At 38.5% G+C, this 220,440-nt stretch overlaps 1 protein-coding gene across 15 annotated transcripts; it reads right to left on the minus strand.

Annotated features, from left to right (window-relative positions):
* Positions 1–32,084: 32,084 nt before the first annotated feature.
* Positions 32,085–219,884, minus strand: UBE3D (ubiquitin protein ligase E3D). Of its 15 annotated transcripts, none has more exons than XR_010158087.1 (11): positions 219,639–219,838; positions 211,823–212,019; positions 208,147–208,237; positions 198,406–198,637; positions 192,404–192,473; positions 177,901–177,970; positions 176,385–176,493; positions 172,883–173,046; positions 111,541–111,679; positions 33,750–34,223; positions 32,085–33,652 (listed from the first exon to the last, which is right to left on the minus strand). XR_010158087.1 is itself a non-coding variant. In XM_063813229.1 (11 exons), the coding sequence occupies exons 1-10, from the start codon at positions 219,713–219,715 to the stop codon at positions 34,206–34,208; spliced, it is 1,167 nt and encodes a 388-aa protein (XP_063669299.1). In that variant the 5' UTR covers positions 219,716–219,838; the 3' UTR covers positions 32,085–33,652; positions 34,178–34,205. The 15 variants fall into 15 exon arrangements, 11 of the variants coding, with proteins under 11 accessions (XP_063669299.1, XP_009449872.1, XP_009449873.1 ...); XM_063813229.1 differs by having other exon boundaries at positions 34,178–34,223; XR_010158086.1 differs by having other exon boundaries at positions 33,528–33,652; positions 33,746–34,223.
* Between the last annotated feature and the right edge of the window lie 556 nt (positions 219,885–220,440).

Below are 220,440 nucleotides of genomic sequence, written 5' to 3' on the forward strand. Positions count from 1 at the left end.
ATTTTTAAAGTGCTGAAGAAAAACAATTTTTATCTTAGAATAGTACATCCAGCAAAAATATCCTTCAAACATAAAGCAGAAGCAAAGACTTTCCCAGACAAATAAAAGCTAAGGGATTTCATCAGCATCAGACCTGTCTGTCCTACAAGAAATGCTAAAGGGCATTTTTCAGTCTGAAAGAAAAGGCTGTTGGTGAGCAAAAAGAAATCATCTGAAGGTCTAATACTCACTGGTAATAGTAACTACACAGAAAACCACAGAATATTATAATGCCATAATTGTGGTGTGTAAACCACTCATATTTTTACTAGAAACACTAACAGATAAATGGTCAAAAATAACTACAACAAATTTTAAGATATATAAGTACAAATGAAATATAAATAGAAACAACAGAAAGTTAAAAACAGGATGATGAATTAAAATGTAGAATTTTTATTACTTTCCTATTTGCTTGTTTGTATATGCAATCAATGTTAAGTTGTCATCAGTTTATAATAATGGGTTATAAGATATTACTTGTAAGCCTCATGGTAACTTCAAATAAAAAAATACAAAAGATACACACACAAAAATAAAAAGCAAGAAACTAAATCATATCACCAGAGAATATCACATTCACTAAAAAGAAGATGGGAAGGAAGAAAAGAAGGAAGAGAAGACCACAAAACAACCAAAAAACAAATTTTAAAATGGCAGGAGTAAGTCTTTATTTATCAATAATAACCTTGAATGTAAATGAACTAAACTCTGAAATCAGAAGACACAGAGTGGCTGAATGGATTAAAAAAGAAAAGCAAGACCCAGTGATCTACTGCCTACAAGAAACACACTTGACCTCTTAAGACACAAATAGACTGAAAATAAAGAGATGGAAAAAGATAATCAATGCAAATGGAAACCAAAACAAGAGCAGGAGTAGCTATACTTATATATGACAAAATAGATTTCAAGACAAAAACTATAGAAAGAGACATAAAAGGTTATTATAATATACAATGATGAAGAGGTCAATTCAGAAAGGGGTTATAACAATTATAAATATAAACATACCCACAGTGGATTACCCAGATACATAAAACAAATATTGTCAGAGTTAAAGAGAGAGATACACATCAATAAAATAATGGCTGGAGACTTCAACACCCCACTTTTAGCATTGGACAGATCATCCATACAGCAAATCAACTAAGAAACATCAGACTTAATCCACACTATAAACCAAATAGTTCTAATAGATATTTACAGAAAACTTTCTCCAACATCTGAAGAATACATTCTCCTCCTCAGCACATGGATCATTACTAAGGATAGATCATATGCTAGGTCACAGGAAAAAGTTTTTAAAAATTCAAAAAAATTGAAATGATATTAAGTATATTCTCTGACCACAATGGAATAAAACTAGCAATCAATAACACAAGGAACTTTGAAAACATGTGGAAATTAAATGGTATGCTCCTGATTGTGGGTCAATGAAGACCTTAAGAAGGAAATTGAAAATTTTCTTGAAACAAATGATAATGAAAACACAACATACCAAAACCTATGGGGTATAGCAAAAGCAGTACTAAGATAAAAGTTTATAGCTATAAGCACCCACATCCAAAAAGTAAAAAAACTTCAAATAAACAACCTAACAATGCATCTTAAAGAACCACAAAAGCAAGAGCAAACCAAACCCAAAGTTTGTAGAGGAAAAGACATAATAAAGATCAAAGCAGAAATAAATGAATTTGAAATAAAGAAAACAACACAAGGATCAAAAACTTAAAAGTTATCCTTTATTTTAAAGATAAATAAAATCAGTCCTGGCATGGTGGCTCATGCATGTAATCACAGCACTTTGGGAGGCCAAGGTGGGAGGATCATTTGAGCCCAGGAGTTTGAGACACAGTGAGACCTCATCTCTACAAAAAGGCAAAGAATTAGCTGGGTGTGATCTCATGCACTTGTGGTTTTAGCTACTCAGCAGGTTGAGGTGGGAGGATCACTTGAGCCCAGGAGGTGGAGGCTGTAAGTGAGCCATGATCATGCCACTGCACTACAGCCTGGGCAACAGAGGGAGACCCTATCTCAAAAAAAAAAAAAAAAAAAAAAAGAAGAAGAAGAAGAAGAAAAATGAAATAAATGTGGAAAAAACTTTAGCCAGACCAACTAAAAAAAGAGAAACCCAAATAAATAAAATCAGAGATAAAAAGAAGACATTACAACCAATACCACAGAAATTCAAAGCATAATTAGAGACTATTACAAGCAATTATATGCCAGTAAATTGGAAAACCTAGAAGAAATGGATAAATTCCTAGATATATACAACCTACCAAGATTGAACCATAAAGAAATTCAAAACTTAAGCAAACCAATAACAAGTAATAAGATCAAAGCTGCAATAAAAAAGACTCCCAGCAAAGGAAAGTCTGAGACCCAATGGCTTCACTGCTTAACTTTACCATGCATTTAAGGAGAACTACTACAAATCATACTCAAACTCCTCTGAAAGCTAGAGGGAGAGAGAATACTTTCAAATGCATTACTCAAGGCCAGTATGACCCTCATACCAAAACCAGACAAGGATACATTCAAAAAACAACAAACCATAGGCCAATATCACTGATGAACATTGATGCAAAAATCGTCAATGAAATACTACCAAACTGAATTCAACAACACATCAAAAAGATCATTCACCATAACCAAGCAGGACTTAATGCAGGGATGCAAGGATGGTTCCACACATGCAGATCAATCAATGTGATACATCATATCAACAGAATAAAGGGAAAAAACATACTCCTTTCAACTGATACTGAAATGCATTTGATAAAATTCAACATTCCTTCATGATAAGAACTATCAAATGCCTGGGTGTAGAAGGAACATACCTCAGCACAATAAAAACCATATATGAGAGATCCACAGCTAGTATCACACTGAATGGGGAAAAACTGAGAGCCTTCCCTCTAGGATCTGAACCATGACAACAATGCCCACTTTCACCACTGTTATTGAATGTGGCAATGGACGTCCTACCTAGAGTACTCAGATAAGGGTAAGAGATAAAGGGCATCCAAATTAGAAAAGAGAAAGCCAAATTATCCTTCTTTGCAGATTACGTAATCTTATATTTGGAAAAACCTAAAGAATGCACCAAAAACTATTAGAACTGACAAACAAATTCAGTAAAGTTGCAGGATACAAAATTAACATACAAAAATCAGTGGTATTTCTATATGCCAACAACAAACAATCTGAAAAGGACATCAAGAGAGCAATCCTATATACAGTAGCTGCAGATAAAATAAAATACTTAGGAATTAAAAATGTGAAAGATCTCTATAATGAAAACTATAAAACATTGATGAAAGAAATTGAAGAGGACATCAAAAATGAAAAGATATTCCATGTTCATGGATTGGAAGAATCAATATTGTTAAAATGTCCCTACTACCCAAAGCAATCTACAGATTCAATGCAATCCCTATCAAAATAACAATGACATTCTTCACAGAAATAGAAAAACAATCCTAAAATTTATATGGAACCAAAAAAAACTCACAATAGCCAAAGCCATCCTGAGCAAAAAGAACATAACTGGAGGAAACACTAATGTGTTTCCTGACTTCAAATTATACTACAAAGCTATAGTAACCAAAACAGCATGGTACTGGCATAAAAACAGACACATAGATCAGTGGAAAAAATAGAGAACCCAGAAACAAATTCATACATCTACAGTAACTCATTTTTTACAAAGGTGCCAAGAACATACACTGGGGAAAAGACAGTCTCTTCAATAAATGGTTCTGAGAAAACTGGATATCCATATGCAGAAGAATGAAACTAAACCCCTATCTCTTGTCATATAAAAAAATGAAAATTAAAGCCTTAAATCTAAGACCTCCAACTATGAAACTACTGTAAGACAACATAGGGGAAACACTGCAGGATATGGACTGAGCATAGATTTCATGAGTAATACACACAATCATAGGCCACCAAAGCAAAAACGGACAAATGAAATCACATCAAGTGAAAAAGCTTCTGCATAGCAAAGGAAACAATCAACAAAGTGAAGAGAAAACCCACAGAATGGAATAAAATATTTGCAAAATAGCCATCTGACAAGGGATTAATAACTGGAATACATAAGGAGCTCCAAAAACTCATTAGGAAAAAACTAATAATCTGATTTTAAAATGTGCAAAAACTCTGAATAGAAATTTCTCAAAAGAAGACATACAAATGGCAAAAGGTATATGAAAAGGTGCTCAACATTACTGATCATCAGAGAAATGCAAATCAAAACAATGAGATATCATCTCAACTGAGTTAAAATGGCTTTTATGCAAAAGACAGGCAACAATGAATACTGGCAAAGATGTGGAGAAAAGGGAAGCATTGTACGCTGTTGCTGGGAATGTAAATTAGCACAACCACTATACAGAACAGTTTGGAGGTTCCTCAAAAAACTAAAAATAGAACTACCACATGATCCAGTGATCTCACTTCTAGCTATCTACCCAAAAGAAAGGATATCAGCATATAGAAGAGATATCTGCACTCCCATGTTTATTACATCACTATTCATAATAGCCAAGATTTGAAAGAAACCTGTTTCTATTAACAGATAAAGAATAAAGAAAATGTGGTGCTGGGGTGGAGCCAAGATGGCCGAATAGGAACAGCTCCAGTCTACAGCTCCTAGCGTGAGCGACGCAGAAGACGGGTGATTTCCGCATTTCCAACTGAGGAACGCATCTCCTCACCAGCAATGGAACAAAGCTGGATGGAGAATGACTTTGACGAATTGAGAGAAGAAGGCTTCAGAAGATCAAACTACTTTGAGCTAAAGGAGGAAGTTCGAACCAATGGCAAAGAAGTTAAAAACTTTGAAAAAATATTAGATGAATGGATAACTAGAATAACCGATGCAGAGAAGTCCTTAAAGGACCTGATAGAGCTGAAAACCATGGCACGAGAACTACGTGATGAATGCACAAGCCTCAGTAACTGATGCAATCAATTGGAAGAGAGGGTATCAGTGATGGAAGATGAAATGAATGAAATGAAGCGTGAAGAGAAGTTTAGAGAAAAAAGAATAAAAAGAAATGAACAAAGCCTCCAAGAAATATGGGACTATGTGAAAAGACCAAATCTACGTCTAATTGGTGTACCTGAAAGTGACGGGGAGAATGGAACCAAGTTGGAAAACACTCTGCAGGATATTATCCAGGAGAAATTCCCCAATCTAGCAACGCAGGCCAGCATTCAAATTCAGGAAATACAGAGAATGCCACAAAGATACTCCTCAAGAAGAGCAACTCTAAGACACATAATTATCAGATTCACCAAAGTTGAAATGAAGGAAAAAATGTTAAAGGCAGCCAGAGAGAAAGGTCGGGTTACCCCCAAAGGGAAGCCCATCAGACTAACAGCTGATCTCTTGGCAGAAAGTCTACAAGCCAGAAGAGAGTGGGGGCCAATATTCAACATTCTTCAAGAAAAGAATTTTCAACCCAGAATTTCATATACAGCCAAACAAAGCTTCATAAGTGAAGGAGAAATAACATACTTTACAGACAAACAAATGCTGAGAAATTTTGTCACCACCATGCCTGCCCTAAAAGAGCTCCTGAAGGAAACACTAAACATGGAAAGGAATAACCGGTACCAGCCACTGCAAAAACATGACAAATTGTAAAGATCATCGAGGCTAGGAAGAAACTGCATCAACTAACAGCAAAATAACTACCAAACATCATAATGACACGATCAAATTCACACATAACAATACTAACCATAAATGTAAATGGGCTAAATGCTCCAATTAAAAGGCACAGACTGGTAAATTGGATAAAGAGTCAAGATCCATCAGTGTGCTGTATTCAGGAGACATATCTCCAGTGCAGGGACACAGATAGGCTCAAAATAAAGGGATGGAGGAAGATCTACCAAGCAAATGGAAAACAAAAAAAGGCAGGAGTTGCAATCCTACTCTCAGAGAAAACAGATTTTAAACCAACAAAAATCAAAAGAGACAAAAAAGGCCATTACATAATGGTAAAGGGATCAATTCAACAAGAGGAACTAACTATCCTAAATATATATGCACCCAATACAGGAGCACCCAGATTCATAAAGCAAGTCCTTAGTGACCTACAAAGAGACATAGACTCCCACACATTAATAATGGGAGACTAACACCCCACTATCAACACTAGACAGATCAATGAGACAGAAAGTTAACAAGGATATCCAGGAATTGAACTCAGCTCTGCACCAAGCAGACCTAATAGACATCTACAGAACTCTCCACCCCAAATCAACAGAATATACATTCTTCTCAGCACCACACCACACCTATTCCAAAATTGACCACATAGTTGGAAGTAAAGCTCTCCTCAGCAAATGTAAAAGAACAGAAATTATAACAAACTGTCTGTCAGACCACAGTGCAATCAAACTAGAACTTAGGATTAAGAAACTCACTCAAAACTGCTCAACTACATGGAAACTGAACAACCTGCTCCTGAATGACTACTGGGTAAAGAACGAAATGAAGGCAGAAATAAAGATATTTTTTGAAACCAACGAGAACAAAGACAAAACATATCAGAATCTCTGGGACACATTCAAAGCAGTGTGTAGATGGAAATTTATAGCACTAAATGCCCACAAGAGAAAGCAGGAAAAATCTAAAATGGACACCCTAACATCACAATTAAAAGAACTAGAGAAGCAAGAGCAAACACATTCCAAATCTAGCAGAAGGCAAGAAATAACTAAGATCAGAGCAGAACTGAAGGAAATAGAGACATGAAAAACCCTTCAAAAAATCAATGAATCCAGGAGCTGGTTTTTTGAAAAGATCTACAAAATTGAAAGACTGCTAGCAAGACTAATAAAGAAGAAAAGAGAGAAGAATCAAATAGACACAATAAAAAATGACAAAGGGGATATCACCACCAATCCCACAGAAAAACAAACTACCATCAGAGAATACTATAAACACCTCTATGCAAATAAACTAGAAAATCTAGAAGAAATGGATAAATTCCTCGACACATACACCCTTCCAAGACTTAAACAAGTAAGAAGTTGAACCTCTGAATAGACCAATAACAGGCTCTGAAATTGAGGCAATAATTAATAGCTTACCAACCAAAAAACATCCAGGACCAGATGGATTCACAGCTGAATTCTACCAGAGGTACAAGGAGGAGCTGGTTCAATTCCTTCTGAAACTATTCCAATCAATAGAAAAAGAGAGAATCCTCCCTAACTCATTTTATGAGGTCAGCATCATCCTGATACCAAAGCCTGGCAGAGACACAACAAAAAAAGAAAATTTTAGACCAATATCCTTGATGAACATTGATGCAAAAATCCTCAATAAAATACTGGGCAAACCGAATCCAGCAGCATATCAAAAAGCTTATCCACCATGATCAAGTGGGCTTCATCCCTGGGATGCAAGGCTGGTTCAACATACGAAAATCAAGAAACGTAATCCAGCATGTAAACAGAACCAAAGACAAAAACCACATGATTATCTCAATAGATGCAGAAAAGGCCTTTGACAAAATTCAACAACGCTTCATGCTAAAAACTCTCAATAAATTAGGTATTGATGGGATGTATCTCAAAATAATAAGAGCTATCTATGACAAACCCACAGCCAATATCATACTGAATGAACAAAAACTGGAAGCATTCCCTTTGAAAACTGGCACAAGACAGGGATGCCCTCTCTCACCACTCCTATTCAACATAGTGTTGGAAGTTCTGGCCAGGGCAATCAGGCAGAAGAAGGAAATAAAGGGCATTCAATTAGGAAAAGAGGAAGTCAAATTGTCCCTGTTTGCAGATGACATGATTGTATATCTAGAAAACCCCATTCTCTCAGCCCAAAATCTCCTTAAGCTGATAAGCAACTTCTGCAGTCTCAGCATACAAAATCAATGTGCAAAAATCACAAGCATTCTTATATACCAATAACAGACAAACAGAGAGCCAAATCATGAGTGAACTCCCATTCACAATTGCTTCAAAGAGAATAAAATACCTAGGAATCCAACTTACAAGGGATGTGAAGCACCTCTTCAATGAGAACTACAAACCACTGCTCAAGGAAATAAAAGAGGATACAAACAAATGGAACAACATTCCATGCTCATGGGTAGGAAAAATCAATATCGTGAAAATGGCCATACTGCCCAAGGTAATTTATAGATTGAATGCCATCCCCATCAAGCTACCAATGCCTTTCTTCACAGAATTGGAAAAAACTACTTTAAAGTTCATATGGAACCAAAAAAGAGCCCACATTGTCAAGTCAATTCTAAGCCAAATGAACAAAGCTGGAGGCATCATGCTACCTGACTTCAAACTATACTACAAGGCTGCAGTAAACAAAACAGGATGGTACTGGTACCAAAACAGAAATATAGACCAATGGAACAGAACAGAGCCCTCAGAAATAATGCCGCATATCCACAACTATCTGATCTTTGACAAACCTGACAAAAACAAGCAATGGGGAAAAGATTCCCTATTTAATAAATGGTGCTGGGAAAACTGGCTAGCCATATGTAGAAAGCTGAAACTGGATCCCTCCTTACACCTTATACAAAAATTAATTCAAGATGGATTAAAGACTTACATGTTAGACCTAAAACCATAAAAACCCTAGAAGAAAACCTAGGCAATACCATTCAGGACATAAGCATGGGCAAGGACTTCATGTCTAAAACACCAAAAGCAATGGCAACAAAAGCCAAAATTGACAAATGGGATCTAATTAAACTAAAGAGCTTCTGCACAGCAAAAGAAACTACCACCAGAGTGAACAGGCAACCTACAAAATGGGAGAAAATTTTCGCAACCTACTCGTCTGACAAAGGGCTAATATCCAGAATCTACAATGAACTCCAACAAATTTACAAGAAAAAAACAAACAACCCTATCAAAAAGTGGGCAAAGGACATGAACAGACAATTCTCAAAAGAAGACATTTATGCAGCCAACAGACACATGAAAAAATGCCCATCATCACTGGCCATCGGAGAAATGCAAATCAAAACCACAATGAGATACCATCTGACACCAGTTAGAATGGCAATCATTAAAAAGTCAGGCAACAACAGGTGCTGGAGAGGATGTGGAGAAATAGGAACACTTTTACACTGTTGGTGGGACTGTAAACCAGTTCAACCATTGTGGAAGTCAGTGCAGTGATTCCTCAGGGATCTAGAAACAGAAATACCATTTGACCCAGCCATCCCATTACTGGGCATATACCCAAAGGATTATAAATCATGCTGCTATAAAGACACATGCACACGTATGTTTATTGCGGCACTGTTCACAATAGCAAAGACTTGGAACCAACCCAAATGTCCAACAATGATAGACTGGATTAAGAAAATGTGGCACATATACACCATGGAATACTATGGAGCCATACAAAATGATGAGTTCATGTCCTTTGTAGGGACATGGATGAAGCTGGAAACCATCATTCTCAGCAAACTATTGCAAGGACAAAAAACCAAACACTGCATGTCCTCACTCACAGGTGGGAATTGAGCAATGAGAACACATGGACACAGGAAGGGGAACATCACACACCAGGGACTGTTGTGGGGTGAGGGGAGGGGGGAGGGATAGCATTAGGAGATATACCTAATGCTAAATGCCGAGTTGATGGGTGCAGCACACCAACATGGCACATGTATACATGTGTAACCAAACTGCACATTGTGCACATGTACCCTAAAACTTAAAGTATAATAATATTAAAAAGAAGAAAATGTGGTGCCTATACACAATGAAGTACTATTCAGCCACAAAAAAAACAAGATCCTGTTGTTTGCAACAACATGGATGGAAGTGGAGAACATTAAGTGAAATAAGTCAGGCACAGAAAGACAAACTTAGCATGTTCTCACTTATTTATGGGAAAATTAAAATAATTGAACTAGTGGAGACAGAAAGTAGATTGATGGTTACCAGAGGCTGGGAAGGTAGTTGGGCAGGTTGGGGAAGGGAGCATGGTTAATGGGTACAAAAATATATTTACAGAAAATGATTAAGATCTAGTATTTGATAGCACAACTGGATGACTACAGTCAACAATAATTTATTGTACATTTTAAATAACTAAAAGAATATAATTGGATAGTTTGCAACACAAAGAAAACATAAATGCTTGAGGTGATAGATGTCCTATTTACTTTGATGTGATTATTATGCATTGTATGCCTGTATAAAAAATCTCATGTATCCTATAAATATGTACAGAAATGTATATTTTTTACATACAAAATTAAAAATAAGAAATTAAAATTTAAGAAAAAAATGTTAATTCTAACCACCCCTCCCAACTTACATATTAGTTGTCAAGTACTTTAATTCTTCCCTTTGTTTTAAGCCCTCACAAATTATATATCACTCTATAAAAATGATGTTTGTTTTGACTTGTTTTATGACTTTATTGATTTCTTTGTTCACCATACTTTCTTGCATTTCAGCTCTTTCTTCTAGAATAATCTTTCTTCTTTCTTAAATATATGCTTTAGACATTCCTAAGTATGACACGTGGACAGTTCTCTCAGTTTTTGATTCTCTGAAAATGACTTTATTTTGTTTCACGTTATTCTTAAAAGATAGTTTTGGTTGGTACAGAAGAGTTGTTTTTCAGATATTATTCCACTCTTTTCTGCTTCTGTTGTTGCTGTTGAAGTTACAGTTGTAGTGTTAATTGTCAGCAGTCCAAGTGTCTTTTCTCTCTAGGTCATTTTTGTGATTTCCTTTTGAATTTTGGTGTTCTACAGTTTCATTACAATCTAGATATAGATAGATATAGATAGATAGATAGATAGATAGATAGATAGATAGATAGATAGATAGATAGATATCCTGCTTGGTATAAATAGATTGATGTCTTCCGTCAATTCTGGAAAATGTGTAATTGTTATCTCTTGAAATACTGCTTCTTCTTCATTCTCTTTATTTTCAGTCTGGGATTCTAACTATACATTTATTCACCTACTTCTTCTCAAACCTTGGGTGTATATGGTCACCTGAGGGGTTTCCTAGTCAATAAAGATTCTGATTCAAGAGGTCAGCAGTAAGGCTGAATCTGAATTTCTAACAATCTCCCAGGTGGATCTCTTGCTATTGTTTCTTGTACATGCACAAGGGACATAGTACTAGACCTTCTCTTTTTATCCTCCACATCTCTTAATGTTTCTTTCATTTTACACCTCCCATTTCTCTGTGTTGCATTCTAGTTAATTTCTTCAAGCCTGTCTCCCAATTAACTTATTTCTCTTCTTTCATATCTATAATGTTCTTTAACCTCTGTTTTTCAACAACTACATTTTTTATTTCTAAAATTTACATTTGATATTCTTGGAAAATTTTAAGTGCTTTATTGCATGTACATTTTTTGTTGTTCCATCTTCCATTCCTTTAAATAGTTCATAAAATGTTGTTTTATATCCTACATCTTATGCAACTATATATTATGATTATCATGTCTCAACTCTTTGAGGGTTCATATGTATTTTAGGTTACCTATGCTAACTATCATTGATATGGTTTAGTTTCTTTGCATGTTTGGTAATCTTTCTTTCTGGGTTCATATTTGGCTGATCTTGATCAATGGAAAACATGAGAGCATAAAATAAAGATATTTTCACCAAAGTGGATTTGGTTTCCATCAAACACAAGCCAGGATAGGCTACCAACTTCTATCATGACTTAAATCACCTTCAAGTTTCTTACACTTAACCTGGGACATTCAAGTTTAACAACTTCCCACATACGTCTTTTCACCAGACCAAAGTACAGTTTGTTAGTAGCAGTGACAATTTGGCTCCTACCTTTGTTGGAATCCCTCATTACTTCTGCTTTAATTGCTTTTTAAGTCCTCGCAGCTTTTCCTTTTTTTCCGGTCCTTTGGAAATTTCTCTTACTTTCTTCAAACCCCAAAACATAAGAACTATGTCTTATGAAGTATCTAACTTTTGTCCCCAATAAGAAGACCTGTGTGCACATGCACGCACACACACACACACACACAATCCATTATATTCCCAGAGCCACGTGTCATGAAAATAATTTTCACCTGAGTCTCCCTCACAATTGGCTGTGTGTGACCCTCATCCCATTACATGGTTATTTCCCCAGGTCCTGACCATAATGTTTGAATACATTTCAGCAGCTAGAAAAATACTCACATTAGATTCCCAACTCATAGAGTAAGAGCTATAGAAAAATATGGACATGCAGAGGCTATCTCTCTTTCATACAGAATAGTAAGTCAAGAACAATACTACACCCCTAGGAGAAGTGCAGAGATTATTGCTACCATGGAAGGCTGGAAAATGCAGAGTGGTAATTATAAAATGCTCAGTATAATTCTCTAGTTTAGTTAATCCAAAACGTGATTGATTTTGAGAGAGCAATAGTGAATTTTCATAACCTGAGTTAGTTGATGACTCCAATAAAAGCTACTGTTCCAGATGTAATATTTTTAATGGACTAAATTAATACAACCATGGATACCTAATAACCAGTTATTGATCCGGTGACTAGTTTTCAATCCCAACAAGCAAAAAATACCAGAAACCAATAGCTTCCCTGGAAAAAGAGATTAGTACAGTAAGTCATCCTTTAATGTTGTCAATAAGTCATTGGAAACTGTGGCTTTATGCAAGACGACATGCTCTGAAACCAATTTTATCATAGGCTAATTGATATAAACAAGAGCTAAGTTCCTACAGCATATTTTTGGTCACAAAACCATCACTAAACTTCTAAAGGCTCAAAACACTTATAGTATTAACATTTGAAATAAATGTGAGCTAAACATACATTTAAGAAAGATTAATAGAAGCAAGTAAGGTAATTATTTACCCAGATAATTATTTACTGGTTTTGATGAACTGGTGAGTAACAGCAGTCCTAGTGATGGGTTAAATCAAGGAATAAGTGTTTGCAAGTCAAAAATTGAAAAGAGCACCTCCTACCACCACACAGTTCAAAATCACACAATAACAACTATGACAGGCTCACTGAGCTCTTTCATCTGGCATCATTTATTGTCATGCATTTGGATGATTATTGTACACTTTATGAATTTTTATTGGACAATAACAAAATTCATTATTCATTCATTTCCCAACCCACTTACTCCAGTTCAGGGTTGCCAGTGGATGGAACCTGTCAGGGCACGAGATTGGCACCAACACTATTCCACTGCAGAGTGCACTCACACACCCCCCCACACACTTACTCAGACTGAGACCATTTAGAAGATATACCAATTAACATAATGTACACATCTTTGGGATGTGGGAGGAAATTAGAGTACCTGGAGAAACTCCACACAGAATGGGGAGAACATGGAGACTTCACACAGACAGAGGCCCCAGCGAAGAATCAATTCTTCTTTTTCTCATCAGGTTTATTTATAATGAAACAACATTGAATAAAGAGATGTTATTCAAGGACCTGCTGTACATCTTTGTTATTCTGTGTTAGGACACGGCAACTCCTCAGTGCTATGCCACAATTTACTTCTCAGGGATCTGACTATTTCCCATTCCACAAGATATCTCCCTGGTCCATCACATTGTTGGTAATAATACAACCTGAAGAGCAAAAAGAAGCTGGTTGCCTAGAAGTCAGGCTCATCAGAAGATGGAAGGTGTCCTCCACAAAATTATAAAAATCTGAAAGCTCAGTAAAGTTTTTGGCAGACCAGTAGACCGGCTCAGCATATTCCTTCCAGAATAAAAAATAAGTTGCAATATTTTGTAATACAATTCTTGGTGGGATCTTTGCATTTTTGAAGTAACACAAGCTATATTTACAAGGTAACTTGTTTATTTGGTGACCTGAAACTTTGCCTAATTTGAGTAAGGCCCAGAGCAAGAGAAGAGTCTTCATCTTGTTCTAGCTACACTGCAAACAGCTCTCTGCACCTTGATCCCCATGACTCAGCCAATGCTATGGCAAATTAAATGCCTTGGGCAGATTAAGATAATATATGAAGGCTGGAGAAATTCCCATTAGAAGAATCACAATGAAGTCTCCTAAGAATCTGACAGAAAACCGCATCCTCTTTGGTATGTAGCTGTCATTCTTTTGGAAAACAGTAGTTTGATTGCCACTGGGCCCTGCTAACCATGGTATACCTGATGATAAGGGACTCAGTTGACCATTATAAACTTGGTGTTACCAGATCTACCTAGCCCTAAACTGACTGCAAACAATACATTCCATAGTCAAGGAGAAGTTAGTGTATTAGAGACCAGCCTTAGACAGATCCTAAAAAAAAAATGTTGAATAAGAATGTTGCCTACTCTTCTAGCAGACCTGAATCTCCCATGCTGCCATCTTCCCCTCAGCTTACTTCATGGGCCCACATTGCTGTGTGGAAAGTTCCCTATGACGCAGTGATATAAAAGAGGAACCTGTGGCTGACAATAGGCAGAGACAGACCTCCATGATATTAGAGCGCACTCAGGAAGAGAAGTGGAAGAGAGAATTTTTTCCAGTAGGCAGAACTTCAAGTACATTTCTTTGTCCACACTGGCTAGGAGAAGGGCAGATTGATTAGATTTAAGAGATCATCAAGCTCTTAAAAGAAACAGGATCAGAGGATTGAGGACAAGAAAAATATCTGTGCCTCATAGAGATGCTCATTATAATGCCTCCACTGCAGAGAAGGTTCTTAGTTGTCAGGTGAAGCTCAGCTAACCTGTGGTATTAGTTAGCCTCTTTCTCCAGCCAACCCATTTTTGTTCAGTGGGTTCTAAAATCATCCATATTGACAAGGACAGAGGTTATACACAAGGTCATCAACAAAGACCTACTCTTACTATGGTTGACTAAGTTTCTGTCAGAGTCAGGTGCCAAGTCTGCCAACAAGTTACTGACCCTGACTCCTCCAGTAAGGAAGAATATTCTAATTGAACCAGGAATTCACTTGTGGCAGATTCATTACACTGAATCCTGCTACATCCTTGGAACAGACATTTATTCTGGATTTGGGTATGTCTTCCATGTCTCATAATCTCTTCAAGTAGCACCTACCATAGACTTACTAGATGGCTTTTTCATCCTCATGGAGTATCACACAACATTACTTCTGGCCAAGAAAGTCCTTTTAACTATAAAAAGAAATAAAGAAATGTTATAAAAATTCATTGGTCACGTCTGCTTGCTCATTACCCATATGTAGCTGGAATTGCCTATTAAAGACTCAGTTACTATATCAGCCAGTATCTAACACTTTGCAAGCTCGAAATTCTCTCCTGTGGAATTTGGTAAATGCTCTGAAGAGCAATCAATTACTGGCTAGAAAACAAGAGTTCCAACACTGAAGGGGAGAGTAGGGTTGGCCTTTTTTCTAGCTACAACTCATGACTCATTTATAAAATATTTACTCCCAATCTCCATTACTTTTTACTCTACTGACTTGAGTTTTTCATATCCAAGGGAGAAATGCTGCCATCAAAGGGCTTAACAATAATACCACTAAACTGAAAGTGGCAACTGCCATCTGCTCAGTTAGTCTCTTGAGGACACCAGATAAAACAAAAAAGTGGTGTTTGATCCTGGTTGTCTAGGAGAAACAGAATAACTGCTGCACATTTGGGGCAGGAAGACTTTGGCTAAAATCCAGCTGATCTGGGGTGCCTCTATTAAGTCAAGAGGCAAAGATTAATGCAAGGGTCTTGCAATCCAAAACAAACTGGACATCAAGAGTTCAAATTCCTCAGAAATGAAGGCTTCATTGAGAAAGTCAACAGTCTGAGGTGCTAACTGAAGGAAATGTCAACCATGGCTCATGCCATTGCAGAAGTAAGAATTATGGCATCTACCCATCATTTCTTCCTTGCTGTGTTATGTATATAGTCATATACCTAGATACAATGCCCATCTTTTCTCTTTCCTTTTTCTCAGGATTGTTAACTTCACTGTTTGGTACTTATATTGCAGAACTTGGAGTGAGAACTTGATTGATACACTAAATACATTTTAGTTGCCTCTCTTCAGGAGCTTCTGATCATTGAGAAGGTGGTTACACAACATTAGGCAATTTTTGGAAGTGTAAGTTTGGGACTAGATTTTAATCTCTGTATATGGCACATAACACAATGCAAAAGATAGAGTATGTCATTCGTAATGTTTATGTCATTCGTAATGTTATCTGCATCCCATTACAAACAGTTTTCTTCAGATCTATCTTCCAGTTTATCAATTTACTCTTCAGGTGTGTCCAATATCCTGTTTAAAATGCTCACTCAGTTCTTACTTTAGTGTTTACATTTTCAATTTCTGGAAGTCATATTTGGCCTCTTTGATAGTATATTTCTTTTCACCATTTTAATATACCTTTTTAAAGTCTAACGGATAAATGTAACATCTGAGTTCTTAGGCTTATGAGCTTGATATTTATTATTGTCTTTACTGATTCTGGTTCAGAGTAAATTATTTCCTTGACTATTTTGTAATTTTAGATTGTGAACTCATCTTTAGAGGATCTATTTCTGTGGGAAACCACTTTGGCCTAGGCTGTGTGTTTGCTTTTCCCAGGTATCCATGGGTTTCACTGACCTGTGACAACTTCTCATCTTGTCTCTCAGCTTGTGGGTTCATGAAACATAAAGAATAGTATATATTTGAATCACAAACCATGAGATGACAAGCCTGTGATTATAAAGTTCTCCAGGGGAGACTTTGTCCCCAAGCAACCAGTCTTAGCTAGAAAAGCTGCCACATGGCTTCCTTGCATGGGTGAACATATTTATTTTCTAGTCACTCTTTTACGAAGTGTTGCCCTTCAAGAGTCCCAGGTTTATGCATATATCTCAGTTCCAATTCCTATCTCTTGCAGTCCCCACATCTCATCATCTGTTGCTCCATGGTGTTACAGTCCTATCTTCTCATGACTACTGGCACCCACCCCCACCTAACACACATATACACACACACACACACACACACACATAGCAGTAACTGCTACGGTGTCAGATATGACTTTCTATTCACTTTCTCCATGGAGATTATGTTTTATCAACTCATCTATGCATTTAAAGGAAAGGTTTAAAAATTTGTTCATATAGAATTTCTAGGCACTTTGTCATGAGAGGATTTGCAGTTTATTTCATATAAAATGATGTCTGGAAAGAAAGTCTCAGGTAGTAATAAATTAGAAATGGCTGTGAGATAATGAATCTTAAAGAAGGGGTTTAATTTGCTGAGAAAGAAAAAAGGAAATGGTAGCGGGAAAGAGGAAAAGGGCACCCCTGCAAGAGAGTGGTGGTTGTAAAGAAACACAACAGAAAAGGGTGAAGCAATTGGCTTTCATGACTGAAGACAAAAATCTTTGACCCTACCAGGGAGTACTATTAGATGAAGGGGCACAGAAGTTGGGGAAAGAGTGTGCTGGGTCATGTGTATTCTGGGAGGTGATGGGAATTTTCTATTAAAGATCTGTATCAGGTCATTGCTAAAAGAAAGAAACAGTATATATGGCTTTAAGATCCAGCCCATATTCCCAGTTCTATGGGGAAAGAGACGGATGAAAAAAGCCTGACAGTGTTAAAATGAAAGTTCATTTAACCAAAGGAGATGTAATAGAACTGAGAGATGACTACTGAAGTCCAAAAGGAGACTGAACTCTCTGATACAATTTGACATTGAACAAGTGTTGACAGATTAGCATCCACGAGCACTTCTGACAAGATATTGTGACCTCAGGCTGTGGACAAACCTGGAAGTGGGCAACTGACAGCCTGCAATACACACACCACTTTATTCTTCCTTGTCTGCATTTTGTGATTACGAATCAGTTTTCTTTGACGTGCCCCATTTTTCATTGCAGCATCTTCGTCTCAGTGCCTTTATCAGTTATAACTTCATCAGAGCATTTGAGTGCACCATTTACGAAATTGCTTTTTGCTGAAAGTTAGAGAGTACAAACCAGTGCAATTCTATAGAACAAAAGAGAAGAAAGAAGCACTACCTGGAGACTCCAGCACTGATGGCCTTCATTTTTCTAACAGAACATCCTTGTGAGGTGTTTCGCCAATAAATTTCTTTATGTGTTACAGTAAGATGAAATAACCATTGAGTTGATAATGCATGTATGTTTTCTCTATAGGTGGATAAGATAAGAAAGTAAAGGCCTTTGATGTAATGTAAAGGATTCAATGTAATACTTAAATGCACGGTGAAGCATTTGAATATGGAGAATATCCACATGCAAGCTTCTCTTGCAAATCCTCTAGCTCATAATACAGTCAGTTATTCCTGTTCCAAATGAGAACTCAGTTCTCTCTGCAGGCAGCTCTATTTTATGCCCCTCCCTGTCTGTGTTCTCAGGCTTCCCTAATATATTCGAAGGCCTATAGTAGAGGACTGGCAAATCCTCTAATTTTTAGAAGCTATCCGTACGATCAGTTCAGCTTTGGCATCCTCTTCTGTTGATAAAATTGCTTGCTTTTATTCCATCATCCCACATGTTAATGTAATCCTAATCACCATGGCATGATCAGCTCCAATGGCTGTATTCACAATTATGGTCTGTAAATAATCTATAACTCATGAATAAATAATCTGGTAAATATTATTCATGAAAGCAACATCATGTCCTTAAAGTCACAGATTTCTCCAGGAATCAATTACAGCAAACAGGAGTTGGAAATTGCAACATAGCTTCTGCTGTGCCGCAAATGTCAGATCCCTGCGATCAGATCAGTGTCTCTGTGTTCCTATCCTAATCGTGCCACTAAGCCACTAGTCCAGAGGAGGTAATTTACCCTCTTTCTGCCTCCCTTTTTCAATTAGCAAGGTGAGAGAAGGCTACTATTTGTAACTGGGCTAACAAAGTTCATTAAATGTCAATGAATAAATTGACATTAATATAAGTTTAGATTCATAGAATATAAATTTTCTTGAAACATGCCTGCAAAAGTACCAGGTGTCATTCTCCTAACTACTAGTTACTTCAAATTGCAAATGTTTGGCTTAAAAGTTAAATCAAGGCCATTTTTATTATAGTTTAATACCTCTTTGTATAACACATTATTCTAGTTTAACACAAAATAAATATATGTTGTGTTTGGGTATCCACCAAATCCCATCCCTCCTAGAAATATGGCCCACAAAATATATTTGGTGAAAAAGCAAATAAAACCAAATAAACTCCAGCTGCCCTCATGGAAAGTTACTGCCCAGATGAGCTGAGTGTTCGCCTCCAAGAGTCTTAGATTGGGTGGGCAGCTAACCCTTTCCTGAATTTGTCTTGTATCCAGTCCAGTGAACAGGAAACAGCTGATGACTGTTGAATTCCAACAGCCCTGCAGTGACCAGAAGCAGCAAGGTGCCCATCTCTGCCCAGGGCATCAAGTAATTCATAGACTCAGCGGTTCCTGTTGTGTTTTTTCTTGTTTTCAGTTCTTTCCATTTTTTTGTTTTTTTAGGCAGTTCTAGCAGACGGATCAATCAAAGCCCCAGAGCTCTTGTGCCCCTCAAAGAAGAACCCAGAGAGATCCCATGTGTGAATAAATTTCCTCTCCTTCACTGATGCTCATTTTTCTTCTCATTAGCAGATAAAACTGAACTGGGCAGGATGGTTGTTAAGCCAACCCTTCTCTTGCTTTCACCACGAACATGTCTACATACGCTCTGGCTTATTCCATCTTCACGGTGCTCTCCCCTTTTCTTGTTCCTCTCTCTTCACCTTCAGATTTGATGTAAACATGTTTTTCAGAAGAATCCCCAGTAAATGTTCCATGAGTGGCCTTGCTTAATGGATTTCCCCCATCACTTACATTTTCCCCCAGCAATGTTCTCATCATGGCAATGCTGCTCTAGCGTGCAGGTGGAATGAGGTGGGATGGGGTTTGGATTCATGGTTTTCAAATACCCGTATGCTTAAGTGATGCCATGCCACATCTTTGCCTGGTTATAAAGAGACAAATACATTAATATGTCTTGCTTTAAATAGTCAATGCTTTTTCTTGATCTGCATGTTACAGATAAGCTGTATAACTCCCTCTTATCATGTACTCTGAAATTAACTCTTTTTTTTTTTTGGTGCTACACTGGCTGGATCTGACCTATCATGCACTCTGTATTTTCACATATTTATCACTGAAGCACAATTCCTGTATAATATGGTTTGGCTCAGTGTCCCCACCCAAATTTCATGTTCAATTGTGATCCCAGGTATTGGAGGTGGGGCCTGGTGGAAGGTGATTGGATCATTGGGGTGATTTCTAATGGTTTAGTGCCATCCCCCTAGTGCTGTCTTATGATAGAGTTCTCATAAGATCTGGTTGTTTGAAAGTGTGTAACACTTCCCCCTTTGCTCACTCTCGCTCTCTCTCTCTTTCTCTCTTTCTCTCTCTCTCTCCTGTCACCGTATGAAGACGTGCTTGCTTCCCCTTCACCCTTCTTTCCATGATTGTAAGTTTCCTGAGGCCTCCCCAGCCATGTCTCCTGTAGAGTTTGTGGAACCGTGAGTCAATGAAACCTGTTTTCTTTATAAACTACCCAGTCTCAGGTAGTTCTTTATAGCAATGTGATAACGGACCAATACACCGTAAAAATCTGGAAAACTGATTTTGGTAAAACCAGTACCTACCAGTTAATTTCACCTCTGGTCTTTACGAAACATATTATTACAAAGAATTTTGCTCTACTGCCTTGGCCATTCTTCTCAGCCACCATTCTTTTTCTCGTCACTCAGAAAGCAGCCTAAGGTTTGGGCAACCATCCTGACTTGTTTCGTGGCTGTGAAGGGGTCTGGTACACTTGCCAGCTGTTGCCTCTCATCTTATCAGGCTAGGGCCCAGCTGCTGAGACAGGTCTGCCCTGGCTCCTGTCAATCCGCAGAACCTCAGAGGTCTGTTAATATTGGCCATTCAATTCCTGGTCCAGATTGTTCCCCTCTGCCTTTGGCCACAGGGTCAGTTCTGCCCACACCAGTGATACAACCTGACCATGCCCCTTGTATCCCTCCTTAGGAGCAGGTAGAAATTTCTCTACCCCTTTTGGTCGCACACGACCCAGGATTTCTTATAGGAGCTCAACTCAAACCCTTCTTCCATTCTGGGACTTCAGTCAAATGTATCTTGATGGTCAAGGTCCATTAGGCCTTAACACATGAGTGATAAATATAAGAATCAGAGAATTTCTTTGCCTTAAAAAAAAGTCTGGTTTTTAAGAGCTGTGTCTTCTTGCAAAATCTTATTTTGGATTTCAGGAGCTAATTTTAAATCTCTTGCTTTTCTTTTTATCTTGTTCTCCCCCACCCTTGCCTCAACACACACCCCCTCCCACTTTGTATTTCTGCTATAACAATCTTCAGCATCCCCAAGGCAAAGAATGTTCTCCAGAACAGTGGGAGGAACTGCAAAAGAGAAAGTATATATGTAGTTTTTTAAAACTGTCTCCTCATAAGGACAAGGAGCCACATCCTGTCTGTACCTCAGTCAAAGGGCCTGACATCTACAGCTCATTCCTTTGTCTCCTTCAGACCCCCAAATCCTCTGTATTTCTTTCTTTTGAAACCATTCCTGACACCATCTTCATTTTTCCTTTTTCTCTCTTTAAATCACTGCCCACTTTTCTCTGTCCCTTGTGCACTCTGGGGATAAGGCCTTTATTGTTGCTTTAACTTCTTTGTCTTCTCTTCTTCTTGACATTATCTAAACTTTTCTTTTCCATTTTAATTTTTGTTGCTTTGACTTAAATTTCTTTGCCTCCATCCACCCCAAGCCTCATCTCCATTAAATACTTCTGCAACTAGGAATATATATTTTAGTTTTTAAAGCCTTTGGATCCATTTCTTCCCCCTAGTGCTTCTGGAATACAGAGAGGATATTTAATGTGGTTATTCAGGAAGTGTTAGAACCTATGTTCTGCGATGGGCATCTATTTTTTTATTTTTTTATTTTTTATTTGTTGTTGAGGAGAGGTCTTGCTATAGCCCAGGCTGGTCTCAAACTCCTGGGCTCAAGCAATCCTCCCTCCTCAGCCTCCCAAAGTCCTAGGATTACAGGCATGAGCCACCATGCCCGGAGGACGTCCATTATTATGTAAGGCCCAAAGGAAGAGAAATTTCTTAGCAAGAAAAAACTCCTACCATCTAAATGGAGAATCCAGGACAGGCCATAGTACCCAGCCAGAGAATACTCAGATTAGACAGAAAGCTACAAAATAGAGTTTAACAACAGCAAGAGACAAATTTTCAAGTTATAGTTTTCTAGTAAGGCAGGCAGCCAGCATTTTGCAAAGCATAGTGAAGGAAGAACCTCTATAAACACTATGCTTACAATGAACAGTTTTCATTTGCATATTCATTGACTGAAAACAAGTTGTAACTAGTAGTAGTAAGAACCCTGAAAGGAAAGAGAAAACAAAACCCACCACTATTTAATGAGTGTTTACCATGTGTTGGGCAGAATGCAAAGTATTTTACATGTGTTGTCTTAATTTCCACAACCAACCCTATAAAATTGAACTATTATTTTAGCCATTACACAGAAGATGAAATTGAGGTTCAAACAAGTTGCCCAAAATCACATAACATATATGTGACAAAATCTAGGTGGTTTTAACACAAGCCTACCCTCTTCTGCCAGAATCAAGTGAGACAAGAAGTGATCACAGGATGTAAATGGGAAAGAAAACAAGCTGAATTTGGACAACACGGGGAGAGAAGGAATCCAAAACAGAGACCCTTCCCTTGGATATCTGCATAAGAATGATTGTCCAATGTTTAATGAAAAAGAACATGATATTGACATCAGAACTCCATTCAATAGCATATGTAGGTATCATATATATTTACATTTTTAAAAAGGTATAGCAATATATATTACTCTCTATACAGAGAGTAAATTGATTCTGAATGAATTATTTTTATATCTTTATAAAAGTATAAGTTAAAAATCCTCCATTGTCTACTCTAGATACATAAAAATTTCAGTAAATGTTTTGGTAGGAATCATGAAAAATCAAATGAATAGTCCCCTTGTTATAGAATTATATTTCAAATAGTGTTTTAATTGTGTAAGCCAATTAATATTCTTCATTTCATATTGTATGTCACACTATTCTATATTATCCTGAAAAGAGACAAAACGTTCTTGCTTTTAATCATTTTAAATCATATGTTAACATTTTCTCTTGTTCAAATGAGATTTTTTAATCCTCTATGTATTCTTTGCAAAGTATCCTAGTGCCTGAGAAATTTTTTTTCAGTTATTGCCAAAGCATGATCAGAAAGAGCAATCTTTTCACATTATATTTCATAGCCTCTGTTCCTTTTAGTTTATAATCCTATTAATTCTTTTGGGTCTATTTCCTTTTCTGTTAATATTTATACTTCAAAGTTAGCATACACACCTAAACAAATACATTTCAGTTCTCTTTTATTGCAGGCTGATAGAAAATGTGATGGCATCATTACATTGTAAACTCCTGGACTGTAGTAACCACAACTTAGTAATGGTGTCTACAGAGTATTGGGTGCATAAAAGGTGCTGAGTAAATATTTGTTGACAGAATGTTGGCAACCTCTACACTTAATTTTAAAAAATAGTAATAATAATTAACATTGCCTGAATTAAGGTAACAAGTATGTTCGGCATCATGCCAGATTTAAAAATACTTCTCTTATGTAAGCCTCATAACAACACATTATTTCTATTTTACAAATGAGGAAATTAAAATCAGGAGAGGTCAGGCGCCCTACTCAAGATCACATACAATAAGTGACAATAAGCGATGGAGTCAGACTCCATCCCAGGTGTATCTAACTCCAAAGCCCATCACTTAAAAAGCACACTTTTCTGGCCTCTCAACTTACCCTAAGCAATTGCTAAATACCTATTTGACCTCATCATTCCTTTTCACATTTTTTTGGAAGACATATACATTTACAAATTTCATTTCCCAACCCTTGTCTAATTCACATCTATACTACTGCAAGGAAATTTCAGATCTTACCCTGTATGCTCATTATTTATGGTTCTTCCCAGTAGTGTGCTGGTAAATGTTAAACAATCAGTTTGGGAGAGTGGGAGAGAAACCCTGATCTATAATGCTTGCCTGATTTCCATGATATAGATACTGCTGCCATGGATGATTTCAAGCTACAAACATGATGTCGCTGAACAGAATTGGAAAGAGATACCCAATCTCTCAGATACAGCTTTCTGTACCTGGGGCCTATGAACTGTAGCATACCATCAGCTCCTTACCATATTGGCTAATATGAAGTTGAAAAAAAAAGCATTAAAAAATTAAAATCCTCCCGGTTAGGATATGCTTTGGACAAGTACCTAGAGATATGATCTGGCTGTGTCCCCACCCAAATCTCATTTTGAACTATAGTTCTCATAATCCCTGTGTCATGGGAGGGACCCAGTGGGAGGTAATTGAATCATGGGGACAGTTACCACCATGTTGTTCTCATGATCCTGAGTGTGTTCCTATGAGATCTGACAGTTTTATAAGGGGCTTTCCCCACTCTTCGCTCAGCACTTCTCCTTGCTGTCACCATATGAAGAAGGACAGAAGGACATGTTTGCTTCCCCTTCTGCCATGATTGTAGTTTCCCAAGGCCTCCCCAGCCATGTGGAACTGTGAGTCAATTAAACCTCTTTACTTTATAAATTACCCAGTCTTCGGTATCGCCTTATTAGCAGCATGAGAACGGACTAATATACCTAGTAAACACACATTTGTTTTAAAAACTTTGAGTACTGTTTGGTGAATTAAATTAATTTTCACTCTTCCAGAACAGTAGTTCTCAAACTGTGGTCCCCAGACCAGCAACATCAGCATCACCTGGGAATTTATGCAAATACAGATCCTTGAACCCACTCCAGACCTACTGAATCAAAAAACTTGGTGGTGATCAAGGGAGGTCAGCAATTGTTTTAACAGGCATCCAGTGATTCTGCATGCTAAAGTTTATGAATGACTACTCAGATGTAAAAATCTCTTTTCCATTTCACCCCGCAAGGTAGAGCAAGTCTAACAAGGGAGAGTCCAAGGTCAATTTTAATGAAAAAAAAAAGTGGGGAAAGTCAAAGTTCTGGCAAGTAAGTGTGTAATGTAGACTGCAGAGAAGAAAGGTCCTGGCCCAATTATTACTCACATCTGAGTCAGGAGAAGTGTGTGTAAAACCTACCTGAAGAAAAGCCCTCTAGACCAGAGAAGAAATTTGCTGGCTTTTGGAGACTCATCCCAGAAACAATGCCTTAGTAGGTATCAGAAGAGAATGGACCCAGTTGGAAAGCTTCACTCCTTAGCATACGTAGCTAGGGGACCTCTGTGTTTTACATAAGTGAGTTAAAACACAGATTTTCTACCTAAACACCACCTGGGATAAATTTTTTCTGCCTACTTCAGTAGTTCACCTGTATCAGATTCTTCTGGTGGGCTTGTTACAACACAGATCGCTGACTTCCTTTCTCCTTGCCTCTCCAGCACCTGACAAAGATTCTCTGTTTCACCAAATTCCAGTCAGCCTCCTCTGAATTCTCTTCTCAATGAGACCCTGGCTTTTAAGCTTCTGTGTTTGTTTCTGCATTGTCCATGTTAGCAAGGATCCTACTAAATCAGTTTAACTAGAATTCTCCACCCTCCAGATACGATTACCCTGAATATCTGATCATCCACCATCCCCTAGGTGATGTCTGATCACCCTGGCCTGCCTTCTGCAAGAATCCTCTTAGGTCCCTTTAGCCAGAATTTCCCCTATTCGTGATGTTTCCTCAAGTAAGTTTCCATCCTCTGATCCCTTCCTGCTCCTTAGCTACTGTGATGGTTAATATTGAATGTCAACTTGATTGGATTGAAGGATACCAAGTATTGTTCCTGAGTGTATCTGTGAGGGTATTGCCAAAGGAGATAAACATTTGAGTCAACGAACTGAGAGACGCAGACCCACCCTTTATCTGGGTGGGCACCATCTAATCAGCTGCCAGCACGGCTAGAAGAAAAGCAGGCAGAGGAACGTGGAAGGACTAGACTGGCTGAGTCTTCTGGCCTCCATCTTTCTCCCATGCTAGATGCTTCCTGCCCTTGAACATTGGACTCCAAGTTCTTCAGCTTTTGGACTCTTGGACCTACATCAGTGGTTTTCCAGGGGCTCTCAGGCCTTCAGCCACAGACTGAAGGCTGCAGTGTCAGCTTCCCTACTTTTGAGGTTTTGGGACTTCCTTGCTCCTTAGCTTGCAGACGTCCCATTGTGGGACTTCACCTTGTGATCGTGTGAGTCAATACTCCTTAATAAACTCCTTTTCATATATACATCTATGCTATTAGTCCTGTCTCTCTAGAGAACCCTGACTAATACAGCTATAAATTCCCACTCATCCTTATTGTATTCGGAGTTGAGCCCAATCTCTCTCCTATTACAAAACCCTGTTGTAGTACCTTCCTTTGAATAATGTCTGTCTTACCATCTTTAACAAGGGTCATGGTACAGCTTTTCTCTAACACAGCCCACCAAGTTCCTAATTCAGTAGGGTCGGGTGGGGCCCAGGAATTAGCATTTGTATCAAGTTCCCAGTGATGCTGCTACTGGTCTGGGAACCACACTCTGAGAATTACTGGCCCTACCTACATTTTCTAAGTTCTGTATAGTGTTCTTGAGTTGTTAAGGAGCTGTTGGATTTTGCCTCGGGGGCTGTTCTGATGGGTGTTAGGTGAGGAGATGTGTACAGTGGAGCCAGCAATAGAAAAACTTTCATTTTGGCCGGACCATCACTGCAAAGCAGAGACGGAGTTTAATCAGAGCCATAATTGTTACACTGCTTAAGAATTCCAATTTTCTCTAGTGTATCTCATTTTACTGTGAAGAGATATTTACTGCAGAAAATTTTTGTAATTAAAGCATGTAAGTATAATCAATTTTGGCTTATGGGAATGCTTTTCTAGAAATCAAAATGTATACTGGCATCAATGTACAAATATTCCAGAAACCAACATTAAACAATTTATGAGGTATTCATTAATATTCTAATACATTATTTTCAGCATCTCATTCAGGAATGAGCTGAGGCTTTCTCTGTGAAGATTCAGTGTTCCTATTACTGAAATGACCCAAATGTAACAGAGCAGTCAGTACAACCTGTCTTCCTCATTCTGCTCCTAACCACATAAATAACCAAATAGTATTCATTAAGTTTGCAAATGGCATCACACTGGGAGAGAAATTACCACGAAGGAGAGAAAAAAAAACCCTTAAATACCACATGACCTTGATAATTTGGAGCAAAGGAGAGAAAATATAACAAACATTATCAAAGTGGAGTACTTACATTTAAAGAGAAAATCCAAATTACAAAATAAAAGGAAGGTCATTATACGTGCAAATTTGCCTCTTATTTGTTCATCTATTCAGCAATTTATTATTGAGCACATATTATGTGCCCGGCTCTGGGGATAGAGTGGTGAACAAAACAGACATTGTTTCTCACTCAGGGAACTCACAGAACAAGGGGGGACAGGGGCCTTAAACAAGGAAATAAATAAAAAACTTCCAGTTGTGATAAGTGTTTTGAAGGGAAAAAGCAGACAAATGTGAAAAAGAACAATTGATATGTGAGAGAAAGAACTATTTAGAGTAGAGTGGTTAGGGAAACCTCTCTGAGATATGAGCTGGAAAGCAATGAGAAGCAATCCACTTTTGAAAGAAGACTGTTCCAGACAGAGAGGGCTGTCCAGACAGAGTGAATAGCCTGTGCTGAGTCCCTAGGCAAGAAAGGTCTTGGTGTTTTCCTGGAACTGAAAGGAGGCAGGTGTGGCTTCAGCATAGTGGACAAGAGGGGTTGAAGAAAGATATGAGGTGGTAGAGAGATGAGAGCAAGGAGAGAGATAGATGAGGCTGGAGAGAAGGCATTCAGGGTAAATATGGCTCACGAGCAGAGTAACATTTTCAAGCAGGAGCTGGCAAACATTTTCTGCAAAGGTCCTGTATTAGTCAGGGTTCTCTAGAGGGACAGAACCTAATAGTATATATGTAATATATAAAGGGAAGTTTATTAAGTATTAATGTACGCAGTCACAAGGTCCCACAATAGGTTGTCTGCAAGCTTGAGGAGCAAGGAGAGCCAGTCCAAGTCTCAAAACTGAAGAACTTGGAGTCCGATGTTCGAGGACAGGAAGCATCCAGCATGTGAGAAAGATGTAGGCTGGGAGGCTAGGCCAGTCTCCCTCTTCATGTTTTTCTGCCTGCTTTATATTCGCTGGCAGCTGATTAGAGGGTGCCCACCAGACTAAGGGTGGGTCTGCCTTCCCCAGCCCACTGATTCAATTGTTAATCTCCTTTGGCAACACCCTCACAGACGCACACAGGATCAATACTTTGTATCCTTCAGTCTCATCAAGTTGACACTCAGTGATCACAGGGCCAGAGTTTAGGCTTTGCTGAGTCATAAGGTCTCTGTCACAACTATTCAGTTCTGCAGTTGCAGCACAAAAGTAGATACAGACAATACTTAAATGAATACAGGTAGCTGTGTTCTAATAACACTCAAATATTTACCAAAACAGGCAGTGGGTGGACTTGGCCTACAGGCCAAATTCTTTCAGTTGCCAACCCCTGAAAGAATAACATCGGGCACAATACTATCCTAGGAAACATAAGTAGGAGCAGGACACTCACCTTCCAGATGAGTCAGCATTAGTCAGACCATCACTGAATGAATGTCTTCCTTGGGCTCCACACTTAAATGGCATATGATAAAACTCACGTAGGTTCTAAAATAGTGATGATTAAAGGTTTGGAAAACTGGCCAAGCAAAAAGTTTAAAGGAGCTGATGTATTCAACTTGATCAACAAAGAAGAGGTAATAAAATAGTTTTCACATGTTTTAAGTGTTATTTTGCTAAAGATTGTCCAACTGTTTATATGTTCACTGAGTGGAAAGACATGAGAATTGAAGGGAAATGAAAAGCGAGACATGAGAAGGAAATGGAACTGGAAGAATATAATGACCTGACAAGGTAAACACCTGTAAACAATGGGCCCCACTGGCTCTCCTCTCTGCCTCCATGGCAGACTTTTCTGTCCAGGAGTAAAAGATTGTTTTAATCAATGTGGGTTAATATACCTCATTTTAAAGGAACACCATAGTGTATAATTTTATCAAGCAAATAGTTGCCCATAATTAGTCACCTTTAAAACATCACATTTTCCTTTTTTTTTTCCAAAAAAAAAAAAGCCATATTATATTGATCAATTACTATAAGCCAAGGGTGCTGGGCATTTGACATGCATCATCTTGTTTACTCTTCACAATACTCCTAGGAAGTCAATACTATCCCCATCCTCATTTTACTAAAAATGAAGTCAATGCTATCCTTATCTTCATTTCACAGAAAACTTAGACTAATGTTACTAAGTAATTTGTCCAATGGCAACTAGCTAATAAATGGTAGACCCAATTAATTTTATTTTTTAAGTGAGGCATAGTAAATGAGGAACAGCTGTATTTACACTTCTTTTTTAAATAGCACTGAGTAATATTTATCATAAGATCTCTACTTTTTAAATCAAGGACAAAAATTAGAATGCACTTTTGACTAAAGCCAACCTAGCTTATCCACAGCCCTATAAACAATAATTTCTACTTATTGTCTACCTGTGTTTTGTGAAGAGGCTCAAATCTTTGAAAACTCTATAGATTCATTTTTCTAAGCTCTCTTAGTGTCTTTTGTAGTATTTAGGGTTTTACATGTCTTTGAAAAGAGGAAGCATGGTTATTTTATCATTTCTTTGATAGTTCTGATATCTAAAGTATTTGCAGGTCTGTTTTTGCTGTCTTTTATTCTGTTGGTTCCTACTCTTGGGTTGTTATAAGCTGCTCATTTTTTTCCAGAAAATTTACTGTGAGACTTCTTCGAGGCCTAGGATAAAGGCATATTCCTCCAGAGAGGACTGGAATTTACTTCTGCCAAGTGCTAGAAGGCACTACCACTTCAAGGCCAATTTAAACAACATTTACAACCTGTGGTTTTATTGGACTGCAAATCTGGGAGGCTGGGTTGCAAATCTGTGTCAAGATTAGCTTGTGGTAATATCTCAGGGATAGCTTTCCCTCTTTCTGTCACTGCTTGGTGCCAAGGTAAATATCCTTGCACTCTCTTGGAGGAGAGTACGAGGTGAATTTTTTTCTGACTTACCCTTATAGTTTGAGGTCCTAGTATTATGAGCAGATGGGTCTTCTATTAACCAAGAGCCATCTGCCCTTTGCTCTTGGCTCCTGGGAGAGGATCTCTAAGCCCTTGGAATATACTGCCCAGTATGAATGCCATTGTGTACCTGAGAGCCTGGTCCACACCAATAGCCTAATGATGTGATTTTGAGTTGGGGCTGTGAGTCACATGGTATCAGCTCGAGCTCTAGAGGGGCTGGAAACTAAAGGTCAGTTTTAAGGTGGGCAGCCAGGTCTAAGCAACTGAGCCCCAGTAAAAACTGGAAGCCATGGCTCAGTTGAGCATCCCTGGTTGACAATACTCTGTGCACATTGTCTCACATCCTTGCTGGGAGAAGTTGGCACTGTCCATGACTTGGCTGGGAGGGGCCAATGGAAGCTCCATATGTGGATTCTGCCCCGTGTGTCTCTGGCCTTGGCAGATTTTAATCTGTATCCTTCTGCTATAATAAATCACAGCTGTGAGTATAAAAGCTTTCAGTGAGTTATGTGAATCCTTCTAGCAAGGTTTCAAGTTTGTGGCTATCTTGGGGACCCCAAACTTGTAATTGGTGTCAGAAGTGAGGGTGGTCTTGGGGACTCCCCTACCTCTGCAGTTGTTTTCAGTAGAAAGTGGTTGCTTCAGTGGAAAGGTGGTCTGATTACCCAGCCAGCCACATAGAAATGGAAGAGTCTGTAGTAATTAGGAGATGCAACATTTTCCTGCCTGTAGCCTGTGTTGCATATCTGTTTCACCTAAGTTGAGCAGTATGACTGAACTAATTTTAACTGAAATGTCAGAACAGGCTTTTATGAAATTCAGATGTAGTCAAATATTGACTAGATAGTTTCTCAATAAAACAAATTTTATCATACATGTATGCATCTATATATAAATATAACATACACATTTATGGCTACATGTGTGTGAATATACCTAACAAAATAGCACTGGATTGAGAGTCAACAGATGTGAATTACACATATAGTTCTGATCCTGCCACTTCCTAGCAATGTCAACTTTGGTGATTCACTTAAATTTTTTGAGTCTACCTCCTCATAAATCCAGTCACCTAGGTCAGGGGTTCTCAGTGGGGATGATTTTGCCTACTAGGGGCCATGTTGGAAATTGATGGGACTACTTTTGGTTGTCGTAATATTTGAGAGTGCCATTGGCATTTGGGAGAAGCCAGGGATTCTAAATTTTCCACAATGCACAGCACAGCACTGCCCATCAAAGAATTGTTCCACATCCCTCACAAATATTGGATGTTTTGTCAGACATTCCTATAGGTGAGACAGCTTTTTATAATTATCTGAGCCCAGAATCTAACTTCGTTTTATGCAGAAAAACAAAGTATGTTTTTGCATGATTTTAATACACATGGAATTTTCCAGATTTACAACTACCATGTATTGAGGGGAGATTTCACTTTGTTTGGATTGGCACTTTCCCTGGGATGCCACCAGAGTGAGTCACTGAGATCACCCACTTGTGTGAGTCTGCACGTGCAGCTGCACATGTGTGGTGTAGGCATAGACTGCTCCCCAGGTCTTCCAGTGTGGTCCTAAACTGAGCATTCCCATATTAAAGTGGAGAGTATTTATTATAAATTACTTTCATTTCTCCTCTGTGTTGTAGCTAGTGCATTATGTGTGCCTGTAGGTTATTATATCTGTGGAATTAATTTCAAAAGAAATTAAACTTATTCCTCCCATCTAACTGAGGCTTTGTCCCCTTTGACTATCATCAGTTTGATTTTTTTTAGATCAATACTACAATATGGTGAATATGGCTAATAATTGAGTACTGTATAGTTCTTTTTTCTTTTTTTTGAGATGGAGTTGCACTCTGATGCCTAGGCTAGAGTGCAGTGGTGTGATCTCGGCTCACTGCAACCTCTGCCTCCTAGGTTCAAGTGATTTTCCTGCCTCAGCCTCCCAAGTAGCTGGGATTACATGCATGTGCCACCATGCCTGGCTAATAAATTTTGTACTTTTAGTAGAGACAGGGTTTCATCATGTTGGCCAGCTGGCCTCAAATTCCTGAGCTCAATTGATCTGTCCATCTCGGCCTCCCAAAGTGCAGGGATTGCAAGCGTGAGCCACCATGCCTGGCTAATTTTTGTATTTTTAGTAGAGAGGAGGGTTCGCCATGTTGACCAGGCTGGTCTTGAACTCCTGACCTCATGTGATCTGCCCACCTCGGCCTCCCAAAGTCCTAGGATTACAGGCATGAGCCACCACACATGGCCCAGTACTGTATATTTCAATATCACTAAAACAATAAATTTCAAATGTTCTTATCACAAAAAAAGTGAGCTGTTTGAGATGATGGATATATTATTTCACTTGATTTAATTATGGCACATTATGTTTAAAAATGACATCACTTTGTACCCTGTAAATATATACAATTTGTCAATATATAATTTAAAAAATAATATCTACGGATTTTATTCTGTGTGGCATCCTAGTATCCTGTCAGATTTGCCCCATGCCGATTGCACACACACAAAGAAAAGTAGAAAATGATTTAGGATCCCCTTTTTATGAAAAAATATCCACATTGTTAAGAATATGCCAAGGTACATAACTCTGTAAACTTTCTTCCTGCCTTCACTTCAGTTAATTAGCCTAGTTTGGGCTTTGTGCAGTAAAAAGCTCTGGATATGTTTCTAAGCCACCCTGTTCCATGTGGCTTCATAACTACCTACTCCTTCAAGATATGGTCTCTTATCAAGGATGATCTTCTGGTTCAGAGAAGAAAGAGGCCATTAAGGTCATTTTCAAAGGTAGCCTCTACTCAGGACCAAGTGATTGTGTCTTCATTTCAGCAAAATGCATTTCAGTAGACTTACTACTAAGTAGTGACATCACACTAATGAATAAGACCGGGTCATTCATCATAAAAGTCTTATAGTGTAACTGGGGAGAAAGTCTTCAACCCAAAAGGCTGTGACATAATGCAGGGAATGTGAGGTATAAGCAAATGCTATGGGGGACCTGGGGGAGTAACTCATTCGGCCTGAAAAAATGAGGAAAGGTTTTAAGAAGTGGGATGGGTTTGGGCAGAGGTGTTTCAGGCAGGGGCACTTCATTAACAAGGTGTGAAGAGGAGAATAGAAAGCATGAGGGAGGCCTCAGGGGAGTCTGGCTAGCATACTCCGAAAGTTAACATCAGTGAGGAATTGTGGGCAAAAAGGCCAGAAAGATAGGTTAGGACCTGTCTTAGTCAGCTCAGGCTGCTATAATAAAGCACCATGGACTCCGTGGCTTACAAACAATAGAAATTTATTTCTCACAGTTCTGGAGCCTGGAAGTCCAAGAGCAGGGTGCCATCGTTGTTGGGCTCTGGTGCAGGCTCTTTCCTGGTTTGCAGATTGCTGACTTCTTGTTATGTCCTTATGTGAGGGAAAGAAGACAAGAGGGCTCACTGGAGTTTCTTTTATAAAGTCTCTTATCTCATTCATAAGGGCTCTTCTGTCATGACTTACTTGCCTTCCAAAAGGTCCCACCTCCTAATACCATCTCATTGAGGGTTCAGATTTCAATACACGAATTTTAAGGAGACAGAAACATTCAGTCAATTGCAGGATTCAGTTGTGGAGGACCTTGAAAGCCGGGCTGAGAGGTCTGGAGAGAATTCTGCATGTATGAGGGAGCTATGAAGTTTGGAGGAGAGTGACATGATCAGAGTCCTGGTTTTGGAAAATTTTCTAGCCAGCAACTGCAGGATGCATTGGGGCTAGGAGGACGTAGGGAGAAAGGGACTTTGGTAAGTTGGTAGTTGTGACAATGTTGCCAGGTAGGAATATGAGGGTGGGAAGCAGAGCAGAAGCAGTCAAACTAGAATAAGAGGACAGAGGAGACTCACAGAGGAGGAGGATTATGAGGAGGGGCTGTACCTTGATTCCAAGGGTTCTGACCTGGGTGCCTGAGCATCTGGTGATGATGTCATAACCTGGATACCACCTTCAAGGGGAGGAAGAGATAATGAGCTTGGTTTTTAGATCAGTTGGATTTGAACAGCAGATACTATGTTCATATGGAGATGTCCAGCACACTATTAGAAAAAGAGGCTGAGTGCTCTACAGTTTCCAGAGTATCTATCACTTCTCTACTGCTTTTTCCTCCTCTGAAAAAAGGCCCTCTTCTCTTTCTCTGTCCCAGCTGAAGGCTATAGATAGCACTGTGATTAACAGTTCATGCGGAACTCAGCCATTCTAGAATCACATAATATTTCTGCCTCTCTCTAGCTGTATGACCTTAGGTAAGTTATTGGATTTCTCTAAGCCTCGTCAGTTTCCTCACATATAAACTGGTGATAACTAAAGTATCTTCTGTATAATGTTCCCACAAATAAATTAATTAATGCCAGCTAATACCTGGCATATTGGAAATGCCTAAAAATATCAGCTGTTAGTAAGCCAAATTATTTACCATTCCACGAACACACCCAGAACTTTCCTTCCTCCTGTCATTTGTCCCTGCTGCTGCTCTCCACTTACAATGCTTTCCAAAGGAACCGATTCCCTACTGTTCATCTTACTCTGTACACAAGATCCTGAAATCCTACTTACTCTTGACTCTAGGAGCCAGGGTTTGAATTTGGAATTATCCATGAGATTGGAAAATCTTGCACCCTCACTGTGATGATTAAAAAAGGCTTGACTGGCTTAGAAGGGGAAATCCAGAGTTTATCCTATTACAGCAAATACTCTCATGCTGTAGGGCTTTCCTAAAACCTTTTAACAGAAGGATCATATAGCAAAGCACCTCACCAAAATAAAGGCTTTATCGGAATATAAAAAAGAAGAAAAGAAAAGTTTGGGAAACCCCAAACAAATGTGATAATGTCTGATGTTTGCTACTGTTTTTTTGTGGACAATTGAACACTTGGCACCTCTATTTTGGATTCCTCTTTGGCAGCACTTTCCCAAGCTAAAAAAGCTACCAGCCAGTTCTTCCCGGCTACCTTCCACCTATGCTTTGTTTTGGCAAGTGTAACTTGCCTGAGAGCTGCAGAAATGCTACTCTGCACAGAGCTGATGCCAGACTGGAAAAGACATTGTTCTCTGTAAAATTAAGATAAGAGATTTTGAAGCAGAAGGGCCCATCTGCTTCAAACTATAACTTTAACAATGTTTTTAAGTTATCTGAAACAGTAGCTCAATGTCATTCTTTGGGTTTCTACTTATTACAGTATCTTTCTTCTGTTTTAGAACAGTTCCTATAGCAATATAATGAAAATAACCTTTTTTTTACAGCCACAAAGACAGAACTATAAATTATTCCTCACCCTAGTTTCCTTTCAGCACATACAAAAGCCAGTGCTTGCTCTGCCCCAATAAATCAAAGCTTCAAAAAGGGCAAGGCAGCTAATCAGAGAACGCAGCTTCTACTAACTAGACAATAAATTTCTGTGTCTGTCATCTTTGGAATTAATAAGAGATAAATGGCCACTTTACACAAAGTTTCCAAACCAGGTCAAGAAACAGTCAGGACATAGAGTGGACTTGTAAACCTGGTCATTATATTCATCTAAGACCATATAATCTAACAAGAAGTGAAGGTTCATCTGCATTTTACACATGAGCAAATATCTTCAATACATTTCCTACAGGACAAAAGACTTCATCGTTTTATTTTTGAAAAGTATATTTTCGAAAAAGAAATAAATGTTTTTAGTCTGGGAGGAATAAGGAAAATGTCTCTTAGAGGAAGTGATATTGGAAATAAATCTTAAAGGATATAGAACCTTTTAACAGCCAGAGAGATCCACAAACATTTTGTAAGAATGGATTAACTCAAATCGATCATACCCTATTGACCCAACTTTTCCAGTTTTCCAATATGAATGTCCCCAGTAGAGTAATTAATGAAGCCAACATTTACTGAATTCCTTCTCTGCATTAGGCATCGTCCTAAGCACAGGATTAAGAAGATGAATAAAATACTGGACCTGACCTCAAAGAGCGCCCACCCTTCAAAAAGTTCAACTGTTCCTTAATTTTATTACATAAAATAAAACACAAGAATCATTATAAATTGATTCCCAAGTTTAGTTGGAAGCCCCACCTGAAAGTTTTGTTCCACAACAATTTTCTCAGTAAAATAAAATTGAATGACCTAAGATAAAGAGAAGACAGCTTTCCCAGGATAGAAAGGAGTTGCAAAAATCAACTCAATCTAATATACTTTCACCAAAGCCATAGTCACAAACTTAAAGTTGGTAATGCTACATAACTGCTTTAAAACTAAAAGAGAACAAGAATGGTCAAAGCTTGTGTTATAGCACTTCTATAAAGGTAGAATAGGCAAAAAAAATGTAATTAAATTTTAGTCCCAGGTTGAACCCAAACAGTGCTAACACCTGAGATTTCTGCCCTGAATCTATTTATGTGCAGGACCAAGAGAACTTCTGGGAGAACCTCATTTTGGAAGAAGAGATAATTCTGCACTTGGGTTTGGTTCAGAAATGGTGTTTTAGCGTTTGAGTATATGGTACTCAAAATTTGTTTTCAAGTCTAGCCCCTGGGCTGGGATGATAATTTCAAATTTTAAAACATTAAAAAGAGCAGCTTTCAATAAGAAACTATAATTATAGACACTGGGGTGCAGGGAAACACCCATTTTGGGATCTGTGTCACAAAGTGCAACACATGGTGGAGAGGATCAACCTTCTCCTTCCATCTATACCCTAGACAGTGAAACTTTGGCTTATTGAAGTTTCCAAGACTGTTTCACTCTTTTGCTCCACTGGAGGCTTCTAGGTAGTAGAGGCACCTACACCTCATATGGGGCAGCAGTGAAGATCATCAGCACCAAATGATGCTGGAGAAAAAAAGGAATAAAGTGACAGATGCCATGAGGTAAATGATGCATACGGGCACTCCAGGAGGCACCCTAGACATAATTAGAGAGTATTTTGCAGGGAGCGGCAGGACTTTCAATAGTAAGTGAGGATAAGAATCAGATAAATAGGGTTTATTCCTGCTCATTTCACCTCATTGTCTACTCCCCTATGTTTGGCTCCATACACACAGGTTACTCAAATATTAGATCCTAATTCATTTCAACAATGTGTTGAATTATTCTTTAAATAGAAATAAAAGTGCTCACTTATCTGAAATTTAGTAACATAGTCAACAACTTCTTTCCCATCATGGTATTTCAGGTGGAACACTGAGATTTTACACTGGGGTGATCCTACAGCATAATTCTGAGAAGGAAAATGCATGGGGAAATACGAATAGAAGGGAGGAGGACTGGTTCACCAGGGAAGATGCTTTGCCTTGTTCTCCTGAGAACCAGTGACACTGAACAAAAAGATTCCCAGTACTTTTGGAAATTACATAAAAAGTAAATTGAACTTTAGTCCAGAGGGCATCCCTGTCGGATGCGTGGTCAGAAACTTCTGTGCTGGATTCCTTTCCTCACTTAAAGATTTTTGCAAAAGCTTTTCTGCTTGCAAGAGAAGATTCTGAAAAAGATCTCATTTAAAAATATCTGTATGAAAATGCTTAGAATGGGTTGTCACGTCTCTTGTTAGAGCAAAGCTGACTGGAGATGGAAAACTATGTATTCCATTGTATCTTTAATGGCCTTCACAAATAATTAAAAGTAGAATAGAAAAAAAAAAAACACTGACAAAGCTATTTGGTCAAGACATTTTTTGACAGTTTTTTGGAATTGGGAAACCTCTCTTTGTTTTGCAACAAAAGGTCTTTTCCTCTTCTCCTCAACCTACCTTGTGCTCTGCAACCAGATTGGTTTTTCTAGTGCATCACTTTTATGTTATTCTCCTGCTTAAAACTTCAGAAAATCAATTCCATAGGGGATGACAAGGAGAGGTGGCAGACCAGCAAATTCATAGAATAATCACTGTATCTAAAATGTATTGCACACTGTGTGCCAGGTGCTGTTCTAGACATTATGCATGCATTAACCCATTTAATGCTCAAATAATCCCTATGAGACAAATGCTATTTTTTTACCCCATTTTAAAGATGAGCTTAAATAACTTGCTCAAGATTGCACAGGTGGCATTTCAACCCAGGCAGGCAGATTCTAGAACCCTCTCACTCTTTACTACCGCATCTACATTTTAGAGCTCAAAAAGCCCTCAAGGGTACAAAAAATATATATTTTCTGTTCTTGTTGTGCTTGAGCACTGAGAAGTCAGGAGGAAGGGGAATGTTCTGCAGGTTCATGATGGCATGCAAAGCTTTCCACAATCTAACAAGAACTCTTTCCTATCTTATTCACAGTCCAATCTCAATTCCTCCAATCCAGCCAAATGTTCTCACTATTTCAAAGTTTCATTCTTCCAGAGTGTCTCATTCTTCCCATCTTTCCAAATCTTAATAATCACTTAAGGCCCACATAAAATCTTGCCTCATCCAGACAAGGATGCCTTCTCTGTCCATTGGGAGGGCCCTCTTTGTACTCCACAACTGCTGGGGTCCACACCAGCAATTTGATATCATCACTCACTGCTTTGCCAGTTTCTCTTGTGTGTTTTTTCTCACCTCCATTCTTAATTTTACTTTCATACAAAGCAATCTCTAATGACAGTACTCATTTCTGGAACACTTTATGTCTATGTAAGGAATACAACCACTGTGGCAAAACCACAGGTGGTAGCCTGTGCTTACGTAAGGCAGCGGTCCTCAACCTTTTTGGCACCAGGGACTGGTTTTGTGGAAGACAATTTTTCCATGGACCTGTGGTGGAAGGGGGATGAAACTGTTCCACCTCAGATCACCAGCCATTGGTTAGGTTCTTATAAGGAGCACGCAACCTAGATCCCTCTCATATGCAGTTCAGAACAAGGTTCACCTCCTATGGGAATCTAATGCCACCTGATCTGACAGGAGGCAAAGCTCAGGCAGTAATGCTTCCTCACCCTCCACTCACCTCCTGCTGTGTAGCCCAGTTCCTAATAGGACACAGGCTGGTACCGGTCCGTAGCCCGGGTTTGGAGACCCCTGATGTAGAGGGGTCTTTGGCTTGATGGAATAAAGGGAAAAAAGTAAACACAAGCATTGAAACTTGCTCTTCTAAAATTGCCAGGAGCAATTGTCACGGGATTGGAAAGATACATAGGAAATGTGTTTTCTTTATCAAGTTCTCTTTGTTTCCTCTAGTGATTTTTAACACACACATTTCTAACTTACTGGTGATTTCATTAGAAATTAAAAAAAATTTCAACTTAATTTTCTCATGATATCAACAATAAATATCTCTTGCCTGTGCTAGACAAAGTGTCTATGCTTGGCCACTATTTCATTTCTTCTTGACATCATCACTTTTCAGATGGTATTGAATTGAAATGTGGAATTTTATTTCAATTCTTTTGTTACATTATGCACCTTATTTCAAGAATTTTTTTAACATTGGCACTAAACAGAGTATGTATAATCAAATGAACAATTCAGAGAATTTATAGTGCCCTATATTGAGTTTATTATTCAAAATACTGGTATTTGGGCCTAGTGCGGTGGCTCATGCCTGTATCTCAGCACTTTGGGAGGCTAAGGCAGGTGGACCACTTGAGGCCAGAAGTTCAAGACCAGCCTGGCCAACATGGTGAAACCCTGTCTCTACTAAAAATACCAAAAAAAAAAAAAAAAAAAAAAAATGCTGGGTGTGGTGGCAGGTGCCTGTAGTCTACTTGCGAGGCTGAGGCAGGAGAATCACTTAAACCCAGGAGGCAGAGGCTACAGTGAGCTGAGATTGTGCTACTGCTACTGCACTCCAGACGGCCACAGAGCAAGACTCTGTCTCAAAAAAAAAAAAAAAAAAAGGGAGAGAGAGAAAAAACAAACAAACCCTGTATTTGGAGGAGACAGCAACAGTAATTTTTTTTTTTTTTTTTTTCAGAAAGGATAGTGGGCTGGGAGCAGTGGCTCACACCTATAAAATCCCAGCACTTTGGGAGGCCGAGGCAGGCAGATCACTTGAGGTCAGGCGCTCGAGACCAGTCTGGCCAACATGGTGAAATCCCATTGCTACTAAAAATACAAAAATTAGCCGGGCGTGGTGGTGCACGCCTACAATCCCAGCTACTCAGGAGGCTGAGGCAAGAGAATCACTTGAACCCAGGAGATGGAGGTTGCGGTGAGCGAAGATGGCGCCACTGCACTCCATCCTGGGCAACAGAGAGATACTCCATCCCCCCCCCAAAAAAAGAAAGAAAAGAAAAGAAAAGAATATTGGATGGTATACTTTCTGAGTCCAATATGTACTACTATGGAACTTAAAACTAATGATGACTAATTTTGTTACTTATATCACCATCCTATGAAGAGAAAGTTTCAAGTGAAGGGGTCACACAGTGATCAACCCCAGAGTGTGGGTTCAGGAAAGGGAGCACAGGAGTGATCAAAGCTGGCATTTCTGGCTCTTCTTCCTAGAAATGCTATTACCTAGGAAGAGGGGAAGAGGGTGTGGGAAATGTAAGGGGAGGTACAGGTCTGAGAGATCCTTTTCACCAAAGACTGGTTCCTTTCACTGATTTCCAGTGAAAAAAGAGAGAAGATTCCATTTTTTTTTGTGGGCACTTATAAGGCGCTTTCTATTTACAATTTCTTTCCCAGTTTCAATCTGCAGAAAGCCTGCCATGTCCTTTTTAGGCTGGGAAGGGTACTGGGCAGAGGGTGACAAGCCCTGTTTTCCTTGAGTTTAGGAAGAGTTCAGCCAGAACCTCCATATAGGCAATCTACTGCTGCTACTGCTTGAAATTAAGTTAACCACTTGTGGTGTTCATGATTTACGTTTTTTTTTTTTTTAAGCAGATTTATTGAAATTTGCAACCAAAACACAAATAGAGTGCATACAAATTATGACAATAAAAATCATTTTCACCTTTTTTCTAAAATAAGTAATAAAATAGAAAATAGTTTTAATCTATGAAATGTTAAAAAGGGATCAAATAAAAATATTGAAATATTTATAGAAAGAAACTAATCAGGCTGTGTATAATAGGGGAGAAAGGTGAATAAAGAAAATGCAGTCATCTGGCCAGCAGTTGTCATTCTGACCAGAAAGGCTGCCAAAGGTCCCAGGAAGGCTACTAAAAGACACGACTAGGACACAAATCCTGCCCTCTGCTTATTGTACCTTGTAACCAAAGGATCCTAGAATAAGGGTGGCCTTGAAAATGGGTTTCATAATTTATATGTAATGGGATTGAGAACAAATTGATTTAGTTTATTCCAGAATGGAAATAGGGACATATTTTTAAAAGAATGGTAGTACAGTTTAGATGTTTTTAAAAATGTTGTTTTGAACAATTACGTGTTTGTCATTCTTCTTAAAACTGGAGGATTTACCTCTTATGACTGATTTCCATTAACTCCCTCTTACTTTTTCTCCCAGATTAAGTTTTGATGATGAGCTCTGATTCAGTAGATGAAATCTCAAATATATCTTACAATGTAAAATGTATCATAAAAGGTAAAACCTATCTTAAAATGTAAAAGCATCTTAAAATGTAAACCAAGAGAAATGGTTACATTAAATCATATTGAGTGATCTTGTGTATTTAAGATTTAAGAATGTGTAGAACTCTTAAATAAGCATCTAGTGGGACACACTCCTCTGATGGGTAACATTAATGGTGATTCTTCTCTAACTATAGACTAAGACGTACCAATCATTCCTACATTCCTGAATAACAACGAAATGTGGATCTCAATTAATATTTGTTATACATTAGGCGCAAAAACAAATGTACAGGAACAGCAACTAGGCTGGCTTTATCATGCAAAAGGAAAACTATTTAACACCATCAGCACTTTTTACAATAGTGGCTACTGAGCAGACTTAATTACCAAAAGGCCTGCACAAGGCCAGTTACATCAGCATGTCTGGGTCTAATCGGATTCTTTTTTCTGGTATCTATGGAATCAAACACGCTTTGCTAATATCAGTGGATCCTTGTTTAGTCAAGCTACTTTTGGCAAAATGATGCAAGGCTGCAGTTTGTATGTGATCTGTTGGCCTTTAACAATGCAGCTCTTGATGGAGCTGAATTATTTTAATCATATATGGTACCATACAGTATACATACACTTTAAGCTCAATTGAGCCATCCGTGTCTGAAATAGCACCTAATCTTTCTTAACCCATCTTTGTCTTATTGTGCTTTGCAGAAATTATATATAATAATTTTATGATAAAACATAATACTTCTATTTTTGTCTGCTTCCTCCATGAGAATGTAAGCTCGATGCAGGCAAGGACTTTGTCTTATTATCTCTATCTGCAGTACCTGTAACTATGCTTGAAATGTAGTAGATGTTCTAAAAGTCCTCACTGGATGAACAAACCTATATAGGTTTGCCAAAATGAGTGGCTGACAGAAGTTTTCAACAGGTAATTTTACTGTAACTTTATACTAGATAAAAACAAGTTCACAGAACCACTTGTTGACAGCAGATTTTAGAGACATAAAAAAGGGACTAGAAATTTGGTGCTTTACTAAGAGGTCCTTGGTAACCAATGCATGTCTGCATTCTGTGGTATCCTTATCTAAGAATACTACTGAATACATTGTGGAATTATATTCACCAGACAGAGGAGGCTAATGTGGAACAACTTCCAAGGGTCAACATTAATATTGTACAGCCTGCTTCAATTCTGTGTAGCCCTCCCAGCATGGTTTAAAATGAAATTTAAATGTCTTTAATGCTATCCCTGTGTCTCTTTGTTTCTGTGCATGTGTCTCATACACGCCAATTCACTCACCCACAGCAACAAAAAGATAGAAAGAGCCATTTCCCTTTTCCCTTCATGCCCTATAGCCCCAAAGTAGACTCTCACAGGTACAGACATGTTACCCCTCAGACCTACCCAGTGACTAGATGTAAATAACTCACTTTGAGCACGGGCGTAGCTGTGCTGGCCCTCCCTTCCCAATTGTGGAAGATCCAATGGAGACCTGTTGAGCTTGGGAACTTCACCATGACAAGATTTATGTGATTCATGACAGATGCAATTTAAAGCAAAGTAACTATAGTGTCGCCAGAAACCTGCCCTTTGTGTGCATGTGTGTGTTGCATGACCTCCTCTTACATCTGTCCCTCAGAGCTTCTCATGGTCATGGTCATTCCACCTAGACTCCCCACACTATGCCATCAGAAAGAAGGCTGGCTTGGTTCCTCCTAAGGCCCAAGGAAGAGGTGAGATGAGGGTGTCTCACTACATTTGACTCAACTTGATTTTATTAGGGAGGCAAGGTTAGAAAATTAGAATATTCTTCTAGTTGGGTTTTTTTGAGCAGTACAGAGTTATCTGTGCAATCACAAGCACCTTTAGGATCTAAATCATAAACATACATTAGTATGGTAGTATGGCCATTGCTTTTTTCCAGAGGGAGAAAAACTATCTCAGAAGAAAATTCTTTTTTATGCACAGGCTGAACTCTGCTTCATCTAATTTATTCCAATTTCCAACATTAGACCAATACAAACTGAACTCTAAGAAACAGTCACACATAAAGGCATTCACCACTAATGTATTCATTTGTGAAAAAAAAAAATAGCATACTAAGCTTAGGCTACATGCCAGAAAAAGATTCAGATTTTGTAATAATCTGTCATGGGCAATACACAACTCTATAGACAGTCACCAAATCTTCTTTCTCAGGCCATATCTTCTATAGCAGTGGTTCTCAGCTGGAATTAATTTTGTCAATCAGAACAATATCTACAGATATTTTTGGTCAACACAACTGGAGTGGAGGAGGGGGCTGTGCTAATGGAATCTAGTGGGTAGAGGTCAGGGATGTTGCTAAACATCCTTCAATGCGGAGAGCAGTCTCCCACAAAAAGAATTATCCAGACCAAGATATAAACAGTATTGAAGCTGAGGAACCCTGCTGTATACTGACAGATAGGAATCTAAAGCATGGAAAGTCAGCATGATGTTTGGGAGTCTAGTAGCTTAAGTGAAGCCAAACTAATTCTCTTCTGTGGCTGTGAGTCTTGGATGTATCACTAAGAACTTCAACGTTTCAAACTGTGCTTAATAAAATGACTCTGCAGGATCAACAGTTGGGTATTATTCCTATGTCAGTCTACAAGTTACAGAATTAGGAGTGCCATACCACTGCTCTGCTAGTAAGACAAATGTTTTGGTTGCACTACCAGGAAGAAGAAATCATGAAAAGTACACCCAATCATAAAATGCCAAGTGACACCTGTGTTAAGAATGTTAGCGGCCAGGTGTGGTGGCTCACGCCTGTAATCCCAGCACTTTAGAAGGCTGAGGTGGGTGGATCACCTGAGATCAGGAGTTCGAGACCAGCCTGGCCAATATGGCAAAACCCTGTCTCTACTAAAAATACAAAAAATTAGCCAGGTGTGATGGCGGGTGCCTGTAATCCCAACTACTTGGGAGCCTGCGGCAGGCAAATCGCTTGAACCCCAGAGGCGGAGCCTGCAGTGAGCCGAGATCTCCAGCTGGGCAACGAGAGCTAAATTCCATCTCAAAAAAAAAAATGTGTTAGAAAATTTGCGGATAGAAAACTCAGGGTTTTTGAGGCAAGATATATCAGGTGGTCTGTGGAGATTAATGCCAATTGAGCACCAAGGATATTTACAAATCCACAGACTGTCCTCCTGATCCTGGGGCAGGAAAGGAGGATGTCAGAGAGAGATGGATCAGATCTTGGGCAGAGGAGATGGACATGCCTGGCTCCAGTCCCAGCTTTGATCCTAGCTGTGTGATTCTAGGCAAGTCTCAAACGTTACCTGTGAAATTAGGAGCTAGCGTGTACTCTGTGGGATTCCCTGTAGCTCTATCCTTCTCACTGAAAGGTTTCCTCACCGCTTGTGCTGGTACACAAAGAATAGAACAACTCTGTAACAGGATGCTAGTGAGGTATATTTATTAATTTGCAATAATGTATGGTAAAGGAAATAACAAAAGAAACATGCAGATTTGCATAAATAGGAAATCCTTTAATTTGATAATCATTCATTCAACAAACATCTATTGAGCATCTCCTCTGAATAAAGTATAAAATGTTTTCTACTTTTCTTTTTTAAAATTTGTTTTAAATCATCCTGAGAAACTCTTTAAAAGTTTATTTCCTAGGATTTATAGCAGTTAACATTCAGTTCCACCAATAAAATTCCTCACTGGATTCCACACAGGACAGATGGATCTCCATTAGGTAATAACCTTCCAGGTGGTGCTGACACTGCACATATGTGAATATTCCTCTCTGTGGGAAATAGAGATGTAACTTCTACACTTGCCTCAACCTGCTACTATGACTTTCTTCACAGTCCTGGGTTTTCAAAGATCTAAAGTTAACTCTTCTCTTAGAGAATATATGCAAACAAGTAAACTTAAAACTTCAATGCAATGCTCTTATCCCATAGCTCTGGTTCTTGTCTTTGTAACTGATGCCTCCTGAGCTGACTGCTGGCCTCGGTGTGCTCCTGCTTGAGAGCTGTCTGCCGGGGGAGGAGAATGCCCAGCTCTAATAGTTACATCTTCAAAAAGGCCACCTGGAGAAGGAAGAAAAACCCACAATGCTTTACTTCTATAATATGACAAAATGGCTGCATGTACATCAAATCAGAATCAGGTTAAGTCTGGTCAATAAGATCATATGCTTGTTTAAACAGAAAAATGACTCTTAGTGGATCTAGACATTTTATTTTACAGCAGGATCCAATTAGTCTTTTTTTAATGAACCATATAGTAATTAAGATGATGCACATGCATTTTAAAGGAGAAAAATAGAGTTTTAATTGAAACTAAAGTTATATTGCTACGAAGTAATCCAGTCCTCGTTCCCATCGATTCACAACTATTGTTTTGGACCTTCCATATTTAGAATTCTGAGTCTCATTCCTAGGCGATTCTGGGTCCTCATCCCTATAGGTAATTATACCAGTCTCTCCTAGGTCATTGTGATACTTTCACTTATATTGGTTGGTCAGCAGCAATTCATCTTAAAACCTAGAGTTAAAAAAAATTAATTCACACAGTCTTACGTACAAAATATTTTCAGACTATGTAATGAGGCCTAGATCAAATGCATCTAATTTCCCAATAGTTTTGAAAACAGAAACAAACTTAACAAAGTCAATCATAAATGTTTAGAAAGGTTTAGTTCAGGGGTGACAATAAATTGGGAACTGTGCCAATATGAGGAAGAGAGTCAAGTATAGAGCAGAGATAGATCGTGAAGTATGGGAGGCTTGGGAAGCTCGTATTAGGCGTGAGCAACAGAAGTAAAAACATTCTACTCTTGGGGAAGTATGGGACATCTGTCAATAGCATCAGGAAATTTTGTCCTTAAGTCCCCGAATGCAGTAAAAAGAGGTGTGTATTTAACTATTCTGTTAAAAGAAAAGGTAAAGGGAGGGTCACACAGGGCAGAAAGCATCTGCTTTATGCTGAGTAATTCAGAAGGATGTTACCCTTCATACGGTGCTGGTGAGAAAGGCACCTGCTGAGTTTCCATATCAACTTCCTGCTGAGTTTCTCTATCAAGAGAACACCAAATTGGAAGGAGCAGCAAAGAGGAAAGGTTGATTCCTAAACAAAATGTAAACATGGACAATTGATGCAAACCTCAAGAGCTTACTGTGAAGCTCAAATGAGATCATTGTTAGTTCAAGCTGCACCATTTTGTAAGCCTCGCCCCCACCCCCCCCAACCATTTCATAGTCCCAGGTCAAAGTGAAACGTTCCATGGGGGTTCGGACCATGAGAAACATCCTGCCCAACCACCTGACTTTCTTATCATACCCTGCCAGGCAAAGGCCCAACTGAAGGAACATTGCTATCATATCTTGCTGGACAAAGGCCCAAGGAACATCCTATGACATCCCACTGGAAAAAGGGCCAAACCGCCTGATCATAGGAACATCTTATCAATATCCTGCCGGGCAGTAAGCCATACTGCCCAGACCCCTCCCACCCACACCTATAAGTACCCCAGCCTGTAAGCAGCGGTGGGCTCTGGCTGGCATTAACTGGTCCCCCACCTCTGCAGGTCTTGTGCTGCACATAAAACCTGCATTTCTGTAGAGCCGCCAACTCTCTCTGTCTTTAACCCTCACCTTCCCTTCAAAACTTAATAATAATGATTAGGAAAATCCATGTGTTTCCCCTGTCTCTCAGCTGACAAGAGATATTAGAAGCCTGTGAATATACCAGATGAGAAGAGAGGCCAGTAGAGCCTGTTATAATAGACAGAGGAAGGAAGACCAGAAGTCATTGAGTCTGACTTAGGGCTCACTGTGGGCAGCATCCCTGGCAGGCGACATTCTGCTTCTACATAGACAGTTTACAGGGACAGGAAGCTCACAACTGTACAAAGAAGACAATGACGCTGCTTATATTCAAACATGAAGACAATGGAAGAAAACCATTTATCTCTTTTGTAATTCTGAAAATTGCTATGTCATGGCATATTCCAACCAGGAAATACTTAGCATAAGGATAACACTGATAAATGACATTACGAAAATGGTTAAGAGGCCGGCACAGTGGCTCACAGTGGCCTGTAATCCCAGCACTTTGCGAGGCCAAGGCAGGCAGATGGCTTGAGGTTAGGAGTTTGAGAACAGCCTGCCAATATGGTAAAACCCTGTCTCTACTAAGAATACAAAAATTAGCCAGGCATGGTGGCAGGTACCTGTAATCCCTGCTACTTGGGAGGCTGAGGCATGAGAATCACTTGAACCCATATGGTAGAGGTTGCAGTGAGCCGAGATCACGCTACTGCACTCCAGTCTGGCTGACAGACAGAGAGTCTGTCTCAAAAAGAAGAAAAAAAGAAAATGGTTAAGAATTTTAGCTATACAGAATAGTGATTTTCAACTTGAGGTGATTTTGTGTACTGACGGGCGTTTGGCAGTATCTGGAGACATTTTCGGTTGTCAACGTAACTGGGAGGGGGTGCTACTGGCATCCAGTGGACAGAGGCCAGGGACGTTCTCCTACAATGTAGAGAGCCCCTAAAACAAAGAATTATCGGCTAGCCCCATTCAGCCTTTCCTCACCCACAAAATGGGAATTCTAACAGGATGTACATGAAATTTATAAAACACTTTATTAAGCCTACTTTGATTTTTTTCATCCACAGCACAGTCCTATGGTTTAGTAAAGCAGGCATTTGAATCTTTGTTTTACATATGAAGAAACAGAAGCTCAGAAAACTTATGAAACTTCCTCAGATAGCAAAGCTCTTAGGTGACAATGGTGGGCTTAGAAAGAAATTGATTTCTAATCCATGCTTTTCCCACTATAACTTTACAGATGAATGACAGAAAACTACAGAGGCTTAGAGACTTCCAATCTTTGGTATTGCCTCAACTATCAAAAGATTTCTTTTGCATGCCTGCGAATATGAACTCAAGATGAGGAACAAATACAAAAGAGGCTAAGCTGATTAAATTAAATAATGCAAAATGGACCCTCCCAGTGAAAAAGAAAAAGTTTAAAATTTGGCTTAATGTCTTCTTTTCATCTGGTTTTTATAGTTTCATTTGCCGAGCACATTATGTATTTTTAAAGACAACATGAAACTGCAATCATCCTTGGGAACAGGTACTGTACAATGCATTTTATTCCTTATATTTAAAACACTGTGAGTTAACATATTTCAAACGCTGATTTTGTGTTCCCTACCATTTATCCATGACAAGAAAAATTACTTCCCCTAACTGCCATTTATTTTAAGAGAGGATAATTTTATTTTGTTCCACTACACTGAGAAAGATCTCTGTATTTCATGTTTTTCATTTTATTCCCCAAAGTAAAAGTTTTAAAGCTTCTCAGAGCATATGACTATAGCTGCAGCTTAAAGTTTTGCTGGTTGTTATATTTCTGGAATATAGTTACAAAGTATAAATAATTATTTTAAAAAACAAAAGACAACCCTTTCCTGTCAGTTATAAGATCTGACTTAGTTCTGTACACCTGAATAGTGACACTTGGAAATGGAGAGAGGGAGAGGATGTTAAGATGTCTAAAAATGATGTCTCTGCTTTGAGTAATCTCTAAAAACAATCTTCTTAAACCACAATAAACATGGCCAGGTTGATGTATCATTGACCAAATGTAAGTTTGGGATGCATTAATACATTTGTGTGACACGTTAAACATTTTTTAATGTTATTTTACCCTAGATAACAAATTTATAATAACTGATTTCTCAACATTGATTTAGAACTTTTTATCCTCTGTTTTGTCTTTTCTTTTTTTTTGAGAGAGAGAGTCTTGCTCTGTTGCCCAGGCTGGAGTGCAGTGGCCTGATCTTGGCTCACGGCAACCTCTGCCTCCCGGGTTCAAGCAATTCTCTTGCCTCAGCCTACTGAGTAGCTGGGATTACAGGAGCGTGCCACCACGCCGGCTAATTTTTGTATTTTTAGTAGAGATGGGGTTTCACCATGTTTGTCAGGCTGGTCTCGAACTCCTGACCTCGTGATCCACCCGCCCCGGCCTCCCAAAGTGCTGGGATTACAGGCATCAGCCACTGTGCCTGGCCTTAGAATTTCAATCACTAAAAAGACATATCATCATCACTGGCTACATAGAAAGGCTTTAGAAAGGACTCTTTACACTAAGTAGACAGACACAAACGTTCCTTTTAAAAAGGACATTGTTGACTTAAAAAAGAAAAAACACAAAACTTTCCTTTAGATATGTATTTTTGTCCAGTGCATGTTCAAAGTTATGATCTGAAACAGGCTGTTTTTATGGTGGAAAAGGAAAAGAACAAGGAAAGTTTATGCCCTTTTATTATAAAATCCAGTTTCTTGGCCAGGCGCGGTGGCTCACACCTGTAATCCCAGCACTTTGGGAGGCTGAGGCGGATGGATCACCTGAGGTCAGGAGTTCGAGACCAGCCTGGCCAACATGGTAAAACCCCCTCTCTACTAAAAACACAAAAATTAGCTGGGTATGGTGGTGGGTGCCTGTAATCCCAGCTACTTGGGAGGCTGAGGCAGGAGAATCACTTGAACCCAGGAGGCAGAGGTTGCAGTGAGCTGAGATCCCACCAGTGAACCCCACGGCCTGGGTGACAGAGTGAGACTCCATCTCAAAAATAAATAAACTAATTAATTAATTAAAACAAAATCTAGTTTCCAAGATCCAAATTTCCTTTACAAACATACAATATAAATGTAAAAACAAAAATAAAATTAAAAACTACAACTTTTTCTAGCAGCTAGCAAATATACTTGATGTCTTAAAATAATATTGGGATTAGGTAGTTTTTACTAACTTACTAATTTGGCGTTAATCGCGCCCATGTTGAGGATACCCTAGACTCAACTTTTTGTGTTGGATAAATACTAAAAGATATTCCTCTCAAAAGAAACTATCATCAGAGTGAACAGGCATCCTACAGAATGGGAGAAAATTTTTGCAATCTATCCATCTGACAAAGGACTAATATCCAGAATCTACAAAGAACTTAAACAAATTTACAAGAAAACAAACAACCCCATCAAAACGTGGGCGAAGGATATGAACAGACACTTCTCAAAAGAAGACACTGATGCAGCCAACAAACATATGAGAAAAAGCTCATCATCACTGGTCATTAGAGAAATGCAAATCAAAACCACAATGAGATACCATCAAATGCCAGTTAGAATGGCGATCATTAAAAAGTCAGGAAACAACAGATGCTGGAGAGGGTGTGGAGAAATAGGAAAGCTTTTACACTGTTGGTGGGAGTGTAAATTAGTTCAACATTGTGGAAGACAGTATGGCGATTCCTCAAGGATCTAGAACTAGAAATATCATTTGACCCAGCAATCCCATTACTGGGTATATACCCAAAGGACTATAAATCATTCTACTATAAAGATACATGCACACGTATGTTTATTGCAGCGCTGTTCACAATAGCAAAGACTTGGAACCAACCCAAATGCCCACTGATGATAGACTGAATAAAGAAAATGTGGCACATATACACCACGGAATACTATGCAGCCATAAAAAGGGTGAGTTCATGTCCTTTGCAGGGACATGGATGAAGCTGGAAATCATTATTCTCAGCAAACTAACACAAGAACAGAAAACCAAACACCGCATGTTCTCACTCATAAGTGGGAGCTGAACAATGAGAACACATGGACACAGGGAGAGGAAGACCACACACTGGGGTCTGTTGGGGGGTGGGGGGCTAGGGGAGGGATAGCATTAGGAGAAATACCTAATGTAGGTGATGGGTTGATGGGTGCAGCAAACCACCATGGCACATGTATACCTATGTAACAAAACTGCACGTTCTGCACATGTACCCCAGAACTTAAAGTATAATAAAAAAATTTTTTTTTAAAGATATTTCTCTCTCTGGGCTGGGAGGCTAGCTTCATTCATTCAATCGTTAATTATGTCCTATGTGACACTGATTGTTCCAGCCACAGAGCACACTGAGAAGGAATTTCCGCCTCCTGCTAAAATGAGAGTAGGAGAGGAAGTCAAGGAATTAGGTGATTCCAATCCTAAGGTGGAGTAAATTTAAGATGGACCTTAACACCTGCTGGGAGAAACAAGACTATTTTTCCATTATGAAAGCAAGAGAGCCTCCTGAGACACTACCCAGGAGGAAGCAAAGAGAGCCATAAACCCCAGCATGCCACGGAGTTTGGCACACACTTGATCCCCCTAGGATGCTGGCCTGCTAAATGAATGACTGGCAAAAAGGAAGGACCAAACAAAACACCAAAAATGTGAGAAGCAGTCCAATGAGGAAGAAGATCCTATCCCTCCAAATTGGCAACAATTATGTGTGTAAGGGACAGAAACAATAGACTAAGGGAACATCAGTGTAGCCTTCCAACCCTGGACTTTCTGCACACATTCCGTAAGAACTTTTAAAAGGTAGAGAGAAAAAAAGATGGGTGTCCGTAAATTAAACTTTCACCCTGTATTTGCTTTAAGCCATGAGGCACTATGAAAATTTACATATAACTAAAAAGCTTGTTGATTTAAAAAGTTAGGCTGAGCCTTGTTATGTCTTCTAGCAGACACCTAGGTAAAAGGCCAGCAGTCCACTTACAGGATGAGAAGTACTTTAAGAGATGTGTATGTGGCAGAGGGAAGAAGACTACTGGTGCCTTTTCATCTCTAGATGGGGCTGAAATCAAGGACCACTATAGCAGTTACTGGATCTTGATCCTATTCTTCAACAAAGCAAGTAGGTCCTAGATGTGAACTTCTCCCCACTTCTTTTAGAATAACTGGACTACGGACAGCATTGTTGGCATTGGATGGTGCTATTGTAACACTGTAGTGAACAAGCAGTTCTGATGCTCCCAGTCATATAAAGCAAATCTAGTAACTTTACTAATGAGAGCAAACCGATGGGGCCAACATTGATATAGCAGTCTTCTGATATTACTAAAAATATATTGCCTCTGAAGCAAAAAACATTTGTAAGGAAATAATTCTAGGATACCAGTATGGGTGGGTGTTAAAGCACAAGATATAAAATGGTGCTACCTCAATACATGCACACACACTCACAAATCAAAAAGTCCCTTTAATTTCTCCTTCCTATGGAATATCTGCAGGAAGGAACCTGCAGAAGGAAACAGTGGCACTGCTGCAGCTTTGGCCTAGAGTGGTGTTTTGAAAATCACCACTGTGCTGCCCTATTGGCGACAAGCCTCTGACCAAACAAGTTTATTCAGAAACAGAGCTTCTAGAGCTCAGAAATAAAGTACTTTTCTATAGTATCAACTGAAATATTTTCAATTGCTTAAGGAGAGGTGCCTTTAGCAGCAAAACCATTTTAATATATCATATTTAAAGGAAACCATGCCCACTCTTACATTAAGGTTAAGAAGCATGGCTGGTGAAGAAATGGTATGCTTACAATATCAGTACAACTGGAAATCCCAGGAGGGGCCATGAACCCCTATATTGTGGAACAAAATAGATTTCCACAGATGAATGGGTTCTGTCATTTAAACAGATTTATTTCAGTGGCAATTTTTAAATTCCTATTTTAGCTATAAATATTAATTCTTTTAACAGACATGCAACCAAGAAGAAAACTTGCTTCATGCAGACAAAACGCTTTCTGACCCACTGTGAAGGAAAGAGGAGGAAATAGCTTGCAAGGTTGCGACTGCGGATCCCACTAGTTATCAGTGGAAAAGTGGCATGGAAACACTATGCAGGCAGTATTGAGATACTTAACGAGTGGCCCTGAGGCCAGGGCTACTTGTGCATGAGGGAATAATTCTGTCCAGCAGGAAGAATGGCAAAAGGTGACCTAACACATTTTTTAAGAGAAAGGGATAAAGAGGGTCATACCTGCCTTTGAAAACCATCCTGGACAATTTTATTTCACACCAGAAATAAAAAAGCCTTACTTCTATTGGTTGATATTCAACAAGTTCTTTATTGCAATTATTGAAACTTAGAGAAGTCGAGACTTATATTGCCTACTATAATTCCTGTTTAAATACGTGATTTATGATTACATGAATTATAGACAAACTTACAAACACAGAAAGGTACACACAAAAAGAAAAATTTTGTGGCTACATCACTTAGGGATAACTACTATTAACATTTTGGATATATATTTCTAGATTTCTATTTTTCTGGACAATTCCGTATAGCTGTTTTGTGAAATAGCGCTTCTGAAACTAAATGTAATATGTATTGTGGTAATTTTCAAATAATATTATCCTAGGATATCTTTAATTGCTGCATTATATTTTACTACACATCTGCATCACTTAAAAAAAAAAAAGAGTAAGTGCATAACTTATTTCACCAGAGAGTAGCAGGGCTTGGGAGAGGGTGGTATTGACTGACAGTCCCAGGAAACACTTTCAAATAGTTCAGCCCAGTGCTTCTCAGGTGCTGTCTCTGGATCAGCATTGCTGGCCTCATTTGAGAACGCGTTAAAAAGGCAAATTACTGTGCCCACTCCAGACTTACTGAATCTAGGGGTGGGGCCTAGCAAGGGGTGTTTTAATAGGTTGTCCAGGTGATTCTGATGCCTGCTAGGTTTGAGAGCTGTTGATCTAGTGCAACCATTTTATACAGCTGAGCAAACCATCCTCGAGAAGGGAATTGGATTAAAGCGACATAGCTAATAAGGCGAGGACTCAAACACAGGTCTTCTAACTCCTACTCCAGTGTCTTCATTTCTAGACCAGTGCAAACTCAAAGGTGCTGATTTGGGTGCCCAAAAATCTTTTCAAAAAACATCTTTTTCCTCTAGAAGACAATAAAATTGTCAAGGGAGAAAGGAACAAATTATATCTAGTCCTATTTCCCAATATTAATAAAGGAGCCTGGGCCCACTGTTGACAAAAGGAAAGCCAAGCCCTTTTTGTTCACGATGTAGAGACTGAAGGGGCCAATATCTCAAATTCAAATTGACCTATCATATAAAGCTAGTCTGTTAAAAGTTAAGTGAATGAATTTTCTGGGGGGTGGGAGTTAGCGGGTACAGCTTCTGATATTCCCTGATGTGGCATATGACTAGACTGTGGCATATCACATATGACTACATTCTTTTCTAAATCTAGTCACTCCACATGGGTCTCCAGCAAATTTACTTGCTTAGCTCAGGTAAAGAAAATGGTCACAAATTTGGCTTCAAAATAAGCTACAGTACCACCACCAAAAGTTGGCAAAGAAACTGAGTCTTCCATACATTGCTGAGGAGGGGAATATAAGAGTAGAGCCATTCGAGAAAAGAGTTTGGCAGCTTATTTTTAAAACTAAACATGTAATTACTACATGATCTAACAACTGCAAATTAGGAATTTGTCCCAGAGAAATAGAAACTTATGTTCACATAATAATCTGTACACGAATGTTTAAGGCAGCATTATTTTAATAGCCAAAACCTGGAGTCAGCCCAGGTGACTGGCTAAATTGTTGTACAGCCACACCATGGAACACTGCTCAGCAATAAAGACAGCCCACTATCAATACACATGACTCGGAAGAATCTCTAGGGAATTATGCTGAGTCAAAAAAATCTCAAAAGGTTACATACTGTATCATTCCATTTACATAACATTTTTGAATTGACAAAATTTTACAAGTCAAGGACAGAGCAATGATTGCAGGGGTTAAGGATGGTGGAGAGGGGAGAGAGGGTGTGATTATAAAAGTGCAACAGGAGGGATTCCTGTGTTGATAGAACTGTTCAGTGTCTTGACTATGGTGGTAGATACACAAACATACACAGGTGATAAAATTGTATAGAACTCAGTACACCTATCAACAGACTGTTTAAATTTTTCAGTAGTTTGTATAAGCTCTTTAGTAAATGTTAATATGTTTTTGTGCAGTGAAGAAATTAAGTGCCAAGCATGGTACCATCTCACTAAATCCTTAAAAAATCCACTTGAATTAAATATCTAATTTAATTCTACCCAAATTATAAGTGAAGACTCAAAGGTCAGAGAAGTTAGGTAACTTTTGATCATGGCTGTAAGCTAGTAACAAGACTAGGGGTGTGAGTAGATCTTTGTCTCTGAGCTTCACATTTATTCCATCATAAAAGCTCCCTTCCATTTAATTATGGTGAGAGATAATTGCTATTGTAACTTTAACTGAAGAAGGAATCCATAATCCAATTTTAAGCCAGATTTAGTAGCAGTTGAAATGATGCATGCATTCTTTTTTTTTTTTTTTTTTTTGTAGAGATGCGGTCTTACTTTGTAGCCCAGGCTGGTCTCAAACTGCTGGCTTCAAGTGATCCTCCCACCTCGGCCTCCCAAAGTACTGGAATTAAGGGTGAGTCACCATGCCCAGCTAGCACCCCATTTTTTTGAGAAGAAAGTAGATTACTTCTTTTGGATTAGTGGTAAGGAGGAGAAAGAAGAGATAGAATGGCAAAGTAAATCCTACTCTTAAGAGAAAATAATTATTTGATTAGAGGAGAAAACTTTGGCAGGGGAGGAGAGCCAACAGGATAGATGGCATATTGGCCTGAAATCTTGGGAAGGAATTTTTGTTAAGTTTAGAAAGCTGGATACGTCACAGTAGCATAGTTGAATCAGTTCAGTAAAAACGATTATGACTTGGAATAATTAAATAACAGGTAAGGTCTGGCAAGAAAGGAATCAAAATGTAACCAGGTGCTCATTTTCTTTAGCTATTTACTACTCAGACATTCCTTTGAAAATATACTTAAGACATGCAAATTTTAAAAAGAAAAACATGCTAATATAGCCATTTAAGAATAAATACCATTTATTTCTTAAGTCTATTGTTTGGACTTGCTGGAAATAAAGAGGGGATCGCGAAACAGTAATTAGCCTGTTTGTTTTAAAGGAGGGGTAAATAATGGCTTATGAGGAGTTTATAAACGGTCATACCACAGAGGGGAACAAGCTGAAAAGCTGAAGAGGATGCTATGTGATGTTTCACCAGAAGCCTTGGGTTTTTTACTTTTAGCCACATGGAAGGCAAAGGGCATTCTTTTATACAGAACTGTTCACTGAACTTTTCCAGGTCAAGGACAGTGTAGGGTATGGGACCAGAAAAAGACTCTCAGCATTCAAAGTGGTAGATTCTCCATGAGAAGCTGGAAGTCTCAGGTGGCTACCAGGAAGGTGCAGAAAGGTGAATTCTAATTGATATGAAAAGACTGGAGAATTGGAGATAAAGTACAGTAAGTCCCCAGTTAATGTTGTTGATAGGTTTTTGGAAACTGTGACTTTAAGTGAAACGAAGCATAATGAACCAATTTTTTATCATCAAAGTTATAATGAAATGACATTGAAGGAAACAATATTATTCAAGAACCTGCCAAATGTCATTTTACTTAAAGTCACAGTTTCCAAGAACCTATCAACCACGTTAAATGAGGACTACTGTACATTACACAGAGAGAAGTAAAAACAGATTAGTGTAAGAAGGCAGCAGTTTGTACACTGCTAGAGGTGGTGGGAGAGCAGAAAAATACAGGCTCTTGGGAGAGCTGAGATTGAATGCCTCCCTGACATTTACTAGCTGAATGACCTCTTGGAGCCTTAGCTCCCTCCAGTTCTGCCCACCAGTGGTTGTGGGGATTAGCAATAAAGGACATAAATGGCCTGGCAGGCCATGGCACAGATGAGGCCTTCGATAAATGGAAGAGCTTAATATTATTATACTAAACCTAAGTGTTTCTTTTAAATATTGCTGCAGATGCATCTCTTTTGCTGTCTGCTGCTAATGAACAAATTCATGTTTAATTGTTTATTTTTAAAGGAGAAGCATAAATGGCTAAATATGTATATAAATATCCAAGGCTTAAATAAGGCTTTTTTTCCTATGTTACCCTAAGTAACAAAACATCTACAAGTGACAGTCACTGAAATTGCAGATATTGCATCTGAAGAAGAAACTATAAACCTATAGCATTTTCAAATATAAGAATGTAGGTTGCTTAGTGTAAAATATCACCTGGTCCTTGAAAAATAACTTGAAGCCCAGAGGCCACTGGCTGGATTGTGTAGGGGGCATCTAAAGGTTTGTAATGGGCAACACTCCTAGGGATTCAAACCAGCACATCCTGGATTGCTGACATAATCCACTCCTGAGAAATTCAACTCTGAATCCAGGATTAATGATTAAGCCATGGACCTTTAATATATGAAACTATTTGGCTGAATAGTCCTTTACTAATACAGGCACATCTCACTTATTCTGCTTTACTTTATTGTACTTTGCAGATACAGCATTTTTTACAAATTGAAGGTTTGCAGTAACCCTGCATTAAGCAAGTCTACTGGCCCCCATTTTTCCAACAACATGTGCTCACTTCATTTTTCTGCATCACATTTTGGTAATTCTCTCAATATTTTGAACTTTTCCATTAATATTATACCTGTTACAGTGATCTATGATCAGTGATCACTGATGTTACTATTGTAATTATTTTGGGGCACCACAAATCATGCCCATATACAGCCACAAACTTAATCGATAAATGTTGTCTGTTCTGTCTGTACCAATGACCAGCCGTTACCCTGTCTTTCTCCCTCTCCTAGGGCCTCCCTAATATCTCACACAAAACAATACTGAAATTAGGCCAATTAATACCCTACAGTGGCCTCTAAATGTTCAAGTGGAAGGAAGAGCCACACATTTTTCACTTAAATCAAAAGCTAGAGAGAAAAATGTTTGGGGCAGGTTAGATCAGTGGATACTAATTTTTTCACTGCAACATACCAACAAACAAGGCCCGCAAGACACAGCTCCTTACTCAAGTCTAGTCATCCCAGCAGTCCTCCCTCCCTGTTCAAACATCTGCTTTTGTTCTCCATAAACCCTTAACAGTAACAATCTGTAGTGTACTTAACTGGTTTTTTTTAGCTTATGAAAAATTTCAAATATTAATATATTCTCTAGTAAAGATACAACAAATCAACATATATTTATTACCCAGAAACAATGATTATGAGCTCACGGCCATTGGTTTCATCCAAATCCCTGCCACAGACCTCTTCTGAAGCAAATCCCAGTCCTATTACTTCACATATAATTCAATATATATCTTTAAAAGAGAAAGACTACTATAAAAATAAAACCACAATGCCATGATCACATTTAAAATATCAATAATTCCTTAATATAACCAAATATCCTGTCAGTGACCAAATTTCCCCAACTAGCTCATACATTTTTTTTTTAACAGTTGGCGTTTGTTCAAATCAGAATCCAAATGTGGTCCACGTATTACAACTAATAAGTCTTTTACATTGCTTTTAATTAATAGGTCCCTCTTCCTTCCCTTTTTCTCCATTTGCAATTTGTGTTTCAAAGAAATCAGGCTTTTTGTTCTGCAGAGTTTTCCAAAGACTGAAATGTGACCACTTTTATGCTTTTAGTGTCCTTATGAATTCATGGATTTGAAATATATTTGATATGCTTTAATCCACTGCAGTCATTCTCACTGATACTCAAACCTGCCCATCTTTGTCAGTAAAAACCTCTTCAACTTAGAGCCTAAGTCCTTTTGACATGATCCTAGTAGTTTATAATAATTTGATTACTTTTTCCCTCACTTATGGTAAGACAGAACTCAGTCTTGTCTTGTACATTTCTTATCTCAGACATAGAATCAGCCATTTTCCCAAGAAACATGGTTCCTTTTAGTGGGGAATGGTACTTAGCCACCACATCTGGAGATTGCCTTACTGCTTACAAAGCACTTTGAACACTTAACCTCATGTATACACATAAGACAAGCCACTCCCCTTCTGCAGGCCACTGCCTTCCCTTTTCAAAGTGCAGCAAGAAAACACCCTGCTTCAAGTGTCCTTGTATCCTATTTAGAAACAAGGTACTAAACTACTCAGAGATGAATCTTTCTATCTGGTTAGCTAAGTAGGACAGGCTAGAAAATACTATCTTAAAACCATCTTAACAGTCGAGTCATTTTATCGGACAAACTAAAACAAAAGAAAGTTCATGAGTCCCTCCCTTTTCCACTGTAATTAAAAGGAAACAGCTAAGCTTTATTATCAGAAAATAGGAATGGAAAAAAGGATCTTTCTAGATAGAGAACTTAATTCTTTTTAAACTAGGTAAAGACATTCCTGTATGGGTAAAAGAAAAATGGAGGGAGGAGTAAGAAATAACTGCTTCCAGAAAAAGGCTCACCACAAAACTCCCTTGGGCATGGAATTATAAAAGTGACTCACTGCCTTATGTGGGGACAGGTTCCTGCTGTTAATTTGCTTGTCAAAACTGCGGAAGGATGAGGTCGGGCTGTTGCTGTGTAGGGGCTGTAAGCACTGGAAGGCTATGCCATAGAAAATTAAAGTAGTTCCGCATACCTGTCTGGCTAATTAGGAGGATTATTTCTAACCTCTAAGGAAAATACTCTCTAAACTCACAGGATGTTTGGAAATGGAAACAAACAAACAAAATCCAGAAGGCATGTTTCACAGTGGTTTTTATAATTTAGATCAAATTTATTCAGATGGCCAAAGGTTTCTCAGTCCCTGAGTTTCCTGTAAAACTCAAACCAATTACGGGTAGTGGTGGGGGACGTAGGAGGGGAACAGGACTCCTAAAATCAATGATAAAAAGCCTTAAAACAGATCCTTCACAAGAGAAGATAAAGCACATGAAAAGGTGCTCATATCATTGGTTGTTAGGGAAATACAAACGAAAATCATAATGAGATACCCAGAATAGTTAAATAAAAGATTGGCATCACCAAATGATGTCACTGATGAAGACACGGAACAGCCGGAGCTCTCAGACATGGTTGCTGGGAGTGTAAAATGGCACATGCACTTTGCAAAAGTGTTTAGCAGTTTATTAGAAGTTAAATACACATCTATCCTACAACCCAGCAATTCCATTCCTAGATATGTACCTGAGAGAGATGAAAACAGGTCCACAAAAAGATTTTACCAGAATATTTACAGCAGCCTTATTCAAAACAGCCCCCAATAGGAAACAACCTAAGTGCCCATTAACAGGAGAACTGATGAACAAATTGTGGCATATTTATTCAGTGAAATACTTCTCTGCAACAAAAAAGAATGAACTACTGATAAATGCAATAATAGGGATAAATTGCAAAAACATTATGTTAAGTGGGAGGTCGAGACAAAAAAGAGTACATACAGTATGATTCAATTTATACAAAGTGCAAATATAGACAAAATGAATCTAAGATGATAGAAAATAGAGACAATAGTTTTCAAAGAGGAACGATTAACTGCAAGACACCTGAAGGGAACTTTATGGGAAATGGATATGATCTAAATCTTCTTTTTGGATAATGGTTACATGGGTGTGTATTAGTGGTTCTCAACCAGGGGACATTTGGCAATGCGTGGAGACATTTTTGGTTGTCATAACTAGGGGAATGCTACTGGCATCTGGTAGGTAGAGGCCCGGGATGAACAGGACAGCTCTCTACAATAAAAAAAAAATCCATCTTAAAATGTCAATAGTTGGGTACAATGTACACTATTTGGGTGACACTAATGGCTGGACTTCACCACTATACAATTCATCCTTGTAACCAAAAACCACTTGTACCTCTAGAGCTACTGAAATACGAAAATAAGAAATAAAACAAAAAGAAACTCAGCAACACCTTTCCTAACTCCAAAATGTGGTTGAAGATTGGGGGAAAAAATTTCATATTTCAATCCTATGAGTTCGACTGCTCAATAAATGCATTACATATACAAACTGTGCTTAATACATGTTTATTAAAAAATATTAGGAGAAAGATGGATGGGGTATAGGACTTCTTGTCAACAGCTCTCCTTTCAAATACACTCTTCCTTTCTTCCCTTCCTCCACTGCATAACTTACTCACGTACTATGCTACTCGAAACTTCCTGAAGGCCTCAGGGAGATATTTATACAGCCAGGGCACAGAGACAGTCCTGGGGTCATAAAGCAGTGTGGGACTGGAGCAGGGCCTGGCTCAGGCTGCAGGTGAGTCAGTCCAGGTTTCCCAGGAAGCCTCAGCATTTCACTCGCCCCTCTCTGTAGTGCCACACTTTTCCTGGCCCCATGGCTCTGTGCTCAATCAATTAATGCAGTCTGAAGTAGTCACAGGGAGTGTGGCAAGTGTGCAGGTGGGTGAGGACTTCTGAAGGGGTTACCCCTGTCCCACAGGTCACAGTAACAAACTGGCAACGGACTTCTGTGGTTCTCTCTGAATCTAACAGAACATTCCTGATACGAAGTTAAAAGTTGTTCTTCAGTGGAAAGAAAAATGGATCCAAAAATATGCCGTGAACTAGTAGTTTAGGGTACCGGTACTATTAACTCTGATGTTTGCAGAAAACAAGTAGCTTACAACTCAGGTTACCAAAGTTGAATTGCATAAACATTTTCTTCCTTGGGGGAATCTGAACTGTATAACATTAGCCTTTCTGCCAGTGATTTTCAGGCCTTCCCTAATACTTACAATGGTACCCAGAATATATTCTCTGCTAAGCCTGGAGGCAGCCCTGAGTCAGCTTTTCCCATTACCTGTACAGCTAAGCCATTCCAGACAGATATTATTCAGAAATGCCTCGAGAGGAGATGCTGCAGAGCTCCTTCAATATTCTGGCCCTCTCTGCAGCTAAGAATTTTTTCCTTAGGTTTAAATTAGCTGACTTTTAACATAAGCATTCACATCTGCTTTCTTTCCCTTTGTGCAAGGGTAGCTGCTTCAAATTTTGGGTGGGGCAAATTAGAACTCTCAGGTTGGAAAAGCTGCTCACAAAAACTTCATCACTTACTCACTCTTAGAAGCTTCAAGTTTTGTACTTGTCTGTCACCTTCATGTTGATTCTCTGGGATTCGAGGTCTATGAGGAATGAAGCCCATTAGCTAAATTCTTTTGGAAACCTGACAACATCGCACTGTGCAGTTGTTCCTGTGGGCACATCTGCTGCACAGTAGGGGAATGAAATTGGATGCGATCCTTCCCCTTCCTCCCAACTTCACTGTTTAAAATGGCACTGAGTTTTAGAAGTGATCTTGGGGGACAAGAAAGGCACCCTTGCACTTTGGTCACTACCCTCAATGTGTTCAAATGCTCCAGCTTTATGTTCATCATCGATTAAACACTTGAATTTGTGATTCCCGAAAGCTACTTCTTAGACTGGGATTCAAGAAAAGAGGAAAAGCACTGGTGATTTTAAATTCCCACACTTTGCCTGTGACACAGTCCACACACACAGACACTGAGTAGGGAACCAAATGCCTCTTCCTGACGACACTTTGTGCTTTAGATTTCCCAACAAAACCCTTGCGTATCCACTCCTGCCTGCAAAAGGACCATTCATGTGGAAGCACATCTTATCTAAATCTCTGTATATCTCTCTATGAGGTCTTGTACACAGAAGGTTTTCAGTAAATATTTGTTGCCTGAATGAATGATTGGACAAATTAATTATATAACTAGAATCTAGGTTTATTACTTTTCTGCATCAACATCAGAGAAAATAACCTTTTATAGGATGGAGCTGAAAAGAGACTGGGAGATTTGTTATTTTCAACCCCAGTACTCTATTACTTCCACATTACTTGGCAAAACATCCTGCCCAGAAAATGATCTGCTCTTTAAAACTTTGCTCAGAGCTCTGCTCTGTACTGCCTCACAAGCCTCAAAGTTGAGACCAAGGTGCCACAGCCCTCACTGCTCTCCTGGTTCTGCAGAGATGGCTGTCACAGAGCAGCATTCCAGAGGTTCCATGGTGATTTCCTATTTTTTTTTCTTTCTTTCACAAAAGCTGTTGGGGTAACATTGCAAGAGTCCAAGAATTAGAATTAGGTGATACATTTTCAAGTTGAAAACATAAAAATAAACTCAATTGGCAAGTGATTTAAAATGTACGAATTAGGCAGGTGGTGACACTGACAATGTGAAGATTGTTCTGAGTGTTATTCTGAACACTGCAGTATAGTTGGGATCTTAACAATCACTGTGGCTCACCAATTTTTCAAATGTTTACTTTCCATGCATATTTTGTGTCATCCTAGTCTGTTTAACTCAAAAGATCTAATCCCACCAGATCACCTATAATTAGAGAGTGATGATGCATTCTTAGAAGACAAATATAGACACCACAGAGGTGATGCATCAGCAGTCTAAAAATAATTAATTCTTATCCTTACAAGGCCACCTACACCAAGACACTTGGGAACAGTTCACTATAGCCATAATGTCATAGAAGGATGGAAAAATCATTTTTCTTATCTGTAGAAGTAGGTCACAGCAAGAACATTTTGGCAAAAAAAAAAAAAAAAAAAAAACTCGGGGGACATGAATAGATTTTGTGACAGTCTTTTCATTTATTACCTTAATGCAAGACTTGATCATCAGTTCATTGTGTACTCTCCAATCATCTTCCTACATGGTAAAGGACCAGAATTGAAGTTTTGAAATGCAGTATTTGGGGACACAGCAAAAAGCTTCATTACCAATATACTGCTTCTAAATGGAATAACAAGGGCCCAAACATTTGAGACAATAACTGGTTTTTGTTGTTTTTCTAATTACATGAAAATAAAACTTATAAATTAGAATACTTCTCACAAGTCTGAGCTAGGCAATATATAGTCACAGAGGCTAAAGGTTAGCTGAGAGTTTCCCATAGCAACCTTTTAAACTCAGCACATGGGCCACATGTGAGACAGATTTTATTTCTTTCGAGACTTTCATTTAAACACATTGATCAGCTCTTTCAACAATGATCTGAGTTTTGTGCATTTCACTAGTGCTGCTGCCTTCTAAATAATGAATAGTTTTCCCCAATGAAGGTGAGGGGGTAGAAAAAGGGGATGTACAGGATTAGGAGGGGGGATCACAACATTTACACTGATAATTTTATAATCTCAGGAGAAGTCATGGGAGGAGCTGATTATGTACCCTGCTTAAAGCTTTCTCCTGTCATCGGTCAGAAACGCTGGACACTCTTCCTGTGCTAGCAGCTGCTCTAACTAATGCTGTACCTCCTTAGAATCACACATTTGGATTCACAGGCTGACTGACACTGGACTTTCTTCCTGGGGAACAGAAAACATGTCTGCAGGAAACCAGGCTTCTCTCCTAACTATAAGCTCTTATTGACCTACATTTTTAAGAAATTTGTTCTGAAGTTCTGATAAGGATTAGAACCCATTCTTTGGCTCCAACAGAGCTACTCATTTGGGCACACAGTCCTTCCTCCCTTCCCTCAAATGTACTAAAAAGATGTCTTCCATGCTTTTTTTTTTCTTGCTAAGAGCAATTCTATTTCATTTTTCACAGAATATGATTTTCTATGTTCACTTTATCATTTTTACTCCTCTGTCATTAATGACCTTCGAGCTTAGTCAGTTATTCTATGCTTTTTTTCTTCTGCATTCATCCTTTTTTCCATTTTAGCACACTGAAGGCCAATTTTACAATGAGTAAACTGTAAAACTGTGTCCCAGTTCTCCTAGAGACAATCTTCTTTCTTTGAGCTATTAAACTGGAATTTTTGGATTTTTTTTTTAATCAAGGCTTTGTCACAGAACAGGTACAATCATTACAATGTAAAATTAGTCTTTTTTCCAATGAAAGTGGTGTAATACTCTACTTTCGACTTATAACTACACAGAAGGATTTGGGAAGCGGAATATAAAAAACCTATCAAGAGCTTCAAAGAGTTATGTGCAAAGTTATATGATGTTTTGTTCCTGAAATATAGAAATAAAGTCATACCAGGGTATAATGCTAAAATTTTGCTTTCTGTATTTGCTATTGCAAAATTAGTTCATTTAAACCTTGTAGAATAAACTGCCTTTCATTCACTCATACATCCATGTAGTCATCCTCTGGATGTATTCATTGGGTTCCTCCAATGTGTCAGGCAATAAAAAGCAAATCAAAATAAAACAACAAACAACCTTTTTTTTTAAATCTTGAGAATCTTGTCAGTGGTTATTCTCTATTGTAGGTATGCCACTCTCCTCCAAAATGATCTCATACATGGTATTCACCTGCAAAAGATGAGGAGCCACAGTAACAATAAACCTACCTGCAGGCAGATTCACTAAGGTGGACAGTTTTACAGGACTGTTTCACTAGTTATTAACTGAAAGCCCAGTGGCTATGCAATCCAGTGGGGAAAAAGAGGCTTTAGAATCAAATATCCTGTGCTTAGATTCTCGCTCTGTGGTTTGAGGCCAATATGGCTTTGACTTAGCTTCTCTAAGCCTCAGTTTCCTCATGTGAAAAACAGAAATAGCTGCCCAAGTACCAAAGGGTGGTTATAATCACTAAGTGAATTAAAATCCACAAAGTTTCTATCACTGTACTGTTGCAAGGTTGACGTCCAATAAATTATAATTTTAGCAGCAGCATTATTATGGCTGGGTTTTAGAGCCTGGGAGAAATAACTGCCCCAGGCAAAGAATTCTTTTTTCTCAGAAAAGGAATGACAGGGTTAATTTCAAGTAGGCTGAGGATAACTAGGTTGTAAAAGAAGTGTAGCACATGTCCTAACCCAACCCTTCTTCTCTCTTGAGTTGTGCTCCTACTTCATTTACCCATGACCCACTTATTCATTATCTCCATAGATGCCCCTTTACATTAGCATCCCATTCACTGGGCCTTACCTGTCACCATTATCTTTTCCTCTATCATCCAAACTTATTTAGATACAGTTTAACTCAGGGCATTAGTGTATTACTTTAAATGAGTCAAGGGAAGGGAAGGTGATAAATCAGTTTACTTTTTGCTTGGGGATGGAGGTGATGGAAATGTGAGGAAGAGGACTGGATAGCTGGATCAAAACAAAATAAAACAAAACAAAACAAGCCCAGAACTTAATGATTCAAACTTAACAGCAGAAAGTGTCTTTTTACATATAAGTATGTCAATATTGACCTGCTTATCAACTACAACATTCACATCTAGCCTGAGTGAAAGGAAAGGCCATTCCCTCATAAGCTAAAAATGAATAAATGGATGCAAACAGCATATGGTTGGTCATAGAGAGGACTACTGACTTCTCACTTTGGCTCACAGAATTACAGAAGACTACAGCTGAATACAGAATGCTAGAGTTTAAGAGACAGAGACACTGAGGCCCAAAAATGTCTTACATGACTTGCTGAAGGCAATCCAGCTACTAGCTGCAGAGCTAAAACCAGAACTTAGATTTCTTTCAGTTTCCTCCAAAACTAATTTAAAATGATGAAGGTATAGTGTGTTTAGGTGGTTAGAGTTATATTTTGTTTTTGTTTATTTTTATTTTGTTTAGTGTGAAAAAGATGCAGTCTGACTTTTAGAAAGGGCTTAGGTCTGAGGAATTTATGTGCCTTGGTGATGGTGGAGCAGTCCATGAATGCTTTGAAATAGCACAGAAAATTTCAAGCAGATGCACTTTTTTAAAGGAATAGGACCCAAAGCTTTTGTCAGATTCTTAAAGGTGTCAGTGAGCAAAACCAAGTGAAATGCAGTGGATTGGGTAGAGACCAGAGCAATTAGACCAGTGGTTTCCAAGGTGCCACAAGTGGAAATGTGTCCAGTGCAGACACAGACGACATGGGGTAGGGAGAAGTTGGCTGGAAAAGTGCACTCTACTGTGGCACCTCGGCATCAAGCAGGGCAGCTTTACTTTCTCTCTGCTTTCCAAATTAGTGTTCTGCTCCATTAGCTGAAGGAAAGGCTTCTGCTGCCAGGAGTAGGAGAACTGATATCCTTGTTAGACTGTATCCTATACAATATTAACAAAGCTGTGACCTCCACACTCATTTTTGAAAAAATAATTTATAGCATTCTGCAAAGAGCCCCTTATCTACTGCTGTTCTATTACTTCCCCATTTAGCAATCAAGACGATACCTTTTGCTTCCCAACATCTTTGTGAATGCCTGCTGGTGGTAAGAAAATATGAGCGATGAACTGAAGCTGCTTATGAAAAAGAACCTATGTCCATCCTCTCTCATCCTGAGAGGATAATGGAAATTACTTTTTTCCATTTCCCTGGCTTCTCACAGGATGATCTTCATCCCAAAGGTCTGGGTGTTGCTATAGTTGTACCTGAAACCCTGAGTGGATTGCCCACCTTTTTCTCTTTTATAACCTGTGGAATGCTCTCCCTTCCATTTTTTCTTCAGACAATAAAGAGTTGAGGGCATATTTTTAGAAGGAAAAAGTTTTAAGTTTTATAGAATGTTCTATAACTTGGGATAGGGAAAAATGAGATCTAGCAAAAAGTAATAAAGCTTAGGAAGCAGTATATTTGGTCATTTTCAGCCAAAATTAGAGCTTCATGCCTCTAAGACACAGCCTAAATAATGTTGTGTTGCATTAACCTTGAGCTATAATATGGCAAAAGTAGATTACAGGAGATCACAGAAAAAATAGTTATAACAGCAGCAGCTAGCAGGAATATTTTGGCAAGCAATCGCTCTTACAGATTCCGTTATAAACATCAGGATCACAGATGGGGCCTGTATGAGTCTGTACAAAATTCGAGTATAAATATTAAATATATGACTTCACAAATAAGTACCATACTGGGAAATGACCACCCCGCCAACAAGTTTTGTATGTTTGTCTTATTTAGCTTTCACCTGCCTCACTGAACGTGTTTCTGAAGGATGGCAGAACCCTGGGGTGGGAGGGGTAGTGACAGATCAGCTGGTCCAACTCTACCTCTCCCGCCCACCACAGGTGCAACCATTTCTTCTTGTCAACATGCTCTCTTTGAATTATAATTTTTAAAGATATTCTATCATTGAACAGCTGGGCTTACACCCAGTAATGTTCCAGGTGTTGCAAGTTACCTTATAAAAGTGTAAGATGATAATCCTCTTTAAAAGGAACTTATGATCTCACTGGAAACTGAGACAGACACTTGAGCAGCTGTTAGTCATGCTATGTGACAACAGGTAGAGCAGGAAGCGATGCAAATATCAGTGTTGATCTTATTGTCTTCTTTGATATCCTTTACAATACCTAATATTAGGTATATGACAAGCTTGTTGAACAAGAGTTCAACAGAGCACTGGGCTGGGAGATAAGAGCCTGGTCTCTAACAGTCATTGAAGTAGATGTTTAGAATTAGAAATGGCATAGTCATAGGGACAAAAGTCATAATCATTTATTTAGTATTTATTATATTCCAAGGACTTGTCATATATTCATTGACTTTATCATTACAATATCCATAAGGTAAGTAATATTCTTATTATACAGACAAGACATCTTCCCTGAGGTCCTGTGGCCAGTGTGTGCAAGGGTTGCAATTTCACACCACACCTGTCCAATTTCTAGGCCCATACCCCAGTCCTGCCCAAGTCTAGCCTTTTCTGAGATTCTGTACATCTGTGTCAAAATATCCACTATGTCATTTTCAATTATTAAATATAGCAAGACCCATGAAGTATTTAGACATTACTGACATCTAAGTATGTAATAATATTCTACTTCTTACATTCATACATCTTAACTACTATTACTACAGCAGCTGTAAGACAACATAGAAGAACATAGGTCACACATCTTATTTAGTTTCCAGAGGTTCACACTGAAGGCTGGCACAATCAGAATACATTAATAACTGGTAAATTATGTAGCTATTTTATTTAGCTTCAATAAATGAAATATTGAGTTGAACTTGAGATATGTGAGTACTGAAATGAATAAATATTGTGTTGCTGACTGAAAGCAGAAAATACAAATCTGACAAAGATTTAACGATATGGTTACCAGAAAATTACTGTAGACAAATAACATCTACGTACATTTCAAGTGTAACTTTCAAACAGGAAAAACAAATACAAATGGGATCTATCTCTAGTTCTAAGGACGATCTCATGCTTTCAGCTGAAGGTACAATCACTTTCTGATATGGCAACAAACTAGGGGGACTTGCATGTAACACCTGTGTGTGCTCAGCTGGACCCCCGATACCAACTTTATTTAGTTTTAGAATGTTTCAATTAATCTACCCAGCTTCCTGCCCTAAGAAGTCAGACACTGGTTATTAAAAGCCACTTTCTCCTACTGTGTCTAAAAACGAACACTGATAATTTTAGAGAGGGAGAATACCTGGGAGCACTTAAAAAAACCAAAGGAAAAGCTATGGTTCTGCCTCCAAATCCTGCTTTAGCCTCCTTTTCTAAAGAATGTGAAATAAAATGACAGTTCAAAATGAGAGCTTTTTCCCAATTCATATTCCCAGCATTGAAATAAAGATGTAAATTCTCATAATGAAATTAATTTGCACTCTCCTGAGAGATTACAGGAGTCAACTGGGAAGAAAGAAGGAAGGGAAGAAAGGAGAAAGGAAGGAAGGCAAGACTAGCGCAAATGTTAGGACAGGCAGATAGCTAGACATGAACAGGAGGGGGAAGCCCCTGAGAAAAGGAGGTCTGGAAAATCTCACACCCCAGAGACCACCCAAAACATGCATGCTAGATATGAGCAGAGAGGAGGCAAAATACGTATGCAGGAAGGAACACCCTCGGACATCCCTTAAGATGCCCAGTAATTGCTCACTGTGCAGTTCAGCTGTCAGAAGGTAGCTAGCTACATGCCGATAGGGAAGGAAAGAGGGCAAAGGTGAAATTCCTAAGAGGCATGCAGGTGCAGTAAGTACATATTTAACCACTATGAGACCTCCCTGGGGTGATGGTAATGAGCACGATTAGGAAGGATTCATATCCAACACTGAGCCTGTACCTCTGTATCAAATGACAGTAAGGGAGAATCCCACAAACCTGGAATGGGAACTAGGTGGGGGAAAGGCAGAGACTTAAGGCAGAAGTGGGAAACCGGACAAAGACAAAGGCAGAGACTTAAGACAGAAGCACAAACTTAAAGAGTCTGATGTAAGAAAAACCTCAACGCAGAACTCTCAGGGCTGCTGGCTCATTCTTTTTCTAGCGGCTCACTCTGCCTTGTCTTTCGGAGTGTGCTGTCTCTCTAAACTCTGCCACTGCTTAACCCTTGCTGCTATTGTAGCTGTTTTCCAGCCGGACCAGCCTGCTCCTTTCTTAAACTCTACTTCCTTTGACAAACTCTCTGCTCTTATTTTCCTTCAATAAACTCCCTGCTCTTTATTTTCCTTCAATAAATTCTCTGCTTTCTTTGCTAAATTTGTCTCTTGGCCAAATTCTTTCTCCCAAGTAAGACAAGAACCAAGGACTCATGTACTTTCTGGTAAAACAAACAGAATTGAAATGGATGCAGGGAGAAAATGGAATTATCTTTTCAGTTTTTGGGAATAGTTTCATATTTCTCTTCAAGTTGTCTTTTAATTTCTAAAAGAAAAATTCTCATTTACCCTTCTACCAGGGAAATAAGATAATGGGTAAAAAAAAAAACAAAAAAAAAAAAACAAAAAAAAACCCCCTTTCACTTCCTGAATCTCATTGTCATATGAACCCTTCACCAATCTGAGCTTTTCATGCTCTTCATATGTATGACTTATTATAAAGGTACAAGGTTTCCAAAGTCATTTTACAAATGAGAAAATGATGGTATCAGGTATTAAGGAACACATCTGAGTTTACTCAGTGAAAAAGTTGAAAAACAAAACAAAGCATTTCCCAGACAGGTTCCTAGTAGCTTAAATAATCAAAATACCATGGAAAATAGAATTTGTTGTAATAGGATGAATCATTGAGATAAATACTAGTGTACTGTCTCCTTTGTTGCTATGGATTTGAAACCGGCCCAAATGTCCCATAGAACTGATATATACAGTCTTTTTAAATAAACATAGAAATTGACCCTTCTGGTCTTAAAATTTACATTGGTCTTATCTGAGTTCCTTCCTCAGGCCTCCTAGATAGTATCAAGGAACTGAAACTCACCAGATCCAGACAATGAGAAGCCAGACCCCCTCATCTCTCATGATTTCTTCACTTCTCCCTAATTCCTCTTTACCTGCATGTAGTTACATTTCTTCCCTGCTGTATATATAAGCCCCCGGTTTTAATCGGTCAGGGAGATGGATTTGAGACTGATCTCCCATCAGCTGCAGCACCCAAATAAAGCCTCTTCCCTGGTAATGCTCATCTCCATGATTGGCCTCCTGTGCAGAGAGTAGCAGGACTTAGATCCATCTCCTGGTGTTTTGGTAACAGATTCATTCACAAAAGCATTATATGAGCGTGTCCACTTTCTTCCTCTTCCCCCATGTTTAGAAAGGGCAAAAAGACCTAGTGTTTTGAATCCTGGCCTCCCTTGCCCATCCTTAAGACCACAGCTTCCAGAGGCAAGGGAAGTGGCCACCCCAAGAGGAGAAAGTAGACTTCTTGGGATGTAAGTATTAATAAGAAGAGGGGTGGGTTAAGTTCCCAAGTGGTGGTGACCCATGCTCTTCTTCAGTGGCTGGCCTTAGAAGTATCAGGACCTGGCCAGGCACGGTGGCTCATGCCTGTAATCCCAGCACTTTGAGAGGCTGAGGCAGGCAGATCACGAGGTCAGGAGATCGAGACCATCCTGGCTAACATGGTGAAACCCTGTCTGCACTAAAAATACAAAAAAATTAGCTGGGCGTGGTGGCAGGCGCCTGTAGTCCCAGGTACTTGGGAGGCTGAGGTGGTGTGAACCCAGGAGGCGGAGCTTGCAGTAAGCCAAGATCACACCACTGCACTCCAGCCTGGGTGACACAGCAAGACTCAGTCTCAAAAAATAAAATAAAATAAAATAAAATAATAATAATAATAAAAGAAGTATCAGGACATGCAAGGACAGATGATAATAAGAATGCCAATGGAGACCCTGGAGGTAACAGCACAAGGTTCAATTACTAGCATGGCATAGAGGAAGTAAAATCACCAGGGAGACTGCCTACTTTTGAATTTGGGCAAGGAGTGTCTTCCCAGCAATCTTTTTTCTGATTTTCCTGGACTGATGGACCTGGTTACTTTAGGAGAATGAGAACTTGCTTGAGAACACACAGACATTGTGGTTTCGACATCTATCCCAATACTGGCAATTGGGAAACAATGTCACACAAGAAAAAGAAGGTTCATTGAAAACACTACTTGAGAAAACTGTACATCAAGTATCACCGAATGAAATTTCTGTACTACAAAAGTTACATTTTCCAAGTCTGATTTATAACATTATGCTTCAAATGGAAAAAATATATATAAATCATATTAAGAAACCACTTTCATAGGAAGAAGTATCTATTAACACTATAACCAAATACCACACAGTTGACTGAAGTTGTGGGAGAGAAGTAGTTTGAGATGAATTATGAAACAAAGGGGATCCATGTTTAGTAATGAATCTTTAAAGTCCTTGGCCAAAGTTTCTCTTCTTATCCAGGCTAACAAATGTGTTTTGGGATACGACATCCAGAAAAATCCTTGGGAAGTATTTTAAGAGTAATTTTTCTTAGAGGACACAAAGTAGTAAGAGACAAGGTAAATTGGCTTCTGCATTCCTTTGATACACATATCTTTTTAATATGATAAGACCACACTGATCTATAATAGCACCATTTAAATGAAAATGTAAGATATATTACACATTTTGCTGCCTTTTAAAATAACAATGCACCAAATATAAACAGATTCCATCTAGCATGATTTCTTTTCTCGATGACCCAAGGTCAACATTATGAATTACCTGTTCATTGTGTGACCTTGGGCAAGTGATATGAACCTCTCCAAAGTTTCGGTGTCCTCCTCTTTACTATGGGAATGGTAGAATTTTGATGGTGGATTAAATGAGATCTTCCTAATAAAGCACTTGGTATAGAGCCCCATACATTATTAAGAATCAACCCAAAATGTTAGCCACTGCTACTTTTTCACTTATTTCCTTTCTCTTGACTGTGGTCTCAAAAATTGAGGTTGACCTATATATGTAATGTTTAAAGAAGTTACCACGTAAGATTTACAACTTCGACTTCTCTTCTAGGAAAACAAACAAACAAACAAAAAAAAAAAAAAGGAAGAAAAGATTTAACTCCCATTTTTTCCAGTATGGTAGCCTGATGTCAGAGGAAGCCCTCTCAGTATAGAAAACTAAAAATGCTGATTTTTTTTTTTTTTTTTTTTTTTTGAGACAGCGTCTTGCTGTGTTGCCCAGGCTGGATACCCAGGCTGGAGTGTAGTGGCACAATCTTAGGTCACTGCAACCTTAACCGCCAGGGTGCAAGTGATCCTCCTGTCTCAGCCTCCCAAGTAGCTGGGGCTACAGGTGCCCACCACCATGCCCAACTAATTTTTATATTTTTAGTAGACTGGGTTTTGGCATGTTGCCCAGGCTGGTCTTGAAATCCTGAGCTCAAGGGGTCTGCCCATCTTGGCCTCCCAAAGTGCTGGGATTACAGGCATGAGCACCTGGCCCTGAATATTTTTAAAAAATCTTTTAAACACATAGCTGAGCTATCAGGAGAATAACCAAATCCTCTGAGGTAGGAAAAATTCCTGAAGCCTCTTGGTAAGCCAGGGCTGAAGACAGAATTTTCCCTAAGGCTTCTGCCCATCCTGGAAGGTCTAGACTTGTGCTTGTGCTTTAAACCTATGAAAGGCTGAGGGTCAGCAGACAAGCCTGGAGCCATGCAAAATCGCACACTGGATCACACACCCCTGAGATCCTTCCTTCTTCCTCCATACCACTCGCCCATAGTAAACGAACTGGAGAAAAAAAATCTACCTTTTAGAGGCAGATGGTGAATGAAGCAACTTGCCTGTCTCAGCCTCAGCTCAGAACGTGGCATGGGGGGTGAGGAGAAAGGCACTTGTGAGAATTCCTGATCACAGGCCCACTCATGGGCATGTTTGGGGTTGGAATTTTCACACTATTTATGGGGCTTCACTAACAGTCCTCTATGCAGGAACATATTTTCATCCAGGCCTTGAAGAACCCTCCCAAAGTCCCAAGGAGAACATAAGCTTGCCATCATAAAATCACCCAATATGTGAGCAAGTCAACAGAAACAACTTATACAACCAGACCAGCAAAGCTGTAGACATTTTCACTAGGAAGAATATATAATATGTATAAACAAATAAAAGAAATAGCAAAAGTATGCCTAGGCTACAAGAGACTTTCAGAACTTATGGGAAGATTTGAAAAACAACCAAATAGTACATCCAGAAAGGAAAAAATATAAGACTTGCTACCAGAAATTTAATGTTAGACAAATAAGAGATTGGACATAGTAGAAGAAAGATGAATAAGACCAGATAATAGTTGTAGCAGACATAAAAGGCATATTCTGAACAATTTTTTTTGAAAATTCTGAAAATGCAGATGAAATGGACAAATCCCTAGGAAAACAGAAATTATTGAAACTGATTCCAGAATAAATAGAAAGCCTGAATCATCTTAAACATTTAAAGACATCGAATCAGCAGCTAAAAATTCTTCCAACTTAGAAAACACCATGCCCAGATAGTTTTACAAATGAATTTTATGAAACCGGTAATTTCAATCTTATATAAAGTCTGCCAAAAACAGAAAAAGGAGAAACTCTCTCCAAGTCATTTTATGGGGCTATTGAAACCTTGATATTAAAAACCCACAGACAGTGTAAAAGAGGAAAGTCAGAAACCTGACACACACAAGCAATGGGGAAAAGTTTCCCTATTTAATAAATGGTCTTGGGAAAACTAGCTAGCCATATGCAGAAAACTGAAACTGGACCCCTTCCTTACACCTTACATAAAAATCAACTCAAGATGGATCAAAGACTTAAACGTAAGATCTAGGACCATAAAAATCCTAGAAGAAACCTGGGCAATACCATTCAGGACATAGGCACGGGCCAAGACTTCATGTCTAAAACACCAAAAGCAATGGCAACAAAAGCCAAGATTGACAAATGGGATCTAATTAAACTAAAGAGCTTCTGCACAGTAAAAGAAACAATCATCAGAGTGAACAGACAACCTACAGAATGGGAGAAAATTTTTGCAATCTATCCATCTGACAAAGGGCTAATATCCAGAATCTACAAAGAAGGTAAACAAATTTACAAGAAACAACCCCATCAAAAAATGGGCAAAGGATATGAACAGACACTTCTCAAAAGAAGACATTTATGCAGCCAACAGACATATGAAAAAATGCTCATCATCACTGGCCATCAGAGAAATGCAAATCAAAACCACAATGAGAATCCATCTCAAGCCAGTTAGAATGGCAATCATTAAAAAGTCAGGAAATAACAAATGCTAGAGAGGTTGTGGAGAAATAGGAATGCTTTTACACTGTTGGTGGGAGTGTAAATTAGTTCAACCATTGTGGAAGACAGTGTGGCAATTCCTCAAGGATCTAGAACTAGAAATACTATTTGACCCAGCAATCCCATTACTGGGTATATACCCAAAGGATTATAAATCATGTTACTATAAAGACACACGTACACGTATGTTTATTGCAGCACTATTCACAATAGCAAAGACTTGGAACCAACCCAACTGTCCATCAATGATAGACTGGATTAAGAAAATGTGGCACATATACACCATGGAATACTATGCAGCCATAAAAAAGGATGAGTTCATGTCCTTTGCAGGCACACAGATGAAGCTAGAAACCATCATTCTCAGCAAACGATCACAAGATCAGAAAACCAAACACTGCATGTTCTCACTCATAAGTGGGAGTTGAACAATGAGAACACATGGACACAGGGAGGGGAACATCACACACCAGAGCCTGGGGCCCTGTGGGGGTGGGGAGCTAGGGGAGGGATAACATTAGGAGAAATCCCTAATGTAGGTGACGGGTTGATTGGTGTAGCAAACCACCATGGCACGTGTATACCTATGTAACAAAATGCACGTTCTGCACATGTAACCCAGAACTAAAAGTATAATGAAAATAAATAACTAAATAAAAGAGGAACATCTGTTACTTATCTAGACTCGGAACACAAACACAGATAAAAAACAAAATATGAATTTATATCATGAACTTCATATCATGACCAAGTTAAGTTTAACTCAAGAATGTTAATTTAACATTTGAAAATTATTACAGGTAATTCACCATATAAACAGATTAAATGCAGCAAAAAAACTGTGTGTTGGAAAAGCCTAGAGTCAAAAGTAAAAAAACAAATTTCGGCTTGTAATATTCTTAGTAGAACAATCATACCCTCACTGTTTACCTGGTCCTTCAAAATGGTGAAGCAGTGAAAAGAGGCTTTTTTTTTTCTTAAGCAGAAGCATGCATATGCACAAGCAGCATATAAATAAAGGTAGGAGAAAAAAGAAAAGTACTTGGAAGTCCACAAATGGCAGCCATTAAACACATTTTTCTAACTTATTCAAAAATATTTACTTGAAAAGGTACATAATAAGAAAAATAAAAAGAAAACAAAACCCAGATATAGCCATTTTCTTGCAGAGCTTACAATTACTAACTGATAAGAAAAGTTACTTGGATGAAATATAGGTTGATATGAATGTTTTAGAGAATAATTTGGTAAAATGTCAAAAGCCTCAAAAATATTCAGAGTTTTGATTTAGGAAATGATCAGATATTTAGCCAAAGCTTAAGGACAAGAATCTTTACTACAGAACAATTTATTTTTTGTATAAAAAATAGAATTTATTATGACAACTGCATAGTAACTTTGTTTAGTTTCTAGTATCACAAATTCAAAACACTATTTTACCTCTCAATTCAATTACACACACTGGAAAGTGATTAGGTAATTTGTAAATTAATTACCATTTATAGAATATCATTTAAAAATATTTGCCAAGCACGGTATTAGCTCTATCTTTAAAATCACTGAATCTTTGCACAAATTGAAAAATAAAGGCATACATCTCATTTTGTTCTGCATTTTTAAATAACATCATTTGTTTCCTTTAAAATTTTTTCATCCATTTATTCAAAAATATTTTGAAGTTCAACTGTCCAATTTAAGGCAGAATATGGAAAATGCATAGTATTTATAGTAAACATTATCCTTCCTTTGACTGAACCTAACTAAAAACTCTATTAGAATCTTTGTTGGCTTTCTGGTCATGCTTTTCCTAAGATATGGAACCTCATCTTTATTGTTCATCATATCTGCTGGGCCTAAATGAGCTCACTTCTGAGTCACAAATTCATTCAGCTATGTTGCAGTTGCATATGCCCCTACAGATTGATATTTCCCAATAGTATTAACATAGCAAGCTGACAATCTGCAACCTGTCTTGCATAATGTTCAAAGAGAGACAGTCTCCAGCCATGGTCCCCCATTGCAATGCTAGCCTCAAATAGTTTTGTTCCTGTATATAGGTACAAAAAAGTGAATGATAAAGGCAAGTGATACAGATATATCTGTAAGCAAAGTCTACCTTAACAATAAAATAATGATTCAAAGAAGGAATATAAACCAGTCACCTTCCTTTTAATTTGAACATATTTCTATCTTTATGAAGCCATCTACTGAAACAAAAATGTCCTTGGAGTACTGTCATATTTTCTGCCTACACAGCACTTTTTCAAAATGTCTGAGGAATTTCCTTCCTTACTGACCCTACTTCTTTAAGTCAAAAGCCAGAAAACTTGTTTCTTCAACCTTCCTGTGAAGCCAGAACAGCAGCACGTGATGAGACTCTATGATTAGACACTCGGCTCAGGATTAGCTTCAGATATAAGTAACCTGAGGAGGAAACAGGGGGAATCCATCCTATCCTGTGGTGATCATGGAAGGGAAGTATCTGTCTTTCTGAGGACATCTGGGTAGAGTCACCTGTGTAAATAATGTAGTGATATTTTCTTAAAAGCAATCTGGATGGCATGTTGGGCTCTGTTCTTGGCTGCATGCTTAACTGCCCAATATCCTTCACTAAAATCCTGCTTCTGCTCAAACTAGCCAGAGAGGATTTTGTTGCTTTTAAGAACCCCTGACCAATAGGGGGAATGATGACAGAGTCAGCCTCTAAAATATGAGGAGTAACAATAAATACCCCACAAAATTACCAAAATATTAAATAAATAATATTCCATTCCTTGGTTCTATACTTTGTTCCTACTAAGTAAAGACTAAATGCTCATTTAGGTAGAAAAAAACCTTCCCAAGGTCACACAGGTGGTTAAGTACATGATAGAACCAGTATTCAAATCCCCACATTTCTAGCTCTATAGTCTAAAATCTTATTAAAAAATCTCCCCACCTCCCTTACTCAATAGAGGATATAAAAACAATGATCTAATGATCATCTTTCAAAAATATTTCCTAAAGAAGGAAACCCCAGCTTGCTTTACTCAAGCCCCTTTCAATTCACCTGACTGTGACTTCTAAACTTGAAGGTAAAATGGAGTGGAATCCAGATAAAAAGTGAAAAAGAATGTCATATAGTTGGTACCATATAGTATGTAGCCTCTTTAGACTGGCTTTTTTCACCTAGTAATATGCATTTAAGTTTCCTCTGTGTCTTTTCCTAGTTTGACAGCTATTTCTTTTTAGTACTGAGTAATATTCCATTGTCTGTATGTATCATAGTTTATCCATTCACCTATAGAAGAGACTGTTGGTTGCTTGCAAGTTTTGGCAATTATGAATAAAGCTGCTATAAACATCCCTGTGCAGGTTTCTGTGTGGAAATAAGTTTGAGCACCTTTGGTATTGATGATATGGTAAGAGTATGTTAAGTTTTCTAAGAAATTGCCAACCTGTTTTCTAAAGTGGCTGTATCATTTTGCATTCTTCCCAGCAATCAATGAGCATTTCTATTGCTCCACCAGCATTTGGTGTTGTCAGTATTCTGGATTATGGCCATTCTAATAGGTGTGTGGTAGTTTCTCACTGTTGTTTTAATTTGCATTTTCCTGATGACATGTGATGTGTAGTATCTTTTCATATGTTTATTTGCTCTCTGTATATCTTCTTTAGTGACATGCTTCTTAAGGTCTTTGTCCATTTTAAAATCAGGTTGTTTTCTTTTCTCCCAGTCTGTGGCTTTTCTTTTTATTCTCTATAGTGTCTTTTGCAAAGCAGAAATTTTTATTTTAATGAAGTCCAGCTTATCAATTCTTTATTTCATGGGGTATGCCTTTGCACTGTATCTAAAAAGTCATCATCAGATGCTAGGCCATCTAGAATTTCTTCTACATTATCTTCGAAGGGTTTGTTTGGTATTTTACATTGAGGTCTGTGATCCATTCTGAATTGATTTTTGTAAAGGGTGTAAAGTCTGTATCTAGATTCATTGTTTTTGTATGTGGATGTCCAGTTGTTCCAACATCATTCATTAAAAAGACTAACTTTTCTCTGTTGAAATGCTTTTGCTTCTCTGTCAAAGATCAGTTGACCATATTTTTGCGGGTCCATTTCTGGGCTTTCTATTCTGTTCCATTGATCTATTTGTCTTTTTTTTTCCCCCCCCCACCAATACCACACTGGTGGTGATTACTGTAGCTTTATAGTAAGTCTTAAAGTAGGGTAGTGTCAGTCCTCTAACTTTGTTCCTCCTTCAATATTGTGTTGGCTAGTTGGGGTATTTTGCCTCTCCATATAAACTTTAGAATCAGTTTGCCAATGTACACAAAATTACTTGCTCAGATTTTCATTGGGATTGCATGGAATCTATGGATTGGGAATCTAGAGTTAGAAAGAAGTGACATCCTGACCACATGTAGTCTTCCTTTCCATGAACACGGAATATCTCTCCATTTATTTAGTTCTTTGATTTCTTTCATCAGAGTTTTACAATTTTCTTCAAAGAGATCTTATACATATTTTCCTAGATTTATATCTACATATTTCACATTTGGGGGGCTAATGTAAAAGGTACTGTTTTTAATTTCAAATTTCACTTATCCATTGCTGGTATGTAGGAAGGCAATTGGCTTTTGTATATTAACTTTGTATCCTACAATCTTGTTATAATCACTTATTAGTTTGGGAGGGTTTTTTTTTTTTTAATTCTTCAGGATTTTCTAAATAAGACAATCATGGCATCTGTGAACACAGACAAATGCCATTCTGGAAAAAAGCAAAACTATACGGACAGTATTAAGATCAGTCGGTGCCAGTAGTTGTGGGGGGAGGAAGGCATGAACAGGTAGAGCACAGAGTATTCTTAGGGAGAGTGAAACTACTCTGTATGATACTATGTTGGTACATACATCATTATATATTTTTTCAAAGTCATAAAATATACAATGCCAACAGTGAACCCTAATGTAAACTATGGACTTTAGGTGGTAAGAATGTGTCAATGTAGGTTCATCAACTGTAACAAATGTACCAATCTGGTGAGGGATGTTGTAATGAGGGAAGTTATCCCTAAGTAGAGGTAAGGGGTATATGAGAATCTCTGAATCTTCCTCCTAATTTTTCTGTGAACCTAAAACTGCTACAAAAATATGCAAAATTTGGTCAGATGCTAAAATGGATCCCAGGAACCGCATATGAATGGCTTTCATTTTAAAGTCAATTCCTGTCAACCACTAAAAATAAAACAAGCCAACAAGTCTCTCAGGGACTTCTAAGAACATTATTAATGTTGTTGTATGTATTATAAAAAAGCACAGGAATAGGCAATAATATGATTAATTTTAAAAAATACATTTCAACTATTTCCTGATTTCTGTAATGAGCTCTACACTGCAAATTGCCACTTCATCATGGTAAATTTGCAAATGTATTGAGAAGCTTAAAAAGATCTTTTAACATCTGTTTCAGGGACACCAACCACCTTATATTAGCCCCTCTGCACATTTAGAAAACAAGATTCATTTACCAAGTCTGCTTAAATTTTAAAACATGAATGCATTCAGTGATCATTTTATTTGCAGAGTAGAAAGAAGCACAAGGGAGCTTCTAAATGTTGGCTCTCATTATACTTCCAATTATTTCAATTATTTCAGATTATGTATAAGGCAATTTCCATTCTGACAAAATGCTGGATAAAGATATCCATGGGAATCCAAACAGCAGCAGTCTCTGTCCATATGGTAAGTTATGTTCTTCTAGGGAAAATAGCTGTAGTTAGGTGAAGTAATATAAATTTGGCTGTCTTATGGAAATACTATTCTAACAAAGATATGGATAACAAAACCTAGTCCCAACTTTATACAGAAGTGACAAAAAACACCTTAATCAATTATTCTGCATTATAATTTCAAACATAATTATTTCAAACATAATTCCAAAAGAACCACATAGCGACCAAAATAAAACTATGGCTACTATGATTCTTGCTTGATTGTATGATCTAAATCCAAGGATGTAGAAACATCATCATCAAAATCATAAAAATAACAAATCTTTCTTCGGGTAAACATAAGATATCCATCCAGTCCACATCCAGTCCAATAAGAAAGAATAAGGACTTTCTTATTCATAGGAGTGGCTCTTCAACAGCCATGTTTGTCTTACATAACTGTGGGCCCTAATCACATCTGATGGAGATCAACACTGACCTATAATAAAATTCTCGGTTTTACCATGGAACTAAGACTTTTGTGGGGAAAGGGTCACTTAATTGTGTTTTGAAAAACTGTAATTTTTGCTAAGCTTTTTTGACAATTAAGGAACAAATTAAGGGCTTTCTCTTACTGAAGATTTCCTATTTTTTGCAAAATTTCTTTATTGATTTTAATTTCATTTTGTTCATTTTTATGAGATTAAAGTGTTTTGAAAAATTCCTCTTTCTAAAGATGCCCTTTTCTGTCAGTCTAGCAAAGTCTAAGTACTTTAGTGGGTTTTTTTGTTGGTGTGTTTGTTCTGGTTGGGGGGGTGGGGAGTGAGTCCTCTGATTCTGTGATTCTCTTACATAATTCTAAGCTTCCCCCCTTTGTTCTTTTCTCCTTCTTCATCCAGTTGCTAAAAAGCCCTTCTCTTCTTTTTGCTTTTTTCTTCTCCAGAAATTATGCTATTTTTAAGAAATAGACTGTTTTTTTAAAGCACACAGCAAAATTGAAAGGAAGGTGCATAGAATTCCCATATTCTCTCTGTATCCACACATGTATAGCCTCCCACATCATCAATATCCACCACAGAGCAGTACATTTATTACAACTGATGAGCCTACACTGACACATCCTTATCACTCAAAGTCCACAGTTTACATTACTGTTCACTCTTAGTGGTGTACATTCTATGGGTTTGGACAAATGCATGATGATATGGTTTGGCTGCATCCCCACCAAAATCTCATCTTTAGTTCCCATAATCCCCATGTATCATAGGAGGCACCCAGTGGGAAGTAACTGAATAATGGGGGTGGTGACCCTCATGCTGTTCTTGTGATAGTGAGTTTTCATGAAATCTGATGGTTTTATAAGTGGCTTCTCCCACCCTTTACTCTAATTCTTCTCCTTGCTGCCACCATGTGAAGAAGCACATGTTCCATTTCCCCTTTTGCCACTACTGTGCATTTCCTGAGGCCTCCCCAGTCATGCTGAACTGTGAGTCCACTAAACCTCTTTCTTTTATAAATATCCAGTCTCAGATATGTCTTTATTAGCAGCATGAGAATGAATTAATACAGTAGATTGGTACTGGGTAGTGGGGCGCTGCTGTAAAGATACCCAAAAACATGGAAGTGACTTTGGAACTGGGTAACAGGCAGAGGTTGGAATAGTTTGGCAGGCTCAGAAGAAGACAGGAAAATGTGGGAAGTCTGGAACTTCCTAGAGACTTGGAGGGCTCAGAAGACAGAAAGATATGGGAAACTAGAGACTTGTTGAATGGCTTTGACCAAAATGCTGATAGTGATATGGACAATGAAGTCCAGGCTGAGGTGGTCTCAGATGAAGATGAGGAACTTCTTGGTAACTGGAGTAGAAAGGTCACTCTTGCTATGCAAAGAGACTGGCAGCATTTTGCCCCTGCCTTAGAGATCTGTGGAACTTTGAAGTTGAGAGATATGATTAGGGTATCTAGCGGAAGAAATTTCTAAGTGGCAAAGTGTTTAACAGGAAGCAGAGCATAAAAGTTTTAAAAATTTGCAGCCTGACAGTGCAGTATAAAAGAAAAACTCATTTTCTGGGAAGAAATTCGAGCCCACTGCAGAAATTTGCATGAGAAACAAGGAGATGAATATTAATCACCAAGACAATGGGGAAAATTTCTCTAGGGCATGCCAGAGACTTTCATGGCAGTCCCTCCCATTACAGGCCTGGAGGCCTAGGAGGAAAAAATGGTTTCGTGGGCCAGGCCCAGGGCTGCCCTGCTATGTGCAGCCTAGGGATTTGGTGCCCCGCATCCTAGCTGCTCCAGTCATGGCTAAAATGGGCCAAGGTACAGCTCAGGTTGTGGCTTCAGAAGGTGCAAGCCCCAAGCCTTGGTGGCTTACACATGGTGTTAGGCCTGTGGGTACACAGAAGTCAAGAATTGAACTTTGCGAACCTCTGCCTTGATTCAGAGGATATATGGAAGTGCCTGGAAATCCAGGCAGAAGTTTGCTGCAGGGGTGGAGCCCTCATGGAGAACTTCTGCTAGGGCAGTGTGGGAGGGAAATGTGGGGTCGGAGCCCCGACCCAGAGTCCCCACTGGGGCACCACCTGGTGGAGCTGTGAGAAAAGGGCCACTGTCAACCAGACCCAGAATGGTAGATCCACTGACAGCTTGCACTGTGCACCTGGAAAAGCCACAGACACTCAACACCAGCCCAGGAAAGCAGCCAGGAGGGGGGCTGTACCCTGCAAAGCCACAGGGACAGAGCTGCCCAAAGCCATGGGAGCCCACCTCTTGCATCAGCATGACCTGGATGTGAGACATGGAGTCAAAGGAGATCATTTTGGAACTTTAAGGTTTAATAAATGCCCTATTGGATTTCAGACTTGCATGGAGCCTGCAGCCCCTTTGTTTTGGTCAACTTCTCCCATTTGGAATGGGTGTATTTACCCAAAGCCTGTATACTCATTGTATCTAGGAAGTAACTAACTTGCTTTTAATTTTACAGGCTCATAGGCAGAGAAGACTTGCCTTATCTCAGATGAGTCTTTGGACTCGGATTGGGTTTTGAAATGTAAGTACATGAGATCTGGGAGGGGCTGGGGTGAAAAGATATAGTCTGGCTGTGTCCTCACTGAAATCTCATCTTGAATTGTAGTTACCATAATCTCCACATGTCGTGGGAGGGACCTGGTGTGAGGTAATTGAATCATGGGGGCGGTTACTCTCATGCTGTCTCCTGATAGTGAGTGAGTTCTCATGAGATAAAATGGTTTTATAAGGGGCTTCTCCTACCTCCTTCACTCTCATTCTTCTCCTTGCTGTCACCATGTGACATGTGTTCACTTCCCCTTTCACAATGATTGTAAGTTTCCTGAGGCCTCCTAAGTCATGCTGAACTGTGAGTCAATTAAACCTCTTTTCTTTATAAATTACCTACTCTCGGGTATGTCTTTATTAGCAGCATGAGAACAGACTAATACATATGATGACACATATCCACCACTACAGTATCATATAGAGTAGTTTCACTGGAAACAATGCTTGGGAAGACTGACCCATTAAATGATACCTATCCTTTTTAATGATGATTGTCCATTTAAATAGTATCTGGTCCTATAAAATGGTGTATCATTAAATGGTGTATCTGGTCCTATATGGCCTTTGGCTTTTTAAATCATGTGACCTTAAAATCCCTTCCTTATACTCCATGCTGTGATCTGCTTGGTCATTTTCCCAGCATTTTAAACTTCAGGTTAAATTTAATCTTTCTGGTGGCGATTCCAAATCACCCTTAGGCACTGTCACTAGCCTATCTTTTCTGTTTTCACAGTTTTTCTTGGTCTGCTTTGCCCTCCATGAAGCCTGCCATGAATGGAAGTGTGGAAGAAGTGTGAGGAACTGAACACTGGAACTTACTTATGTTTTTTCCCTATTTATACACAGCTATTTGTATTTTTGTATTCTCTGCCTATAAGTAATGCTAAGGGTGTGGCTTTGTGCAGTGTTTTCCTAATTGGAAAGTTGTTTTTTGTTTTTAGTTTGGGAGACTGATTACTACCCAATTGCCATTGTTTTCTGCTACCAGGAAATGTGTATGGAGCATTTTTAGACACCAGGGGACGTGCTAGAGCATGGAGAGAGAGAGGAACACAACTTTTCAATTAATGAAACATAGCTAAAAGAGAAAAGCAGGGCTCTAGTTGTCTGTTATAAAGAATGTGACAGTATGAGAGGGGAAAACCTTTAATTTTGTGTATCCAGGGTCAAATTCAGGCAGTGGCTTCTCTTGTTGATTCCCGCCACCTGACCAAGCAGATTTGGGTTTTTTTGGGGGGTGGGGGAAGATACAAACAAAATGGTTTATAACACTGATAAAAGGCATCACCTTCACAGTATGACTCTCTAGGCCTTCAACATTATGCAATGATGGTGATAAGCACCTGAAAGACAAAGTTTAATAAACTCTTTTATATCCAGAGCAAATGCATCTTTAGTTTAGACAGATTTTATAAAGCTCCTAAGCAGCAAATGGCAAGATAGGTTCTGGATACCAACACAATAGAGTTAAGAAAAACGGAATAATCCAGTGAATAGTGAGCCAGCTTTACTGTCATGAAAAACAATTTCATTTTCATTGCATGCAACTCTAAAAGTAAATATACAGTCACAATCCATTTATCTGTAGAAAGCACTCTGCAATTTGTGGACTAAACCACTGACAACATTTAGCAGACAACTTTAGGGATGTTTAAGTCTATTACGATCTAAGGTATTTCATTCCCCTAGCATGCCACCCACTCATCCTGAACATCCTTGACTCCATAGGTAGAGTGTAGTGGTAAAATGTGATACCAATTACATTAACTATACAAATGGCCACAACTTGCCTTTTTTACTTACAAAGTGCTTTCACAGATGGGAAGGGCAGTTGTTATTTTCCTTCTACAGATACGAAATGAAAACAAAGGTTAAATCATAGAGAGCCAAAGATTACACTAAAAGTCTTTGCCTTCTTCAAATATCAGGCAATGACAGATAAAATATAAAATGAGAGAATTCCAACTCATAGCTATACTCAGAAAACAAGCTAAGCATTTCCATGGACCAGAAGCACACAGTGTGGAGGCAGAACTAAAGCCACGGAACTGCCTAGTGGGGCTAAAGTTAAGGTCTTTTCATTTCCAAGGTATCAAATTAAAAAAAATCATTATGAGTGATATGGTCTGGCTCTGTGTCCTCACCCAAATCTCAGCTCAAATTGTAATCCCCATAATCCCCAAGTGTTGAGGGAGTGTCCTGGTAGGAGGTGATTGAATCCTGGGTGCCGTTTCCCCCATGCTGTTCTCTTGACAGTGGGTGAGTTCTCCAAAGATCTGATGGTTTTATAAGTGTTTCACAGCTTCTCCTTCACACACTCTCTCTCACCCACCGCCATGTAAGACATGCCTTGCTTCCCCTTCCACCATGATTATAAATTTCCTGAGGCCTCCCCAGCCACATGGAACTGTAAGTCAATTAAACCTCTTTTCTTTATAAATTATCCAGCCTAAGGCAGTTCTTTATAGCAGTGTGAGAATGGACTAATACAATGAGGACATTAAACACAGCTTGTAAATCTTTTTACTTTGTTCTGTTATTTTAATTTTTTAACAGAGGGGCTGGACTTAGACTGCATGATGTTTATGAAAGGAAACCAAAGAAAATTGTTGCTGACAAATGCTGCAAGTTACGACTTACATGGGGCTTCTCATCTAGAGAAATAGAAAAACACAGACATAGATGCAGAAGCAGCTGCAAAACTACCATGGGGGTGGGGCAAGTTGTGGGAAGGAGTAAGGAGGAGAAAACAGTTGTTAAACAAGGTGAGCTTGCAAATCAAAATTCCAAAACACATGAAGACATCTAATTTAGCCACAAAATTAACAAGTAGAAGAATAAGCACTTTCAGAAAAAAATAAAATAACAGAACCAACTAAGAATATTTATAGGCTATGTTAATATCTTCATAGAGATTTTTAAAATGTGATACCTTGGAAATGAAAATATATAGCCACTGAAATAGAACTCAATAGTGGAGATAAACAACAGAATGAGTGAACTGGAAGATCTAGTACTGAGGAATTTATTCTGATACAGCTCTGAGATAAAAATAAGTATGAGTGTGTATTTACAAATCATATATATATATATATATATATATATATGAAAAAACAGTTAAGAGACAAGGAGAATAGGCAAGGAGAATGCAAGAATGACTCTAATAGTATTAGGCCATTCTTGCATTGCTATAGAGAAATATCTAAGACTGGGTAATTTATAAATAAGAGAGGTTTAACTGGCTCATGGTTCTGCAGGCTTTATAGGAAGCATGGTGCTGGCATCTGCTTGGCTTCTAGGGAGTCTTCAGGAAGCTTACAATCATAGCAGAAGGTGAAGGGGAAGCAGGCTCATCACATGGAGAAAGCAGAGCAAGCAAGAGAGAGGGGTGGGGGTGCCACACACTTTTAAACTAGCAGATCTTGTGTGAACTCAGAGCGAGAGCTCACTTATCACCAAGGAGATAGCCCATGCCATTCATGAGAGATACACCCCTGTGACCCAAAGAGCCTCCCACCAGGCCCCACCCACCTCCAAAATCTTGGATTAAAATTCAACATAAGATTTGGATGGGGACAAATATTCAAACTACATCACCAATATATGTCTAATAGAAGGTCAGAATGAGGAAATGGGGGTGGGGATAATGGAAATTTAATATATAATAGCTGATCATTTTATAGAACTACTTAAAGACAGGAGTTCTTACATGTATTCTCAGAGTACTACGTAGAATAAGTTTTTAAAACTCCACACTGAAGACATCACTGTAAATCTATAGTATATCAAGCATGAAGATAAAATCTTACAGGCCAGCAGGAAAAAGAAAGGAGACAGTTTATCTTCAAAGAAATAGCAAATAGTCTTACAACAGCTGTCTTATCAACAAAAATAGATGTCAGCAGGCAATGAGTGATAGATCTTCAAAGCGAAAAGAGGTATAGAATTCTATACTTAGCTTAGCCATCACTAAAGACTGTGAACAAAATGAAGACATTTCCAGATGTACAAAGACTAAGAGAGTTTCCCATTCACAAACTATCAGTGACAGGAATACTACAGGAAGTGAGATGCAAGAAAAAAAAAAAAGCCTGACAATTATATGTATTAGGTAATGAACATGAAAATATTTAAAATAATGGATTTTTGTGTTTTTAAGTGGAACCAGGAAAAATAATAGATAATAGTCATGGGGAAATGTGGGATGAGAGGGTGGAATGTGCCTAGAGGTGGTAAAAAAAAACAATGGTAAGGTCTTTGCTTGTTTAAAAAAGGTAAATATACTGAACAATTTAGTCTCTGCTAGAAAATCCTAGATATATTCCATCCTGCCCCTGCCAAAGATTGTAGACGTAAGTCTAACTACATTAGTGAAACAAAAATGTAATATAAACAGATTTAACTCTGCTATTTAAAATAAAAATACCAAGAACAAAGCCTTCTATTTTAAGTGCTCTGATTTCTGCTAAAAACATTAGCATATTTTGGGGACTCAATGAAAAGCAGCTGATGGTTCAAATGATCAATGTCTCAAATATTTATTGCCTTTACAAATGATTTTCAAGCTGAAGTTAAATCAGAAGAAAACAATAATTTACTACCAGCAGGAAGAGAACCAGAAATATAGAGACTATGGACACATACAAGTTTTTGTTTTTTTTTTTTAATGAAGTACTGCATTCAGTTCTAAAGAGTCAAGAAAAGGAGCCAGCACTGAAACATTATTCTGCCAATTTAGTCTGTGCTCTGTTATCACAGCTTTGGACTATATACCAGACAACCTTTGTATGCTATGGATTAATCACACTGTCTTAAATTTCTGAAAGCCAACTGTTGATGCTAATTGCATTAAGCCCCTAATTGAAGCCCCTTCCCTGCTGCCCAGACATGATCACTTGGTTTGTGACCATCACTTCCAACCTCCAACCCCCAAAGAAGCAATGTGCTAATCTCAGAGAAGGGCAAACTGGATGATAATTTTTCTTTTTCAGGCTAGTTTAACCCACAAGCTCTTACACTTCTGTGAAACTTTCAACTACTAGAAGTTAGAATCAGTTTAGCCCAGGAGGAATGAAAACACTAGGGTATAGACAGGGAAAGTGACTTAGGTCCAGTCACGCTGGTTGCTGGTTTCATAACAGTCATGAAGGAGCCCAATCATATCTTCCACCTCCACTGCAGGCTCTTTTCTTTACTGCTCCATAGATGAGGTCTATAAGAGCGAGGACCAAAGGGACAATAAAATAATTTCATTCTTGTTTCCCATGCTTCCTTTGGCTTATTCCCATTTAGACTAGAAAAGATCCCCCAATACCTCTTCTATTCTAAATATTCTCACTTTGCTGAAATGATTACTCACTACCAGGAGGGCTCACAAGAGGTTCTCAATGGAGGCTTGAGAACAGTTTCACCTTCCAAACTACATTCCCTTGAAGGCTGACATCCTCCCCAGGCTGTTGTTTCCCCCTTCTAACAAAACAAAACAAAACAAACAAACAACAAAAACAAAAACACACAAAAAAAGCTCCTGAGAACAACACAGCAGCTCCCTCCATGAGTGAAGCAAGCTCAGTTATTTCAATCTTGATCCCACTTTGTTTCTAAAAGCAGACACATATCTTTAGCCTCCTTTCCAAGGAAGTAAGACCCACCACTTGACTGAACACAGCCATGCTCAGTGTGTGGGAAAGAACGAAGTCCTCTCGGTAGCAGCTCCAGGCAACAGAAGAGGCTCACATTTTAGAAACCTTTCTTGGAGTAACTATATTTATAAGTAAAATACAAAGACAAAATCACTGAAAAATACCTAAGCCATAAATGTTTCAATGTGCACCAAGAACCAGAATGAAAAATAAAAGGGGAAGCCGAAAGTGCAAAAAGTCTAAGGGAGGGTAGAGAAGGAAGACGAAAGGGGGGAAATTACGGGCTGTCAGAGAACATTTCAAGTTTCGGTGACAAACAGCCCTTCGGACAGGGTTCTTCCTTTACTAGCCTCCACATGAAAGAGTTACCTATGTCTCAGAGGCAGGAAGAGCCAAGGGCCAGATGGCACCCTAACCCCATCATTCCTGTCCCTTCCTGGCAGCTGTTAGGGAGGTCTTACGGCATCAACTCCATCCTCTAGGAGAGCACACGGGCGTGTGCGCGCGCGCACACACACACAACAACCCTATGTAATCTGACTTTATATTTTTCCTCAGTTTAACACTTCTAGGATGTTCACAAGAAATAAGGTTCTATAACATTTAAGGAATACAGTTATATTACGCAGACTGGGTGAATAAATTAGGAACAGCTGGGAACAGACAAAAATGACTCTGTGCCTCTACTTTAAACGAACTTTAAAAACACTTACATATGTAATTTAACCCAACCCTTCATCCCATAGATAACAAAACTGGGATCCATAGAGGGTTATCTGCCTAGAAGAGGGTCAGCAGTCCAGACTAGATCTTGAGTGTCTGACATCAGCGTGAGCGACTGTCCTACCACATCAGACGTGCCATGAGAGAGAGGACTACAGAGGCTGCACATCCCTGAGAAAAGCAAGAAGCCCGGATATCAGGAGATGTGGGGATGCCGGGTGTTCACACCAATGGCAGAAAGAGGAGTGACAGAGGTAACACCAGGATTCTACAAAGCATCTGAGGGTAAAGAGAGAAGGAAAATAAAAAAACACAAACTTCATGACAACTATTCAGTTTAGTGCAATACAGACTGTGTTAAGTGCAGGTTAATAAGGAGCAGTGAAGAAAAGAGGAAAATAATTAAGCTATTTGGACCTGTGACTAGATGTTGTTATAATTAAAATTCTTTCATTTCTCACTTTAGTTGGTGTATATTCTCTTATCACGTGTTTCTTACAGTTTTCGTTCTTGAAATTCCCTATCATACACACTTTTGGATGCTTGTTAATGCAGATTTTTGGGCTCTACTTCAGGGCTATTGAATCGGAATCTCTCTGGCTAGGACTCTGATTTCTTAGATCACTAAGAAATCTAAATTTTAAACAAGCTTCCCATGTATACTGACATTTAAGAACTAGCACCATAGTCTGGTGTGGTGGCATGCACCTATAATCCCAGCTACATGGGAGGCTGAGGCAAGAGGATTGCTTGAACTCAGCAGTTCGAGGCTGCAGTGAGCTACGATCGTGCTACTACACTCCACACTCCAGCCAGGGTGACCGAGTGAGACTGGACACCCTGTCTATTAAAAAAAAAAAAAAAGAACGAGTACCATTCATAATAATGTCATCACAGAATTAGACAAACCCTATCTGTCTTCCAGTTCTCCTTATCCCCATTTCTGTGTTACAGATACTGAGGTAAGAGAAGGTGAGTGCTCTCAAATCACAAAGGCTGCCCAGAGCCTGCCAGGCCTTGCCCCTAGGCCTTCTCTCCCCACCATGAAGGACAGATGGACTGAATTGGGCTAGGTAGCCATTGGTTCAATTTTAAGATTCTATATTTTTAGTTTGCTAAAAGTAAAAATATGTATTGTTTTGCTAATGAAAAACCCATACCACATTGTCTATCGTGGGTACATACAGTCATGAGCTGCATAATGATGTCTGATCAACAAGGGACCACATGTACAACAGTAGTCTCATAAGATTATAATGGAGCTGCCCTATATGAGTACACCACTTTTTATCTTTTGTACCATATTTTTACTGTACCTTTTCTATGTTTAGATATATTTTGATACACAAATACTTACCATTGTATTACCATTGCCTACAGTATTCAGTACAGTGCCATATAGGCTTGCAGCCTAGGAGCAATGGGACATACCACATAGCCTAGGTGTGTAGTAGACTGTCCCAGCCCATCTAGGTTTGTGTCTGTCCCAGCCCATCCAGGTTTGTGTAACTGCACTCTATGACATTCTCTGTGATGCCTCATGACATGTTTCTCAGAATGTATCTCTATCATTAAGTGATACATGATGGTATTTCCTTTAGAATCAGGAAAAAATTAACTTACTAAACACAACCAAACAAAACAAGAAACATAATTATAGACTTAGTAAGCTATACATCATCCCTGCTTCTCTCAATAAAGCAAAGGGCAGAGCATCCTAAGTCCCATCAGACCTCCCCTACCAAGTGCTACAGAAAGCACAGAAACTGTCCAGCTTTGCCCACAACCTCAACTCCTTGGTAGGGACAGAAATGTTTGAGGGGCAGGTCACGTGGCAGGTATCTGGGTAGGGAATCGGCCTTTTGAAAGATGTGATGTGGCAGCAACGTGGATCTGACTAAATTTCTGGTTAACCTCCAGGCTGTCTGCCTGGCCCCATCCTCCACATTCTCTCTGGAGTATGGCAAAAAGGAGAGTCCAAAATGAAAGGAGGCAGAGGATGAGACAATTCAGATTAGAGAACTGTATTCAACTAAGAATACCTGCTTATTTCCCCAGACCACAGAACGCCCTGCAGGGCAAAAAGGAATGAAGATGGCAACATCTTTCACATCCAAATTGCTGAGGCAATTCTCAGAAATTGTTTTGAGGAGAGAGATGGAAAATAGGACAGTAATCACTACCTTTGAGAACGAAGTTCCTAAATACAATGACTAGCACTCAACTCCTGATTATCTTTGCACACTGAGGACAAAGGCATTAGCAGGAAAGGAAAAATAGTGGACACATCCAGGGACCCGAGGGTGCCAACACCACTCCCATCTCAGTTCCCTGGGATGCACACGTGGATTACCACAAGTGCTGAGTGAAAATTCTAGGGAGTGCCTGCCCATCTTGGTTCAGGTCTGTCTGCTTCATGACTACATCTGCAGAAGCCCTTTGACATGTGGAATCACTCACACCCTTCTTCCCTACCCACTCTCAGCTAATAACAGGACCCTGAGACCCTCATATATAATGTCCCCAAGGCCCATTGATAGTCTCTTGGGAAAAGTATATGTCTTCATGCCAGGAGATGAAACAGAGGAAAGAGTAGAGTATTGTCAGTACTGTGCCCCAGCCAGCATCTTCAATGAACCCAATTTTATATTAATATATATATTTGTGTGTGCGTGTATAAGCAGATATTAAAAATAGGACTAATAAGAATTACTCTAAAATGGCCGTGCACGGTGGTTCACACCTGTAATCCCAGCAATTTGGGAGGCCGAGGCAGGTGGATGACTTGAGGTCAGGAGTTCAAGACGAGCCTGGCCAATACGGTGAAACCCCATCTCTATTAAAAACACAAAAATTAGCCGGGTGTGGCGTCTGCAATCTCAGCTACTTAGGAGGCTGAGGCAGGAGAATTGCTTGAACCCAAGAGGCGGAGGTTGCAATGAGCTGAGATCGTGCCACTGCACTCTATCCTGGGTGACAGAGCAAGACTATCTCCAAAAAAATAACAAACAATTACTTTAAAATGTCAATACTGGTTACTCCCAGTGATCTTAATTTTCTTTATATTTTTATGAATTTTCCAATTTTTTTATGATAAAAGGTTTTATTTTATATATATAATTAGGGGAAAACATTACTTAAAAAAAAATAATGGCTATAATTCACCCAGAGATGAAAGTGGAATATAACAGATGAGGTCATTTATGTAGTACAATGTTTGAAAGTATATAGAAAAAAAAGAGTGCAGAGATAAAAAGTTCACTTCCTCTTCTCTATAGCCCATTGTTGCTACTTACCTGTAAAATTCCCAGGCCTCTGTCTATCTATTTCTAGGAGCCCCTATAAGTTATTATATTATTATTTTTTAAGTTCTTCAGTAATACAGTTTGGCTCTGTGTCCCCACCCAAATCTCCCTTTGAATTGTAATCCCCAGAATCCCCATGCATCAGGGGCAGGACTAGGTGGAGGTAATCAGATTATGGGGGCAGCTTCCCTCATGCTGCTCTCGTGATAGTGAGTGAGTTCTCATGAGATCTGATAGTTTTATAAGCATCTGGCATTTCCCCTGTTGGCACTCATTCTCTCTCCTCCTGCCCTGTGAAGAGGTACCTTCTGCCATGATTGTAAGTGTCCTGAGGCATCCCAAGCCATACAGAACTGTGAGTTAATTAAACCTCTTTATAAACTGCCCAGTCTCAGGGAGTTCTTTATAGCAGCAAGAAAGGACTAATATAGTAAACTGGTACCAGTAGAGTGGGGTGCTGCTATAAATATACCCAAAACGTGGAAGTGACTTTGGAACTGGGAAACGGGCAGAGGTTGGAACAGTTTGGAGGGCTCAGAGGAAGACAGGAAGATGTGAGAAAGTTTGGAACTTCCTAGAGATTATTGAATGGTTTTGACCAACATGCTGATAGTGATATGAAGAATGAAGTCCAGGCTGAGGTGGTCTCAGATGGAGATAAGAAACTTGTTGGGAACTGGAATAGAAAGGTCACTCTTGCTATGTTTTAGCAAAGAGACTGGAGGCATTTTGCCCCTGTCCTAGAGATCTGTGGAACTTTGAGAGATATGATCTGAAATCGGAACTTATATTTAAAGGGGAAGCAGAGCATAAAAGATTGGAAAATTTGCAGCCTGACAATGTGATGGAAAACAAAAACCCATTTTCTGGGAAAAAATGCAAGCTGGCTACAGAAATTTGCATAAGATACAATGAGCAGAATGTTAATCACCAAGACAATGGGAAAAATGTCTCCAGGGCATGTCAGAGACCTTCAGGGCAGCCCCTCCCATCACAGGCCCAGAGTGCTAGGAGGAAAAAATGGTTTTGTGGGCCAGGCCCAGGCCTGCATCCCAGCCACTGCCTATTTTCAGTTCCAGCCATGGCTAAAAGGGGCCAACGTACAGCTCAGGTCATTGTTTCAAAGGGTGCAAGCCCCAAGCCCTGGTGGCTTACATGTGGTATTGGCCCTGTGAGTGCACAGTTGTCAAGAATTGAAGTTTGGGAAGCTCCACCTAGATTTCAGAGGATGTATGGAAATGCCTGGATGTCCAGGCAGAAGTTGCCGCAGGCACAGAGCCCTTACGGAGAACCTCTGCTAGGGCAGTGAGGAGCAGAAATGTGGGGTCTGAGCCCCCGCACAGAGTACCCACTGGGACACTGCCTAGTGGAGCTGTGAGAAGAGGGCCACCGTCAACCAGACCACAGAATGGTAGCTCCACCGACAGCTTGCACTGTGCACCTGCACAGACACTCAACACCAGCCCATGAAAGCAGCCAGGAGGGGGGCTGTACCCTGCAAAGCCACAGGGGCAGAGCTGCCCAAAGCATCGGAGCTCACCTCTTGCCTCAGCATGACCTGAATGTGAAACATGGAGTCAAAGGAGATCAGTTTGGAACTTTAAGATTTAATGACTGCCCTATTGGATTTCAGACTTACATGGGGCCTGTAGCCCCTTTGTTTTGGCCAATTTCTCCCCTGTGGAATGGGTGTATTTACCTAATGCCTGTAACCCCACTGTATCTAGGAAGTAACTGACTTGCTTTTGATTTTACAGGCTCACAGGCGGAAGGGACTTGCCTTGTCTCAGATGAGACTTTGGAATTTGACTTTTGGGTTAATGCTAGAATGGGTTAAGACTCTAGGGGACGTTGGAAGGGCATGATTGTGTTTTGAAATGTGAGGACATGAGATTTGGGAGGGACCAGGGGCAAAATGGTATGGTTTGGCTCTTTGTCCCCACCCAAATCTCACCTTGAATTGTAATTCCCATAATCCTCATGTGTCAAGGACAGGACCAGGTGGAGGTAACTGGATCATGGGGGCAGTTTCCCCCATGCTGCTCTCATGACAGTGAGTGAGTCTCATGAGATCTGATGATTTTATAAGCATCTGGCATTTCCCCCTGCTTGCACTCATTCTCTTTCCTGCTGCCCTGTGAAGAGTTGCCTTCTGCCATGATTGTAAGTTTCCTGAGGCCTCCTAAATCATGCTGAACTGTGAGTCAATTAAACCTCTTTTCTTTATAATTACTTAGTCTCGGGTATTTAATCATAGCAGCATGAGAATGAACTAATACATTAAGTTTAAACCACAACTTTAAACTTCTATATCATCAAAGCTTTTCACCTGAGGTGCCAATAAATGGCAAAATGACTAAATCTAATTTTCATGTTATTTTGTTTTCTTTTCTTTTGATACAGATATTGACAGGTAGTAAAACACTAGCTGAGTGAGATAATTATAAAACTATTAACATCTGAATAATTGTGAAGTGAAATATATGATTTTTACATCATGAAAAAGATGAAAATTTTAAGTATCAGTGAGTTTCTTAAAGTCAAAATCAAATTACAGATAAGTAACAAGCAATGGAGAATTTCCTTGTCTAGAATAGTATGTGGGTCTCATATTCAAGATGCTTCAATTACGTCGCCCTTCACCACAGAACAGCATATGATTTCAAGTCCCTCTAAGTCCCTCTAGAACAGGAAATATCCCTGATCAACCCTAATTATCAGGTGGTAATAAAGTCCATAAAGCTTTTTATTTATTCTTTCCGACATATTTTCACCATATGATTAAACTATACAACATATACAGAACTCTGTAATTTGATAACACTCCACTTATTTGCCACGATCCGTAATGCTTGAGAATATTTCTCACACTGCTCCCATGTTTGAAGGCTGTTGTTCTCTAAAGGATGACATTAGTGAAAGAGATATTGTTGCTGCCACATGGTAAAAATAAGTTATACAAGACAGAAGACTGTCGAACAGGACCATCTGGCATTTACTTTGATGTATCTGTCATGAGGTGGAATAAATAATAGAGTCACAATTAGAAGACCAATATTTAAAACACAGCCTCACATTTTGGTAGTTAAATAATTATACTTGCCCACTTTACTTACTTTTTTCACCTTTACTTACTTTTTAAAAATGGGAGTTAGATTGATTTGGAGGGTTGAAGCAAGATGGCGGGATAGAATACCCTATCCACTGTCCCCCTGACAGAGAAAGCAAATTTGACAACTATCTACACACAAAAAAGCACCTTCTTAAGAACCAAAACTCAGCCGGGCACGGTGGCTCATGCCCGTAATCCTAGCACTTTTGAAGCTGATGCGGGAGAATTGCTTGGGCCCAGGAATTCAAGACCACCCTGGGCAACATGGTGAAACCCCATGTCCACTAAAAATACAAAAATTAGCTGGGCATGGTGGCATGTACCTGTAGTCCCAGCTACTCGGGAGGCTGAGTTGGGAGGACTGCTTGGGCCCAGAAGGTGGAGGTTGCAGTGAGCTGAGATCGCACCACTACACTACAACCTGGGTGACAGAGCGAGACCCTGTCTCAAAACAAAAAACAAACAACAACAACAAAAAAAGAACTAAAAATCAGGTAAGGACTCATGGTATCTGATTTTAACTTCATATCACTGAAAAGAATAGGAAACAGTCTTGAATTGTCAATGCCACCCCTCTCCCATTCCCCCACAGCAGCTGCACAGCTCAGAGAAATCTGTGCTCTTGAAGGGGGAGAGTGCAGTGAATATGAGACTTCACATTAAACTCAGTGCTTCCTGGTTACAGTGGAAAGCAAAACCAAGTGGAACTCAGCTGATGCCCACACAAGCAGGGAGCATGCAGATCAACCCTAGCCAGAAGGGAATTGCCCATCCCAGTGGTGGGAACTTGAGTTCGGTCAAGCTTTGTTACTGTGGGCTGAAGTGCTCTGGGGCCATAAAAAAACTTGAAACAACCTAGATCACAGAGACTGCAAGTCTTAATGCTGAGCTGGGCTTGGAGCAAGTGGACTTGGGGGTGATGCAACCTACTGAGACACTAGCTGGGGCAGCTAAGGGAGTGCTTGTGCCACCCCTCCCCCAACTCTAGGCAACACAACTCCAAAAGAGACCCCTTCCTTTCACTTGAAGAGAGGAGAGGGAAGAGTAAAGAGGATTTTTATTTTGAATCTTGAATACTAGCTCGGCCACAGTAGGACAGAGAACTGATCAGGGTTGTGAGGCCCCATTCCAGGCCCTAGCTCCTGGATGACATTTGTAGACATATCCTGGACCAGAAGGGAATCTGTTGCCATAAAGGGAAGGACCCAGTCCAGGCAAAGCCTATCACCTGATGACTAAAGAGCCCCTGGGCCCTGAATAACCAGTAGTGATACCCAGGTAGTGAGCTGTGGGCCTTGGGTGAGATTCTGAGAGTTGCTGACTTCAGCTGAGACACAACACATTTGAAGCTGTGATGGCTATGGTGAGAAACTCCTTTTGCTTGAGGAAAGCAAAGGGAAAAGTAAAGGGGACTTTGTCTTGCACTTTAGGTACTAGCTTGGTCACAGTTGGGTAGAGCACAAAGCAGGTTCTTTGGTCCCTGAGTCCAGGACTTGGTTTTTAGACAGCATTTCTCGATCTGTCCTGAGCCAAAGGGGAGCCCACTGCCCTGAAGGGTGAGTCCCAGTCTGGCAGAATTCACCACAAGTTGACTGAAGTGCCCTCGGGCCTCATGTGAACATCAGCGGTAGCTTGGCAGTACTCCCTATGGGTTTTTGGTGGTTGTGGTCATGGAGTGAAGCTCTTCTGCCTGTGGAAAGGGGAGGGAAGAGTGGGAAGGACTGTTTATCATGGTTCAAGGACCAGCTAAGCCACATTAGAATAGAATGCCAAGTAGACTGCTAAGGTTTTTAACTCTAGCCCGTAGCTCTCAGATGGCATCCCTAGACCCACCCAGTGGCTGGAGGAAATTGCCACCCTGAAGGGAAGAACACAAGGCTGGCTGGCTTTACCAACTGCTGATAGTAGAGCCCTAGGGCCTTGAGCAAACATAGGTGTTGGCCAAGTATTGGTTACAGTGGACACTGGGTGAGACTCAGGGATGTGCTGGCTTCAGGTCTGACCCAGAGCAGTCTTTGTGATGGTGGCCACAGGGGTGATTGTGTCACCTCAGCCCCAGGTGGCTCAGCACAGAGACAGATAGACAGACAGAAAGGGAGAGAGAAAAAGAGGGAGAAAGAGAGACTGACTGACTCCATTTGTTTAGAAGAAAGTAAGGGAAGTGAAGAGTCTGCCAGGTAATCCAGAGAAGTATTCTGGATCTTATTTAAGACCATCATGCCAGTATGAGTCTATGAGTCTCCAAGAATAACACAATTACTAGGCTTCAGTCTCCTAATGCAGATATGACTTAGATCACAACACCCAAGTCCTTTTGAATGCCTGGAAAGCCTTCCCAAGAAGGACGGGTAAAAACAAGCCCATGATGTGAAGACTACAATAAATACCTAACTTTTCAATATCCATGCCCAGATACTGACAAGCATCAATAAACATGAAGACCATCCAGAAAAACATGACCTCACCAAACAAACTAAATGAGGCACCAGCGATCAATCCTGGTGGAGAAAGAAAGGTATGTGACTTTTTAGACAGACAATGCAAAATAGCTGTGTTGAGGAAATTCAGTGAGATTTAAGATAACACAGAGAAGGAATTCAGAATGTTATCAGATAAATTTAACAAATAGATTGAACTAATTAAAAAGAATCAAGAAGAAGTTCTGGAGTAGAAAAATGCAACTTACACACTAAAGATTGAATCAGAGTCTCTTAATAGGAGAATTGATTAAGCAGAAGAATTAGTGGGCTATTTGAAAATACACAGTCAAAGGAGATAAAAGCAAAAAGAATAATGAAAGAATGAAGCATACATACAAGATCTAGAAAATAGCCTCCAAGGGGCAAATTTAAGAGTTACAGGCCTTAAAGAGGAGGCAGAGAAAGAGATAAGGGAAGTAAGTATATTCAAAGGGATAATAACAGAGAACTTCCCAAACCTAGAGAAAGATATCAATATCCAAGTACAAGAAGGTTACAGAAAACCAACCAGATTTAACCCACAGATGAGTACCTCAGGGCATTTAATAATCAAACTTCCAAAGGTCAAGGATAAAGAAAGGAGCCTAAAAGCACCAACAGAAAAGTAACAAATAACATACAATGGAGATCCAATACACGTAGCAGCAGACTTTTCAGTGGAAACCTTACAGGCCAGGAGAGAGTGGCATGACCTATTTAAAATGCTGAAGGAAAAAAAAAATTTACCCTAGAGTAGTATATCTGGAGAAAATATCCTTCAAACACAAAGAAGAAATAAAGACTTTCCCAGACAAACAACAACTGAGGAATTTCAACACCAGACCTGTCCTTGAAGAAATGCTAAAGAGAGGACTTCAATCACAAAGCAAAGAATGTTCATGAGCAATAAGACATCATCTGAAGGTACAAAACTCACCAGCAAGAATAAGTACACAGAAAAATACAGACTATTATAACACTGTAACTGTGGTATGTAAACTACTCTTAAGTAGAAAGACTAAAAGATTAACCAATCAAAAATAACTACAACAACTTTTCAAGACATAGTACAATAAGATATAAACAGAAACAACAAAAATTAAAAAGTTAATTAAAAAGTGGGGGACAAAGTTAAAGTGCAGAGTTTTTATTAGTTTTCTTTTTGCTTGTTTGTTTATGCAAGCAGGGTTTAGTTATCAGCCTAAAATAATGAATTATAAGATAGTTTTTGCAAATCTCATGTTAACCTCAAATCAAAAATCATACAACAGGCACAGAAAAAAAAAAGCAAGAAATTAAATCATACCACCAGAGGAAATCACCTTTACTAAAAGCAAGACAGGAAGGAAAGAAGGAAGAGAAGACCACAAAACAACCAGGAAACAAATAACAAAATGGCAGGAGTAAGTCTTTACTTATCAATAACAACACTGAATATAAGTAAACTCTCAATAAAAAGATGGAAAAATATATTTTATGTCAATGGAAACCAAAAAAGAGCAAAGTAGCTAGGCTTATATCATCCAAAATAGATTTAAAGACAAAAACTATACAAAGAGACAAAGAAGGTCATTATATAATGATAAAAGGGTCCATTCAGCAAAATGATATAATGGTTGTAAATATATGTGCACCCAAAACTGGAGCACCCAGATATGTAAAGAAAGTATTATTAAAGAAAGAGATGAACTCCAATAAAATAATAACTGGAGACTTCAACACCACACTTTCAGCATTCAACAGATCTTCTAGACAGAAAACTGGAAACATCAAACTTACTCTGCACCATGGACCAAATAAACCTAAAAGATACTTACAGCACATTTCATCCAATGGTTGTAGAATACATATTTTTAAAATTTTTAATTTCTTTTCTTTTCTTTTCTTTTTCTTGCCCTATCTTATGGTGCTGAAGAATACATATTCTTCTCAGCACACAGATCATTCTCAATGACAGACCTTCTGTTAACGTCATAAAATAAGTCTTAAAACACTCAAAACACATTGAAATAACATCAAGCGTCTTCTCTGACCACAGTGGAATAAAACTTTAAATCAATAACAAGAGGAATTTTGAAAACTATACGAATACATGGAAATTAACAATATGCTCCTGAAGGACCAGTGGGTCAATGAAGACATTAAAAAGTACATTGAAAAATTTCTTGAAACAAATGATAATGGAAACACATATACCAAAACCTATGGAATACAGCAAAAGTAGTTCTAGGAGGGAAGTTTATAACTATAAGTGCCTACATCAAAACAGAAGAAAAACCTTCAATAAACAACCTAATGATTCATCTTAAAGAACTTGGAAAGCAAGAGCAAACCAAACCAAACTCAAAATTAGTAGAAGAAAAGAAATAGTAAAGATCAGAACAGAGATAAATGAAATTGAAATGAAGAAAACAATATAAAAGATCGATGAAACAAAATGTTGGTTTTTTTGAAGAGGCAAACAAAATTGACAAATCTTTAGCCAGAATAACTAAGAAAACATGAGAGAATAAATAAAATAAATAAAATCAGAGATGAAAAAGGAGAAATTACAACTGATACTGCAGAAACTCATAGGATCATTAATGGCTACTATGAGCAGCTATATGCCAATAAATAGGAAAATCTAGAAGAAATGAATAAATTCATAGACACATACCATGTACCAAAACTGAACAATGAAAAAACCCTGAACAGACCAAATGAGATGGAAGCCATAATATAAAGTTCCCCAGTAAAGAAAAGCCCAGGACCTGATGGCTTCACTGCCAAATTCTACCAAACATTTAAAGAAGAACTAATACCACTTCTACTCAAACTATTCTGGAAAATAGAGAATGGAATACCTCCAAACTCATTATAGGAGGCCAGAAGTATTACCTTGACACCAAAACTAGACAAAGACACATTAAAAAAAGAAAACTACAAGCCAATTATCTCTAAAGAATATTGATTTAGAATTATCAATAAAATACTAGCAAACTGAATTCAATAACACATTAAAAAGATATTTCTTCATGGCCAAGTAGGATTTATCCCAGGGATACAAGGATGATTCAAAATATACAAATCACTCAGTGTGATATATCATATCAACAGAATGAAGGCCAAAAACCACATAAACATTTCAATTAATGTTGGTGCTAAAAATGCATCTGGAAAAATTCAACATCACTTCATGATAAAAACCATTACAAAACTGGGTATAGAAGGAACATACCTCAACACAAAAAAAGCCATATATGATAGACCCATAGCTAGTATCATACTGAATGGGGAAAAACTAAAAGTCTTTCCTCTAGGATCTGAAACATGACAAGGATGCCCACTGCCACTGTTATTCAACATAGTACTGGAAGTCCTAGCTACAGCAATCAGACAAGAGAAAGAAATAAAGGGTATCTAAACTGGAAAGGAACAAATCAAGTTATCCTTGTTGGCAGATGATATGATCTTATATTTAGAAAAACCTAAAGACTTCAATGAAAAACTATTAGAATTGATAAACAAATTCAGTAAAGTTGCGGGGGACAAAATGAATATACAAAAATCACTAGGATTTCCATATGCCAACAGGGAACAATTTGAAAAATAAATTAAAAATAATCCCATTTACAATAGCTACAAACAGAGTAAAATCACTTAGGAATTTACTTAACTGAGGAAATAAAAGATCTCTACAATGAAAACTATAAAACATTGATGCAAGAAATTGAAGAAGACACAAAAAAATGGAAAGATATTTCATGTTCATGGACTGGAAGAATCAATATTGTTAAAATGTCCACAATACTCAAAGCAATCTACAGATTCAATGCAATCACTGCCTAAACAATGACATTCTTCACAAAAATAGAAAAAAAAATCTTAAAAGTTATATGGAACCATAAAAGACCCACAGTAGCCAAAGCCATCCTGAGTAAAAAGAACAAAACTGGAGGAATCACATTACCTCACTTCAAATTATACTACAAAGCTATAGTAACCAAAATAGCATGGTACTGGCATAAAACCAGACACACAGACCAATGGAATATAATAGAGAACCCAGAAACAAATCCATACATCTACAGTGAACTCATTTTTTACAAAAGTGCCAAGAACATATAGTGGGGGAAAGACAGTCTCTTCAATAAATGGTTCTGAGAAAACTGGATATCCATATGCAGAAGAATGAAACTAGACCCGTATCTCTAACCATATACAAAAATCAAATAAAAATGGATTAAAAACTTAAATCTAAGACCTCAAACTACAAAATTACTGTAAGAAAACATTGGGGAAACTCTCTAGGACATTGAATTGGGCAAAGATTTCTTGAGTAATATCCCACAAGCACAGGCAACTAAAGTAAAATGGGACAAATGAGATCACATCAAATTAAAAGTTTCTGCATAGCAAAGGAAACAATCAACAAAGTGAAGAGACAACTCACAGAATGGAATGATACATTTGCACACTACCAATCTGACAAGAGATTAATAACCAGAATACATATGGAGCTCAAACAACTCTATAGGAAAATATCTAATCAACTGATTAAAAAATGGGCAAAAGATATGAGTAGATATTTCTCAAAAGAATATACACAATTGGCAAACAAGTATATGAAAAGGTGCTTAACATCATTGATCATCAGAGAAATGCAAATCAAAACTATAACAGGATATCATCTCACACCAGTTAAAATGGCTTTTATCCAAAAGACAGGCTAACAAATGCTGGCAAGGAGGTGGAGAAAAGGGAACTCTCATACACTGTTGGTGGGAATGTAAATTAGTACAACCAGTATGAAGAACAGTTTGGAGGTTCCTCAAAAAACAAAAAATAGAACTACCAGCTGGGCACAGTGGCTTACAGCTGTAATCCCAGCACTTTGGGAGGCTGAGACAGGTGGATCACTTGAGGTCAGGAGTTCAAGAACTACCACACAATCCAGCAATCCCACTCCTAGGTAGGTACCCAAAAGAAAAGAAATCAGTATATCAAAGAGATATCAGCACTCCCATGTTTATTGCAAAACTATTTACGAGAGCCAAGATTTGGAAGCAACCGAAGTGTCCATCAACAGATGAATGAATAAAGAAAATGTGGCACATACACACAATGGAATACTTGTCAGCCATAAAACTCAATGAGATCTTGTCATCTGCAACAACATGGATGGAACTGGAGGTCATTATGTTAAGTGAAATAAGCCAGGCACAGAAAGACAAACTTTGCATGTTCTCACTTACTTGTGGGATCTAAACATTAAAACAACTGAATTCATGGAGACAGAGAGTAGAAAGATGGTTGCCAAAGGCTTGGAAGAGTAGTGGAGGGATGGGGGAAGTGGGGATGACTAATGGATTAAAAAAAAAAAAAGAAAGAATAAGATCTAATATTTGCTAGCACAACAGGATGACTATAGTAAAGAGTAATTTAATTGTACATTAAAAAATAACTAAAAGAGTATAAGTGGATTGTTTGTAACACAAAGCATAAATGCTTGAGGTGACAGATACCATATTTACCCTGATGTGCTTGTTATGCATTGTATGCCTGTATCAAAATATCTCATGTAACCCATAAATATATATACCTACTATGTACCCATAAAAATTAAGAATAAACAAAATAGGAATTGCAAGGATCTGAAAAAGGCAAGTGTTTGTGAAAACATCTAAAATTGTTTAGAATTCTGTCATTAACCTGGGGCTATGTCCTTAAAAATTCTATCCATACCATTTAGATAGCCTGGAGCAGCTGGTTGGAGCTGGAGTTAATGAGGTACGATGTGGGAATAAACAGGAAGGGTTTCCTCCACTCAGGGACCAAGGCTATGAAACACTTCTTCCTTATCCTAGTTGAATATATTTTCCAAGGAAGACTCTTCTGGAGCATTCTCAGTGAGAGTCAATCCTTAAGTTAGGGGAGAGGCAGAGTTTAGCCAGAGGGCTTAATCTACCAGTAGAACCCTTTGCCACGTTACTACTTTGGTATGCAGTGTACAGAGTGGATGAGTGCCAGTTGAAATAGAACTGGGAACAGGTACAGGGTGGGAAAGCAATGCTCAGCCAGGGGACTTCTGGGCCTCAGGCTTGATTCAGTGTGTACCAAGGAATGCCAAAGGCAGATCTTGTTCCTACTGTGCCATTCTGACCAAAGAGGCCCTGACCAAAAGGACGACCATCTAGTCTCAAAAGAAAGAGATGGTATCCTCCTGACAATCAGCCTCTAAAACTGCAGCACTACTTCTTGTGGAGGTAAGGAAGGCTGCCACTAAGAATGTACATAAGGGTCTTTAGAGATAGAACGGTGTCTCCCCATTTGTATTCTGCAAACATTAATCCCATAAAATGCCCCTAGAAAAAGTCTCCCTGCTATCAAGTACACTTGGGAAATAATGTTTACTATGTTCCTCAACTAGGAGGATCACACTACCCCTTAAGCACATGCAAGGGGCTGACAAGTCATGCCACTTAAAAACATCTTACTTTGTTTAACCAACCTTATTAAAAGAGGTTAACATTATTTAGTGGTTAAGAATAGGGGTTCTCGAGCCAGGCCTTGTACTTCATGTTCCTCTACTTATTAGCTGTGTGAGCTTGGGAATGTTCTGTGCTTAGTTTCTGCACCTGTAAAATGTAAATAATAATATACCTTCCTTATGGAGGTGTCATGAAAATGAAATGAGCTACTAAGTACAAATCACTGAGAACGGTACCTGGAAAACAGAAAGAACTAAAAAAAATTAGCTATTATAATTTATATTATTATCTGATTATTAATATCTAATTTTTTTTTTTGAGATAGGGTCTCACTCTCACCCAAGCTGCAGTGCAGTGGCACAATCATGGCTCACTGCAGGATTGACCTCCAGGGCTCAAGCAATCCTCCTACTTCAGCCTTCTGAGTAGCTGGAGCTACAGGCATATGCCAGCACATCTGTTAATTTTTTAATTTTTTACATAGATGGTGTCTCATTATGTTGCCCAGGGTGGACCTGAACTCCTAGGCTCTAGTGATCCTCCTGCTTCAGCCCCCAAAGTGCTGGTATTACAGGTGTGAGCTACTTTGGAGCAGAGAAATGCTAAGTATAGAAAAATCCCCTCTCTACCCAAAGAGAAGTCAACATAGTCTCTGTAGCACAAAAAGCACAACTAAGAAATCAGAATTTCAGTCTCCAATATCAACTTAACATTCTTGGGTATGTGTTTCGTTATCTATAAAAATAAGATTATTAGACTAGTTATTCCTTCTAGTTGCAATAGGCCAGGATTCTAGGAAAAATACATAGTTGCCATTAAAACCAGCAGCTCTTGCCCAGTCCTGGTTCCAACCTGATTGCTTTTAAGGTTCTACCTTCCAGACATCTTACCTATATTTAAAGCTGCCATTGCAGGACTTCAGGTTAAGAGCTGGTTGCTGCCCAGCAAGATGGGTATAGAAATGGCCTTGTGCCACCTAACCCCAGAGTTCTGAAGCACACAGAGTGAAATAAACTAGCAACGGCAATGACGTCATCAGGCTGCAACTTGCCTCCTCCAGAGGACACCTCTGCACCTCTAATGCCTACTGCCTTGGTTTCTGGCACAAAAGCTTGGGCATCATTCCCATATTCCCTACTGTGGTACTGTGGTCTCCAGTACCCAGAGAGTCCCATCCTATATATTGATCACTTTGCTTATCTGAATCCTGCCAGCTCTTTCTAAGGGCTGAACTCTTCTTCGAGTTTTTCTCATTTGTACAAAACACCAGGTTGCAGTTTCAATGTGGATACCCATCTGTGCTCAACTTTGCTGACATATCTTAAATCCAGACCTTATCTGTTGAGTCTAGCACTGCCCCAGCAGAGAAAGGGCTGCTGCTTCTGCCCTGAGTGTATACTGTACATACCTCTGTGTAACCCAGCTCAGTCTTTTAGATTTCTAGAATGTCACATGGCTGTGTCCATCTGCATTTTAACTGTGCCTTCATCCACCCATCCAGCCATCTGGCCAGCCATCCAATATTTATTAACTTCTTCCTACATCCAGGCACTATACTAGGTTCTGTTGGCACAATATTGAACAAAAACAGACATTCCCCCTTTCATTCAGTCAACACATATTTTAGTAGAGGAAAAAGGCGAACAAATAAATGAACAAGATCAAATAGTGGAAAGTGCTATGAAGAAAATTAAACAAAGTAAGGTTACAGAGTAATGGTAATGTGAAGAAGGGGGGTCAGGTTGGGCCTCTCCTCAGAGGGGATACCTGAACTGAGACCTGAATGACAAGAAGCAGGTGGCCATGCAAAGACCTGGTGCAGAGTATTCTCCCAGTAGCAGGGAAAACAGCCAGTCCACAGATCCTACAGCCAGAACCAGCTTGTGATAAGGACAGGGAGATAAAGCCAGTGTGCCTGGAGCAGAGTGACAGTGGGAGAGCCGGAGATGAGGTCAGAAAGGGAGGCAGGGCCAAGATGTTCCCCGGCCTTATTGGCCAAGATAAGGAGTTTGGATTTTATTTTCATTGCAACAGGATGCCATGGAAGAATTTTAAGCAGGAAGCGACATGATAAGGAATGATAAGTCCATCCATCTTCTTGGGACCACTGCAACAACTTAGTATATGCTTAGCAATATGTCAGTGAATCTCAATCAAATCCTACATTTTGTTGGCTTATAATTGCATTAGAAATAGTAAGGTACTATAACAGAGTGGAAGCTATATTTATAACAAAACCACCAAAAGAGAACCCTGTTGGCCTGAGAGAAATGTTACAATGTAATTTAAGAAGTTAGAATTTCATATTATGTTGTTTTAATTAATAAGATAAACTCTTCTGAGATTCAGCAGTGATAACAGCTCAAGCAGGAGCACCAAGTGAATCCTAAAATGACAGCTTTACAGAAAAAGAAGCACTGCTCACAGTGACTCAGCCAGAAAAGTAAGAGAATTGGAAATGTAAAGATAACTTTAACAAGTGTCATTCTGCTATTTTATAGCTCTTGCCAATATAGCTCTTAAAAAATGTGCATGAAAGTGAATTTCCAATTTAAAAAATCCTAAACACAGGCAAAATTAGAAGCCCCATTCCTCGCCATTATAATAAATGATGAAGTGGGTGGTACAAAGATGAAAAAGCAGAGCATCTCTTTCTAATCCTGACACATGCTTTCCCATTTTCACTGATCCTTCATCTTGGAGTGAAGACCTGGGTAGGGAAGATGATTCCTGGTATGTTCCTTATAAGAATACATCTTTCCAGGGGTGACAGCAGGGACCAAACCAGTTCGTAAGATTCTGTCAAGTTTCTCTGTATCTGTGAAACTGGAAAAGCATGTGTGTTTCTGACAATAATATTCAGAAAAGGGACTAAAACCACATGAAGTACAATCACCAATAGAAAAGGGCATTGAGTAATTAACATTCAGACCACTCTAAGAGCTCCTCTAATTAAAGGTGCTAAGACCACACTAATGCCACCAATTGCAGGCCAGGCTTCATGCACCTGTGTTTCCATGAGATTGAAATGACATCCTTAAAGGGGGCAAGGCCTCCTGGGTCTCACAGGGAAGAAATATAGATTGGTCTTCCTCCCAAACCTCCCATATTTGGTTTAGATTACTCTTTTACTTTTAATTTCTTTAAGACTTGTGTTGAGGCTACTTTGTAACAAAATTCCTCTCAAGTTAAATCATCCATGGATGACTGTCCTATTTCCCCCAATATGCCGTAAAATCCTTTAAGTCAGAGTCATTTCTCTTGCTGCCCACTCACCCATGGCTTGCAAATTTCAAACAGTACATGAGGGAAGGAGTGAAATAAAAAATTATTGTTTTTCAGCTTCACTCCTCAAAGATAACCACTGTTAAGTTTCTTGTCTCTCCCTCCATGAACATTTGTGGGCATATACAAACTTTTGCATTATTCAATCCCATAAGCAGAACTTAAAGAAATATGGATATACAGAATTTTAAATCATATCTGGTTTAAGGCAGTGTATGAATAAATAAAATAAATACAAACTACTGCAAAATAAGGGGAGGCTGTGGACATTCCAAGGCAGATCTAATAACCTGCCTCCACCCACCACTCACACTCACTCCACCCCCAGGACCTTAGTGGGCACTGCAGTTGGTGGCAGATGGAGTAATCCTGGTGAGTGAGTCCAGTTTGGTCTCTGACCCACTGAGTGTTTCCTGGCCAATTCAATCCATTGCTCCAGATCTCAATTTCCTCTCCTACAAAATGAGAAGATGTTCTTTAAGGTCCTTTGAGACACCAGGATTGGAGTTGACCAACGGGCAGCAAATATAAATAGGCATGCTAAGACCAAAGACTGTACTCTATGAGTGCCTGAGGCTCAGAAAGAGGAAGAGCATCACAGAGACAATCCATGTAACAGATTTCCAAGAGGAGAGGAATGTAAATAAGATTGGAGCAGTTTTTTTCTCTCCATTTCTTGAGATATGATTCATAGGAAAATCCACATCTTGTTTTACCACATAATAGAGGTACAAAGCAATATACAATGCTCCTGAAGTTTTCTTAGGATACATTAACAACCCTTCAGAAGTAGAAACAACCCATGTTTATTTATTTCTCAGCAATGTACGTTGTATTCCCACCAGCATCCAAGGGCTCGTATTTTCCCATTGTCAAGAGTCGCAGATATGTGCAATTACATATAGTAGTGATAGGGCCACAACTTAAGCCACAAGTTAACATTTAATTCTCATTTGACACTCATTTGACAATTAGCTGACTGTGAGGGAGGCGGGGGGTCTTCCTGCTGGTCATCTTGCTGGCCAGTCTACATTTGCAGAACTGAGTTAGACTAGGAGAACAAATAAGTATCAAGGGCAGTAGGGAAGTGATAAGGGAGAGGGCTAAGGAGAGAGAGGGAAATGGCTCAGAAAGTAGAACCCTGTTAAATAGACCAATCCTGTTAAACATCCATTTGGCAATTTGACTTCAGGCTAACAGCAGCAAAGCCACTAATAATGGTTAAGATTCCTGGGTCTCCTGCAAACTTGGGAGAAGGGAGGTGGCATTCACAAGTGTCTACCTGATCTTCTTGCCATTTCCCAGAGGCAAGATGGGAGCTGGAGAGCAAAGCCTGGAGTTATACAGCTGTGAGTTCTGCCACAACTAGACAATTACCTAGTCAATTCTGAGCATCTGTTTGTTCATTTATTTAAAAAGAGATAGACAAAGGCCGGATGCGGTGGCTCATGCCAGTAATCCCAGCACTTTGGGAGGCTGAGGCACATGGATTGCCTGAGCTCAGGAGTTCGAGACCAGCCTGGGCAACATAGTGAAACCCTGTCTCTACTAAAAATACAAAAATTTAGCCAGATGTGGTGGCATGCACCTGTAGTCCCAGCTACTCGGGAGGCTGAGGCATGAGAATTGCTTAAACCTGGGAGGCGGAGGCTGCTGTGAGCCAAGATTGCACCACTTCACTCCAGCCTGGGCAACAGAGAGAGTCTCTGCCTCCAAAAAACAAACAAAAAAACAAAAAACAGATAGACAAAGCAATACATGCATTATGCTTGTTATGATTTGAAACTAGGGAATTCCACGGGCTATCTCCTGTGAAAGAGAGGATCCTTAAAAAATAATTCCAAGTAAAACTGAGAAATCACAGCCTAGAAAAGAAGCCATTGCTCACCTGAAAGGAATTCATATGGCGAAGGGATGAAGGCAGATTGGCATTACTCTTTGATAATATCAACAGCAGCTCCAAGCAGGTTGCAGAGGGCAGGGTTAGCGGGTGGACGCTGATGTCACTTTCCCACGAGCTGACAAGTCTGGAACACACCAACACATTAACTTTCAAAAATGCATTATCATAATTATTTTAAAAATCTGATATGAAAGAAGAAAACTCAATTGTGAGAGAAAAAGGCAAAGTACAAAAACTAGAAATAAACTATATTAAAAATTCACAGAGAACATGTCCAAGACGTTTTTATGGTGTTGTTGATATAAAGCAGATGGATCAGGCAATTTTTCAGGCCATCATTTCATACTCTGAAGTATACAGTCACAGGAAATGCAGTCTTAGTTGTGTGGGACCTGCTGGGGGAAGGGGTGGCAGAGACTAACGGCTAACACACTGAATGCTTCCTACATTCTATGCCCTGTTCTACATGTAATCTCGTTTACCCCTCAGAAACCTAACAGAAGGAACTATTGTTATCCCCATTCTACAGCTATGAAAATGGTTTTCTGAGCTGGATAGGCCCTTATGGAACATTTAGCTCAGTGATTTTCAAACTTTTAAAAAGTGACAGAATCCTTTTGTTAAAAAAAAAATCTTGTAACAGCCCCAACTTATAATACAAATAAAAGCGAAGCTGCTGTGTCTGAAGGGGAAAGGTTGGCAGGAGGCCTCCCTTCATCTTCCAGAGTGGCCCTTGAAGCATCTCTGCTATATCCTGCGGAACCTATTTGAAAATCCTTTCATTTTAGAGATCAGGAAACCAAGGGCTAGAGAAGTAAAGGGATCTGTCTGAGATGAGGCAATGTGTAGAAAGTGATATGGCTGGGGCTAGAATCCTGGCTTCCTGGCTCCTCATCTACTGCTTACAGTAAAGGGAAACATCAAAAAATAATTATGAGAAAATAAAATAATAAGAATAGCATGAGTTTTAGGTTTTCAACTTTTCTGTTTACTTATTTCCTCTCTGATCTGCGACCAAAGTGTCTCTTATCACTAATTTTAAAGATATATGTATATAATATTTATATTGGTTTATATAAATATACATGTATTTTTTGCCACTTCTATAAACTTCTCTCTGAAAAGCAATCTTTAACCAAATCAGTGGTGAATAATGGAAACTTGGAGAGAATCAGTGGTTTGGGACATAATGGATTTTAAATACTTTACAGAACAAGTCATGGCAAATGGTTTAGATGTTTTATCAATCAGGTTACTTATTATGCTGACAGATTTCTGATGTGGGGTGATGGAGTTCACTCTCCGTTGAAGTAACGGCCAACTAGTTGGACTGGAATAAGACACTGGTCCAGTTTTTGTGTAGGGGAGAACAGATCACCTCCAACCCCCTTTTAGCTCTTAGTAGGCTCTTCAGCTGGATCTGGGAGCCAAACTGACACCAGGCAGATTAACAAGAGAAAAGTCTACAAATTTTATTAGTTTTACATGTACATGGGGATCTTTACAAGTAAGTGAAGTCCAAAGAAGTGGCCAAAGCAAGATGCTTTTATACATTTTTTTGGCACAGAGTGATAAGTATGAGGAAAATGACAGGACAAGGAAAATCTGGCTAGAGGAAGTAAATTTTCTAGGGGAGTCACTGGAGATATATGGTGTGGGCGTCTGTAAAACAGATGGAAGATAAGGTAAATATGTTTATTTGGGTCCACTGCAGTCTCCAATTCCAAGTCTCGGGTGATAAGCGCTGTTTTCTCACCTTGGTATGGAGAGGGTGCCCCTCCCAGAGGAATCTTGATCGCTTGCTGCATGCAGGAAAAGACAAACCGTGTCCTTTAATTTTTTTTTTTTTTAGAAAAATAGAAAATTTTAATCTTTACATACAACTTGTCAAGACCCCTAACTGTTTTTAAAAAGTTCCCCCACCCCCCTCAAAATCTGTAGAGCATAATAAGTCTTGGCCTAAACTGACCTGATTTGTAAAATATCTTCCTCTCTGCACTTTTCCCTTCAGCCTGAGGCTCTTTGCTGATCCGCTCACAACAGAAGCAGCTTGGCTTTCCTCTGGTAGTACCACCAGCCCGCAAACGTAGAGTGTACTCTCCACCCCTGGGTCACAGAACTTCTTTCTTCCCTGCTCTGTAACCCAAGGACCCTACAGCCTCTGAGGTCTAACACCCAAGCTCTTCCTTGCAGAAGAGCTGAGATGCTAAGGAGACCATTTGCAGCGTCATAATAAGCCCTTGATTTGTTGAGCTTCCACATGGCTTTCTTCAACCACCTGGCCCACTTCCTTCAACCACATTCCACTTTGGAATGCGTGTCTTTAAGGCACCAAGTGATCTTAAGAATTGGCTCTGTTTCTTTGAATCCAGTGATCCAAATTCCTATCTCAGTGAGACCTCCAAAAAAAAAGAAAAAAAAAAAAGGATTGGCTCTGCTCCTAAGGAATGTAAGGCCTGCCTTTTACACACCAGTTGTATTTAGTGACAGCTGGATGCCAGTCCACACCCCTTCAAGCACCTCACAGTCCCAAACAGGGTGCTCCTACAGGCCTCCCAGGGTCCTGTTAGTGGAAGAAAGGCAGCTCCAGGAAGTCTTCATCTAGCCTTCATGACGGGAAATAGTTAATCCTCTGGGAAATACGCTTGCAGTCCCGGGAAGAAAAGAGTTGTTCCTCCTTGGGGACATACACCATCATCTTGGCAATTTCATTCAGTATCTCTTCTGTATGCAGGAGCTCCTAGCTCAGGAAGGCATCCCGTCCACACAGCCTCATAAGACTCCAATTTCTCCAAAGTTTTCACCTCTAAATAATCAATATACCAATCTGACACATTTTGGGATGGCATGTCCTTCACTCCTTCATAGGCAAAGGCACATTTAAGTGTCTTTTCTGTGTTTAAAAAATTATCTTACATTGATTGACTGGTTCTGCTATTCTTTTTGCTTTTATTCATTACATAACATTTTCAACATTTCTCTGGAATGAAAATTAAAATGTTGCTGTCTTTTCCATAATTCAAACTTAGTGCTAGTGCAGTGGCTCTAAGCTCACTCTCCACCCACACCCCTTCCTCATGCTCTCCATAATCCACTGTTGTCTTACATATACAGTTAACTGGGTCTGGAAGGCAGTTATCCTTGCTGCTGAATTTCTATTCATCCTGTGAGACCCACTTACATATCATTTCTTAGAGATATTGTCCTGTTTCCTTTATAAGAACTTGCCTAATACCATACTTATATCACTTACATACTAGTAAGGCATTTGTAAGTGATATAAATATGGTATTAGGCAAGTTCTTATAAAGGAAACAAATGCCTTACTAGTATTCTTATTTGGGATACGTCTATGTCTCTAATTCTTTCTAGATCAGACATGAGTGATTTCCTCTAACTTTCTCATCTTCTTTGGAAATAAAGATTTAAAAGTTGCCTCAATGTTGCTTTTCTGCAGACACGGTCAGGTATTAACCTCTTACTGGCTAAAATAAATACCTTTTCAATTTTCTCACTGACATTTGTATGTTCAATAAAACAACTCAAGTTTTCAGAATTTATACCACTGACCCCAACTCCTGCCACCCACAATAGGGTTCACTGAAGCTACTTTCATTCTGAATTTTTAAAAAAAGTATGGTGAAAAGGTTTTTGCTTTTTCTGAATTGAATCTCTTGCCCTGGATTGTGAATGTTCCTTGGGAACTCATCAGTGAATCTCTAAGACCTATTCCAGGCCCATGATGCTTTGGACCTTCTCGAATGAGGTAAACACTGTAGCCTGGACCATGGCCTACCACGGTAGAAAGCATCTCAAGACAGTCACTTTTTCATCATTTTCCATTCCTCTTTGGGCAGTAATATATTTGCAAGAGAAAGGGAAAATGGTAAATTATGCAAATAAATATTTTGAAGACACATTACTTAGTTAATTATGGCTATAACATGGTCGCCTTTAATTTTTACAAAATTACTTCAGTCTTGTAAGCCTAAGGCCTTAGGTTTCTTCTGACTATCACTTATCCTATGCCTAACACATCCAGGCACCAGGTCAGGCACTTTAGTTATATTTGTTGTCTCTAATCCTAAAGCAGCCCTGAATGGTAGGCATCATTCATCCCATTTTAAAAATAGGAAACCAAAGGCAGAGAAGTTAAGTGATTGTCCAACATCATGCAGTTAGCAAGAAGTAGGACCAGGATTCAGTCAGGTCAGCCCAAATGCAAAGTCTGTGCTATTCGCACCACACCACACTGACTGCTGAGGACACTGTATATATTATCCTCTCCAAGCAAACCATAAGTAGGAATTTAATAACTGAATCTGCTAATGCCTACTTCTTCTGCAAGATAACTCTTTGGCTTGCAAAATATAGTTGAGTATTTTGATCTTTTTTTAAGAAGTTATTTGGTGGGAGGATCACCTGAGGTCAGGAGTTCGAGACCAGCCTGATCAATATGGAGAAACCCTGTCTCTACTAAAATACAAAAAATTAGCCAGGCATGGTGGTGCATGCCTGTAATCCCAGCTACTCGGGAGGCTGAGGCAGGAGAATTGCTGGAATCCAGGAGGCAGAGGTTGTGGTGAGCCGAGATCGTGCCATTGCTCTCCAGCCTGGGCAACAATTAAAAAAAAAAAAAAAAAAAAAAAAAAGATGCTAATTTATTTTTTATATGTGTGTGTGTGTGTGTGTGTGTCTGTATTACTTTAAAACTTGACTAGGAAAGGTAGTAAGATAGACAATGAAAAATTCTCATGTTAGAGTAAGTGAAAATAACCATGTGATGAGAAAAAAAGATTAGGAGGCAATACATTCACAGTTGTTTCCACTACAGGAAAATAATAATCTGGTTTTTACATTTTCTTCTTTATACTTTTATTTTTCAAGTGTTATTTTTATAATCAAAAACAAGTAATGTTATGCTGTTGATGTGATTTCTGGTTCAGACAAAGGAAATTTTAAATGCTGCTTAAAAGTTTCAACATGCTGCTAAATGGCTATGGTATGACCTATCAAAAATGGACACTCAAATAGAAATAAAAATACATTGGCACCGCCTTGTCACTCATCAGTGAGTGATCATGGACAAGCACTCTGGAGCCTGATTTCCTCACAGGACCTTGGAGTCAGGTACACAACCTGTCCAATGTATCAAACTATCAAAATTTATACAAAAGGACGTTGTTACAGTAATGATAACCACAGTCACAAAAAAGATACAATTAGTTATCATGTTAGTTACCCATGTCTCTATGTAATTACAGACATTTGCATGGTATGTAAATCCAACATTGGCATTTTAAAATTAATCCTTAAAATATTCTGTGATTTAACAATTTTTATTCCCATTGAAGCGCATAAAGGAAAAGAGTGTTATCTTGATCACAGGGCCAATAAATGATAGGAAAATCTCAAGCATGATCTTTACCATCTAAATCCCATTCTTTTTAATATTCCATGAACAAGGCAAAAGTATATTAGGCATTATTTAATTCCACCCAAAGAGATTAAAAACCCCAAAGGCAAATGATAGGGTAAATTCTAGATATCTCAAAACCCTTCATCTTAAAATAATTTGAACAATCTTATTTTTGAAATTAGACAAACCAGCTAGGTCTAATATTGCTCACATTTCTAATGTTCATCCTGCTCTTTCTATTCCCACAGTACGTTTTTCATGAGTCTCAGGACTTATTTCTAATGTTATGATTTATAAACTTTCTCTGTAATTTCAATCACATAAAATATTACTTTAATCACAGGAAGCATTCATACATATGAACAAAGAAAGTAATAAATAAAAATGAAATTAGTTGTTTAGGAGAGTAAGAACTACAGGTAACTTTCCCTCAAAACTTCAGGTAAAGTTTTCATCTTTTTTTTTTTTTTTTTTTTTTTTTTTTGGAGAAAGAAATAAAAGAGAACAAAATGGAAAGAGGAAGAAATGGCTTGGCATACTGAATTCATACAGTATATCCTAAAACAATCACCAAACTCATTATGTGGAATTTAGGACATATGTTGATAAAGCCAGAGGTGTCATTTGCAACTCTGCCCATGACTCACATATTATATTAGTCTTGCTTCTCTAGAGAAACAGAACTAATAAGACAGATAGATATATAGGGAAGTTTATTAAGGAGTGTTAACTCACACAATCATAAGGTCCCACAATAGGCTGTTTGCAAGCTGAGGAGCAAGGAAACCAGTCCCAGTCCCAAAGCCGAAGAACTTGGAGTTCAATGTTCGAGAATAGGAAGCATCCACCATGGGAGAAGCAGGTAGGCTGGGAGGCTAAGTCAATTTAGCCTTTTCATGTTTTTCTGCCTGCTTTATATCCTGGCTGGGCTGGCAGTTGATTAGATGATGACCACCCAGATTAAGGGTGGGTCTGCCTTTCCCAGCCTACTGACTCAAATGTTAATCTCCTTTGGCAACACCCTCACAGACATACCCAGGATCAACACTTTTCATCCTTCAACCCAATTGAGTTGACATTCAGTATGAACCATCATAAATATCAATACAAATGTCTGTTGATCAAGCATTTTAAGAACCATAGGGCAGAATCTGGAACATTTCTGGTATTTCCTATAAAGACATCACAGACTATTGGACCTAAATCAGTAATCATCCACTATAAGTCAATAAGAAAGATACTTCAAAAGGAACAATGAACTAAACATCAATTGAAACTTACTTCTGTGACTTTTAAAGTACTGAGAGAGGAAAAGCTTTCCTAGGAGACCAGAACTGTCAGTCAGATGACCTTAGTCTAACAGACCAAAATACAAGTAGAGGACACACCATCCTTATTTCTAAACTTTTGCCTTGTCAAAATTCCCTAGAGAAGCAACTACGGCCTATCTATTTTCAAAGAGGCATTGAGAAAGGGAAAAAAGTCACTTTCTATCACTTCTAACAAAAATGGTGAAATTGAGAATGAATCAAACCAATCAATATCAAGAAAAGAACCTGAGTAAATAGAAAGGTGATATAGTCTTCTAGGAAACATGGAGGTCGTTTAATGTAACACAGGTTAAAATGACAATAGACATGATATAACAACTCTACCAAAATTAAAATATTTAAATGGAATCCAAAATATTATTGTGTAGAGAAGAAAAAAATGGTATGTATGAGAGAGCTCAAGATGAAAATATTTAACTTAAACCTCGTTTCTCATATTTTAGTAGATAATTTGAACTCTTCAACCCTAGAAGAACCTAAGAAAGCAAAGAACCTATTAAAGATATTGAAATATTATGTTGCTTATACCTGTAAATTTTAGATGCTCACTTTCAAAGCTACGCCAATGATATGTCCATCAATTTAAGCTCACAAACTAGCAAAACAAGCAAATTGCAACAACTTAGTGATAGAATTTTTATAAACATTCACCTATTTAATACATAACCAAAATTTTAAAATTCTTATAAGCCACTCTTAGGAATACAACATTTTGAAACATCTAAATATATTGGAATGTCTGTTCTGACGAGCCATATTGACTGCATTATACTTAAAATATTTCAAAAGCATTAATTAAATAAAAATAGACCCTGAAAAAAATGCACATACAAACTACTGTTTGTCCAAATAAAGTTCATTAAGTAATGAACAGTATCCACAAGAAAATTTTTCTTTGAAAATGACAGAAGAAAAATTTGACTCTTTTAAATTGCAAATGCCAAAATTGGTCTTTAATTCCCTTTGAATTAAAGGGATCTTGAGAGAATTTAAATACACAATTCCTGAATGCTATGCCTTTCAAACTTTGCCCATATGACTGTAAGTTTGTCAAGGTTAATCTCCCACACATCAGAAAGCATTGGGAAAATGGTTCTCATTTAAATAAGATACCAATAAGGCAGTCTCAAAATTAAATGTATTACTTCATGCCAAAAAATAAGAAATGTTGTCTTTTATAAATGCTTGTATCATTGCAAGACAGCAGTCACTAAGAACACAGAAATTAGACTGGGAACACTTTCATTAAAGAAGAGAACAGTGGCTCACGCCTGTAATCCCAGCACTTTGGGAGGCCGAGGCCAGTGGATCACCTGAGGTTGGGAGTTCAAGACCAGCCTGACCAACATGGAGAAACCCCACCTCTACTAAAAATACAAAAAATTAGCCCCGTGTGGTGGCGCATGCCTGTAATCCCAGCTACTCGGGAGACTGAGGCAGGAGAATCACTAGAACTTGGGAGGCAGAGGTTGCGGTGAGCCGAGATACCGCCATTGTCCTCCAGCCTGGACAACAAGAGCGAAACTCCATCTCAAAAAAGAAAAGAAGAAGAAGAGGAGAATCCACCCTACAAACAAGCCTGTCAGAAACTTCATAATTAGAAGTGATATAATTAAGAACATAATAATTAGAAGTCTATCTAAAGAGGCCAGCTACTTCTTCAGATTTTAAAGAACTTTTCATTACGGAAAATTTCAGATACAAATTCAAAAATAAGAGAGAAAAGTGTAATGAACCCATGTACCCAAGACCCAGCTTCAAGCCATCATTCTCACATGGCCAACTTTGTTTCATTTGTATCTCCACACGCCCCCAACCCCTCTGAATTATTTTGGAGGAAATCCCAGACAACATATCATTCATTTCATGAGGAAATAATTCAGTATGTATCTTTAAAGATAGATTCTTTTAAAAAGAATATCCACAATATAATTTATTACACTTTGAAAAAAGTAATAATTCTTTCATATCAGGTCTGTAGTTAGTGCTCAAATATCCTCAACCGCCTCATTATTTTTTTTTACAGTTTGAGTTTGGACTAAATAAGATCCATATATTGCAACTGACTGGTATGTCTTTTAAGGCATTCCTCATCTGTATGCCACATATTGTTTGATTCCATTTATATAAAATGCTCAGAATAGGCAAATCCATAAAGACAGAAAGCAGATTAGGGGTTGTCAGGGGCTGGAAGGAGGAATGGGGAGTGATTGCTAGTGGGCAGAGTTTCATTTTAGGGTGACAGAAATATTCTGAAACTAGATAGTGATAGTGGCACAACCTTGTGAATATACTTAAAAACCACTGAATTGTACCCTTTAAAAGAACAAATTTTATGGTATGTATATCATATTTAAATTTAACAAAAAAAGAATTTGTGGAAAAATTAAATCAGCTCTAGGGATACCTATAGATCTATTCAGCTCTTTCTTATCAAGACGGATGGATGCTGAATGCACTGATTTAATTATGTAACAGTGAGCTAGGAGAACTAGTAAATGTTCCAAACAGAAACTCAAACATATTATGGTTGCTATTGTAATTAATTCTAGAAAATTTTTACTTGCAAACAAAATGTGAGACAAACTGGTCTCTATACTATGTAGTTCACCACCTTAAAAATATTTTTTTCATTTTTTAAATTTTATTAATCTTTTATTTCCATTCCCTGCCTCAAATGGGAAAATCAAGCCCCACATGATTTACTCTGTCGAGCTGGCATCTGTTCTCCCTTGTCCTTCACTTTTTCCATTTTAAATATTTAAACCATTTCTTCCCACTTTTTGTTCTGAGATAATTGTAGAGTCACATGCATTTGTAAGAAATACAGAGATGCTGTCTATCCTTCACCCTGCTTCCCCTAATGGTAACATTCTGGATAACTACATCAACATTGATATAATTCACCAACCTTTTTTAAACCTCATGCATTCATTTGTGTGTGTCTGTGTATTTACTTCTAGGCAATTATTTCACATGTGCAGACTCGTGTGACCACATTAACACTGAATAGCCAACATAAAAACAGTTCCATTACGAGCATCTCTTAAGATAACTCTTTAGAGGCACAACCACCTCCCTTCCCCATCGCCTCCACTCCCTACCCCCTGGCAACCACTAATCTGTTCTTCATCTCTATAATTTTGTTATTTCAAGAATGTTACATAAGTAGAATCATATAATATGTAGTCTTTTTTTATAACTCACCATAATTCCCTCGGGACTCATCCAAGTAATTGTATCAACAGTTCATATTTTTTTTCTTTTTTAAAAAGAGATGGGGTCCTGCTCTGTCACCTAGGCTGGAGTGCAGTGGCGTGATCATAGCCACTGCAGTTTTGAATTCCTGGGCTCAAGTGATCCTCCCACCTTAACCTCCTGAGAAGCTGATTCTAGAGGCGTGCACTGTTACACCAGGCTAAGTTTAAAAAAAAAAATTTAAGAGACAGATCACTATATTATCAAGGCTAGTTTCAAACTCCTGGCCTCAAGCAATCCTCCCACCTCAGTCTCCAGAATAGGTGCAATTACAGGCTACTCAACTCCATACCTAGCTTTCATTCCTTTTTATAACTGAGTAAATTTCCATGGAATATAATCACAGTTGTTTATCCATTCATCTACTGAAGGACATTTGGGCTGATTCAGTTTGGGGCTATTATAAATAATAGCTACGAGCTGCTATGAACATCTGTGTACAGGTTTTAGGGTGAACATTAAGTTTTCATTTCTCCAGGATAAAAGGCCCCAAAATGCAATTGCTGGGTCATATGATAAGCACTTACTTAAAAAGTTCTTAATTTTAATGTAATCAAGTTTTTCTATTTTTAAAGCTTACCACTTTTTGTGTCCTGTTTAAGAAATCTTTGCCAAATCTCATACTGTACTGCATTCTCCCCCTTTTAACCTCCCTCACCTCTCCCTATTTCCCCTGCCCCCCACCCCATCACTGATCTCTCACTATCCACTGACCACTCTCTGCCCTCAAATCAACTGCTCTGGGACTAATAATTCACTCTCTTTAATGGCTATATAACACATCAAGGTGTGTATGTCTAAAATACTATACCTTGGTTATCTTTTCTCCCAGTTTTCTTTTCCTGCTATGAACAATATTACAATAATGTCCTTGCTTACATTTCTTTACATTCTGGTACTTTGATTTGTTTGGAATAGAATCTCAAGAGTGGTAATATCAGATTGAGGTGTATATGCATTTTTTAATTTTAATAGATATTTCTGGAAAGTCTGTGCCAATTCACATTTTCACAACCAGTCATCAGAGTACTCTTTGCCCCATACTCCTGCCAACAGTGAACTAACAGTTGGGGTTTTTAAAGTTTGATGGAAGTAAAATTATTCTGTGCTATTCATCTGGTTTATATTTGCTTAATTCTAGTGAACTGGAGTTTCTTTTCATATATTTGTTGGCTGTTTGGATTTGCTTTCTGTGAATTACATTTTAAAAATTTTATCTTATTTTCAAATTTCGTTGAGTCATTTGCAGAGGTGCTTCATTGCACAACTTCAGGAATGCCATCAGTAGCCTCAATTATTAGGCCTTTTCTCATCAGTTTGTAAGCAATACTCAAAATCAAATTATAAATGGCAAAACATACAATTATCGCAATTGAAATCAGGAAGTAGACAGGAGTGGTCACTGTCATTGATTAACGCTTTCTTGTAAAGGAGATGTTAAAATTAATCCCCTTTTCCCCTGGTGATATGACTGTTTTACTTAGAAAGCCTGAGAGACTGTGTTAACAACAAGAGTTAAGAAAATGTGCCCAAGATATTTATGTAAAAAGCAAGAATCTCTCTATTACACAGGGCAGGGGTGGGGGTGGGGGTGGGGGTGGGGGTGGGGGTGGGGGTGGGGGTGGGGGTGGGGTGGGGTGGAAGTGAAGCCTAAAAATAGTAAGGAAAAACCTTCCTCTTTTACAATAAGAACATCACGATAAAAATACTTAGAGGCCAGGTGCAGTGGCTCACGACTCTAATCCCACTTTGAGAGGCCGAGGTGGGCGGATTGCTTCAGCTCAGGAGTTTGAAACCAACCTGGGCAACATAGTGAAATCCCGTCTTTACTAAAAATACAAAAAAGTAGCCTGGCATGGTGGCACATGCCTGTGGGCTCAGCTACTTGGGAGGCTGAGGTAGGAGGATCCCTTGAACCCAGGGGGTGGAGGTTGCAGTGAGCCAAGATCGTCCCACTGCACTCCAGACCGAGTGACAGAGTGAGACCCTCTCTAAAAACAAAACAAAACAAACTTAGAAAATTTAACAAAAAAGACAAAGAGCTACAGAAATTAGACTACATAACCTTACTCAAGAACATAAAACAAGACATGAAAAAATGGAAAGATATACTTAATATCATAAAAGTGTCAATGGTCCCAAAATTTATATTTTAATTTAATGTAATTTCAGTTAGAATCCCAAAGGGGTTGGTTTTCATCCGAACTGGATAAAATAATATTACTTGCAAGAATAAATGTTTGAAAATGACCATGGTAAAAAGAATGCCGTAGGCATATTTGCTTTCCAGATACCAAAACATATAATAAAACTAATGTAATCAAGTCAAAATGGTGTTAATATAGAAGTAGACAAATAGATCCATGGAACAAAACACAAAATCCAAAAATAGACCCTAATGAAATGTAACGTATTTCTATGGTGTTTACTCATAGTCATATAATAGAACATGATATACTATTATATATATAATTATATATAATAGAACATGATATAATACAATAGAAATGATATACTATTACAATTTGAGGACAGAAAAATTGATTATTTATTAAGGGTGATAGTTCAAAAAACCACTCATCTGGAAGAAAATAAATTTAAAAACCTATCATATCATTTTCAAAAATAAATTCAAGATGTATCACAGGCATATATGTAAAAATAAAATAAATCTTGCCAAAAACTCTAAAAAACTACTACAAACACAAATCTATAAGGGTTTTATAATTTTAAAAAATTGTATTGCTAATAAAAAAATTTTAAATCACAGGCAGAGGGCAGAAAACCTTATTGACAGAAAGAACCTCTATGAATTTACAAAAAGAGGACAAAGGACAGAAATTCATTTTTAAAAAGGTTTTTAAGTAGTGATTTTTAAACCATTTTGAAGGTCATAGGCCTTAATGACAATATAGTTAAAACTAGGGACTCTGGGCTGGGCACTGTGGCTCACGCCTGTAATCCCAGCACTTTGGGAGGTCAAGGCGGGCAGATCACGAGGTCAGGAGATCGAGACCATCCTGGCTAACACAGTGAAACCCCATCTCTACTAAAAATACAAAAAATTAGCCGGGCGTGGTGGCAGGCATCTGTAGTCCCAGCTACTCGGGAGGCTGAGGCAGGAGAATCGCTTGAACCCGGGAGGCAGAGGTTGCAGTGAGTCAAGGTCACGTCACTGCACTCCAGCCTGGGTGACAGAGCAAGACTCTGTCTCAAAACAAAAAACAAAAACAAAAACAAAAAACAAAAAACAAAAACTAGGGACTCTCTCCCCTCAACAACATTCATTTTACAAAGAGGATTTTGCATATAATTTTGGGTGTTTCTCAGATCACCCTCCTCTCCAAGTCCATTCATTCCCATCTTTTATATAAATAGAATCATATAACATGTGGCCTTTTTGGTCTGGCTTCTTTCACTTAGCATAATGTTTTCAAGATTTATGGACCCCTGAGTAAGGATCGCTGCTTTTCAGTCAAAATTCTCTTTTTCTAATTTACCATTTTCTGACAAAATAATTAAAACAGTTCCATTTTGAACTAACTTCTAATTATATATCATAATATTTGTTAGCACATTAATAAATATAACCATTTAGGAAAAGTTTTCAGAAACAAGGTCTTTTGGCTCACATTTTTACTATGTTCTATTACATTACCAGAGGAAATCAGTTAAAAACTTAGGAGGCTGAGAAATGCATTTCCAATCCTCTAATCACCCTCCTAAGTAAGTGGCAGTCAAAGTATGTGGGTAGAGACATAATAAATTAGGTCCACTCTAATAACATTCTCATAAATAAATCTGACACTTGGCATTACTAGATTCCCTGTCCCATAGGGGCCAAACTCAGCTGACACTTTCATTAATCAGCATTACCCACTCTGTCCCAAAGTGGAAGTCCTTTGCCAGTGTGAATGCAAAGTGTTTAGGATGCATAAGGTACAAAGCAAGGATTAAAGATGTTTTCTTTTTTTAAAATATTGAGACAGGGTGTTGCTATGTTGCCCAGGCTGATCTGGAATTCCTAGCCTCAAGTGATCCTCCTGTCTTGGCCTCCCAAAGTGCTGGGATTACAGGCATGAGCTACCACACCTGGCCTCTATTTTTTTAAATAGCTCTTGATGTCTTTTTTAAGTTTATTTTTGCCAGAAAGAATTTTTAAAAAACATGTCAGGAAATATATTTAATTTATTAATATTGATATTACTGGTATTGATAAAATGGCATTATTTATAGATGCTTTATTTGGAGTTGTATTAGAGGTATTCAAAATGTTTGACGCTTTCTTCTTTGATGATGTCCTAGACCTGGTATAACAAATAGGTTCTCTTCATTTTTCACTTCAAATTGGTTGGCAGTGATTGTGTTGAAATAGATGGTGAGACCAGAGATAGATGGTGAAACCACGTCTGGTTTCAGCAGAAAAGAGAGAGATGATCTAGCAGAGCTCTCTCAGCCCATGCCTTCAGAACGGGGTGGGTTCTGGTTGTTTGCATCATATGCAACCACAGAGTTCCATTCCTACCCTCACAGAGTACCATCATCTTCAGTATCCTTGGCTTCCCTTTATACCTCTTCCCAAGTCTATCCTCAGATGCCCTTCCTTTGGAAACCCAGATACCGTTCTTTCACAAGAGGGCAGTTGGCAATGGTATAACTCAATTCACATGAATAAGGCCTGACCAATCTTGGTATCTTAGCTACTAGTGACTGAATTTCATAACCCTAAGTCATAAGTGGATTTCTCTGACCCATTAGAAGACAAATCCTAATGACTAAGAATTCTGTCCCTCCCTCCATGGGAAGAGATGAGAATCCAAATACCAAGATCTCATGCTACCTGTGCAAGAGCCCTTGATTTTGGAAAAAGCCCTCAAGTTTAAGCCTTTAGACCTTTTGTGAAGTCACATGTCAATGTAACTCTAGTAGAGTTGATTTTAAGTCTGCTCTTAAAAATAATCATATAAAAATATAAGCTATATGTTGGAAATACCCTGGTTTTAGTTCAGATACTTAAAAATGGTACATAATTCTACAAATTTAAATGTACATAAAAATATAGCTTGGTATTCTTTGTTGTACCATTTATGTTGCAGACTGCTATAATTTCAAGAAGTTATATAAATAAAATGATGCACTTTAGGACATTTTCTATTTTTGAAATCTGAACATGAATCATTCACATAACCAAAAATTATATTTTTAAAAAGAAATACATGTCTAGTCTATCCTTCTAAAGTAACTGTTCTCTTAAATGAGCTATGATAGAAATAAAATCATTACCAGTTAACTTTGAAAACACATATGTTTAACAGTATTGTTTTAAAGAATATGCTATAAAATTATTTTTAAAAGCTATATAAATGAGAAGCTACTAATGTTCTGAAATCTGTTGTTTCTACCACAGGTAAAAGCTTATTCAGGAATCCCCAAAGTTGTATGACTGAATAAAAGACAACACCACATTATAGTACAAAAGACAAAAAAAACAAGACAAAACTGGCCACACCCATTTTATGCAAAGTAGGAGAATCAATTTCCCAAGTTATTTGGCATAGAGAAAAATTCATTTCTACCAACTTGGATTTGATTCTCCTATAAGAATTTGATTTGTATGCACCTAGATAAAATAAATATAACCAACAAAATCTATCAGGTCAGTCCTGACAATCTCCTAAATTTTATATCTGCTATTTACTCATTAACTGACTTGCAGAGAGGTCTGATTATTGAAACTGGAAAATATACTCCAGTTTTATTCAAAGACTTTATGCACTAAAAGGCATCTCCTCCCCGAAGAGCATCTTGAGTTGAAGAGAAAAATGTTTGCTAAATTTTTCCGAGGTAGAACAAAATATTTTTAAATGGCAGCTTTAAAACCTAAGAAGAATTTCATTGAAACTTCCAAAGGCCACTATTTTTTATTAAAAATTATAGAATTCTTAGCTTCTCTTTCCTTGTCACCACACCCTTAAAATGAGCTATCTCTGATAGCTGGATTTCATTAATCTACATTCTGTTCATTTTGAAGAGGCTAGCCTCAGTATTTGGTTCCAAGGTATAAAAAAGACACTTAAAATGTGGGTAATCATCCCTGTACAGCAGAGGTCCCCAACCCCTGGACCACAGACCAATACTGGCCTGTGAGCCAAGCAGGCGAAGTTTCATCTGAATTTACAGCCACTCCCCATCACTTACATTACCGCCCAAGCTCTGCCTCCTGTCAGATAAGCAGCAGCATTAGATTCTCATAAGAGCCTGAACCCTATTGTGAACTGTGCATGCCAGGGATCTAGGTTGCGCACTCCTTATGAGAATCTAATACCTGATTATCTGTCATTGTCTCCCATCACCCCCAGATGGGACTGTCTAGTTGTAGGAAAACAGGCTTAGAGCTCCCACTGATTCTACATTATGGTGAGTTGTATAATTATTTCATTATGCATTACAATGTAACAATATTAGGTTGATGCAAAAGTAATTGGGGTTTTTGTCGTTAAAAGTAATGGCAAAAATTGCAATTACTTTTGCACCAACCTACAATAGAAATAATGTGCACAATAAATGTAATGTGTACGAATCATCCCCAAACCATCCCCCTACCATCCTGGCCTGTGGAAAAACTGTTTTCCACAAAAACCGGTCCCTTGTGCCGAAAAGGTTGGGGACTGCTGCTGTACAGTGTATGTGTGTACAGTGATCCCTACGTATCCATAGGGGATTGGTTCCAGGACCCCCCACAACAACCTGCAGATAACAACATCCATGGTGCTCGCTACACCCTTAAAATGGTGTAGTGTTTGCATATAACCTGCACATATCCTCCCATATAAGACATCTTGAGATTACTTATAATACCTAACACAATGTAAATGCTATGTAAATAGTTGTTACACTGTATTTTTAAATTTGTATTTTTTTATTGTTGTGTTTTTATTTTTTTTAACCCCCGAATATTTTCCATCTGTGGTTGGCTTAATCCTCTGATGAGGAAACTATGGATACGGAAGGCTGACTGTATTACCTTGTATGGCAGGGGGTAGGGAAGGAGTTAAATATAGCTACTCAAGAAATCAGTATTCTAGAAACGTTGTAAAGTAATTGTAAGAAAGCTGTGAAAGGTAGTTAAGCACCTGAATTTACCAATGTTAAAAGACCTTAAAAAAAAAAAAACTTGTACTCTTTTTTTAAAACATCATATTGTGAATATTAAAACATTGTCATCCTCTGAATCAATTCATACTATAATGAGAAATATTTATGAATGTTAAAGTGAGGAAAGCTTATAATTATCAGCCTAGGGTAGCCTAGGGTATAGGAAGAAAGCACAATGTTTCTTGATGATCTGAATAAAAATGCTTATTTTTTTATTTTAAAATAACAAAAATACAATAATTTATAACCAAAATACTTTTGTTTAAATTTTGATAATGATATCTAAAATATATAAACTTGCTTTAGTTTAATAAGATAAACACACATTTTTCAGTGAAAGCAGCAAAATTATACTTTTGATATGAGTTCATCTCTTTATAAAGACCCCAAGCATATTCTTCAATTTTGCTTCCTAATTACTTACAATATCGAGTTTTACAAACTAGCAAATATAAGTCATTGCTTTAAAGTATGAGACCTCTAAAAATCAATGCCTAAATGATGACTGTAGATTTAAATTGACATGGAAAGACAGTCATAATATTTTGATAAGTTTTAAAAAAATAAAGAACAGCACATATAACTTCACTTAGCTTATGCAAACTTAAATTTTCTAGCCATATCCTTCTGTGTAAATGTACATAAAGAGGTGCAAGCAAAGAAGAGTGCCAAAATACTAGCAGTAGTTGTCAGTGTGGGCTATGAGTATAAAAATTCTGCTTGCCTTCTTCAATTTTTTCTTGTATTGTTTCAAATAGCTTACAAGAAATATATACTATTTTGGTGATATATACAAAGTAGAGCTACTTTTGTTTTGAAAATATGTGAAATGAAATGTCTTTGAATGCTTTAAAATATGGATTAACATTACTTTTATATGAGAAACTGATCAAGTCATCTTAACAAGTAAACTCAATTGTTATTTAAATTAAGATAATTTTTTAAAAACTAACCTAAAAAGTAGTCTTTTCCATGAAGAAAGGTACCTATGGCACTAAATTTGGAATTTAAGATTTTTGTCATTAGCGTCAGTCAGGTTGCTATAGATATTAAAAAATGTATTACCTATAAATTGACAAATTTAGAGGTTGCTATTAATAGAATTCTTAGGTAACAAAGAATACAAAATAAGTAACACAAATGACTGACTACTTGAGGTGATCTGAGTAGGTATAATATCTATTATCAAGGGAAGATTATTAAGAGATTAAGAGATGTTAATAGAACCAGGAAAAAATGTTTTTTAAGTGCCAGGAAAAAAGCTTACATCCAAGAAATGTAAGGCAAATTTATTTCAGGTAATTTTCATTAACCAGGAACAAGGTAAAAAAGCCCATGCTATTTGCCTTAGCACTTGGCAGAAACAAACCGGGAAATGTGGCTTCTTTGGAGATCGGTGTCCAACCAAACACTCAACCTAACATCCATTCATATTTTTTATTATGTTCAATAAAATCATAAAATCATAGCACCATAATAGCCTGGTGCTATGGTCCCATTAGGTCTTGCAACTTAATCAGAGCCAGCTTAAGTCTAATCAGATGAAACAGCTGTTTTAACAGTTGGGTTTTTCCAAAATTAAAATATTCTATTCCTGACAGTGGCTAACAACTCAACTGTTAAAACAGCTGCTCATGTTGAAGAGTTGAAAACCAAGTGTACATACAATTTTCCCTCCATTTACAACTGCTCCGAGATTCTTTCAGAATAGAAGTTTCTAAACTTCATACTGACATCTCCCAACCTGTTTAAGTTTTTACACTTGTATTGCCTCTACCTCTGACCTTCAGCCAATATTTCTGCCACCGTCACCTTCTTGGTGTTTGCTCTTTGTCTCCATCATACTCTAAACTATAATTGCCAGCTGGTGGTTTTGTACTTCCCCCCTTAGAAACATCATCTGTGTGCTTTACACTTACTCCTCTATTGTCTTGGAAGCATTTCCACTTCTTCTGAAACAGGCAGTAACTCAGAGTCTCCAGGTTCTACTAAGTGAAATATTATTTCTAATGACTTACACTAGTACTACGGAGGTTACAGAAGGTAAAGGTAGGCTGGGCACAGTGGCTCACGCCTGTAATCCCAGCACTTTGGGAGGCCGAGGCGGGCAGATCACGAGGTCAGGAGATTGAGACCATCCTGGCTAACACGGTGAAACCCCGTCTCTACCAAAAATACAAAAAATTAGCCGGGTGTTGTGGCAGGCACCTGTAGTCCCAGCTACTCCGGAGGCTGAGGCAGGAGAATGGCGTCAACCCGGGAGGCGGAGCTTGCAGTGAGCTGAGATTGTGCCACTGCACTCCAGCCTGGGTGATAGAGCAAGACTCCATCTCAAAAAAAAAAAAAAAAAGAAGGTAAAGAAGGTAAGACCCTTAAAAATAATCCAAAAATGCTCTCTGGCACAGAATTTTCACTTTTGATCACTTTATAAATGTCTTCAAAATCTTGCATTTTTTCACCATGATCTCTATCAGATATGCCTAATTTTTCTGTATTACTCTATAGCATACAAACCTATTAATCAACAATTATATTACCAATAATGATTATTTAGCTCTAACTGTATATCCATCTCTCTACCCAACCTTTCTATCCATCCTTTCACCCATCTATCCACCTACATTCTCAGCTTAAAATCCTTGCCAACTGTACTGGATACAACAAAACTAAATTGACCCTGATAAGCTCTTAATGAGTACAAAAGATCTTGATCCTGATTTTATAACACTTGCTTTATTCTCTCATAATGTTCTTACTCCTCACAAATGTATTGCATTACAAATCTCCCAGCACTTTGGGAGGCCGAGGCAGGTGCATCGCCTGAGGTCAGGAGTTCAAGACCAGCCTGGCCAACATGGTGAAACCCTGTATCTACTAAAAATACAAAAATTAGCTGGCCGTGGTGGTGGGCGCTTGTAATCCCAGTTACTAAGGAGGCTGAGGCAGAAGAATCGCTTGAACCCAGGAGGTGGAGGTTACAGTGAACTGAGATTATGCCATTGCACTCCAGCCTAGGCAACAACAGCAAAACTCCGTCTCAAAAAACAACAACAACAAAATCTTAGCTCCCAGGATCTGTCTAAAAATAGATTTACTATAGGACCCAGACTCATCAAACCTGAACATACCTACAAAAAAGCTGAACACATTTCAAGATTACAAAACTTTTCCTGTAGCAGCTCCAGCTCTTCCGCTGGGTTATGTATGGAGAGATTCTGGCACACTAATCTCAGAAACAACCTCTCTCTCATGCCCCACATCTCGGTGGGAAAGGGCATAAGCCAAAGATACTTCAACAAGTGCAGATACCACAAATGAAAAGGTGCTCCCAGATCTTGTACCAGGCAACACAGTCCTGGGGCAAGTTGACGCTAATGGAGACACTGGAGTGCTCAGTGAAACAGTTTGATTCTAGGGCTGGAAGTCATTTTAATAAGTCATGTCAAAGCCTAAATTATAAGCATGGTAGAGCTAAATTTTCCTAATTAAAGGAGACTTTGAAATACTGGCTTTGCTGTCACTATTCTATTATCATAATGTCAGGGGAGAGACCCCAAAGTTTCCTGACTTTATTTTCAAGTCAGTCTAGAGAACAATGTTTGTTCTTCCAGCTTACAGTATTGTTAGGATCAGTTTTGCTTTATAGGGCTAAACATAGAAAAGTTTTCATTTTTAATAAGAGCTTGATAAATAACCCTAAATCCCAAAGGGCCTTGTTAAAGCAGCCTCATAAAAGTTTTACACTTGCATATGAGTTTGAAAAAAAAAAAGTCTACCTAGCAGTTTGAGCTCCTGCTGACTTCTCTAGCCTTGGGGAAGTTATTGTTAAAATTCATATGTCTCGGTATTTCAAATGATTTAAATCAGTCTATTATGATAAATCACCATGAAGTACACCAAATGAAAGACGCTGTTCAAACAAAAATCTCAATTTTAAATACACAAAATACACACAATGCACCCATCCGTATGTTTAAACAGCATTAAGGTTCTGATACATTACTCATGTAACCACATTTTATCCTCAGAGCCTAGGATGCAAAAACATATTTTGTACTAGGTGATCTATTTTCCCTTTCTTTTTTTAGGAGGTCATTTCGACCCATTTTGATTCTACTCTGAAGAATGAAAGTCTATGCAGGAAAGTTCCAACAAAATTGGAAACTAAATCAGTTGGAATAACATAACATACATAGTGGGTAATGTTAACATTTTATCTCCTCCCTTATAAGACCTCGGAAAATCAAAACCGAAACAGTATATTCAAAACGTGAGGCAATGATTGCTAGCAGAACAGAATCTTATGTTCAACAATGGAATACTAGAGAGGGTTTTTTAAAAGAGCCCCAGTACCTAGTACATCATCTTGCAATATGGTAAGTGCTTAATACATACTTGCTAAATGATTTTTTTAAAATCATCATATAGATAATCCTTTGCAATGTTTATACCATTACAGGACTATTATCATTAGTGCTTCTCTGAACTTTGGGCCAGTAACCAGGAATCGCAACCCAACTCTGAAATTGTGTTAATTTTCTATGATAGAACCTTGGAGTAGACATTAACCTGAGAGAAATTTTGCTCCTCTGCAACATTCCTAACATGTGGCTCTCTGGTCTTCGTTTGAAAAACTCCAATAACAGGGAAACTCACTGCCAGGAAGTTCTTTGAACTGAGTGAAATCTGCTCTTCAGAACCTGAGCCCTTCAGAAAATATCCAACAACATTTAACACTTTCTTCTGATTTTTCTCTAAGCTAAACATTCCCCAAGTTTCTTCCAATACTGATTTCTTATTTATTTTTATTTGTATAAATTTATGGGGTAAGATGTAATTTTGTTACATGGGCATATTACATAGTGGTGAAGTCTAGGTTTTTAGTGTATTCATCACCAAAATAATGTACACTGTACAAATCAAGTAATTTCTCATTACCCCCTCACACCTTTCCAACTCTCCAACATCTATCATTCCACTTTATGTCCATGTACACACATTATTTAGCTCCCACTTGTAAGTAAGAACATGCAGTATATGACTTCCTGTTTCTCAGTTGTCTCACTCAAGATAATGGCCCCCAGTTGTATCCATATTGCTGCAAAAGACATGATTTCATTCTTTTTCATGGCCAAAGAGCATTCCTTTCTTTATATATACCACATTTTCTTTATCCAGCCATCCACTGATGGACATTTAGGTTGATTATATATCTTTGCTATTGTGAGTAGTGCTGGAATAAACAAATAAATGAATGCATCTTTTTGATAATAATGATTTATTTTCCTTTAGGTAAATACCCAGTAGTGGGATTGCTAGATTGAATGGTAGTTCTATATTTGAGAATCTCCATATTGTTTTCCATAGAAGTTGTACCAATTTACATTCCTACCAACATTGTGCAAGTGTTCCCTTTGCTCTGGATCCTCACAAACATCTATTCTTTTTTTTGATGTTTTAATAGTCATTCTGACTGGTGTAAGATGATATCCCATTGTGGCTTTAATTTGCATTTTCCTGATGATTAGTGATGTTAAGTATTTTCTCATGTTTGTTTGTTGAACATTGGTATGTCTTTTGAAAAATGTCTATTCATGTCCTTTGCCCACCTTTTAATGGAGTTATTTGGGGTTTTTTGTTGCATTGAGTTTCTTGTAAATTCTGGATATTAGTCCTCTGTCAGTTGCATATTTTACAGATATTTTCTCCCCTTCTTCATGTTATCTGTTCACTAAGTTATTTCTTTTCCTGTACACAAGCTTTTTAGTTTAATTAAGTCCTATTTGTCTATTTTTGTTTTTGTTTCTTCTGCTTTTGAGGGCTTAGTCATGAATTCTTTGCCTAGGCCAATGTCCAGAAGACTTTTTCCTAAGTTTTCTTCTCATATTTTTATAGTTTTAGGTCTTACATTTAAGTCTTTAATCTGTCTTGATTTCTATATGGTAAGAGAGGGTTTCATTCTTTGCATATGGATTTCCAATTTTCCCAGCACCATTTATTGAAAAGGGTGTCCTTTCCTCAGTGTATATTTTTGTCATCTTTGTCAAAAATCAGTTGACTATAGTTATGTGACTTTTTATCTAGATTCTCTATTCTCTTCCATTGGTCTATGTGTCTATTTTTATGCCAGTACCATGTTCCCACAGTGATTTCATATCATATGGATGAGTTTCCTTACTATTCCAGTTGTTTTTATCAACATAGTGATCATTTATTAAAATAATCCTACCATGATCTTCTTCAGTGACAAATGAAAATTTGCATAGTACCTTATATGTTATCCAATTCTTTCACATGATTGTAAAATAGGGTTTCATTTTACAAACAAGGAAACTGAAGTTCAGGAGGTTAAATGTACATGCACATGTTTCTCCCAGAAAAGCCAGAACTTCAAGTGTTTTCTATCACACCTTTGAGGCTGTCTTTTTAGCTGTAAAACGGGGGTAATAATATTTGCCCTTTAAGCTTCAAAGCTTTCTGGTGAATATCAAAGAATGTATGAACACAGCATAGAGGATAGGTTTTTATTACCAAGATCATTCATATGCAGAAAATTTCTGCTCTCTTAAGAATATAATTTATGAATGGGAGCAGTCCAAGTCACAGGTGTTAAAAATGTTACTGTTTTTTACCTCCAGAATGCAAAGCATATGGCAACTAAATGATCCAGTGGTATAACAAGACCAATGCCTCCTATAAAGTAGTAGGCAAGTCACTCATCTTTTGGAGTCCTGTCAATGAAGAAAGCATTTTCCTAAAAAAAAAAAAAATTTAAATTTATGCCTGTACTGAACTCCTAGTACTCTGTCATCTTTTAATTCCATTATGTTATACATTAATAGATTTCTGTAAACTGGCCTGAGAACCTACTTGACATTTACAACATAATTTCTCTGACAGAACATTCTTCTAGTTCTAAAGAATTGCCTTAGAAAAAAACTTTTGGAATACAACCATTAAGTTGAGAAGAACCTTAAAAAAAAATCTGTTGCTAAAGCATGGTAGGATATTTAAAAATTATTCTCATTTTTCAAAGGGCACAAAGTAGTAATGTATATACATCTAGTTGAAGAATGGAGAGCTGATTTCCAATTCAAGTACATCTTACCAACTGCAGCTGCAGGAATGTCACATTAAAATTAGGACTTGTTTCATTGGTGATTGTTTTCAAGAAAGATGAGGTAATAAGCAAATAGGCAGAGACCTATAATAAACTGCCCCTGTTTCCCAATGAAAATCATTTAACCTAAATTTTTTTAAAAAGTTTTATCAAAAATTTCAAACATATACAAAAGTATAAATCACAGAGTAATAAACAACTGTCCTCATCACCCAGCTTCATCAACAATCAATTCATGGCTAACTTGTTTCAGCTATATTCCCACCCAATACTCTCAACCCCTGGATCTTTTTGAAGCAAATTCCACAAATACTATCATATCATCTATTATACATAATACTTCAACATGTACTCTAAGACAGAGTTATTTTAAAATATCATATCCATATCAAAAAAATTAACAATAACTTTGGTCTCATCAAATGTTCACATGTCCTCAACATTTTAACTTTCTAAATTTTCTTTGAGATCCAAATAAGGTCCACATATTATTAATTGCTTGGTAAAGCCTATGTTTCTTTTAATCTGTAGGTTCTCCTTCCTTCTATCTTTTCTCCTCCTGCTAATATTTTGCTGAAGAAACCAAGTTGATTGTCCTATAATTTCCCAATCTGGATTTTGCCAGTTGCAACCTTATAGCATACTTTAACATATCCCTGTCCCCCGAATTTCCTAAAAACTGGTAGTTGTATCTAGAAGCTTGATCGGGTTTGCTGTTTTGAAGACTACTTTATAGGTGGGGTTATACACTTCTGTCAGGAGGTATGGAATCACCACCCCACCCCATCTTTCCTTTTGTGATGTTAGTACCCAAAGATGATCATCAGCAAGTTCCATTACTTCATGATGGTTCAGAAAATGGTGTTAGCCCAATTCTACGCTGTTTTCATTTGTTCACTGGAATCTGCCTATGAAAAAACTTCCCCTAATCACATATTTGGTTACTCTGAGGCACAGCTCACAGAGGAAAAGCTAGATAAATGTTTGATTTTCTCCCCGTTTATCTTCCACTTTTCAAAGCTATGATGGTTCATAGCATTTTCCAAATGTACTGACCAATGAAATTTCTCTCTTTTTTCTTTTTAAACAGGGTCTCACTCTGTTACCCAGGATCATGCAGTGGCATGATCATAGCTCACTGCAGCCTCAAACTCCTGGGCTCAAGTGATCCTCCTGCCTCAGCCTCCTAAAGTGCTGGGATTACAGGCATGAGCCATCATACCTGGCTGAAAGGTTTTTTTTTTTTTTTTTTTTTATCTTTTTTGGTATCATTATGAACTCACAGATGTAAATATATATGTTGTTTTGTCCTTATTGTTTTCCTTATTGATGCTCAAATTTACCCATTTTTTGGCCAGTGAAGCCTATTCAAGTTGTCTCCTGAGTCCTTTTTGACATGACCCTAATAATGTTTGATAACTTCTTTTCTATTAAAACAGGATAGGATATTACAAGCTCTTGTATACTACATGCTACATCCTGAGATCTACCCACTTCTGGTTGGATCCCTGGTTGTTTTTAGTAGGGAATGGTGTTTAGAGACAAAATAATCTAGGCCCTAGGAATGCACTGCCACTGGGTTAGTCAATACTTTTAGGCTTTTTCAGGGGATAGAGCTAAAAAGTAGTAGTTTTTTTTTTTTTAATGTTAAAATAAATTATGTGCTCATTTTAATATTTCTATTCCAAATTCAGGACTAAACAGTTTTATTTAATCTCATCAATCTTGCATCTGTAGTATTTTCTCTCTCACGTCAAAAACCCAGTTCTCATGACACCAACATAATTGCTCATTTGACTTATCCTAAAATCCACATACAACAGTCTCAGTTTATTACTACCACACTGTCACCAGTAATATGATTATGAAAAAAGTTTTAAGATGTTTTTGTAGTTTCTTTTGTCATTAGGATATATACTAAGAGAGATATACAGTCCAATGACTGTGTTTTAAAGTCTCTTGGAGCACTTCTTTGTGTATTTATGACACCAATTCTACATGCACTTAAGTTCATTTTTTTCCCATTTCCTTTGGATTTTTAGAGATGGTTTAAATCATATTTTGCCTTATAACTATGTAAAATATATACTTGTTCCCAAGTCAAATCTATGAAATCAGATATATTTTTAAAAGCCTAACTTGTATCCTTGTTCTGTTCACTGTCTTTTCTTCCTTCCTTTATAAATAACTTTATTTAAATCTTAGTTTAGCCTCTGATTTTTAAAATATAAGCAAAATATTCATATTCTTATCATTCTTCAATAAACAATAGCACACTATACACTTTCTTCTTCACCAGAGTAGAATATACTGATATTCATTATTACTTTTTATAGTTGTATGGTTAATTGCAAGAATATAATTTATTCGGCCAGCACCCTATTGATGAACATTTGGGTTGCTTGATTCATTCATTCACTCATTCATTCGTTTTACAAATAGTGCTCAAATTAATAGTCGTATGCATGTGTCCTTTAATTTCCATCCAATGTGTCCCTGAAATAATTCCTAGAAATGGAATTGCTCCATCAAAAAGTAAATGCACATGTAATTTTTGCCAAATTTCCCTCCATAAAGATTGTACCATTTTGTATATCTACCAAAGTATGAGATTTCCCATTTCTCACAGCTTCACCAAAAAAATATGTTGTCAAACTTTTGGATTTCTGCCAATCTAATAAAGCCTAGGAGAGTTTCATTTACATTTCTTTATTAGGAGTGAGGGTGGGTATCTTTTTATATGTTTAAGAGTTCTTTTCATTTCTTTTCTGATGAAGTATCTGTGAATATTTCTACTCCATTTTTCTATGGGGTTGTTAGCCTTTTTCTTCTTTATTGGTAGATTTTTATAAACTGGGGATATTAGCCTTGGTTTAAATTATAAAGAGTTTTTCATTGTTGTTATGTTTATTTATTTAGATACAGGGTTTCACTCTGTTGCCCTGGCTGGAGTTCAGTGGTGATTATGGCTCCCTGCAGCCTTTATCTTCTGGGCTCAGGCATTCCTCCCACCTCAGCCTCCCAAGTAGGTAGGACTGCAGCTGTGCACAACCACATCTGGCTGTTTTAAATTTTTTTCTTTCTTCTTCTTCCTTTTTTTTTTTTTTTTTTTTTGGTAGAGAGGAGTTTTGCTGTGTTGCCCAGGCTGGTCTCAAACTCTTGGCCTCAAGTGATCCTCCCACCTGGCCTCCCAAAATGATGGGATTACAAGTGTGGGCCACACATGCCTGGCCTCATAGTTATTCCTTATCTTTTTACTTTGTTTATGATGCTTTTTTGTTACAAGTTTTTCTTTTTATTTCTATGTAATCAAATGTATCACACTCTCTCTCCTTACTACTTCTAGATTTTGAGTCACTGTTAAAAGGTTTTCCCCACTCCAAGGTAATGGAGAATTCATCCATATTTTCTTTTAGTACTTATGTGGTTTTGTTTTTTTGCTTTGTTTTGTTTTGTTTTGTTTGAGATGGAGTCTCTTTCTGTTGCCCAGGCTGGAGTGCAGTGGTGCAATCTCTGCTCACTACAACCTCTGCCTCCCAGGTTCAAGCAATTTTCCTGCTTCAGCCTCCCAAGTAGCTTGGACTACAGGCACGTGCCACCACACCTGGCTAATTTTATGTAATTTTTGTAGAGACGATGTTTCACCATGTTAGCCAGGATGGTCTCAATCTCCTGACCTTGTGATCCACCCGCCTCGGCCTCACAAAGTGCTGGGATTACAGGCATCAGCCACCGCACCCGGCCATGTGGTTTTCTTTTTAAACCTCTGATCTATTTGAAATGGATCCCCGTGTAACATGTAAAGATTAAATTTTATTTTTTTCTTTGCATTTATCTCAGCATCCCAACACTAATTATTATAAATTCTACATTTCCTCACTGTTTGAGAGGCCACCTTTCCTATGTATTATATTTATATATGAAATCAGGTCTATTTCTGTTGTGTTCCAATGGTTTGTCTATTCATGGGTCAGAATCACACTATTTGAATTATAGTATCTTAATAATACATTTTAATATTAATATCTGATAGGGCTAGTCCTTGCCCTGATTTCTTTTATTTTCAAGGGTTTTCCTAACTATTGTTTCCAAACAAACTTTATAATCAACTTGTCTAGCTGAAAAAACAAAACAAAATTTGATGGCATTTTTATTGGGTTTTAGTTTATTGAGTTTGTATATTAACTTACGTATAACTGACATTTTAATGATAGTTACCGTCTTATCCAATAATATGGTATATACTTCCATTTGCTTAAGAATACTTCTGTAATGGCGGGCGTGGTGGCTCATGCCTGTAATCCCAGCACTTTTGGAGGCCGTGGCGGGCAGATTACGAGGTCAGGAGTTCAAGACCAGCCTGGCCAACATGGTGAAACTTCATCTCTACTAAAAATACAAAAATTAGCTGGGTGTGGTGGCACATGCCTGTAATCCGACCTACTCGGGAGGCTGAGGCAGGAGAATCACTTGAAGTCAAGAAGTGGAGGTTGCAGTGAGCCGAGATCGTGCCATTGCACTCTAGCCTGGGTGACAGAGAAACACTCTGTCTCAAAAAAAAAAAAAAAAAAAACTTTTGTACTCTTTTCCAAAAGTATTTTATAATTTTCCTCATACATGTTTTTTACACTTCTGGTTAAGTTTCAGCATTTTAATTTCTGTGTTGTTGTACATGGGGTCTTCTCTTCCATATGTTCTAGGTGACTTGAAAAAATATATACATATATATTTTACACATATGTATGGATTATACATATATCTTTTATACATATGCGTGATTATACATATATTTATATTTTTTATATATATCCATTATACATATATATGTATACATGTATTATACATATATATTCTTTATTTGTAGATTTTTATATATTGGAGTTATTAGCCTTGATCTCTGGTTTGAATTACAAAGAGTTTTTCATAGGTGTTATTTTTATTTTATATATAAGAAATTAATTATATTATATATATGTATAATAGCTTTCAAAAAGCCTGCCCACCTTTCCTTCCCTTCCTCCCTTCCTCTCTTCCTTCCTTCACAAGACAGAGTCTTGATCCATCGCCCAGGCTGGAGTCCAGTGGCATGATCAAGGCTTGCTGCAGCCTTGACCACCTGGGCTCAAGCTATCCTCCTCCCTCAGCCTCCTGAGTAGCTGGGACTACAGGTGCTACAGATGTAGCCAGGTGGGACTATGCCACCACACCTGGCTAATTAAAAAAAAATTTGCGTAGAGTGGGTCTTGCTATGTTTTCTTTCTTTTTTTATTGTTATTTTGAGACAAGAGTCTCACTATGTTGCCCAGGCTGGTCTTGAACTCCTGGCCTCAAGTAATCCTTCCACCTCAGCTACTTGAAGTGCTGGGATTAAAGGAATGAGCCTCCACGCCTCACCTATAACTTGCTAATTTAATAAGTTATTTTGTTTGTAGTAGTTTTCTCATGGATGCTTTTGGATTTTCTTGATATATAACTATATTATCCCAAAAAAAGATGGTTTTACTTATTTTCCAATTCCTATGCCTCTAATTGCTTTCTATTTCCATTAGCTACTATCTCCAACACAATGTTAAAGATAAAAAATTAAAGCCAATGCTCAACTATACTAGTAATTAGGAAAATATTTCTTGTAGCAATAAAACATCGAATTGGCAAAATTAGGAAGTGCTGACCATGATGTGAAGCAATGGGAATGCTTATGATGCTAGTGTGGGTGTAAATTCATATAGCGACTTTGGACAGCTGTTTGGAATTACCTAATAATACTGAAGATGTACTCTAAGGCCCAATCATTCCATCTCTTATGTAAAGAACAGAAAAGCTCACACATGTTCAAAAGAGATATGAACAAGAATGCTCACTGCTGTATTATTTTTAATGTAAAAACTGAAAACAATTTAAATGTCCACAGAAAGAACAACAGATATATAAGTTGTAGTATATCCTGACAAAAGAATATCTTACAGCAATTAAAACGAATGAATAAACGACGTGTCAACATGGAGAAGTCTTAAAAACACAATCAGAAGTGAAAAAAGCAAGTTGCAAAAAATACAATGTGATACCATTTATATGTTGTTTAAAAACATGCAAGTTAATAGTATGTAATTTTAATATTTATAAATAGTAAAAATACAACAGTACTCATATTCAGTAAAAGTATGTATGACAGTCAATAGTCTCTAGTCTTCCTAGTTATGCAACTAAGAAGTTTTCACAAATTCTTTTTGTTTGGCAATGATACATTCCATATTTCAGACATGTTTCTTCTGGGGAAGGATAAAAGAGAATGAACTTAGAGGAAGCTTCAACTGTGTTAATGCTTTATTTTTAAAACTCTATCTACCTACCTACCTACCTATCAAGTTTTATTAAAAATAGGAGTAAGAAAATTGATTTTTATTACATTGTTCTGGAACTTTTCTGCAAATTCAAAACAGTTCATAACAAATTAATTAATTAAATTATGAACTCGGTTAGAACTTCTAGAAAATTAGCCAAAATACTGACAGACTGACCCTCTCAGTGAAGTACAAGACATGAGAAAAAAAAAATATTCTTTAACTGACACAATGAGCAATGAAGACAAATCTCTTAAACAATTAACTCTGAATACAGCTGAATGAATTTTGTCATTGCTCTTCCTGCTGAGGACATCAGCCAGTAATCATATGAGGTCTATATGGGACATTAGGCTTCAGATAGAGCACATGGGCTGTCACAGCAGAAATATTGTATACTGCATGCATGAAAGACTGTATAAAACATAGATATGTTCTGCCATGTGCCATTTCCTTTCTTTAGTTTTTCTAAACTTTCTCAAACTTTTTCTAAAGTTGAGAAATATCTTAGATATTAAAGGATAAACATTTAGCACATTTGAACCTAAGGTACAAAGTAAAACCAGCTGTTACCAGGAGATTAACTACCAAAAAAAAAAAAGAAAAAGAGAAAAAAGAAATCAGACTTAAAGTCTCAGAATTAAGCCCAATTCTAAAGTGAGTATCACTTTTATCTGGAAGAATCAATCAGTAACTCTTAGTTACAAGTGAGTTCACAACACTACACAAAAATAGAATTAGAAAGGAAATAGACTAGAATCCAGCCCTCAAGCATCTTATTTCAAAATAATGTATGTGTCATTTATAGATAAGGTTTATGAGACTCTTTGGGCAGAAAAGAAAAATGTCAAGTAGAGACAAATACAGAGGAAGCAAGAACTCCTTTACAGTAACAAATACCACAGGCCTCTCCTGCTTAACTGTTAGCAGTGCAAGGCCCCTGGGTGTTCACCCCTGATGCAGCATCATTAACCCCTGCCCTCTGCTCTACAAATCTAATTTCTCCAGGAGGCTGTCCAGATAGCCACTTCCTTAGACCAGGAGAGAAATTACTCCGATGGGGTTTGGGGAGCAAATGTTAATGTATTACTTACCTGGGGACAGTTGGCTACATGGCATCTAGTATATTCACCCATCAGTTAGAAAGATAAATTTTAGCTACTACTTTTATGCAACAAGAGTGCCAAACTCATCTCAATATTCAGAAGTAAAGGTCAGCAAACTTTTTTGTAAAGGGCCAGATAGTAAATATTTTACTATCTGTTTACAGGGCATCTATCACAACTACTCAACTCTACTGTACCATGGCAAATGCAGACACAAATAATATGTATACAAATAGACATGGCTGTATTTCATTAAAATTATAAAAGCAGGGCGAGGTCCCGGATTTGTCTTAGTGGCTATAATTTGCCTACCCCTGATCTAAAGCAATTAAGGACACTTTGAAAGGGAACTGTCCCATATGCCCATGTTAAGTTCTTTTTACTTTTTAAAGCCCAATTCAATCCCATCTCCAAAAAATACACATCAATTACTTATATGTAAGCCCTGCTTCCCTCAATGAAACCTTTCTATCTCATTTTCCAGGCCTCACTGCCCTGCTTCCTCTGAACAAAACACATAATGCAGGATTTTTAGCCTTTCAGAGATTAAGGAGTCCTTTTAGAAACTGGTGAAAGTTATGAACACTTGCCAAGCAAATGCACACATACATATGCATAATTTTATATCCCTTTTTATAGAGGTCACTGATACCCTGGAATTTGCTGGAAGTGAAGCTAGTATGTCCAAGGATTCCAGGTTGCTGCCATACCTCTTGAATTAGTTACTAACATCTCACAGTTACTGTGGGACAGGAATTTGAAAACAACTTAGCTGGGTGGCTCTGGTTTAGAATCTCTCATGTGGCTGAAGTTGTTTGTGAAAGGAAAATAAAATCTCAGGACCCTAATTCACTATGCCAACAGGAAAAAATTAAACTGAAAGCTGAGTCATGAGAGAAATTGCCTTTCCTTTTTTTATTTTTTTGAGACAGAGTCTCACTCTGTCGCTCAGGCTGGGGTGCAGTGGTGCTATCTCAGCTCACTGCAACCTCCACCTCCTGGGTTCAAGGGATTCTCCTGCCTCAGTCTCCCAAGTAGCAGGGACTGCAGGTATGCACCAGCACACCCAGCTACTTTTTGTATTTTTAGTAGAGACACGGTTTCACCATGTTGGACAGGCTGGTCTTGAACTCCTGACCTCAGGTGATCTACCCACTGTGGCCTCCCAAAGTGCTGGGATTGCAGGCATGAGCCACCACACCTGGCCTGCCTTTCCTTTTGTTCCTAAGCAGATAGCTACAGATAAAAGGTTAAGAATCTCCACAGGTAGCTACTCTTATGTTCACCCTATCTTATGTAAAGTGCTGGGTTACTGAGCGCTAGATGAATACATAATTAACTATTCCTCTACCTGCTCCTTTTCTCTCGCAACATATGGATTCAGTAATGTGACCGTACTCTCCCTCTTTCCCCTCCAGCCCTTTTCCCCTTTATATAAATACTGAAGCCCTCAAAATCATCTTTGGAAAAAGGCATGAACCACAGATTGTTCCCATGAACTTGGGGTCCTTTTCTCAAGGCATGTCTTTAGCATTGGCAAAATAAACTTCTAAATTGATTGAGAACCATTTCAGATACTTTTTGGTTTACACGGTCAAGATGCCAACAGGGACTATAGTTGTCCACAGGCCGGATGGGGGATAGGGTTACTGCTTCCAAGATGGTACCTTCACAGGGCCACTGGCAGGAGGCCTCAGTTCCTTACCATGTGGGCTCTCCATAGGCCCTGGTATCCTCATGTTGGCAGCTGGATTCTCACAGAAGGAGTGCTCAAGACACAGAGCAAGGAAGAATCCACTGTGCCTTTTATGACCTACTCCCAGAATTAAAACTGTCATATAATCTTTGTACTATCCCTGAGGAGTCAGTAAGTCCAGCCCACACTCAAAAGAGAGGGAAATTAAGCTCCACCTCTTAAAGAAAGGAACATGAAAGAATTTTTAAAACCACATCTTACAACCATCAATACCTCCAAGGAACTCAATGATACCAAGAAGGTGGTATTATGTTTAATCTGCCTGGAATCCCTCACTGTTCCTAGCACCATAATTATTACATAAATACCCGGCATGACTCATTACTATATTGAGTTAGGTAGGGGTCAAGTAGTTTTTTATAACAATTTTGTGAATTTGGTAGCAATCTTCAGAAGTATCTAAATAGAATCTTTAACTCTCATAAATGAATTAAACTATAAAATGAAGAATAGATGACAATTCCTAAACTATGCTCCCACAGCTTAAGTGTAAATCCTCCTCCCCCAAATTCTGGCAGGAAGATCTTACATAAGAAGGTAAAAAAGGATAAATTTTGTTAAGAAATTTATCATTTTGAAAATTAAAAAAAGAACAAAATAAGCATAGCAATCCCTGAGCAGTTAAGATTTACTTTCTTAACTGAAGAAAGAACCATCTTCTGACCATTTCCTGAATTCCCAACTTTCGGATTTTTCCCTTAAGGTTTTTCACCCAAGTTCTGTGTATATATAAACCTGCCAAGCACACAGCCTCAGGTGGTAGAGCTGCCACACATAATCAATAAGGTCATAGAGAATTAAATGTACAAGTCACATTGGCATTAATTAGTGTACCTGTAAAAGTTCCTAATATTTAAATTAAGATCTTCATGTAAAACAAAAAACAAAAAACAAAAATCCCGAAAAGTTTAAAGTTTTTATTACATTTTCTTTTGTTTTAATAGATTCCAGCACAAACATGCACAGAGAATGTATATAAGTATTCCAAGATGTCTTGGAATAATAAGCACTCCAACATTTATAGGTCATGTCTCTAAGGTAAAGAAGTAGATTTGTAGTTAGTCTGTACCTTTAAAGACATCTGACATCTGCATTCCTTTTTTTTTTTTTTTTTTTTTTTTTTTTGAGATGGAGTCTCGCTCTGTTGCCCAGGCTGGAGTGGAATGGCACGATCTCAGCTCACTGCAACCTCCGCCTCCTGGGTTCAAGCAATTCTCCCGCCTCAGCTTCCTGAGTAGCTAGGATTACAGCTGCCTGCCACCACGCCTGGCTAATTTTTGTAATTTTAGTAGAGATGGGGTTCACCATGCTGGCCAAGCTGGTCTCGAACTCCTGACCTCAGGTGATCTGCCTGCCTTGGTCTCCCAAAGTGCTGGGATTACAGGCATGAGCCACCACGCCCAGCCGACATCCGTATTCTTTAGGGAAGGGAGTATAAAGTAGGAGAAACTGAATTTCCCAATGGAAATGTGAGCTAAAAGTAGATGATAGCTTTGGAATGAACAGTTACACTCCTTCTTTTTTCTTCTTCTGTGGGAAATGGGCACTATGGGTCCCTGGCTGTGTGTGTATACTTGAATATCAGATCCAGTAGTTGTAATTCCTCATGCTATCTATAATTCTGGGAATCCAGCATACTGGACAGGTTCAACAATGAGAGGCTGGTATACATAGTGATGTCATTTGACATATTTCATATTATAAACCATTCCAGAGCTTACTTCTATTTGAGTCCTTTACTAAGAACTACCTCTGCCACCTGGGTATTTGTCAGATAAGTGGCGATGGTTTACATAATACTAGATACAGATTAGTCCCAGTAAGTCCCATTATTAGAGTATGTGTTCCACAACTGCAGCAGTTTTGTAGTTTTTATTTACTAATGCGGACCTACCACCTAACACAGTATCAGTTAGTTGAATCTATGAATACACAAATCAATAAAGCTTTCACCTTATCTCTGGTGTTAGGTTATTGTGACAGAGAAAGAAACGGGGTCGGGGGGGAGAGAGAGAGAGAGACAGAGAGAGAGAGAGAGAGTCAGCAAAAGTATAATTCATTATTCAAGTGTCTTAAAGTATATTAATTTTAAATGCATAAATATAAATTCTCTTCCTTTGATGTACAGGTACTCTTGGAAATTACCAACGTATGACTGTCCTCTTCCAATCTTTTCCTCTTGCACGACTGTACCCAAGCTGTATTTGGCAGACACTGACACCTATCAGCCGACATAGAAAATGGTTTCCCTCTGTGAATATACAGTCATCCCTCAGTATCCATAGGGGATTGGTTCCAGGACTGCCCTCAGCAAAAATCCACCCATGTTCAAGTCCCTTATGTAAAAATGACATAGTATTTGGATTAACCTATGCAAATCCTCCTGTATACTTTAAATCATCTCTAGATTATTTATGATACCTAATACAATGCCTACACATCACTTCATTCATGTGGATTCAACATAGGAATCAGTGTGCTACAAATCCAAGTATTGCTTTTTGAATTTTGTGGGGATTTTCTCCCCCAAAATATTTTCTTTCTGAGGTTGGCTAAAACCATGGGTGTGGAACCCATGGTGACAGAGGGTTAACTGTACATTCTCCAATCTTCTTCCTTAAATTCTTATTTTCCAATGGTCCAGTTAATAACAGGGAAATCTCTTTCTACATTCACTCCACTGACATACAGGATATTCTTGTAGAATTTATCAAAAGTGTATTCTCTGGACCTAGGGTTCTCATGAAAAAGAGTTCCATGATCATATGAGATTCATAGTGCTACACATTGTATGTTTGCCAATTTCCCTATTTTGACTTCATTAATCTAGAAACAAACTCTGTGATAAAATTAGCAAGGTTAAGTCACTTCACCAGTAAAGGTATTATTTGAAATTGCTGAAAGGAGAAAAATGATGGAAATAACACACACTAGGGAAACGGGAGCAAAACAATAATCATAGGGCCTAAAATAAACTTCTGTGTATGCATGTGTTTATTTTTATTTAATTCCCAAAGATGTAAGAAATAATTTATTAGCCATGGACAACAGAAGAAAAAATTTTAATATATTTGTTAGTGAAGACCTTACCCATGCAATACTTATAACTAAAAACACCAATTTATATATCAATCCCCTACTTACAGAAATATTACCAAAAAAATAGACTCTAATTGAAATAGAAACTTTAGAGTCCCATGGGTAATTATATACTCTTAGCAAACACAATGAACTGTATATGACCTGCATAGATGAATTAATATTTGAGCAGTAGCAGTATTCCATTCTGATTGGACATGACAGAGAGTATGACAGACACAGCAGAAAGCAGGGTTAGGGAAAGAAACTGGAGCCAGGCTCTAGAAGATCTTTAATACTAATCCAAGGAGATAAGGATTTGGGACAGGCAAACAGAGGCAGGGATATGATTGCAATGACCAAGCTGGGTGGATTCGAGGTGACACAGGTTGAAGAGATGCATGTAAACACCACATGAAGAGGGACAAACACCTGAACGAGGTTGATGCAATGATGAAGAGAAAAGAAAGAATGGATGTGAAGGAGTTTTTGAAGGCAGAGTGAATATGACTTCATAATAGGTTGGATGTGGGGGAAGTGGGAAACAATTAAAGACAAACTTTAGGTTTTGAGTCCAGGTGACTAGGAGAATCATGATGCCATTGGTAGACATACAAATAAGAGGAAAGATATATTTGCCAGGAATGGTAATGAGTTTCTTCTACCTTGAGCATACTGAATTTGAGAAGTTAGTGTGATATGCAGCAGAGACAACATAGAGACAAGAGGGAGAAGTAAACAACTTAAGTGAAAGGTAGGACTTGAAATGTAGGCTTGAATTTTTTACTCAATAGAAATCAGAGTTTCCTTTATGAGAGCAGATGAACTTAGCAAAGGGGAAGAAGAAGGCAGGGAGAATCCCCTGCTAGCAGGCTACAGGAAAAAGTATAAATAAGAAGGAGAAAGGGAAGAGGCCAAAAGAAAGAGGAAAGGGAAGAGGTCAGAGGCCAGAGGCAAACCAGGAGAATGCCACGGCAAACACTTCCAAGAAGAAACCATGAATAATGCCAAATGCTAAGGATTGAGAAAAAGCAAATGATTGTGCTTAACAGGTGTGTTCATTTGAGATCTTTGACTCAGCAGTTTCACTAAATGATTGCAATAAAAGCATACGTGGACATGCTAGAAAGATCTCCTTAAACATGATACAAAAGCAAAAGCCCTCAATTTCAATTGTGACAGTATCAAAATTTAAAACTTCTGTTTGTCAAAAGAAATTATATAATTTAAAAGTAAGTTATAGGGTGAAAAAAAGACTGCTCATCAAAACCAGATAAAGGATTAATACTAACAATCACACACACACACACACACACACACACACACACACACACAGTCACCAACTTAAGTAAGCAAAGGAACATGAACAGGCTATTCACAGAAAAGGAAGCTCAAATGTCTAATAAACATAAACAGAGATGTTCAACCACACTAGTAATCAGAGAAACAGTCATTTTAAAAAGGTGCAATTTTATCAGGCCAAAATTAGTAAGCCTGATAGTATCAAGTATTGTAACAGGTATGAGGAGAAAAACAAACGCGTCAACTAGAAAAGCCCGTAGGAGAGAATTGGACAGTAGATCTTAACCTTTAAAAACATCAGTAGGGCTGGGCATGGTGGCTGCCTGTAATCCCAGCACTTCGAGAGGCCAAGGCGGGTGGATAACTTGAGGTCAGGACTTGGAGACCAGCCTGGCCAACATGAGGAAACCCCGTCTCTACTAAAAATACAAAAATTAGCCAGGTGTGGTGGCAGGCACATGCAATCCCAGCTACTGGGAGGCTGAGGCAGGAGAATCACTTGAACTGGGAGGCAGAGGTTGCAGTGAGCTGAGATCATGCCACCGCACTCCAGCCTGGGAGACAGAGCAAGACTCCATCTCAAAAAAGCAAAAACCAACAGTAGTAAGGAGCACTTCTATCCACTGATAAAAAAGAACCAGAACTTCTTTCATGGCTGATTCTAGGGCTGGGGCAGGGAAAATGGGAAAATATAAGGTGAGTCTGGAGTATTTTGTGAGATCAGAAAGCAAGGAGGTGCTCAAAAATTAAAAGTATGAGGTTAGGCAAAGGGACATGAGAGTCAACCCAAGACTCCCAATGGCCAAAGCTGGAACAATTTGAGCAACAAAATAAATAAATAAATAAATAAATAAAATCATAGTATGGATTATAACCCAAATTATAAAATAAATATACATCAGTCCTTAAGATATAATTGAATGAACAAACAATAGAGAAAAAACAAATCTTCTTGCCTAAAAATTCCAAATAAAATCTACAGACAATACCTTCCTCCAGGAGATAGAGCTTATCACTCCTACCCCTTTGAGTGTAGGCTGGATTTAGTGACTCAATTCCGAAGAATACAGCATGAGAAGGGAAAAAGAGTAGCTTGGTGGAAAAACCTGACCAACACTACCTTGGCTAAGTAATCAAGACTAACATTGCCGGTGATGAAAGGTGGATACCCTAATATGATGTGATGCTATTTTCTCCAAACCCACAACCCAGTCTAATCATGAGAAAAACATCAGGCATGAAGGGATATACTACAAAATGCCTAACCAATACTCCTCAAAACTGTCAAGGTTATGAAAAACAAGGAAAAACTATCATAGTCTAGAGAAGACAAAGGAGATATGACAAATTAATGCAATGTGGTATCATGAATTGGATCCTGGAATAGAAAAAAGGACATTCCTGGAAGACCTGGTGAAATGTGAATATAGTCTGAAATGTAGTTAATAGCAGTGCACCAATGTTGGTTTCTTAGTTTTGACAAAGATGTCATGATAATATTATCATCTTACATTAGGGGAAACTGAAAATGGGTTAGGGGTACACAGGAACAATCTGTATTAACTTTGCAACTCTTCTAAATTACTTCTAAATTTTAGTAATTCTAAAATTACTCCAAAATAAAGTTTTTAAATATGTAAAATAAATATACCCCAAGAACAACACCACCACTTCTTTCCATCCACTTTAAAGAAATTGTTGCAGAGGTGCACAAGAAGGCATGTGCAAAGGTCTTCACTGCAGAATTGTATCAAAGAAAAATTTAAAATAATTTTAATAGAATGACGAAATAAATCATGAAATACATTATGGAATATAGGTTTAAAGAATGAGATACATCTATATGTACTGAGAAGACATAATGGGGTGAAAAATAAATTGCAAAAGGACACTATGGTATATGACATTATTTATGTTAAAAAAAAGAAAAATGTGCCCGGGTGCAGTGGCTCACGCCTGTAATCCCAGCATTTTGGGAGGCAGAGGCGGGAGGATCACGAGGTCAGGAGATCGAGACCGGCCTGGCTAACATGGTGAAACCCCGTCTTTACTAAAAATACAAAAAATTAGCTGGGCATGGTGGCGGGTGCCTGTAGTCCCAGCTACTTGGGAGGCTGAGGCAGGAGAATGGTGTGAACCCAGGAGGCGGAGCTTGCAGTGAGCCAAGATGGTGCCACTGCATTCCAGCCTGGGCGACACAGCAAGACTCTGTCTTAAAAAAAAAAAAAAAGAAAAGAAAAGAAAAGAAAAAGGAAAACACAATAGTTTTTGTGTATACTTCCAGGGGCATATATAAATATATGTATATGCGTAGGTAAAGGTCTGGAAACATACACAGCAACCTGGTTACAGTGGTTATACAGATGGGAGTGAAATTAGAAATGGTAGTCCACAGATTTGAACTTGACCCTTTGATTTGAAATTATTTTACAAGGAGAATGCCTTCACCATTTACCTGGGGAATTAGGAATGATTGATTTTTTTTTAAGTACGGGAATTTTTTCTGACATGGAGAGAAAATGACAAGAGTAAGTTTCTGGCAGTTGATATTGTGCAGTGAAGCAGAGGGTGTCCCATGGAGGACAGTGCTATTGCTAGAGGCCTTTGGCCTGAAGCCTTGCATAGGTACCTGGGACAAGCACTTCCTCCCACAATGGATGTTACAGCAGCAGCTAGACTTAACAGTGGGAACTCCAATAATGAAATGTTCTGTTTACTTTGCTTTGCAATAGAGGTGCATGCACCTGGAAGGCTCTTACAGCCATCTGGATAAAAAGTCACTAAGTGATAATGAAAGAAACTGACTTCTTCCCTCTACTCCAGCTGACTTTAGGATCCAAAGATCATTTTTCAACCTTAATGTCTAAAATAAAAGCTGAACCACAGGAACACTGCAGTTCCTTTACATAACAAATGTCAAATTAAAATTCTGGCAGACACTAAAGATTACGCACCTTTTTCTTTATACTTATCATCTCACATTAGACCAATACATTTCCTTACAAAATGGGATTACAAAAATCATATGGAAAATCCGGAAGGAAATTTAACTCAGGGCATGTGTCTGAATAAGTGCTAAAACTCCATTAAGGGATTAGAGTTTTTCTTAATATATTTTAAGGGGATCATTTCCCATCAATAATCTTTGGTATTTAAAAAATTTTTTTAAGAAGCTTCAAATATATAATTAAAAGCTTTCTCTTCTACCAGATCTAAGTTTCAGTAAGTGATTAAAAACTATAGCCTCTTTCCAACTCTTAAGTCATTAAAACAGGCCACACAGATTCTACAGTCCATCACTATAATAATACTTAATACAAGAGTTACACAGTACTCTTTGCATGGGGACAATCAAACTTTAACCCTGATGAACTCAACTGTCTGCTTTCTCTGTGCTTGTGCTTAGTAGATGATAAGCTGGAAAATGTCACAGCATAAGAAAGGTTAATATCACTATGAATTTGTGATCATGAACCTCAACTGGGCAATGAACTATGCCTACCAAGTCCACACATTTCTGGTCATCTCACTCATCTCCTTTCCAAATGACCATTTTAAATCTTCTCCATTCTCCTCAAATCTGCAACTGTCCACTACCGTTATCCCTTCTCCCTCTTGTGCCTCCTCCCTCTTTACTCCTATCTTACAGATAAAACAGAAGCCATCAGAGGACAAGCATTTCATCTTCTCAAAACCTATATGCAAATCTTTTCCAGCCACTCCAATACTGATCTCCTTCTGTCCTGTTACAAAAGGAGAGCTATCCTGCTCCTGAGGCTGGTCGGTCCACCAGAGCTTGAGATACCAGACCTTTCCATCTTGTCCTGGAATCCTGCCTCATCAGTCATACCTTCTTTCTCATGTGTAATCAACCTCTTCTCAACAGGACCTTCTCTGTTGGCTTTTTTATTTTTTGAGACAGTCTCACTCTGTCATCCAGGCTGGAGTGCAGTGGCGCGATCTAGGCTCATGGCAACCTCTGCCTCTTGGGTTCAAGTGGTTCTCCTGTCTTAGCCTCCCAAGTAGCTGGGACTATAGGTGCACACCACCACACCCAGCTAATTTTTGTATTTTTAGTAGAGACGGGGTTTCACCATGTTGGCCAGGCTGGTCTTGAACTCCTGACCTCAAGTGATCCACCCACCTTGGCCTCCCAAAGTGCTGAGATTATAGGCATGAGCCACTGCACCCAGCCCCTGTTAGCTTTTAAATGGACTCAAGTCAGTCTAACCCCACCTGCCTACCTTAAGTCAGCTTCCCATCCCCTTCCTCTCCGTTCTGCCCTTCACAGCCAAACTTCCTGAAACAGTGGTCCACACTTACTGTTTGTCATATCACCTCTCACTCACTGCTCACCCATTCCACCCCAGCTCCCATCCCAGGCACCCAAGATAATTCCTGTAAAAGTCACTAATAACCTTTGTAATCTACATCCAATGCATGTTTTACATTCAACATCTTACCTGACCTCTCTCTCAGCAGCGTTTGACCACTTTCTCCTTCTTAAAGCAGTTTCCTCCCTTAGCCTCTAAAAAGCAGTACTGTTGTTTTCCTCCTGTCTCACCACTCCTCTATCTCCTTTCCAGACTCACCCTCCTTCAATTAGCCTATAAATGTGGGAGTTCTTCACTGCTCTGTCTTCCATTCTTTCTTCCTAAATAATCTTACCCATGCCATTGGCTTCGATTACAACCAATATGCAGATGACTCGCAAATTTACAAATCCAGCCCCAACCTTTTATTTGAACCCCAGGTCTGTATATTAACATTCTATTTGCTATTCTCTCTTGAACAACTCAAATGCACCTCAAACTCAACATGTATAAAAGTGAACCAATTATCTTCTCCCAAAACTTTATCTTCTTCCAATATTATCTATCCCAGTATATAGTGGCCCATTCCTCAAATCCAATCAATCATCAAGTATGCAATTTTACTTACTAAGTATCTCTCAAATCTATTGCAGCTACCATCACCCAGGTCCAAACTAAAATAATTTCTCTTAGGCTACTGCAATAGCTTCCTATCTGATCTACCCAAATCCAACTATTCTCTAGATGGCTGCCAGAACAATCTTTCTGAAGCTTAAATTAAACCACCTCTTGCTTCTCTCTGGATAAAATGTTCAATTGGTTCTTATTGTTCTTAGGATAAAGACTAAATTCTTTCAAGTCCCTTTGGGTCCCTGAGTTGGTCTGTCTCTTCCCTACTCTATGCCTGTTTCTCTCTCTCTCTATTACAGCCACCCTGACCTTCCCATCTCTTGTACTCACTGTACTGCCTCCCACCCCTTGCCTAGAAGCTCTTCACAGTAAACTCCTTCTCCTCCTTCAGGCAGCAGTCAAGCATCAATTTTATTTATTTATTTATTTTTGAGACGGAGTCTCGCTCTTGTTGCCCAGGCTGAAGTGCAATGGGGCGCTCTCAGCTTACCACAACCTCCGCCTCCTGGGTTCAAGTGTTTCTCCTGCCTCAGCCTCCTGAGTAGCTAGAATTACAGGCATGTGCCACCACACCTGGCAAATCTTGCATTTTTAGTAGAGATGGGGTTTCTCCATGTTGGTCAGGCTGGTCTTGAACTCCCTACCTCAGGTGATCTGCCAGTCTTGGCTTCCCAAAGTGCTGGAATTACAGGCGTGAGCCACTGAGCCCGGCCCAAGCATCAGTTCTTCATGGACTCCTATCCTGACCCAGTTGGTCTCTCTCTGATTTGTTCTCATAGCACCATTTATCTCTTCATCATAGCACTGATCAGTTTGCAGTTTTGCATTTACTTATTTTTCCTGCTAGATTGTAATAAGTCTGTGATACAAGGTCTCTTTTAGCTCAATATTAAATTCCTAATACCTAGCACAAGAGTACACATTTAATAAGTATTTGCTGAACGAATCAATGACCTTCTCTAATACCTGAAGTTGAAAACTTTTCTACTAGTTGTCCAGATTCTATGGATTCTTACAATTCAGCTTCTTTTGTCTAGTTTCATTGAAAATGCCTTATATACAGCAGCCTTGTAGGATGTAGCCTTAGCTTTAGCTTCTCTCCAGTTCACCTCTTACTACACAAAATTAACAGGATGCTGGGCAATATCTTCTTACAGGCAATCAAGATGGCAACAGGAAAGCGGAAAGACTACAAGGAAAAAGAGATTGTACAAGGAAAGGGAAGCTTGAAGCCACCCCATCTGAGAATGTTTGGCTTGGAGAGAGTAGCAGGTTACCTGAATCTCTGAAGAGCTATCATATTCAAAAAATAGCAGCTCTGGAAGAGTGTCTAGGAAGCAGATTTCTCTCAAATAAAAGGAAGACCATTCTAACAATTAGAAATTCAGTGTAGTTGCTTTCCAAGTCATAACTTTGCCATAACCCAGTGGATTCAAGCACAATCTGGTGAAACGCGTATCACAGAGATTCTTAAATATCATCTCATATCACAGTGATTCTTAATTTTTCTTTTCAGCTGTGGAACCCTTTCTTCCAAAAAACCCTCTTGAGTAGAGACTAATATTTGAAAGAAATAAATGTAAGCATCTCTACGGTAGGTGTCTGACCCCCACCCCACCTTCCCAAGCCCTCTGGAAGCCACATACTCTCCTATTAGCTAGAATCCACTATTTGAACATGTGGATGCTTTTGCTGCCCAGCTCTTTTCAGTTTTTCCTGGAATAGGGGTGGAGTGGGGGACAGTACTTTCTACCTTTTGTTCTACTTTCTTTAATTCAGTGAAAGAATACTGTTCTCCATGAAAACCTGTTCCGTAGATGCTGTGGTTTGAATGTTTGTGTCCTCTCCAAAAGTCATTTTGAAACTTAATTCCCAATGCAACAGTATTTAGAGGTAGGGCTTTTGAGAGGTGATTAGACCATGATGGCTCTGCCCTCATGGATGAGATTAGCACCTTTTAAAAGGGCTAGTGGGCCAAGCGTGTTGGCTCACCCCTGTAATCCCAGCACTTTGGGAGGCCAAGGTGGGTGGATCACCTGAGGTCAGAAGTTCGAGACCAACCTGGCCAACCTGATGAAACCTCGTCTCTACTAAAAATACAACAATTAGTTGGGCATGGTAGCGGGCACCTGTAATCCCAGCTACTTGGGAGGCTGAGGCAGGAGAATCACTTGAACACAGGAGGCAGAAGTTGTGGTGAGCCGAGATTGGGCCATTGCACTCCAGCCTGGGCGACAGAGTGAGACTCCGTCACAAACAAACAAAAAAAAGGCTTGTGGGGGCTAGCTGGGCCCTTTTGGCCTTCCATGCCTTCTATCCTGTAAGGATATAGCAACAAGGCACCATCTTGGAAGCAGACATGGGGCCCTCACCAAACATCAGACCTGCTGGCACTTTGATCTTAGACTTCCCAGCCTCCAGAATCCAGATAAATACATTTCTGTTGTTTATAAATTATCTAGTCTCAGGTATTTTGTTATAGCGGCACAACAGACTAAGACATTAGCATTTATATAGATTTTGGTCTTTTGAATAAATTCTGGGGGTGTATACCATGTTGCCTTAACTTGACTGTAAGTTCCTTTTTGGCAAAATCTTTGTTCTCCTGCTTCAAAATCACTTATTAATACAGTAGCAAGTATAGCAGGAGGTAATAAAAAAGAGAAAAAAGAAAAACTTAGACCTTTCTCATATGAAAGGTTAAGACAACTACTTCAGGTCTGACTTATAAAACTATCTCACATACGATTAGAAAACATAGAACAGAGAAGAAACAATGTTATTTACAGATTTCCCTTCCATCCTCTACCCAATCCCAGTCCCCAAGCCATTTGTATTCTCACAGGTCATGATTATACTTGTCTCATATTTTTTCATCAAAAGAAGGAAACCAGATTCTCCTCAAGGAAGCAATCTGAAGAGAATAACTGCTTTTCATAGGACACCTGGTATTTCTAGTAAAAAAAAAAAAGCTCACTTTTATTATACGTCTTATTTTCTGTCTCTTCTTTTATGATTACTACTGGATTCATGGATAGTATAGGAATTTCAAATAAAACAAGTTTTAGTTTAGGCCATTGTACAGTCATGTGTCGCTTAACAACGTGCATACATCCTGAGAAATGCGTTATTAGGCAATTTTGTCTTTGTGTGAACATCATGGAGTGTACTCAGACAAACCTAAGTGACACAGTCTATTATTCCTAGGCTACAGACCCATAGCGCACATTACTGCATTGAATACTGTAGGCAATGGTAACACAATGGTAATTATCTATGTATCTAAACATATCTAAACACAGAAAAGGTACAGGAAAGATAGAGTATTATAATTTTATGGGACAACTGCCATATATGCAGTCTGTCATTGCAATGTCACTGTGCAGTTCATGACTGTACTTACAAGTCTAAAGGAGATATTTGCCATTTACAAATGAAAGAAGTATGTGCTTAATTTGCTTAATAATGAATGGTCCCTAGATGTACACATTTTGGTGATAATACTAACAGACAAATATGTGAAAAGTGATTTCAAATGATGCATTTATATTTTTCCATTGGCACCTAACTACTTCTCTGTATCTTTAGAGTAATTTCCATTCAATGGATTCTTGTTCTAAGGAGCTAAGACATTGGACTTCTAAAGGAAACCACATTTGTACCCATAAATTCTGATCTATAACATCAGATATGAACATACTGTAAATCAGAAGTTTCTGCTACTGATGTTACAGATTAAGAGGCATAAATTTCACTGAATATAGTATAGCAAACAATATATTTTGGGGAGTAATCAAAAGTCTGACACATTCTAAACTACCAGGAGAATTTCTCTTGAGGAAAAATATACATTCACAGTGGCCTTTTCACATTTCCTAATATTTTATGGTGAGAGACTACATGATACAATGAAAAGCACTGAATTTGAAATCAGGACAACCCAACTCTAATTCTGGTTTTGTCAGTAACATACTGACTAACTGAAGTTATTTCTCTTTTTTGTACTCAGATTTCTCAATTGTAAAATGTAAGACTTGAACATTCATTTCTGAAGTTTAAGTATATCCCACGCTGCAAAGTCAATGTACCCAATTGGGATGCACTGACAATGTCACCTTGTGACTCCTAAGTGGGAAGGGGAATAAACACTTACTTGAGATTGTTTAATAATTTTGTTTAATAATAATGTTCTTTAGGATTTGGTGATACTTGTCAATTCATTCATTCATTTACTCTAGCATCATATTCACACACTATTCAAATAAGTTAGCATAAATTGTTTTAGCAGGTTACACAACTATTAAATAATAGTCTTAGATACTCTGCTGGATATAAAATCAGTATAATTAACCTTTGTTTCTTTTGTTTTTAATCAACCAAAAAGACAATTTCCTCTAAATCTTCTCAAAACCACCTAATTTAATTTCCAAATTTATTTCAGGCAATGACAGTCTCTGCCACATCAGGTGCAGAGTATCAGAATTAAGCAGAGTTTGGCAATGATATCTTGGAAATGACACTAAAAGCACAGGCAACAAAAGCAAAAATAGAGAAATGGAACTATCTCACACTTAAAAACCTTTGTGCATCAAAAGACACAATGAACAAAGTGAAAAAGCAACCTCCAGAATGAGAGAACATATTTGCAAATCATACATCTCATAAGGGATTATTATCCAGAATATAAAGCATTCCTACAACTCAATAACAAATTAAAAGGACTTGATTAAAAAGGGGCAAAGGACTTAAACAGAGATTTCTCCAAAAATGATATACAAATAACCAACGAACACGAAAGGATACTCGATATCACTAATCAGCAGAAAAATGCAAATTAAACCACAATGATATCACCTCACATCCATTACGACGGCTAGTATTTAAAAAAAAAACAGAATAACAAGCGCTAGCAAGGATGTGGAGAAACTGGACTGCTTGCGTACTTTTGATAGGATTGTAAAATGCTGCAACTGCTATAAAAGACAGTATGAAGGTTCCTCAAATAATTAAAAATAGAACTATCATATAATCCAGCAAACCCACTTCTAGATATATATCCAAAAGAATTGAGACTGAGCATGGTGGCTTAGGCACATAATCTCAGCATTTTGGAAGGCTGAGGCTGGAGGATTGCTTGAGACTAGGGGTTTAAGACCAGCCTGGGCAACATAGTAAGGTGCGGTCTCTATTTTTTTTTTAATTAAAAGAAAAAAAAAAGAATTGCAAACAGGGCCTCAAAGAGATATTTGCACACCAATGTTCATAGCAGCACTATGCAAAATAGCCAAGAGGTAGAAGCAACCGAAATGTCCACTGACAGACGAAAAGATAAACAAAATGTGATATATACATACCAGGGAATGATATTCAGCCTTTAAAAGGATGGAAATCCTGTCACATACTACTATGTGAATAAAACTTGAGGACATCATGCTAAAGGAAATAAGCTAGTCACAAGAAGACAAACACTATGATTCTACTTACACAAGATATCAAAAAGTAGTCAATGTTGGCCAGGCACGGTGGCTCACACCTATAATCCCAGTACGTTGGGAGGCTGAGATGGGTGTATCACTTGAGGCCAGGAGTTTGAGACCAGCCTGGCCAACACGGTGAAACCCCGTCTCTACTAAAAATACAAAAATTAGCCAGGCATGATGGTTCACGCCTGTAATCCCAGCTACTTGGGAGGCTGAGGCAGGAGAATCACTTGAACTTGGGACGCAGAGGTTGCAGTGAGCAGAGATAGCAACACTGCACTCCAGCCTGAGTGACAGAGTGAGACTCTGTTTCAAAAAACAAACAAACAAACAAACAAAAGTAGCCAATGTTATGGACTGAATTGTGTCCCTTCAAATTAAGAAGTTGAAGCCCTAACCCCAATGTCCCTGTATTTGGAGATAGGACCCTGCTTTTCCTGTATTTGGAGATAGGAACCCAATGTCCCTGTATTTGGAGATAGGAGGTCATTAAGATTAAATGAGGTCATAAAGATGGGTCCCTAATCTGATAGGGCTGCTGTCCTTACCAGAAAAGGAAGAGACACAGGAGATCTCTCTCTCCTTTGACATGTGCAGGAGGAAAGGCCATGCAAGGACACAGAGAGAAAACAGCCATTTACAAGCCAGGAAGACAGCCCTCACGAGAAACCAACCCTTGATCTTGGACTTTTACCCTCTAAAATTAGACTTTTAGCCTCCAGAAAAAAATGTCTGTTGTTTAAGGCATCTAGTCTGTGGTATTTTGCTATGGCAGCTCTAGTCAACTATAATATAGTCAAATTCATAGAAGTAGAAAGTAGAATGGTGGTTACCAGAGGCTGGGGTGAGTGGGAAAGAGGGTTGTGGTTTAATGAGTATGGAGTTTCAGGTTTGCAAGATAAAAATGTTTTGGAGATCTGTTTCACAACAATAGAATATACTTAACGCTACCGAAATATACACTTAAAAATGGTTAAAATGGTAAATTTTGTGTTATGTGTTTTTAAACATAATTTTTAAAATTAAGTAGAGTTTCAATTTTCCTGCTGAAATAAAGAAAAAAAGATAAGGAAATACTAGTTTACAAGTAAAGACAACTACTAATACTATTCTAGGACTATGAAATATATATGGGTGTGGTTACATTTGTTTTTATTTCATTGGGAAAAAATAACATTTTTTAAACTGTCTAAAGCTAAAACAACACATCTGTTTTAGAGGCAATATTTAGCAATATGTAGCAAAATAAAGAAACCAAATTAGTTTATAGTTTAGTCTCTATATTCTACCAAAGCTGAAGATAACATTTCATCATCATTTTTCCTTCAATATATTTTGTGAGAAAATGTTATTAATAATAGTCAAATGTAGAATTGTTCTTCTCAGCTCAAATTTCCACATTCCTAAGTTAGATATTTTATCCTTTCAAAAAGGTGGGAAGAACCACTACCAATACCAATACTAGGACTCATGTAACTTACAAAGTGAAGAGAATTCAATTTTAGCTTAAATAAAAAACACTTCTTTACTTCCTACTAATTGCATTCTCCTAAGTCTTTTTCTCCTAAAAATACAAAAACAAGGAGCTTGATAACTATGAAATTCTTCACCAGTATTTAATAAAAACAAATCTACTCTTCATATTTCCAAAACAGAAAAAGAGAAGTATGACATAAACATTTATATTTTTTGTCACTTATTCTGTTTATCCTAACAAAGTTAAAGTGGATTATATTTAATAGAAATTTTGGCTCACCGGGTATGGTGGCTCATGCCTGTAATCCCAACATTTTGGGATGTTGAGGTGGGTGAATCACTTGAGCCCAGCAGTTCGAGATAAGTCTGTGCAACATGGCAAAACCCCATCTCTACAAAATATACAAAAAGTAGCTAGGTATGGTGATGTGCACCTGTAATCCCAGCTACCTGGGAGGCTGAGGTGGGAGGATCACTTGAGCCCAGAAGATTGAGGCTGCAGTGAGCCGAGATTGACCCACTACACTCCAGCCTGGGTGACAAAGTGAGACCCTGTCTCAAAAAAAGTAAAAAATATAAGAAAAAAGAAATTTTGGCTCATGTGATAGTAAGATTTTCTTATTTGCTGGCCTAAATACAATTTCAAGAAAATCGTGGGTTATATAACACACTGAGGGAAAAGGCAGACACAGTTTGATTTCAGATGTCTTGATTAGGGTTTCTCAAATTTAGCACTATTGGCATTTGGGGTTGAAAAATTCTTTGTTGTGTACTGTAGGATGCTTAAGAGCATCCCTATTTACTAGACGCCAGTAGTTTCCTAAGTTGTGACAACTAAAAATGTCTCCAGACATTGCCAAATGTCTCCTGTGAGGCTAAATTACTCCCAGTCTAGAGCACATGAGGCCACAGGTGAACTGATGAATTGGCAGACTTAAACTACAGAAGTTAATATAGAGTCTAAAGCCAAAAAGTTAATATTTAGCATCTAAATGCTGATAAACAAACTAAAAAATGTGATATATGAAATAAATTATTTCCCCAATACAAAATTGTGGAGCAGTAAAAAAAACCCGCTGGTGCTCACCAAGATGTGAAACGCTGGCTGAAGTGGGCAGGAGGGGAGGATGAAAAACAATACACTTCAAAGTGTTGAGAGAGATGTGTGTCTATTGCTAGAAAGAAGGAACACTCTAAAAATATTACATGCCACTTTTTTGTGTATGCTCAAGGAAATAAAACCATAGTTACATTTTCTATTTTCCTCTTTTAGACTACCATCTGGCAATCCACACTTCCATTAGAAAAAAGTTCTAGCCAATTGGACTAAAATAGTTAATACACCACCCCATGTGCCAAAAATATGCCAGGAAGTCTACAGCTTGTTCAGTCACACCCAAAAAGAAAGACACTAATGTCCTTAAATGACAAAGTAAATAACTCACAGCATGTTTACCTACTTCTCTTCCTACCTCGGGGGCAGAGAGTCAAACAACAGCAGGAGGAAAAATAAAACAAAAGTAGTTATATGCAACAGGCAAACTAAAGTAACCAAACTAATTTATTAGACGTCAACTTGTCTCTAAGACATTTGGAGTTTAAAAAAATCTACTAATTGAATACAAGAGAACACATATGACTATAGTCACAATATTTCCAGTGTCAGAGGAATGTGTTAAGAATGAGTGAAGTAATAAGGCAGGTGCATCGAATTCTTATAATACTCTTCAAGAAAGGAAAGGTAAAGATTCTACATATAATGAATATAAAAATCAGCAAAATAACCACTTCCTTTTTCTTCATACTTGAAAGTCGTCAAAAGACAAACTGGTACATCCATGCTAGTATACCCTGTGAGTTATCTTTCACTAATCCATACAGGCAGGCTATGGTAACAAGAACCTACAGTTACCAATAGGTAAATAATGATTACCAAATATTACAAAGATAAGCAGAAAACCATGCACCACTGCATAAACATTAATTGTATGCTTTGAGCACTTTTATAAGTACTCATCTAGCTGAGCAAAACAGAGATGGTCCTGGTTCACATGAAGTTTACATTTCAGGGCAGGAATTCCAGTGAAATAATCAAATATTTGGGAAATGCACCACCATGAAAGAGAGGTACCAAACTCAACCTTTGTTTTCAAAAACAGAAGAGCCAACACCCAAGGAAAACATTAATAGAGAAAAAACAAGACTTTAAGTAGAAATATTATTCTCACAGAGATTGAGTGAATATTATATCTGTAAAAAGAGATTATGACATAAGAGAAAATTTTGAGTGAGCGCTCACATTTAAACACATCTGTATAAAATCTTAGAAAGCCAAGGATAAAAAGAAAATCCTAAAGGTTTTTGGAGAGACAGAATAGGTATAATAAATTTTCAGATATTCACAGATTGACTATAGTACAAGGTTAAAAGAAGTATTAAAGAGTATACTTCATCACATTAAAAAATCAAACAAAGAATACTGAGCGAAAAAAACCACAAAAAGAGAACATATCAAATAATACCCTATCTTTTTAAGGAAGTATTTATAATAAAGATACAAAACATTCATGGCCATGATGCATGAAAGTAGACAAATGGAGGAGGGCTTCAGCTTAATATTTCTTTAAGAAGAAATATAACCATCATATCATCAGAATCACAAAGGATCCAACATAGGAAAGGGAGGAGGTTGGGGAGGGAGCAAGAAGACAAACATGAATCTCCAAGTCTTTCCTTGTTCCAGTGAACAGTATGAATACTAATTAAATCTAAATATTGACAGTTAAAAAATACTAAATTTAAATGTGTATTAAAATTTTAAGGTTAATCACGAATAATCATTTTGAAATAAATAAAAAAGTTATTTTTTGCTTCCAAATCATTGGAAGAAAGAAATGACACAGAGAGGGCAACCAATCTAAAAGACAGCAAACTATGTCCAAATTCATCAAAATCACAATAAATGTGAATAATTAAATTCACTATTAAAAAAGAAGGACTCGCCTACTGGAGTTTTAAACTATCCAGCTGTACACAGTTCATAAGGTATATCTTAATGCAATATACACTTGATTAAATGACACAAGACAGGCGAAAATAAACACAAAAAGAACAAATGAACAATTTTTTAAAAAGTAAATATAGCAATATTAACCATCAGGCAAATGTATTAGTAAGGGTTCTCTAGAGGGATGGAACTAATAGGACAGATATATACATATAAAGGGGAGTTTATTGAGGAGTATTAACTCACATGATCAAAAGGTCCCACAACAGGCCATCTGTAAGCTGAGGAGCAAGGAAGCTAGTCCCAAAGCTGAAGAATTGGAGTCCAATGTTCAAGGGCAAGAAGCATCCAGCATAGGAGAAAGATGTAGGCTGGGAGGCAAAGCCAGTCTAGTCTTTTCATGTTTTTTTCTGTCTGCTTTATATTCCAGCCATGCTGGCAGCTGATTAGATGGTGCCCACCCAGATTAAGGGTAGATCTGCCTTTCCCAACCCACTGACTCAAATGTTAATCTCCTTTGGCAACACCCTCACCGACACACCCAGAGTCAATACTTTGCATCCAGTCAAGTTTATACTTACTATTAACCATCACAAGTTGACCCCTTGTCAACTTGAACCCATACACATCTCCTGAGATCATACATAATCTTCAAATAAAAACAATAATAAGGTCATAATTACACCTAACATAATACAACTATCCTTCATACAATGGAAATGCACCAATCCCCAACCCTCTATTCCATAAAGTTAACAATACTTAAAAGCTGATATGAAGTCAATAAACTTTATGTCACATGATAAAGGAAAAAGGAAATAAGATGAAGATATTTTCCTAGTACAAGTGTATACATGCACAAACGTGTTTTTAACAAAAGGAGAAGGAAATACTCACGACACTTACATTCCTTGTTTCTGCAACTGGTCACCTGGTTGTAGCTGGTATTGATGACTACCTTCTTCTACTACCCAGCCTGTATTCCCTTTGCCTTCAGCAAGCACCTCAGCAGGTTGTGGTTTTTTTCCTGGTAGAGTGAACCAAACCTTCATTCCTGAAGGGTCTGGGTCATTTCTAGTCCTGCCTGAATTGAGCTGTTGTAGTTTCCCATTGACCTTAATCACAGGGCAAGGTAATACTAAGAGATGCCCTAATGGATCTCCTGTATTTCATGCATACTCTTCCTTACTTCCATTGTGGAGTAGTAGACTGATTTCATCTTGACAGTCCAGGTCAATCACCCCGGCCAACACTGTTACTCCCTTCTTAGCCTGTTGACTTAAAGGTAGGAGGAGTCCAAAGTGTCCAAGTGGCAATCTTAACTTCCAGTTTAATGGAATCGTTGTTTTGTCTCCTGGTGGCAGCGTTGCTCCCACTGGAACTAAGACCTCTAGTCCAGTGGAAAGTAATGTTGTGGGAAGAGGAAGCAAAAATTTTGCTAGTGGATGGATCACTAGGGGTGATGGTGAATGGTGTCACTTCCACTTCCACCCCTCAATTCCTGGACCCGTGAATCCTAGCTATGGGAGAAACACTACCATATATTGGATGCTGATTCAGAGCATACACGGCCTTCTGGAGAACTTTGCCCCAGCCCTGCAAAGTATTGTTACCGACTTGCTGTTGTAATTATGACTTCAAAAGGCCATTCCACTGTTCTATGCTTCAGGATGATAGGGAACACAGTAAGATCAGTGAGTTTCATGAGCATGAGCCCATTGCTGCACTTCTTTAGCCACAAAGTGAGTGCCTTGGTCAGAGGCAATGCTGTGTGGAATACCACGATGGTGGATAAGGCATTCCGTGAGTCCACGGATGGGAGTCTTGCAGAAGCATTGTGTGTAGGATAGGCAAATCCATATCCAAAGTGTCTGTTCCACTGAGGACAAACCTCTGCCCTTTCCATGATGGAAGAGGTCCAATATAATCAACCAGACACCAAACAGCTGGCTGATCACCCCAAAAAATGGTGCCATATCAAGGGCTCAGTGTTGGTCTCTGCTGCTGGCAAATTGCACGTTCAGCAGTGGCTATAGCCAGGTCAGCCTTGGTGAGTGAAAGTCCATGTTGCTGAGCCCATGCATAAAGTCCATCCCTGCCACCATGGGCACTTTCTTCATGGACCCATTGGGCAATGACAGGGGTGGCTGGGGAAAGAGGCTGAGAATGAGTTGTCCTATCCACTTGATTATTAAAATCCTCCTCTGCTGAGGTCACCCGTTGGTAAGCTCTCACATGGGATACAAATATCTTCACAGTTTTTGACCACTCAGAGAGGTCATCCACATACCTCATCCCCTAATTTCTTTGTCACCAGTTTTCCAATCATGCTTCTTCGAAATGTCTGACCATGTCAAACCATTGGCTACAGCCCATGAATCAGTATATAATTGCACATCTGGCCATTTCTCCTTCCATCCAAGGTGTACTGCTCCAAGTTCTGCCCACTGGGAAAAGTTCCCTTCATTGTTGTCATTCAAGGATGTCCTAGAAAGGGGCTGTAGTGCTGCAGCTGTCCACTTTCAGGTGGTACCCGCATATCGTGCAGAACCATTTGTGAACTAGGCCCTAGTCTTCTCTTCCTCTGTCAACTGATCATAGGGAACTCCCCATGAGGCCACTGGTGTAGGCTGAGGAAGAGAAGGCAGGGTGGCAGGAGTGGAGACCATGGGCATTTGAGCCACTTCCTCATGTAACTTACTTGTGCCTTCAGGACCTGCTCGAGCCCAATCATGCATATACCACTTCCATTTGACGACAGAATGCTGCTGTGCAGGACCACTTTATGGTTAGATGGGTCAAAAAGCACCCAGTTCATGATAGGCAGTTCAGGTCACATGGTGACTTGATGATTCATAGTCAAATATCCAGTTTTCACCAAAGCCCAGTAACAGGCTAAGACCTGTTTCTCAAAAGGAGAACAGTTATCTGCAGAAGATGGCAGGGCCTTACTCCAAAATCCTGATGCCTCTGCTAACAGCAGAGGCCCCCTTACGGGGGCCTGCCAAAGGCTCCAACAGCATCCCTAACTGCCAATGACACCTCAAGCACCATTGGATCTGCTGGGTTATATGGCCCAAGTGGCAGAGCAGCTTGCATAGCAGCCTGGACCTGTTGCAGAGCCTTCTCCTGTTCTGGACTCCACCCAAAACTGACAGCCTTTTGGGTAACTCAATAAATGGGCCAGAGTAACACACCCAAATGAGGGATGTGTTGCCTCCAAAATCTCACTAGGCCTACCAGGCGTTGTGCCTCTTTCTTGGTTGTAGGAGGGGCCAAATGCAGCAACTTTTCCTTCACCTTAGAAGGAATATCTCAACAAGCCCCACACCACTGGACCCCTGGAAATTTTACTGAGGTAAAAGTTCCCTGAATTTTAATCAGATTTATTTCCCATCCTCTGGCAGGCAAATCTCTCACCAATAAGTCCAGTGTGTTTGCTACTTCTTGATTACTGGATCCAATCAGCATAATGTCCTCAATGTAACAGACCAGTGTGATATCTTGCAGAAGGGAAGTGATCAGGGTCTCTCCAAATAGGATTATGACACAAAGACGGAGAGTTGATATACCCCTGAGGTAGGAAAATAAAGGTATATTGCTGGCCTTGCCAGCTGAAGGCAAATTGCTTCTGGTGGGACTTATGGACAGGAGCGGAGAAAAAGGCATTTGCCAAATCAATGACTGCATACCAAGTACCAAGAGATGTGTTAATTTGCTCAAGCAATGAAACCACATCTGGTACTGCAGTTGCAATTGGAGTCACCACTTTGTTACACTTACAATAATCCACTGTCGTTCTCTAAGATCCATCTGTCTTCTGCACAGGCCAAATAAGAGAGTTGAACAGGGTTGTGGTAGGAATCACCAACCCTGCATCTTTCAAGTCCTTGATGGTGGCACTAATTTCAGTAGTCCCTCCAGGGATGCAATATTGGTTTTGATTTACTATTTTTCTAGGTAGAGTCAGCTCTAATGGTTTCCATTTGGCCTTTCCCACCATTATGACCCTCACCCTACAGTCAGGGAGCCAATGTGGGGGTTCTGCCAGTTGTGAAGTATGTCTATGCCAATTATGCATTCTGGCACTAGGGAAATGACCACAGGATGAGTCTAGGGACCCAATGGACCCACTGTAAGTCAGACCTGAGCTAAAACTCCATCAATTACCTGACCTCCATAAGCCCCTATTTTAACTTGAGGACCACAATGACGTTTTGGGTCCCCTGGAATCAGCATCAGCTCAGAGCCAGTGTCCAGTAGTCTCTGAAATGTCTGATCATTTCCCTATCCCCAGTGAACAGTTAGCCTGGTAAAAGGCTGGATTTCTCCTTGGGGAAGGATGGGACAAAGATTCACAGCATAAATTGTCAGCAGTGTAGAGGGGTCCTTCCTCAAGGGGACCCGGACTCCCCTTCATTCAAGGGGTTCTGGGTCTGTAAACTGGCTCAAGTCTGGAAATCGATTGAGGGACTGTGATTCCCTGCTTTTATAATTCAAATTAGTCTGGAAGTTCTCTGCTTATATAAATTAAGTAGGAATGCAGTAGGCTTCCTATCACTTCTAGGAACATCGTAATTAGCTAATGCCAGAGCTCGACACGAGTCAGATTATTCTGATTGCTGCTTTGCCTCTTCTGTCCATTACGGTAGTATGCCCACCTTGCCTTTGACAGCTGAGTGCCACCACTTGGCCACTGCCACCTCGGGATACAATTATTCAAATTGTATTTAAATTTTGTAGTTGAGTGACTGCAGTTCCCACTATTAGATCTGATATACAGAGAAGGGCAATTACGGGGCTCTTCAAAGATGAAGGTGCTGCCTTCACAAATCTATTTCACAAAGCATTGGTCAAGGGTATATCTTCTGGAACCTCCCAGCTGGGATGAGTAGGTCTAGAGAGACTAATCCACTCCACCATCCCAATTTCCCTAAGCCTTTGGATCCCTTCCTCTACATTAAACCAAGAGAGATCAGGCATTTCCAGCTCACTCACAGTGGGCCATTTTTAATCCATATTTCAGCTAACCAAGCAAATAAACTATTAGAACCTTTTGTAACTCCCCAAACTGCAACATTAAAAGCAGAGTCCCTACTTAGTGGGCCCAAATCAATAAATTCAGGCTGATCCAACTCTATGTTCCTTCCACCATTATCCCACACCCTTAGTATCCATTCCCATGCCTGTTTTCCAGATTTCTGTTTATATACATTAGAAAACTCAAGCAGTTATTTTCGAGTGTAACGCACCTCCTCATAGGTCACACTCTCAACCTCACCTTTAGGGGCCTGCCAGGACTTTAGTCTAGTTATAGGTCTAGAAGCAAACAGAGGTATTGGGGGTGGCTCCTGAGAAGAATCAACATTATTTTGCCTGGCAACTGCCTCAGGGGAGGCCATAAGGGGAGGCCTGTTGCCTCAGGCAGTAAAGGGTGTATCTTCTCAGACAAAGGTGGAAAGGTTGATGACAGCATGGATTGGGGAGGGGATATTGCCACTACTGGGGGTAGGGAAGCTGCTTCTTCTGGCAAGAAAGGTTCATTGGAGTTTACAAGCTCAGTGTCCCCAGCTTCATCAGGGTCCTCCCACACATCCCCATTCCAAGTTGCAGGGTCCCATTTTTTCCCAATTAATCCCTTCACTTTAACAGTAGATGCCTGGTGAGGCTGTGCATACACTTTTCATTGCAGGTCAGCCACTCACATGATAAAAGCTTTTGTCTGATTTTCCACAATTTCAACTCTTTCTCTACAGGAGATAAGATTCTCACTCAAGGCCATCTTAGCAGATTTGAGGCTTAGTATCTGTTTCTGAAGCTGGGAGTTAGAATCCCTGAGTTCATCATTTTCTTTCATCACTTTGTCCAGTGAACTCAGGAGCAACTGACCAACTTCATTATGTTCCTTAATACAGCCAAAGGCATTATGTATAGAGTCACTAAACTCCTTGCCTCTCATGAGCAGTGAATCAGGAGTGTCAAATGTATGTATTTTGCATAACTCTCTATACAGTTCATGCCAAGGACTATCAGTGTTCTCCGTGCTATCAGAAGTAGAGTCCTTAGCATTTTTGGATGTAATCATATTAAACAGCCAACTCCAGAAACCTCAAAACCAACAAAAGAACTCCATCCTTAATATTCTGTTCCTCTAGAACCACTCCTGGTACCAAAATCTGTATTAGTCAGGGCTCTCTAGAGGGATGGAACTAATAGGATATATAGACATATATATGTAAATCTTTATATATATGCATATAAATCTTCATATATAAATATATAAATCTTCATATATATAAAGATATGTATAAAAGATCATATTAACTCACACAATCTCGAGGTCCCACAATAGGCCATCTATAAGCTGAGGAGCAAGGAAGCCAGTCCAAATCCCAAAGCTGAAGAACTTGGAGTCCAATGTTCAAGGGCAAGAAGCATCCAGCACTGGAGAAAGATGTAGGCTGGGAGGCTAAGCCAATCTAGTCTTTTCATGTTTTTCTGCCTGCTTTATATTCCAGCCATGCTGGCAGCTGATTAGATGGTGCCCACCCAGATTAAGGGTGGGTCTGCCTTTCCCAACCCACTGACTCAAATGTTAATCTCCTTTGGCAACACCCTCATAGACACACCCAGGACCAATACTTTGCATCCTTCAATCTAATCAAGTTGATGCTTAGTATTAACCATCACAGCAAATTAGAATGAAATAAAAACTAGCATTAAATTGAAGAAGAGCAAAATCTCCTATTGATAATATATTCAATTCGTTGTCATGCCACAAACTTTTATTCCTCTAATAACACAGCTTTAAAATACATAATGTGAAAACTAGTATCAAAACAGAAGAAAATTACTTACATAATCATAATATAAGATTCAACATACCTGTCACAAAAGTCCACATTTTAATAAACAGAAAAGATGAATATAAAGGGTTTTAATAAATTTGATGATATAAACCTAAATATATAAAGATACACACAAACACATACATCAAAAGAGAATATAATCAATGTACAGCTTACTAGTTGACTATGCATAAGGGCACACACACATAAAAAAACCCAAGCCCTCAAAAAGAGTCTCAAAAGCATAAAACTGAGATGCATCCATTGAACATGTCTCAATAAAATATAAGGATAGTGTCAAGTAAATCTGTTTCCTTTAGAATCACATCACATAAGCAAAAATCTAAATGGAAATTTGGGTGAGAGTGCAGGGTAATGGACATTTATAAAAACTTCAGGTGGGAATATAAATTCATGATGCCTTTTTACAAAATACTTTGATATTACCTCTCAAAATTTTAAATGTCCATACCCTTTGACTCAACAATTGTACCTCTAGAAATTCCTCTAATATAAAAAACTTATAATCAGAAAACAAACATACAAGATCACAACACTAATTATAACAGCAAAAAAGTAATAAACCGAATATCAATTAAAAGAAAACTGGCTAAATAATTTATAGTACCTCCATTTCATAAAATGTCAAGCACTAACAATGGAAAGAATCTCTAAGATATGGGCTTTTTTAAGTGTAAAAAATACACGTTTGGGTGCAAAATGAACAGAAAAGGAAGTGGAAGAGTAGACAACAAATGTTTTACTTCTGGAGCGGGATATAATTTTACCTTGTATATATCTCTTAGTGTTTGAATATTTTATGACTGGTACTACTTGCATAAGAAACCTAATTAATTTTTTCAATGTCTTATTTACTTTCCAGAAAAAGACTAAGATCCTTCCGTTCTTAGGATAAATTTGATCAAACCCATCTGAGAGTACAGGACAAGTACAAACTTTGATTCTGTTACAATTAAAATAACCTGCTGTTTCCTTTTCTGGGAATGATCTTCCATCAGATATGGCTCACCACTTCACTTCCTTCAAGCTACCTGCTTAAATATCACCTTATCTAAGGAATCTTCCCTGACTTTGCAGTATAAAATGACATCCTACTCCCATCCTACCCCTCGCCAACTACCTTACCTTGCTTCATTTTTCACTAGAGTGATTTACTACCAGTGTCTTAGTGTGCTTATCTTTAAAGTGGGGATGATAATGGTACCTACCACACAGGTTGTTGTTAGGCTTAAATGAGCTACGAGTTCTTAGATGAGTGCCTGACACATACTAAGAGACGTAAGAATCTGTTTTGTTTATGGTCTGCCTTCCCCCTATTAGAACAACAATGCTAAGAGGTAGGGGCTGGGGTTTGTTCATTATTGTATCCTGATGCCTGGAAAGTGCTTATTGGTAAATATTCATCACTGTTGAAGTCTGATTTAGCACTGCAGCCATATGTACAGACAGCTTAGATTACAAGAAAAAAACAATAATTTTTGGTAAAAGCAAGCTTTCTGCATATTAACATGAATCATCTGTAATAATTCAACCTATTTTAAACATATAATATTTAGCAGTATTGGCTCCTAGAAGCTTCAAGTAGGGAAATGGTATAGTGGCATTTGATTCATTAATTTCTTAACACCAACATGACAACAAAAGCTAAAACATAATGTGGAAAGAGAAAACAAATGCACAACTTACTTTTCATTCCTGCTTTTGATGCATGGCTGGTAGAGGACCTTGACAGCACTCCAGGCAGAACTAGAATCGGCTTTCAATGTGTCTTCCAACAAGGGGAATTTTTTGATATATTTGGAATTTCTCAAAGATTCAATCACCAAACTGTCTGAATTTAAAAGCCATAGCTAAAGATGTGAAGAGAAAGTCCAAGTATAAGAATATTGTCACCTTATCCATATCTTATGACTTTTCAAAAACAAAAAAGAGACTATGAAAATACCAGAAAAAATAAATATGAGAATCATGTACATAATTTTAAAGTTAGGTAGGCCTTTCAAAACATAACTCTCGGTAGAGCAACTGACATAAAGTTAAAAAAAAAAAAAAAGACAACTGACTCGGAGAAAATATGCATAAGTAACAAAGTTATTATCCATAATATACAGAGCTTCAGTAAGGGGGTAAAACAGCCCTAGAGAAATACAGGCAAAAAATATGAACAGAATTAACAGAAGAAATAAATGATAAATAAACATATATTAGAATCTTAATGTAACTAATAAATGTAAAATTTTGTGCCACCATTTTTCATTTACCAGATTGGCAAATATGAAAGGACTGATAACATCTAGTTCAGAAAAGGGGTTTGAAGTGGGCATTCCAATACACTGCTGGTGGGAGAGTGTTTTGGGATTTGGATGCATGTGATTCACTGAGGGAAAACTCACAGGAGAAAGGAAGTGAAGGAAATGGGATAAGGCAGGGGAAAGAGCTAGTTAAGGATATAGAATCATCTGGAGTCTGGTTTCAGCCTGATCCATGGGGGAGTTCTACAGCATGAATCCCACCTACAGAGTTTGTTCTACCTTGAGACAAGAGTCCCTAGCTTTCTGTGCCCCAGGATCAAATCACTGGCAGCGGGCTGACCAAGAAGGGGTGAGTCAGGGAGGTGGGACTGTGGCGGACAGGTAACTTCTGGGCAAGGCAACACCTGTCATCTAAAGAGGAAGTCTGTGGAGAAGCGGGCAGCTGTGAGCCATTATCAGCCAACGCTGTCAGCAGCTGGGAATGGGTGCATCAACCCAGTATGGGGTCTGGGTGGCACACCAAGAATGCCCACTATAAAAGATAAATTAGTACAACTTTTTTGCCAGGTGATAATTATCTGAGTTTCAAATACACAAATTCTAATAGTATATTACATTAGAAAGATCCATTTCTAAAGAAGTACTAAAAGACACAGGCAAAGATTATTTTCATTGCAGTTCAGTCTTATCAGCCATACAGCAAAATTCCAGTCATTAAAGAGCCAGACCTATATTTAAACTAATAAAAACAATCCTCATGATACATACTGTGAAGCAAGCAGGTTGCAGAAAAACACTAGTCATGTGATACTGTTTTTTGTTTTTTTGTTTTTTTTTTACAAATAGACAAACACCTGTGAGTGTACATACATATAGTTGTATATGGAAAGAATAAAAATAATGAAGTACACATATCAGACTGTTAATACTGATTGCTCCCTGAATAGTATGATATAGCAAGGCAGGAAAGGGAACACTTTATGTTCTTCATGTTCCCTGATTGTGTTTCAAGAATGTTTTACTTTTATAAAAAAGAAAAATCTAAATATATGTTAGAAAGTTTCAGAAGTTCCTACTCCCGATCTTCAATCTGAAATCTTACAATAAAAGAAAAAGTAAAACTGATTTCAGAAAACTGTGAGGTATATTTACTATCAAAATCAGTCAGAAAATATTTTAGGTTTTCATTGAAATTATCTGCAATTAGAAAAGCATAGTGTCCCCATAATGGATGGCCAGCTACAGAGTCACACCTAACAGCAACTTCAGGCCCTTCCCTCCTTTTTGTTACTATGTTTCCCTATTAGCTTTTTAGTTTCATGAAGGCATTTGTGTTCTACCTTTAGCACCTGGAACAGTGTCTTTCATATAAGAAGTGCTCCATACCTGTTTACTGGTTGAATAAAATAGATGTAGAAGCAGAGAAGATACTTGGGCTATGATTCTTGATTATCCAGATAAATGCTCAAAATTTGCTTCTGCAGGACACTGTTTTTCAGAGGTAGTGTAATATTAGGCTCTAGTGGTACATGCTGGGATGATTGCTAGCCACAGAGCCTCTTCCTCAAAAATTGCCACTGTTTCTCAAATATCACAGAATCAGAGGCAATTAAAAACAACAGAAGAAGGCCAGGCATGGTGGCTCATGCCTGTAATCCCACTATAATCCCAACAGTTTGGGAGGACAAAGTGGGAGGATTACCTCAGCCCAGGAGTTTGAGACCAACCTGGGCAACATAGCAAGACCTCGTCTCCACAAAAAATTAAAAAATTGTCTGGGAATGGTGGAGTAGGCCTGGAGTCTCAGCTATTCGGAAGGCTGAGGTGGGAGGATCACTTTAGCCTGGGAAGTCGAGGCTATGGTTAAGCCATAATCATGCCACTGCACTCCAGCCTGTGTGATAGAGTAAGACCTTGTCTCAAAAAAACAAAAAACAAACACGAGCAATAGGACATATTCTAAACATAAGAGTACTAAATAGGAAAAAAAAAAAAGTGAGACAGAATAGTGTTATAGTGACCCCAAAAAAGCCATTACAAACTGAAAGTAAAAAACTTGATTTTGGCCGGGCGTGGTGGCTCATGCCTGTAATCCCAGCATTTTGGGAGGCCAAGGTGGGTGGATCACGAGGTCAGGAGATCGAGACCATCCTGGCTAACATGGTGAAACCCCATCTCTACTAAAAAAATACAAAAAAATTAGCCGGGCGTGGTGGCGGGTGCCTGTAGTCCCACCTACTCGGGAGACTGGGGCAGAAGAATGGCATGAACCCAGGAGGCTGAGCTTGCAGTGAGCTGAGATCACGCCACTGCACTCCAGCCTGAGCGACAGAGTGATACTCCATCTCAAAAACAAAAAACAAAAAACAAAAAACCCTGATTTTGTGGTATGAGCTTCTAAATAGCAGGAATCAGGATTTTTCTCTGTATCCATAGTACCTAGTACATAGAGGCACTTGATCATCTGTTATTAAAATAAAGGAGTTTGATTTATGAATTAAACTGATATTAACTTTTTTTTTTTTTTTAAGATGGAGTCTTGCTCTGTCACCCAGGCTTGAGTGCAGCGGCACCATCTTGGCTCAATGCAACCTCCACCTCCCGAGTTCAAGCGATTCTCCTGCCACAGCTTCCTGAGTAGCTGAGACTACAGGCGTGGGCCACCATGTCAGGCTAATTTTTGTATTTTTAGTAAAGATGGGGTTTCCCCATGTTGGCCAGGCTGGTCTCGAACTCCTGACCTCAAGTGATCCACCCACCTTGGCCTCCCAAAGTGCTGGGATTTCAGGCATAAGCCACCGTGCCCAGCCTGATATTAACATTTTTAATCACTTATTTTCCACACCTGAGAATTAAGAAAAAAGAATGAAAAAACTGAAGAATTCTGAGACCGTGGATTCCTAGGCTACAAAAAGCGGGATAAAATAATTTCTTACCAAGATATACACTTTGTCATCCTGACCTTGAATCGTGAATCTAAAAGTGCTTCTAGCAGAGGAGAGCTGCACCAGACACTGGGCGATCACGCTCTGGACAAACCAAGACCTGTTTCAACAGAAATCAATTTTTACAATGTGTGTCTCATAATAACTCTAACTGGCAAGATAAGCAAAAAATACACACACGGTACCTAAAAGGCAGAGATATCCACATGCCAGACTTTTCTATGGACTGCTCATTCCCTCAGAATCTGCACTGATGTGGATTTTAATATATTTTAATGTATTCAGGTTTGCTCCATTCTTCTTAAAACCTATTCTCCAATCCTTGATACACTTTCCACACCAAACCTAACTATTCACCCCTACTGAATAAAAAAATACCATGTTAGAACAAGTCAATACTCCATTTGTGCTGTAGCATATTAAACAGAGAATAACTAACTTACAAAAGAAGGCAAGAAATTTCCTTCCAAACATCAGACAGTATTGTCTACATTTTCTTCCATTTGGATCTCCCTAAAGTGTCAGCTCTGAGGTACAGAATCAAAGTATTTACATAAGGATAAGTTCAAGGCTATACTCAAAGATTGCTATAATTTTTGGATATCAACAAATAAACTGGAATAAAGACATATCATGGTTAACTTGTTTGCAAACTAAAGAGTCAAAGAAATAAAAACACTAATAGATTTAGTGACTAAGTACCATGTTTTTAAAACACAGGAGTCATTTGAAACTGACCCATGTTTCAAATTTTAAATAATTCAAATTAAAACCAGAAATTATTCAAAAAACTTATTGGTGACTGGGTGATAAGATTCTAGATATCTGGCACATAGAAATAAGCATCGAAAACTTTCAGAATTAGAAGATTTATAAGAGCACATTTGTCTACAGCACTATATGATGAAAACATTTTTAAAAATCCTCAAAACTTTTATATGTGTGGTTTGGTTCAACTATTAAATAGGCTTTCTCTTTCCTTTTCCAAATAAAGAAAGGTATGAATAAAAATGAATTCCCATATGATCAATTGTACTTCCTTTTTCCTACATTTGGAATTACAAATATATACCATGGAATACTACTTAGCCACAAAAAGGAATGAAATAATGGCATTCACAGCATCCTGGATGTAACTGGAGACTATTATTCTAAGTGAAGTAACTCAGGAATGGAAAACCAAACATCATATGTTCTCCTTCATAAGTGGGAACTAAGCTATGAGGATGCAAAGGCATAAGAATAATACAATGGACTTTGAGGACTTGGAGAAAAGGCGGGGGGAGGGGTAAGAGATAAAAGACTACACTTGAGTACAGTGAACAGTGCTTGTGTGATGGATGCACCCAAATCTCAGAAATTATCACTATTCATGTAAGCAAACATCATCTGTTCCCAAAAACCTATTAAAATAAAAAATAAATTCAAAACCAAAAAATAAAAAATAAAGGTCTGAATGGGGAAAAAAATAAATTACAAATAAATAAATGTAATTTGCTATTTGTACCTTGGTATGATAGGAAAACTCCTCTCAGATGACTGAATAATTATCTCTGTCATATAAAACTTGGTGGTTTCTAGAAACAAAAAAGAAAATTAAGACTCTCCCCAATACACTAATAATTTTATTGTGGGCAAGTTGACTCCAAATTAGGATATTCCAAACTAAATATTAAATATACTGGTAAAATTAATATTCTGTAAACATTTTCCCAAAACTACTTAGTTTCAGAAGACAAAGCACTGGTCACTACAAGGAGATAGTTCTGAAGCTTCTGTGTCTTTTTAGAAAATAATGCCCAGAGACTCTGCTCACACATATGGAAGATTATAAAAGTTAGTCACATCACAGGCATAGTGCACTTAGATAGAAATTAGTCACTGGGTTTCCTCAATTCTACAGAATAGCTACAAACCTGTAAGTCAATGAAAAAGACTTCTGGTTTGTTTTTGGTTTTGATGTACTATTTTCCCAGATAAAGTCAGTTCTAATGGCTTCCACTTGGTCTTTTCTACCATAATAGCCTCAATACACACTTTGGGGAACTAACGTGGGGATTCTGCCAGCTGCTAAGTGTGTTAATTTGAGTTAAGCACTCTGGAATTCGGGAATAATCACAGGAAGCATTCAGGGATCCACTGGACCCATCGTGAGATGGACCTGAGTTAAAACTCTATTGATCACCTGACCCCATCCCCTACTCTAACTGGAAGGCCACAGTGATGTTTTGGGTCTTCTAGAATTGGTGTTCATTTAGAACCAGTGTCCAGCAGTCCCTAAAAGGTGTGATTATTTCCTTTTCCCCAGTGCGCATGGGGAACTGTTACCCTGAGAAAGGCCATGGTTCCCTTTGTGGAAGCCTGGGAGAAAGATTAACGGTATAAATTTCAGGTAGCATAGTTTTTCGTTGAGGGCATCTGTCCTCTCCTTCATTCAAGGGGTCCTGGGTCTACAAAGGCTCAAGTGTGAGAATTGATTGAGGGGCCAGGACTCTCTGTTTTTATGATTCAAGCTCGACTTTTATTCACTTGACATAGAACTTTCTTATACAAATCAAGTAAGATTTTAGCAGGCTTGCTATCTATTTCACTTCTAGACAACACCATGATCAACTAGCAAACATCATATAACTGAATAACTCAGATTATTCCAATTGTTGCCTTGACTTTCTGTCCATTACACTAACCACACCTACCTTGCCTTTGATGTTCCAGTGCTCCTACCTGAAAAGGGGTTTTTAATCACAGCATCCCAAAACACAGATGCAGTGAACCTCACATTAGAATCTACCCAGAATCTCAATGACTCTATTGATGTACAATTCTCACTAAATCTGGTTATCTGATTGCTTACAGAAAAATTTAAATAGAAATTTAATAGACATAAATGTAAACACAACCATCTTGGAGTTCTAAAAAAATCTAAGAAAAAGTTTAATCTCACTAACGATGAAGAAAATGTACATCAAAATAAGATTTTTTTTTTGCATCAAACAAAATATTTTAAAATGATAAGGTGTACTGCTGGATACGCTTATTTATATAGATGGATATGCTTATTCACACACTGCTGTGAGAACTGAAAATGACAGACTTCCGGAAAGCCACTTGGCAAAGGCCTTAAAATTGTATATGTAGGGCTGGGTGCAGTGACTCACGCCTGTAATCCCAGCACTTTGGGAGGCCGAGGCGAGCAGATCACCTGGGGTCAGGCGTTTGAGACCAGCCTGGCCAACATGGTGAAACCCTGTCTCTACTAAAAATACAAAAATTAGCTGGGCGCAGTAACTCCCACCTGTAGTCCCAACTACTCGGGAGGGTGAGGCAGGATAATTGCTTGAAACCAGGAGGCAGATGTTGCAGTGAGCTGAGATCGTGCCACTGCACTCCAGCCTGGGCGACAGAATGTGACTCCATCTTAAAAAAAAAACAATAAAAATAAAAAATAAAAAAATTGTGTATGTATTGTGGCACCATAATTAAACATATAAGAATTTATTTCAAAAAAATACTCACTGGTATATGAAAACACTTATCTATAGTGATACTCATAATATCAATAGAAAAATACTGAAAACAAATGTCTAAAAATTGAGGATGGGTTAAATATTCAGGCAACGTAACTGCACGCATGTTTCAAATTTTAAATAGGTCAAATTCAAACCAGAAATAATTAAAAATGAGGCTGTCATTAAAAATGGTGGTGTTGCCCAGGTACAGTGGCTCACACTTAACCCCAGCACTTTGGAAGGCCAAGGCAGGACGATCACTTCAAGCCCAGGAGTTTGAGACCATCCTGGACAACAAAGTGACAGCCTGTCTCTACAAAAAATTCTTTTAAAAATTAGCCAGGCAGAGTGGCATGTGCCTGTAGTTCCAGCTACTCGGGAGGCTGAGGCAAGAGGATTGTTTGAGCCCAGAAGTCTGAGGCTTCAATGAACTACTGCGCTCCAGCTTGAGAGACAGAGTAAGATCCCATCTCTTAAAAAAAAAAAATAGTGTTGTCAAACAACTTTTAATAAGACAAAGTCATTTTTTGAAAAAGTGTGTAATTGCTCAATATTACACAGAAAGGTAAAAAAAAAATAGTTTCATAGATTAATATATAGACAGCCATGATAGATTTAGCCATTTCTCATTGAAGATGTGTCAATATTTACTATTTTGAAATCGTTATTACACGCAGAACTAAACTAAACCTTTTTAACTTTATGAAATGCCTATGTATTTATTTATTTACTTATTTAAGACAGGGTCTTGCCCTGTTGCCCAATTAGGGTGCAGTGGTGTGATCATAGCTCACTGTACCTCGAACCCCTGGGCTTAAGTGATCCTTCCGCATCAGCCTCCTGAGTAGCTAGCACTGCAGGCGTGCACCACTATGCCCAGTTAATTTTTTGTAGAGACCAGGTTTCCCTATGTTGCCTAGGCCGGTCTCAAGGGATCCTCTCATCTCCGCCTCCCAAAGCAGAAGTGACCCTTTTTATTTCATGTGTTGTTAATCTAAAATTTAATTATATTATTTTAATCCCACAAGTATTATTTCTATTGTTTTATAGTTAATATTCATTTCAGTGTTATCTGAATATTCACGATTTTATCAACCCTTATTGAACTTAGATCTTCCATGTGGGATCATTTTCTTCTACCTGAGTACAGGTACAATTTCTTTTCATAAGAAACCACTATGGGCTGGGCGCAGTGGCTCACGCCTGTAATCCCAGCACTTTGGGAGGCTGAGGCGGGCAGATCACAAGGTCAGGAGTTCAAGACCAGCCAGGCCAACATGGTAAAACCCCATCTCTACTAAAAATACAAAAATTAGCCGGGCGTGGAGGCGCATGTGTGTAATCCCAGCTACTTGGAAGGCTGAGGCAGGAGAATCGCTTGAACCCAGGAGGCGGAGGTTGCAGTGAGCCAAGACCGCACCACTGTGCTCCAGCCTGGCAACAGAGCGAGACTCCGTCTCAAAAAAAAAAAAAAAAAAAAAAAAAAAAGAAAAGAAAAAAGAAACCACTAGTATTGAATTATCCTAGTTTGTGTTTGTCAGAAAACATATTTATCTTAGCCTTAATTCTTGAAGGAAATTTTCACTTGAGATTAAGTCCTAGGATCAACAGTTATTTGCACACATTGGCAATATTGTTCTACCGTCTTCAGACTTCCATTACTGCTGTTCCTTTGAAGGCACTCTGTCATTTTTTCTTTAGTTGCATTTAAGATTATCTTCACTTTTTATTCTACAGTATTACTCGCATGTGTCTAAGTATGGATTTCTTTTTATTTTTCTTGCTAGGGCTTTGCCGAATTGGAATTCACTGGGTCCCTTGAATCTATAGATTGCTATTCTTCATCACTTTTGTAAAATTCTCAACAATTATCTCTTCAAATATTGCCCATGCTCCATTCTTTTCCTCCTGGAAGTCTGATTAAACATACATCAGACAGTCTGTTCTATGTCTCTTACTCTCTCTTCTATATTTTTTGCCTTTTGTCTCTCTGTGCTACATAACAGGTTTTTCTTGTCATCTATCTTTTGTTCGTTAATTCTCTCTTCAAGTTGTATCTAATCTGGTGTTAAACCACTGGCTGAGTTTTTAATATCAATTATAACACTTTTTAAGAAATTTTATTGTATAAATTTATTGTATAATTTATATAACTTACTGTTATAGTTTCCTTTTCCTTTCAGCTACCTTCACACCTTTCATTTTGCTAAATATGCTAAGCATGGTTGTTTTACAGTTTACACACAATTCCAATAAGAAGTCTATTTGATTTAATTCTTGTTGGTGGAAGTCTAGTTTACTTGTGTGCCTATTTATCTTTGGTTGCATGGTGAATACTATACCTAAAAAATTATTTGTGAGAATGAGTTTTACAATGAAGATATTTCCTTACAAAGGTGATTTTGCCAGGCACCTGGCAAATGTCTAGAACAAGATGAAATAAACAAAGTTCAAGACTTGAAATTCCCTCAAGTCCCAAAGGATTGATCTCTGTCTACAATTCCACAGGGCTGTTGTATTTCCAATTCACCCTCACTGTGAGGGCACAACATTTAGGGTCTCATATTTTTGTGAGGTTCTCCTCTTGAGTAGTCTCTCATTTTTGTCCTTCTCAAAACTAAAGTTCTAATTTTAGAGAATGGGCAAATTGCAAAGAAAATGTGGCTTGAATTTTGTGCTTACCTCTTTTGAGTCTGCTTTTGTGGTAATTTACCCACATTATTTTCCATTTTCCCTGATTTTTATTCCTTCCTGTAGTTTCCAGTTACCATCTGGTATCTTTCGTGTCAGCCTGAAGAACTTCCTTTATCATTTCTTGTACAGCAGGTACGCTAGGAATCCATTATTTCCATGTATTTATTTGGAAACATCCTTATTTTGCCTTCATTTTTGAGTGATAGTTATGCTAGATACAGTGCTGTTGGTTGTCACATCTTTTTCCCCCCAGCACTTCACATATCTTATTTCAGTGTCTTTTGGTTGTCATTATTTCTATTAGAAGTTCACCTTAATCGTATTAGGAAATCTCTTACATATGAGGTTTTGTTTTTCTCTTTTTACTTTAAAGATTCTCTCTTAATCTTTCAACAGATTGACGACAACATGCCTGAGTGAAGTGTTTTTGTGTTTATCCTACTACAGGTTCATTGAAATTCTTAGATCTGAAAGCCAATATTTTTTAAATAATTTGCCAAGTTTTCAGCCAGTTTTTTGTACAAATTTTTTTTCTGACCCTTTCAATTTCTCTTCATCATTTGAGACCCTATTTACACATTTGTTGGAACACCTGATATTGTCCCACAAACTGGAAGTTCTGTTCATTTTGTTTTAGACTTTTTTTGTTTGGTTAATTTGGATTAATCTGTAAGTTCAATAATTTTTTTTATCTTTTGTCATCTCAGATCTGTGCTTTAGATCATCTAGTGAATTTTTCTTTACGGTTACAGTACATTTTAATTCTAGAATTACCAAATTATTTTTCTTTGATTTTTCTAATTTATTGAGATTTGCTATCTGTTCAAAGCTTTTCTTAAAAAGTTATTTGCCATATTTATAATAGCTGCTTCCACATGTTTGTCTGCTCAATTGAATATCTGTGCTTACTAAGTACCTGCTTATTAAGACCTTTTTTTCTTGAGTATGAAACATTATTTTCCGTTTCTTTGCACATTTAATAATTTTTAGACAGAAGCAGGACATTGTGTGCAATATGTTGTAGCAACTGTGGATTTTGTTTTGCTCTTCTGAAGGTTGTTGGTTATTGGTTGGGATAGCAGTCAATTGACTGGCCTGGACTTGAACTGTGAAATGTATCTCCCCACAGTGTGTAGCCACTAATGTCTCTACTCAGTTTTAATTTTTTTTTAGTCTGGCTCCCTAGCAAGTATCCACTGTACCTGCATAGGTTAGCTGTCAGCAAATAATTTGGGGCAAGGCTCTACTCAAACACCTCAAGCCAGTAAGGCTTCTTACGAAAATTACCTTCTGCTACCCAAGTTGTATGTGGATTGAGGAATGCAATCAAAGTCACAGCAAATTCACAGGTCCCCCTAAGCTTTCAATCCTTACTGAAAATACATATAATAGATACTCCCTGCCATTTTTTGTGTGTATGCAGAGTTTAGCAGTCAGCCAGAGTTGTGTTAGGGCAGAGAAGTTATCTCAGCCCTTCTATCACCCTTTGTGCAGCAGGTGGTTTTTGCATTGCTATAAATACCTGAGGCTGAGTAATTAAAATTTAAAAAAAAAGACGTTTCTGATATGGTTTGGCTGTGTCTCCACCCAAATCTCATCTTAAATTGTAGCTCCCATAATTGCCATGTATCATGGGAGGGACCCAGTGGGAGGTAATTAAACCATGGGGGCATGTTTTTCCCATATCATGTTCTCATGATAATGAATAAGTCTCATGAGATCTGATGGTTTTATAAAAGACAGTTCCCCTGCACAAGCTCTCTTGCCTGCTACCCTGTAAGACCTGCCTTTCCTCCTCCTTCACCTTGTGCCATGATTGTGAGGCCTCCTCAGCCATGTGGAACTGTGGGTCCATTAAACCTCTTTTTCTTTATAAATTACCCAGTCTCAGGTGTGTCTTTATTAGCAGCATAAGAACGGACTAATACAGTAAATTGGTACTAGTAGAGTGGGGTGTTGCTGCAAGGATACTGGAAAATGTGGAAGCAACTTTGGAATTTGGGTAACAGGCAGAGGTTGGAACAGTTTGGAGGGCTCAGGAAAATGTGGGAAAGTTTGAAACTTCCTAGAGACTTGGAGGGCTCAGAAGATAGGAAATGGGGGAAAGTTTGAAACTTCCTAGAGACTTGGAGGGCTCAGAAGATAGGAAATGGGGGAAAGTTTGAACCTTCCTAGAGACTTGTTGAATGGTTTTGACCAAAATGCTGATAGTGATATGGACCTCAGTCCAGGCTGAGGTGGTCTCAGATAGAGATGAGGAACTTGTTGGGAACTGGAGCAAGGGTGACTCTTGTTATGCTTTAGGAAAGAGACTGGCAGCATTTTGTCCCTGCCCTAGATATCTGTGGAACTTTGAACTTGAGAGAGATGATTTAGGGTATCTGGTGGAAGAAATTTCTTCCTTTTTTTTTGAAACCGGGTCTCATTCTGTTGCGCAGGCTGGAGTGCAGTGGTGCGATATCAGCTTACTGCAACCTCTGCCTCCCAAATTCAAGTGATTATCATGCCTCAGCCTCCCAAGTAGCTGGGCCTACAGGCGTGCACCAATATGCCTGGCTAATATTTGTAATTTTTGGTAGAGACAAGGTTTCACCATTTTGACCAGGCTGGTCTTGAACTCCTGACCTCAAGTGATCCACCTGCCTCGGCCTCCCAAAGTGTTGGGATTACAGGCATGAGCTACCATACCCAGCCTGGCGGAAGAAATTTCTAACCAGTAAAGCATTCAAGAGGTGACAGAGCATAAAAGTTTGGAAAATTTGTAGCTGGATGATTAGGTAGAAAAGAAAAACCCATTTTCTGGGGGGAAATTCAAGCCTGCTTGCATCTTGCATCAGCGTGACCTGGATGTGAAACATGAAGTCAAAGGAGAAATTCAAGCCACTTGCATCAGTGTGATCTGGCTGTGAGACATGAAGTCAAAGGAGATCATTTTGGAGCTTTAAGATTTGACTGCTTTGCTGGATTTCGGACTTCCATGGGGCGTTACAGTCAAGCCTGCTTGAATTTACACTGCTGCAGAAATTTGCATAAGTAACAAGGAACCAAATGTAAATCACTAAGACAATGAGGAAAGTGACTTCAGGGCAGGTCAGAGACCTTTGCAGCAGCCCCTCCCATCACAGGCCTGGAGGCCTAGAAGGAAAAAATGGTTTCCTGCTGTGCGCAGCCTAGGGACTTGGTGCCCTGTGTCCCAGCCGCACTAGCCATGGCTAAAAGGGGCCAAGGTACAGCTCAGGCCCCAGCTTCAGAGGGTACAAGCCTCAAGCCTTGGCAACTTCCATGTGGTGACAAGCCTGTGGGTGCACAGAAGTCAAGAGTTGAGGTTTGGGAACCTCCACCAAGATTTCTGAGACTGTATGGAAATGCCTGGATGTCCAGGCAGAGGTGTGCTGCAGGGCTGCAGCCCTCATGGAGAACCTCTGTTAGGGCAGTGCAGAAGGGAAAGGTGGGGTGGGAGCTCCCATGTAGAGTCCCCACTGTGGCACTGCCTGGTGGAGCTGTGAGAAGAGGGTCACGATCCTCCAGACCCCAGAATGATAGATCCATAGACAGCTTACACCGTATGCCTAGAAAAGCCACAGTACCTCAACACCAGCCCATGAAAGAAGCTGGGTGGGGCCGTACCCAGCAACACCACAGGACCAGAGCTGTTCAAGGCCATGGGAGCCCACCTCTTGCATCAGCATGACCTGGATGTGAGACATGAAGTCAGAAGAGATCATTTTGGAGCTTTAAGGTTTGACTACTTTGCTGGATTTCGGACTTGCATGGGGCCTTTAGCCCCTTTGATTTGGCCAATTTCTCCTATTTGGAATGGGTGTATTTACCCAATGCCTGTACCCCCATTGTATCTAGGAAGTACCTAACTTGTTTTTGATTTTACAGTTTCATAGGCGGAAGGGACTTGCCTTGTATCCGATGAGACTTTGGACTTGAACTTTTCAGTTAATGCTGAAATGAGTTAAGACTTTGGGGGATTGTTGGGAAGGCTTGGTTTTGAAATGTGAGGACATGAGATTTGGGAGCAGCCAGGGACAGAATGATATGGTTTGGTTGTGTCCCCACCCAAATCTCATCTTGAATTGTTGCTCCCATAATCCCCAGGTGTCATAGAAGGGACCTGGTGGGAATTAACTGAATCATGGGGGCGGGGTTTTCCTGTCCTGTTCTTGTGATAGTGAATAACTCTCACAAGACCTGATGGTTTTATAAAGGGCAGTTCCCCTGCACATGATCTGTTGCCTAATGCCATATAAGAAGTGTCTTTGTCCCCCTTCACCTTTTGCCATGATTGTGAGGCCTCCCCAGTCATGTGATACTGTGAGTCTATTAAACCTTTTTCTTTATAATTTCCCAGTCTTGGGTATGTGTTTATTAACAGCATGAGAACAGACGAATACAGTTTCATTGTCTCATGGTTCTCCAGGCTGTACAAGCAAGCCTCCAGCATTTGCTTGGCTTCTGGTAAGGACCTTGGGAACCTGACAATCATGGTGGCAGGCAAAGAAGGAGCAAGGTGTCTCACATGGCGAAAGCAGGGATGAGAGAGAGAGGGGAGAGGTGCTACACACTTTTAAAAAACCAGATCTCATAGGCATTCCCTCACGATCATGAGGACAGCACCAAGACATTCATGAGGGATCTGCCCCCTGACACAAACACCTCCCACCACACTCTACCTCAAAAATTGGAGATTACATTTTATTATTGTAAATTGGGGATTATATTTTATTATTTTATGAGATTTAAAGGAGACAAACATCAGAACTATATCACTGATATGGTTTGGATCTGTGTCCCCACCCAAATCTCCTGCTGAATTGTAATCCCTAATGTTGGAGGTGGGACCTGGTGGGAGGTGACTGGATTATGGCAGTGAGTCCTTCATGAATGGTTTAGCACCATCCCCTTGGTGCTGTACTCATGATGGTGAGTGAGTGACTTCTTACAAGATCTACTAGTTTAAAAGTGTGTAGCACCTCCCTTCATTCTCTCTTGCTACTGCTTCCACTATGTGAGATGCCTCACTCCTCCTGTTTTGTGCCATGATTGTTTCCTAAGGCCTCCCCCAAACCAGAAGCTGCTATGCTTCCTGTATAGCCTGCAGTACCATATGCCAATTAAACCTCTATTTTCTTTATAAATTACCCAGTCTTGGGTATTTCTTTATAGCAATGGAGAACGGACTAATACAATCACTTTGCTTCCAAAATATCCTCCTTAAAATTTCTACTTTCTCCACCACCTACCCTAAACCAAACCCACCATGTATAGACAGTAAAGCTGTGGGCTTTTCCTGCCTAAGTTGGGAAGATATAAGGTGACAAGGTCCGTCTGCCTCCCCAGGCAAAACAAAATTACAAACTTGCTATTCTTTCCCAATATAGTAGCAGTTTTCCACTACTTAAATAGTTCTCAAATTGTTGCTTCACTTTTGTTCATTTTCTAGTGCCCTAATATGGTTCTTATTAATTTTTAAAATTGTCCAGTTTTGTACATGTTTTCTACAGAATAAAATTGCCCATTCTCTTCATGACACTATTTTGGGAAGTGGAATCCTAGTGATTTACTTTTAGAACAGATGTGGATATAGATCTCTTATACCACCCCACACACAAACTCACACATATTGACCTTCTAATATACTTTTGTATCATACTACAATGTTTAGTTAAGTGAATATTCAGTGTTTACATTATTATTACCATAATACTACCATGGAGATGTTTCTTTTCTTGTTCAACCTTTTTTCTTCTTCCTGCAGTGAATAACTGCTTCAATCACCTTTTAGCTAATTCTTTCCATATAATGAAATGGTTTGTCTCGAGATTAGCTGTCGTCACATGTTGATATAGTTTGGCTCTGTGTCCCCACCCAAATCTCATGTCAAGTTGTAATCCCCATGTGTTAAAGTTGGGGCCTGGTGGGAAGTGATTGGATCATGGGGGTGGTCTCTAATGGTTTAGCACCATCTCCCCCGTCTCACGATAGAGTTATCACAAGATCTGAGGTTTAAAAGTGAGTGGCAATTCCCTGCTCTCTCTCTCCTGCCCCCTTATGAAGAAGGTGCTTGCTGCTTCTTTGCCTTCCACCATGACTGTAAGTTTCCTGAGGCCTTCCCAGCCATATAGAACTGTGAGACAATTAAACCTCTTTTCTTTACAAATTACCCAGTCTCAAGTAGTTTTTTACAGCAGTGTGAAAATGGACTAATACACATCAAATAAATCAAATAATTTATCAATTCCACTTTATAACTAAAAAAAAGGAAAAAAAAAACAGCGAGGTATGTTGGCTCATGCCTGTAATCCCAGCACTTGGAAGACTGAGGCAGGAGGATCACTTGAGTCCTGGAGTTTAAGATCAGCCTGGGCAACATATGGAGACCCCACTTCAACAAAAAATTAAAAATTAGTCAGACATGGTGGTATGCACCTGCGGTCCCGGCTACTTGGGAGGCTGAGATGGGAGGATCACTTGAGCCCGGGAGGTTGAGGCTGCCATGAGCCATGATCACACCACTGCATTCCAGCCTGGGCAACAGAGTGAGACTACGTCTCAAAAAAAAAAAAAAATCTTTATTGCAATCTTCTTTCCCATTTGCTTCAATCTAGGCTGCTATCCTGTAGTCCTGCTGCCCACTCCTTACCCTGGGACTTCCTTATCCCGCTCTCCTTTATTGCACACCTTGTTACCCAATTCCATGTCATCTCTTCCTAGATTGAATCCCTAGTTTAGATGATTTATATTTTATGGTGAATTACTAAGAAAAATAAACCTTTGAGAATTGTGTTTTGAGACTTTGTTATTTGCAAAATGGCTTTTATTATTTTCATATTTGACTGATAGCTCGACTGTGTATAGAATTCTGGGCTGAAATCTTTTTCCTTTCAAATTATGAAGGCACTGCTTCACTGCCTTCTAGCTTTCAGCTCTGCTGTTAAGAAGTTCAATGCTATTCTAATTCTTAATCTGTCTTATATTAACTGCCTTTTTCCCTCTGCAAACTTCATCCTTGGTGTTCTGAAATTATTCACTGTTGTGGCCTGAAGTGGCTTCCTTACTATTCCTCTATTAATTACAGTGGGTACTTAGTGGACCCTTTCAGTCAAGAAACTGAAATCCTAGCTCTGGAAAATAGACTTGTATTTTTGGTATTTTTGTTATTGGATAATTTCCTACATTCTGTTGTCTCTATTCTCTCTTTCTAGAATTTCTATAAGCTAGATGTTGGTTGTCCTGAAAGGCTCAATTCACTTATTCATTCAACAAATACTTACTGGGTACTCACTATGTGCCAGACATTACACTAAGTGCTGAGATTACAGAGATAGACAAGATAGACAATGTCTCTACCTTCAGGAAACTTAACTGATTACATATATTTTTTGTACTTCTTTTTTTTTTTTTTTTTTTTTGAGATGGAGTCTTGCCCTGTTGCTCAGGCTGGAGTGCAGTGGCACGATCTTAGCTCACTGCCATCTTCGCCTCCCGGGTTCAAGCGATTCTCCTGCCTCAGCCTCTCTAGTAGCTGGGATTACAGGTGCATGTCACCATGTCTGGCTAATTTTTGTATTTTTGGTAGAGACAGGGTTTCACCATGTTGGCCAGGCTGGTCTTGAGCTCCTGACCTCAGGTCATCTGCCAATCTCAGCCTCCCAAAGTGCTGGGATTACAGGCGTGAGCCTCCGTGCCCGGCCTCTTCTTTAATTTTCAATCTCTGTCTTTTGGTTTTAATTTCTGGCCTAATTCTTTACTTTTATCTTCCAATTATTTGATTTTTTTTTTCTGAAGCTATTACATTTTTAAATTCCACATTCTCTGAGTTATGGAAGCAATATTAGTTTATTTCTTCAAGGGCATTTTTTTTTTAAAAAGATTTTCTTCTGCTGTATACATAATGTGTTTCTTCTCAGTGCTTTTAATTTGCTTGCTTAATCATTTATTTGCCTTGGTTTCTTTTTTGTTGATTTCCTCAAATATTTGGTGATTCTCAACAATTCATTTCAATTTTAGTGTAAGGCAGTGAAATGCTGAGAGAAAGTTCTTGGGTATAGGTACAAGGTTTGTTGACTGTAGGATGAGTGAATATAAGCTCTTTTTTTTTTTTTTTTTTTTTTTTTAAGAGATGGAGTCTCCCTATGTTCTCCAGGCTGAAGTGCAGTGGCTATTCATAGGTGCAATAATAGTGCACTACAGCCTCGAACCCCTGGGCTCAAGTGACCCTCCTGCCTCAGCCTCCCAAGTAGCTGGGACTATAGGCATGCACCACTGTGCTCAGTTTAACCTCATTTTTGTTGAACAACGACATAACCTCATTTTTGGTTGAATGTCCCCAAAGAATCAGTGTCTGCAAGTCTTTTCTCTAGTTGGTATTCTTCCATTATTCAAAAAAAAAGGGTGTGGGGGAGGTCTTCCAATCTCCAACCTTGAGGATTACAGAAGCAAGTTGAAAATGAAGTGGGAAACCTAGAAGTCTAGTAGCTGTATATATACACTTTGAACCAATCATCCTGCTTCCAGCCCCTTGCCTCAGACTGCCTTCCCTGTCACCTGCTGCCTCCAAATTCTGACTTGTTTTGAGGCTCTACAGAGATTATTGGCCCACTCCTTATCCAAATGATCTACAGACACCAAAGCTGCAGCTCCCTCCAGGCTGCCAAGTGTGTTCCAAAAAAGTTTGTTTACATCTCTTGTTTATGTCATTGTCATCTCCTCTCCATTTCTCTTTGCCTTTGTAGATATACATCTTTTCATTCCTTAACTGACATTTTAACAGGACTTCAGGGAGAAAATAATTTAAAAATCAATTCACCTTATTTAACCAGAAGGCTTAACTTTTTCTAAGGTGTTGCTTCAGAGGCTTGCTTTCATTTTCCAAAAATGACGTTAAGGATGGTACCTTTTACTAACTCATTTTTCCTTTCTGGCTCACTGTGAACAAGTAACTTCTTACAAGATTTTGACAATTAAACAAACAAATAAACAAAAAAATACCATCATCTGCCTTCCCTTAAGTACAATTGCTTCATGTAAATCACATCTTCTAATTAACTGTATTAAAAGTAATTATTCATCATCCACAAGCTAACACAGCATGTTGTAGTTCTCTAGACACTATAAACCATATCTTTAAACAGCAATGCATTTTAATTATCAGGATTTTCATTATTATATTTTAAAGTAGTATAACAGAGTTTACATAAAATATAATCAATGCTACTGGGGAACCAAAAGAATAAGGGACAAAGTACAAAATTCGGAATTTTTTTTCTTCCATTTCAACAGGTCCTCTCCCATCCCCAGCCCCAAAATACAGCCCCGAGCCAGATGGCAGCCAAGAAAAACAACTTCTCCATCTCTGGGCACCAACTCTTCTGACTGAGGAGGTGTATTAAGAAAAAAGCTCTGTTTTGTGAGTTACCAGGAAGGTAAAATTAAAAAAAAAAAAAAGAAGAAGAAGAAAGAAGGAAACAAAGAAAGAGAGAAAAAAGCTCCAATTTTCTTGAAATAGGCCCAAGAACAAACTTTATACTATTGCTTTATATCTACAAAGAGGCTATGAAACTCTGAAAATGACTCAACTTCTTAATACTTAAAATTCAATACTCTGTATTTATGAAGGTCAAAATATACAAACTTCTTGGTATATTGGATGGTATGTTACTTGGGGTCTATTTTGAAAAGCACCAATTCCACAACATATATTAATCATCTATCTTTCCTATATATTTACTATAAAATATCATTCTGGCTTTTAAGCAAGAAGCCAATCATTTTGGCTTCTTGTTATGAAATTCTTACCTGATGACACGGTCTCTCCCAACATTACCTTGCAACGCTTACAAATTACTTTGGTATTTGCCTTTGGTTCCTGTAGAACAGAAAAATGTCATTTAAATGTCATTCAGCTTTTCTTAAAAGGAATATATAATTTTAACATAGTCCCCAGAGTATACATTGAACTTTACATTTTATTCTGCCCTCTACTAAATACTGGGAATACATTTAGCTTGTATGCATAATTCACATGCACAGAGAAAATTTTTCAAGTCTTAAGAAACAGTAACACACAGATTCACTTTTCCAAAACTAGCCACTTCTTGATAGTCCAAAAGTTGCCAAATAATTTGAATAAGTAGTACCTTATATTTCTAAAAAGCACTTCCAAATAGCCTTATAACTTAAAACAGGCAGGTGGTGGGCAACAAAGACAGGGTTGATGACTTGCCTCAACTCATGTGTATAGAACACAGAAGAATCAGAACTTGAACTCACACTATTTTGACTCCTAGTCCAGTGTAATTTATGTAAAAGTAACCCATAACCCTTAACTACAATAAATGAAAAGTTAAAAATATCTAGTCTGTTCATATACTTCCATTTTTTCCACTTAGGATCGGCACTGTAACTGGAAAGACAGGCAGTGCTCTGGGACAATTCCTGAAACAAACCTAAGCTTCAAAAATCCAAATTCGCTATTTGAGATACAGATTAAAATAGCTAGCATTTGCCTAATCAATAAAGAATATGCCTTTTCCCATCCATAGTTATACCTTTGTTAAAACCATACATTCCTCTCGTCCAGATATACTGTAACAAGGCAGAAGCCATATACAGTGGGCAGGGAAAAGGAGGTTCTACAACTCTGGATACTCCAGGGTACCTTTCCTGGGAAACCACAGAATAGGTGTAGGCTGAAGTAAAGAAGGGCAGTGACTTCTGATGTGGGATAATATGTGTATTTAATCTAAGGAAAAAAATTTTAACTGATTAATACACATTTGAGTATTTTTTCTTTGGCATAAATAATTTCCTGAAAAATTGAATAAAAAGTACATTTAAACTGAGTTCCATGGAAGTGCTGCTAGTAACTGACAGAGCTGATGTCTGAATCTGGGTCTCTCTGATGCTAAAGCTTCTGAACACTATGCTAAGTGTTTTCCAAACAACAGCTCATGCGCCCCATTAGTGGGAACCAATTCATGGAACCAATTCAGTGGATTACTGTGTTTTGTTTTTTTTTTGTTTTGTTTTATTTTGTTTTGTTTTGAGACGGAGTCTTGCTCCATTGCCCAGGCTGGAGTGCAGTGGCGCGACCTTGGCTCACTGCAACCTCCGCCTCCCGGGTTTAAGCAATTCTCTGCCTCAGCCTCCCTAGTAGCTGGGATTACAGGCACCTGCCACCATGCCCGGCTAATTTTTGTAGTTATAGTAGAGATGGTTTCACCATCTTGGCCAGGCTGGTCTTGAACTCCTGACCTCGTGATCCACCCACCTTGGCCTCCCTAAGTGCTGGGATTATAGGTGTGAGCCACCACACCAGGCCTACTGTGTTTTTAAAAAATGAAATACAATAGAACAGAAAATATGACAGTGCTTCAAACACTGAGTAAGTACTGCTTCAAGAAACTTTTATTTGAGGTGTGTTTGTGTATGTGTGCATGAGTGTATGTGTGTTATCAGATCTTGATGTAAAAAAATATATTCAATGCTGGGCACCATGGCTCACACCTGTAATCCCAGCACTTTTGGAGGCCAAGGCAGCCGGATCATGAGGTCAGGAGTTTGAGACCAGCCTGACCAACATGGTGAAACCCCAGTCTCTACTAAAAATATAAAAATTAGCTGGGCGTGGTGGTGCGCGCTTGTAGTCCCAGCTACTCAGGAGGCTGAGGCAGGAGAATCACAGGAACCCGGGAGGGGAAGGTTGCAGTGAGCCGAGATTGTGCCACTGCACTCCAGCCTGGGCAACAGAGCGAGACTGACTCTCTCTCTCTCTCTCTCTATATTCAATCAGGGGTCAAAGTCAAGAGCAACAGCACAATTCATACTGGGGTCTTTCTCTATGGCCTATTCTTTCCCCCAGCCTCAAACACATGCAACTAGTAAAAAAATCCGTAAATGCCTACAGCTCTTCTATTTAAAAACTTCTGAGATGAATCCCTTCACACACAGAATTAACCTTCAGTAACATAAACACTTATTCCATTTTTTCCTGGTCTAGCTGCAGTATTTGGACAGATTCTGCAGCCTTCCTCAAAAGTCTCTGCTGAGGAAACAAAAGCACACATGAACTTCATAAGTCAGTTCAGTCCTGGCTCAAACTTTTATCCAGGCACACTCCGAAAGTGGGCCCCACAGTGTGCCATCTCTGGCCATTGCACTGACATCCTTATCAGGCACATCACAAATGGCAGGTCTCAGAGCCTGACCCAGGTGGGAAACTGGATGGGGTCATACCCATGAGAGGTAAGAGACAGACACAGAAACCTAGGAAGGTGCCAATTTATTCAGGTCCAGGAGGAAGAGAACTCAGAAAGCCAGTATGGTCTACAAAGGGTGCCATTCTGGCAGTTTAATGCTTTCTTACAGTAAAACATACCTACATGGCTCCAAGTTGATATTAAAAATATTTTTAAAGAGTACTATTTTATACAAGTTAAATCTGATCACACTCATTAAATGTTACCAAAAACTAAGGGCTTTATTAAAAACTAATATTGGTATTGTAATAGCAATGCTTGAAAAGAAAGAATTTTTCTATTTGAAGCAGAAAATTTTTTTTCAAGTGCTTTGATATGTACTTCCTTTGTAACTGCTATCACAGAACATCTCACTTTGTCTTTCAAGGGGGCAGGAGAAGTGTTTTTTGTTTGCTTGTTTTTAAAATAAGATTCTATCCTTATCAGACATGGGTAATCAGGATTTAAAAATCAGCTCAACAACAACCAAATTACCTCAATCACATGTGTGGCTCCTGATTCAAACAAACCTATGCTAAAAGATTCTTTTAAGACAATTGATAAAATCTGTATATGGCCTGGTATTGTATCATCAAGGAATAATTGTTAATTTTATCAGGTGTGATAACGGTGTGGCTACATTTTTTAAATTCCTATTTTTAGATGTAGGGATAAAATGACAAGACTGTTTTAAGCACTTCAGGAAAAAAAGAGCAGATGAAGCATACTTAATGAATCCATATTGAAATTCGCAATACTATTCTTCTTATACTTGTGAATACTTACAGAGTTTGACAACACATTTTTCTAAGAAAACAAAAAAGACACACTTATGGATTTAACAAAACAAATTACCAAAATCAACTAATTATTACTAAGTACTCCAAGAAAGAAAAAAAGGTAAAGATGTTAGTCATCCTTGCTAGCAGTAATATTAATGTAATCAAAGATCAATTTTATTTGCTCTTTAAAAAAGAGTGAAGCCTTGAATAATATTTTGACTCTTATAAAAGGATGAAATGCCATCCTTATCATCCATTATATAATTTTTTTTTTTAGACAGTGTCTCGCTCTGTCACCAGGCTGGAGTGCAGTGGTGCAATCTTGGCTCACTGCAACCTCTGCCTCCCAGGTTCAAACGATTCTCCTGCCTCAGCCTCCTGAGTAGCTGGGACTACAGGCCCCCGCCACCACACCCGGCTAATTTTTTGTAGTTTAGGAGAGACAGGGTTTCACCATGTTGGCCAGGATGGTCTCAATCTCCTGACCTCATGATCCACCCGCCTCAACCTCCCAAAGTGCTGGGATTACAGGCATGAGCCACCGCGCCCGGCCCAAGATGCAAAATTTGTATTATGTGGGCAGGCACAAAATAGCACAAGAGAGGTGATAAATGAATACACCAATAGGGAAATCTTCAGCAGGTATCTTTTAAAAATAAGTAGATACTGCTGCAATAACAAAGGCTCCAATAAAGTATTATAAACTCTAAAAGGCTATGGAAGAAAAGAAATAGTGTTGGGCTTCATGTTTGTTTGTGCTGTTTTTAAAAGCAGATCTTTTTAATTAAACATATTATAACACATAAATTTCATTTAAAGAGAATCTCTGCTTTGTAATGCACTTTTCTTCACCTATCCTTCAAGGAAATAATAAGGCAAGTTGTGTAATGAAGCAGCCTAACAGTGTGGGAACTCTACAGAGCAAACCTCAAAGACAGACATTGTTGTGGACTAATTAAGTCAATATATCTGAGACACCGCAGGGCTGCTCAGAGAGGTGGATTAGCCTCGTGTCCTCCCTTTTATTTTCCCTTTGTGTCGTTTCAATTTCTAAGGACCCTTGATATTGTCTCATCAAAAAAATGTTTCCCAAGAGATACCATTAGGATGCTTTGTTACTATGTGACATTTCAAAACCCTGCTAGATGGCTAGACTGGGTGATAGGAGAAATAGGTTTTCAATAGCACAGAACAGCCTTGTTCCCACAGGAGCCTTGAGAGCGCTGTTTACGCAGTCCCTCCAAATTTATGTTTCTATTTTGGTCACAGGCACACTCTTTGGACTGCTACAATATACAATTAAAGAGGGACTTTCATCTAGGCTAACTTGAAGAAAATCTTTTCAACAGCATCTTGTCTTGATAGTACAGAATTTCCCACAGTCTCCTTGATACTAAAACTGTAATGTCTAAAAATATGATGGGTCTTTCTTTAATGGATAAGATAGCCGTTTACTATGAAGAGAAATTCTTGTAAATGGCATCGCATAACTGATAAAGATGTAAATGTGAAGAATATATTTCAGCACAGAGTGCTGAGTTTATTTAAAAAGGGAAACATGGTTTCTCTGATTTAATCTTTCTCTACTACTTTTCTGCTCACAACTTCCAAATGTTTTTGAAATGTATAGCTTAATCATAAAGATGAAATTTAAAACACATATAAAGTATTAGTATATATTTAGATTAAAATACAAATTTAATTAATCATATTAAATATAACAAATATATATTAACTTACTATTTACCTTTTAAAATATAAAACGTAAAGTACTACATTTCACCAAAGTGAACCATATTTAGATATAGGGATTTCTGTTTACGGTGTAAAATGAGGCACTTAAATAACTTTATCTGACGACAACTTAACCTCCACATTTGACGAATTTCCTTCATCTCCCTCAGAATAGTTCTATAAACTAATTTACAACCTAAGAGCTGCCCACCTACTGCATATTTCCTGCAGTCGCTCAGTTATTATTACAAAAATTAAATGAGTTCTGAATGAAATTTAAAATACAATGTTTTAGTTCCCACCAATAATCAGATGTTAAAATGATTCTCTGGGAATGATTTTCTTTACTTTTTAAATAATATCTGTATTGACTGGCCATCAGTGGAATGATTTCTCACATGGGCCAAGCCAATGCCATTGATTTTCTTTTAAAATAAAGTAAAACACTTGTTCTCTGCAGTGAGAGAAAATTGCCTTCTTCCCAAAGCAACTTATGCAGCAAGAGCCACCTGACCTCACACTGTCAAGCACCAACTCAGACCCTGCAACACAAGCTTTATCTCCATTCCTGGGCTCCTCCATTCCTCTTTTTACTTGATGACATCTCCATTTACGACTTCAGCAGAAGTCTAGACTATGGGCAGAAATAGTAAAATACCTCAGCCTAATAGTATAGTAGATATCCTGGAGCAAGACAACACTTTTAACCTAAATCAGACTATTTAGGATAAAATGCACACAAATTATGCAATATTGTCCTAAGAACAAGAAAGCAAGGCATTTTGTTTGTAAAATGGTAGCACTCGCAATTCTAAGCCTGCAGAGGTCTTCCTCTCCTTATTCTTCCAGGCGCCTGTGGCTGTTTTAGTTTAAAGCCATATGCTCTTCCTGTTTTGATAAAGCAGCGATAGCGATGACAGTTGAAAATAATGAATTTTGGCCTTTACAGCAGTCTATGTAACAAGGCCTTAATTAGAAAAAGATTGAAGAAGCCAGTATCTAAGACAGCCTCTAAATTACCATTTATTTTGAAATGATATTTTACCAATTTACAATGGTTGTCAGAAGAAACACAGCACATCTCCACTGGGGATAGTTCAGGTCTTTGCTGCCACAGACTGGTTCTTAAATTCACCAAGAAGAAAGAGTCTCCAATAAAACAGTCATTCTCTTGCGGATGAAGTGATTTATTAGCAAAGGGGTCAGGATGACAACACCATTCTCCAACTAGAGCTCCCCAGTTCTCACTCGGCAGTGGGAGCACCCTGAGGAGCTTCCTAGTGGAAAGAGGAAAAAATCATTTTTCACAGAACAAAATGGTACTAACATTTTCTTAATTAAATGACCATAAAAGATGAAAGAAACTCATTAACCACAAGGCTTGCAATGCTAATTTTTTCCCCAATTATAAAAGTAATATATACTCACTACAGCTAATTTTGAAAATGCAAGGAGGTATAAACAAGGAAAAATCATCCTTTATCTCACTACCCAGAGATAAGTAACTAAACATGACAGTGTATTTCTTTGCCATCCGTTCAAAAGATATATCTGTACATATCACACGAAGTTTGAGAATCGTGAATAAACATACTATATCTTGCTTTTGTTGTTTTATTTAGATGAATCCTAATTAGTCCACAATATTCTATTCCATAAGTACATCAAAACTTTTGAGATGATTCCCTCAACTATTAGATATTTAGGTTTTGAGTTTTTCATTATCAATAACTCTGTGATGAATGTTCCTGTTAGAATATTTATGAACATATCTATTTTCCTTGGAAAGAATCCTATATAAGTGTGAGATGATAAGCACAAATTATATGCATATTTTAAAACCCAACACCTATTTGGTGAATTTCTTTCCAGAAAGGCTGTGCCAATCTATAATTCTTCCACTCACCCTTTTCATAAATGAATACTATCATTTTTCCATTTCTGCATTAGTAATAGGTGAAAGTATTTTCAATGCTGCTTTAACTGGCAACTCTTAAATTACTGGTGAGATTCATCTAGTTTTGCTACTTATAGTCTACTGTGTTTCTTCTGTGAATTGTGATTAGTGACTATTTTCCAGGGTGGTATTATTATGTTCTTATTAATTTGTAAAAATGTGTTATATATTAAGAGTATTAGCCTTATGCTTATTAATCTGTTACAAATTTTTTTGGTGTTACTGCCTTTTATTTTGGTTTACGTGTCTTAATGGTCAGATCACCTAACAACTTTCTTCTATAATTTCTTCTATTACTATATTTTAGTAAACTTTTCATTTTGGAATAACTTTAGATTTACGGAAAACTTACAAAGGTAGTGTATTAGTTCCCATATACACTTCACCCAGATGGCCCTAAAGTTACTATTTTATGGTACCATGGTAGATTTGTCAAAACTACACACTTTGAATTCCACCTGTTTTTCCACTAATATCCTTTTTTTCTGTTCCAAGATCTAATTCATGGATAATACTTTGCATTTAGTCATCATGTCTCCCTAGTCTCGTCTGGTCTATAACAGTTTCTCAATATTTCCTTATTTTTCAGAAACTTGAGATTTTTGCAAAGATCAGGTATTTTACAGAATATTCTTCAATCTGAGTTAGTCTAATATTGTCTCAAGATTAGGCTGGTGGTATGGATTCGGGGAAAGAATCTCACAGAAGTGAAATGTACCCTTCTCATCACATCATATCAGAGAATATATCATATCAACACAACTTAGTGACGCTAATCTTGATAACTTCATTAAGGTGATATCTGCTAAGTTCCTCCTTCTAACAAAACACAAATACTAGTAAATTAATGTACATTCAGATGTTATAAGTTAAAACATTTGAAATGTGAATGCTACTTTTTTTTTTAACAATTCCCCCATGTTAACCATTTTCCTTTGATTTCCCCAATCAACTGAGTTGCATAAAAGGGCAATTACAGTTCAGAAGAGGGTACACAATTTATAACTGCAGAGGACAAAGCTAGAAACGAGAAAGGCTGATTTTAGTTTAACATAAGGAAGAACTTTTCCTTTGAAATTAGTATATGCTGCACCATTGGTATCATCAAAGTGCTGAGCCTGTTAAGCATACTGAGAAGTGATTCTTTCAACGTACATTTCCTATAAGTCTACTATGAATAAGGCATTCTACTGGCACAAAATATGAACACATACAGTCGTCTCTCTTAAGGTACTCATGTTCTAGTAAGAAATATAGACCTATAAACAAATAACAAAAGCACATGTTATAAATGCTGGTAACAGAGTAACGGTTCTAAATTCTTGCAGTTGGCGGGGGGCGGGGGGGGGTGGGCGGTGGCACCAGGCGGAGCAGTACAGATCCCTTTGAATATTTAAGAAAAGTGTTAGCCTCTTTCCTCAAATGTACATTTCTACAAGCACACAAAATCTGCATATTACTTTAGGGGATTCATGGGTCCCCAAGACCCATCCATGAATTCAAGGCAATAAACACAAACTGCTACAAGAATAGATTGTACACAGACTTCAGAGAAGAGGTAACATCTGAGCTGGCCTTTGAAAGATAAATAGTAGTTCTCCAGGCAGTGAAAGGAATTAAGGGCATCATGGAAGAGACAATATGAAGGTAGATGCCATATATGTTTACCTTGCCACTGTATTTCTACTGTCTTACATTGCTCCTAACGTATATCATGAGCTCTTAAATATTTGTTGAAGAAATGAACTAGCGTATTTTGATAACTATAATGTGTGAAGCCCCTGGTTGCGTCTGTTGCACACTGGAATTAAGGGGTTAAAAAACCTTTTCCCTTGCTGCTTGAGAATCTGATCTTTGGTTTAGCCACCTAGCTCTGTTACCCTGGAAACCAGGTAAGAGCTTAGGCATCCACAATATTGCTAGGCAACACTGCTTACGGTAAAAATGATCCTTGGTTGGTAAACTGCATCTGAACCAGGAAGAAATATGAATGAGCTGTAAATGTCTGATAGGATACTTTGGCCTTCCCTGAATGCAGTTTCTTCTTGGGAACCCTACAAACTATATCAAGAATTGTTACAAGAGATACTGGCTGCTTAAGGCAGGAGGCTTCTTCTGAGCCAGGGCAGCTCCCGTACCTCCCTGATGTGGAGCTTATGCTTTGTACCTGGAACTACGTCGTGTGGGGAGACAACAGTCCCCAGAAAGGTATGTGAGCTGTCATTTGTGCAAACATGCAGAGCCCGTGCTGAGAGGAATTCTTGATGCTGCCCTGCTGGCAAGCTGGCAAGGAATGTGGTAGCCTTGTGAGTCCACATGTTTAGTTAACTTAAAAAGACCCTTGGTGGCCACTAAACACACCTTATTTCATTTAATGCTCGCAACAACTTTGTTAGACAGGAAATACCATTTTCCTGTACAGAGGAGGAAAGTGAGGCTCAGAAATGTTCAATAATCTGCATTAAGCCGGGCTCGGTGACTCATGCCTGTAATCCCAGCACTTTGGGAGGCCCAGGCGGGCGGATTACGAGGTCAGGAGATCAAGACCATCCTGGCTAACACGGTGAAACCCCGTCTCTACTAAAAATACATAAAATTAGCCGGGAGTGGTGGCGGGCGCCTGTAGTCCCAGCTACTCCGGAGGCTGAGGCAGGAGAATGGCCTGAACCCGGGAGGCGGAGCTTGCAGTGAGCTGAGATCGCGCCACTGCACTCCAGCCTGGGCAACAGGGAGACTCCAGCTCAAAAAAAAAAAAAATCTGCATTAAGTTCACAGAATCAGAAGTGATCAGTAACGGCAGGTCCTTAGAATATATTCCTTCCCTGGCAATGCAGAACAGCCATAGAGGAGGAGACTTGGGCAGGTAGGATGGTGGCAAACTGTGTGGGGTGTTCCAGGCCACGCTAAGGGGTAGGGACTTGGTACCTCAGGTGGGTAGGAAGCATTACAGAATTTTAAACAGAATAACAGGTCAGATTTGAATTTTACCAAGAAGAACCAGCAGAAGAAGAGGGCAAATAAATTGCCTGTTTAGAGTGGGAGGGAGTTAGGCCTAAATAGGCTCCTGGACTTTCTCCATCATTAAGATCTTTTGTGTCCTGACATACTGCCATGTAGTGCCAATAAACAAACCCTCAATACAGTGCAAAAGACAACAATGTCAAAACCCCCTACATGATCAGGGAAATAAAATTGCACCAAGATTTACAGAGATCTGGGAGCCAACTCACATTAACACAAAATATGATATTTTAAACTTAATGTGACCACATATCATGTGAATAAAAGCTATAATATATCCTAGAACCATCTACATAAGACACCAGAAGCAAGAAAGTGCCTAAACTGCAAGTCATTGCAAAGATAAGTTTTTAAAGCAGAAACAATTTTTTTGATGTTTTGAAGAAAACATAAAACATTTAAGAACAAAAGATTTTAATCATTGCTTTACTGAAAGCATATTTATCTAAAACCCTGAAAAATATACTTTGATATGATCTACTTCCCAAGAGAACTTTCAAAATAAAATAGATACCATTTTTTTCAAGGTTAGTTTTTAGGTAGAAACCTGGTGGAGCTCAAAAAAACAGTGAAACGATTTCCTGAATTTTCTCTCAGCCTAAGATTCTATAATGAACAGCAACACAAATTCACAATAAATTAAAATTTCCTAGTTATTTTTAATGTACCATGAGCATAAACTTTTAGAAAACTTAAAATATCCAAATGATATTGATGTTTAATACTTAAACATATACACAAGAAAATGTATGCCCCCTAACTTTAATAGAGGTAAAGAAAAATGAAGAATGTGAAAATAAAGGAACATACATAAGAAAATAAAATTATGCCCCTTAGCTTTAAAATGAACCATTAATCAGTGATAATAACAATGGTAATAACAGCTTCTACAGACTGGATTATAATCAAGTGGACATTAAGAATATTAATAACATCAACTATCTAAAGCTCAAAATATGGCTGCTGGAATTAGATAAATTCAGGTGACATTCTCTGACTGGCAGGCCACAAATCCTATAAAACTAGCTTTAGCACTTTAATATTATTACGTACATAGTATGATTTGAGCCATAAAAGTATAATTTTATTCCAAAAGTTTGTACAGTGTTACCAATAGTACAGTTGGTGACTGTACTCTTTTTTAACATCTTTGTAGAAACGTGACTGTATTCTTGGGAGTAGTTATTTTCAGGTTACAATTGTAGCTGGTCTGCCAAGTGGATCAATCAAGTGGTTGAATATCCTGACATCTCATGTTTCCAAAGATCCCATCTTGCTGGTTTCCCTCTAGGGTCTCAACGCCCTCATGAGATCTAGGCTGACACCTAGCACTACCTTGCCAGTGCAGGGAGAACAGGGCGAACCATCCAGAGACCTCCGGAGAGCCACTCTGTTTCAAATCATCTGAAAATCAAAAGGCTTGAGTTTGAAAGTTTGGCCAACTGATTTCATTCACATATGAGATGAATTTATTTCTAAAATACATAAATTCCAAACACAAGGACTATTTGGCTGTTTCTGAGACTATTCACAACAAAATAAATTTTATTATTATTGCTGGATATTAGGGCCCATTAATCTTAACAAGAGCATAATAAAAAATTACATACATTCACACAAATTTTACAGAAAAACTGCTAATCTGGTAAAATGTAAATTGGAGAACTTTATTATAAAGAAATGAGGCATTATTTGGTTTCAAATAACCACAACAAATAGCTAAGAACATGTGACCTTAAATTAAGAAAAAACATTGCTATAATTAGCAGATATCATGTGTCCTGGTGCTAGTATTAAAAGCCATTAATGAGTCTTACTGTTTAAACTGTCCTCTATATCTTATTTCTATAATTAATTTGACAAGAACCTTTTTTATTTAAAAAAAAAAAAAGAATAAGCATTAGTCCCAGACTATCAAATAATCATGAATCACAAAGTACATGAAACCCCAAATACAAATGAGGTTCATTGATCAGGTAATTTTCATGTTTCATAGCACTCTAACAGGTTTATCTAATCCAACGTCCTCATTTTGCAGATGAGGAAACTGGACCCCAGGAAATTAATGTAACATGTTCCCAGATAATAAGACTAGCCAGTAAGCAGATCTTAACTCTGTTCCCCTGCTCCTACAGAGGTGCTCCCAATACAGATAAATCAACATATTCCAAGGTACCTTCCTGGGAAATATGTTTACAATTAGTTGATTTTGGGTACATACATGCTCTTTTGAAAACCTTTGGTCTTGTTTTCTATTTAATGAGCACAAAGTTGTCCTTACCACTCACATAAAACAGATAGCTGCGGGAGAAATAAGAAGAACACTGGGTTTGACATTAACGGTCAACATGAAATCCATGTGCAGTTACTTAAGGAAGCATCTTTTTCCATACAACTCAGTCACAGGGCATGCTACCTAAGTTACAGGTAAGCAAAGCCTTGAGTCATTTACTAAGGATTTCTCTGCATTACTGAAGAGGCATGCATATGCCAGGCACACAGGTGTGACATGAAAAGGTTTTTGGGTAAGCCTTGCTTAAATGAGGCAAAGGCTAAGTCAAGTCCACTGTTTCTCAGAGAGAAAAAGAGAAAGGGAATTCATTTCCTTGGCACATGCAGAGTATGTGAATCACAGTCTTGAAACAAAAAGGTTTGAAACACTAAACTAGATAATTTGCTAGTTTGCTAATAAGAACAATTTGGAAAAGGGGGTAGAAAGTCTATAAAACCAATTTAAAAGACCTGGTCGAGCATTAACTATTACATACGTTACATCCTTTAACTCTCTTGACAAGTTTGGAAAATAGGCCTTATTAGAAGGCTGTATTAGAAGAACCTGAGGTAGTACAAACACAACTTCCCAGCTACTAAGTCATGAAGCTGGATTTCAAACCCAGGTCCCCATTCTCCTGCTCCTGCCTCCAGGGCCTGCTGATGGTCAGGGTTAGGGAGAGTGAGTGCTGCCCTTTTAGTTCTCAGTTCCATGACCGTAAAAGGGACTGACACAGAAGATACAGTTCCTGAACAGAAAAAATGGGGGCAACAGATAAAAGATTTTTCATATTATCATCCTGTTCCAATGAAACACAAATAACAGCCAATAATGAACCAGCATATCCTTTACTGTAAGCAGAACCCGGAAATACTGTTACACTGATTTAACATGTTCCAACTGTAACTTCTAGGAATCCCTATTGTTGTCTAGGAATGCATGTTTCAGAAACTTCTTCTGAGAATTCAACCAACGCCTAAAATAGATTGAGAGAAGGAAAACACTCTTGGTTCAACTACAATGTAAACTGAGATCCCCTGAACCTTTCAGGATAAAGTGGGCCTGTCACCGAGTACATGTAGTAACTTCAACCCTTAGGTAATTCAAGCAAAGATGAGGTTCCCTCCTCTGCAAATTTAAAGTCACCTCATTTCTTACTCAAGACAGTCACTCTGAGGATCCTCCATTTGTAACCTCTCACTTATGCCAGAGTAACTCTGTGCCATCTCATCTACCTGGGACACTGACAGAAATCAGGAAGCAAGCAAGAGAGGTTGGTAGAAGGCCAAAACAAACATGTCAACGTTTATTCAATTCAACCCAGCAAAAATTGATTGAGAGCATACTATTTACGAGGGACAGTGCCTGATGCTGAGGATGATGATGATGATGATAAGAACAGTAATTATAGCAGTAGCTAATACATACTGAATGCTTGCCACATGCCAGGCACTGTCATAAACACTTAAACTCACTCCATTCTCCTAGCAACCATATGAGGTAGGTCCTACTGTTAGCCACATTTTTGCAATAAAAGAATTGAGGCACAGAATGGTTAAGTAACTTGCCCAAGAGTCACACTGCTAGTAAATGGCAGGTGCAAACCTAGTTGCTCTGGCTTCTGAGTCTGTACTACTAGACAGACTCAGAAGGGACTACCCTGTACTGCACTCTCAAAAGAGTAGGGATAAAGGATACAGGGGACAACAAGATTATCTGCACTCCGAGAGCCTACAGTTTAATTGTGAAGACAGGCAAATAAACCTTAGAGGAACACCTAAACCAACCCAGGGTTGAGAGAAGGCTCATAACAGTACCTGTCCCGTCAGCTGAATTCTGAAGTTCAGGTAGGAGCCAACAAGGGGGAGACAGGGTGTGGGGTGCATTCCTCCAGGAAAGGAAGTCACTTTCATAAGGCCCCAGGGTGAAAAAATATCATGAAAAGGCTGTGGGGCTGCATATTGATCACCAGAGCTGTGTACAGAATGCCAGTCAATAATGGCATGTTTTTTTGGGGGAGGAGGAATAGGTTGGGGAAAGAGATATGAAATGTGAGGGTGGAGAGGTAAATAGAGGTAAACTCATAAAGGTCCTAATGTAGCATGTTTCTGGAATTTATATTGGATAAATGGGGGGCCATGGAGGGGTTTGACCAGCAGAGCCTGATGCATTTGAGAACAATTACTTAGCTGTGCTAAAATAGATCAGATGAGAGGACAAAACTACAGGGAGGCTCAATGGATGAGGAGTTGGCAACAAGTGTAATTAGGTGAACAAACAGTAGCCTCAACTAAGGTAGAGGCACTGGGATGGAGGCAAGTGGACTTATGTAAGACATGCTATGAAGAAAGTAGCAAAAGAACTTGGCAACTGACTATGGGGGGAACCCCTTACAGCAAGCTGACCCACGTTACAGCATATGGCCCAAAGGCTTTGAATGTGGCCCAATACAAATACGTAAACTTTCTTAAGACATGAGATTTTTTTGGCAATTTTTAAAAAACTCATCAGCAATTGTTAGTGTTAGTGTATTTTATGTGTAGCCCAAGACAGTTCTTCATCTTCCAGTGTGGCTCAGGGAAGCCGAAGGCTTGGACTCCCCTGCCTCCAGAGGGAGGAACTTCTGGCAACACCAGGTTTCTACCTTGAGGACACAGGTAGAAGTACAGCATTACTGAGATAAGGAACACTGGAAGAGAAGCAGGTTTCAGATAGGAAGGAGCCGTTCACTTATAAGTCTTAGGAACATGACTCAGGAAACCCATCTAATAAAGAACTCTAAATTCTTTAAATAGTATTAACAATAATTACGATTTAATCTGTCTCTCCAGCTGATGAATGACTTGTGGCTGAAATTTTAGGAGGAAGGGTTTGTGCCCAAGAAACAAGAAGGCTGACATGAGGGACAAAAGAAAAAGAAATTAAAAAGCCTTAGGGACTGTAAAAAACCCAAAAACAACAACAACAACGAAAAAACCAGCAAAGAGTCCTTCCCATCTCAACAAGGCAATCACAGCACATGGCAAGAATAAATGACAAAATTAACCTAATCATTGAGAAAAGGTTAATTTGTGCTCTGTATGCTCTGTTTTAATAAGCAGGAGAAATAGGAAATGGATTTTAGAAAGGCACTGATAAAAACAGTTCAAATAAAAAGTTTTTGTGCAAAAGCTTGTTATGTGGAAAAAATCACTGAATGTGGAAAATGTCACTCAGCATCGTGTTGGATGAAACGTGACAGGTCCCATGTTTCTTTTCAGGAGGGAGGTGCTTCAGCGATCAGCACAGGTTTTCGGCCAAGATAAGCTCTCCTCTCTCAAAGCCAGCATCCTAGTGCTCCCCTTTATGTCCCTAAGAGCTAATCACTCTGCAATTGCTAGCAAGTTTTGTGGCTGATTTTGTTCAAAGTGACATTAAGCTGGCTCTCACTTTAAGGCCATATACTACTCCATTGGCAATTACTTGAAAAATTCTGATAGAAAAAGAGATAACCATTGCCAGGCACAGAATTAATCAGTGTTAAATATATTCCTTACCTGTCTTTTATTATGACTTCACCGCAGGATTGGCAATAAAACGTGCAACATTCTTGGGCTTGCGAGCTTTGATTAAACATTGAAATCAGTTCTAAAGGAAGTCAATGAAATAGCTAATCTTAGAGATTGAAACAAATATATTAACATACTTAAACAGTTCAATAGCCACGATAAATTACCATCCATAAAGTTTATGATCCACCCAGAAGTACACATTTAATTAATACTATCTGATGACTCAAGCAGAAGCAAATATTGTGAAGTGTTTTTGAAAACAACAGATTTTGCTAAGTGTTCCAGAGACAGGTACTGCCCTAGATTATGCATGTAGCATTTGTTAGTTCTCTCATTCTAAAAATACCAACATTAAGGATGAGTGAAAAAGAACTATTTCCTTCTCATCAAGCTAACTACACAGATCTCCAACATTCTCAGCTTCCCTCTGCTGTGTCTCACAATAGTGTTTCATCAGTGTGAACAAATAGAGCTCTTAAATTTGAGTTTAATTTTTTTTTTTTTTTGAGATGGAGTCTTGCTCTGTCACTCAGGCTGGAGTGCAGTGGCGCAACCTGGGCTCACTGCAATCTCCGCTTCCTGGGTTCAAGCAATTCTCTGCCTCAGCCTCCCAAGTAGCTGGGATTACAGGCTCCCATCACCATGCCCCGCTAATTTTTGTATTTTTAGTAGAGACGGGGTTTCACCATCTTGACCAGTCTGGTCTTGCATTCCTGACCTCGTAATCCCCTTGCCTCGGCCTCCCAAAGTGCTGGGATTACAGGCATGAGCCACCGTGCCCAGCCAACTTTGAGTTTAATTTTATTTAAATAAGGTTTATGTCCAATCTAGCATATAACCATATGAACAAATAAAGATCTCAAACTAATGTTTATTGGACACCTCCCTGGGAATGAAATGGCTCCAAAAAGAGTCCAGTTTTCTCAGATCAAAAATCAATTTCTAATGAAAGCTATGGTAAAACGCTGAAAGCTGTGGGGAAAAATGTATATTTCTCACACTATGGGAAAGAGCAGCATAAGGCCGCATGTTCCCTTAGTTTCCATTATTTCTTTTATGAAATAAGGAAACTTTCATTTAAAAGAATGAACTAAAATATGTCTGTAAAAATCTAATTAAAGAAATGAGGTCATATCCATCAGAATCAAGCAATGTGGATTTGGTTTGTGTTTTTCTGTATGTATTTTAAGATTTAAAAAAACTGATGCTAGAAGGTTTACGCCTTGGCAATTAAAAATCTTAACAGTTTTTAAGGGGTGGCCAGAAATCCCTATAGCACTAAGGTGCAATAAACAGTATTATTCTTTAACTTTGAGCAGATTAAAAGGAGACCTAGGAATCCAAAATATTTTTTTCCAGACCCACAAACAAATTTTCAGTGAAACACTACCCTCTGCTGGCCACCCAGCATGATGCACTGGGTCGGGTTTAAAATTCAGTTTCTGATATAGAGGAATCCTGGGAGAGCGTTGCTGCGGGGGATCAATCTAATGAGTGTGCTCTAATAGATCCTACTGTAGCTAGTTCCACATAGAGGGTCACAGTTTGACACTCAAAATAGCAGTATACCAGTATGATGTTTACTATAGTTGTCCTTAAAAGGGTGTTCTTAGCATTGAAAAGTCATCTTTTTAAAAATCCTGAAACACAAACTGAAGGCTAAAACTTTCAAGTCACTTCCTACAAAACAGTTTGATTCAAGTTCACACCAGTACATATCTATTCATATTTATTCATTCCACAAATATTTATACACCATCTATTATATGGAAAGCACTCAGGCAATTAAATGCTGAGGAATCTGTTTTGCATACTCTTTCATGCACTATGGAACGGGCCTTTGATAGTTTTCCTTTTCAGATATTTGAGCAAAATATATTAAAAGTGTAAAGAAATAGGAGACCAGTGAATACAAACAATATGCAAATCAGCACATAGCAGTCAATTAATTTTGTCCTATAGTTTAAACAATGTTTGCAGATTTAAATTTTTAAAAATAATTCCAGTTTTGATATTTGTATATTCAGTTACAGAATACAGAATATGGATGGGCAAAAACCCAATACTATGTCCCTGGTGGTCTCTATTCCTCCATCTCTAAACTCACAATCCCAGAAAACACTCCACTGTGGCTTTCATGTTTGCCTTTCCCAAATCTCAGGATCCAACACAAAATTCCTGCTGTGGTTACTCTTGTGAAAGAGGTAACTGTTGTGGAGAAGGTGATGACAACACAACATCCAGCTTCCCATGGCCTCTTCCCTGAAACAACACTTTCTCTGCCCATTATTAGGTGCAATCAGGGAGTCTACTTCCCAGCTCGGTGACCCTAACCTTCTTGCTATGGTTATTCCAACAGTCATTCCTAGTATTTATCCTACAACATTTAAGTGCCATGACATCTCTTTTCCCTACCCCTTGTTCCTAAAACTAACCCTGCCCAACTCAAACTAGTTATTCACTAACCCAGGACTTGAGCAAAAATTGCTCCCCAGCAAAAAAGAAATGAAACCCTCTCTATCTTCTCTTTCCTCACAAAAGCCAAGAGTACAGACTCAGGGGAATACTCAACATCTCCTAAATGGCTCTTCCAAACACTCCTCCTGACCCCATCTCCAGGATCCACACAGCTCAGATGAAAGGTTTATTACAGATGAGGCAGCAGCGAAGTGTCAGTGTGCAGCTGAAAGAATTACAATCTTTCTCTGATAATAAACATCACATAAGTCTTTTACAGCCTATTTCCCCCTTTGACATAATTTTAATCCCCCAAAGCATATATTACATATATTGTAATAGATGTAATGAACCAATAATTTTATTCAATAAATAACCCTGAGGTCTTAGAAAAAGCAAATTTTCTACTGCCTTACCGAATCATTATGCCAGTTACAAAATGTTGTAAATATAACAGGCATAGTAAAAGTTAAAATCAAATTAAGTATCAAACTCAACTGTAGGACCTTTTGTGTACTGTTTTCTCTATTTGGAACAGTCCCCACATGGATAGGATTTCCTTATTCAGGACTCAGGTCAAACATCACCTCCTCAGAGTGGCCTTCACTGATCATCCTTCAGCCAACCCTAGTCACTCCCTATCCCATTATTCTGTTTTATATTATCATAACACTTTTCTTAATATTTAAATTGTTTGCTCATTATCTGCTCCCACCAATTAGAATGTAAGCTCCATGAGAGCAGACACCTCCCCTGCCTTGTTCACTTCTGTATCCCCAGCACCTAGATTGATGCCTAGCACATAGCACACACCAAAATATTTGTTGAATGAATAAATTTCCATATAATGCTTTAAAATCAATCAGGTCTTATACAACTGCCATCTGATTTAATCTTCCCATCTGTGAGCCAGAAAATTTTACAATTAAAGAAACAAGGCAGTGGATAAATGGGAAATCTCTATACTTTCTGCTCAATTTTGCTGTGGGTGGAAAAGAAAGAAGGAAGGGAGGAAGGGAAGAAGCCTAAGAAAGGTTAAGTAACATGTTCAATTGCATACAGCCAATAACTGGCAGAGCTGACAAAGACCCTAGAGCTTCTCAACCCCTTCACCTGGGAAAAGTTCAACTTATCAAAGGAAAAAATCACCTTTGGTTTATAACAAAAAGGTAAATACAGAAGCAGAAGTGCTAATATTACTCACTTGTGCCTAATTTTGCTTGTGCCTGCAGTCGCAGGTGCAGTCCATCTCCAACAACAAACTGTAGCCCACGGCAAGAGGAAGGTACAAGCCTGACCTCTGCTGGAAGCTGAATTTCTGTGCAGCCTTCAGGGGTTTTCATCTGGAGTGAAGATGGCATTATGGAAATATTCATGGGCATACCTCCTTCTTTTGGTTCTCTGGTAATTAAAAACAAAACCCAAACAAATTATTTCTCACAATGAAAACCACATGATGAAAGAAACAAAAATGGCCAAGGATCTCTTTCTTCCTCTTCAATAGGAGCTCTAAAGTCACTGCCCCAGAAAAACAGCAGCAAGCAGATCATAAAGGAAAGCAACCTACACTAGATTTAGATCTGATCAGAGTGCCCTTCACCATCACCATAATATGCAAGTCCTGGGACAGATTTTTGGTTCTTCCTTCTGAGAAGAGCACTAAAATAATGTTTTATAGTAAATCAGAGCAAAGTACTGTTATTTCATATACAAGATTTTAATAAAGAGACCAAGATTCAGTGAAACAATGATACAAGACAAAAACTTGTCAATTTTAAGAATAAAAAGAATTAATGAAGAAAACGATACAGTGATGTATGAACATCAGGTGTGAAAGGACTTACTAATCCAATTCAGAGCAAACACAAATTACTCAGTATAGGCAATAAAGAGTAAAACACAGTCCCTGTCAAAAGCCCCCAGGTATCAAAAGTATAGAGGGGATAAAGGCATCAATGGAAATGACCCTCCTCTGAAACTGCAATACGCTTAGCAATGCAACAAAGGTACAAAGTACCATGGCTCCCTCTTAAGTGCAGACAGCAGGTCATCCACATGGTGTCAACTAAGCGCAGACAGCAAGCCATTTGCTTGAGTGTCATCTGAGTACAGAGGGTAGAGCATGTGCTCAGGTGTGAATCTTGGTTAGGCCTTAGAAATCTGCCTTAGAAAATCTTACAGCTACTTTCTGGCTAGTTCCTTTTCAAAGCATATGGATCTGCACTTAGTTAGCAATACAGAATATTAAGCATCTGAGTTTTTTGCAGGGATGACAGTTTCAAACCCGAGTCAAAAGTTCAATTTCAAGAAATGGTGTTTAAGAAATAATGATCCTCTAAAACAAGAGTCAGCAACTTTATTTCTGTGAAAGACCAGATAGTAAATATTTTAGGCTTTATGAGCCATGTATGGTCTCAAAGTAGAATACATATTATACTTTTTATTTTTTAAAAAACAACCCTTAAAAAATGTAAAATCAGCAGGTCGAGGTGGCTCACTCCTCTAATCCTAGCACTTTGGGAGGCTGAGGTGGGAGGATGGTTTGAGCCAAGAAGTTTGAGACCAGCCTGGGCAACAAAGCAAGGCTCTGGCTCTACAAAAAAAAAAAATTAAAAAATCAGCTGGGTATAGTGGCACGCACCTGTAGTCCTAGCCACTCAGGAGGCTGAGATGGGGAGGATCACTTGAGCCCAGGAGGCTGCAGTGAGCCATGATCATGCCAATGCATGTCAGCCTGGGCGACAGATCAAGAACCTGTCTAAAAGAAAAAAAGATACAGAAGAAAAATCCAACTCTTAGCTCACAGGCTGTACCAAAACAGGCTGCAGGTAGGATTTGGCCAATGGGCCATAGTTCTCTGACCACTGCTCTAAAGATAACACAATGTCCATTTGCTACCTCAATGACTTTCAAACTAGACTGTGTAGAGTTGACACTTCCAAGTGCCGCCAAGAAATACCACTGGGTTCCTAAGTCCCCATTGCCACCCCATCTCTGGTTTATTACATGTCTTCCCAGTCTCAAAAACTTTAGTCATTTTATAGGGCCAAGCAAGAGAAGCATCATTGCAAGGGTGGTGACACAGTGGCCCAGCACGGATTTGAAAAACTAAGCAGGCTGTTGAGGGCATCCATAGGGCCAAGCAAGGAAGGCATCAGTGCAAGGGTGGTGACACAGTGGCCCAGCATGGATATGAGAAACCAAGCAGGCTGTGGAGGGCATCCACCAGGAGGACCACTCAGCAGGGGTGTCAAATCCCAAGACAGGTGAGGAGGAAATCTGAACAGGAGGTGAGGCCAGCTCAGGATGGGGTTTCAGAGCCTGTCTTAGCTCAGCTGCTATAACAAAATACTATAGATGGGTGGCTTAAACAACAGACATGGCAGAGTAAGGAAGTTCAGTGCCTCTTCCTCTTCATATAAGGACACTAATCTCATCAGGGGGGCCCCGCCCTCAAGAACTCATCTAAATCTAACTACCTCCCAAAGCCCCATCTCCTAACACCATCACTTTGGGGGTTGGGGCTTCAACATGTACATTTTGAGGGGACACAAACATTCAGTCCATAACAGGGTCCAAGCAGGTGAGGAGAGTGTCAACAATGAGCAGGGGGAGGTGGCAAAGGATGCCAGCAGACTATTAATTACATAGAGGGAGACTGACAAAATAAATAAATGCCACTAGGACAATGAGGGCCATGATTCTCACTGTGGGAGAATGGAGTTACAAAAAGAGAAAGCGAGGAAACTAGAATAGACCCTATGGTGGTGGGGCAGAATTAGAAATACCTGTGTGAAGTCATGGTTTTCAATGTTTACAAATAGATACAGTAATATAGATAGTTGTAAATGCATGTATGTACATAGGTATGTAGGCACAACCATACATAGACATCATATATAAGTCATACACACATACCCCAGTTCTGGGAGAAGCGACATCCAACAGTGATGAGTACACTTAGTGCCCAGATCTTGGTTTGTAAAGGCCATTTTCTGCTTTAAAAAACGAAATGAACAAACCAGAAACAAAGTTCCTTAGTAAAATGACTACATCCAGGGCTGTAACAGGGAAAGAATGAAATAAGCCTGGAACATGTTGCTGGAACATGAAGAAATCAAAGAATGACAGGGACCTACCAAAAAAGACGCAGAAACCATCCAGAAAGGACTTCCTTGGCCACATCTGGTATAATATGAACAAAAAAGTAGCCCATTGAATAAATTAAAAAATAAAACCCACTGAGTAACCCACAGTAAGAATCATGTATCCTTACTGACATACACAAATGAATAAAATGAAACTCTGATGAGGAACAGGGTATTTACATAATCTCAGAATACCTCTCCAATTACTGATTACGAAGAGAAAAAGAGTAACTTTAAGGTAGAGAAGCATGGCAGACACTATCTTACTTTAAGTGCTCAAAGTTAATATAACCAATTTGATGGAACAAAGCAAAATCATGTGCCACCTGACAGGAAGCCTCACTTCTGTTATATTCCTGCCAAAGATGCAAAATCTGAATCTTGTCTTGAAGAAACATAAGACAAATCCAAATGGAAGGATATTCTACAAAATGATTGTACTATCATCTTGCAAAGTGTCAGGACCATGAAAGTCAATGGAAAATGAGGAACTCTTCTAGATTGAAACAGACAGAGGAAGCATGACAGTGAAATGCAATGCCTTATTCTGAACTGGATTCTTCTGTTATTAGGGATATTATGTAGACAACTGGCAAAACATGAATGATGTAAGATGGTAGCACACATTTCCCAATTGTGAGTGTTGGATGATGGTTCTTTAGGAGAATTCCTACTTTAAGACTAAGTTTGATTGACATAGTTCATACAATAATTTCATACTTGAGGCTTTCTTCACCATTGACTTGTATTCTGTCAGGTATCACAACTGCTTAAAACTATCCAATGACTTCATCTCTCACTCTAACTACAAGCCAAAGTCCTTTCGACGGTCCATAAGGCACAGTGGTATAGCAGGCCCTGCTGCTACAAGCTTTGGAGAACCTGTTGTTAAAATTCTAGGAGTTCTGCAAAGCAGGTCAACTCACCTCACCCAGTTGGTAGGCTGAAGGTCATACGTGGTGAAAGTATTCACACCAAAGAAATCAACAAATGCTTCAAATCAAGACCTTAGTTTGTCTTTTTGTTTATTTTCATGGAGAGTAGGTTATTAAACATGTACCAGCACACTGCCATAAGATCTTTTACTATGTGTTCCCCCAACTCACCCGCATCTCTCTGAACTAGGCACCCTTTCATACTCACTTTCTCTCAAAGGGAAATTGTCTCCCACCAGGTTTGGCAGTTCTACACCTCACCAGTTACAGTTTAATACTCAAATGTTAGTTTCTCATTTGAAATAAAAGATTGTAACTTTTTTCTCCCCATTCCTTTTTTGTTTAATTTTTTCTCCACTTCTATCAAATATATATTTATTTTGTATATTCTCTGCCGCCTCTTCTCTACTGCCACCATTAAACCCTATGCTCAACAAAGGCAGGTGTTTTTGTCTTTGCTGTTGTTACTGTTCATGGCTGTATTCTCAGCACTTAGAATTTGAATTTTTGGCACTAGAGTAAGAACACAATTAACATCTGTGGATTGAATAAATGAATGGCCAAAGTTTATCCCAAAATGCTAAGATATCTTAATATAAATAGATCTTTACATCTGTGAATGTAAACTTTGGAAGCCAGACTCTTTTTAACAACCCACTATGGCAGGAATTAATCCATTCCTGAGAGAGAACTCACCCAACCATCTCCATGGGAGGGCATTAATCTATTCAAGAAGAATCTGCCCTCAGGAACCACGCACCTCCCACTAGGCCCTATGTCTCAACACTGCCACATTGGGGATCAACGTGACAAAACATAGGGACAAAACACATCCAAACCATAGCAGTTAGGAACAAGAACACTCCAATATTTAAATTAACTATAAAATACACTAAACATTTTAATTAGAACACACAGATCATCAGAACAGATTTAAAATCACCCAACTATATATTTTTAAAACTAGCATACAGTTTTATGCTATTTTTAGGGAAATACAGTATTTTTACCGTTTTTTGCTTTATACAGAAAGACATAAGAAAGGTTAAAAAGGTAGAAAGGACACACTATGCAAACAGTATAGTCAACTGATTTCTCATGAAGACTGAGTTATTTTAATGGGAGAAATGATGGCCTTTTCAACTGATGGTGATAGAATAAATGAATATCCTTATACCAAAAAAAGAACTTTGATCCCTACTTCACTGCAAACACAAAAATGAATTCAACATGATCACAGATCAAAATGTGAAAGCTAAAACGATATAACTCCTAGAAAATAAACCTGCCAAAACATCTTCACAGCCTTAAGGTAGGCAAAGATTTAAGACACCAAAAAAACTAACCCTTAAGGAATAAAAAAACGATAGAGTGGACTTCATTAAAATTAAAATTTCTGTTCATCAAAGGACACTATCAAAAAAACAAGGCAGGGCATGGTGGCTCATACCTGTAATCCCAGCACTTTGGGAGTCCAAAGTGGGTGGATCGCTTGAGTCCAGGAGTTCAAGACCAGCATGGGCAATATGGTGAAACCCTATCTCTACAAAAAAATACAAAAATTAGCTGGGCATGGTGGCATGCACTTGTATCCCAGCTACTCCAGAGGCTGAGGTGGGAGGATTGCTTGAGCCCAGGAGGTTGAGGCTGCAGTGAGCCATGATCACACCACTGCACTGTAGCCTGGGCAGTAGAGCGAGACACTGTCTAAAAAAAAAAAAAAAAGAAAGAAAAGAAAATGAAAAGTTAAGTCACAGATAAGAATAGTCATATATTCACAAGGCATTTATATGAGAAAGCTCTTGTTTTGAGACTGTATAAAGAACTCTCAATTAAACAAGACAAATAATCTGATTATGGGCAAAAAAAATTAGAAGATACTTTTAAAAAGAACATATATGAATTGCTAAAAAGCAAGTGAAAAGGCACTCAACATTATTAGTCATCGGTAAAATGAAAATTAAAACCACAAGATACTATTTTACACACACTAGAATGGTTCAAACTAAAAGGACTGGTAATACTAAATGTAAGTCAAAATATAAAGCAGTTGAAACTCATTTTTTTTCTGGTTGAACGTGCAAACTGGTACAATCACTTTGGAGAACTGTTTGGCAATTTCTCACAAAGTAACATGCACATCTATCCTATGACCCAGAAATTTCACTCTTAGGTACTTACCTAAAAAGAAATGAAAATGTATGTCCAAAAAAAGATTTATACAACAGTGTTATGACAGCTGTATTCATAATAAGCAAACTCCAGAAACAAGAAAAACATCCAGCAATAGGAGAACAGATAAATGAATTGTGGTATATTCATACAATGGAAAACTTAGCAAGAAAAAGGAATGGACTACTGATAGATGCAGCCACATAGATGGAACATGAATCTGAAAAATATTATGGAAGGAATGCAGCCAGAAACAAAAAAGTATATATTGTATGAATCCATTTATAAGTAGTTCAAGAAATGGCAAAACTAAGTCCAGCAAAATTAGGTTTCTTTCTTTTTATTTTTATTTTTTATTTTTTGAGACGGAGTCTCTTTCTGTTGCCAGGCTGAACTGCAGTGGCGCGATCTCAGCTCACTGCAACCTCCGCCTCCCGGGTTCACTCCATTCTCCTGCCTCAGCCTCCTGAGTAGCTGGGACTGACTAAAGGTGCGCGCCACCACACCCAGCTAATTTTTGTATTTTTAGTAGAGACAGGGTTTCACCATGTTGGCCAGGATGGTCTCGATCTCTTGACCTCGTGATCCGCCCGCCTCAGCCTCCCAATGTGCTGGGATTACAGGCATGAGCCACCCGGGTACCTTGCCTAAACAAAGGAGAGTAGTCCAAGGGAACTGTGAAAGGCCCCTGCGTGAGAGGAAGGGAAGGTTTGTTGTGTGTGTGTGGTTTTTGTTTTATTTTGGTAGGGTTTGGGTTCCTAATTACTCTACAAGGTGCACCAGAATTGGAGATATTTGTCCAAATTCATAAATTTTGAAAGAGAAAAAGAAATACATTCAGAGTACTATTATTCCCATTTCAAGATTGAAGAAATTCAGATTAAATTATTCTAATTTTGTGAGGAAGCTAGCATTTGAACTCAGTTCTCACGCCATATTCCAAATTGCCACACCAGATATCTGGCAGATTTAGGGAAGAGGAAAAAATTAAGCATCAATCTACCTGTGGCACTGTGTAATACCATTCTCAGGATTTTAACTTCTAACTTACTCTCTTTGAAACAGCGATCACAAAGGAATAGACAAGGGGACCACAAATCATTAAAACTGCTGTCAAACAAAATAGAGAACATTTTTCCTAAAAGTTATTTGTTTGTGTAGCGAATAACAAGTTTGACGTTCTCACTGGAAGGAAGAATATGAATAAATGAACGAGCTCCAGTAAGAAGTCTACAACCTTTCTTAGTGGTTCACTAAACTTACGTTTATTGAATGATTGTGTGGTTTCTCTGCAAAGAGCAGTTTTGGACGAAAAGACCCGAGGTTATTTACAAAACAAGAAGCTCACATAGGAACTGATCCAGTAAGGAGGATCCCGAAGAGAGACAGACAAATCATTTTTTGCATTGTTTTGTTGGAAACGCCGGGCACTGCCAACAGTGTTTTACATCACTGTTCCTCAAATTTTAATGTGCATTTGATTCCCGGAAATCTTGTTAAAATATAGGTTCTGATTCCATAAGCCTGGTGTGGAGCTGAGACCCTGAATTTCTAAAAAGCTCCCCAAAGATACCCACACTGTCAGTAGGGGTGGGAGTGGCGGAGGCGACTACAGGGGAAAGCTTCACTTTGAGTGATCGAGAGGCTCTACGCAACTGGAAAGAAGAAACTCAAACTCCCTCGTACAGAGAGAGACTCACCAGCCCCCGACCCCCGGGCAGCAGTAAAGCGAGCTGGGCACTGCGCCTAGAATCCCAGTTCTTACCCCAGGATCAGAAGCGCGCTCTGCAGCTGTCCCCGCACCTCCAGAAACACGCGCGTCTCCGCCGCAGAAGCCGCCATGGCAGGCGTCCAGTCCCAGACCGGACCAAGCTGGAGGTTCCGAGGGGCCCGGGTCAACAGGACCAGGAGAGGTTCCACGTGCGAACCAACCAGCAGCAGCCCCGCTGCGGCGCAGGCGCCTGTGCCAGATCGCAGGGCTGGCGCCGCCTACCAGCTCACAGCGCCACCTGCCGGCCGGAGAGTGCACCACCGAGAAGGCGCGTGACCCCGGAGGCCGGGGCGGGGCGCGCATTTTCAAAACCAGGCTTTGGCCCAGAGTGCTGAGAAAGGTGGGCGGCGAGAGGCTAGCTATCGCCCCACTCTGCTTCTTATGAGCGTGACTTGGCGCGTTAGCATCCCTGGAAATGACCATAAAAATCAGACCCAGGGTTCACACCTTTGGCTAGCTCGAAGGGAGGGAGATGATGGAGGCAAGTGTTACAGGTGGGCTTTGTCCCCAGGAGATCCAAGAACAGAATTCCCGGCCCCAAACCCACTTTATCTTGGTCTCTTTATGAACAAGGGTCGTTTGTTAGCCTCTATGTAAAGCGACAAAATTTTCAAGAATTGACTTGCCATTGCTTCTCAACTTAGACAGGATAGCTCCAAAATTGAAACAGGTGCAAAAATATAAGGAAGTTCTTTGTTACCTAATGCAGAAGAGTGTGGCTGAAGTCTATCAGGACTAACCATTTTTTAGGGGGTAAAAAAGGAAGATGAGAATGATTACGTATGTACAGCTCCAC

This window comes from Pan troglodytes, chromosome 5, assembly GCF_028858775.2.
Source record: "Pan troglodytes isolate AG18354 chromosome 5, NHGRI_mPanTro3-v2.0_pri, whole genome shotgun sequence".
Classification (NCBI taxonomy): domain Eukaryota; kingdom Metazoa; phylum Chordata; class Mammalia; order Primates; family Hominidae; genus Pan; species Pan troglodytes.

Bases quoted from the DNA above. Each gene is read 5' to 3' on its own strand.
- UBE3D (XM_016955915.4), bottom strand. From the start codon at position 219,715: ATGGCGGCTTCTGCGGCGGAGACGCGCGTGTTTCTGGAGGTGCGGGGA. The intron at 198,638-208,146 runs GTAAGGAATATA...TCTTTCCACTAG, and splicing joins GAAGTCATAATAAAAGACAG to GAAGCTCCTCAGGGTGCTCC. The intron at 99,126-111,540 runs GTGAGCAATGGC...CCCTTTCCACAG, and splicing joins GCCATATGAATTCCTTTCAG to GCAGAAGAGCTTCACTCCAT.